General features: G+C 42.1%; 4 protein-coding genes, 2 long non-coding RNA genes and 3 pseudogenes across 12 annotated transcripts; 3 read left to right on the forward strand and 6 right to left on the reverse strand.

The window, feature by feature from the left end:
• Window positions 1–15,739: 15,739 nt before the first annotated feature.
• On the reverse strand, window positions 15,740–22,597 carry LOC122341146 (annotated as a pseudogene).
• A 10,501-nt stretch (window positions 22,598–33,098) lies between these two features.
• LOC122341135 lies at window positions 33,099–37,040 on the reverse strand. Its single transcript, XR_006250429.1, has 3 exons — window positions 36,934–37,040; window positions 33,352–33,511; window positions 33,099–33,245 (listed from the first exon to the last, which is right to left on the reverse strand). It is a non-coding gene; the product is annotated as an uncharacterized LOC122341135 (long non-coding RNA).
• Window positions 37,041–48,482: 11,442 nt separating this feature from the next.
• LOC122341147 lies at window positions 48,483–66,548 on the reverse strand (annotated as a pseudogene).
• Window positions 66,549–81,191: 14,643 nt separating this feature from the next.
• LOC122341148 lies at window positions 81,192–86,040 on the reverse strand (annotated as a pseudogene).
• A 28,294-nt stretch (window positions 86,041–114,334) lies between these two features.
• zgc:113516 (uncharacterized protein LOC541449 homolog) lies at window positions 114,335–160,857 on the forward strand. 2 transcript variants are annotated; one of them, XM_043234511.1, is made up of 8 exons: window positions 114,336–114,607; window positions 144,574–144,836; window positions 145,506–145,640; window positions 148,033–148,175; window positions 148,349–148,432; window positions 148,547–148,707; window positions 156,440–156,513; window positions 160,515–160,857. In XM_043234511.1, exons 1-8 carry the CDS (start codon window positions 114,461–114,463, stop codon window positions 160,582–160,584), a joined length of 1,077 nt encoding a protein of 358 aa, XP_043090446.1. In that variant the 5' UTR covers window positions 114,336–114,460; the 3' UTR covers window positions 160,585–160,857. The 2 variants fall into 2 exon arrangements, with proteins under 2 accessions (XP_043090447.1, XP_043090446.1); XM_043234512.1 differs by lacking the exon at window positions 148,349–148,432 and having other exon boundaries at window positions 114,335–114,607.
• Window positions 160,858–164,453: 3,596 nt separating this feature from the next.
• Window positions 164,454–215,780, forward strand: pamr1b (peptidase domain containing associated with muscle regeneration 1b). 3 transcript variants are annotated; one of them, XM_043234506.1, is made up of 14 exons: window positions 164,454–164,667; window positions 168,776–168,952; window positions 170,112–170,237; window positions 173,202–173,316; window positions 183,690–183,907; window positions 198,720–198,827; window positions 199,367–199,537; window positions 199,683–199,871; window positions 206,394–207,212; window positions 207,830–208,015; window positions 210,195–210,261; window positions 210,398–210,630; window positions 213,893–214,236; window positions 214,793–215,780. In XM_043234506.1, exons 1-14 carry the CDS (start codon window positions 164,547–164,549, stop codon window positions 215,345–215,347), a joined length of 3,429 nt encoding a protein of 1,142 aa, XP_043090441.1. In that variant the 5' UTR covers window positions 164,454–164,546; the 3' UTR covers window positions 215,348–215,780. The 3 variants fall into 3 exon arrangements, with proteins under 3 accessions (XP_043090441.1, XP_043090442.1, XP_043090443.1); XM_043234507.1 differs by having other exon boundaries at window positions 164,530–164,667; window positions 168,776–168,885; XM_043234508.1 differs by lacking the exon at window positions 170,112–170,237 and having other exon boundaries at window positions 164,530–164,667; window positions 168,776–168,885.
• Window positions 215,781–241,340: 25,560 nt separating this feature from the next.
• slc1a2b (solute carrier family 1 member 2b) lies at window positions 241,341–272,871 on the forward strand. Of its 4 annotated transcripts, none has more exons than XM_043234514.1 (11): window positions 241,341–241,709; window positions 256,001–256,140; window positions 256,607–256,759; window positions 258,401–258,651; window positions 259,195–259,339; window positions 259,426–259,552; window positions 259,643–259,876; window positions 260,802–260,996; window positions 267,106–267,240; window positions 267,371–267,605; window positions 269,621–272,871. In XM_043234514.1, exons 2-11 carry the CDS (start codon window positions 256,011–256,013, stop codon window positions 269,693–269,695), a joined length of 1,680 nt encoding a protein of 559 aa, XP_043090449.1. In that variant the 5' UTR covers window positions 241,341–241,709; window positions 256,001–256,010; the 3' UTR covers window positions 269,696–272,871. The 4 variants fall into 4 exon arrangements, with proteins under 4 accessions (XP_043090449.1, XP_043090448.1, XP_043090451.1 ...); XM_043234513.1 differs by having other exon boundaries at window positions 241,342–241,698; XM_043234515.1 differs by having other exon boundaries at window positions 241,347–241,698; window positions 267,371–267,559.
• LOC122341162 lies at window positions 250,231–255,581 on the reverse strand. The gene is made up of 4 exons (XR_006250433.1): window positions 255,474–255,581; window positions 254,655–254,768; window positions 254,427–254,550; window positions 250,231–251,832 (listed from the first exon to the last, which is right to left on the reverse strand). It is a non-coding gene; the product is annotated as an uncharacterized LOC122341162 (long non-coding RNA).
• A 4,154-nt stretch (window positions 272,872–277,025) lies between the features above and the next one.
• On the reverse strand, window positions 277,026–281,847 carry cd44b (CD44 molecule (Indian blood group) b). Its single transcript, XM_043234471.1, has 8 exons — window positions 281,699–281,847; window positions 279,542–279,710; window positions 279,312–279,448; window positions 279,156–279,230; window positions 278,680–278,937; window positions 278,532–278,561; window positions 278,167–278,245; window positions 277,026–277,659 (listed from the first exon to the last, which is right to left on the reverse strand). The coding sequence occupies exons 1-8, from the start codon at window positions 281,763–281,765 to the stop codon at window positions 277,518–277,520; spliced, it is 957 nt and encodes a 318-aa protein (XP_043090406.1). The 5' UTR covers window positions 281,766–281,847; the 3' UTR covers window positions 277,026–277,517.
• Window positions 281,848–288,358: the final 6,511 nt, after the last annotated feature.

The following is a 288,358-nucleotide window of genomic DNA, read 5'->3' on the forward strand; positions in this document are numbered from 1 at the left end:
AGCAGCTTGATGTCGTGTGACTCAGTGGAGATCAGCAGGTTCTCGGTTTGACGTCCCGGTGCAGGACTCCGCGGCTCTCGCAGTGTTTCAGCGCCGTGATCAGCTGCAGCAGGACTTTCTTGGCCAGAGTCTCCTCCAGACATCCGTTCTCCTCGCAGAAACTCTGGAGATCTTGGCAAGGAACGGGCGCTCCAGGATCATGGTGTAGCGTCTGCGATGGTCGAACCACTCCAGCAGCTGCAGGACGTTTGGGCAGGCAGGAGCCGAATTGACCAGGGTCATCAACGCCACCTCCAGCGGCAGCAGACCCTGACCTTCCTGCAGAGACCAAAGATCCGTTACATCCAGAGCTGAATGCAGATTCACAACAGATTCACCTTCAACTCACCACTTTCAGCTTCTCAGGCGTCCTGCTTTTGCAAACGTACTTGATGGCAACCTGTGAACAGATCAACCGCAGGAAATCACGCCTTCACTGATATCGCCAACTCTAAAAGCTGTTTGAAGGAGGCAGGGAAGGAAGCGTCTTACTGGCAGTCTGTCGGACCTGCGTATCCCAGCATGCACCGAGCGAATCCACCTCGGCCCAGCAATGGGCCCTTGGCATACGCTTCTGAAACGCACAAGAACATGTATAAACAGAACATTTTCTATTAATAACTGAGTCATGACATCTTTGATAATCCTGACCTCTGCGGGAGCGTTTGGCTGGTCTTGTGTTGGAGGTGGACGGCCCTTCATCCTCCCGGCCGCCGCTCTGCCGCTTCCTCTTCCTGTGAGGCTGATCTGTGGACACAGAAACAGCCAGGTCAGAAGGCAGAGGCGCGATGTATCCTGGTAGCTCTTGGCTCAGGGGCTGCTCTGGGTCACGATCACCAGAGCCTCGTCTCCCATCCTCCTGAGCAGCCGTCTGAGAGATAGCAGCGCTCCTGGATCTGGAGCGGCCCGAGGCTGAAATATTACACACTTACAATACTTCATACTGTTTTATTAACAGTCAATAATCAAAACCTTATTTAGCACAGTTTATCTGTCACGTGGAACAAGACACGCATCACTTAACTTCAATATAACAGGTTGCACAAGCTGTCAAACAATGCACATACCAATAATAAATATCCTAAAATAATCCATTAAAAACATACCTCGTCTTTCGTCCGAGTGAGCCATTGACGACTTCCTCCAAACTCCAAATAGGGAGAAAAAAAGAAAATGTATAAAATAAAATGAAATACAATAACAATACAAGACACAACTGCAGTAATAAGTTTAGTTATAGAACAAATAACAGTTTAAAACTCTTCTCCAAGAAAATCCGCTGATCTCCGTCTGAAATAAAAGTCTTCTTCTCGGGAATCCTCCGATGAGCTTCAGAAAGCAACAAGATCTGATCAGAAAATACTCAAATGTCTCCTCGTCTCACAACCAACAGATAGCGATGGGTTCGAGTGTTTATATATTCAGGCGGAACTCATAACACACGTCGCTATAGCAACTAAGACGCGAATCACGCCGTAACTTACGTCAGTTCCGCATCGCTCGTACATCTCAGCACGAGTTGAATATTTATGCAATTATTCATTTCTTTTTAAATTAAATTTTTATAATAGATTTCATTTTAATTATTTAACTGTTTTAAAAACAGCTTTAAATGACAATTCAAGGAGTTTCATTTGCAAGATTTCATACAACAGTTCAATAAACGACGCTGATATTAAATGACTTACATTGTATGACTGCAACACTTTTTCATGATTTCGCTCTGCTTCGTCAAAGAAAATAGTTTTAAATGAGTTTGGTTTATGCATGAATGTGCGTTTTTAAACGAACGAGTCAATGATTCAGTTAGACACTCATTAAGAACAGACTCCTGAATGAATCAGTCTTTTGAACGAATCATTTGAACTATGATTCGCTGTTTTAGTTTCAATTGTAAAATACTATTTGAGTTATTTTAATACTTATTTTAATATATATATAGGCCATCGTAAAATATGCTACTGTATGAACTACACTGCAAAAAAACTGCTGTTCTTGTTTAGATTTGTTTCATTGTTGTCCAGCCAAAATATTCAAAAAATCTTCAATTAGAGGGATTTTCAAGACTGACAGACTTTTCAAGAAAAATCTCTCACTTAATTTTGACTCACTTTTTCTTAAAAGGAAGCAATAATTATAGTATATATTTTTATTTTTCTATTTTTATTTTTGCTGTGTTGCACATTTTATATTTTGTATATTGTACATAATTCTCTTTATATCTGTCTTGTCTTGTTATCGTGTTGCACTGTAGAGTTTTTGTCACTAAAACAAATTCCTCGTATGTGCAAACATACCTGGCAATAAAGTGATTCTGATTCTGATTCTGATCATTTTGATTTCTAGATATTTTTTTCCGGAAACGTATGTAAGAAAAGCATATTTTGCAGTTCGGCAACAAAAACAAAATTGGTCATAAAATTGAAAAACAGAAGGGAAGGACTAAAAGGAAGTCCAGCTATTCTTGTCTGGTGACCATCTGTTAAAAATGAGCATAAATTATATTATTATTTGGTAAGCTATTGTCACTTTTAATATGGGGTGTAAGCTGTTTTGTCTGTCATTACAAATGTCCCTATAGTGAAGTTTGCTGATATGATCAAACCAGTGTGCTTTAAAAAATAAATAAAATAAACTGAGCTGCATTAAAACACAATGGAGCTCAGCAAGAGTTTTCTGCTTGTAATTATGGAAATTGCTTGATTTATTGACTTGTCTCTAAGGATCCTCGCTCTTACAATACTAAACACAATGAAAATGAATTGACTTTGAAAGACACAGACCTTGTTTATGTCTGTGTTGTGGTTTGTGATGGTGACCCCGAGACCTTTTATGCGCTGCCATCTAGTGGTCGTTTTATGTTGTTGACATTTTTATGGTTGATATTCATTTTAGTAGAGTTGCATAATGTATTGTTGGAAATTAGCACAAATGAATATAGAGCCAATTCATTTATTTATTTATTTAAAAGTTTTGCCATAAAACAACATATATTGACATTTGTATTTCATATTAAAATCAGTCTACAGTAAAATGTACTACAGATTCACTCAGAAACTGCATTTGTTGTAACGACTTGTGGATGTAGCTTCAAATAATTCTATTAAGATACATTGGGTATTAACATAGCCTGTTTTCGTTGTCCTATAGGCTTTCTAAATTTCTAAATCATTAACATTCCATTTTAAAATGAACAATATCATAAATTCATTTACATGAACCTATAACACGCATATATTCTTTATTCTCACATTTACTGAACTTCTAGAACATAGAAGGATACTCTATTTTATTTAATTTTTCCTGGTGCTTCTTACATGGCTGAATAAATTCAAACTCGCACCAAGCCTAAACAAATTCCATTCCTATCTGGTTTCGACTCCTCTACCATGCACTGCTGGAAAAACAACTCCCCCGGTAGATCACGGCAGTGAAGACGCTCTCGCACTCCTCACCCCCACCTTTCCGCCTGCCTGGCAGACAGGTCTGGATCAACGCTGCATTGACGGCTGCCAGAGAAGGATGACTGCTCGCCAGTGGAGGATCCCAATGACCCAGAGACTTTACATTTGTTTTACATGTTGTCAAAGTGTCTAAACTATCTTCTTCTATTGCGAAAAACAGACAGGGTCAAAACCAGGAACTCAGAAACAATAATCCACGAACGATCTAACAAAGAAACAGGCGAAACAATGCAACCTGCAGGTGAGTGGCTTGCTACAGTTTTTATAGTCCTGGAACAGGAAGTAGCAGCAGAGGAGCGATCGCAGATCACCCAGGGTAAGAGCCCCTCTTCTGGCTTGGTGACATAGCCCCCTCCTAGGAGCGACTCCTGGCACTCCATAAAACAAACAAAAACACTGTGAGCTTGGGAGGGGTTCCGGGAGGGGTCAGCAAACGGAGTCCAAGGAGGAAGAGATGGAGGGAGGAGCCAGGGAGAAAACAGGAGGAGTCCGGAGCGGGAGGCGATCCAGAGCCCAGCCATGATGGTCAGTGGTGGAGCCGACGGAGGAGGAGCCATGGAGAGGTAACTGTCATCGACTCCATGGGGCCGACCGATGGCAGCGGAGCTGGTGGTCGAGGAGACTGAGGCGGAGGCGGAGAGCCGAAGAGCCAGGGTGACACAGAGGCGCTGGAGGTCCTAGGCGACACCGCAGGCTTCGGCAACTGATGCGAGACGGGGGGCGAAGGACGCGGTGAAGCCAGAGGACTGAGGTGGAGCCGGGGAGGGAGAAGCCTGACAGAGCCGGAGGGATGGAGGGACGAGGCGGCTGGAGGAGTGGAATCCTGAGGCGACGGATGGTCGACGACCGACCAAGGCGTAGCTGGAGAGACGATGGAGCCTGGTGGAGCTGGTGGACTGACGGAGCACGGTGGAGAGGAGGAGCTAGAAGCCCAGGGGAGCCGATGGGTCTACAAGCCGAGGTGGAGTCTGGGACTCGGAGGCGGAACGATGAAGCGAGGATCCTTCACCCACGGCGGCGATGGAGACTGGCAGACCCGTGGTGAGCTCCAGGTGGAGGGCAGAGGATGAGTGCAGGGGCTGCTGGGATCCATCGGCGACGTGTAGCAAGGGTGTGGAGGGTGGGATAACTTGAGGTTTTGCCCGAGGCGCGTGGCACTGGAGGCTTTGCACGGCAGGTGGCCATCTTGGGAAGCGGCTCTGGGCAGGCGGCGCCATCTTGGGAAGCGGCTCTGGGCAGGCGGCGGCCATCTTGGGAAGTGGCTCTGGGCAGGCGGCGGCCATCTTGGGCAGCAGCTCGGGCAAGGCGGCCATCTTGGGCAGCGGCTCGGGAAGGCGGCCATCTTGGGCAGCGGCTCTGGGAAGAAGGCGGCCATCTTGGGCAGCGGCTCTGGGAAGAAGGCGGCCATCTTGGGCAGCGGCTCTGGGAAGGCAGCCATTACTGGAGTTGATGCTGTATCCTTTTCCTCCTCAACACCCAACGTGAAAGCTGACCCCACAGTCACTAAACCGAACTCAATAAACTGTGTGTGACGGTCTTGCCTGGGCGGCCTCTGCAATGCTTTGTGAACTCTGCACAATGGAGACAGTGTGTATAAATAGGGTTTCGCACATTCGTTGAGAATAAACCATTCCACAGCAATGCTTCGTTAACTCTGCTCTGTTTATTCGAAAACAGCTCTTTCAATTCTGTTTCTTGAATTCTTTTTAACTTTGTGATCGTATAGTGTTTGTTTTAGATGTTAACAATTTTTTTATACGTGACACATTTTCAATTACTTATAAAGCACATGAGTAGAGATCCTAAATATAATACAGAGCATTACAATTAAACCGTATTATAAGTGAAACATCCCCACCTAGCGGAGAATTTGAGCAACACATTTTGAATCAAATAATTTAACAACTTTTAACAACATATTCAACAACATACCTGCACAATGGAGACAGTGTGTGTAAATAGGGTTTCGCACATTCGTTGAGAATAAACCATTCTACATAAAACACAACACACAAACAGATTACAATCGGCCTCGTAATATAATGTCATTATAACTCGACATTAAGCAACGCACTCGACGCCAAACATAACTTAACAGAGTCTCAACATGTTCATTGAGAGATAACGTCACTATAAAGCAAATATTTGTGTGATTTGAACACTTATTAATGGTAATTCTCAGACCGCGACACACGTGCAACTTACCCACAGCAATGCTTCGTTAACTCTGCTGTGGGCGGTCCCTACTCCACACGCTAAATTACATCCTGCACCGGGTAGATGGCGCTGTCCCCATTTATGCAGTAATTTTACATTTGCACTCCGTTACATGCACCCCCCTAAAATTATGCTAAACTGGGGAAGCGCCTATACAGTTAGAGAGCTTAACACCACAAGAACCAGAGAAAGGTAACAAAAGCAAGACAAGAAAATAGTTGTGAGAATGTCCTTGAAACACTTCAGTGTGAATGTCAATTACAAAATTCCTCCATAGGAAGTGTGCAAGTATGGACTGGTACCAAAATCCATGCAAAACACAGACTGAAGAGATGCCCTAAACACCTCTCTTTATATACACTATTCAAGGATTGAGAAGTCAACTTCTTAAGAAAGATCTCAGCTCAAAAATTACAATTCAACTTGTAACCATGAAAATTACCCATGAAAAAGGTTTTTCACCACATCAAAAAGAGAAATTACTGAAGGTGATGAATCATGCACAAACTGATTATTCATCTCATAGATCAATCTTTGTGGAGGTTTAATGGTCCTACCAGCCCTAGTTCTAATTGCGTCTGTGGGAATGAGTTCTGGTTGAGTACAAATTACAGGGTCAACTGTATCCAGAACAGGGTTATTGTCTACTTGTGAAGGTGGAAAAACTGGCATAGTCGAAGAGTGCTGTGAGGAACTCTGGCCTAACTCTTCATCAGGGACTAGTTTGTCATTCAACACATGTTGAAGGTCACTTCCTGTTCAGTGGATACTGAGCTGTTACAGGTATCAGAGTCTGCTTTCGAATTGGAATTCTGAACATCCAAAGAACACTGAACTCCGGACAAGGCACTTGAGTTACTGTCATTTTCGGGCAGTTGGGCTGATCAGACTGCATAACCCAGTGAGCCGTTCTTGTATCATTGTCAGGATGATCAGGCAAGTCTGAGGTCAAATCAGTTGAATGAGATGGTAAATCAACTTCATCGTTGTACAGAAAGTTAACAGGTAGTAAAAGGTTCCTGTGCACAATCTTTTCTCTGTCCGTTTCTGTGTCTTTTATCCGATAGACATTTATTGGTGATCTCACAGACATCACTTCGTAGAGGTTTGACTCCCACTTATCTGCGATTTTTCTTTTTCCACGCTCTCCACGATTCGCCAAAAGGACTCTGTCACCGACAGTCAAAGGTGATCCTTTTACTTTCCGATTGTAGATTCTTGCATGACGAGCTTGCTCAGTAGAACTGTGCTTCTGTGCAATTTTTGCAGCTTCGCCGAGGTCACATTTAAGCTTGGATACGAAATCTGAATACTTCACAACAGTATCATCTCTGAGAACATGCTGGAACATCACATCGATGGGAAGACGTGGGACTCTCCCGAACATTAAATAGAAAGGCGCAAAGCCTGTGGTCTCGTGAACGGTGCAGTTATAACAGAAAGTCAGCATCTGCAAAGACTGTGGCCACTTGGCTTTGGACTGAAGAGGTAAGGATCTTATCATGTTCCCTAAGGTTCTGTTGAAGCGTTCCGTGATTCCGTTCCCCATTGGGTGGTAGGGGGTGGTGTGTGATTTCTTAACACCTGCCATATCCAGCAACTCCTTCATCAATTTGCTCTCAAAGCTCGGGCCTTGATCCGAATGCACACGCATCGGGAATCCGTAAACACAGAAGAGACCGTTCCATAATCGATGAGCAACCTGCTTTGCGGACTGGTTCTTACAGGGAAAAGCGTAGGCCATTTTGGTGAAATGGTCTGTTGCTACAAGAACATCCACGCTCCTGTTATCACCCTGCTCCGCTGTCCAGAAATCGATGCAGATGAGTTCCATCGGCTCAGAGGTGTGAATGTTCTCAAGAGGTGCACGATCTCTTGGTTCAGGGGTCTTGCCTACGAGACACCGCATACAGTTTTTCACATAATTTGCTATGTCGCGTTGCATGCCTGTCCAGAAAAACCTTTGTCTGGCCAACGAGAGTGTCCTGGAGCGACCTTGATGACCAGCCGCATCATGCAGACCATGAAGCACTTGTTGTTTCAGAGTATCTGGAACGATGAATTGATACAGCTTTTTGTTCATATGATTGTCTCTTTTAACTCTGAAAAGCATGCCATCTCTGATGTTAAGTTTATTCCAATGCCTAAGAAGCCTTATGACAGGACGAGGCTCATTAGCACGTTCATGTTTGTCAGGGCGTCTGTGTCGTTGAACATAAAAGAGAGCTCTGCTCACAGTGTCATCCTGTTCTTGTGCAGCTGACAGAGTGCTTGCAGTGAGTGCCGTAGTCTGGTCCATATTGAAGAAGTGTGGAATGGATTCCACGCCCATCATCTGTCCTACACCGCCAGAACAATGTGCGTCCAATACTGCAGCTACATCCTGCGAACTCAAAGCACCTGGGGACGTTAGACATTGGCCACTAACTCCAGCTGTATCAGAGGGATCATCAGCAGAACTTAATGCTTGACAGTTTGTGGTAAGACGGAAAGAATCTTGGACGACTTGATCTACAACTCCATTAACCTGATTGAGCAAAGAGTGGTAAGGTTCTGTGACAAGTCGATGACTTACACTTGACTGGACGAAAGGCTCCTGCTCAGGCGCGTCAGCGACAATGTTCTTAGAGCCAGGTACGTATTTAAGGTCAAAGCTGAAAGAGGCTAATTTAGCAACCCAGCGTTGCTCACATGCATCAAGGCGTGGCTTGGTGAGTATGTAAGTGAGGGGATTATTGTCCGTCCAAGCTGTAAAATGACGGCCCTTCAACCAATAATGGAACTTGTCGCATATCGCCCACTTGAGCGCAAGGAATTCCAGCCTGTGAGCCGGGTAATTCATCTGGGAACGAGACAACGTCTTGCTAGCAAATGCCACGGGCCTAGCTATAGTGCCACCCTCAGGAATCTGAGAAACAACAGCTCCCAAGCCGTCAAACGAGGCATCTATAGATAATATGAATTCACGGTTAAAGTCAGGGTGTGCTAGCGTTACGCTTGTGAGAAGATCCTCTTTCAAGGTGTCAAATGAATCCTGGCATTTGTCAGTCCAGTCTGTAGGTGCAAGCTTGGTGCACATAGCTTTTGAGCTAAGCTTCCTTCTCCTTCCTCTAGAGCCTCTCGTGTCAGTCTTTGAGATGAGATCGAATAAAGGCTTGGCTTTGGCAGAACATCGCTCTATAAAATGTTGGTAGTATAATACCATGCCTAAGAAAGATCTAATCTTCTTGTGGCACGGAGTAGCTCCATCAGAATCCATCAAGTCAACTGCTTTAACATCTGTGATGGCCTTTATTTTCCCAGGGTCTGTTTTGACGCCATCTTCACAAATGACATGGCCAAGAAACTTAACAGATTTTCTCAAGAAATGGCACTTTTAGGAGATAGCTTGAGATTGTGGGCTTTGAGTCTTGAAAACACCATCTCCAGCCTTTCAAGAGCAACCTGCTCGTTGGGGGGCAAAGACCATGAGATCATCGAGATAACAAAGTAAGCTTGTGAAGTTCTTATCACCAAAGATTGACATCATCATGCGCATGAATGTAGCTGGACTGTTGCAAAGGCCTTGGGGCATCCTGTTATATTCATGCAGCCCAAATGGTGAAGAGAAAGCAGTATATTTCCTATCGTCCTCATGCAAAGGAACATTATAGAAGCCTGAGGTAAGGTCCATAGCCGAGAAGTAAGCGTTTCCTCCAAGAGCAGCTAAAGCGTCTGACTGGTGTGGCAGAGGATGGGCATCTTTACAGTCCTGGCGTTCAGCCATCGAAAGTCAGTACAAATCCTCAAATCACCGTTCTTTTTCCACACCAGGACGAGGGGAGGCGTACTCACTGTTTGATTTTCTGATTATTCCTTTCTCTTCCATTTCATCCAGCGCTACTCTCAGCTTTTCATAATGTCCAGGCGGTACACGACGGTAGGGAGGCGAAAGGGTCTGTCGCCGATTAGGCGGATCCGATGTACAAAATCTTTGGCTTCGCCACAGTCCATTTTGTTCCTCGAAAATATGGACTCATATTTCTTCACAAGATGGAGTAATTTCATCTTCCATGTTGAAGGCACTTCACAAGCTGTTAGATCCAAGTCGTTCAATCCCAAATCATTCAAGGTCTGTACCATCTCATCTTCAGATTCCTGGGAGCCATCATCATGTTGAAAGTGTTGAACTTGAGACTTAATATAGTCACTCTCTGGGAGATCTTCAACAGCGATGCAAGGAGAAACATCCGCAATCTTTGCATTTCTTCTCAATGTCAACACACTGTTTGTGGGATTTATAACTTTCACAGGTATCCAGCCGTCACCCCATAAAGGTGTAATGACTCGACCCACCATGATCTGCTTAGGGGCCACATTTGGATTGGGTAGGCTCCACCAATACTGTACTACCCACAGACATCACAGAGTTGACGGGAAGCTTGCCCCATACAAGGTGTTCAGTTTGGGGTTGAAGCGTGACACAGTGCTTGAGTTTAACAGTACCAACTTTCTCAGGTGCGTGATCACCTCTCCATCGCTGTGTATTGGACAGCAAGGAAATGAACTCTAAACACTCCTTTTGTCCATCACCGCTTGGTAGTGAAATCAATTTCCAGTAGTCATCCGTATTTTTCAGAATAGTCAGCAGGCTCTTGATGGCGTTGCTGCCCAAGATCATCTCATCAGTCTGGCCTGGAACAATCAGCACAGGTACTATCATTTTACATCCGTAGACACAGATGGACAAATCATACATTGCCGTTGGCGTGACACGATGACCACCACATCCAATAATCACAACATCATCGGCAAAACTCTTTGACAATGTAGAAGCACTTGCTAGCAGCTTAGCTTCAGCTGCCTCACTGAGAGTGCACGCCATTGAGCCACTGTCGAGTAATGCAGTGAAAGACGGACCATTTTCCACAGATACAGCAGTGTAGAATAACGAATCGGCTCTAGGAACTCGTTGTATCCCTTGAAATACAGCTGTTTTCTCAGGTGAGACACTGGATTTGTTCTTCTCAAAAATAGACTCATAATCTTGTGTGGCAAACATTGGAGGATTATCAGTTTGGTCTGCACTAACCTCCTTTACGCACAGACCTGTCAGTTTTCCTGATGAGGCTGAGGTGACCGTCTCCACCTAGGGCAGGACCGTCTGGAATGACCTGGTGACTGACACTGAAAGCATAGCCGATGCTCACGACAATGAGTTAAGGCAGAGTGGGAAGCGTCGTCGCAGATAGAACATGGCAAGGCATCAAAACCTTCAATCCTAGGAAGTCTGCTGTAAGGCTGCTGTTTAGGACGGGACTGAGTTCTGTTAGTATTGGTTAGCAGGACCTTTTCAAGCATGTCGATGACCTTTTCAAGAGCAGATAAATCTGGACTTTTCTGTTGTTCGCACATTGAAGGAGCAGGCGCTGGAACTGAATTAACATCAATCTTGTTAACTGAAACTCTTTCACTGTGGCTGCGATGCACTGTACTGGTGGCTTTGAACGATAAGTCAGATTGATAGTCATTAAGGACGGCCTGAACTTCATGGGCTGACCACTTGTCAATCGGCTTGGATCTGAAGGTCAAGGCTAAGTCTTTACTTGGGCAGTGTCTGATAAACATGTGAACTATTTCCACATGGGGCTTGTCAAGTGTTTTACCTTGCTCTCGCAGGCATTCAGAGGCAACATCCGCTGCTTTGTTGAGTCTCAACCAGTAGTCGTATGGGTTTTCATCCTCTTCAGGTAAGGTAGTATAAAAGTCGGCAAGAGGAACTGGAGAGTAATGATTAGAGCTGAAATGTTTGCGAAGCAGGCTGTAAACGGAATTTGGGCAGACAGCAATTGCAGAATCACAATTTCTGATCCAGAACTTGACTACATCTTTTGCTTTACCACGAAGGTGTACTAGGATTTCTTCCACATGTTCATCAGCACTCATACTGCTCTTTTTAACAAATGTCTTCATGAGATCCTCCCATTCCTCAATTACAATCGTGTCAGAGCTATCCCCTCTGAAGGAAGGCGGCTCCTTGACTTTCCTGTGCTGAATCACTTGGTTTTGAGACACATTTAACATGCTTGAAGGTTGAGTAGTCCTATCATCAGTGTGCTGTTTACTTGGTGTGTCAGTGTCTAAGCTATAAGGACTGAGATGAGACATAATGTTGTCTGCTAATTGTTGGCCAATCTGATGAACAATTGAAGTCATCTGCCCTAACATGTCATGCACGCTATCACTGTTAGGTGTTGAAGCGCAGGCTGCTCTGTGATTGACATCTGACTGTGTGTCATCATACTCTCTGCCAGGCCTACAACTATCGTTAGCACTGGGACTGTTCATTGAAAAGGGAATTGGAAACCCTAAAACCCCTCTACCTCTGCCTACTGGACCAGGAGTACATTGGTCAGGTAAAAACCGTTTACTATTACTCATCATAGGCAGCAAAGTTTTCAAAAAAAAAAAAAAAAAGTACATACACATGCAAAAATTAATTCAATATAGATGAGCAGAGCAAGAAGCCGAAAAGGATAAAGCGAGTGAGTCCCTTGATTTCAAAGGCTGTGGACTGATGATGAACTGTTCCAACGATGATGAATGCTTAAAGTCCGTAAGAGTCAACACGGTGATCACGCTCAGCTTGCTTGAAGACACGACCCACGGCAACACAGCGGCATCACAACTTCACGGCACCAATGTGACGGTCTTGCCTGGGCGGCCTCTGCAATGCTTTGTGAACTCTGCACAATGGAGACAGTGTGTATAAATAGGGTTTCGCACATTCGTTGAGAATAAACCATTCCACAGCAATGCTTCGTTAACTCTGCTCTGTTTATTCGAAAACAGCTCTTTCAATTCTGTTTCTTGAATTCTTTTTAACTTTGTGATCGTATAGTGTTTGTTTTAGATGTTAACAATTTTTTTTATACGTGACACATTTTCAATTACTTATAAAGCACATGAGTAGAGATCCTAAATATAATACAGAGCAATACAATTAAACCGTATTATAAGTGAAACATCCCCACCTAGCGGAGAATTTGAGCAACACATTTTGAATCAAATAATTTAACAACTTTTAACAACATATTCAACAACATACCTGCACAATGGAGACAGTGTGTGTAAATAGGGTTTCGCACATTCGTTGAGAATAAACCATTCTACATAAAACACAACACACAAACAGATTACAATCGGCCTCGTAATATAATGTCATTATAACTCGACATTAAACAACGCACTCGACGCCAAACATAACTTAACAGAGTCTCAACATGTTCATTGAGAGATAACGTCACTATAAAGCAAATATTTGTGTGATTTGAACACTTATTAATGGTAATTCTCAGACCGCGACACACGTGCAACTTACCCACAGCAATGCTTCGTTAACTCTGCTGTGGGCGGTCCCTACTCCACACGCTAAATTACATCCTGCACCGGGTAGATGGCGCTGTCCCCATTTATGCAGTAATTTTACATTTGCACTCCGTTACATGTGCAAGCGACTCACGTGGACCCTCACGAACAAGTTTTGTCTTGAGTGGCTGATTTACTCCCCTCATGATACAACTCAATCAATAAGCAGTCAGGTATGTCAGAGAGGTAAGCCATGTCCAGAAACTCTTGAGTATAATCCTCAATTGATCGAGTGCCTTGCTTGAGGGCCAATAAACGTCTAGCGAGGGTCCTACCTGGACATGGATCAGGTGAAAAGCCGCTGGATCCTGGTGTGAGGTTGCATTCTGTCATGAATGAGGGGCCTGAGGCGTGCGGATCCATATGCAGGCTTTTATTAAACGAAGGCATGGTCATAGCAGGCAGGCGTCAAACAGGGCAAACAGATGTATAGGAGGCGAGGCAATAACAAAATCCAGAAACAGGCGATGGTCAGGTCAGGCAGCAAACAATCAGAAAACCGAAAAACAGACAGGGTCAAAACCAGGGAAATCAGAAACAATAATCCACGAACGATCTAACAAAGAAACAGGCGAAACAATGCAACCTGCAGGCGAGTGGCTTGCTACAGTTTTTATAGTCCTGGAACAGGAAGTAGCAGCAGAGGGAGTGATCGCAGATCACCCAGGGGTAAGAGCTCCCTCTGCTGGCTTGGTGACAGGTCCCCTAGGAGCACAGTCTGGGTTTGTTTTTTGTTTTTTCTCGCCTCACCCTTCCTCATGTAAATGCTGTACTTCCTTATTTCTGTCATCCCATCATGTCTAACCCCATCTTGTATCTGGATGTGGATGGGATGATGGCTCAAAGCATTTCACTACATGTCATTACTCGTATGTCTGTGTATGTGACCAATGGAATTTGAATTTGATTTGATTTGATTTGATTTGACTAAAGGTAAGTCCTGTAGAATACAGGAAAGGTTTGTTGAATGAAGCTAAGTGATTTAGAAAACAGGTAAGTCCTGTGGAATAGATGTAAGGCTTGTTGAATTAAGGTAAGTAATTTAGAAAACAGGTAAGTCCTCTAGAATACAGGTAACGTATGTTGACTAAAGGTAAGAGTACAGGTACAGCTTGTTAACTAAAGGTAAGTCCTGTAGAATGCAGATTAGGTCTGTTGATTAAAGGTAAGTCCAGTAGAATACATGTAAGATTTGTTGAATGAAGGTAAGTGATTTAGAAAACAGGTAAGTCCTGTAGAATACAGGTATGCTTTCTTGACTAAAGGTAAGTGTTTTAGAGTACAAGTAAGGTCTGTTGAGTTAAGATATGTCCTCTAGAATACAGGTAAAGTTTGTTGACTAAAAGTAAGTCTCATAGAATACAGGTAAGGTTTGTTGAATAAAAGTAGGTGTTTGGCAAAAAAATCATATTTAATGTGTCCAAAAGCAGTCTAAAGAGATAAAGACAGATAAAAGACTGAAGTAAATGCATGTAAACACAAATGTAAATGTATCTTTATACACTATATTGACAAAAGTTTTGGGTCACCCACTTCCAATAAACAGGTTGAACTACTTTATTATTAATTTTATCATTAAATTTAGTATGTATTTATTATTATAATATCCATGAGTACAAATCGTAATGTTAAAGCATACAATGATGTTCTAGGGAATTGTGGATACAGATTTATGGACAGGACTCTAACATGACAATGCCTCTGTGTATAAGGCAAGTTTAAATAACAAATGATTGATTGAGTCACTGTGGAAGATCTTGACTGTTCTTCATAAAGCCTGATCCCAGCTGAACACTTCTGAGTGTGCGAGTTTAAATAACGCAGCTGTAACGTAGTAACAAACACAACACGACTGGTGTCTGATTCAGAAGCAAATCCACAAGAGCACAAGAACAATGTCAGAGCTGTAGCCCAAGACTGATGATACACAGGGCAATTGAGAATAGGTAACAGATCTTTATCTGGATCGTTTAGATCAGTCTGCGGGCTCCATGTATCATCAGTCTGCGAGCCTCATTGCTTCAGGACAGGTCCAGCTCCAGTCTACAGCCATGATCCCGGTCCATATCAGTGTCATTTTCCAGCAATAAAACCAACAACTGAAAATAAACAAATGTAAAAATATTTTGGAGTAAAGAGTGATTTTTTTTCACAATACACTTCAGTCTTCAGTGTTGTTTGCATATTTTAAGGTTTCCTCAGATTGATTGATTTCCTTGATTTGAGAAATTTACACAATAACAATGTCAGTTTCACACTTGAGTTTATTCTGATTTGAACTTTCATGGTATTCACAAGTTGGTCCAAGTATCTGTAAACAAAAACGTTTGTAAAAATTACATTTATATTATTTTACTTTTTTAACTCTAATCTAAAATTGAAACAATGAGGTCAATGTAATTGCAGTCTCATAGTTATGTTGGGCATATCCTACATTCACTCTTTGGTCTGCTATGGTTTAAAATCCAAATCGCATTCTCTCGTGTTCATAAAAGTGTGTAACACCCTTCCATACAGTGATCATAAAGTATGGGTAAAACTCACAAAACCTTCTCAGGGATTTGACGTAGAAGGTAATTTCATAAATGTTCCCAAAGCAGTCAGTAGTAGTGTTAAAACAGTCAGGTGCTGTAGACGGTGACTTTGTGACTGATCTCCTGAAGCAGTTCTTTCACAGCCTTATCCACATCCACCAGTTCATTGGCCTTGTCCTCCAGCAGCTTCTGATCTACATCATAGTTCTTCTCAGGATCTGAAAAACACAGACATATTGTTCTTTTAAGCGAGAACATTTAAAAAGTTAATGTTTTGTGATGGTTCTCTTCTAATGCTTTAATTAGAGATGCGTTATTGACATACTTTTTAGCAGCTGGAGTTTGTCGCTGGCCTGTAGCAGCCATGTTTTGGCTTCCTGTTGGAGTTTCTCTGCTCTTTCTTGGCCTCTGCCACTCCTTCTGCTTTCTGTGTGATCACCTGCTCGACACTACTGTACTTGTCCTTCAGCTCTGAATCCAGATCCTGCATAAACAGTCATGTATAGTATAGGTTACAAACCCACAACACTTCTTAGCAGAGATGACGTATCATATCCAGGTGATTCATGCACCTTTTGAGCTGCTCAGCAAGTGCAAGATGGCGCCGTTGAGGTCGGCTGCCGTCACGACCGCTCCGCAAAACTTTCTGTTTTTTTGTTAAGTATGTTTGTATTTTAAATAGTCTACGCTGTTTTCTTTATATAAGATGGCTATTACTACATATGACCGAGCCACTCTTATATCTATTGGTGTACAATGCACCCACCTTTCGCCGTTTTTAAACCCGGACCCATGTTGGCCGAGCGAGATCCTGTCGAAGACAAAAGGACGCGACCCGCACCGGCATCCACGAGGAAACGAGCCGCATCAGGAACAGGTTGAGGCACGCTCACGCCGCGCTCCCTACCTAGTGTCCTGTTAGCCAACGTCCAGTCTCTGGAAAACAAGCTCGATGACCTCAGGCAAGGATCAAGTTCCAGAGAGACATGGTGCGGGACTGCAACCTCCTCTGCTTCACCAAGACATGGCTGAACCCAGTGGTACGCCATACAACCGGCCGAGTTTTTCTCTGTTTACCGCATGGACAGAACAATGGAGTCGGGGAAGACAAGAGGAGGTGGAGTGTGTCTGATGGTGAACAATCGCTGGTGCGAGTTGTTTACCAACCCTCTCTCACGCTCCTGCACACCAAACCTGGAACTTCTGACCATCAATTGTCGCCCTTTCTATCTTCCACAAGAATTCAGCTCGGTCATAGTCAGTGCCGTTTATATTCCACCTCAAGCACGATCACCTAACATCACACCAGTCACAGCACCGGGACGCCGCACTCATTGTGATGGGGGATTTTAACAGTGCAAACCTCAAGCGCGCACCGCCAAACTTTCACCAGCAACTCACCTGCCCCACCAGGGGCGAAAGGACACTGGATCACTGCTACACACCCTTCATAGAGAGCTACAAGGCAAAATCATGCCCACCGTTTGGTAAATCGGACCATGACGCCATCTTCCTCGTGCCTGTTTACAAACAGAGGCTGAAACAGGAAGCCCCGGTACAGAGGGAGGTGTCACGCTGGTCTGACCATTCGGTGGCCGCTCTGCAGGACGCTTTGGATGACGCAGACTGGGCCATGTTCAGGTGTAGCTCCGAGGACGTCAACGTGTTCACAGAAGCAGTGATGGGATTCATCGGGAAACTAGCGGATGACACGGTAGAGAAAACAGTCATCAGGACGTTTCCCAACCAGAAGCCGTGGGTAAACCGTGGGTAAACTATCCACGACTCTCTGAGATCCCGCTCCGCAGCCTATAACACGGGGATAGTGTTACGAGCCTCCCCGTTTGTCTAGGGGGCACGCAAGGCTGTAACAAATAAAGTCTACAAAAACAAAAAAAAAACGTCGGACGGTCACATCAATCCCCTGATCCAGAAAAGCACAAACGCAGTCTTGAATAAATATCTTTCATTTATTTAAGAACAGATGAATAACAGAGGAAGCAAATCTTCAGGAGAGGGCAAGGCCAACATAATAAACAAACTACAAACTACAAACTACAAAATATAAATAACCTACTCAAACGAAAATAAATAAATAACAGAGTCTTACCTTAGATATTTAATCTCTCCCTGAAACAGTCTACAGTCCCCTCGTGTTTCAAACAGTCCATCATTGTTCCTGTGCCGAAGAAACCTCTTGCCTCTTGCCTGAATGATTACCGCGCAGTTCTGACGACGGTAGAGATGAAGTGCTTTGAGAGACTCGTCAGAGACTTCATCACCGCATCACTACCGGACACACTCGACCCACTACAATTCGCCCACCGCCAGAACCGGTCTCACGGAGGATGCCATCACACACCTCCTCCACACAACCACGAGCCACCTGGATTTTAGAAAAGGGAACTATGTGAAATTGCTGTTCGTGGACTATAGTTCAGCGTTCAACACCATAGTTCCTCCACACTCACCTCGAAGTTGGAGGTCCTGGGACTCAGCCCATCCCTGCGTCACTGGATCACCAACTTCCTGACCGACAGACCACAAGCCGTGACGGATGGGAAAACACACCTCATCCTCCCTCACTCTCAGCACTGGAGCCCCTCAGGGTTGTGTTCTGAGCCCCTGTTGTACTCGCTGTACACACATGACTGTGTGGCCACTACAAACTCCATCACCATCATTAAATTTGCTGACGACACTGTCGTGGTGGGCCTGATATCCAACAACGATGAGATGGTCTACCTTCAGGAGAACAATCTGCTCCTGAACGTCAGAAAAACAAAGGAGTTAATAGTGGACTTCAGCACGAAGCAGGTGCGCTCTTACCATCCCATCATGATCAAAGGGGACCCGGTGGAGAGAGTGGACAGTTTTCGGTACCTGGGTGTTCACATCACGCAGGACCTGTCTTGGTCCTGTCACATCAACACCCTGGTGAAGAAGGTCCGGCAGCGTCTATACCATCTGAGGCGCTTTAAGGGACTTCAGACTCCCATCTCAGGTGCTCAGGAACTTTTACACCTGCACCATTGAGAGTGTCCTGACGGGAAACATCACCTCCTGGTTCGGGAACAGCACCATGCAGGACAGGCGAGCCCTTCAGAGGGTGGTGCGGTCAGCTGAGCGCACCACCCGCACTGACCTCCCTGTGCTGCAGCACATCTACAACAAGCGGTGCTGTACCAGGGCCAGGAAGATCGTGGAAGACCTCGGCCATCCCAACAATGGACTTCTTTCTGTTGCGTTAAGGAAAGCACTTTCGTTCCCTGAAGGCAAACACAGAGAGAATGAGGAGGAGCTTCTTCCCGCAGGCCATTCGAGTCTGAACCAGAGAACACCCAGCGCCTAATCACCGGGATTCCCATGTTCACCCTCTTTCCCCAGATACCCACTTACAACTGGACAATCAATCAATCAATCATTTTTATTTATATAGCGCTTTTAACAACACAGGTTGCATCAAAGCACTGTACAGTATAATGACAGGGATATATAGTGACGAGAGTGACCAATTTCTTATTAAATGCAGAGACGGTCTCTGTAGTCAATTCAACGATAGTCACTAGAAGTTAAGTGTCCCCAACCAAGCAAGCCAGAGGCGACAGCGGCAAGGAAACAAAACCCCATGCATATAGAATGGAGAAAAAAAAACCTTGGGAGAAACCAGACTCAGTTGGGGTCAGTTCTCCTCTGACCGGACGCCCAGCACTTAACCTCCAGTTCAATTTTAAACGCAGCTGTGTCAGGTAGTGTAAATGAGTTAGTGTGTGCGTGTGTGTGTGTGTGCATCAGGATCTGGTGATCTGTCGACGGGCGCATCTAGGTTTTCTGGTCTCTGATGAACATAATCTCTGGGTGCTGATCCACCATCTAGTCTGGATACAAACTGTGAAAACAGATTGAGAAAGAAACAGGACTAATATTAGCGTAGATGCCATTCTTTTACGATGTCACAAGTACATCGTATTTTAGGAGTAGTGTTCCCGGTTCCAGCAAATCTAAGTAATGCAGCCTAAAAATCCTTTAACGGATTTGAATAATAAAAGGTGTGTTGGTGTGTTATGTGTAGGCTAAGTTAAAAGATGTGTCTTTAATCTAGATTTAAACTGGCAGAGTGTGTCTGCTTCCCGAACAGAGTTAGGGAGATTGTTCCAGAGTTTAGGTGCTAGATAGGAAAATGATCTGCCGCCCGCAGTTGATTTTGATATTCTAGGTATTATCAAATGGCCAGAGTTTTGAGAACGCAGCGGACGTGCAGGACTATAATGTGATAAGAGCTCGCTCAAGTATTGAGGAGCTAAACCATTCAGGGCTTTATAGGTAATTAATAGGATTTTAAAATCTATTCGATGTTTGATAGTGTTGACAGAACTGGGCTAATGTGATCATACTTCCTAGTTCTAGTAAGGACTCTGGCTGCTGCGTTTTGGACTAGCTTAAGTTTGTTTATTAAGCGTGCAGAACAACCACCCAATAAAGCATTGCAATAATCTAACCTTGAGGTCATAAACGCATGAATTAATATTTCTGCATTAGAGGTTGAAAGCATAGGTCGTAATTTAGATATATTTTTAAGATGGAAAAACGCAGTTTTACAGATGCTAGAAACATGATTTTCAAAGGAAAGATTGCGGTCAAACAGCACACCTAGGTTCCTAACTGATGATGAAGAATTAACAGAGCAGCCATCAAGTGATAGGCTGTGTTCTAGATTATATATGTGGGGTTTTAGGTCCAATTATTAGCACCTCTGTTTTTTCAGAATTTAACATTAAGAAGTTACTCATCATCCAGCTTTTATATCGACTATGCATTCTGTTAGATTCTCAATTTGGTGTGTATCACCAGGCTGCGCTGAAATATAGAGCTGAGTATCATCAGCATAGCAGTGAAAGCTAACACCATGACTCCTGATAATATCTCCCAGAGGTAACATGTAAAGGTTGAAAAGTAACGGTCCTAGCACTGAGCCTTGAGGAACTCCATATTTCACTTTTGATCGATATGATACCTCCACATTCAGTGCTACAAACTGATAGCGGTCAGACAGATATGATGTAAACCATGCTAAGGCGCTTCCTCTAATGCCAACATAGTTTTCTAGTCTATCCAAGAGAATGTTGTGATCGATAGTATCGAATGCTGCGCTAAGATCTAATAGCACTAATAACGAGATAAAACCACGATCAGATGATAGAAGCAGGTCATTAGTAACTCTCTAATGAGAGCAGTCTCAGTACTATGGTACGGTCTAAAACCTGATTGGAAATCCTCACAGACACCATTTTTTCTAAAAAGGAATACAGTTGTGAGGATACTACCTTTCTAGTATCTTTGACAGAAAAGGGAGATTAGAGATTGGTCTGTAATTTACTAAGTCTTTGGGACAATTACACTGGACAATACTCCACTAGTCACTTTACATTGGACATTTACACAGCCACTTTATATTTTATACTTTATTTTATTTTTTACCTTTTATACTTTGTACACTTCTTCGTATATATATATTTTTTATATTTTATATTTTTCGTTTTCTATTCCGGACGCTGGAAGGTTGTAAAAACATTTCACTGCATGTCGTACCATGTATGTATGTGTATGTGACAAATCAAATTTGAATTTGAATTTTTGAAGTGCCTTGATGCTGTCCGCCTCTTTCTCTGTGCTGTTCGCGCTGGTGGAGGTGTTGAGTGCCTTTTCTTTCAGCAAAGCTACATCGCTTTCCAACTTCAGCAGCCTTCGAGCGGTGTTACTCAGTTTTAGCTCCAAGTCCAACGCATTTTAAACAAAAGAGTCACAAATTGCTTCAAAGATCAAGTCCAAATTACTAATGACTAAAGAATGGCTAAAACGGTCCCCTTTGGAACCAATGGCTAGAAATGTAGACTTACGGAGACCAGCAGGTCTTATGCTCCCTTGATGTCAGCGCTGGCCTGTTTCAGAGCCTCGGTCACTGAACTCTGGGCGCGCTCAGCCTGCTGCAAGGCCTCCTTCACCATCTCAGAGGTGTCTTTCACATCCGTCGCCTCCTTTCTGTGAAAACCAGACAATATACAAACATTTACATTCATTTCCAGTTATTATTGTCATTTGACTGCACAGACACTACATTTTACTTTACTATTCTCCTGTTTGATACTCTTAAGTGCTTTGACACAATCTGTATTGTTAAAAGCGCTATATAAATACAGTTAACAATGAACCGGTCAGTAGGTGGCAATGCTACCACATTCCACAGATATGGTACATTTTAGTGAAGTGCTTCTCAACCAGAATCCCACTCAAAATTGCTCATTCCAAAAATAGTTTTTCCTTCACGTCAGATTTTTCTACTAAATGTTTTTGCTTTCGACAATTATTTGTACGACAAAGAAGTCTTGTACTACGCCTTAATTAAAAATGCTATAAAGACATGATTTCTATTTTCCTCTGATACTTTTTGTTCCAGTCAATTTTCACATTTTAATGATTTAGAAAACATTATTTCATGCCTATTTTTGTTTATAAATACCTGAAGGCAAATACATATCTATAAATAGATGTACTCCCGACAGCCGCAGATTCTCTCTCTCTCTCTTTCTGTCCTTCTTTTATTCCTTTCTTTACTCTTTCTTTCTTCAGGGAAACTGACAGAATTAAACTGACCGTACATAAAGAGCGAGAGATATGTTGCCATATAATATTCTCCATAAACTCTTGCACAATGACTTCCTCACAACACTCACACATGCATCAAAAACAGAATTGTGATAAACTCCAAAACAATTGCCTGATATTAACACAAAAATATCAGAATTCAGAGGAATTTAGTCATTTCTTCAGCTCTGGAATGGGATTCGTGCTGTAAAGGCTTTTAACAAGTGGGTTTAATGAGGGTTTAACAAGTCAGGGATAAGGTTACCTTTCTGATCTTCTTTGTGAGGCCAGCATCGTCACATTTATTAATTCGAAGTGTTTTAAAAGAAACCTTAACACTTACACAGCTTACTGCTAAATGAGCAAATAATGTCAGATCATTTCAAACCTGCTGTTTTTTTCTATTTGTATTTCACACACACTCAAAAATGAAGGTACAAAAGCTGTCACTGGGCGGTACGTTTTTAAAAAATACACTTTTGTACCTATTAGGTTGTCACACGTGTGGACTCTTTTGTTGTTGTTTTGTCTTCTCCCATGTGTTCAGTGTCACCTACTTTCTATTAATTGTCTAACTGTGTCTTGTTAATTTAGTCAATTCCTGTGTGTATTTAAGTTCCAGTTTGCTTCTGTTTAATCGTCAGTTCTCGTCTTTAATGCGTGTGGTCCTTTTTGTCCTGCCTGCTTGCAGCTATATTGCTATTTTGTTCGTTTTTAGAGGATTAAAACTGTTTTAGTTTATTTTTCTCATTGAGTGCTCCTTCTCGCAAACCACACCGTGACATAGGCTCAAATATGTACCTTTACGAACTAATATGTACCTTTTAAGCTACCAAATGGACCCTTTAGGTACAAACATGTCCCTTTTAAAAATCTACCGCCCCAGTGACAGCTTTTGTACCTTTATTTCCAAGAGTGTATTTGCACTAAAAGGTATAATATACAGTATTATCATAATTCACTGTGTTCCTGTCATAATCCTTAGAAATAGCAGAATGTATCGCTTAAAGTGCAACATAACAAACAAATACACACATTAACCCTCTGTCCACTAAAAGACACTGCAATCATCTGCAAACGTACAGGCTTTATTCAAATATATTTACACTAAATGTATAATTGAAATTACATTTCATTATATGACCAAATTAATTTACAAAACCACAAGCTGGTTTTAGACAGCACAGACTCCTTTTGCAAACCAACTAAAAATCTATTACATCTAAACATGAATAAATATGAATTATATGTACAATTTAGTGTCTAGTGCCTCGGTCTGTTCCTCTTATTTACACAATGTCCCATTTCTCCCTTTTTCTCTCTCTACTCTCATTCTGAAAAACACGCTTTAGCTAAAAACCCCAATCTCTATCTGATCTCAGGCTCTGGTTTCTGCTGGTGCTGTGTGTTCAGCTCCTCCAGGATCCACACAGAGCCCCTCACCGGACTGAAGGTGACCAGGAAGCAGTTCTCCGCACTTCCTGTGTCACTCCTGCTCTCCCTATACAAACAGTCGAAAAGCATTGATCTAGACTGATCCCAACGACACAATCCAGCCGTGACTCTGCTGTGATTCAGAAAGTGTGTGTCACTGGCCTTACACCTGTTCAGTTTAACCAGGGTGGCTCTCAATGTCCTCTAAACTGGGCGGTCTGATGCCGATGCACTGAGACACCAGCGAATCAGCTGACGGCACTCTGTTACACACAACACAGTCTTCAGCAACACAAAAGCACACGCTTCACCTGGATCTGGGCGTGACGTCTGTCTCTTGCCTGTAGACAGCTCTCTAGGGAAGGTCAGCCTGCTTTTGAGGTGACCCTGCGTGCTCCTCTGAAGGGGAAACAGCCGCACAGGATGCTGTAGAGCGTCACCCGACCGACCAAACCGTGGCCGGTCCTGCGTGATATAGCGGTGCTGCCGAAACCACTCAGGAGGGGCGTATTCAAGAGTGCCTGAGAGACACAACAAGACCACAAACGTCCGATCAAAATCTTCCCTTTGCTGTTCACAAACGCATCACTGCAGTGAGATCAAAGCAACCTGCAAAGTGTCGGTAGGCCGAGTCTTGCAGCAGATCTCCACAGCCGAAGTCCAGCAGCTTGATGTCGTGTGACTCAGTGGAGATCAGCAGGTTCTCCGGTTTGACGTCCCGGTGCAGGACTCCGCGGCTCTCGCAGTGTTTCAGCGCCGTGATCAGCTGCAGCAGGACTTTCTTGGCCAGAGTCTCCTCCAGACATCCGTTCTCCTCGCAGAAACTCTGGAGATCTTGGCAAGGAACGGGACGCTCAGGATCATGGTGTAGCGTCTGCGATGGTCGAACCACTCCAGCAGCTGCAGGACGTTTGGGCAGGCAGGAGCCGAATTGACCAGGGTCATCAACGCCACCTCCAGCGGCAGCAGACCTGACCTTCCTGCAGAGACCAAAGATCCGTTACATCCAGAGCTGAATGCAGATTCACAACAGATTCACCTTCAACTCACCACTTTCAGCTTCTCAGGCGTCCTGCTTTTGCAAACGTACTTGATGGCAACCTGTGAACAGATCAACCGCAGGAAATCACGCCTTCACTGATATCGCCAACTCTAAAAGCTGTTTGAAGGAGGCAGGGAAGGAAACGTCTTACTGGCAGTCTGTCGGACCTGCGTATCCCAGCATGCACCGAGCCGAATCCACCTCGGCCCAGCAATGGGCCCTTGGCATACGCTTCTGAAACGCACAAGAACATGTATAAACAGAACATTTTCTATTAATAACTGAGTCATGACATCTTTGATAATCCTGACCTCTGCGGGAGCGTTTGGCTGGTCTTGTGTTGGAGGTGGGCGGCCCTTCATCCTCCCGGCCGCCGCTCTGCCGCTTCCTCTTCCTGTGAGGCTGATCTGTGGACACAGAAACAGCCAGGTCAGAAGGCAGAGGCGCGATGTATCCTGGTAGCTCTTGGCTCAGGGGCTGCTCTGGGTCACGATCACCAGAGCCTCGTCTCCCATCCTCCTGAGCAGCCGTCTGAGAGATAGCAGCGCTCCTGGATCTGGAGCGGCCCGAGGCTGAAATATTACACACTTACAATACTTCATACTGTTTTATTAACAGTCAATAATCAAAACCTTATTTAGCACAGTTTATCTGTCACGTGGAACAAGACACGCATCACTTAACTTCAATATAACAGGTTGCACAAGCTGTCAAACAATGCACATACCAATAATAAATATCCTAAAATAATCCATTAAAAACATACCTCGTCTTTCGTCCGAGTGAGCCATTGACGACTTCCTCCAAACTCCAAATAGGAGAAAAAAAGAAAATGTATAAAATAAAATGAAATACAATAACAATACAAGACACAACTGCAGTAATAAGTTTAGTTATAGAACAAATAACAGTTTAAAACTCTTCTCCAAGAAAATCCGCTGATCTCCGTCTGAAATAAAAGTCTTCTTCTCGAATCCTCCGATGAGCTTCAGAAAGCAACAAGATCTGATCAGAAAATACTCAAATGTCTCCTCGTCTCACAACCAACAGATAGCGATGGGTTCGAGTGTTTATATATTCAGGCGGAACTCATAACACACGTCGCTATAGCAACTAAGACGCGAATCACGCCGCGCGCTTACGTCAGTTCCGCATCGCTCGTACATCTCAGCACGAGTTGAATATTTATGCAATTATTCATTTCTTTTTAAATTAAATTTTTATAATAGATTTCATTTTAATTATTTAACTGTTTTAAAAACAGCTTTAAATGACAATTCAAGGAGTTTCATTTGCAAGATTTCATACAACAGTTCAATAAACGACGCTGATATTAAATGACTTACATTGTATGACTGCAACACTTTTTCATGATTTCGCTCTGCTTCGTCAAAGAAAATAGTTTTAAATGAGTTTGGTTTATGCATGAATGTGCGTTTTTAAACGAACGAGTCAATGATTCAGTTAGACACTCATTAAGAACAGACTCCTGAATGAATCAGTCTTTTGAACGAATCATTTGAACTATGATTCGCTGTTTTAGTTTCAATTGTAAAATACTATTTGAGTTATTTTAATACTTATTTTAATATATATATAGGCCATCGTAAAATATGCTACTGTATGAACTACACTGCAAAAAAACTGCTGTTCTTGTTTAGATTTGTTTCATTGTTGTCCAGCCAAAATATTCAAAAAATCTTCAATTAGAGGGATTTTCAAGACTGACAGACTTTTCAAGAAAAATCTCTCACTTAATTTTGACTCACTTTTTCTTAAAAGGAAGCAATAATTATAGTATATATTTTTATTTTTCTATTTTTATTTTTGCTGTGTTGCACATTTTATATTTTGTATATTGTACATAATTCTCTTTATATCTGTCTTGTCTTGTTATCGTGTTGCACTGTAGAGTTTTTGTCACTAAAACAAATTCCTCGTATGTGCAAACATACCTGGCAATAAAGTGATTCTGATTCTGATTCTGATCATTTTGATTTCTAGATATTTTTTTCCGGAAACGTATGTAAGAAAAAAGCATATTTTGCAGTTCGGCAACAAAAACAAAATTGGTCATAAAATTGAAAAACAGAAGGGGAAGGACTAAAAAGGAAGTCCAGCTATTCTTGTCTGGTGACCATCTGTTAAAAATGAGCATAAATTATATTATTATTTGGTAAGCTATTGTCACTTTTAATATGGGGTGTAAGCTGTTTTGTCTGTCATTACAAATGTCCCTATAGTGAAGTTTGCTGATATGATCAAACCAGTGTGCTTTAAAAATAAATAAAATAAACTGAGCTGCATTAAAACACAATGGAGCTCAGCAAGAGTTTTCTGCTTGTAATTATGGAAATTGCTTGATTTATTGACTTGTCTCTAAGGATCCTCGCTCTTACAATACTAAACACAATGAAAATGAATTGACTTTGAAAGACACAGACCTTGTTTATGTCTGTGTTGTGGTTTGTGATGGTGACCCCGAGACCTTTTGTACGCTGCCATCTAGTGGTCGTTTTATGTTGTTGACATTTTTGCGGTTGATATTCATTTTAGTAGAGTTGCATAATGTATTGTTGAAATTAGCACAAATGAATATAGAGCCAATTCATTTATTTATTTATTTAAAAGTTTTGCCATAAAACAACATATATTGACATTTGTATTTCATATTAAAATCAGTCTACAGTAAAATGTACTACAGATTCACTCAGAAACTGCATTTGTTGTAACGACTTGTGGATGTAGCTTCAAATAATTCTATTAAGATACATTGGGTATTAACATAGCCTGTTTTCGTTGTCCTATAGGCTTTCTAAATTTCTAAATCATTAACATTCCATTTTAAAATGAACAATATCATAAATTCATTTACATGAACCTATAACACGCATATATTCTTTATTCTCACATTTACTGAACTTCTAGAACATAGAAGGATACTCTATTTTATTTAATTTTTCCTGGTGCTTCTTACATGGCTGAATAAATTCAAATGTAATATAGGTTAAGATTAAAATACATCTGCAGTATAAAGGAAACACAAATTAGGGCTTAGCGTCTTTCCATTAACATCAAACAGTAAACGCATAAGTGTTTAGGGGTCATTATTTAAGAAAAATAATTCGAAAAAGGTATTGCAGCAGAAAAGCAAACTTCAAAAACCTGTTCTAAAATTATGTTATTACTATAGGTAAATGTTGTAAGGTACGGGTAAGGTTTGTTGAATAAAGGTTTGTGTTGTAGAATACAGTTAGGTCCTGCAGAATACAGGTAAGGTTTGTTGAATAAAGGTTAGTGTTGTACAGTACAGGTAAGTCCTATAGAGTACAGATAAGTTCTGTAGCATACAAGTAAGGTTTGTTGACTAAAGATAAGTGTTTTAGAGTACAGGTACAATTTGTTGACTGAAGGTAAATGTTGTAGAATACAGGTAAGGTTTGTTGACTGAAGGTCAGTGTTTTAGAGTACGAGTAAGGTTATCTTCTTGAAGAGGGGGAACCCCACTGTCCTGCCGGGACGATGGCAGCCGGGTATTCGATGGACGCGTGGGAGAAGTGGCGTCTCGTGTGCTTGGCACCTCTTTCCGTGGAGGATATTGAAGATATCTTTCATTTCGGAACTTTGATTACGGGGCTATTGCTGATCGGATTGGGCATAGCCCTGGTATATCGACAAATTGAGAGAACGAGGGCAGCTGTCCACAGCCCCACAAGGCTGCCTGGAATAACTGAAGTAGTGGGCAGATCTGTCGGGACTCAGACTGTGGTTGTAAACCGCACTTTGGATAACATCATGGGAAGCTCGAGGCTTTGCATCGAAAAATGGATCAATTTGGGGACCACAATGGACAATAGAGTTGTTCGGGTAAACTGCTTACGACTACTCGCACCAAGCCTAAACAAATTCCATTCCTATCTGGTTTCGACTCCCTCTACCATGCACTGCTGGAAAAACAACTCCCCCGGTAGATCACGGCAGTGAAGACGCTCTCGCACTCCTCACTCCCACCTTTCCGCCTGCCTGGCAGACAGGTCTGGATCAACGCTGCATTGACGGCTGCCAGAGAAGGATGACTGCTCGCCAGTGGAGGATCCCAATGACCCAGAGACTTTACATTGTTTTACATGTTGTCAAAGTGTCTAAACTATCTTCTTCTATTGCTGAGGTGTTTTTTTTCCCGTTATCACACTGTGGTCCTGTCATGAGTGAGGGGTCTGAGGCGTGCGGATCCATATGCAGGCTTTTATTAAACGAAGGCATGGTCATAGCAGGCAGGCGTCAAACAGGGCAAACAGATGTATAGGAGGCGAGGCAATAACAAAATCCAGAAACAGGCGATGGTCAGGTCAGGCAGCAAACAATCAGAAAACCGAAAAACAGACAGGGTCAAAACCAGGGAACTCAGAAACAATAATCCACGAACGATCTAACAAAGAAACAGGCGAAACAATGCAACCTGCAGGTGAGTGGCTTGCTACAGTTTTTATAGTCCTGGAACAGGAAGTAGCAGCAGAGGGAGTGATCGCAGATCACCCAGGGGTAAGAGCCCCCTCTTCTGGCTTGGTGACATAGCCCCCCTCCTAGGAGCGACTCCTGGCACTCCATAAAACAAACAAAAAACACTGTGAGCTTGGGAGGGGGTTCCAGGAGGGGGTCAGCAAACGGAGTCCAAGGAGGAAGAGATGGAGGGAGGAGCCAGGGAGAAAACAGGAGGAGTCCGGAGCGGGAGGCGATCCAGAGCCCAGCCATGATGGTCAGTGGTGGAGCCGACGGAGGGAGGAGCCATGGAGAGGTAACTGTCATCGACTCCATGGGGCCGACCGATGGCAGCGGAGCTGGTGGTCGAGGAGACTGAGGCGGAGGCGGAGAGCCGAAGAGCCAGGGTGACACAGAGGCGCTGGAGGTCCTAGGCGACACCGCAGGCTTCGGCAACTGATGCGGAGACGGGGGACGAGAAGGACGCGGTGAAGCCAGAGGACTGAGGTGGAGCCGGGGGGAGGGAGGAGCCTGACAGAGCCGGAGGGATGGAGGGACGAGGCGAAGCTGGAGGAGTGGAATCCTGAGGCGACGGATGGTCGACGACCGACCAAGCGTAGCTGGAGAGACGATGGAGCCTGGTGGAGCTGGTGGACTGACGGAGCACGGTGGAGAGGAGGGAGCTAGAAGCCCAGGGGGAGCCGATGGGTCTACAAGCCGAGGTGGAGTCTGGGACTCGGAGGCGGAACGATGAAGCGAGGGATCCTTCACCCACGGCGGCGATGGAGACTGGCAGACCCGTGGTGAGCTCCAGGTGGAGGGCAGAGGATGAGTGCAGGGGCTGCTGGGATCCATCGACGACGTGTAGCAAGGGTGGGAGGGTGGGATAACTTGAGGTTTTGCACGCGGCGCGGGCACTGGAGGCTTTGCGGCAGGTGGCCATCTTGGGAAGCGGCTCTGGGCAGGCGGCGGCCATCTTGGGAGCGCGCTCTGGGCAGGCGGCGGCCATCTTGGGAAGTGGCTCTGGGCAGGCGGCGGCCATCTTGGGCAGCAGCTCGGGGAAGCGGCCATCTTGGGCAGCGGCTCTGGGAAGAAGCGGCCATCTTGGGCAGCGGCTCTGGGAAGAAGCGGCCATCTTGGGCAGCGGCTCTGGGAAGAAGGCGGTCATCTTGGTCAGCGCGCTCTGGGAAGAAGGCGGCCATCTTGGGCAGCGGCTCTGGGAAGGCAGCCATTACTGGAGTTGATGCTGTATCCTTTTCCTCCTCAACACCCAACGTGAAAGCTGACCCCACAGTCACTAAACCGAACTCAATAAACTGTGCAAGCGACTCACGTGGACCCTCACGAACAAGTTTTGTCTTGAGTGGCTGATTTACTCCCTCATGATACAACTCAATCAATAAGCAGTCAGGTATGTCAGAGAGGTAAGCCATGTCCAGAAACTCTTGAGTATAATCCTCAATTGATCGAGTGCCTTGCTTGAGGGCCAATAAACGTCTAGCGAGGGTCCTACCTGGACATGGATCAGGTGAAAAGCCGCTGGATCCTGGTGTGAGGTTGCATTCTGTCATGAATGAGGGCCTGAGGCGTGCGGATCCATATGCAGGCTTTTATTAAACGAAGGCATGGTCATAGCAGGCAGAGGCGTCAAACAGGGCAAACAGATGTATAGGAGGCGAGGCAATAACAAAATCCAGAAACAGGCGATGGTCAGGTCAGGCAGCAAACAATCAGAAAACCGAAAAACAGACAGGGTCAAAACCAGGGAAATCAGAAACAATAATCCACGAACGATCTAACAAAGAAACAGGCGAAACAATGCAACCTGCAGGCGGTGGCTTGCTACAGTTTTATAGTCCTGGAACAGGAAGTAGCAGCAGAGGGTGTGATCGCAGATCACCCAGGGTGTAAGAGCTCCTCTGCTGGCTTGGTGACAGGTCCCCTAGGAGCACAGTCTGGGTTTGTTTGTTTTTTTTCTCGCCTCACCCTTCCTCATGTAAATGCTGTACTTCCTTATTTCTGTCATCCCATCATGTCTAACCCCATCTTGTATCTGGATGTGGATGGGATGATGGCTAAAGCATTTCACTACATGTCATTACTACGTATGTCTGTGTATGTGACCAATGGAATTTGAATTTGATTTGATTTGATTTGATTTGACTAAAGGTAAGTCCTGTAGAATACAGGAAAGGTTTGTTGAATGAAGCTAAGTGATTTAGAAAACAGGTAAGTCCTGTGGAATAGATGTAAGGCTTGTTGAATTAAGGTAAGTAATTTAGAAAACAGGTAAGTCCTCTAGAATACAGGTAACGTATGTTGACTAAAGGTAAGAGTACAGGTACAGCTTGTTAACTAAAGGTAAGTCCTGTAGAATGCAGATTAGGTCTGTTGATTAAAGGTAAGTCCAGTAGAATACATGTAAGATTTGTTGAATGAAGGTAAGTGATTTAGAAAACAGGTAAGTCCTGTAGAATACAGGTATGCTTTCTAGACTAAAGGTAAGTGTTTTAGAGTACAAGTAAGGTCTGTTGAGTTAAGATATGTCCTCTAGAATACAGGTAAAGTTTGTTGACTAAAAGTAAGTCTCATAGAATACAGGTAAGGTTTGTTGAATAAAAGTAGGTGTTTGGCAAAAAAATCATATTTAATGTGTCCAAAAGCAGTCTAAAGAGATAAAGACAGATAAAAGACTGAAGTAAATGCATGTAAACACAAATGTAAATGTATCTTTATACACTATATTGACAAAAGTTTTGGGTCACCCACTTCCAATAAACAGGTTGAACTACTTTATTATTAATTTTATCATTAAATTTAGTATGTATTTATTATTATAATATCCATGAGTACAAATCGTAATGTTAAAGCATACAATGATGTTCTAGGGAATTGTGGATACAGATTTATGGACAGGACTCTAACATGACAATGCCTCTGTGTATAAGGCAAGTTTAAATAACAAATGATTGATTGAGTCACTGTGGAAGATCTTGACTGTTCTTCATAAAGCCTGATCCCAGCTGAACACTTCTGAGTGTGCGAGTTTAAATAACGCAGCTGTAACGTAGTAACAAACACAACACGACTGGTGTCTGATTCAGAAGCAAATCCACAAGAGCACAAGAACAATGTCAGAGCTGTAGCCCAAGACTGATGATACACAGGGCAATTGAGAATAGGTAACAGATCTTTATCTGGATCGTTTAGATCAGTCTGCGGGCTCCATGTATCATCAGTCTGCGAGCCTCATTGCTTCAGGACAGGTCCAGCTCCAGTCTACAGCCATGATCCCGGTCCATATCAGTGTCATTTTCCAGCAATAAAACCAACAACTGAAAATAAACAAATGTAAAAATATTTTGGAGTAAAGAGTGATTTTCTTTCACAATACACTTCAGTCTTCAGTGTTGTTTGCATATTTTAAGGTTTCCTCAGATTGATTGATTTCCTTGATTTGAGAAATTTACACAATAACAATGTCAGTTTCACACTTGAGTTTATTCTGATTTGAACTTTCATGGTATTCACAAGTTGGTCCAAGTATCTGTAAACAAAAACGTTTGTAAAAATTACATTTATATTATTTTACTTTTTAACTCTAATCTAAAATTGAAACAATGAGGTCAATGTAATTGCAGTCTCATAGTTATGTTGGGCATATCCTACATTCACTCTTTGGTCTGCTATGGTTTAAAATCCAAATCGCATTCTCTCGTGTTCATAAAAGTGTGTAACACCCTTCCATACAGTGATCATAAAGTATGGGTAAAACTCACAAAACCTTCTCAGGGATTTGGCGTAGAAGGTAATTTCATAAATGTTCCCAAAGCAGTCAGTAGTAGTGTTAAAACAGTCAGGTGCTGTAGACGGTGACTTTGTGACTGATCTCCTGAAGCAGTTCTTTCACAGCCTTATCCACATCCACCAGTTCATTGGCCTTGTCCTCCAGCAGCTTCTGATCTACATCATAGTTCTTCTCAGGATCTGAAAAACACAGACATATTGTTCTTTTAAGCGAGAACATTTAAAAGTTAATGTTTTGTGATGGTTCTCTTCTAATGCTTTAATTAGAGATGCGTTATTGACATACTTTTTAGCAGCTGGAGTTTGTCGCTGGCCTGTAGCAGCCATGTTTTGGCTTCCTGTTGGAGTTTCTCTGCTCTTTTCTTGGCCTCTGCCACTCCTTCTGCTTTCTGTGTGATCACCTGCTCGACACTACTGTACTTGTCCTTCAGCTCTGAATCCAGATCCTGCATAAACAGTCATGTATAGTATAGGTTACAAACCCACAACACTTCTTAGCAGAGATGACGTATCATATCCAGGTGATTCATGCACCTTTTGAGCTGCTCAGCAAGTGCAAGATGGCGCCGTTGAGGTCGGCTGCCGTCCACGACCGCTCCGCAAAACTTTCTGTTTTTTTGTTAAGTATGTTTGTATTTTAAATAGTCTACGCTGTTTTCTTTATATAAGATGGCTATTACTACATATGACCGAGCCACTCTTATATCTATTGGTGTACAATGCACCCACCTTTCGCCGTTTTTAAACCCGGACCCATGTTGGCGGCGAGATCCTGTCGAAGACAAAGGGCGCGACCGCACCGGCATCCACGAGAAGCGAGCCGGCATCAGGAACAGGTTGAGGGCACGCTCACGCCGCTCCCCTACCTAGTGTCCTGTTAGCCAACGTCCAGTCTCTGGAAAACAAGCTCGATGACCTCAGGGCAGGATCAAGTTCCAGAGAGACATGGTGCGGGACTGCAACCTCCTCTGCTTCACCAAGACATGGCTGAACCCAGTGGTACGCCATACAACCGGCCGAGTTTTTCTCTGTTTACCGCATGGACAGAACAATGGAGTCGGGGAAGACAAGAGGAGGTGGAGTGTGTCTGATGGTGAACAATCGCTGGTGCGAGTTGTTTACCAACCCTCTCTCACGCTCCTGCACACCAAACCTGGAACTTCTGACCATCAATTGTCGCCCTTTCTATCTTCCACAAGAATTCAGCTCGGTCATAGTCAGTGCCGTTTATATTCCACCTCAAGCACGATCACCTAACATCACACCAGTCACAGCACCGGGGCCGCACTCATTGTGATGGGGATTTTAACAGTGCAAACCTCAAGCGCGCCGCCAAACTTTCACCAGCAACTCACCTGCCCCACCAGGGCGAAAGGACACTGGATCACTGCTACACACCCTTCATAGAGAGCTACAAGGCAAAATCATGCCCACCGTTTGGTAAATCGGACCATGGCGCCATCTTCCTCGTGCCTGTTTACAAACAGAGGCTGAAACAGGAAGCCCGGTACAGAGGGAGGTGTCACGCTGGTCTGACCATTCGGTGGCCGCTCTGCAGGACGCTTTGGATGACGCAGACTGGGCCATGTTCAGGTGTAGCTCCGAGGACGTCAACGTGTTCACAGAAGCAGTGATGGGATTCATCGGGAAACTAGCGGATGACACGGTAGAAAAACAGTCATCAGGGCGTTTCCCAACCAGAAGCCGTGGGTAAACCGTGGGTAAACTATCCACGACTCTCTGAGATCCCGCTCCGCAGCCTATAACACGGGGATAGTGTTACGAGCCTCCCGTTTGTCTAGAGGGCACGCAAGGCTGTAACAAATAAAGTCTAAAGTCTACAAAAACAAAAAAAAAAAAAACGTCGGACGGTCACATCAATCCCCTGATCCAGAAAAGCACAAACGCAGTCTTGAATAAATATCTTTCATTTATTTAAGAACAGATGAATAACAGAGGAAGCAAATCTTCAGGAGAGGCAAGGCCAACATAATAAACAAACTACAAACTACAAACTAAAAATATAAATAACCTACTCAAACGAAAATAAATAAATAACAGAGTCTTACCTTAGATATTTAATCTCTCCCTGAAACAGTCTACAGTCCCCTCGTGTTTCAAACAGTCCATCATTGTTCCTGTGCCGAAGAAACCTCTTGCCTCTTGCCTGAATGATTACCGCAGTTCTGGCGACGGTAGAGATGAAGTGCTTTGAGAGACTCGTCAGAGACTTCATCACCGCATCACTACCGGACACACTCGACCCACTACAATTCGCCCACCGCCAGAACCGGTCTACGGAGGATGCCATCACACACCTCCTCCACACAACCACGAGCCACCTGGATTTTAGAAAAGGGAACTATGTGAAATTGCTGTTCGTGGACTATAGTTCAGCGTTCAACACCATAGTTCCCTCCACACTCACCTCGAAGTTGGAGGTCCTGGGACTCAGCCCATCCCTGCGTCACTGGATCACCAACTTCCTGACCGACAGACCACAAGCCGTCTGGATGGGAAAACACACCTCATCCTCCCTCACTCTCAGCACTGGAGCCCCTCAGGGTTGTGTTCTGAGCCCCCTGTTGTACTCGCTGTACACACATGACTGTGTGGCCACTACAAACTCCATCACCATCATTAAATTTGCTGACGACACTGTCGTGGTGGGCCTGATATCCAACAACGATGAGATGGTCTACCTTCAGGAGAACAATCTGCTCCTGAGCGTCAGAAAAACAAAGGAGTTAATAGTGGACTTCAGCACGAAGCAGGTGCGCTCTTACCATCCCATCATGATCAAAGGGGACCCCGGTGGAGAGAGTGGACAGTTTTCGGTACCTGGGTGTTCACATCACGCAGGACCTGTCTTGGTCCTGTCACATCAACACCCTGGTGAAGAAGGCCCGGCAGCGTCTATACCATCTGAGGCGCTTAAGGGACTTCAGACTCCCATCTCAGGTGCTCAGGAACTTTTACACCTGCACCATTGAGAGTGTCCTGACGGGAAACATCACCTCCTGGTTCGGGAACAGCACCATGCAGGACAGGCGAGCCCTTCAGAGGGTGGTGCGGTCAGCTGAGCGCACCACCCGCACTGACCTCCCTGTGCTGCAGCACATCTACAACAAGCGGTGCTGTACCAGGGCCAGGAAGATCGTGGAAGACCTCGGCCATCCCAACAATGGACTCTTCTTTCTGTTGCGTTAAGGAAAGCGCTTTCCGTTCCCTGAAGGCAAACACAGAGAGAATGAGGAGGAGCTTCTTCCATGAGGCCATTCGAGTCTGAACCAGAGAACACCCAGCGCCTAATCACCGGGATTCCCATGTTCACCCCTCTTTCCCCAGATACCCACTTACAACTGGACAATTACACTGGACAATACTCCACTAGTCACTTTACATTGGACATTCACACAGCCACTTTATATTTTATACTTTATTTTATTTTTACCTTTTATACTTTGTACACTTCTTCGTATATATATATTTTTTTATATTTTATATTTTTCGTTTTCTATTCCGGCTGGAAGGTTGTAAAAACATTTCACTGCATGTCGTACCATGTATGTATGTGTGTGACAAATCAAATTTGAATTTGAATTTTTGAAGTGCCTTGATGCTGTCCGCCTCTTTCTCTGTGCTGTTCGCGCTGGTGGAGGTGTTGAGTGCCTTTTCTTTCAGCAAAGCTACATCGCTTTCCAACTTCAGCAGCCTTGAGCGGTGTTACTCAGTTTTAGCTCCAAGTCCAACGCATTTTAAACAAAAGAGTCACAAATTGCTTCAAAGATCAAGTCCAAATTACTAATGACTAAAGAATGGCTAAAACGGTCCCCTTTGGAACCAATGGCTAGAAATGTAGACTTACGGAGACCAGCAGGTCTTGCGTTCCCTTGATGTCAGCGCTGGCCTGTTTCAGAGCCTCGGTCACTGAACTCTGGGCGCGCTCAGCCTGCTGCAAGGCCTCCTTCACCATCTCAGAGGTGTCTTTCACATCCGTCGCCTCCTTTCTGTGAAAACCAGACAATATACAAACATTTACATTCATTTCCAGTTATTATTGTCATTTGACTGCACAGACACTACATTTTACTTTACTATTCTCCTGTTTGATACTCTTAAGTGCTTTGACACAATCTGTATTGTTAAAAGCGCTATATAAATCTGATTAACAATGAACCGGTCAGTAGGTGGCAATGCTACCACATTCCACAGATATGGTACATTTTAGTGAAGTGCTTCTCAACCAGAATCCCACTCAAAATTGCTCATTCCAAAAATAGTTTTTCCTTCACGTCAGATTTTTCTACTAAATGTTTTGCTTTACGACAATTATTTGTGACGACAAAGAAGTCTTGTACTACGCCTTAATTAAAAATGCTATAAAGACATGATTTCTATTTTCCTCTGATACTTTTTGTTCCAGTCAATTTTCACATTTTAATGATTTAGAAAACATTATTTCATGCCTATTTTTGTTTATAAATACCTGAAGGCAAATACATATCTATAAATAGATGTACTCCCGACAGCCGCAGATTCTCTCTCTCTCTCTTTCTGTCCTTCTTTTATTCCTTTCTTTACTCTTTCTTTCTTCAGAAACTGACAGAATTAAACTGACCGTACATAAAGAGCGAGAGATATGTTTGCCATATAATATTCTCCATAAACTCTTGCACAATGACTTCCTCACAACACTCACACATGCATCAAAAACAGAATTGTGATAAACTCCAAAACAATTGCCTGATATTAACACAAAAATATCAGAATTCAGAGGAATTTAGTCATTTCTTCAGCTCTGGAATGGGATTCGTGCTGTAAAGGCTTTTAACAAGTGGGTTTAATGAGGTTTAACAAGTCAGGGATAAGGTTACCTTTCTGATCTTCTTTGTGAGGCCAGCATCGTCACATTTATTAATTCGAAGTGTTTTAAAAGAAACCTTAACACTTACACAGCTTACTGCTAAATGAGCAAATAATGTCAGATCATTTCAAACCTGCTGTTTTTCTATTTGTATTTCACACACACTCAAAAATGAAGGTACAAAAGCTGTCACTGGGCGATGCGTTTTTAAAAATACACTTTTGTACCTATTAGGTTGTCACACGTGTGGACTCTTTTGTTGTTGTTTTGTCTTCTCCCATGTGTTCAGTGTCACCTACTTTCTATTAATTGTCTAACTGTGTCTTGTTAATTTAGTCAATTCCTGTGTGTATTTAAGTTCCAGTTTGCTTCTGTTTAATCGTCAGTTCTCGTCTTTAATGCGTGTGGTCCTTTTTGTCCTGCCTGCTTGCAGCTATATTGCTATTTTGTTCGTTTTTAGAGGATTAAAACTGTTTTAGTTTATTTTTCTCATTGAGTGCTCCTTCTATTAAACCACACACGTGACATAGGCTCAAATATGTACCTTTACGAACTAATATGTACCTTTTAAGCTACCAAAATGGACCCTTTAGGTACAAACATGTCCCTTTTAAAAATCTACCGCCCCAGTGACAGCTTTTGTACCTTTATTTCCAAGAGTGTATTTGCACTAAAAGGTATAATATACAGTATTATCATAATTCACTGTGTTCCTGTCATAATCCTTAGAAATAGCAGAATGTATCGCTTAAAGTGCAACATAACAAACAAATACACACATTAACCCTCTGTCCACTAAAAGACACTGCAATCATCTGCAAACGTACAGGCTTTATTCAAATATATTTACACTAAATGTATAATTGAAATTACATTTCATTATATGACCAAATTAATTTACAAAACCACAAGCTGGTTTTAGACAGCACAGACTCCTTTTGCAAACCAACTAAAAATCTATTACATCTAAACATGAATAAATATGAATTATATGTACAATTTAGTGTCTAGTGCCTCGGTCTGTTCCTCTTATTTACACAATGTCCCATTTCTCCTTTTTTCTCTCTACTCTCATTCTGAAAAACACGCTTTAGCTAAAAACCCCAATCTCTATCTGATCTCAGGCTCTGGTTTCTGCTGGTGCTGTGTGTTCAGCTCCTCCAGGATCCACACAGAGCCCCTCACCGGACTGAAGGTGACCAGGAAGCAGTTCTCCGCACTTCCTGTGTCACTCCTGCTCTCCTATACAAACAGTCGAAAAGCATTGATCTAGACTGATCCCAACGACACAATCCAGCCGTGACTCTGCTGTGATTCAGAAAGTGTGTGTCACTGGCCTTACACCTGTTCAGTTTAACCAGGGTGGCTCTCAATGTCCTCTAAACTGGGCCGGTCTGATGCCGATGCACTGAGACACCAGCGAATCAGCTGGCGGCACTCTGTTACACACAACACAGTCTTCAGCAACACACAAAGCACACGCTTCACCTGGATCTGGGCGTGGCGTCTGTCTCTTGCCTGTAGACAGCTCTCTAGGGAAGGTCAGCCTGCTTTTGGAGGTGACCCTGCGTGCTCCTCTGAAGGGGAAACAGCCGCACAGGATGCTGTAGAGCGTCACCCGACCGACCAAACCGTAGCGGTCCTGCGTGATAGCGGTGCTGCCGAAACCACTCAGGAGGGGCGTATTCAAGAGTGCCTGAGAGACACAACAAGACCACAAACGTCCGATCAAAATCTTCCCTTTGCTGTTCACAAACGCATCACTGCAGTGAGATCAAAGCAACCTGCAAAGTGTCGGTAGGCCGAGTCTTGCAGCAGATCTCCACAGCCGAAGTCCAGCAGCTTGATGTCGTGTGACTCAGTGGAGATCAGCAGGTTCTCCGGTTTGACGTCCCGGTGCAGGACTCCGCGGCTCTCGCAGTGTTTCAGCGCCGTGATCAGCTGCAGCAGGACTTTCTTGGCCAGAGTCTCCTCCAGACATCCGTTCTCCTCGCAGAAACTCTGGAGATCTTGGCAAGGAACGGGGCGCTCCAGGATCATGGTGTAGCGTCTGCGATGGTCGAACCACTCCAGCAGCTGCAGGACGTTTGGGCAGGCAGGAGCCGAATTGACCAGGGTCATCAACGCCACCTCCAGCGGCAGCAGACCCTGACCTTCCTGCAGAGACCAAAGATCCGTTACATCCAGAGCTGAATGCAGATTCACAACAGATTCACCTTCAACTCACCACTTTCAGCTTCTCAGGCGTCCTGCTTTTGCAAACGTGCTTGATGGCAACCTGTGAACAGATCAACCGCAGGAAATCACGCCTTCACTGATATCGCCAACTCTAAAAGCTGTTTGAAGGAGGCAGGGAAGGAAACGTCTTACTGGCAGTCTGTCGGACCTGCGTATCCCAGCATGCACCGAGCCGATCCACCTCGGCCCAGCAATGGGCCCTTGGCATACGCTTCTGAAACGCACAAGAACATGTATAAACAGAACATTTTCTATTAATAACTGAGTCATGACATCTTTGATAATCCTGACCTCTGCGGGAGCGTTTGGCTGGTCTTGTGTTGGAGGTGGACGGCCCTTCATCCTCCCGGCCGCCGCTCTGCCGCTTCCTCTTCCTGTGAGGCTGATCTGTGGACACAGAAACAGCCAGGTCAGAAGGCAGAGGCGCGATGTATCCTGGTAGCTCTTGGCTCAGGGGCTGCTCTGGGTCACGATCACCAGAGCCTCGTCTCCCATCCTCCTGAGCAGCCGTCTGAGAGATAGCAGCGCTCCTGGATCTGGAGCGGCCGAGGCTGAAATATTACACACTTACAATACTTCATACTGTTTTATTAACAGTCAATAATCAAAACCTTATTTAGCACAGTTTATCTGTCACGTGGAACAAGACACGCATCACTTAACTTCAATATAACAGGTTGCACAAGCTGTCAAACAATGCACATACCAATAATAAATATCCTAAAATAATCCATTAAAAAACATACCTCGTCTTTCGTCCGAGTGAGCCATTGACGACTTCCTCCAAACTCCAAATAGGGAGAAAAAAAGAAAATGTATAAAATAAAATGAAATACAATAACAATACAAGACACAACTGCAGTAATAAGTTTAGTTATAGAACAAATAACAGTTTAAAACTCTTCTCCAAGAAAATCCGCTGATCTCCGTCTGAAATAAAAGTCTTCTTCTCGGAATCCTCCGATGAGCTTCAGAAAGCAACAAGATCTGATCAGAAAATACTCAAATGTCTCCTCGTCTCACAACCAACAGATAGCGATGGGTTCGAGTGTTTATATATTCAGGCGGAACTCATAACACACGTCGCTATAGCAACTAAGACGCGAATCACGCCGGCGCTTACGTCAGTTCCGCATCGCTCGTACATCTCAGCACGAGTTGAATATTTATGCAATTATTCATTTCTTTTTAAATTAAATTTTTATAATAGATTTCATTTTAATTATTTAACTGTTTAAAAACAGCTTTAAATGACAATTCAAGGAGTTTCATTTGCAAGATTTCATACAACAGTTCAATAAACGACGCTGATATTAAATGACTTACATTGTATGACTGCAACACTTTTTCATGATTTCGCTCTGCTTCGTCAAAGAAAATAGTTTTAAATGAGTTTGGTTTATGCATGAATGTGCGTTTTTAAACGAACGAGTCAATGATTCAGTTAGACACTCATTAAGAACAGACTCCTGAATGAATCAGTCTTTTGAACGAATCATTTGAACTATGATTCGCTGTTTTAGTTTCAATTGTAAAATACTATTTGAGTTATTTTAATACTTATTTTAATATATATATAGGCCATCGTAAAATATGCTACTGTATGAACTACACTGCAAAAAAACTGCTGTTCTTGTTTAGATTTGTTTCATTGTTGTCCAGCCAAAATATTCAAAAAAATCTTCAATTAGAGGGATTTTCAAGACTGACAGACTTTTCAAGAAAAATCTCTCACTTAATTTTGACTCACTTTTTCTTAAAAGGAAGCAATAATTATAGTATATATTTTTATTTTTCTATTTTTATTTTTGCTGTGTTGCACATTTTATATTTTGTATATTGTACATAATTCTCTTTATATCTGTCTTGTCTTGTTATCGTGTTGCACTGTAGAGTTTTTGTCACTAAAACAAATTCCTCGTATGTGCAAACATACCTGGCAATAAAGTGATTCTGATTCTGATTCTGATCATTTTGATTTCTAGATATTTTTTTCCGGAAACGTATGTAAGAAAAGCATATTTTGCAGTTCGGCAACAAAAACAAAATTGGTCATAAAATTGAAAAACAGAAGGGAAGGACTAAAAGGAAGTCCAGCTATTCTTGTCTGGTGACCATCTGTTAAAAATGAGCATAAATTATATTATTATTTGGTAAGCTATTGTCACTTTTAATATGGGGTGTAAGCTGTTTTGTCTGTCATTACAAATGTCCCTATAGTGAAGTTTGCTGATATGATCAAACCAGTGTGCTTTAAAAAATAAATAAAATAAACTGAGCTGCATTAAAACACAATGGAGCTCAGCAAGAGTTTTCTGCTTGTAATTATGGAAATTGCTTGATTTATTGACTTGTCTCTAAGGATCCTCGCTCTTACAATACTAAACACAATGAAAATGAATTGACTTTGAAAGACACAGACCTTGTTTATGTCTGTGTTGTGGTTTGTGATGGTGACCCCGAGACCTTTTGTACGCTGCCATCTAGTGGTCGTTTTATGTTGTTGACATTTTTGCGGTTGATATTCATTTTAGTAGAGTTGCATAATGTATTGTTGGAAATTAGCACAAATGAATATAGAGCCAATTCATTTATTTATTTATTTAAAAGTTTTTGCCATAAAACAACATATATTGACATTTGTATTTCATATTAAAATCAGTCTACAGTAAAATGTACTACAGATTCACTCAGAAACTGCATTTGTTGTAACGACTTGTGGATGTAGCTTCAAATAATTCTATTAAGATACATTGGGTATTAACATAGCCTGTTTTCGTTGTCCTATAGGCTTTCTAAATTTCTAAATCATTAACATTCCATTTTAAAATGAACAATATCATAAATTCATTTACATGAACCTATAACACGCATATATTCTTTATTCTCACATTTACTGAACTTCTAGAACATAGAAGGATACTCTATTTTATTTAATTTTTCCCTGGTGCTTCTTACATGGCTGAATAAATTCAAATGTAATATAGGTTAAGATTAAAATACATCTGCAGTATAAAGGAAACACAAATTAGGGCTTAGCGTCTTTCCATTAACATCAAACAGTAAACGCGCAAGTGTTTAGGGGTCATTATTTAAGAAAAATAATTCGAAAAAGGTATTGCAGCAGAAAAGCAAACTTCAAAAACCTGTTCTAAAATTATGTTATTACTATAGGTAAATGTTGTAAGGTACGGGTAAGGTTTGTTGAATAAAGGTTTGTGTTGTAGAATACAGTTAGGTCCTGCAGAATACAGGTAAGGTTTGTTGAATAAAGGTTAGTGTTGTACAGTACAGGTAAGTCCTATAGAGTACAGATAAGTTCTGTAGCATACAAGTAAGGTTTGTTGACTAAAGATAAGTGTTTTAGAGTACAGGTACAATTTGTTGACTGAAGGTAAATGTTGTAGAATACAGGTAAGGTTTGTTGACTGAAGGTCAGTGTTTTAGAGTACGAGTAAGGTTATCTTCTTGAAGAGGGGGAACCCCACTGTCCTGCCGGGACGATGGCAGCCGGGTATTCGATGGGCGCGTGGGAGAAGTGGCGTCTCGTGTGCTTGGCACCTCTTTCCGTGGAGGATATTGAAGATATCTTTCATTTCGGAACTTTGATTACGGGGCTATTGCTGATCGGATTGGGCATAGCCCTGGTATATCGACAAATTGAGAGAACGAGGGCAGCTGTCCACAGCCCCACAAGGCTGCCTGGAATAACTGAAGTAGTGGGCAGATCTGTCGGGACTCAGACTGTGGTTGTAAACCGCACTTTGGATAACATCATGGGAAGCTCGAGGCTTTGCATCGAAAAATGGATCAATTTGGGGACCACAATGGACAATAGAGTTGTTCGGGTAAACTGCTTACGACTACTCGCACTTTTAAGCCTAAACAAATTCCATTCCTATCTGGTTTCGACTCCTCTACCATGCACTGCTGGAAAAACAACTCCCCGGTAGATCACGGCAGTGAAGACGCTCTCGCCTCTCCTCACTCCCACCTTTCCGCCTGCCTGGCAGACAGGTCTGGATCAACGCTGCATTGACGGCTGCCAGAGAAGGATGACTGCTCGCCAGTGGAGGATCCCAATGACCCAGAGACTTTACATTGTTTTACATGTTGTCAAAGTGTCTAAACTATCTTCTTCTATTGCTGAGGTGTTTTTTTTCCCCGTTATCACACTGTGGTCCTGTCATGAGTGAGGGTCTGAGGCGTGCGGATCCATATGCAGGCTTTTATTAAACGAAGGCATGGTCATAGCAGGCAGGCGTCAAACAGGGCAAACAGATGTATAGGAGGCGAGGCAATAACAAAATCCAGAAACAGGCGATGGTCAGGTCAGGCAGCAAACAATCAGAAAACCGAAAAACAGACAGGGTCAAAACCAGGGAACTCAGAAACAATAATCCACGAACGATCTAACAAAGAAACAGGCGAAACAATGCAACCTGCAGGTGAGTGGCTTGCTACAGTTTTTATAGTCCTGGAACAGGAAGTAGCAGCAGAGGAGTGATCGCAGATCACCCAGGGTAAGAGCCCTCTTCTGGCTTGGTGACATAGCCCCCCTCCTAGGAGCGACTCCTGGCACTCCATAAAACAAACAAAAAACACTGTGAGCTTGGGAGGGGGTTCCAGGAGGGGGTCAGCAAACGGAGTCCAAGGAGGAAGAGATGGAGGGAGGAGCCAGGGAGAAAACAGGAGGAGTCCGGAGCGGGAGGCGATCCAGAGCCCAGCCATGATGGTCAGTGGTGGAGCCGACGGAGGGAGGAGCCATGGAGAGGTAACTGTCATCGACTCCATGGGGCCGACCGATGGCAGCGGAGCTGGTGGTCGAGGAGACTGAGGCGGAGGCGGAGAGCCGAAGAGCCAGGGTGACACAGAGGCGCTGGAGGTCCTAGGCGACACCGCAGGCTTCGGCAACTGATGCGGAGACGGGGGACGAGAAGGACGCGGTGAAGCCAGAGGACTGAGGTGGAGCCGGGGGGAGGGAGGAGCCTGACAGAGCCGGAGGGATGGAGGGACGAGGCGAAGCTGGAGGAGTGGAATCCTGAGGCGACGGATGGTCGACGACCGACCAAGGCGTAGCTGGAGAGACGATGGAGCCTGGTGGAGCTGGTGGACTGACGGAGCACGGTGGAGAGGAGGGAGCTAGAAGCCCAGGGGGAGCCGATGGGTCTACAAGCCGAGGTGGAGTCTGGGACTCGGAGGCGGAACGATGAAGCGAGGGATCCTTCACCCACGGCGGCGATGGAGACTGGCAGACCCGTGGTGAGCTCCAGGTGGAGGGCAGAGGATGAGTGCAGGGGCTGCTGGGATCCATCGACGACGTGTAGCAAGGGTGGGAGGGTGGGATAACTTGAGGTTTTGCACGAGGCGCGGGCACTGGAGGCTTTGCACGGCAGGTGGCCATCTTGGGAAGCGGCTCTGGGCAGGCGGCGGCCATCTTGGGAAGCGGCTCTGGGCAGGCGGCGGCCATCTTGGGAAGTGGCTCTGGGCAGGCGGCGGCCATCTTGGGCAGCAGCTCGGGGAAGGCGGCCATCTTGGGCAGCGGCTCTGGGAAGAAGGCGGCCATCTTGGGCAGCGGCTCTGGGAAGAAGGCGGCCATCTTGGGCAGCGGCTCTGGGAAGAAGGCGGTCATCTTGGTCAGCGGCTCTGGGAAGAAGGCGGCCATCTTGGGCAGCGGCTCTGGGAAGGCAGCCATTACTGGAGTTGATGCTGTATCCTTTTCCTCCTCAACACCCAACGTGAAAGCTGACCCCACAGTCACTAAACCGAACTCAATAAACTGTGCAAGCGACTCACGTGGACCCTCACGAACAAGTTTTGTCTTGAGTGGCTGATTTACTCCCTCATGATACAACTCAATCAATAAGCAGTCAGGTATGTCAGAGAGGTAAGCCATGTCCAGAAACTCTTGAGTATAATCCTCAATTGATCGAGTGCCTTGCTTGAGGGCCAATAAGCGTCTAGCGAGGGTCCTACCTGGACATGGATCAGGTGAAAAGCCGCTGGATCCTGGTGTGAGGTTGCATTCTGTCATGAATGAGGGGCCTGAGGCGTGCGGATCCATATGCAGGCTTTTATTAAACGAAGGCATGGTCATAGCAGGCAGGCGTCAAACAGGGCAAACAGATGTATAGGAGGCGAGGCAATAACAAAATCCAGAAACAGGCGATGGTCAGGTCAGGCAGCAAACAATCAGAAAACCGAAAAACAGACAGGGTCAAAACCAGGGAAATCAGAAACAATAATCCACGAACGATCTAACAAAGAAACAGGCGAAACAATGCAACCTGCAGGCGAGTGGCTTGCTACAGTTTTTATAGTCCTGGAACAGGAAGTAGCAGCAGAGGGAGTGATCGCAGATCACCCAGGGGTAAGAGCTCCCTCTGCTGGCTTGGTGACAGGTCCCCTAGGAGCACAGTCTGGGTTTGTTTTTTGTTTTTTCTCGCCTCACCCTTCCTCATGTAAATGCTGTACTTCCTTATTTCTGTCATCCCATCATGTCTAACCCCATCTTGTATCTGGATGTGGATGGGATGATGGCTCAAAGCATTTCACTACATGTCGTTACTCGTATGTCTGTGTATGTGACCAATGGAATTTGAATTTGATTTGATTTGATTTGATTTGACTAAAGGTAAGTCCTGTAGAATACAGGAAAGGTTTGTTGAATGAAGCTAAGTGATTTAGAAAACAGGTAAGTCCTGTGGAATAGATGTAAGGCTTGTTGAATTAAGGTAAGTAATTTAGAAAACAGGTAAGTCCTCTAGAATACAGGTAACGTATGTTGACTAAAGGTAAGAGTACAGGTACAGCTTGTTAACTAAAGGTAAGTCCTGTAGAATGCAGATTAGGTCTGTTGATTAAAGGTAAGTCCAGTAGAATACATGTAAGATTTGTTGAATGAAGGTAAGTGATTTAGAAAACAGGTAAGTCCTGTAGAATACAGGTATGCTTTCTAGACTAAAGGTAAGTGTTTTAGAGTACAAGTAAGGTCTGTTGAGTTAAGATATGTCCTCTAGAATACAGGTAAAGTTTGTTGACTAAAAGTAAGTCTCGCAGAATACAGGTAAGGTTTGTTGAATAAAAGTAGGTGTTTGGCAAAAAAATCATATTTAATGTGTCCAAAAGCAGTCTAAAGAGATAAAGACAGATAAAAGACTGAAGTAAATGCATGTAAACACAAATGTAAATGTATCTTTATACACTATATTGACAAAAGTTTTGGGTCACCCACTTCCAATAAACAGGTTGAACTACTTTATTATTAATTTTATCATTAAATTTAGTATGTATTTATTATTATAATATCCATGAGTACAAATCGTAATGTTAAAGCATACAATGATGTTCTAGGGAATTGTGGATACAGATTTATGGACAGGACTCTAACATGACAATGCCTCTGTGTATAAGGCAAGTTTAAATAACAAATGATTGATTGAGTCACTGTGGAAGATCTTGACTGTTCTTCATAAAGCCTGATCCCAGCTGAACACTTCTGAGTGTGCGAGTTTAAATAACGCAGCTGTAACGTAGTAACAAACACAACACGACTGGTGTCTGATTCAGAAGCAAATCCACAAGAGCACAAGAACAATGTCAGAGCTGTAGCCCAAGACTGATGATACACAGGGCAATTGAGAATAGGTAACAGATCTTTATCTGGATCGTTTAGATCAGTCTGCGGGCTCCATGTATCATCAGTCTGCGAGCCTCATTGCTTCAGGACAGGTCCAGCTCCAGTCTACAGCCATGATCCCGGTCCATATCAGTGTCATTTTCCAGCAATAAAACCAACAACTGAAAATAAACAAATGTAAAAATATTTTGGAGTAAAGAGTGATTTTCTTTCACAATACACTTCAGTCTTCAGTGTTGTTTGCATATTTTAAGGTTTCCTCAGATTGATTGATTTCCTTGATTTGAGAAATTTACACAATAACAATGTCAGTTTCACACTTGAGTTTATTCTGATTTGAACTTTCATGGTATTCACAAGTTGGTCCAAGTATCTGTAAACAAAAACGTTTGTAAAAATTACATTTATATTATTTTACTTTTTAACTCTAATCTAAAATTGAAACAATGAGGTCAATGTAATTGCAGTCTCATAGTTATGTTGGGCATATCCTACATTCACTCTTTGGTCTGCTATGGTTTAAAATCCAAATCGCATTCTCTCGTGTTCATAAAAGTGTGTAACACCCTTCCATACAGTGATCATAAAGTATGGGTAAAACTCACAAAACCTTCTCAGGGATTTGACGTAGAAGGTAATTTCATAAATGTTCCCAAAGCAGTCAGTAGTAGTGTTAAAACAGTCAGGTGCTGTAGACGGTGACTTTGTGACTGATCTCCTGAAGCAGTTCTTTCACAGCCTTATCCACATCCACCAGTTCATTGGCCTTGTCCTCCAGCAGCTTCTGATCTACATCATAGTTCTTCTCAGGATCTGAAAAACACAGACATATTGTTCTTTTAAGCGAGAACATTTAAAAAGTTAATGTTTTGTGATGGTTCTCTTCTAATGCTTTAATTAGAGATGCGTTATTGACATACTTTTTAGCAGCTGGAGTTTGTCGCTGGCCTGTAGCAGCCATGTTTTGGCTTCCTGTTGGAGTTTCTCTGCTCTTTTCTTGGCCTCTGCCACTCCTTCTGCTTTCTGTGTGATCACCTGCTCGACACTACTGTACTTGTCCTTCAGCTCTGAATCCAGATCCTGCATAAACAGTCATGTATAGTATAGGTTACAAACCCACAACACTTCTTAGCAGAGATGACGTATCATATCCAGGTGATTCATGCACCTTTTTGAGCTGCTCAGCAAGTGCAAGATGGCGCCGTTGAGGTCGGCTGCCGTCACGACCGCTCCGGCAAAACTTTCTGTTTTTTTTGTTAAGTATGTTTGTATTTTAAATAGTCTACGCTGTTTTCTTTATATAAGATGGCTATTACTACATATGACCGAGCCACTCTTATATCTATTGGTGTACAATGCACCCACCTTTCGCCGTTTTTAAACCCGGACCCATGTTGGCCGAGCGAGATCCTGTCGAAGACAAAAGGACGCGACCCGCACCGGCATCCACGAGGGAAACGAGCCGGCATCAGGAACAGGTTGAGGGCACGCTCACGCCGCGCTCCCCTACCTAGTGTCCTGTTAGCCAACGTCCAGTCTCTGGAAAACAAGCTCGATGACCTCAGGGCAAGGATCAAGTTCCAGAGAGACATGGTGCGGGACTGCAACCTCCTCTGCTTCACCAAGACATGGCTGAACCCAGTGGTACGCCATACAACCGGCCGAGTTTTTCTCTGTTTACCGCATGGACAGAACAATGGAGTCGGGGAAGACAAGAGGAGGTGGAGTGTGTCTGATGGTGAACAATCGCTGGTGCGAGTTGTTTACCAACCCTCTCTCACGCTCCTGCACACCAAACCTGGAACTTCTGACCATCAATTGTCGCCCTTTCTATCTTCCACAAGAATTCAGCTCGGTCATAGTCAGTGCCGTTTATATTCCACCTCAAGCACGATCACCTAACATCACACCAGTCACAGCACCGGGACGCCGCACTCATTGTGATGGGGGATTTTAACAGTGCAAACCTCAAGCGCGCACCGCCAAACTTTCACTGCCAACTCACCTGCCCACCAGGGGCGAAAGGACACTGGATCACTGCTACACACCCTTCATAGAGAGCTACAAGGCAAAATCATGCCCACCGTTTGGTAAATCGGACCATGACGCCATCTTCCTCGTGCCTGTTTACAAACAGAGGCTGAAACAGGAAGCCCCGGTACAGAGGGAGGTGTCACGCTGGTCTGACCATTCGGTGGCCGCTCTGCAGGACGCTTTGGATGACGCAGACTGGGCCATGTTCAGGTGTAGCTCCGAGGACGTCAACGTGTTCACAGAAGCAGTGATGGGATTCATCGGAAACTAGCGGATGACACGGTAGAGAAAACAGTCATCAGGACGTTTCCCAACCAGAAGCCGTGGGTAAACCGTGGGTAAACTATCCACGACTCTCTGAGATCCCGCTCCGCAGCCTATAACACGGGGATAGTGTTACGAGCCTCCCGTTTGTCTAGGGGCACGCAAGGCTGTAACAAATAAAGTCTACAAAACAAAAAAAAAAAGCTCGGACGGTCACATCAATCCCTGATCCAGAAAAGCACAAACGCAGTCTCGAATAAATATCTTTCATTTATTTAAGAACAGATGAATAACAGAGGAAGCAAATCTTCAGGAGAGGGCAAGGCCAACATAATAAACAAACTACAAACTACAAACTACAAAATATAAATAACCTACTCAAACGAAAATAAATAAATAACAGAGTCTTACCTTAGATATTTAATCTCTCCTGAAACAGTCTACAGTCCTCGTGTTTCAAACAGTCCATCATTGTTCCTGTGCCGAAGAAACCTCTTGCCTCTTGCCTGAATGATTACCGCGCGCAGTTCTGACGACGGTAGAGATGAAGTGCTTTGAGAGACTCGTCAGAGACTTCATCACCGCATCACTACCGGACACACTCGACCCACTACACCCGCCCCACCGCCAGAACCGGTCCCACGGAGGATGCCATCACACACCTCCTCCACACAACCACGAGCCACCTGGATTTTAGAAAAGGGAACTATGTGAAATTGCTGTTCGTGGACTATAGTTCAGCGTTCAACACCATAGTTCCCTCCACACTCACCTCGAAGTTGGAGGTCCTGGGACTCAGCCCATCCCTGCGTCACTGGATCACCAACTTCCTGACCGACAGACCACAAGCCGTGACGGATGGGAAAACACACCTCATCCTCCTCACTCTCAGCACTGGAGCCCCTCAGGGTTGTGTTCTGAGCCCCCTGTTGTACTCGCTGTACACACATGACTGTGTGGCCACTACAAACTCCATCACCATCATTAAATTTGCTGACGACACTGTCGTGGTGGGCCTGATATCCAACAACGATGAGATGGTCTACCTTCAGGAGAACAATCTGCTCCTGAACGTCAGAAAAACAAAGGAGTTAATAGTGGACTTCAGCACGAAGCAGGTGCGCTCTTACCATCCCATCATGATCAAAGGGGACCCCGGTGGAGAGAGTGGACAGTTTTCGGTACCTGGGTGTTCACATCACGCAGGACCTGTCTTGGTCCTGTCACATCAACACCCTGGTGAAGAAGGCCCGGCAGCGTCTATACCATCTGAGGCGCTTAAGGGACTTCAGACTCCCATCTCAGGTGCTCAGGAACTTTTACACCTGCACCATTGAGAGTGTCCTGACGGAAACATCACCTCCTGGTTCGGGAACAGCACCATGCAGGACAGGCGAGCCCTTCAGAGGGTGGTGCGGTCAGCTGAGCGCACCACCCGCACTGACCTCCCTGTGCTGCAGCACATCTACAACAAGCGGTGCTGTACCAGGGCCAGGAAGATCGTGGAAGACCTCGGCCATCCCAACAATGGACTCTTCTTTCTGTTGCGTTAAGGAAAGCACTTTCGTTCCCTGAAGGCAAACACAGAGAGAATGAGGAGGAGCTTCTTCCCGCAGAGCCATTCGAGTCTGAACCAGAGAACACCCAGCGCCTAATCACCGGGATTCCCATGTTCACCCCTCTTTCCCCAGATACCCACTTACAACTGGACAATCAATCAATCAATCATTTTTATTTATATAGCGCTTTTAACAACACAGGTTGCATCAAAGCACTGTACAGTATAATGACAGGGATATATAGTGACGAGAGTGACCAATTTCTTATTAAATGCAGAGACGGTCTCTGTAGTCAATTCAACGATAGTCACTAGAAGTTAAGTGTCCCCAACCAAGCAAGCCAGAGGCGACAGCGGCAAGGAAACAAAACCCCATGCATATAGAATGGAGAAAAAAAACCTTGGGAGAAACCAGACTCAGTTGGGGTCAGTTCTCCTCTGACCGGACGCCCAGCACTTAACCTCCAGTTCAATTTTAAACGCAGCTGTGTCAGGTAGTGTAAATGACTTAGTGTGTGCGTGTGTGTGTGTGCATCAGGATCTGGTGATCTGTCGACGGGCGCATCTAGGTTTTCTGGTCTCTGATGAACATAATCTCTGGGTGCTGATCCACCATCTAGTCTGGATACAAACTGTGAAAACAGATTGAGAAAGAAACAGGACTAATATTAGCGTAGATGCCATTCTTTTTACGATGTCACAAGTACATCGTATTTTAGAGTAGTGTTCCCGGTTCCAGCAAATCTAAGTAATGCAGCCTAAAAATCCTTTAACGGATTTGAATAATAAAAGGTGTGTTGGTGTGTTATGTGTAGGCTAAGTTAAAAGATGTGTCTTTAATCTAGATTTAAACTGGCAGAGTGTGTCTGCTTCCCGAACAGAGTTAGGGAGATTGTTCCAGAGTTTAGGTGCTAGATAGGAAAATGATCTGCCGCCCGCAGTTGATTTTGATATTCTAGGTATTATCAAATGGCCAGAGTTTTGAGAACGCAGCGGACGTGCAGGACTATAATGTGATAAGAGCTCGCTCAAGTATTGAGGAGCTAAACCATTCAGGGCTTTATAGGTAATTAATAGGATTTTAAAATCTATTCGATGTTTGATAGGAGCCAGTGCAGTGTTGACAGAACTGGGCTAATGTGATCATACTTCCTAGTTCTAGTAAGGACTCTGGCTGCTGCGTTTTGGACTAGCTTAAGTTTGTTTATTAAGCGTGCAGAACAACCACCCAATAAAGCATTGCAATAATCTAACCTTGAGGTCATAAACGCATGAATTAATATTTCTGCATTAGAGGTTGAAAGCATAGGTCGTAATTTAGATATATTTTTAAGATGGAAAAACGCAGTTTTACAGATGCTAGAAACATGATTTTCAAAGGAAAGATTGCGGTCAAACAGCACACCTAGGTTCCTAACTGATGATGAAGAATTAACAGAGCAGCCATCAAGTGATAGGCTGTGTTCTAGATTATTATATGTGGGGTTTTTAGGTCCAATTATTAGCACCTCTGTTTTTTCAGAATTTAACATTAAGAAGTTACTCATCATCCAGCTTTTTATATCGACTATGCATTCTGTTAGATTCTCAATTTGGTGTGTATCACCAGGCTGCGCTGAAATATAGAGCTGAGTATCATCAGCATAGCAGTGAAAGCTAACACCATGACTCCTGATAATATCTCCCAGAGGTAACATGTAAAGGTTGAAAAGTAACGGTCCTAGCACTGAGCCTTGAGGAACTCCATATTTCACTTTTGATCGATATGATACCTCCACATTCAGTGCTACAAACTGATAGCGGTCAGATAGATATGATTTAAACCATGCTAAGGCGCTTCCTCTAATGCCAACATAGTTTTCTAGTCTATCCAAGAGAATGTTGTGATCGATAGTATCGAATGCTGCGCTAAGATCTAATAGCACTAATAACGAGATAAAACCACGATCAGATGATAGAAGCAGGTCATTAGTAACTCTAATGAGAGCAGTCTCAGTACTATGGTACGGTCTAAAACCTGATTGGAAATCCTCACAGACACCATTTTTTTCTAAAAAGGAATACAGTTGTGAGGATACTACCTTTCTAGTATCTTTGACAGAAAAGGAGATTAGAGATTGGTCTGTAATTTACTAAGTCTTTGGGACAATTACACTGGACAATACTCCACTAGTCACTTTACATTGGACATTCACACAGCCACTTTATATTTTATACTTTATTTTATTTTTTACCTTTTATACTTTGTACACTTCTTCGTATATATATATTTTTATATTTTATATTTTTCGTTTTCTATTCCGACGCTGGAAGGTTGTAAAAAACATTTCACTGCATGTCGTACCATGTATGTATGTGTATGTGACAAATCAAATTTGAATTTGAATTTTTGAAGTGCCTTGATGCTGTCCGCCTCTTTCTCTGTGCTGTTCGCTGGTGGAGGTGTTGAGTGCCTTTTCTTTCAGCAAAGCTACATCGCTTTCCAACTTCAGCAGCCTTCGAGCGGTGTTACTCAGTTTTAGCTCCAAGTCCAACGCATTTTAAACAAAAGAGTCACAAATTGCTTCAAAGATCAAGTCCAAATTACTAATGACTAAAGAATGGCTAAAACGGTCCCCTTTGGAACCAATGGCTAGAAATGTAGACTTACGGAGACCAGCAGGTCTTGCGTTCCCTTGATGTCAGCGCTGGCCTGTTTCAGAGCCTCGGTCACTGAACTCTGGGCGCGCGCTCAGCCTGCTGCAAGGCCTCCTTCACCATCTCAGAGGTGTCTTTCACATCCGTCGCCTCCTTTCTGTGAAAACCAGACAATATACAAACATTTACATTCATTTCCAGTTATTATTGTCATTTGACTGCACAGACACTACATTTTACTTTACTATTCTCCTGTTTGATACTCTTAAGTGCTTTGACACAATCTGTATTGTTAAAAGCGCTATATAAATACAGTTAACAATGAACCGGTCAGTAGGTGGCAATGCTACCACATTCCACAGATATGGTACATTTTAGTGAAGTGCTTCTCAACCAGAATCCCACTCAAAATTGCTCATTCCAAAAATAGTTTTTCCTTCACGTCAGATTTTTCTACTAAATGTTTTTGCTTTCGACAATTATTTGTACGACAAAGAAGTCTTGTACTACGCCTTAATTAAAAATGCTATAAAGACATGATTTCTATTTTCCTCTGATACTTTTTGTTCCAGTCAATTTTCACATTTTAATGATTTAGAAAACATTATTTCATGCCTATTTTTGTTTATAAATACCTGAAGGCAAATACATATCTATAAATAGATGTACTCCCGACAGCCGCAGATTCTCTCTCTCTCTCTCTCTCTTTCTGTCCTTCTTTTATTCCTTTCTTTACTCTTTCTTTCTTCAGAAACTGACAGAATTAAACTGACCGTACATAAAGAGCGAGAGATATGTTGCCATATAATATTCTCCATAAACTCTTGCACAATGACTTCCTCACAACACTCACACATGCATCAAAAACAGAATTGTGATAAACTCCAAAACAATTGCCTGATATTAACACAAAAATATCAGAATTCAGAGGAATTTAGTCATTTCTTCAGCTCTGGAATGGGATTCGTGCTGTAAAGGCTTTTAACAAGTGGGTTTAATGAGGGTTTAACAAGTCAGGGATAAGGTTACCTTTCTGATCTTCTTTGTGAGGCCAGCATCGTCACATTTATTAATTCAAGTGTTTTAAAAGAAACCTTAACACTTACACAGCTTACTGCTAAATGAGCAAATAATGTCAGATCATTTCAAACCTGCTGTTTTTTATATTTGTATTTCACACACACTCAAAAATGAAGGTACAAAAGCTGTCACTGGGCGATGCGTTTTTAAAAAATACACTTTTGTACCTATTAGGTTGTCACACGTGTGGACTCTTTTGTTGTTGTTTTGTCTTCTCCCATGTGTTCAGTGTCACCTACTTTCTATTAATTGTCTAACTGTGTCTTGTTAATTTAGTCAATTCCTGTGTGTATTTAAGTTCCAGTTTGCTTCTGTTTAATCGTCAGTTCTCGTCTTTAATGCGTGTGGTCCTTTTTGTCCTGCCTGCTTGCAGCTATATTGCTATTTTGTTCGTTTTTAGAGGATTAAAACTGTTTTAGTTTATTTTTCTCATTGAGTGCTCCTTCTCGCAAAACCACACCGTGACATAGGCTCAAATATGTACCTTTACGAACTAATATGTACCTTTTAAGCTACCAAAATGGACCCTTTAGGTACAAACATGTCCCTTTTAAAAATCTACCGCCCCAGTGACAGCTTTTGTACCTTTATTTCCAAGAGTGTTTTGCACTAAAAGGTATAATATACAGTATTATCATAATTCACTGTGTTCCTGTCATAATCCTTAGAAATAGCAGAATGTATCGCTTAAAGTGCAACATAACAAACAAATACACACATTAACCCTCTGTCCACTAAAAGACACTGCAATCATCTGCAAACGTACAGGCTTTATTCAAATATATTTACACTAAATGTATAATTGAAATTACATTTCATTATATGACCAAATTAATTTACAAAACCACAAGCTGGTTTTAGACAGCACAGACTCCTTTTGCAAACCAACTAAAAATCTATTACATCTAAACATGAATAAATATGAATTATATGTACAATTTAGTGTCTAGTGCCTCGGTCTGTTCCTCTTATTTACACAATGTCCCATTTCTCCTTTTTCTCTCTACTCTCATTCTGAAAAACACGCTTTAGCTAAAAAACCCCAATCTCTATCTGATCTCAGGCTCTGGTTTCTGCTGGTGCTGTGTGTTCAGCTCCTCCAGGATCCACACAGAGCCCCTCACCGGACTGAAGGTGACCAGGAAGCAGTTCTCCGCACTTCCTGTGTCACTCCTGCTCTCCCTATACAAACAGTCGAAAAGCATTGATCTAGACTGATCCCAACGACACAATCCAGCCGTGACTCTGCTGTGATTCAGAAAGTGTGTGTCACTGGCCTTACACCTGTTCAGTTTAACCAGGGGTGGCTCTCAATGTCCTCTAAACTGGGCCGGTCTGATGCCGATGCACTGAGACACCAGCGAATCAGCTGACGGCACTCTGTTACACACAACACAGTCTTCAGCAACACAAAAGCACACGCTTCACCTGGATCTGGACGTGACGTCTGTCTCTTGCCTGTAGACAGCTCTCTAGGGAAGGTCAGCCTGCTTTTGGAGGTGACCCTGCGTGCTCCTCTGAAGGGGAAACAGCCGCACAGGATGCTGTAGAGCGTCACCCGACCGACCAAACCGTGGCCGGTCCTGCGTGATAGCGGTGCTGCCGAAACCACTCAGGAGGGGCGTATTCAAGAGTGCCTGAGAGACACAACAAGACCACAAACGTCCGATCAAAATCTTCCCTTTGCTGTTCACAAACGCATCACTGCAGTGAGATCAAAGCAACCTGCAAAGTGTCGGTAGGCCGAGTCTTGCAGCAGATCTCCACAGCCAAGTCCAGCAGCTTGATGTCGTGTGTGACTCAGTGGAGATCAGCAGGTTCTCCGGTTTGGCGTCCCGGTGCAGGACTCCGCGGCTCTCGCAGTGTTTCAGCGCCGTGATCAGCTGCAGCAGGACTTTCTTGGCCAGAGTCTCCTCCAGACATCCGTTCTCCTCGCAGAAACTCTGGAGATCTTGGCAAGGAACGGGACGCTCCAGGATCATGGTGTGGCGTCTGCGATGGTCGAACCACTCCAGCAGCTGCAGGACGTTTGGGCAGGCAGGAGCCGAATTGACCAGGGTCATCAACGCCACCTCCAGCGGCAGCAGAGACCCTGACCTTCCTGCAGAGACCAAAGATCCGTTACATCCAGAGCTGAATGCAGATTCACAACAGATTCACCTTCAACTCACCACTTTCAGCTTCTCAGGCGTCCTGCTTTTGCAAACGTACTTGATGGCAACCTGTGAACAGATCAACCGCAGGAAATCACGCCTTCACTGATATCGCCAACTCTAAAAGCTGTTTGAAGGAGGCAGGGAAGGAAACGTCTTACTGGCAGTCTGTCGGACCTGCGTATCCCAGCATGCACCGAGCCGAATCCACCTCGGCCCAGCAATGGGCCCTTGGCATACGCTTCTGAAACGCACAAGAACATGTATAAACAGAACATTTTCTATTAATAACTGAGTCATGACATCTTTGATAATCCTGACCTCTGCGGGAGCGTTTGGCTGGTCTTGTGTTGGAGGTGGGCGGCCCTTCATCCTCCCGGCCGCCGCTCTGCCGCTTCCTCTTCCTGTGAGGCTGATCTGTGGACACAGAAACAGCCAGGTCAGAAGGCAGAGGCGCGATGTATCCTGGTAGCTCTTGGCTCAGGGGCTGCTCTGGGTCACGATCACCAGAGCCTCGTCTCCCATCCTCCTGAGCAGCCGTCTGAGAGATAGCAGCGCTCCTGGATCTGGAGCGGCCCGAGGCTGAAATATTACACACTTACAATACTTCATACTGTTTTATTAACAGTCAATAATCAAAACCTTATTTAGCACAGTTTATCTGTCACGTGGAACAAGACACGCATCACTTAACTTCAATATAACAGGTTGCACAAGCTGTCAAACAATGCACATACCAATAATAAATATCCTAAAATAATCCATTAAAAAACATACCTCGTCTTTCGTCCGAGTGAGCCATTGACGACTTCCTCCAAACTCCAAATAGGGAGAAAAAAAGAAAATGTATAAAATAAAATGAAATACAATAACAATACAAGACACAACTGCAGTAATAAGTTTAGTTATAGAACAAATAACAGTTTAAAACTCTTCTCCAAGAAAATCCGCTGATCTCCGTCTGAAATAAAAGTCTTCTTCTCGAATCCTCCGATGAGCTTCAGAAAGCAACAAGATCTGATCAGAAAATACTCAAATGTCTCCTCGTCTCACAACCAACAGATAGCGATGGGTTCGAGTGTTTATATATTCAGGCGGAACTCATAACACACGTCGCTATAGCAACTAAGACGCGAATCACGCCGGCGCTTACGTCAGTTCCGCATCGCTCGTACATCTCAGCACGAGTTGAATATTTATGCAATTATTCATTTCTTTTTAAATTAAATTTTTATAATAGATTTCATTTTAATTATTTAACTGTTTTAAAAACAGCTTTAAATGACAATTCAAGGAGTTTCATTTGCAAGATTTCATACAACAGTTCAATAAACGACGCTGATATTAAATGACTTACATTGTATGACTGCAACACTTTTTCATGATTTCGCTCTGCTTCGTCAAAGAAAATAGTTTTAAATGAGTTTGGTTTATGCATGAATGTGCGTTTTTAAACGAACGAGTCAATGATTCAGTTAGACACTCATTAAGAACAGACTCTGAATGAATCAGTCTTTTGAACGAATCATTTGAACTATGATTCGCTGTTTTAGTTTCAATTGTAAAATACTATTTGAGTTATTTTAATACTTATTTTAATATATATATAGGCCATCGTAAAATATGCTACTGTATGAACTACACTGCAAAAAAACTGCTGTTCTTGTTTAGATTTGTTTCATTGTTGTCCAGCCAAAATATTCAAAAAATCTTCAATTAGAGGGATTTTCAAGACTGACAGACTTTTCAAGAAAAATCTCTCACTTAATTTTGACTCACTTTTTCTTAAAAGGAAGCAATAATTATAGTATATATTTTTATTTTTCTATTTTTATTTTTGCTGTGTTGCACATTTTATATTTTGTATATTGTACATAATTCTCTTTATATCTGTCTTGTCTTGTTATCGTGTTGCACTGTAGAGTTTTTGTCACTAAAACAAATTCCTCGTATGTGCAAACATACCTGGCAATAAAGTGATTCTGATTCTGATTCTGATCATTTTGATTTCTAGATATTTTTTTCCGGAAACGTATGTAAGAAAAGCATATTTTGCAGTTCGGCAACAAAAACAAAATTGGTCATAAAATTGAAAAACAGAAGGGGAAGGACTAAAAGGAAGTCCAGCTATTCTTGTCTGGTGACCATCTGTTAAAAATGAGCATAAATTATATTATTATTTGGTAAGCTATTGTCACTTTTAATATGGGGTGTAAGCTGTTTTGTCTGTCATTACAAATGTCCCTATAGTGAAGTTTGCTGATATGATCAAACCAGTGTGCTTTAAAAATAAATAAAATAAACTGAGCTGCATTAAAACACAATGGAGCTCAGCAAGAGTTTTCTGCTTGTAATTATGGAAATTGCTTGATTTATTGACTTGTCTCTAAGGATCCTCGCTCTTACAATACTAAACACAATGAAAATGAATTGACTTTTGAAAGACACAGACCTTGTTTATGTCTGTGTTGTGGTTTGTGATGGTGACCCCGAGACCTTTTGTACGCTGCCATCTAGTGGTCGTTTTATGTTGTTGACATTTTTATGGTTGATATTCATTTTAGTAGAGTTGCATAATGTATTGTTGGAAATTAGCACAAATGAATATAGAGCCAATTCATTTATTTATTTATTTAAAAGTTTTTGCCATAAAACAACATATATTGACATTTGTATTTCATATTAAAATCAGTCTACAGTAAAATGTACTACAGATTCACTCAGAAACTGCATTTGTTGTAACGACTTGTGGATGTAGCTTCAAATAATTCTATTAAGATACATTGGGTATTAACATAGCCTGTTTTCGTTGTCCTATAGGCTTTCTAAATTTCTAAATCATTAACATTCCATTTTAAAATGAACAATATCATAAATTCATTTACATGAACCTATAACACGCATATATTCTTTATTCTCACATTTACTGAACTTCTAGAACATAGAAGGATACTCTATTTTATTTAATTTTTCCTGGTGCTTCTTACATGGCTGAATAAATTCAAATGTAATATAGGTTAAGATTAAAATACATCTGCAGTATAAAGGAAACACAAATTAGGGCTTAGCGTCTTTCCATTAACATCAAACAGTAAACGCAAAGTGTTTAGGGGTCATTATTTAAGAAAAATAATTCGAAAAAGGTATTGCAGCAGAAAAGCAAACTTCAAAAACCTGTTCTAAAATTATGTTATTACTATAGGTAAATGTTGTAAGGTACGGGTAAGGTTTGTTGAATAAAGGTTTGTGTTGTAGAATACAGTTAGGTCCTGCAGAATACAGGTAAGGTTTGTTGAATAAAGGTTAGTGTTGTACAGTACAGGTAAGTCCTATAGAGTACAGATAAGTTCTGTAGCATACAAGTAAGGTTTGTTGACTAAAGATAAGTGTTTTAGAGTACAGGTACAATTTGTTGACTGAAGGTAAATGTTGTAGAATACAGGTAAGGTTTGTTGACTGAAGGTCAGTGTTTTAGAGTACGAGTAAGGTTATCTTCTTGAAGAGGGGAACCCCACTGTCCTGCCGGGACGATGGCAGCCGGGTATTCGATGGACGCGTGGGAGAAGTGGCGTCTCGTGTGCTTGGCACCTCTTTCCGTGGAGGATATTGAAGATATCTTTCATTTCGAACTTTGATTACGGGCTATTGCTGATCGGATTGGGCATAGCCCTGGTATATCGACAAATTGAGAGAACGAGGGCAGCTGTCCACAGCCCCACAAGGCTGCCTGGAATAACTGAAGTAGTGGGCAGATCTGTCGGGACTCAGACTGTGGTTGTAAACCGCACTTTGGATAACATCATGGGGAAGCTCGAGGCTTTGCATCGAAAAATGGATCAATTTGGGGACCACAATGGACAATAGAGTTGTTCGGGTAAACTGCTTACGACTACTACTTTCCAAGCCTAAACAAATTCCATTCCTATCTGGTTTCGACTCCTCTACCATGCACTGCTGGAAAAACAACTCCCCCGGTAGATCACGGCAGTGAAGACGCTCTCGCACTCCTCACTCCCACCTTTCCGCCTGCCTGGCAGACAGGTCTGGATCAACGCTGCATTGACGGGCTGCCAGAGAAGGATGACTGCTCGCCAGTGGAGGATCCCAATGACCCAGAGACTTTACATTGTTTTACATGTTGTCAAAGTGTCTAAACTATCTTCTTCTATTGCTGAGGTGTTTTTTCCCCGTTATCACACTGTGGTCCTGTCATGAGTGAGGGGTCTGAGGCGTGCGGATCCATATGCAGGCTTTTATTAAACGAAGGCATGGTCATAGCAGGCAGGCGTCAAACAGGGCAAACAGATGTATAGGAGGCGAGGCAATAACAAAATCCAGAAACAGGCGATGGTCAGGTCAGGCAGCAAACAATCAGAAAACCGAAAAACAGACAGGGTCAAAACCAGGGAACTCAGAAACAATAATCCACGAACGATCTAACAAAGAAACAGGCGAAACAATGCAACCTGCAGGTGAGTGGCTTGCTACAGTTTTTATAGTCCTGGAACAGGAAGTAGCAGCAGAGGGAGTGATCGCAGATCACCCAGGGGTAAGAGCCCCCTCTTCTGGCTTGGTGACATAGCCCCCCTCCTAGGAGCGACTCCTGGCACTCCATAAAACAAACAAAAAACACTGTGAGCTTGGGAGGGGGTTCCAGGAGGGGGTCAGCAAACGGAGTCCAAGGAGGAAGAGATGGAGGGAGGAGCCAGGGAGAAAACAGGAGGAGTCCGGAGCGGGAGGCGATCCAGAGCCCAGCCATGATGGTCAGTGGTGGAGCCGACGGAGGGAGGAGCCATGGAGAGGTAACTGTCATCGACTCCATGGGGCCGACCGATGGCAGCGGAGCTGGTGGTCGAGGAGACTGAGGCGGAGGCGGAGAGCCGAAGAGCCAGGGTGACACAGAGGCGCTGGAGGTCCTAGGCGACACCGCAGGCTTCGGCAACTGATGCGGAGACGGGGGACGAGAAGGACGCGGTGAAGCCAGAGGACTGAGGTGGAGCCGGGGGGAGGGAGGAGCCTGACAGAGCCGGAGGGATGGAGGGACGAGGCGAAGCTGGAGGAGTGGAATCCTGAGGCGACGGATGGTCGACGACCGACCAAGGCGTAGCTGGAGAGACGATGGAGCCTGGTGGAGCTGGTGGACTGACGGAGCACGGTGGAGAGGAGGGAGCTAGAAGCCCAGGGGGAGCCGATGGGTCTACAAGCCGAGGTGGAGTCTGGGACTCGGAGGCGGAGCGATGAAGCGAGGATCCTTCACCCACGGCGCGATGGAGACTGGCAGACCCGTGGTGAGCTCCAGGTGGAGGGCAGAGGATGAGTGCAGGGGCTGCTGGGATCCATCGACGACGTGTAGCAAGGGTGGGAGGGTGGGATAACTTGAGGTTTTGCACGAGGCGCGGGCACTGGAGGCTTTGCACGGCAGGTGGCCATCTTGGGAAGCGGCTCTGGGCAGGCGGCGGCCATCTTGGGAAGCGGCTCTGGGCAGGCGGCGGCCATCTTGGGAAGTGGCTCTGGGCAGGCGGCGGCCATCTTGGGCAGCAGCTCGGGAAGCGGCCATCTTGGGCAGCGGCTCTGGGAAGAAGGCGGCCATCTTGGGCAGCGGCTCTGGGAAGAAGGCGGCCATCTTGGGCAGCGGCTCTGGGAAGCATATGTCATCTTGGCTGGCTGTTTGGAAGAAGGCGGCCATCTTGGGCAGCTGCTCTGGGAAGGCAAAGATTACTGAGTTGATGCTGTATCCTTTTTCCCTCAACACCCAACGTGGAAAGCTGACCCCACAGTCACTAAACCGAACTCAATAAACTGTGCAAGGACTCACGTGGACCTCACGAACAAGTTTTTTGTCTGAGGGCTGATTTACTCCTCATGATACAACTCCAATCAATAAGCAGTCAGGTATGTTGTGAGAGGTAAGCTACAAACCAGAAACTTCTGAGTATAATCTCACTGATCGAGTGCCTTGCTTGAGGGGCCAATAATGAATGAGGGTCCTACTGGACATGGATCAGGTGAAAAGCCGCTGGATCCTGGGTGAGGTTGCATTCTGTCATGAATGAGGGGCCTGAGGCGTGGATCCACATGCAGGCTTTATTAAAACGAAGGTGTATTACAGCAGGCAGGCGTCAAACAGGGCAAACAGGATGTATAGGAGAAGTAGGCAACAACAAAATCCACAGAAACAGGCGATGGTCAGGTCAGGCAGCAAACAATCAGAAAACCGAAAACAGACAGGGTCAAAACCAGGGAAATCAGAAACAATAATCCACGAACGATCTAACAAAGAAACAGGCGTAACAATGCAACCTGCAGGCGAAAGTGGCTTGCCAGTTTTTATAGTCCTGGAACAGGAAGTAGCAGCAGAGTGGAGTGATCGCAGATCACCCAGGGGTAAGAGCTCTCTGCTGGCTTGGTGACAGTCCCCAGGAGCACAGTCTGGCTTGTTTTTTGTTTTTTTCTCGCCTCTACCCTTCCTCATGTAAATGCTGTACTTCCTATTTCTGTCATCCCATCATGTCTAACCCCCATCTGTATCTGGATGTGGATGGGATGATGGCTCAAAGCATTTACTACATGTCGATTTACGTATGTCTGTGTATGTGACCAATGGAATTTGAATTTGATTTGATTTGATTTCGATTGACTAAAGATAAGTCCTGTAGAATACAGAAAGGTTTGTTGAATGAAGCTAAGTGATTTAGAAAACAGGTAAGTCCTGTGAATAGATGTAAGGTTTGCTGAATTAAGGTAAGTAATTTAGAAACAGGTAAGTCCTCTAGAATACAGGTAACGTATGTTTACCAAAGGTAAGAGTACAGGTACAGCTTGTTAACTAAAGGTAAGTCCTGTAGAATGCAGATTAGGTCTGTTGATTGCAAGTCCAGTGAGGAATACATAAGATTTGTTGAATGAAGGTAAGTGATTTAGAAAACAGGTAAGTCCCGTAGAATACAGGTGATGCTTTCTAGACTAAAGGTGCTGTTTGAAAGTACAAGTAAGGTCTGTTGAGTTAAGATATGTCCTCTAGAATACAGGTAAAGTTTGTTGACTAAAAGTAAGTCTCGTAGAATACAGGTATGTTTGTTAATAAAAGTAGGTTACAAAAATCATATTAATGTCCAAAGCAGTCTAAAGAGATAAAGATGAGATAAAAGACTGAAGTAATGCATGTAAACACAAATGTAAATGTATTCATGCTGTCTATATTGACAAGTTTTGGGTCACCCACTTCCAATAAACAGGTTGAACTACTTTATTATTAATTTTATCATTAAATTTAGTATGTATTTATTATTATAATATCCATGAGTACAAATCGTAATGTTGTACACAATGATGTTCTTAGGAATTGTGGATACAGATTTATGGGGACAGGACTTAACATGACAATGCCTCTGTATAAGGCAAGTTTAAATAACAAAATGATTGATTGAGTCACTGTGGAAGATCTTGACTGTTCTTCATAAAAGCCTGATCTCAGCTGAACACTTCTGAGTAAAAGTAGTTTAAATAACGCAGCTGTAACGTAGGGGCACAAACACAATGCACATCAATGTCTGATTCAGAAGCAACCAATAAGAGCACAAAAACAATGTCAGAGTTGCAGCCCAAGACTGATGATACACAGGCAATTGGAGAATAGGTAATAGATCTTTATCTGGATCGTTTAGATCAGTCTGCGGGTCTATGTATCATCAGTTCATGAAGCCTTCATTGCTTCAGGACAGGTCCAGCTCCAGTCTACAGCCATGATCCTGGTCCATATCAGTGTCATTTTCCAGCAATAAACCAACAACTGAAAAATAAACAAACAAAAATATTTTGAGTAAAGAGGATTTTTTCACAATACACTCTGCCTCTTGTGTGTTGTTTGCATATTTAAAAGTTTCTTCAGATTGATTGATTTCTCTTGATTTGAGAAATTTACACAATAACAATGTCAGTTTATTAATTGAGTTTATTCTGATTTGAACTTTCATGGTATTCACAATATCCAAGTATCTGTGCAACAAAACGTTTGTAAAAATGCTACATTTATATTATTTTACTTCTTTTTAACTCTTAACTTAAAAATTGAAACAATGAGGTCACGTAATTGCAGTCTCATAGTTATGTTAAGTATATCCTACATTCACTCTTTGGTCTGCTATGGTCAGTAACCAAATCGCATTCTCTCGTGTTCATGTGCTAAAAATAATCTTCCATACAGTGATCATAAAGTATGGGTAAAACTCCACAAAACCTTTCTCAGGATTTGACGAGAAGGTACTTCTACAATGTTCCCAAAGCAGTTTGGTAGTAGTGTTAAAACAGTCAGGTGCTGGGTAGACGGACTTTGTGACTGATCTCCTGAAGCAGTCTTTTTTCACAGCCTTATCCACATCCACCAGTTCATTGGCCTTGTCTCCAGCAGTTTCTGATCTACATCATAGTTCTTCTCAGGATCTGGAAAAACACAGACATTGTTCTTTTTAAGCGAGAACATTTAAAAAAAGCGAATACTTTTGTGATGGTTCTCTTCTAATGCTTTAATTAGAGATGCGTTATTGATTACTACTTTTTGTAGCAGCTGTTTGTCAAGGCCTGTAGCAGCCATGTTTTGGCCTGTTGAGCTGCTCTTTCTTGGCCTCTGCCACCCTGCTTTCTGTAGTGATCACCTGCTCGACACTACTGTACTTGTCCTTCAGCTCTGAATCCAGATCCTGCATAAACAGTCAGTGTATATAGTATAGGTTACAAACCCACAACACTTTAGCAGAGATGATTTATCATATCCAGGTGATTCATGCACCTTTGAGCTGCTCAGCAAGTGCAAGATGGCGCCGTTGGAGTCGGCTGCCGCCACGATCGCTCCGCAAAACTTTCTGTTTTTTTTTTTGTTAAGTATGTTTGTATTTAAATGATATCACGCTGTTTTCTTTATATAAGATGGCTGTTTACTACATATGACCGAGCCACTTTATATCTATTGCGTACAATGCACCCACCTTTCGGGCCGCTTTTTAAACTCCGGACCCATGTTGGCCGAAAGCGAGATCCTGTCGAAGACAAAAGGACGCGACCGCACGGCATCCACGAGGAAACGAAATGGTATCAGAACAGGCTGAGGGCACGCCACGCCGCGCTTCCTCACTCAGTGTCCTGTTAGCCAACGTCCAGTCTCTGGAAAATGTCGCATGACCTCAGGCAAGGATCGTTCCAGAGACATGGTGCGGACTGTAACCTCCTCTTACTTCACTCAAGACATGGCTGAACCCAGTGGTACGCCATGGGCCAACCGCCGAGTTTTTCTGTTTAATGCATGGACAGAACAATGGAGTCGGGAAGACAAGAGGAGGTGGAGTGGTGGTCTGATGGTGAACAATCGCTGTGCGTAGTTGCTTCATCAACCTCACGCCCTGCACACCAAACCTGGAACTGACCATCAACTGTCGCCCTTTTCTATCTTCCACAAGCACCAGCTCGTCATAGTCAGTGCCGTTTATATTCCACCTCAAGCAGCACGATCACTCAACATCACACCAGTCGCAGCACCGGACGCCGCACTCATTGTGATGGGGGATTTTAACAGTGCAAACCTCTGCCGCACCGCCAAACTTTCACCAGCAACTCACCTGCCCCACCAGGGGCGAAAGGACACTGGATCACTGCTACACACCCTTCATAGAGAGCTACAAGGCAAAATCATGCCCACCGCTTTGCAAATCGGACCATGACGCCATCTTCCTCGTGCCTGTTTACAAACAGAGGCTGAAACAGGAAGCCCCGCACAGAGGGAGGTGTCACGCTGGTCTGACCATTCGTGGCCGCTCTGCAGGACGCTTTGGATGACGCAGACTGGGCCATGTTCAGGTGTAGCCCGAGGACGCCAACGTGTTCACAGAAGCAGTGATGGGATTCATCGGGAAACTAGCGGATGACACGGTAGAGAAAACAGTCATCAGGACGTTTCCCAACCAGAAGCCGTGGGTAAACCGTGGGTAAACTATCCACGACTCTCTGAGATCCCGCTCCGCAGCCTATAACACGGGGATAGTGTTACGAGCCTCCCGCTTGTCTAGGGGCACGCAAGGCTGTAACAAATAAAGTCTACAAAACAAAAAAAAACGTCGGACGGTCACATCAATCCCCTGATCCAGAAAAGCACAAACGCAGTCTCGAATAAATATCTTTCATTTATTTAAGAACAGATGAATAACAGAGGAAGCAAATCTTCAGGAGAGGGCAAGGCCAACATAATAAACAAACTACATTGAAAAAAATATAAATAACCTACTCAAACGAAAATAAATAAATAACAGAGTCTTACCTTAGATATTTAATCTCTCCCTGAAACAGTCTACAGTCCCCTCGTGTTTCAAACAGTCCATCATTGTTCCTGTGCCGAAGAAACCTCTTGCCTCTTGCCTGAATGATTACCGCGCAGTTCTGACGACGGTAGAGATGAAGTGCTTTGAGAGACTCGGCCAGAGACTTCATCACCGCATCACTACCGGACACACTCGACCCACTACACCCGCCCACCGCCAGAACCGGCCCACGGAGGATGCCATCACACACCTCCTCCACACAACCACGAGCCACCTGGATTTTAGAAAAGGGAACTATGTGAAATTGCTGTTCGTGGACTATAGTTCAGCGCTCAACACCATAGTTCCTCCACACTCACCTCGAAGTTGGAGGTCCTGGGACTCAGCCCATCCCCGCGCCACTGGATCACCAACTTCCTGACCGACAGAGACCACAAGCCGCACGGGATGGGAAAACACACCTCATCCTCCCTCACTCTCAGCACTGGAGCCCTCAGGGTTGTGTTCTGAGCCCCTGTTGTACTCGCTGTACACACATGACTGTGTGGCCACTACAAACTCCATCACCATCATTAAATTTGCTGACGACACTGTCGTGGTGGGCCTGATATCCAACAACGATGAGATGGTCTACCTTCAGGAGAACAATCTGCTCCTGAACGTCAGAAAAACAAAGGAGTTAATAGTGGACTTCAGCACGAAGCAGGTGCGCTCTACCATCCCATCATGATCAAAGGGGACCCCGTGGAGAGTGGACAGTTTTCGGTACCTGGGTGTTCACATCACGCAGGACCTGTCTTGGTCCTGTCACATCAACACCCTGGTGAAGAAGGCCCGCAGCGCCTATACCATCTGAGGCGCTTTAAGGGACTTCAGACTCCCATCTCAGGTGCTCAGGAACTTTTACACCTGCACCATTGAGAGTGTCCTGACGGGAAACATCACCTCCTGGTTCGGGAACAGCACCATGCAGGACAGGCGAGCCCTTCAGAGGGTGGTGCGGTCAGCTGAGCGCACCACCCGCACTGACCTCCCTGTGCTGCAGCACATCTACAACAAGCGGTGCTGTACCAGGCCAGGAAGATCGTGGAAGACCTCGGCCATCCCAACAATGGACTCTTCTTTCTGTTGCGTTAAGGAAAGCGCTTTCCTTCCCTGAAGGCAAACACAGAGAGAATGAGGAGGAGCTTCTTCCCGCAGGCCATTCGGAGTCTGAACCAGAGAACACCCAGCGCCTAATCACCGGGATTCCCATGTTCACCCCTCTTCCCCAGATACCCACTTACAACTGGACAATTACACTGGACAATACTCCACTAGTCACTTTACATTGGACATTCACACAGCCACTTTATATTTTATACTTTATTTTATTTTTTACCTTTTATACTTTGTACACTTCTTCGTATATATATATTTTTTATATTTTATATTTTTCGTTTTCTATTCCGACGCTGGAAGGTTGTAAAAACATTTCACTGCATGTCGTATCATGTATGTATGTGTATGTGACAAATCAAATTTGAATTTGAATTTTTGAAGTGCCTTGATGCTGTCCGCCTCTTTCTCTGTGCTGTTCGCGCTGGTGGAGGTGTTGAGTGCCTTTTCTTTCAGCAAAGCTACATCGCTTTCCAACTTCAGCAGCCTTCGAGCGGTGTTACTCAGTTTTAGCTCCAAGTCCAACGCATTTTAAACAAAAGAGTCACAAATTGCTTCAAAGATCAAGTCCAAATTACTAATGACTAAAGAATGGCTAAAACGGTCCCCTTTGGAACCAATGGCTAGAAATGTAGACTTACGGAGACCAGCAGGTCTTATGCTCCCTTGATGTCAGCGCTGGCCTGTTTCAGAGCCTCGGTCACTGAACTCTGGGCGCGCCAGCCTGCTGCAAGGCCTCCTTCACCATCTCAGAGGTGTCTTTCACATCCGTCGCCTCCTTTCTGTGAAAACCAGACAATATACAAACATTTACATTCATTTCCAGTTATTATTGTCATTTGACTGCACAGACACTACATTTTACTTTACTATTCTCCTGTTTGATACTCTTAAGTGCTTTGACACAATCTGTATTGTTAAAAGCGCTATATAAATACAGTTAACAATGAACTGGTCAGTAGGTGGCAATGCTACCACATTCCACAGATATGGTACATTTTAGTGAAGTGCTTCTCAACCAGAATCCCACTCAAAATTGCTCATTCCAAAAATAGTTTTTCCTTCACGTCAGATTTTTCTACTAAATGTTTTTGCTTTCGACAATTATTTGTAATGACAAAGAAGTCTTGTACTACGCCTTAATTAAAAATGCTATAAAGACATGATTTCTATTTTCCTCTGATACTTTTTGTTCCAGTCAATTTTCACATTTTAATGATTTAGAAAACATTATTTCATGCCTATTTTTGTTTATAAATACCTGAAGGCAAATACATATCTATAAATAGATGTACTCCCCTGACAGCCGCAGATTCTCTCTCTCTCTCTCTTTTCTGTCCTTCTTTTATTCCTTTCTTTACTCTTTCTTTCTTCAGGGAAACTGACAGAATTAAACTGACCGTACATAAAGAGCGAGAGATATGTTGCCATATAATATTCTCCATAAACTCTTGCACAATGACTTCCTCACAACACTCACACATGCATCAAAAACAGAATTGTGATAAACTCCAAAACAATTGCCTGATATTAACACAAAAATATCAGAATTCAGAGGAATTTAGTCATTTCTTCAGCTCTGGAATGGGATTCGTGCTGTAAAGGCTTTTAACAAGTGGGTTTAATGAGGGTTTAACAAGTCAGGATAAGGTTACCTTTCTGATCTTCTTTGTGAGGCCAGCATCGCCACATTTATTAATTCAAGTGTTTTAAAAGAAACCTTAACACTTACACAGCTTACTGCTAAATGAGCAAATAATGTCAGATCATTTCAAACCTGCTGTTTTTTTCTATTTGTATTTCACACACACTCAAAAATGAAGGTACAAAAGCTGTCACTGGGCGGTACGCTTTTAAAAATACACTTTTGTACCTATTAGGTTGTCACACGTGTGGACTCTTTTGTTGTTGTTTTGTCTTCTCCCATGTGTTCAGTGTCACCTACTTTCTATTAATTGTCTAACTGTGTCTTGTTAATTTAGTCAATTCCTGTGTGTATTTAAGTTCCAGTTTGCTTCTGTTTAATCGCTGTTCTCGCTCTTTAATGCGTGTGGTCCTTTTTGTCCTGCCTGCTTGCAGCTATATTGCTTTTTTGTTCGTTTTTAGAGGATTAAAACTGTTTTAGTTTATTTTTCTCATTGAGTGCTCCTTCTCGCAAACCACACCGTGACATAGGCTCAAATATGTACCTTTACGAACTAATATGTACCTTTTAAGCTACCAAATGGACCCTTTAGGTACAAACATGTCCCTTTAAAAATCTACCGCCCCAGTGACAGCTTTTGTACCTTTATTTCCAAGAGTGTATTTGCACTAAAAGGTATAATATACAGTATTATCATAATTCACTGTGTTCCTGTCATAATCCTTAGAAATAGCAGAATGTATCGCTTAAAGTGCAACATAACAAACAAATACACACATTAACCCTCTGTCCACTAAAAGACACTGCAATCATCTGCAAACGTACAGGCTTTATTCAAATATATTTACACTAAATGTATAATTGAAATTACATTTCATTATATGACCAAATTAATTTACAAAACCACAAGCTGGTTTTAGACAGCACAGACTCCTTTTTGCAAACCAACTAAAAATCTATTACATCTAAACATGAATAAATATGAATTATATGTACAATTTAGTGTCTAGTGCCTCGGTCTGTTCCTCTTATTTACACAATGTCCCATTTCTCCCTTTTTCTCTCTACTCTCATTCTGAAAAACACGCTTTAGCTAAAAAACCCCAATCTCTATCTGATCTCAGGCTCTGGTTTCTGCTGGTGCTGTGTGTTCAGCTCCTCCAGGATCCACACAGAGCCCTCACCGACTGAAGGTGACCAGGAAGCAGTTCTCCGCACTTCCTGTGTCACTCCTGCTCTCCCTATACAAACAGTCGAAAAGCATTGATCTAGACTGATCCCAACGACACAATCCAGCCGTGACTCTGCTGTGATTCAGAAAGTGTGTGTCACTGGCCTTACACCTGTTCAGTTTAACCAGGGGTGGCTCTCAATGTCCTCTAAACTGGGCCGGTCTGATGCCGATGCACTGAGACACCAGCGAATCAGCTGACGGCACTCTGTTACACACAACACAGTCTTCAGCAACACAAAAGCACACGCTTCACCTGGATCTGGACGTGACGCCTGTCTCTTGCCTGTAGACAGCTCTCTAGGGAAGGTCAGCCTGCTTTTGGAGGTGACCCTGCGTGCTCCTCTGAAGGGGAAACAGCCGCACAGGATGCTGTAGAGCGCCACCCCGACCGACCAAACCAGTAGCCGGTCCTGGGCGTGATAGCGGTGCTGCCGAAACCACTCAGGAGGGGCGTATTCAAGAGTGCCTGAGAGACACAACAAGACCACAAACGTCCGATCAAAATCTTCCCTTTGCTGTTCACAAACGCATCACTGCAGTGAGATCAAAGCAACCTGCAAAGTGTCGGTAGGCCGAGTCTTGCAGCAGATCTCCACAGCCAAGTCCAGCAGCTTGATGTCGTGGTGACTCAGTGGAGATCAGCAGGTTCTCCGGTTTGACGCCCCGGTGCAGGACTCATGCTCTCGCAGTGTTTCAGCGCCGTGATCAGCTGCAGCAGGACTTTCTTGGCCAGAGTCTCTCCAGACATCCGCTCTCCTCGCAGAAACTCTGGAGATCTTGGCAAGGAACGGGACGCCCAGGATCATGGTGTAGCGCTCTGCGATGGTCGAACCACTCCAGCAGCTGCAGGACGCTTGGGCAGGCAGGAGCCGAATTGACCAGGGTCATCAACGCCACCTCCAGCGGCAGCAGACCCTGACCTTCCTGCAGAGACCAAAGATCCGCTACATCCAGAGCTGAATGCAGATTCACAACAGATTCACCTTCAACTCACCACTTTCAGCTTCTCAGGCGCCCTGCTTTTGCAAACGTATTTGATGGCAACCTGTGAACAGATCAACCGCAGGAAATCACGCTTCACTGATATCGCCAACTCTAAAAGCTGTTTGAAGGAGGCAGGGAAGGAAACGCCTTACTGGCAGTCTGTCGGACCTGCGTATCCCAGCATGCACCGAGCCGAATCCACCTCGCCCAGCAATGGGCCCTGGCATACGCTTCTGAAACGCACAAGAACATGTATAAACAGAACATTTTCTATTAATAACTGAGTCATGACATCTTTGATAATCCTGACCTCGCGGAGCGCTTGGCTGGTCTTGTGTTGGAGGTGGACGGCCCTTCATCCTCCCGCCGCCGCTCTGCCGCTTCCTTTCCTGTGAGGCTGATCTGTGGACACAGAAACAGCCAGGTCAGAAGGCAGAGGCGCGATGTATCCTGGTAGCTCTTGGCTCAGGGGCTGCTCTGGGTCACGATCACCAGAGCCTCGCCTCCCATCCTCCTGAGCAGCCGCCTGAGAGATAGCAGCGCTCCTGGATCTGGAGCGCCCGAGGCTGAAATATTACACACTTACAATACTTCATACTGTTTTATTAACAGTCAATAATCAAAACCTTATTTAGCACAGTTTATCTGTCACGTGGAACAAGACACGCATCACTTAACTTCAATATAACAGGTTGCACAAGCTGTCAAACAATGCACATACCAATAATAAATATCCTAAAATAATCCATTAAAAACATACCTCGCCTTTTCGTCCGAGTGAGCCATTGACGACTTCCTCCAAACTCCAAATAGGGAGAAAAAGAAAATGTATAAAATAAAATGAAATACAATAACAATACAAGACACAACTGCAGTAATAAGTTTAGTTATAGAACAAATAACAGTTTAAAACTCTTCTCCAAGAAAATCCGCTGATCTCCGCCTGAAATAAAAGTCTTCTTCTCGAATCCTCCGATGAGCTTCAGAAAGCAACAAGATCTGATCAGAAAATACTCAAATGTCTCCTCGTCTCACAACCAACAGATAGCGATGGGTTCGAGTGTTTATATATTCAGGCGGAACTCATAACACACGCCGCTATAGCAACTAAGACGCGAATCACGCCGGCGCTTACGCTGTTCCGCATCGCCGTATATCTCAGCACGAGTTGAATATTTATGCAATTATTCATTTCTTTTTAAATTAAATTTTTATAATAGATTTCATTTTAATTATTTAACTGTTTTAAAAACAGCTTTAAATGACAATTCAAGGAGTTTCATTTGCAAGATTTCATACAACAGTTCAATAAACGACGCTGATATTAAATGACTTACATTGTATGACTGCAACACTTTTTCATGATTTCGCTTCTGCTTCACAAAGAAAATAGTTTTAAATGAGTTTGGTTTATGCATGAATGTGCGTTTTTAAACGAACGAGTCAATGATTCAGTTAGACACTCATTAAGAACAGACTCCTGAATGAATCAGTCTTTTGAACGAATCATTTGAACTATGATTCGCTGTTTTAGTTTCAATTGTAAAATACTATTTGAGTTATTTTAATACTTATTTTAATATATATATAGGCCATCGTAAAATATGCTACTGTATGAACTACACTGCAAAAAAACTGCTGTTCTTGTTTAGATTTGTTTCATTGTTGTCCAGCCAAAATATTCAAAAAAATCTTCAATTAGAGGGATTTTCAAGACTGACAGACTTTTCAAGAAAAATCTCTCACTTAATTTTGACTCACTTTTTCTTAAAAGGAAGCAATAATTATAGTATATATTTTTATTTTTCTATTTTTATTTTTGCTGTGTTGTACATTTTATATTTTGTATATTGTACATAATTCTCTTTATATCTGTCTTGTCTTGTTATCGTGTTGCACTGTAGAGTTTTTGTCACTAAAACAAATTCCTCGTATGTGCAAACATACCTGGCAATAAAGTGATTCTGATTCTGATTCTGATCATTTTGATTTCTAGATATTTTTTCCGAAACGTATGTAAGAAAAGCATATTTTGCAGTTCGGCAACAAAAACAAAATTGGTCATAAAATTGAAAAACAGAAGGGGAGGACTAAAAAGGAAGTCCAGCTATTCTTGTCTGGTGACCATCTGTTAAAAATGAGCATAAATTATATTATTATTTGGTAAGCTATTGTCACTTTTAATATGGGGTGTAAGCTGTTTTGTCTGTCATCATTACAAATGTCCCTATAGTGAAGTTTGCTGATATGATCAAACCAGTGTGCTTTAAAAATAATAAAATAAACTGAGCTGCATTAAAACACAATGGAGCTCAGCAAGAGTTTTCTGCTTGTAATTATGGAAATTGCTTGATTTATTGACTTGTCTCTAAGGATCCTCGCTCTACAATACTAAACACAATGAAAATGAATTGATTTTGAAAGACACAGACCTTGTTTATGTCTGTGTTGTGGTTTGTGATGGTGACCCCGAGACCTTTTTTGTACGCTGCCATCTAGTGGTCGTTTTATGTTGTTGACATTTTTATGGTTGATATTCATTTTAGTAGAGTTGCATAATGTATTGTTGGAAATTAGCACAAATGAATATAGAGCCAATTCATTTATTTATTTATTTAAAAGTTTTTGCCATAAAACAACATATATTGACATTTGTATTTCATATTAAAATCAGTCTACAGTAAAATGTACTACAGATTCACTCAGAAACTGCATTTGTTGGTAACGACTTGTGGATGTAGCTTCAAATAATTCTATTAAGATACATTGGGTATTAACATAGCCTGTTTTCGTTGTCCTATAGGCTTTCTAAATTTCTAAATCATTAACATTCCATTTTAAAATGAACAATATCATAAATTCATTTACATGAACCTATAACACGCATATATTCTTTATTCTCACATTTACTGAACTTCTAGAACATAGAAGGATACTCTATTTTATTTAATTTTTCCTGGTGCTTCTTACATGGCTGAATAAATTCAAATGTAATATAGGTTAAGATTAAAATACATCTGCAGTATAAAGGAAACACAAATTAGGGCTTAGCGCCTTTCCATTAACATCAAACAGTAAACGCTAAGTGTTTAGGGGTCATTATTTAAGAAAAATAATTCAAAAAGGTATTGCAGCAGAAAAGCAAACTTCAAAACCTGTTCTAAAATTATGTTATTACTATAGGTAAATGTTGTAAGGTACGGGTAAGGTTTGTTGAATAAAGGTTTGTGTTGTAGAATACAGTTAGGTCCTGCAGAATACAGGTAAGGTTTGTTGAATAAAGGTTAGTGTTGTACAGTACAGGTAAGTCCTATAGAGTACAGATAAGTTCTGTAGCATACAAGTAAGGTTTGTTGACTAAAGATAAGTGTTTTAGAGTACAGGTACAATTTGTTGACTGAAGGTAAATGTTGTAGAATACAGGTAAGGTTTGTTGACTGAAGGTCAGTGTTTTAGAGTACGAGTAAGGTTATCTTCTTGAAGAGGGGGAACCCCACTGTCCTGCCGGGACGATGGCAGCCGGGTATTCGATGGACGCGTGGGAGAAGTGGCGCCTCGTGTGCTTGGCACCTCTTTCCGTGGAGGATATTGAAGATATCTTTCATTTCGAACTTTGATTACGGGCTATTGTTGATCGGATTGGGCATAGCCCTGGTATATCGACAAATTGAGAGAACGAGGGCAGCTGTCCACAGCCCCACAAGGCTGCCTGGAATAAATGAAGTAGTGGGCAGATCTGTCGGGACTCAGACTGTGGTTGTAAACCGCACTTTGATAACATCATGGGGAAGCTCGAGGCTTTGCATCGAAAAAATGGATCAATTTGGGGACCACAATGGACAATAGAGTTGTTCGGTAAACTGCTTACGACTACTCGCACTAAGCCTAAACAAATTCCATTCCTATCTGGTTTCGACTCCTCTACCATGCACTGCTGGAAAACAACTCCCGGTAGATCACGGCAGTGAAGACGCCTCGCACTCCTCACTCCCACCTTCCGCCTGCCTGGCAGACAGGTCTGGATCAACGCTGCATTGACGGGCTGCCAGAGAAGGATGACTGCTCGCCAGTGGAGGATCCCAATGACCCAGAGACTTTACATTGTTTTACATGTTGTCAAAGTGTCTAAACTATCTTCTTCTATTGCTGAGGTGTTTTTTTTTCCCCGTTATCACACTGTGGTCCTGTCATGAGTGAGGGGTCTGAGGCGTGCGGATCCATATGCAGGCTTTTATTAAACGAAGGCATGGTCATAGCAGGCAGGCGTCAAACAGGGCAAACAGATGTATAGGAGGCGAGGCAATAACAAAATCCAGAAACAGGCGATGGTCAGGTCAGGCAGCAAACAATCAGAAAACCGAAAAACAGACAGGGTCAAAACCAGGGAACTCAGAAACAATAATCCACGAACGATCTAACAAAGAAACAGGCGAAACAATGCAACCTGCAGGTGAGTGGCTTGCTACAGTTTTTATAGTCCTGGAACAGGAAGTAGCAGCAGAGGGAGTGATCGCAGATCACCCAGGGGTAAGAGCCCCCTCTTCTGGCTTGGTGACATAGCCCCCCTCCTAGGAGCGACTCCTGGCACTCCATAAAACAAACAAAAAACACTGTGAGCTTGGGAGGGGGTTCCAGGAGGGGGTCAGCAAACGGAGTCCAAGGAGGAAGAGATGGAGGGAGGAGCCAGGGAGAAAACAGGAGGAGTCCGGAGCGGGAGGCGATCCAGAGCCCAGCCATGATGGTCAGTGGTGGAGCCGACGGAGGGAGGAGCCATGGAGAGGTAACTGTCATCGACTCCATGGGGCCGACCGATGGCAGCGGAGCTGGTGGTCGAGGAGACTGAGGCGGAGGCGGAGAGCCAAGAGCCAGGGTGACACAGAGGCGCTGGAGGTCCTAGGCGACACCGCAGGCTTCGCAACTGATGCGAGACGGGGACGAAGGACGCGCGTGAAGCCAGAGGACTGAGGTGGAGCCGGGGAGGGAGGAGCCTGACAGAGCCGGAGGGATGGAGGGACGAGGCGGCTGGAGGAGTGGAATCCTGAGGCGACGGATGGTCGACGACCACCAAGGCGAGCTGGAGAGACGATGGAGCCTGGTGGAGCTGGTGGACTGACGGAGCACGGTGGAGAGGAGGGAGCTAGAAGCCCAGGGGAGCCGATGGGTCTACAAGCCGAGGTGGAGTCTGGGACTCGGAGGCGGAACGATGAAGCGAGGATCCTTCACCCACGGGCGGCGGCGATGGAGACTGGCAGACCTGCAGGTGAGCTCCAGGTGGAGGGCAGAGGATGAGTGCAGGGGCTGCTGGGATCCATCGACGACGTGCAAGGGTGGGAGGGTGGGATAACTTGAGGTTTTGCACGAGGCGCGGGCACTGGAGGCTTTGGCCATACGGCAGGTGGCCATCTTGGGAAGCGGCTCTGGGCAGGCGGCGGCCATCTTGGGAAGCGGCTCTGGGCAGGCGGCGGCCATCTTGGGAAGTGGCTCTGGGCAGGCGGCGCCATCTTGGGCAGCAGCTCTGGGCAGGCGGCCATCTTGGGCAGCAGCTCGGGAAGGCGGCCATCTTGGGCAGCGGCTCTGGGAAGAAGGCGCCATCTTGGGCAGCGGCTCTGGGAAGAAGGCGGCCATCTTGGGCAGCGGCTCTGGGAAGAAGGCGTCATCTTGGTCAGCGGCTCTGGGAAGAAGGCGCCATCTTGGGCAGCGGCTCTGGGAAGGCAGCCATTACTGGAGTTGATGCTGTATCCTTTTCCTCCTCAACACCCAACGTGAAAGCTGACCCCACAGTCACTAAACCGAACTCAATAAACTGTGCAAGCGACTCACGTGGACCCTCACGAACAAGTTTTGTCTTGAGTGGCTGATTTACTCCCCTCATGATACAACTCAATCAATAAGCAGTCAGGTATGTCAGAGAGGTAAGCCATGTCCAGAAACTCTTGAGTATAATCCTCAATTGATCGAGTGCCTTGCTTGAGGGCCAATAAACGCCTAGCGAGGGTCCTACCTGGACATGGATCAGGTGAAAAGCCGCTGGATCCTGGTGTGAGGTTGCATTCTGTCATGAATGAGGGGCCTGAGGCGTATGGATCCATATGCAGGCTTTTATTAAACGAAGGCATGGTCATAGCAGGCAGGCGCCAAACAGGGCAAACAGATGTATAGGAGGCGAGGCAATAACAAAATCCAGAAACAGGCGATGGTCAGGTCAGGCAGCAAACAATCAGAAAACCGAAAAACAGACAGGGTCAAAACCAGGGAAATCAGAAACAATAATCCACGAACGATCTAACAAAGAAACAGGCGAAACAATGCAACCTGCAGGCGAGTGGCTTGCTACAGTTTTTATAGTCCTGGAACAGGAAGTAGCAGCAGAGGGAGTGATCGCAGATCACCCAGGGGTAAGAGCTCCCTCTGCTGGCTTGGTGACAGGTCCCCTAGGAGCACAGTCTGGGTTTGTTTTTTGTTTTTTCTCGCCTCACCCTTCCTCATGTAAATGCTGTACTTCCTTATTTCTGTCATCCCATCATGTCTAACCCCATCTTGTATCTGGATGTGGATGGGATGATGGCCCAAAGCATTTCACTACATGTCGTACTACGATGTCTGTGTATGTGACCAATGGAATTTGAATTTGATTTGATTTGATTTGATTTGACTAAAGGTAAGTCCTGTAGAATACAGGAAAGGTTTGTTGAATGAAGCTAAGTGATTTAGAAAACAGGTAAGTCCTGTGGAATAGATGTAAGGCTTGTTGAATTAAGGTAAGTAATTTAGAAAACAGGTAAGTCCTCTAGAATACAGGTAACGTATGTTGACTAAAGGTAAGAGTACAGGTACAGCTTGTTAACTAAAGGTAAGTCCTGTAGAATGCAGATTAGGTCTGTTGATTAAAGGTAAGTCCAGTAGAATACATGTAAGATTTGTTGAATGAAGGTAAGTGATTTAGAAAACAGGTAAGTCCTGTAGAATACAGGTATGCTTTCTAGACTAAAGGTAAGTGTTTTAGAGTACAAGTAAGGTCTGTTGAGTTAAGATATGTCCTCTAGAATACAGGTAAAGTTTGTTGACTAAAAGTAAGTCTCGCAGAATACAGGTAAGGTTTGTTGAATAAAAGTAGGTGTTTGGCAAAAATCATATTTAATGTGTCCAAAAGCAGTCTAAAGAGATAAAGACAGATAAAAGACTGAAGTAAATGCATGTAAACACAAATGTAAATGTATCTTTATACACTATATTGACAAAAGTTTTGGGTCACCCACTTCCAATAAACAGGTTGAACTACTTTATTATTAATTTTATCATTAAATTTAGTATGTATTTATTATTATAATATCCATGAGTACAAATCGTAATGTTAAAGCATACAATGATGTTCTAGGAATTGTGGATACAGATTTATGGACAGGACTCTAACATGACAATGCCTCTGTGTATAAGGCAAGTTTAAATAACAAATGATTGATTGAGTCACTGTGGAAGATCTTGACTGTTCTTCATAAAGCCTGATCCCAGCTGAACACTTCTGAGTGTGCGAGTTTAAATAACGCAGCTGTAACGTAGTAACAAACACAACACGACTGGTGTCTGATTCAGAAGCAAATCCACAAGAGCACAAGAACAATGTCAGAGCTGTAGCCCAAGACTGATGATACACAGGGCAATTGAGAATAGGTAACAGATCTTTATCTGATCTCGCTTAGATCAGTCTGCGGGCTCCATGTATCATCAGTCTGCGAGCCTCATTGCTTCAGGACAGGTCCAGCTCCAGTCTACAGCCATGATCCCGGTCCATATCAGTGTCATTTTCCAGCAATAAAACCAACAACTGAAAATAAACAAATGTAAAAATATTTTGGAGTAAAGAGTGATTTTTTTCACAATACACTTCAGTCTTCAGTGTTGTTTGCATATTTTAAGGTTTCTCAGATTGATTGATTTCCTTGATTTGAGAAATTTACACAATAACAATGTCAGTTTCACACTTGAGTTTATTCTGATTTGAACTTTCATGGTATTCACAAGTTGGTCCAAGTATCTGTAAACAAAAACGTTTGTAAAAATTACATTTATATTATTTTACTTTTTAACTCTAATCTAAAATTGAAACAATGAGGTCAATGTAATTGCAGTCTCATAGTTATGTTGGGCATATCCTACATTCACTCTTTGGTCTGCTATGGTTTAAAATCCAAATCGCATTCTCTCGTGTTCATAAAAGTGTGTAACACCCTTCCATACAGTGATCATAAAGTATGGGTAAAACTCACAAAACCTTCTCAGGATTTGACGTAGAAGGTAATTTCATAAATGTTCCCAAAGCAGTCAGTAGTAGTGTTAAAACAGTCAGGTGCTGTAGACGGTGACTTTGTGACTGATCTCCTGAAGCAGTTCTTTCACAGCCTTATCCACATCCACCAGTTCATTGGCCTTGTCCTCCAGCAGCTTCTGATCTACATCATAGTTCTTCTCAGGATCTGAAAAACACAGACATATTGTTCTTTTTAAGCGAGAACATTTAAAAAGTTAATGTTTTGTGATGGTTCTCTCTAATGCTTTAATTAGAGATGCGTTATTGACATACTTTTTAGCAGCTGGAGTTTGTCGCTGGCCTGTAGCAGCCATGTTTTGGCTTCCTGTTGGAGTTTCTCTGCTCTTTCTTGGCCTCTGCCACTCCTTCTGCTTTCTGTGTGATCACCTGCTCGACACTACTGTACTTGTCCTTCAGCTCTGAATCCAGATCCTGCATAAACAGTCATGTATAGTATAGGTTACAAACCCACAACACTTCTTAGCAGAGATGACGTATCATATCCAGGTGATTCATGCACCTTTTGAGCTGCTCAGCAAGTGCAAGATGGCGCCGTTGAGGTCGGCTGTCACACGACCGCCCCGCAAAACTTTCTGTTTTTTTTGTTAAGTATGTTTGTATTTTAAATAGTCTACGCTGTTTTCTTTATATAAGATGGCTATTACTACATATGACCGAGCCACTTTATATCTATTGGTGTACAATGCACCCACCTTTCGCCGCTTTTTAAACCCGACCCATGTTGGCCGAGCGAGATCCTGTCGAAGACAAAAGGACGCGACCCGCACCGCATCCACGAGGAAACGAGCCGCATCAGGAACAGGTTGAGGGCACGCCACGCCGCGCGCCCCCTACCTAGTGTCCTGTTAGCCAACGCCCAGTCTCTGGAAAACAAGCTCGATGACCTCAGGGCAAGGATCAAGTTCCAGAGAGACATGGTGCGGGACTGCAACCTCCTCTGCTTCACCAAGACATGGCTGAACCCAGTGGTACGCCATACAACCGGCCGAGTTTTTCTCTGTTTACCGCATGGACAGAACAATGGAGTCGGGAAGACAAGAGGAGGTGGAGGTGTCTGATGGTGAACAATCGCTGGTGCGAGTTGTTTACCAACCCTCTCTCACGCTCCTGCACACCAAACCTGGAACTTCTGACCATCAATTGTCGCCTTTCTATCTTCCACAAGAATTCAGCTCGGTCATAGTCAGTGCCGCTTATATTCCACCTCAAGCACGATCACCTAACATCACACCAGTCACAGCACCGGGACGCCGCACTCATTGTGATGGGGGATTTTAACAGTGCAAACCTCAAGCGCGCACCGCCAAACTTTCACCAGCAACTCACCTGCCCCACCAGGGGCGAAAGGACACTGGATCACTGCTACACACCCTTCATAGAGAGCTACAAGGCAAAATCATGCCCACCGTTTGGTAAATCGGACCATGACGCCATCTTCCTCGTGCCTGTTTACAAACAGAGGCTGAAACAGGAAGCCCCGGTACAGAGGGAGGTGTCACGCTGGTCTGAGCATTCGTGGCCGCTCTGCAGGACGCTTTGGATGACGCAGACTGGGCCATGTTCAGGTGTAGCTCCGAGGACGTCAACGTGTTCACAGAAGCAGTGATGGGATTCATCGGGAAACTAGCGGATGACACGGTAGAGAAAACAGTCATCAGGACGTTTCCCAACCAGAAGCCGTGGGTAAACCGTGGGTAAACTATCCACGACTCTCTGAGATCCCGCCCCGCAGCCTATAACACGGGATAGTGTTACGAGCCTCCCGCTTGTCTAGGGGCACGCAAGGCTGTAACAAATAAAGTCTACAAAAACAAAAAAACGCCGGACGGTCACATCAATCCCTGATCCAGAAAAGCACAAACGCAGTCTCGAATAAATATCTTTCATTTATTTAAGAACAGATGAATAACAGAGGAAGCAAATCTTCAGGAGAGGGCAAGGCCAACATAATAAACAAACTACTACAAACTAAAAATATAAATAACCTACTCAAACGAAAATAAATAAATAACAGAGTCTTACCTTAGATATTTAATCTCTCCCTGAAACAGTCTACAGTCCCCTCGTGTTTCAAACAGTCCATCATTGTTCCTGTGCCGAAGAAACCTCTTGCCTCTTGCCTGAATGATTACCGCAGAGTTCTGACGACGGTAGAGATGAAGTGCTTTGAGAGACTCACAGAGACTTCATCACCGCATCACTACCGGACACACTCGACCCACTACACCCGCCCACCGCCAGAACCGGCCCACGGAGGATGCCATCACACACCTCCTCCACACAACCACGAGCCACCTGGATTTTAGAAAAGGGAACTATGTGAAATTGCTGTTCGTGGACTATAGTTCAGCTGCTCAACACCATAGTTCCTCCACACTCACCTCGGTTGGAGGTCCTGGGACTCAGCCCATCCCCGCGCCACTGGATCACCAACTTCCTGACCGACAGACCACAAGCCGCACGGATGGGAAAACACACCCTCATCCTCCCTCACTCTCAGCACTGGAGCCCTCAGGGTTGTGTTCTGAGCCCCCTGTTGTACTCGCTGTACACACATGACTGTGTGGCCACTACAAACTCCATCACCATCATTAAATTTGCTGACGACACTGTCGTGGTGGGCCTGATATCCAACAACGATGAGATGGTCTACCTTCAGGAGAACAATCTGCTCCTGAACGTCAGAAAACAAAGGAGTTAATAGTGGACTTCAGCACGAAGCAGGTGCGCCTACCATCCCATCATGATCAAAGGGGACCCCGTGGAGAGAGTGGACAGTTTTCGGTACCTGGGTGTTCACATCACGCAGGACCTGTCTTGGTCCTGTCACATCAACACCCTGGTGAAGAAGGCCCGCAGCGCCTATACCATCTGAGGCGCTTTAAGGGACTTCAGACTCCCATCTCAGGTGCTCAGGAACTTTTACACCTGCACCATTGAGAGTGTCCTGACGGGAAACATCACCTCCTGGTTCGGGAACAGCACCATGCAGGACAGGCGAGCCCTTCAGAGGGTGGTGCGGTCAGCTGAGCGCACCACCCGCACTGACCTCCCTGTGCTGCAGCACATCTACAACAAGCGGTGCTGTACCAGGGCCAGGAAGATCGTGGAAGACCTCGGCCATCCCAACAATGGACTCTTCTTTCTGTTGCGTTAAGGAAAGCGCTTTCTCCCTGAAGGCAAACACAGAGAGAATGAGGAGGAGCTTCTTCCCGCAGGCCATTCGAGTCTGAACCAGAGAACACCCAGCGCCTAATCACCGGGATTCCCATGTTCACCCTCTTTCCCCAGATACCCACTTACAACTGGACAATTACACTGACAATACTCCACTAGTCACTTTACATTGACATTCACACAGCCACTTTATATTTTATACTTTATTTTATTTTTTACCTTTTATACTTTGTACACTTCTTCGTATATATATATTTTTTTATATTTTATATTTTTCGCTTTTCTATTCCGACGCTGGAAGGTTGTAAAAACATTTCACTGCATGTCGTACCATGTATGTATGTGTATGTGACAAATCAAATTTGAATTTGAATTTTTGAAGTGCCTTGATGCTGTCCGCTTCTTTCTCTGTGCTGTTCGCGCTGGTGGAGGTGTTGAGTGCCTTTTCTTTCAGCAAAGCTACATCGCTTTCCAACTTCAGCAGCCTTCGAGCGGTGTTACTCAGTTTTAGCTCCAAGTCCAACGATTTTAAACAAAAGAGTCACAAATTGCTTCAAAGATCAAGTCCAAATTACTAATGACTAAAGAATGGCTAAAACGGTCCCCTTTGGAACCAATGGCTAGAAATGTAGACTTACGGAGACCAGCAGGTCTTATGCTCCCTTGATGTCAGCGCTGGCCTGTTTCAGAGCCTCGGTCACTGAACTCTGGGCGCGCCAGCCTGCTGCAAGGCCTCCTTCACCATCTCAGAGGTGTCTTTCACATCCGTCGCCTCCTTTCTGTGAAAACCAGACAATATACAAACATTTACATTCATTTCCAGTTATTATTGTCATTTGACTGCACAGACACTACATTTTACTTTACTATTCTCCTGTTTGATACTCTTAAGTGCTTTGACACAATCTGTATTGTTAAAAGCGCTATATAAATACAGTTAACAATGAACTGGTCAGTAGGTGGCAATGCTACCACATTCCACAGATATGGTACATTTTAGTGAAGTGCTTCTCAACCAGAATCCCACTCAAAATTGCTCATTCCAAAAATAGTTTTTCCTTCACGTCAGATTTTTCTACTAAATGTTTTTGCTTTCGACAATTATTTGTACGACAAAGAAGTCTTGTACTACGCCTTAATTAAAAATGCTATAAAGACATGATTTCTATTTTCCTCTGATACTTTTTGTTCCAGTCAATTTTCACATTTTAATGATTTAGAAAACATTATTTCATGCCTATTTTTGTTTATAAATACCTGAAGGCAAATACATATCTATAAATAGATGTACTCCCGACAGCCGCAGATTCTCTCTCTCTCTCTCTTTCTGTCCTTCTTTATTCCTTTCTTTACTCTTTCTTTTCTTCAGGGAAACTGACAGAATTAAACTGACCGCACATAAAGAGCGAGAGATATGTTGCCATGTAATATTCTCCATAAACTCTTGCACAATGACTTCCTCACAACACTCACACATGCATCAAAAACAGAATTGTGATAAACTCCAAAACAATTGCCTGATATTAACACAAAAATATCAGAATTCAGAGGAATTTAGTCATTTCTTCAGCTCTGGAATGGGATTCGTGCTGTAAAGGCTTTTAACAAGTGGGTTTAATGAGGGTTTAACAAGTCAGGATAAGGTTACCTTTCTGATCTTCTTTGTGAGGCCAGCATCGCACATTTATTAATTCAAGTGTTTTAAAAGAAACCTTAACACTTACACAGCTTACTGCTAAATGAGCAAATAATGTCAGATCATTTCAAACCTGCTGTTTTTTTCTATTTGTATTTCACACACACTCAAAAATGAAGGTACAAAAGCTGTCACTGGGCGGTACGCTTTTAAAAATACACTTTTGTACCTATTAGGTTGTCACACGTGTGGACTCTTTTGTTGTTGTTTTGTCTTCTCCCATGTGTTCAGTGTCACCTACTTTCTATTAATTGTCTAACTGTGTCTTGTTAATTTAGTCAATTCCTGTGTGTATTTAAGTTCCAGTTTGCTTCTGTTTAATCGTCAGTTCTCGCTTCTTTAATGCGTGTGGTCCTTTTTGTCCTGCCTGCTTGCAGCTATATTGCTATTTTGTTCGTTTTTAGAGGATTAAAACTGTTTTAGTTTATTTTTCTCATTGAGTGCTCCTTCTCGCAAACCACACCGTGACATAGGCTCAAATATGTACCTTTACGAACTAATATGTACCTTTTAAGCTACCAAATGGACCCTTTAGGTACAAACATGTCCCTTTTAAAAATCTACCGCCCCAGTGACAGCTTTTGTACCTTTATTTCCAAGAGTGTATTTGCACTAAAAGGTATAATATACAGTATTATCATAATTCACTGTGTTCCTGTCATAATCCTTAGAAATAGCAGAATGTATCGCTTAAAGTGCAACATAACAAACAAATACACACATTAACCCTCTGTCCACTAAAAGACACTGCAATCATCTGCAAACGTACAGGCTTTATTCAAATATATTTACACTAAATGTATAATTGAAATTACATTTCATTATATGACCAAATTAATTTACAAAACCACAAGCTGGTTTTAGACAGCACAGACTCCTTTTGCAAACCAACTAAAAATCTATTACATCTAAACATGAATAAATATGAATTATATGTACAATTTAGTGTCTAGTGCCTCGGTCTGTTCCTCTTATTTACACAATGTCCCATTTCTCCCTTTTTCTCTCTACTCTCATTCTGAAAAACACGCTTTAGCTAAAAAACCCCAATCTCTATCTGATCTCAGGCTCTGGTTTCTGCTGGTGCTGTGTGTTCAGCTCCTCCAGGATCCACACAGAGCCCTCACCGGACTGAAGGTGACCAGGAAGCAGTTCTCCGCACTTCCTGTGTCACTCCTGCTCTCCCTATACAAACAGTCGAAAAGCATTGATCTAGACTGATCCCAACGACACAATCCAGCCGTGACTCTGCTGTGATTCAGAAAGTGTGTGTCACTGGCCTTACACCTGTTCAGTTTAACCAGGGGTGGCTCTCAATGTCCTCTAAACTGGGCCGGTCTGATGCCGATGCACTGAGACACCAGCGAATCAGCTGACGGCACTCTGTTACACACAACACAGTCTTCAGCAACACAAAAGCACACGCTTCACCTGGATCTGGACGTGACGCCTGTCTCTTGCCTGTAGACAGCTCTCTAGGGAAGGTCAGCCTGCTTTTGGAGGTGACCCTGCGTGCTCCTCTGAAGGGGAAACAGCCGCACAGGATGCTGTAGAGCGCCACCCCGACCGACCAAACCGTAGCCGGTCCTGGGCGTGATAGCGGTGCTGCCGAAACCACTCAGGAGGGGCGATTCAAGAGTGCCTGAGAGACACAACAAGACCACAAACGTCCGATCAAAATCTTCCCTTTGCTGTTCACAAACGCATCACTGCAGTGAGATCAAAGCAACCTGCAAAGTGTCGGTAGGCCGAGTCTTGCAGCAGATCTCCACAGCCAAGTCCAGCAGCTTGATGTCGTGACTCAGTGGAGATCAGCAGGTTCTCCGGTTTGACGCCCCGGTGCAGGACTCTCATGCTCTCGCAGTGTTTCAGCGCCGTGATCAGCTGCAGCAGGACTTTCTTGGCCAGAGTCTCTCCAGACATCCGCTCTCCTCGCAGAAACTCTGGAGATCTTGGCAAGGAACGGGACGCCCAGGATCATGGTGTAGCGCTCTGCGATGGTCGAACCACTCCAGCAGCTGCAGGACGCTTGGGCAGGCAGGAGCCGAATTGACCAGGGTCATCAACGCCACCTCCAGCGGCAGCAGACCCTGACCTTCCTGCAGAGACCAAAGATCCGTTACATCCAGAGCTGAATGCAGATTCACAACAGATTCACCTTCAACTCACCACTTTCAGCTTCTCAGGCGTCCTGCTTTTGCAAACGTACTTGATGGCAACCTGTGAACAGATCAACCGCAGGAAATCACGCCTTCACTGATATCGCCAACTCTAAAAGCTGTTTGAAGGAGGCAGGGAAGGAAACGCCTTACTGGCAGTCTGTCGGACCTGCGATCCCAGCATGCACCGAGCCGATCCACCTCGCCCAGCAATGGGCCCTTGGCATACGCTTCTGAAACGCACAAGAACATGTATAAACAGAACATTTTCTATTAATAACTGAGTCATGACATCTTTGATAATCCTGACCTTCTGCGGAGCGCGCTTGGCTGGTCTTGTGTTGGAGGTGGACGGCCCTTCATCCTCCCGGCCGCCGCTCTGCCGCTTCTTCTTCCTGTGAGGCTGATCTGTGGACACAGAAACAGCCAGGTCAGAAGGCAGAGGCGCGATGTATCCTGGTAGCTCTTGGCTCAGGGGCTGCTCTGGGTCACGATCACCAGAGCCTCGCCTCCCATCCTCCTGAGCAGCCGCCTGAGAGATAGCAGCGCTCCTGGATCTGGAGCGGCCCGAGGCTGAAATATTACACACTTACAATACTTCATACTGTTTTATTAACAGTCAATAATCAAAACCTTATTTAGCACAGTTTATCTGTCACGTGGAACAAGACACGCATCACTTAACTTCAATATAACAGGTTGCACAAGCTGTCAAACAATGCACATACCAATAATAAATATCCTAAAATAATCCATTAAAAACATACCTCGCCTTTCGTCCGAGTGAGCCATTGACGACTTCCTCCAAACTCCAAATAGGGAAAAAAAAGAAAATGTATAAAATAAAATGAAATACAATAACAATACAAGACACAACTGCAGTAATAAGTTTAGTTATAGAACAAATAACAGTTTAAAACTCTTCTCCAAGAAAATCCGCTGATCTCCGCCTGAAATAAAAGTCTTCTTCTCGAATCCTCCGATGAGCTTCAGAAAGCAACAAGATCTGATCAGAAAATACTCAAATGTCTCCTCGTCTCACAACCAACAGATAGCGATGGGTTCGAGTGTTTATATATTCAGGCGGAACTCATAACACACGCCGCTATAGCAACTAAGACGCGAATCACGCCGGCGCTTACGCTAGTTCCGCATCGCCGTACATCTCAGCACGAGTTGAATATTTATGCAATTATTCATTTCTTTTTAAATTAAATTTTTATAATAGATTTCATTTTAATTATTTAACTGTTTTAAAAACAGCTTTAAATGACAATTCAAGGAGTTTCATTTGCAAAGATTTCATACAACAGTTCAATAAACGACGCTGATATTAAATGACTTACATTGTATGACTGCAACACTTTTTCATGATTTCGCTCTGCTTCACAAAAGAAAATAGTTTTAAATGAGTTTGGTTTATGCATGAATGTGCGTTTTTAAACGAACGAGTCAATGATTCAGTTAGACACTCATTAAGAACAGACTCCTGAATGAATCAGTCTTTTGAACGAATCATTTGAACTATGATTCGCTGTTTTAGTTTCAATTGTAAAATACTATTTGAGTTATTTTAATACTTATTTTAATATATATATAGGCCATCGTAAAATATGCTACTGTATGAACTACACTGCAAAAACTGCTGTTCTTGTTTAGATTTGTTTCATTGTTGTCCAGCCAAAATATTCAAAAAAATCTTCAATTAGAGGGATTTTCAAGACTGACAGACTTTTCAAGAAAAATCTCTCACTTAATTTTGACTCACTTTTTCTTAAAAGGAAGCAATAATTATAGTATATATTTTTATTTTTCTATTTTTATTTTTGCTGTGTTGCACATTTTATATTTTGTATATTGTACATAATTCTCTTTATATCTGTCTTGTCTTGTTATCGTGTTGCACTGTAGAGTTTTTGTCACTAAAACAAATTCTCGTATGTGCAAACATACCTGGCAATAAAGTGATTCTGATTCTGATTCTGATCATTTTGATTTCTAGATATTTTTTCCGAAAACGTATGTAAGAAAAGCATATTTTGCAGTTCGCAACAAAAACAAAATTGGTCATAAAATTGAAAAACAGAAGGGGAAGGACTAAAAAGAAGTCCAGCTATTCTTGTCTGGTGACCATCTGTTAAAAATGAGCATAAATTATATTATTATTTGGTAAGCTATTGTCACTTTTAATATGGGGTGTAAGCTGTTTTGTCTGTCATTACAAATGTCCCTATAGTGAAGTTTGCTGATATGATCAAACCAGTGTGCTTTAAAAATAAATAAAATAAACTGAGCTGCATTAAAACACAATGGAGCTCAGCAAGAGTTTTCTGCTTGTAATTATGGAAATTGCTTGATTTATTGACTTGTCTCTAAGGATCCTCGCCTTACAATACTAAACACAATGAAAATGAATTGATTTTGAAAGACACAGACCTTGTTTATGTCTGTGTTGTGGTTTGTGATGGTGACCCCGAGACCTTTTGTACGCTGCCATCTAGTGGTCGTTTTATGTTGTTGACATTTTTATGGTTGATATTCATTTTAGTAGAGTTGCATAATGTATTGTTGGAAATTAGCACAAATGAATATAGAGCCAATTCATTTATTTATTTATTTAAAAGTTTTTGCCATAAAACAACATATATTGACATTTGTATTTCATATTAAAATCAGTCTACAGTAAAATGTACTACAGATTCACTCAGAAACTGCATTTGTTGTAACGACTTGTGGATGTAGCTTCAAAATAATTCTATTAAGATACATTGGGTATTAACATAGCCTGTTTTCGTTGTCCTATAGGCTTTCTAAATTTCTAAATCATTAACATTCCATTTTAAAATGAACAATATCATAAATTCATTTACATGAACCTATAACACGCATATATTCTTTATTCTCACATTTACTGAACTTCTAGAACATAGAAGGATACTCTATTTTATTTAATTTTTCCTGGTGCTTCTTACATGGCTGAATAAATTCAAATGTAATATAGGTTAAGATTAAAATACATCTGCAGTATAAAGGAAACACAAATTAGGGCTTAGCGTCTTTCCATTAACATCAAACAGTAAACGCGCAATAAGTGTTTAGGGGTCATTATTTAAGAAAAATAATTCAAAAAGGTATTGCAGCAGAAAAGCAAACTTCAAAAACCTGTTCTAAAATTATGTTATTACTATAGGTAAATGTTGTAAGGTACGGGTAAGGTTTGTTGAATAAAGGTTTGTGTTGTAGAATACAGTTAGGTCCTGCAGAATACAGGTAAGGTTTGTTGAATAAAGGTTAGTGTTGTACAGTACAGGTAAGTCCTATAGAGTACAGATAAGTTCTGTAGCATACAAGTAAGGTTTGTTGACTAAAGATAAGTGTTTTAGAGTACAGGTACAATTTGTTGACTGAAGGTAAATGTTGTAGAATACAGGTAAGGTTTGTTGACTGAAGGTCAGTGTTTTAGAGTACGAGTAAGGTTATCTTCTTGAAGAGGGGGAACCCCACTGTCCTGCCGGGACGATGGCAGCCGGGTATTCGATGGACGCGTGGGAGAAGTGGCGCCTCGTGTGCTTGGCACCTCTTTCCGTGGAGGATATTGAAGATATCTTTCATTTCGAACTTTGATTACGGGCTATTGTTGATCGGATTGGGCATAGCCCTGGTATATCGACAAATTGAGAGAACGAGGGCAGCTGTCCACAGCCCCACAAGGCTGCCTGGAATAACTGAAGTAGTGGGCAGATCTGTCGGGACTCAGACTGTGGTTGTAAACCGCACTTTGATAACATCATGGGGAAGCTCGAGGCTTTGCATCGAAAATGGATCAATTTGGGGACCACAATGGACAATAGAGTTGTTCGGGTAAACTGCTTACGACTACTCGCACTAAGCCTAAACAAATTCCATTCCTATCTGGTTTCGACTCCTCTACCATGCACTGCTGGAAAAACAACTCCCCGGTAGATCACGGCAGTGAAGACGCCTCGCACTCCTCACTCCCACCTTTCCGCCTGCCTGGCAGACAGGTCTGGATCAACGCTGCATTGACGGCTGCCAGAGAAGGATGACTGCTCGCCAGTGGAGGATCCCAATGACCCAGAGACTTTACATTGTTTTACATGTTGTCAAAGTGTCTAAACTATCTTCTTCTATTGCTGAGGTGTTTTTTTTCCCGTTATCACACTGTGGTCCTGTCATGAGTGAGGGGTCTGAGGCGTATGGATCCATATGCAGGCTTTTATTAAACGAAGGCATGGTCATAGCAGGCAGGCGCCAAACAGGGCAAACAGATGTATAGGAGGCGAGGCAATAACAAAATCCAGAAACAGGCGATGGTCAGGTCAGGCAGCAAACAATCAGAAAACCGAAAACAGACAGGGTCAAAACCAGGGAACTCAGAAACAATAATCCACGAACGATCTAACAAAGAAACAGGCGAAACAATGCAACCTGCAGGTGAGTGGCTTGCTTGCTACAGTTTTTATAGTCCTGGAACAGGAAGTAGCAGCAGAGGGAGTGATCGCAGAGATCACCCAGGGGTAAGAGCCCCTCTTCTGGCTTGGTGACATAGCCCCCTCCTAGGAGCGACTCCTGGCACTCCATAAAACAAACAAAAAACACTGTGAGCTTGGGAGGGGGTTCCAGGAGGGGGTCAGCAAACGGAGTCCAAGGAGGAAGAGATGGAGGGAGGAGCCAGGGAGAAAACAGGAGGAGTCCGGAGCGGGAGGCGATCCAGAGCCCAGCCATGATGGTCAGTGGTGGAGCCGACGGAGGGAGGAGCCATGGAGAGGTAACTGTCATCGACTCCATGGGGCCGACCATGGCGGCAGCGGAGCTGGTGGTCGAGGAGACTGAGGCGGAGGCGGAGAGCCGAAGAGCCAGGGTGACACAGAGGCGCTGGAGGTCCTAGGCGACACCGCAGGCTTCGGCAACTGATGCGAGACGGGGACGAAAGGACGCGTGAAGCCAGAGGACTGAGGTGGAGCCGGGGAGGGAGGAGCCTGACAGAGCCGGAGGGATGGAGGGACGAGGCGGCTGGAGGAGTGGAATCCTGAGGCGACGGATGGTCGACGACCGACCAAGGCGTAGCTGGAGAGACGATGGAGCCTGGTGGAGCTGGTGGACTGACGGAGCACGGTGGAGAGGAGGGAGCTAGAAGCCCAGGGGGAGCCGATGGGTCTACAAGCCGAGGTGGAGTCTGGGACTCGGAGGCGGAACGATGAAGCGAGGGATCCTTCACCCACGGCGGCGATGGAGACTGGCAGACCCGCAGTGAGCTCCAGGTGGAGGGCAGAGGATGAGTGCAGGGGCTGCTGGGATCCATCGACGACGTAGCAAGGGTGGGAGGGTGGGATAACTTGAGGTTTTGCACGAGGCGCGGGCACTGGAGGCTTTGCACGGCAGGTGGCCATCTTGGGAAGCGGCTCTGGGCAGGCGGCGGCCATCTTGGGAAGCGGCTCTGGGCAGGCGGCGGCCATCTTGGGAAGTGGCTCTGGGCAGGCGGCGGCCATCTTGGGCAGCAGCTCGGGGAAGGCGGCCATCTTGGGCAGCGGCTCTGGGAAGAAGGCGGCCATCTTGGGCAGCGGCTCTGGGAAGAAGGCGCCATCTTGGGCAGCGGCTCTGGGAAGAAGGCGGTCATCTTGGTCAGCGGCTCTGGGAAGAAGGCGGCCATCTTGGGCAGCGGCTCTGGGAAGGCAGCCATTACTGGAGTTGATGCTGTATCCTTTTCCTCCTCAACACCCAACGTGAAAGCTGACCCCACAGTCACTAAACCGAACTCAATAAACTGTGCAAGCGACTCACGTGGACCCTCACGAACAAGTTTTGTCTTGAGTGGCTGATTTACTCCCTCATGATACAACTCAATCAATAAGCAGTCAGGTATGTCAGAGAGGTAAGCCATGTCCAGAAACTCTTGAGTATAATCCTCAATTGATCGAGTGCCTTGCTTGAGGGCCAATAAACGCCTAGCGAGGGTCCTACCTGGACATGGATCAGGTGAAAAGCCGCTGGATCCTGGTGTGAGGTTGCATTCTGTCATGAATGAGGGGCCTGAGGCGTATGGATCCATATGCAGGCTTTTATTAAACGAAGGCATGGTCATAGCAGGCAGGCGCCAAACAGGGCAAACAGATGTATAGGAGGCGAGGCAATAACAAAATCCAGAAACAGGCGATGGTCAGGTCAGGCAGCAAACAATCAGAAAACCGAAAAAACAGACAGGGTCAAAACCAGGGAAATCAGAAACAATAATCCACGAACGATCTAACAAAGAAACAGGCGAAACAATGCAACCTGCAGGCGAGTGGCTTGCTTACAGTTTTTATAGTCCTGGAACAGGAAGTAGCAGCAGAGGGAGTGATCGCAGATCACCCAGGGTAAGAGCTCCTCTGCTGGCTTGGTGACAGGTCCCCTAGGAGCACAGTCTGGGTTTGTTTTTTGTTTTTTCTCGCCTCACCCTTCCTCATGTAAATGCTGTACTTCCTTATTTCTGTCATCCCATCATGTCTAACCCCATCTTGTATCTGGATGTGGATGGGATGATGGCTCAAAGCATTTCACTACATGTCGTACTACGTATGTCTCTGTATGTGACCAATGGAATTTGAATTTGATTTGATTTGATTTGATTTGACTAAAGGTAAGTCCTGTAGAATACAGGAAAGGTTTGTTGAATGAAGCTAAGTGATTTAGAAAACAGGTAAGTCCTGTGGAATAGATGTAAGGCTTGTTGAATTAAGGTAAGTAATTTAGAAAACAGGTAAGTCCTCTAGAATACAGGTAACGTATGTTGACTAAAGGTAAGAGTACAGGTACAGCTTGTTAACTAAAGGTAAGTCCTGTAGAATGCAGATTAGGTCTGTTGATTAAAGGTAAGTCCAGTAGAATACATGTAAGATTTGTTGAATGAAGGTAAGTGATTTAGAAAACAGGTAAGTCCTGTAGAATACAGGTATGCTTTCTAGACTAAAGGTAAGTGTTTTAGAGTACAAGTAAGGTCTGTTGAGTTAAGATATGTCCTCTAGAATACAGGTAAAGTTTGTTGACTAAAAGTAAGTCTCGCAGAATACAGGTAAGGTTTGTTGAATAAAAGTAGGTGTTTGGCAAAAATCATATTTAATGTGTCCAAAAGCAGTCTAAAGAGATAAAGACAGATAAAAGACTGAAGTAAATGCATGTAAACACAAATGTAAATGTATCTTTATACACTATATTGACAAAAGTTTTGGGTCACCCACTTCCAATAAACAGGTTGAACTACTTTATTATTAATTTTATCATTAAATTTAGTATGTATTTATTATTATAATATCCATGGAGTACAAATCGTAATGTTAAAGCATACAATGATGTTCTAGGAATTGTGGATACAGATTTATGGACAGGACTCTAACATGACAATGCCTCTGTGTATAAGGCAAGTTTAAATAACAAATGATTGATTGAGTCACTGTGGAAGATCTTGACTGTTCTTCATAAAGCCTGATCCCAGCTGAACACTTCTGAGTGTGCGAGTTTAAATAACGCAGCTGTAACGTAGTAACAAACACAACACGACTGGTGTCTGATTCAGAAGCAAATCCACAAGAGCACAAGAACAATGTCAGAGCTGTAGCCCAAGACTGATGATACACAGGGCAATTGAGAATAGGTAACAGATCTTTATCTGGATCGTTTAGATCAGTCTGCGGGCTCCATGTATCATCAGTCTGCGAGCCTCATTGCTTCAGGACAGGTCCAGCTCCAGTCTACAGCCATGATCCCGGTCCATATCAGTGTCATTTTCCAGCAATAAAACCAACAACTGAAAATAAACAAATGTAAAAATATTTTGGAGTAAAGAGTGATTTTCTTTTCACAATACACTTCAGTCTTCAGTGTTGTTTGCATATTTTAAGGTTTCTCAGATTGATTGATTTCCTTGATTTGAGAAATTTACACAATAACAATGTCAGTTTCACACTTGAGTTTATTCTGATTTGAACTTTCATGGTATTCACAAGTTGGTCCAAGTATCTGTAAACAAAAACGTTTGTAAAAATTACATTTATATTATTTTACTTTTTAACTCTAATCTAAAATTGAAACAATGAGGTCAATGTAATTGCAGTCTCATAGTTATGTTGGGCATATCCTACATTCACTCTTTGGTCTGCTATGGTTTAAAATCCAAATCGCATTCTCTCGTGTTCATAAAAGTGTGTAACACCCTTCCATACAGTGATCATAAAGTATGGGTAAAACTCACAAAACCTTCTCAGGGATTTGACGTAGAAGGTAATTTCATAAATGTTCCCAAAGCAGTCAGTAGTAGTGTTAAAACAGTCAGGTGCTGTAGACGGTGACTTTGTGACTGATCTCCTGAAGCAGTTCTTTCACAGCCTTATCCACATCCACCAGTTCATTGGCCTTGTCCTCCAGCAGCTTCTGATCTACATCATAGTTCTTCTCAGGATCTGAAAAACACAGACATATTGTTCTTTAAGCGAGAAACATTTAAAAAGTTAATGTTTTGTGATGGTTCTCTTCTAATGCTTTAATTAGAGATGCGTTATTGACATACTTTTTAGCAGCTGGAGTTTGTCGCTGGCCTGTAGCAGCCATGTTTTGGCTTCCTGTTGGAGTTTCTCTGCTCTTTTCTTGGCCTCTGCCACTCCTTCTGCTTTCTGTGTGATCACCTGCTCGACACTACTGTACTTGTCCTTCAGCTCTGAATCCAGATCCTGCATAAACAGTCATGTATAGTATAGGTTACAAACCCACAACACTTCTTAGCAGAGATGACGTATCATATCCAGGTGATTCATGCACCTTTTGAGCTGCTCAGCAAGTGCAAGATGGCGCCGTTGAGGTCGGCTGCCGTCACGACCGCTCCGGCAAAACTTTCTGTTTTTTTTGTTAAGTATGTTTGTATTTTAAATAGTCTACGCTGTTTTCTTTATATAAGATGGCTATTACTACATATGACCGAGCCACTTTATATCTATTGGTGTACAATGCACCCACCTTTCGCCGCTTTTTAAACCCGACCCATGTTGGCCGAGCGAGATCCTGTCGAAGACAAAAGGACGCGACCCGCACCGCATCCACGAGGAAACGAGCCGCATCAGGAACAGGTTGAGGGCACGCCACGCCGCGCCCCTACCTAGTGTCCTGTTAGCCAACGCCCAGTCTCTGGAAAACAAGCTCGATGACCTCAGGGCAAGGATCAAGTTCCAGAGAGACATGGTGCGGGACTGCAACCTCCTCTGCTTCACCAAGACATGGCTGAACCCAGTGGTACGCCATACAACCGGCCGAGTTTTTCTCTGTTTACCGCATGGACAGAACAATGGAGTCGGGAAGACAAGAGGAGGTGGAGGTGTCTGATGGTGAACAATCGCTGGTGCGAGTTGTTTACCAACCCTCTCTCACGCTCCTGCACACCAAACCTGGAACTTCTGACCATCAATTGTCGCCCTTTCTATCTTCCACAAGAATTCAGCTCGGTCATAGTCAGTGCCGCTTATATTCCACCTCAAGCACGATCACCTAACATCACACCAGTCACAGCACCGGACGCCGCACTCATTGTGATGGGGATTTTAACAGTGCAAACCTCAAGCGCGCACCGCCAAACTTTCACCAGCAACTCACCTGCCCCACCAGGGGCGAAAGGACACTGGATCACTGCTACACACCCTTCATAGAGAGCTACAAGGCAAAATCATGCCCACCGCTTGGTAAATCGGACCATGACGCCATCTTCCTCGTGCCTGTTTACAAACAGAGGCTGAAACAGGAAGCCCGGTACAGAGGAGGTGTCACGCTGGTCTGACCATTCGTGGCCGCTCTGCAGGACGCTTTGGATGACGCAGACTGGGCCATGTTCAGGTGTAGCTCCGAGGACGCCAACGTGTTCACAGAAGCAGTGATGGGATTCATCGGAAACTAGCGGATGACACGGTAGAGAAAACAGTCATCAGGACGCTTCCCAACCAGAAGCCGTGGGTAAACCGTGGGTAAACTATCCACGACTCTCTGAGATCCCGCCCGCAGCCTATAACACGGGATAGTGTTACGAGCCTCCCGCTTGTCTAGGGGCACGCAAGGCTGTAACAAATAAAGTCTACAAAACAAAAAAACGCCGGACGGTCACATCAATCCCTGATCCAGAAAAGCACAAACGCAGTCTTGAATAAATATCTTTCATTTATTTAAGAACAGATGAATAACAGAGGAAGCAAATCTTCAGGAGAGGGCAAGGCCAACATAATAAACAAACTACATTGAAAAAATATAAATAACCTACTCAAACGAAAATAAATAAATAACAGAGTCTTACCTTAGATATTTAATCTCTCCCTGAAACAGTCTACAGTCCCCTCGTGTTTCAAACAGTCCATCATTGTTCCTGTGCCGAGAAACCTCTTGCCTCTTGCCTGAATGATTACCGCGCAGTTCTGACGACGGTAGAGATGATGAAGTGCTTTGAGAGACTCGTCAGAGACTTCATCACCGCATCACTACCGGACACACTCGACCCACTACACCGCCCCACCGCCAGAACCGGCCCACGGAGGATGCCATCACACACCTCCTCCACACAACCACGAGCCACCTGGATTTTAGAAAAGGGAACTATGTGAAATTGCTGTTCGTGGACTATAGTTCAGCGCTCAACACCATAGTTCCCTCCACACTCACCTCGGTTGGAGGTCCTGGGACTCAGCCCATCCCCGCGTCACTGGATCACCAACTTCCTGACCGACAGACCACAAGCCGTGACGGATGGGAAAACACACCTCATCCTCCCTCACTCTCAGCACTGGAGCCCTCAGGGGTTGTGTTCTGAGCCCCCTGTTGTACTCGCTGTACACACATGACTGTGTGGCCACTACAAACTCCATCACCATCATTAAATTTGCTGACGACACTGTCGTGGTGGGCCTGATATCCAACAACGATGAGATGGTCTACCTTCAGGAGAACAATCTGCTCCTGAACGTCAGAAAAACAAAGGAGTTAATAGTGGACTTCAGCACGAAGCAGGTGCGCTCTTACCATCCCATCATGATCAAAGGGGACCCCGTGGAGAGTGGACAGTTTTCGGTACCTGGGTGTTCACATCACGCAGGACCTGTCTTGGTCCTGTCACATCAACACCCTGGTGAAGAAGGCCCGGCAGCGTCTATACCATCTGAGGCGCTTAAGGGACTTCAGACTCCCATCTCAGGTGCTCAGGAACTTTTACACCTGCACCATTGAGAGTGTCCTGACGGGAAACATCACCTCCTGGTTCGGGAACAGCACCATGCAGGACAGGCGAGCCCTTCAGAGGGTGGTGCGGTCAGCTGAGCGCACCACCCGCACTGACCTCCCTGTGCTGCAGCACATCTACAACAAGCGGTGCTGTACCAGGGCCAGGAAGATCGTGGAAGACCTCGGCCATCCCAACAATGGACTCTTCTTTCTGTTGCGTTAAGGAAAGCGCTTTCGTTCCCTGAAGGCAAACACAGAGAGAATGAGGAGGAGCTTCTTCCCGCAGGCCATTCGGAGTCTGAACCAGAGAACACCCAGCGCCTAATCACCGGGATTCCCATGTTCACCCCTCTTTCCCCAGATACCCACTTACAACTGGACAATTACACTGGACAATACTCCACTAGTCACTTTACATTGGACATTCACACAGCCACTTTATATTTTATACTTTATTTTATTTTTACCTTTTATACTTTGTACACTTCTTCGTATATATATATTTTTTATATTTTATATTTTTCGTTTTCTATTCCGACGCTGGAAGGTTGTAAAAAACATTTCACTGCATGTCGTACCATGTATGTATGTGTATGTGACAAATCAAATTTGAATTTGAATTTTTGAAGTGCCTTGATGCTGTCCGCCTTTTTCTCTGTGCTGTTCACGCTGGTGGAGGTGTTGAGTGCCTTTTCTTTCAGCAAAGCTACATCGCTTTCCAACTTCAGCAGCCTTCGAGCGGTGTTACTCAGTTTTAGCTCCAAGTCCAACGCATTTTAAACAAAAGAGTCACAAATTGCTTCAAAGATCAAGTCCAAATTACTAATGACTAAAGAATGGCTAAAACGGTCCCCTTTGGAACCAATGGCTAGAAATGTAGACTTACGGAGACCAGCAGGTCTTGCGCTCCCTTGATGTCAGCGCTGGCCTGTTTCAGAGCCTCGGTCACTGAACTCTGGGCGCGCTCAGCCTGCTGCAAGGCCTCCTTCACCATCTCAGAGGTGTCTTTCACATCCGTCGCCTCCTTTCTGTGAAAACCAGACAATATACAAACATTTACATTCATTTCCAGTTATTATTGTCATTTGACTGCACAGACACTACATTTTACTTTACTATTCTCCTGTTTGATACTCTTAAGTGCTTTGACACAATCTGTATTGTTAAAAGCGCTATATAAATACAGTTAACAATGAACTGGTCAGTAGGTGGCAATGCTACCACATTCCACAGATATGGTACATTTTAGTGAAGTGCTTCTCAACCAGAATCCCACTCAAAATTGCTCATTCCAAAAATAGTTTTTCCTTCACGTCAGATTTTTCTACTAAATGTTTTTGCTTTCGACAATTATTTGTACGACAAAGAAGTCTTGTACTACGCCTTAATTAAAAATGCTATAAAGACATGATTTCTATTTTCCTCTGATACTTTTTGTTCCAGTCAATTTTCACATTTTAATGATTTAGAAAACATTATTTCATGCCTATTTTTGTTTATAAATACCTGAAGGCAAATACATATCTATAAATAGATGTACTCCCGACAGCCGCAGATTCTCTCTCTCTCTCTTTCTGTCCTTCTTTTATTCCTTTCTTTACTCTTTCTTTCTTCAGGGAAACTGACAGAATTAAACTGACCGTACATAAAGAGCGAGAGATATGTTGCCATATAATATTCTCCATAAACTCTTGCACAATGACTTCCTCACAACACTCACACATGCATCAAAAACAGAATTGTGATAAACTCCAAAACAATTGCCTGATATTAACACAAAAATATCAGAATTCAGAGGAATTTAGTCATTTCTTCAGCTCTGGAATGGGATTCGTGCTGTAAAGGCTTTTAACAAGTGGGTTTAATGAGGGTTTAACAAGTCAGGGATAAGGTTACCTTTCTGATCTTCTTTGTGAGGCCAGCATCGTCACATTTATTAATTCAAGTGTTTTAAAAGAAACCTTAACACTTACACAGCTTACTGCTAAATGAGCAAATAATGTCAGATCATTTCAAACCTGCTGTTTTTTTCTATTTGTATTTCACACACACTCAAAAATGAAGGTACAAAAGCTGTCACTGGGCGGTGCGTTTTTAAAAATACACTTTTGTACCTATTAGGTTGTCACACGTGTGGACTCTTTTGTTGTTGTTTTGTCTTCTCCCATGTGTTCAGTGTCACCTACTTTCTATTAATTGTCTAACTGTGTCTTGTTAATTTAGTCAATTCCTGTGTGTATTTAAGTTCCAGTTTGCTTCTGTTTAATCGTCAGTTCTCGCTCTTTAATGCGTGTGGTCCTTTTTGTCCTGCCTGCTTGCAGCTATATTGCTATTTTGTTCGTTTTTAGAGGATTAAAACTGTTTTAGTTTATTTTTCTCATTGAGTGCTCCTTCTCGCAAACCACACCGTGACATAGGCTCAAATATGTACCTTTACGAACTAATATGTACCTTTTAAGCTACCAAAATGGACCCTTTAGGTACAAACATGTCCCTTTAAAAAAATCTACCGCCCAGTGACAGCTTTTGTACCTTTATTTCCAAGAGTGTATTTGCACTAAAAGGTATAATATACAGTATTATCATAATTCACTGTGTTCCTGTCATAATCCTTAGAAATAGCAGAATGTATCGCTTAAAGTGCAACATAACAAACAAATACACACATTAACCCTCTGTCCACTAAAAGACACTGCAATCATCTGCAAACGTACAGGCTTTATTCAAATATATTTACACTAAATGTATAATTGAAATTACATTTCATTATATGACCAAATTAATTTACAAAACCACAAGCTGGTTTTAGACAGCACAGACTCCTTTTGCAAACCAACTAAAAATCTATTACATCTAAACATGAATAAATATGAATTATATGTACAATTTAGTGTCTAGTGCCTCGGTCTGTTCCTCTTATTTACACAATGTCCCATTTCTCCCTTTTTCTCTCTACTCTCATTCTGAAAAACACGCTTTAGCTAAAAAACCCCAATCTCTATCTGATCTCAGGCTCTGGTTTCTGCTGGTGCTGTGTGTTCAGCTCCTCCAGGATCCACACAGAGCCCCTCACCGGACTGAAGGTGACCAGGAAGCAGTTCTCCGCACTTCCTGTGTCACTCCTGCTCTCCCTATACAAACAGTCGAAAAGCATTGATCTAGACTGATCCCAACGACACAATCCAGCCGTGACTCTGCTGTGATTCAGAAAGTGTGTGTCACTGGCCTTACACCTGTTCAGTTTAACCAGGGGTGGCTCTCAATGTCCTCTAAACTGGGCCGGTCTGATGCCGATGCACTGAGACACCAGCGAATCAGCTGACGGCACTCTGTTACACACAACACAGTCTTCAGCAACACAAAAGCACACGCTTCACCTGGATCTGGACGTGACGCCTGTCTCTTGCCTGTAGACAGCTCTCTAGGGAAGGTCAGCCTGCTTTTGGAGGTGACCCTGCGTGCTCCTCTGAAGGGGAAACAGCCGCACAGGATGCTGTAGAGCGTCACCCCGACCGACCAAACCGTGGCCGGTCCTGCGTGATAGCGGTGCTGCCGAAACCACTCAGGAGGGGCGATTCAAGAGTGCCTGAGAGACACAACAAGACCACAAACGTCCGATCAAAATCTTCCCTTTGCTGTTCACAAACGCATCACTGCAGTGAGATCAAAGCAACCTGCAAAGTGTCGGTAGGCCGAGTCTTGCAGCAGATCTCCACAGCCGAAGTCCAGCAGCTTGATGTCGTGTGACTCAGTGGAGATCAGCAGGTTCTCCGGTTTGACGTCCCGGTGCAGGACTCCGCGGCTCGCAGTGTTTCAGCGCCGTGATCAGCTGCAGCAGGACTTTCTTGGCCAGAGTCTCTCCAGACATCCGTTCTCCTCGCAGAAACTCTGGAGATCTTGGCAAGGAACGGGGCGCTCCAGGATCATGGTGTAGCGTCTGCGATGGTCGAACCACTCCAGCAGCTGCAGGACGTTTGGGCAGGCAGGAGCCGAATTGACCAGGGTCATCAACGCCACCTCCAGCGGCAGCAGACCCTGACCTTCCTGCAGAGACCAAAGATCCGTTACATCCAGAGCTGAATGCAGATTCACAACAGATTCACCTTCAACTCACCACTTTCAGCTTCTCAGGCGTCCTGCTTTTGCAAACGTACTTGATGGCAACCTGTGAACAGATCAACCGCAGGGAAATCACGCCTTCACTGATATCGCCAACTCTAAAAGCTGTTTGAAGGAGGCAGGGAAGGAAACGTCTTACTGGCAGTCTGTCGGACCTGCGTATCCCAGCATGCACCGAGCCGATCCACCTCGGCCCAGCAATGGGCCCTTGGCATACGCTTCTGAAACGCACAAGAACATGTATAAACAGAACATTTTCTATTAATAACTGAGTCATGACATCTTTGATAATCCTGACCTCTGCGGGAGCGCTTGGCTGGTCTTGTGTTGGAGGTGGACGGCCCTTCATCCTCCCGGCCGCCGCTCTGCCGCTTCCTCTTCCTGTGAGGCTGATCTGTGGACACAGAAACAGCCAGGTCAGAAGGCAGAGGCGCGATGTATCCTGGTAGCTCTTGGCTCAGGGGCTGCTCTGGGTCACGATCACCAGAGCCTCGTCTCCCATCCTCCTGAGCAGCCGTCTGAGAGATAGCAGCGCTCCTGGATCTGGAGCGGCCCGAGGCTGAAATATTACACACTTACAATACTTCATACTGTTTTATTAACAGTCAATAATCAAAACCTTATTTAGCACAGTTTATCTGTCACGTGGAACAAGACACGCATCACTTAACTTCAATATAACAGGTTGCACAAGCTGTCAAACAATGCACATACCAATAATAAATATCCTAAAATAATCCATTAAAAAACATACCTCGTCTTTCGTCCGAGTGAGCCATTGACGACTTCCTCCAAACTCCAAATAGGGAGAAAAAAAAAGAAAATGTATAAAATAAAATGAAATACAATAACAATACAAGACACAACTGCAGTAATAAGTTTAGTTATAGAACAAATAACAGTTTAAAACTCTTCTCCAAGAAAATCCGCTGATCTCCGTCTGAAATAAAAGTCTTCTTCTCGGAATCCTCCGATGAGCTTCAGAAAGCAACAAGATCTGATCAGAAAATACTCAAATGTCTCCTCGTCTCACAACCAACAGATAGCGATGGGTTCGAGTGTTTATATATTCAGGCGGAACTCATAACACACGTCGCTATAGCAACTAAGACGCGAATCACGCCGCGCTTACGTCAGTTCCGCATCGCTCGTACATCTCAGCACGAGTTGAATATTTATGCAATTATTCATTTCTTTTTAAATTAAATTTTTATAATAGATTTCATTTTAATTATTTAACTGTTTTAAAAACAGCTTTAAATGACAATTCAAGGAGTTTCATTTGCAAGATTTCATACAACAGTTCAATAAACGACGCTGATATTAAATGACTTACATTGTATGACTGCAACACTTTTTCATGATTTCGCTCTGCTTCGTCAAAGAAAATAGTTTTAAATGAGTTTGGTTTATGCATGAATGTGCGTTTTTAAACGAACGAGTCAATGATTCAGTTAGACACTCATTAAGAACAGACTCCTGAATGAATCAGTCTTTTGAACGAATCATTTGAACTATGATTCGCTGTTTTAGTTTCAATTGTAAAATACTATTTCAGATTTGAGTTATTTTAATACTTCTATATATAAATAAATATATATATATATATATATAAAAAAACTTGTTTAGATTTGTTGTCATTTTTCCAGCCAAAATATTCAAAAAAATCTTAAATTAGAGGGATTTTCAAGACTGACAGACTTTTCAAGAAAAATCTCTCACTTAATTTTGACTCACTTTTTCTTAAAAGGAAGCAATAATTATAGTATATATTTTTATTTTTCTATTTTTATTTTTGCTGTGTTGCACATTTTATATTTTGTATATTGTACATAATTCTCTTTATATCTGTCTTGTCTTGTTATCGTGTTGCACTGTAGAGTTTTTGTCACTAAAACAAATTCCTCGTATGTGCAAACATACCTGGCAATAAAGTGATTCTGATTCTGATTCTGATCATTTTGATTTCTAGATATTTTTTTCCGGAAACGTATGTAAGAAAAGCATATTTTGCAGTTCGGCAACAAAAACAAAATTGGTCATAAAATTGAAAAACAGAAGGGGAAGGACTAAAAAGGAAGTCCAGCTATTCTTGTCTGGTGACCATCTGTTAAAAATGAGCATAAATTATATTATTATTTGGTAAGCTATTGTCACTTTTAATATGGGGTGTAAGCTGTTTTGTCTGTCATTACAAATGTCCCTATAGTGAAGTTTGCTGATATGATCAAACCAGTGTGCTTTAAAAAATAAATAAAATAAACTGAGCTGCATTAAAACACAATGGAGCTCAGCAAGAGTTTTCTGCTTGTAATTATGGAAATTGCTTGATTTATTGACTTGTCTCTAAGGATCCTCGCTCTTACAATACTAAACACAATGAAAATGAATTGACTTTTGAAAGACACAGAGACCTTGTTTATGTCTGTGTTGTGGTTTGTGATGGTGACCCCCGAGACCTTTTGTACGCTGCCATCTAGTGGTCGTTTTATGTTGTTGACATTTTTGCGGTTGATATTCATTTTAGTAGAGTTGCATAATGTATTGTTGGAAATTAGCACAAATGAATATAGAGCCAATTCATTTATTTATTTATTTAAAAGTTTTTGCCATAAAACAACATATATTGACATTTGTATTTCATATTAAAATCAGTCTACAGTAAAATGTACTACAGATTCACTCAGAAACTGCATTTGTTGTAACGACTTGTGGATGTAGCTTCGAAATAATTCTATTAAGATACATTGGGTATTAACATAGCCTGTTTTCGTTGTCCTATAGGCTTTCTAAATTTCTAAATCATTAACATTCCATTTTAAAATGAACAATATCATAAATTCATTTACATGAACCTATAACACGCATATATTCTTTATTCTCACATTTACTGAACTTCTAGAACATAGAAGGATACTCTATTTTATTTAATTTTTCCCTGGTGCTTCTTACATGGCTGAATAAATTCAAATGTAATATAAGTTGAGATTAAAATACATCTGCAGTATAAAGGAAACACAAATTAGGGCTTAGCGTCTTTCCATTAACATCAAACAGTAAACGCGCAAGTGTTTAGGGGTCATTATTTAAGACAAATAATTCGAAAAAGGTATTGCAGCATAAAAGCAAACTTCAAAAACCTGTTCTAAAATTATGTTTTTACTATAGGTAAATGTTGTACGGTACGGGTATGTCCTATAGAGTACAGATAAGTTTTGTAGCATACAGGTAAGGTTTGTTGACTAAAGGTAAGTGTAAGGGTCCCCCTTTTCCTGCAGAACGGAGTCCAGAGGCCCTGGTCGAAGGTCAATGCGTGTTCGCTCTGCGTCTCGTTAAAAATCACTAATATTTATTCATCTTTTGGTTTTCCAATTATAGTACTGACCTTATACATAATTTTATCTGACTCCAATCTTTCGTGATTTTATACATATTTATTTAAATGTAACTGCTGATCCCTCTAGTTGTGATTAAATTTGGATCATTAATTAACTATAATATTTCCTAGTTTCGACTTATCGTTCGTTAGGAGTCTGGGTCGCTTAGAGACCTTGTTTGGCCAGAACAGACTCACGACACATCTGGGCTAGTCCAGGTCTTAGTCAGAGGCTACCCTGTAGATCACTTACCTTAATGCAGCCATCTCCTCAATAGACTCAAAAAGAGTAATTTTTTATGCGTTCCCTAAGTAATAGCATGCTAAGTCAGTTTGGTCACCAGAAGTCAAGATCTCAAAAAGTCAAGACCTCAGAAGTCACTAACATACTAGAAAAGTTATTTCAGACAACATTATAAGTTAACCAAGATTAACATTTATTTTGCCAGTTTCCAAATTGGTATAATTGATAAACATTTGCACAACTGATAAGCAGTACAAAAATAACACAAAACAAAATAAAACAAACTTAAAAGATCAGTATACCTGGGGGGTATTTCAGAAAGCAGGTTATGTGACATACCTGGGTATGTTTAAGGGTAAGTTCTTCGATAACCTCAACTTTCGGTTCCAAAAACGGAGGTAACTTTCTGGGTATGTAACCATACCAACTAACTCTCTGAAGATAACCTGCTCGGGAGCAGGTTATGTTTCAGAGTAACTTCGTTTCAGAAGGTTGGTGAGCATGGCGTGCCCTTTTGAGGAGGATCCTGTGGACGTAGAAGCACAAATTATACGAGGTTTTTTTCGTTGGGAGAGGGTTATAAGACCACGTATTGACGTTTTTGCATACCCTAATGAATATTTGAAAGAGCGTTATTGTTTTTCAAAAGGTTCCTTAGTTTATTTAACACGTCTTTTAAAACCGCATATCGCAAATTTGACAAACCGCTGTTCTGCGCTTAGCACAGAAAACATTCTGTGCATAGCACTTCGGTTTTTTGCGTCTGGCCATTTTTTGTACAGTGTGGGCGATTCGGAGCATGCGTTTGAAGCATTTTGGAGTGACTCCGGTGATCCACCACAGGTTAAACATACGTGAGAGTTCCTCGCACTCGGGTCCCGTTTGAGAATGTCCTGCTTCCCGATCCCGTTGGGCCTGGGTGCGGATGCGTTCAAGGCCCGTTTAAAACATCCAGACACTTCCTCTGCCGTAATTGTTCCAGCCAAGTGCCCGTTGCTTGCCAGGCCAAAGGACACGAAGGATTAGGCCGCTATGTCCTCCCAAAGCCCACGGTACATGCCCTATACCGCTTCCAGTTCTAGCGGGCAATTGGAAGAGCACATGCCGTCGAGAAGCTCGGCAGCAGGCTGTATCTGGTCCCTGTTGTATTTGAGCTGACAGACGTGGTAGGTGTGCTGCCTCGCCCAACCAGTGGTCTGCCGGCGTGGTCTGACCGCCTCCCCGTGACAGCCGGACCTCGGTCCTGGCGGTTGCCCTCTTAAGGGCTGGGAAGCACCCTCCCCAAGGGCTCTTAAGACTCCTACCTGCGAGAATGCAGAACTCCCCTCAGGTGGCACGGGATGGCTGCTGCCTTCCTTGGATGTGGTAGCTGTTTCTCAGGCTCCCTCTCTGGAATCAAACCCTGATTCCCAGTCATCCATGGTCACCATGGTAGGCGCCTGATGTACCATCGAAAGTTGATAGGGCAGAAACTCGAATAATCCGTTGCCCCTGCGGAAGGGCGAGCGATTGGGCCAAGGTTATCTAGAGTCACCAAAGGGGTCTGAGAGGACGGATCCCCCCGGGAGGCCCGGATGGGTTTTGACAGGAGGGGACTTCAAACCCTAGGTCCCAAAGGCCTGCTGGGTACCCGCTGGGGGGCAAAGCTTTTTGTCTCTCCTATCGTAGTTGTGCAAGGGGCCCCGGCATGGCAGGTCCGAGGACCTTACTAAACCATCCAATCGGTAGTAGCAACAGACGGTGTGTACAAAGGGCAGGGACTTAATCAATGTGAGCTTATGACCCGTGCTTACTGGGAATTCCTCTTTAATGGGAAATAGTTTCAATCCCCAGTCCCGATCACAAACAGGGGTTAATTTCATTTTCTGGTAAACCCGAAGATCAACAGGAAATTCAGATGCTCAGAGATACGGGAGCCGATTACTAATTTTTGGTCAAAAATGCGTTACCCTTGTCAGACCAGTCATTTTGTGGGTCGAGTATTCTAGTCCAAGGGATTGAAATGGGGTTCATAAAGGCACCCTTACACCCAAATAAATTTGCAGTGTGAGTTAGTTACCAGTTTTGTGTCAGTCAGGACTGAATCTTACTTCTGGCAAATGACAAGCAGAGTCAAGAAGTTTGAAATTAGACAGTAATTCTATAAATTTACCTGTGTCTCGTTCTCAGATTATCGCTGCGCAGAAAGAAGATGGGTCTTTGGTGAAATGTTTCCATTCTGCTGTCTCTCAAAAGGCTAGCAAGGGAAAAGTTGCTTATTTTGTGGAGAACGGCTTGTTAATGCACAAATGGTACTCCAATACTGAAACTGACGCTGACTGGAATGTAATGTATCAGATTGTGATTCCTTCTGCTTATTGTCAGCATGTCTTGTGTCTAGCGCACGATCATGTATTGTCAGGACATCTTGGTGTCACAAAAACTTTAACTTCTTAGTTACCGGTCATTGGTTCCTGTCACCTGTCAATCTTTATCAGTGCTGACGTCACACATTCTGCAGTCTCCAACCACCTCAGATAAAAGAGCTTGCCAGACCACCCACAAGCCCCCCATTTTGTTGCCGCTACTTGCTGTGTTATCATTGTGTATTGCGTTTGTTTTGATGTTTGTTACTTGCCACCGTTTGTATTGTATTTTTCGTTCCCTTTCCTTTCATACTGTAAGTCATCATGCGTTATGTGTTATGAAGCCGGGGAGAAGTGGACAGGTAAGAACGTCACGTGACATACACTACAACACGTAGGAATCTTCCTTGTACAGTACATTAGGTTAGGGGTACGGGTCACCCCATGTACTCTTGTTGGCTAAGCGAGTGTAGTTAGTTAGGGCGTCTCAGACGCTGAAGACATTTTCTTTTCATATAGTTTTATTGGTAGATAGTTTAGGGGAAATTAAGTAGCTGGAGACTGTTTTTGAATTATTTTCTTTGCTTTAGGACTGCCCTCGTCTATATATCTTTTCTTTTTTGTTCTGTCACATCTACATTTTATGTATTTAAAAATCACCAACAAAATTGTTTACACACTGTATGCGCGTTTTTTAATGTCTGTCTTTTTAAATGTCATACCCCAGTACCCTTGACCTACGTGGGGTCATAACATTTTTGAGAGCTCATCCGGCTCCGTCTGGCAGTTGCTGGCAGAAATGTACTCCTCCCCCTTGAAACATATAAACTTCAAACTAGCATGTTTTAGGTGGGATCCTGAATTTCCTTAGTTGTCTCAGGTGGTATAGACATTGCCTGTTTTTTGTCACCTGTATCTGTGTGTGCTGAGCCCAGGTTAAGTCCTCAGACTACTCCTAGGTACTTGACTCTACTTTTTCTCTCTTTGTCTCTGATCAGTAGTGGAGTGTAGTTTCACTGTCCTCTCCTAAAGTCAACTACCATTTCCTTGCTTTTGCTGACATTCGGAGAGAGGCGGTTTGACTCACAACTTGTTGTCACCTTCTCCACCTCATCAAGATAAGCTGCCTCGTTGTTGTTGGATATGAGGTCCAGTAAAACTGTATCATCCGCAAACTTGATGATGGAGGTGGAATTGTGAGAGAAGACACAGTCATGTGTATAAAGATAGTACAGTAGAGGGCTTAGGACACCTTAGGAGCACCTGTACTCAGAGTGATGATGTTGGACATTGTCTGCCCAACCTTCACAACCTGGGGTCTGTGCAAGAGAAAGTTCAGAACCCAGTCAGAGAGGAAGGAATTCAGACCAAGGTTCCTGAGTTTGGATGCCAGTCTTTAAGGGTCAATGGTGTTGAAGGCTGAGCTATAGTCTATAAACAACAGCCTGATGTAGTTTCCAGGTTTACTGACATGGGTGAGAGTGGAGTACAGAATGTGAGTGTCCTCTGTGGATCTGTTGGGACAGAATGCAAACTGTAGCGGGTCTATGTTGTCCAGGATGGAAGAGCAGATGTTGTTTTTAATGAGCCTCTCGAAGACATCTAAAAGACATCTAAAAGTGCTGATCGTCCTTAATCCATTCCACATGCGTCGGGAGTCGTTCAGTTGGAAGTGAGTCTCCACTCGACTCTCACCACGCGTCAGGGAGAATGTAGCAGGCTGCTTTATAATCACTCATGTCTCCCGACATGAGCCCAGCTGTACGCGTTTTCACCGCTGTTCGGATGGTACTATCACACATGGCTTCTGGTTGGAGAAAGTCTTTATTGTGATGGTGTGTGTAACTTCATCAACTAGTGTACTGATAAGGATAACGGCTTCCGCAAACTTGCTGACGTCAGCAGAGCTAGAGCGGCCTTATATTTTGGTAAATATAACAGTCTCCAAACGAATGAAGAACTTTTCCCCCGACGACAGATCTTGACGTAAGCCCACACTCGCACCATGTGCGACACCTTTTTTCCTCATTACGTGACTCACACCACAATGTAACATTAAGCTCAACAGTCATTGGGTTGCGTTAGCATACCTACATTAAACACACTTTTCTATTGGACACAACCCGAACACAACTATTTTGGTTATTTGCTATTTTTCCTAAATAAATTTTTTAAATACATTAATACTTGGTATTATTTCTTGGGGTCCCTACATCAGTATGGATGACATTTGCATTACAGTGCAGAATGTGTTTTGAGAATGAGAATGTGTTTAAACTTTTGCTGAAAAGTCTAAGTGAGATCTTGTCACCAAGCCAGCAGAGGGAGCTCTTACCACTGGATGATCACTCCCTCTGCTGCTACTTCCTGTTGTGGGACTATAAATACTATAGCAGGCCCCTCACCTGCAGGTTGTATTGTTGGATTGTCTGATTGTTGTTTCTAGTTTTCCTTGTGTTTCCAGAGTCATAGATTCTATGGTTTTGACCCTGCCTGTCTTTTGATACTTTGATTGTTTGCTGCCTGACCCGACCTCTGCCTGTTTTTGGATTCTGTTGTTGCCTTGCCTCTTACACTCCTGTTTGCTGTGATTTGACGCCTGCCTGCTTTGACCATGCCTTTGTTTAATAAAAGCCAGCGAATGGATCCGCACGCCTCAGACCCCTCAATCATGACAGAATACAACCTCACACCAGGATCCAGTGGCTTTTCACCCGATCCATGGCAAGGTAGGCGCCTCCCAATATCTCTACTAACCCTCAAGCAGGGCACCCGAACACTTGAGGACTATACCCAAGAATATCTGGACCTGACTTACCTCTCTGACTTACCGGACTGTTTGCTGATCGAGTTCTTTCATGAGGGAATAAATCAGCCTCTCAAAACGCAACTTGTTCGAGAGGGTCCACGTGGGTCACTTGCACAGTTGCCACGGGTCTGCCAGTCTCCATCGCCGTTGTGGGTGAAGGATCCCTCACTTTACCATCCCGCCTCCGAGTCCCAGACTCCACCTCGGCTTATAGACCCGTAGGCTTCCCCTAGGCTCCTAGCTCTCTTCTCTGCACCGTGTTCCGTCAGTCCACCAGCTCCACAAGGCTCTATCGTCCCTCCAGCTCCACCTTGGTCGGTCTTGACCCTGTCTGTCTTTTGATACTTTGATTGTTTGCTGCCTGACCCGACCTCTGCCTGTTTTTGGATTCAGTTGTTGCCTTGCCTCTTACACTCCTGTTTGCTGTGATTTGACCCCTGCCTGCTTTGACCATGCCTTTGTTTAATAAAAGCCAGCGAATGGATCCACACCCCTCAGACCCCTCAATCATGACAGATCTGCATTAATTGTGTTTTACTATGTGAAATGGTTTAAGGTATTGACAACAGAGTGCACAATTAGCTAATTGAGGACAGGCAACTGGAAACAGCCAGTGGGTTTTAGTGTTTTAGCAATTCAGAAAAACTATAAAAATACATTTAGAACACAATTTGCTAACATCTCTGAAACATATCTATTGTAGCGTATCATAGTTTAATGTGACACTGTAACTACACATAACAAGAGGGTAAACAAGGGTATATGTTTGCATAATAGTTAAGAAAAATATTGAAGAACATTTTTTTCAAACCACATACACACCAACAGCTATCAAAAACATAAATGATACAATAAATATACATGTGTTGTGTATTATGATATTTATATGTTAACATGGAAGCAGCTGGAAACAGGTAATCTAGTTTTTAACAGTATTGCACTTTGACCAAATCATCCACATGCTCTAGTAATCTCCATAATCTTACATAAAGAAACATTAGCGCATATTATAGCATATTCTTAAGCAACAGTAAAATTTTAGATTTATTCTACAACTATTACTATCAGTAGTGTAAGAGATATGGTGTAATAATACCCAGTACCTAGTGTAAAAATATACTGCATCATATATTTTGTTATTACAATAAGCCTGTTGTAATTCATTATATTGTTACATAATGCATACCACATAACATCATGCATACCACATAATCTTAGTATATTTCATAACTAAGGTGTAACTACAGGTGTAACAGTATAAATACTTTTCATTTTCCTTGTCATTGCTTCCTTATCCTCCTCAACTTTTCACATAGTTTCCATTTACCTACACGTATGTACAGCTGTACATTTTCAGTAAGTGTGTCATGCATACCATGTAATTTCAGAATAGGTGTCCTTTAGTTATAAAATATAAATGCTCTATAATTTCACAGGTTATTACCCCCTTATTACCCAAGCATTACGTATTGTACGCATTACGTAAGTAGGTACTATGGAGGTACTCTGCTGATACAAAATATGTACTCTGTAAATTCTGTGTAATGCATTGTGGGTTGTAAGATAAAAAGTTACCTGAGAATGTATTTAGAATTTTGCTGAAAAGTCAGAGATCTGCAAATTGTGTTTTACCATGTGAAATGGTTTAAGGTATTGAAAACAGACTGCACAATTAGCTAATTGAGGTCAGGCAACTGAGAACTTTGTTCAACCAATGGGTTTTAGTATTTAGCAATTCAGAAAAACTAATTATTAGATAGACAGATAAATAGACAGATAGATAGATACATGTTATTTGATTGCAGTATGCTTACTTAAATCAAATATTAAGGCTTTTCTCTTTGGATTTGCTTTTTCATTTGAAACTAGGGTTAATATGTAAACTCTTCACTAACTAGCCAATGAAGATGCCCAAAAGAACGTTGCACTTTGATAAACCCTTAGATTTGCTGAGTCACTGATTACATAGAGTGGTCCTGCAAGCCTGGACCAAGAGTCCACCTGACATTGTTACAGAGTTTAGATCATTACACTGACAAGCCCTAAACCAAAGCTTCCTTAACTGCCATTATACTTATTTGAATTATCAGTGGATATAATTAAAAAGAATGGAAATGAAAAGGTATCCAAATGATGGGTGTTGTGAGAGATTACATTTAGATGTCTCTGTTGATGAACGCACCCCTCAGCATGGGATATTAGAACTTCTTAAGAAACTGAGGCCAGAGTGGAATCCAGAAGATATTCAGATCAAGGCAAGTTTACCATTAAACTTAAATACATTTTATCTTTTGAAATCAGGTTTTTGGGTATATTCTATTATATATAATTTCTGTTGAAGATGAAAATAAAAGATGGGCTATTGATGCTTTTATCCAAACCGACTTGACATTGCTTTCAACATAAACATATGATCAGTTTATACATTGCCTGGGAATCATGCTGTTGCTTCTGTCATGTTCCATTTAATCCACTGAATTAGTGTGTCACTGCATTGTTATAAAACACTCTACATAACTTTTATAAGAATGGTTTCAATTAGCATCAAAAACACTCTTTGTAAAGTTCGCTTTACAAAGCAGGAATCGATTTTTGAATTCTTTATTGTCAGGTGCACAGAGAAATGTATTTAATGCGTAATATAAATGATAAATGTCCACAGTAATTCTTGCACAATTAAAGAAAAATACATATAGTCATGCATTCTGGTTACAGGGTCTAAACCGATCACAGTCCAAAATGTCCACTTGTATTTACTGGTTAAACATAAATAAGACACTGGTTGAAACTGAACTTATTTTTCTAAACAAACAGATTACAAATCACTTGCAGCTATTCACATACTATACAATTCAAATTCACACACTATGGAAATCTGTCTCAATTTTTAGACTAGTCACATCTTGATTTTGCCTAATTACCTGTTTCCTGATCACCTGCATGTCTTGAATGTCTCTTGAATTTGTCCTTTACTCCTTGCGCTGGACTTTTGTGGATTTAATGTTTATTTCATTTATGTAACAACTCCCAATAATAGCAAAGTCACATAAGCAAACAAACGATTCAGTCATTTTCATGTGCACAAACTGTGTATTATACAATCACTAAAGTGTATTACTTCATTATTCCACCACATAAGCAGAGGCCGCAGTTCATAACTGATAACCCTCCAAATAGTTTGTGCAGATCCCTCTTAGTTAGATAATTGCTTTTCAATTAAAAAATAAATATGCGCATAATGTAGTTATTAAAATAAATTTTCTCTTATTTGTTGTAAATAAATAAAACCAAATTTGCTTATGACTTTCCGAATGTCATTTGCGTGATAAATCTGTATTTTGAATAATAACGTATTATTACTGCTTGCCTGTTGCATGACATGAATATATATTTAGAAGGTTGTTTTTTTAGAACATACAACAACTGAGAAGGAACTGAACATAAAAAAAATTATAGAATAAAAAGAAAAAAAAATTCCAGGTCCAGACGCAAACAGTCTCATGAAGGTGATCCACAAGATGCTCTGGTAGCAGCTCAGTGTTTTACATCTATGTCAGAAAAAGGTCAGTTTACATCCAAATGTTGCAGAATATAAACTGCATAACATTAGTGTCTGTGTTTCTGCTTTTGTGCATTTAACTTGAATAATATCCAACAGCTGTACAGCACAGTTTTTATAATAATTTGTAAATACATTGATTGTGACTTTGTACATTTACTGCAGAAATGCTTAAATGCATTTAAAAGTTTGATTGACCAAATCAACTGGCCCCAAGCTCAAAAGTTAAGCTATGCCTATGATGCATCGTGGGAAGCGGCACAGGGCAGGCGGTGACCCACATGGACCCTCCCGAACAAGTCGTGATTTGAGTGGCTGATTTATTCCCTCATGAAATAACTTGATCAGCAAACAGTCCGGTAAGTCTGAGAGGTAAGCCAGGTCCAGATATTCTTGGGTGTAGTCCTCAAGTGTTCAGGTGCCCTGCTTGAGGGTTAGTAGAGATATTGCGAGGCGCCTACCTGGCCATGGATTGGGTGAAAAGCCGCTGGATTCTGGTGTGAGGTTGTATTCTGTCATGATTGAGGGGTCTGAGGCGTGCGGACCCCTTACACTCCTCGCCACCAATGTAGTCACGCCAGCTCTGCCTCCCACACCGATCATCGCGAATGTGAGTAAAAGCCCTGCTTCACCTCGACTTTCCTTACCAGAAAAATTTGATGGTAATCCTGCCAAGTGTAAGGGGTTTCTGCTTCAATGCTCTATTTTCATTACACAACAACCCCTGTTATATCCCACGGAGGACAGTAAGGTGGCCCTGATATGTTCCTTACTGACTGGAAGAGCTTTGGATTGGGCTACTGCTATGTGGGAGCGCAGACAAATGGCTTTCCCCTCATACACTTCATCATTTTACACCTCATCATTTCCTGCGACAGTTTCGTGAGGTGTTCGAACATACAGCAGGAGGAAAGGAGCCTGGCTAACAACTGCTCTCTTTAAAACAAGGTAATCGCACAGCAGCGGATTACACGCTAACATTCCGCACTCTCGCTGCACAGACTGGATGGAACCCAGAACCTCTCAAACTCCTCTACCGCAAGGGACTCAGTGCTCATCTACAAGCCGAGCTGGCATGCTGAGATGAGGGAAGGAATCTGGAACAGTTCATGGAACTGGCTATCCGAATCGACAACCTGATGAGGTTAACGACCTCATTCGACCTCTTTCAAACGACCGATCTCGAGCAGGAGCCCATGCACCTTGGCCATACATGGTTGACTCCGGAGGAGCGTGAAAAGAGCCACCTGTCCCCATCGACCAGCACGTTTCAGAAAGGCTGCGGTGAGTGTCTCTCAGTCATCTGAATCCCCATCTTGACTCTGGAGCTGCGGGAAATTTTGTGGACCGCACTTTTGCTAAAACCCATAATCTTCCTTTCCTTCCATGCAACTCTGGGGTGACAGTGGCAGCATTAGTTGGAAGACCCTTGGGATCAGGAAACATCAAATTCGTCATCCAAGATATCACTCTCCAAACCAGCGCATTACATCAGGAGAAAATGTGTTTATTCGTCATCGACTCTCCACAACGACCTGTTGTTCTCGGACTTCCCTGCATTGTACTTCGATTGTACTCACATTTTGTAGTTAAAATGGTTTTATTCATAATGAAACAGCATTGTGCTTCATGCAGATATGAATTAATCAAAACAGAATTTTTTCATCATGTATCAAGCTGTCACGGCTGCGCTTTCGTGGGACGAAGCACACAAGGCTTAGAATGAACTTAAATGGGTTTAATCTCAAAATGGCAAAATAAAGATACTGTCACGCAAATCAAGAGAAGGATTCAATTGCGGAGAATGATAGTTTATTAGAAGATAAACAAAAGAGAGAGTCACTGATAGCGGTGGAGCTCGTGCAGCGCGAGGATGGAAAGCGGGTGCAGGAACGCAGTGGCCGTCAATCCAAGCGAATCCTCTGAAGCAGGAATAATCCGGAATACCGATAAACGGAGAAACGTCAGAACAGGAACTCAGGACAACGGTGAGGATCTGACAATGAGAGCGGTGTTAGCTGGTCTTAAATAGCCCTAATAATGAGCCACAGCTGGGGCTGATCAGATCGCGATCACGAACTTAGACACACCCACCTCAGCACATAACAGACAGACACACAAGATGAGACAATGAATCCATGAACCGTGACAGTACCCCCTCTCCTAAGAGGGCCCCCTGGCGCTCCCAGCCAACCTTACCCGTTGATTGTAATCATCGATAAGAGAGTGATCCAGAATGTCCCTGGCAGGAACCCAACTTCTCTCCTCTGGACCGTAACCTTCCCAGTCCACCAAGTACTGGAATCCACGTCCCCTCCGCCTTGAGTCCAGAATGCGATTGACCGAATATGTTGGTTCCCTGTCTACGAGACGCGGCGGTGGAGGAACCGGGGCAGCGGATTAAGAGGTGAATGAAAAACAGGTTTTAATTTAGAAACATGAAACACGGGATGAATTCTCCTGTACGCTGGAGGAAGTTTGAGGCGGACTGTCACCGGACTAAGAACTTTGGTGACAGGAAACGGGCCAATGAATTTGGGAGCAAGTTTATTACAGACGGGGCGGAGAGGAATATTCTTAGTTGAAAGCCACACTTTTTGACCAACGACGTATACGGAAGGCTTTGACCGGTGGCGATCGGCCTGAGCCTTAGTGCGCCGTCCCACCCTGAGGAGGGTCTCTCGGGCCCTTCTCCAAGTGCGACGGCACCTCTGGACGAATGCGTGGGCAGAGGGAACCGCGACTTCGGATTCCAGACTAGGAAAGATAGGTGGCTGGTACCCTAGACTACATTCAAATGGTGAGAGGCCCGTGGATGACACTGGTAACGAGTTATGTGCGTACTCAACCCACGAGAGTTGTTGACACCAGGAAGCGGGATTCTGCGCCACCAAACATCGCAACACCCTTTCCAGATCTTGGTTGGCCCGCTCAGTCTGGCCGTTGCTCTGAGGATGGAAACCAGAAGACAGACTAACGCTTGCCCCCAGCAAACGACAAAACTCTTTCCAAAATTTGGATACAAACTGGGGTCCCCTGTCGGAAACCACGTCCATCGGGAGGCCATGAATGCGAAAGACATGATCAACGACAGTAACCGCTGTCTCCTTAGCAGATGGTAATTTAGGTAAGGGGATGAAATGAGCCGCCTTCGAGAACCGGTCCACTACGGTCAAAACAACCGTATTGCCCAGGGAGGCGGGAGGGCCGTGGACGAAATCTAGCGCGATGTGGGACCAGGGTCTCGAAGGGACAGACAGCGGTTGAAGTAATCCCTCTGGGGGTCGATTGGAAGTCTTACCACGAGCGCAGACTGAACAGGCCAAAACAAAATCCCGAATGTCCCGAGCCATGGTGGGCCACCAGAATCGTTGGTTAACTAGAAACCTAGTGCGTCCAATTCCTGGATGGCAAGCCACATTGGAACAATGACCCCACCGGATAACGCCGGACCTTAACCCCTCAGGCACGAATAACCGGTTCGTGGGCACCGGACGGAGGCGTTACCCCTTCTAAGGCTGTGCGAACCTTCGATTCGATCTCCCACGTGAGTGTAGAAACAATGAGTTTCTCAGGTAGTATGCACTCAGGAGACGACGGACGTTCGGAAGAATCAAAGATACGGGACAGCGCATCGGGTTTGATGTTTTTGGACCCCGGGCGGTATGACAGCGAGAAATCAAAACGATCGAAAAACAGTGCCCACCGAGCCTGCCTGGAGTTGAGGCGTTTAGCTGATCTGATGTACTCTAAGTTCTTATGATCGGTCCAGACGATGAAAGGTACCCCCGACCCTTCTAACCAATGACGCCATTCCTCCAAAGCAAGCTTAACCGCCAACAACTCTCTGTTACCAATGTCATAATTGCGTTCAGCAGGGGATAATCGATGGGAGAAAAACGCGCAGGGGTGCATCTTATCATCCGAGGAAGCCCGCTGGGACAGCACCGCACCTACCCCCACCTCTGAGGCATCGACCTCCACCACAAACTGACGTGTGGGATCAGGGGCTGTAAGGATGGGAGCCGAAACAAAGCGGCGCTTTAATTTGGCAAATGCAACCTCAGCTGCATTGGACCACCTGAACGCCGTCTTGGTGGAGGTCAAGGCCGTCAGAGGAGCGGCTAGTTGGCCGAAATTACGAATAAAACGTCGGTAGAAATTGGCAAACCCCAGAAACCTCTGCAGGGCCTTACGGGAATCAGGGGTTGGCCAATTCACCACAGCCTTGATCTTGTCGGGGTCCATGCGAATTTCCTCGGCCGAGACGATGTACCCCAAAAAGGGAACTGACTGTGCATGGAACGCGCACTTCTCCGCCTTGACAAAAAGCCCATTCTCCAACAGCCTCTGGAGCACTCGCCTGACGTGCTGCACATGTTCCTGGAGAGATGAAGAAAAAATCAATATGTCATCCAGGTAGACATATATGAACTGATCTACCATGTCTCTCAGCACATCATTGACGAGTGCTTGGAAAACTGCGGGCAATTAGACAGCCCAAACGGCATGACCAGATACTCAAAATGCCCCTGGGGGTATTAAAGGCAGTTTTCCACTCATCCCCTCCCTTATGCGGACCAAATGGTAGGCGTTACGCAAATCTAACTTGGTGAAGATGGATGCTCCTGCAACCTCTCGAATGCTGAAGACATCAACGGCAAAGGATAGGTGTTCTTTACCGTGATGTTATTCAAGCCTCGGTAATCAATACAAGGTCGCAGAGAGCCATCCTTCTTCGCGACAAAAAAAAATCCTGCCCCCGCTGGAGAAGAAGAAGGGCGAATGATCCCGGCTGCTAGAGAATCAGAAATATATTTCTCCATGGCCTCCCTTTCAGGAACTGAAAGCGAGTATAACCTGCCTTTAGGCGGAGACATACCTGGAACTAAATCTATCGCACAGTCATAGGGACGATGTGGAGGAAGAGAAGCAGCCCTGGACTTACTGAACACTTCCTTCAGGTCGAGGTACTCCTTGGGCACGTTTGACAGATTCACCGCCTCATCCTGAAACGAAACACGAGACACAGGAGAACAAGCAGACACAAGACAAGAGGCATAACAGTTCTCGCTCCACGCCGTGATTGAATTCTGGTCCCAATTGACCCTAGGGTTATGCCGAACCAGCCAGGGATGGCCAAGCACCACAGGGATGAGAGGTGAATCAGTCAATAAAAATTTAATTGTCTCTGTATGATTTCCAGACGTGACAAGTGTAACGGATATAGTGGAGTGAGTGATGTCAGGAAGGGCTTGTCCATTGAGGGCACTGACAGAGACCTTGTGACGTAGGGAGACAGTGGGAATGTGGAGTTGAAGGGCAAGAGTTCGGTCCAAAAGGTTACCTTCAGCCCCCGAGTCCAGCATGGCCGAACAGTCATGTCTTCCATCTGCCCACTGCAGTCTCACCGGGAGGAGGGTGGTGGTTGAGGATTTGTTTAGAGATACTCCACCCGACAGTAACCTCAATTCTACCGCCGGGCTTGTGCTTTTACCGGGCAATCCACCAAAAAATGGCCTGATGCCCCACAGTACATGCAAAGTCCTTTGGCTCTCCGACGATCTCTCTCCTCCCGGGAAAGCCGAGCTCTACCAACCTGCATGGGTTCGGTGTCAGGTGAGTGACTGATCGTGAATCCCGAGTCAACAGGAGAACATTCCGTAACTGGTGGTGATCGCTGACGACATGCTCGCTGGTCACGTTGCTGTAATCGCGAATCCACACGGAGGGCAAGATCAATCAGTCCATCCAAGCTGTTGGGTAACTCCAGGGTAAAAATCTCTCTCTGGATCCGGTCAGCCAACCCATGCAGGAACATGTCCCACTGCGCCTCCTCGTTCCATTTGCACTCAGCCGACAGGGTTCGGAACTCGATGGAAAAGTCCGAAACAGATCTTTCACCCTGACGGAGATCGGCCAGTCTGCGTGCCGCCTCACGCCCAACTACTGCACGATCGAAAACTCTTCTCATCTCCTCAGACAGTGCTTGGAACGAGGAACAACAGGGATGGCGATTCTCCCACACCGCCGTTCCCCATAAGGCTGCCTTCCCGGACAACAGGGTGAGTACCAGTGCTACTCTGGACTCTTCAGTAGCAAAAGTCTGTGGCTGAAGTGAGAAAAACATTGAGCACTTAACTAAAAACGATCTGCATAAATTAGGCTCACCATTATATACTTCCGGTGTCGGCAGCCGCGGCTCGCGCTGAGTCACGCTGATAGGAGAAGCGGGGGAAGCGGGCGGTGGGGTGTGGCGCAGTGGCGTCCGCAGTTGTTGGAGTTGACTGGTGAGTTCGGACATCTGCACCACTAGCGCTTGCACGGCTCGTCCAGTCGCGAGCATTTGCTCGTCTTGATGATCCATTCGTGCATTGTTGTTTTCAAGCAGTTCTTGAATATTACGAGCTTCCGCTGAATCCATATATGGTCAGATCCTTCTGTCACGCAAATCAAGAGAAGGATTCAATTGCGGAGAATGATAGTTTATTAGAAGATAAACAAAAGAGAGAGTCACTGATAGCGGTGGAGCTCGTGCAGCGCGAGGATGGAAAGCGGGTGCAGGAACGCAGTGGCCGTCAATCCAAGCGAATCCTCTGAAGCAGGAACAATCCGGAATACCGATAAACGGAGAAACGTCAGAACAGGAACTCAGGACAACGGTGAGGATCTGACAATGAGAGCGGTGTTAGCTGGTCTTAAATAGCCCTAATAATGAGCCACAGCTGGGGCTGATCAGATCGCGATCACGAACTTAGACACACCCACCTCAGCACATAACAGACAGACACACAAGATGAGACAATGAATCCATGAACCGTGACAGATACAAAAGGCAGGCAGATACAAAAGGCAGGCAGGACAAACACAGGTATGGACATCGGGTATGGACCTTAACGATCGGACAAACGGAACTGAAAACACCGGGCTTAAATACACAGGGTAATTGACGAGACACAGCTGCAGACAATACAATAAACACAGAGGGAAGGCAGGGCACAGGGAGCACATGGCATGAGACGAAAAACATAAACAAAGAGTCCAGAGACGTGACATTACCCCCCCCTCCCGGAAGGTGCGTCCTCGCACCTAAAGAGTAACATCAAAAAAATAAATAAATAAATAAATAAATAAATAATTTCAAGGTGACGTCGAGGCACTGGAGGTCCTAGGCGACGCCGCAGGCTTCGGCGACTGACACGGAGACGGGGGACGGGAAGGACGCGGTGGAGCCAGAGCGACTGAGGACTGAGGAGAAGCCGGAGGGAAGGAGGAGCCTGACAGAGCCAGTGGGATGGAGGGACGAGGTGAAGCCAGAGGAGAGGAATCCCGAGGCGATGGATGGTCGACGACAGACCAAGGCGGAGCCGGAGGGACGATGGAGCCTGGTGGAGCTGGTGGACTGACGGACCACGGTGTAGAGGAGGGAGCTAGGAGCCCAGGGGGAGCCGACGGGTCTACGAGCCGAGGAGGAGTCCGGGACTCGAAGGCGGGACGGTGAGGCGAGGGATTCTCCAACCTCGACAGCGATGGAGACCAGCAGATCCGTGGCGAGCTCCAGATGGTAAGCTGAGGATGAGCGCAGGGGCTGCTGGGATCCATTGATGTGGTATGACCGGGGTGGGAGGGTGGGAAAACTGGAAGTGCACGTGGCGCGGGCACTGGAGGAGCGCGTGTGGCGCGGGCACTGGAGGAGCGCATGTGGCGCGGGCACTGGAGGAGCGCCGCGGGCGCGGGCACTGGAGGGAGCGCACGTGGCGCGGGCACTGGAGGGAGCGCACGTGGCGCGGGCACTGGAACGGGACGGCTGGGCGGAACCAGCGGGCTAACGGGACGGCTGGGCGGAACCAGCGGGCTAACGGGACGGCTGGGCGGAACCAGCGGGCTAGCGGGACGGCTGGGCGGAACCAGCGGGCTTACGGGACGGCTGAACGGGAACAGGAACTCAGGATACAGGGGAGGTGCCCAGTCTAAATCCAAGTCCACATCGTCCAGCTCCCTTTGCAGATCCAGCAGCCCCAGGTGGATGATCAGCTCATCCTCAGCCGATGTGCAGTGGGCGGAGCTCCACTCCGTGCTCTCATTCCCGTCGGCTGTCTTCCACGCGGCGAGTTCTGTAGCCGGCTCACGCACCTGGTCTGTCGAAGTCAGCTCGGATCCGGTGGCGCTCCACGGCTCTGTCGCTCTCCTCAGCGATGGTTCCGTGGTCGTCCCCGAATCAGCGACTGCGTCATCGGTGGGCTCAGACTTGTGCTCCGCAACGCGGGGAGATGATGGGCTGGGTTCTGGATTTGGAGTGGGGCTGGTGTCGTTATCCTCCAGCACAACCGTCATTGGTGATTTGCAGGACACCAGCACCCACTCGATGTACGCGGCGATGCTCTCTCGAGGGCCGTTCCTGGACAGCTTCTCTTGCGGGGAGTAGTCGAGTCCTCGGTAATAAAGTGAGCAGAGGAAGCTGTCCGGGTAGTGCGAGTCGTTCGCGAGGGCGAGGAAGTCCATTGTATAACCCTCGAGAGAGCGATCCTCCTGCTCCAGCAGGAGGATGAGGAAATTGGGGTCGTCGTAAGGGGAATTCATAGCAAACAAAAAACAAAAAAGAGGGAAAATACGCCGCTATTTACTTTTGAGGTCCGATCGTTCTGTCACGGCTGCGCTTTCGCGGGACGAAGCACACAAGGCTTAGAATTAACTTAAATGGGTTTAATCTCAAAATGGCAAAATAAAGATACAAAAGGCAAGCAGATACAAAAGGCAGGCAGGACAAACACAGGTATGGACATCGGGTATGGACCTTAACGATCGGACAAACAGAACTGAAAACACCGGGCTTAAATACACAGGGTAATTGACGAGACACAGCTGCAGACAATACAATAAACACAGAGGGAAGGCAGGGCACAGGGAGCACATGGCATGAGACGAAAAACATAAACAAAGAGTCCAGAGACGTGACACAAGCAATAACATTTACTTAAACTGAGCTGATTATTTTGGCAGAATGTTGAGCAACAAAACAAATAAGCTATTCCAAAAGTTTCTGTGATGCCACAAAATTATTATCAATCGAACAATCACTTTTATTTATATAGCGCTTTTAACAACACAGATTGTATCAAAGCACTGAACAGTATAAAATAGGAGAATACAGTGATAGGAATGTATATAACCGCTAGAAATTAAGTGTCCCCTATGTAAGGTTCCCCCCTTTCCTGAAGACCAGCATCCAGAGGCCCTGGTCGAAGGTTTAATGCACGTTCAGTCTTTTCTTTGCACTTTTAAAAATCACTTATATTTATTAATCTTTTGCTTTTCCAATTTTAATTCTGACCCTTCATGTAATCATGTGATTCGCCCAGCACTTAACTTCCAGTTCAATTTTAAACGCAGCTCTGTCAGATATTGTAAATGAGTATTAGCTTAGATGCCATTCTTTTTACGATGTCATGAATACATTGTGTTTTACGAGGAGTGTTCCCGGTTCCAGCTGATCTAATTAATGCAGCCTAGAAACACTTTGACGGATTTGAATAATAAAAGTGTATTATGTGTAGGCTAGGATAAAAAGATGTGTTGTTAATTTAAACTGACAGAGTGTGTCTGCAGAGTTAAGGAGATTGTTCCAGAGTTTTGCTGCTAGATAGGAAAAGGTTCTGCCACCCACATTTGATATTCTAGATATTATCAAATGGCCAGTTTTATCAAAATGGGATATTCTAGATATTATCAAATGGCCAGTTTTATCAAAATGGGAGTTTTGAGAACGCAGCGGATGTGCAGGACTATAATGTGATAAGAGCTTGCTCAAGTAAGGACTCTAGCTGCTGTGTTTTGGACTAGCTGAAGTTTGTTCCCTTTCAAAAGTATTTGGTAACGCAGTCAGCACCGTCGCCACTAGGTTTCTCGGGAGGCGAAACGCCATGAGGAGGCGTTTGTGAGGTTTCTTCCCCGCTGTGCTCAAGAGTCGGGACTCTTCTAGGTCCGGTCCCGTCACTTTGAGGCATGAAGCCCAAAAGGATAGTGTGAAGAGATGAGCTCCCCCTTGTAGGGATTGGGGAACGGCTTGCCGTGCTTCACACTCCGCCTTCACACTCCGCCACCACTGGTGTCTTGGGGAGCAGCGGTTCCAAGCAAAATGTTAAGTGTTCGGTCCGCTCCTGCCACGGTTCAAGACGCCGAACATCTAACACTCCCCCCATCTAGCCGAGTGTCAAAACCCGTGTCACTTTCAGAAAAATTGGGGTGGATGCTACTGCCAAATATATCTCCTTGGGTACTAAAGATGGTTTTTCTGATGGCTGTGACTTCTCTGAAGAGAGTTGGTGATTTGCAGGCTCTGTCGGTTTCGTCATCCTGCCTAGACTTTGCCCCTGGGCTGGTCAAAGCTATTTTGCATCCTCACCCTAATTATCTTCCTAAGGTGCCATTCTCGACCGTAAATCCGGTCGTTCTTGAAGCCTTCTGTCCTCCGCCATTTACTACACCTGAGCAGGAGAAACTTCCTGTCTATCTAAGCACCTCTTTATATGCCATGGGGGCCGTAACCAGGGGGCAGCTGCCACTAGACAAATTATGTCACATTGGGTGAGGGATGCTATTGCCCTAGCCTACAAGGCACGTGGCCAACCTTCGCCTCTAGGAATCAGGGCCCATTCAACCAGGGGGGTTGCATCTTCAATGGCTTTAGCAAGAGGTGCACCCTTGCAGCAAGTGTGTGATGCGGCAGGATGGTCTTCTCCGAACACATTTGTTCGATTTTATAGTCTGGATGTCTATGCTACATGTCCTTGAGTCAACATCCTGAGGTCATGTCTGAGACCTCTTTGATGTTTGTGCAAACACACTACACATCACTTGGGGTCCAGACACTTCCAGCACGGCGGCGTTGGTATTCTCGTTCCCATTAGCACTATTGTGTGCACCATCGAGTGTAGTTTTTGAAAGGGAATGTCTCGGGTTACTTGACTGTAACCCTGTTCCCTGAAAAAGCGGAAACAAGATGCTGCGCCTCAATGCCGCACTGGATGCGTGACCGGACGTCCTTTCAGACAAAAGGTTAACCTGAGGATGTTTCCGTTTCATGCTTATTTATAGCCTCCAGGTGCGTGTAATGAAGTGACGTCACCTCGCCGAGGTTATAAAAGCCAAACTTTGGCGTGTTTGACACACATGCTTCAACAACCGGTCGAACAAAAGACGTTCTCATTAGCACTATTGAGTGCAGCATCTCGTTCCCACTTTTTCAGGGAACAGGGTTACAGTCAAGTAACCCAAGACGTTTATCAAGCGCGCAGAACAACCACCCAATAAATCATAACAATAATCTAACCCTGAGGTCATGAATGCATGAATTAACATTCCTGCATTAGACGTTGAAAGCATAGGTCGAAATTTTGATATATTTTTAAGATGGAAAAACGCAGTTTTACAGATGCTGGAAACATGGTTTTCGAAGGAAAGCTTGCTGTCAAACAGCACACCTAGGTTCCTAATTGATGACAGTGCAGCCATCAAGTGTTCTAGATTATTATTGTTTTAGGTCCAATAATTAGCACCTCTGTTCTTTCTGAATTTAGCATTAAGAAGTTACTCATCATTCAGTTTTTTATATCGACTATGCTTTCTGTTAGATTCTCAATTTGGTTTGAATCACCGGGCTGCGATGAAATATACAGCTGAGCATCATCAGCATAGCAGTGAAAGCAAACTCCATTTCTTCTGATAATATCTCCCAGAGGTAACATGTATAGAAAAGTACTGGCCCTAGCACTGAGCCTTGTGGTACTCCATATTGCACTTGTGAGCGATATGATACCTCCTTGTTTACTGCTACAAACTGATAGCGTTCAGATAGATATGATTTGAACCATTCGCTTCCACTAATGCCAACATACCAACATTTCTAGTCTCTTCAAGAGAATGTTTTGATCGATAGTATTGAACGCTGTGCTAAGATTTAATAGCACTAATAACGAAATACAATCAAGATCAGATGATAGAAGCAGGTCATTAGTAACTCTAATGAGAGCAGTCTCAGTACTATGTACTGAGATGTACTAGATCTTTGCAGATACCTTTTTTCTCTAAGAATGAATATAGTTGTGAGGATACTACCTTTTCTAGTATCTTTGATAGAAAAGAGAGATTAGAGATTGCTCTGTAATTTACTTGGACTTTGGGGTCAAGATGTAGTTTCTTGATATGAGGCTTAGCTACAGCCAGTTTGAAGGTTTTGGGGACATATCCTAATAAAAATGATGAATTATCCACACAGAAATCTGATAAGTCGCAGTTTTCTTGCCATTCCCAGCATTGACATAATATTTGCTCTTATTATATATCTAATTTATATTAAGGTCTGTTTGTATTTTTTTGTAATGATAGAAAATAAGTTTCTACATCAGTTGATATGATGACCAACAGGTGGACTGATCCGTGCTATCGTGCCACTATCTGCCCCTATCAGGATTTTATTGCTCTCTTATCTCGTCTTCCATTTCCTAGGCCAATCTCCTGTGTTTTCCCAGGGCTTTAACTCCCCGCTCTGAAACTGGCTTCCTCACAACTTAATTCCCACCCTGCACTCCGATCCCCTTCATAGCCATGCTCCATAGTATCCTATGCAGTGTATTTTAGTATGGACAGTTTTCTGTTTTGCCTTTTTGTTTTGGAGTATTTTCTGCCTGATGCCCTGGCTGTTTTTGAGAGATCTTTATTTTGGAGGTTTGTTATAAATAAACAATTTTTTGCTGAAGCCTGCAGCTGTGCCCGTGTTGTGTCCCTGACAGAACAATCTAGCCAATGTGGACACAGCAGGCCCAGATCCTTTCAGAGCTGCAGAAACCCAGCAGGGAGTTCCATTGGAGCAGCACAAAACCAGATTGACCCATACTACAAGGAAGTTAGATTTTCCGGCTAATCAGGTAGCCAAGATTATCAAGATGGTCCCCCTCATCATCATGAGCCTGAGCCTCGTTGCAACAACCCACTACCCTATGATGGAGACCCTAACTCTTGCCAAGCCTTCCTGTTCCAGTGGTGTTTGTCCTACAGCCACACACATATGCAGCTAAGTTATCCAAAGTGACGCTTTTAACTGGCAAGGCTCCTGACTGGGTAATGTCTGTTTGTGATATGCAAGCTCCCTGTTGTGCATATTTTGTGGACTTTCACCAGGAAATTGCTCTGCCAGAGGGCAGCTGACAAGTTGGCATGGCTTAGTCAGGCAGGCTGCTCTGTGATGGAGTCTTCAATTCGATTCTTTGTGTGAAATGGAAAGAAGGGGTCTGCCAATCTATGTTCCATGTGGGGCTATTAAAAATGGTAAGCGCTATCCCTTTGTTGCATTCCTCCTTTCTTTTCAGTACAATGACTCTTCTAATTCCAGTTTGGCCCTGATTGATTCAGGGGTCGAGGGTAACTTCATGGATAGCTCCTTAGCTAATAAGGGTTGCTTGTTTTCCCTTTCTGGTCCTGAAAGAGAGGCCATGGACAAGTATATTAACAAATCCCTCAAAGCCGGCCTCATCTATCCCTCCTCATCTCCAACGGGCACCGGGTTCTTCTTCTTCAAGAAGGAAGATGGCTTCATGCATCCCTGCATAGATTATCAAGGTTTGAACCACATCACTATAAAGAACAGGTACCCCTTACCGCTTATGTTGTCTGCCTTTTCTTCATCAAGCTTAATGTTGACATGGACTCTGATAGGGGCCCCCAGTCTGTCTCACAGTTTTGGAAGGAGTTCTATTGGCAGATCAGGGCCTCAACGAGAATGTCATCAGGATTCCATTCCCCAGACCAATGGGCAGTCAGAGAGGGCAAACCAGGATTTGGATTCAGTGTTCTACAGTTTATCAACCTTCTTTGTTTTCTACACAGGAACCCAAAGTTGTGGTTTCGTCTACCTTGGTTTTTGTCAGCGAATGTATGAGAGCTAGGGAGCGGCCTTGGCCTGGGCTAATAGACAGACCTAAGCTGCGGCACATCATCACAAGACTCCTGCTCCCCGTTATGTGTGGGGTCAAAAGGTATGGCTCTCCACCAGGGACCTGCATCTCAGAGCTCAAGCTTCTTCCTACTCTTTACTGGGTGCACATTGTTTTTCATGTTTCCAGGGTTAAATGAGCACATGGTATGAGTATTATTGTTTGATTCCTTTGCTCACTTGAATTCCATCTCTAGTCATCTCTCGCTCTATTTATTGCCATCTTGTGTGCTGTCCTGTGCTAGATTGTTGTTCAACATTTCAACAACTTCATTTTGTTGCTCTTGTTTTCTTCTTAGATTTTCCATCTCATCTTCCCATTACCTAGGCCGATCTTCTGTGATTTCCCCAGGCTTTCACACCTCGATCCGAAACTGGCTTCCTCACCAATTCATCCTCACCCTGCACTCCGATCCCTTTCACAGCCGTGCTTTAGAGTTTCCTTGGCTGGGTGTTTTTGGACGGACAGTTTTCTGTTTTGCCTTTTTGTTTTGGACTATTTTCTGCCTGATGCCCCAGGTGGATTTGTTTTGAGAGATCTTTATTTGCAGCTGTTTCTGTGTTGTGTGCCTGACATTCGACACCTAAAGTAAACTCAGAGATCATTGACATCAGTCTTTATGAAGCAAACCTCCAATGCTGTTTTCTCATAAAATAATAACTAAGTGTAAATAAAGTTATTTTAGTATTTATGTTGCTAAAAATGTGAACTGAGAATAAATAATCATTTACAGCAATAAACAATTTTGTGGCTATTGAACTTCATGAAAATAATAGCAATTTAAAAAATACCATAATGTTTTAAATATAAGTATTTAGTAGCTACCATATCTGTGCAATTCTCTTGCTGTAAATGCAAACTCTCCCAGGTTTTCTGCAACCATGATGCTCATACATTCCAGATGTTTATAAATTTATAAATGCTCTATTGCTTAATCATTGATGGCTCATTACATTTGAAAGTGACCATCTTTATGGGTGCAATACCTGTCAGTGTAGAGTTTACCAATGTCTATCAAGGTTAGGGGACGGGTTAGCCATACTAATGTATAAATGTACTAATTATTAATTATTAATGTATTAATGTACTAATGGCTATATATTGATATATTATATATGAAACTAAATTTAATAAGCATTTGTTGCTGAAGTATTGTATTATCATATATACATTTTAGTTTATGTTACTATTTGGGACTTTATAACAAAGATGTTATGTAAAAAAAACAACAATAAACTATATCAACATAACAATGGACGTAAAATTATTTCATTTAATGAGTTCATGTGCAGTTTTATAGAATATATTATGGTCACATCTATCAATAAATCATTACAAATGGATCCGCTCCTCTTGCTTTCTTATAGTGACAGACTTTTACTCTAGTCTTTATCAGTTTAGTAGGTTTTTTGGATATACAACTTATGAAACATATCAAGCTTATTATTCATATTTATATGCACTCCATATACCACTTTAATGAGCTGTCATTAGTCATGTCCTGACATCAAACACAGCAAACAGGAATATCCAAGGCACAGCAACAACAAAATCCAAAAACAAGCAGTGGTCAGGTCAGGCAGGAAACAATCAAAAAACCACAGACAGGCAGGATTAAAACCAGAGAATATCAAACGAGAAACAATGAGAGAACAAACAAGGCTAGGCTAACTATAATGCTACATGCCAGGGAAAGGCCTGCTTCAGCATATATAGTCTCCAAAACAGAAAGTAGCAGCAGAGGAAGCAATCACAGTTTACCCCAAAGTAAGGGCTCCCTCTGCTGGTTTGGCATAACAGTGCGAACATCTGGATCTGGTGATCTGTCCACGGCCTCATCTAGGTGTTTTCATCTATGATGAACATAATCTTTGGATGCTGATCCACCAATGAATCTGGATACAAACTGAGAAACAGAATAAGAAAGAAATTAGCGTAGATAGATTTTTTATAATGTCACGAGTACATTGTGTTTTATGAGGAATGTTCCCGGTTCCAGCTGATCTAATTAATGCAGCCTAGCAGTTTGATTTGAATAATAAAACTATAACGGATTTGAATAATAAAAGCGTGTTAGTATGTTATGTGTAGGCTAGGTTAAAAAGATGTGTCTTTAATCTAAATTTAAACTGACAAGAGTGTGTGTGCTACCTGAACAGAGTTAGGGAGATTGTTCCAGAGTTTGGGTGATAAATAGGAAAAGGATTGTGGACGTGCAGGACTATAATGTGATAGGAGCTCATTCAAACCAATCAGGGCTTTATAAGTAATTAACAAGATTTTACAATCTATCCTATCATAAGCAGTTAGTCATACTCACGAGACAGTTCACCGGAAGACTGCTTTATGGTATGTTTTGCTCAGGTCGAGAAATCAGTTTTTTGGAAGGTGAGCGTCTTGGTTATAATGATATATAGTTTTAGTGTATATATAGGTTAAATAGATTACAAATAAAATTCTAATATTAAAAAGGAATAAAAACAAAGCCACATAATCAAGCTCTATGGATCAGATCAAAAGGCGAGGCTCTCTGGCATCAGAGAAATGTGTCACCGCAATGCAATGTTAACTTCTGCCTCAATTCTAAGTGCAACTATCCTTTATAGACTTCAGGTGCATTCCAAAGTCGCCACTTTTTGGAAAGTCCTGTGACGGGGTGCAGCGTATGGTCCAGTCAAAGGTCAACCCTCCAAAATCATAAAGCACAAATACGCAGACAGAACGGACAACTAAATGGGCACTAAATGAACCACTCGAGTTGGGAAAGGTAAAGACAGCCATTTGGTCTGCCTGTACCCTGTTGAATGCACATCCCTGACAGGAGAAAATGTATAAATTAAACCTGGTGTAGGGAATTTCACTTTTTCATGACTTCAAAGGGCAATGATAAATGCCACATTGCCCCAGGAAACCAGAAACTCATGGTCCTAACAAAGGAATCCATAGTTTCTGTCCAGGACCTAAAATGTACAATTCTGTATTAAATTGTTGTTTTTCTTATCCTATTCTACCTCACTTAACCTCAGGGGCAAACACAGCAATTGTTTCCTGCTTATATTTGCATTCTTGTTGAAACCATGTGTGAAGGTACTCAAAACCCTGCCATGTTTCATATGTAAATGCTCCTCTTGTTATTTCTCAAACGATGGTTTATAGTACTGTAATGTGTTGTATTCCACCGTTATCCTTTTCTTGTCTAAAACTATTTTCAACTCTTGAAGCATGCTCATGCAGGCCGTCATATAAATGCAAATGAGACAAAGTTGAAACAAAGAAATATGTTTTATGCCCAAAATCAGCTCCTCATTAGATCGCTGAAATCTGGGAGGTGGAACCCCCCCCAGGAGATAAAACATCTGTGCACCCAGGAATCATCGCTCATTAGGACCTCCCCTTGACCGGCTTGTTGGGGACTTTCCCGTGACCCGCTGGTCACACTCTTTCTCTCTCCTTCCAAGACCTGTCTCCACCGTTCGAGACAGTTTTGTTCTGCAGTTTATGTCGGGCTAAGTTTGTCTAGTTTTGTCTAGTAGTCTGCTGAGAGGTTGGTTGTCTGCTGAGAGGTTGGTTTGTTTGTAGCTGCGTGTAACTTCGCTTTTCAATTTATCACCTCTTCTCTAACTATCAAATATAATTTGACTGTGTACATATCGTTGATACTATCAAATTAATCTAACTAATTAGACTGCTGTTAGTTCGTTCGCTTTAATCTAAAACTCGGCGGTGAGTTAGTACTCGTTAGCCGATTCACTTTCGCTCCCACCCGCGTTTTCGCGCCTATTGTGGACTTTTTTCCGCTCCTGCTCATTTGTTCCTCGCGCTGCTTAAACTCCATTTTCACAAGCTCATCAAAACAAGAGTGGTAAGTGAATCCTTACGGTGAGTAAATGGCTTCTCCCTGCATCGTCACTTGCACCGTCTGTCACATGTATAGTTTATCCTTCTCTGTTAGCGATCAGGGATTCACGTGTGATAAATGCAGGGAAATTGCTAGGCTGACAGAGAAGGTTTTAGAATTAGAGACACGTATCCAAACTTTAATTGAGGACAGTAAGAATGCGAGGGCTGTAGATACTGCTTTGGATGCGACTAGTACAGTGAATCGTGTACATTGTTCGGTTCCAGCTTCAGAGCCCCTGCAGCAGGGCAATTGGGTGACCGTGGAGGCGGGCTAGTCGCGGTCAAAACACCGCTCTTCCGTTCCGATCAGAACATCAAACAGGTTCTCCCCACTCAGTGACGCACCCACTGAGACCTGATCAACGTGCCCTAGTAATTGGTGATTCTATTGTACGGAACGTGAAAATAGAGACACCAGCCACCGTAGTCCAATGCTTACCGGGAGCCAGAGCGTCTGACATCTTGTCAAATTTAAAAGTGCTGGCTTATGCTAAATGTAAATTTCATAAGATTGTTATTCACGTCGGCGCTAATGATGTTCGACTTCGCCAGTCGGTGATCACTAAAAATAATATTAAAGAGGTGTGTGAATTTGCAAGCACGATGTCGGACAATGTAATATGCTCTGGTCCCCTCCCTGCTTACCGGGGTGATGAGATTTACAGCAGATTGCTGGGTCTCAATGGCTGGATGTCTAAGTGGTGCCCATGAGAACAACATAGGCTTTATAGACAATTGGATGAGTTTCTGGGGCAGACCTGACCTGTTGAAAAGAGATGGTCTTCATCCCTCCTGGGGTGGTGCCGCTCTTCTATCTAGAAATATGGCATATAGTCTTATAGCTCCAACATGACCAACTAGTGCCCAGGTCAGGAAGCAGACAGACCGGCTAAACCGACCGTCTGCTAGCTACTTCACGTCACAGAAGGCAGTTAATTCTCAGCACATAGAGACTCTTTCACCTAGATATCACACTATAGAGACTGTGTCTGTTCCCCGAATTAGAATTTGCAGAGAACGTCCATTGTCAAAATCATACTCTAGATCTAATACTGTCACATGGAATAGATGTTAAAATGGTTGAAGTACTGCAGCAAAGTGATGACATTTCAGATCACTATCTAGTCTTGTGTGAACTCTGTATAGTTAAACCTGTAAACTCTGCACCTTATTACAAGTATGGTAGAACCATCACTTCCACCACAAAAGAAAGCTTTCTAAATAACCTTCCTGACTTATCTCAATTCCTTAGCTCATCCAAAACACTCTCTTTTTTCTAGCACTTTAGATACAGTTGCTCCTTTGCACTTAAAAAAGATAAAAGAAAACAATCTGACTCCATGGTATAATGACAACACACGCACCCTAAAGAGAGCAGCCCGGAAAATGTATTTCGTATTGCCTGGCGGGAGAGTATGCTGTCATACAGAAAAGCATAGTACTGAGACTGCTCTCATTAGAGTTACTAATGACCTGCTTTTATCATCTGATCGTGGTTTTATCTCATTATTAGTGCTATTAGATCTTAGCGCAGCATTTGATACTATCGATCACAACATTCTCTTGGATAGACTAGAAAACTATGTTGGCATTAGAGGAAGCGCCTTAGCATGGTTTAAATCATATCTATCTGACCGCTATCAGTTTGTGGCATTAAATGAGGAGGTATCATATCGATCAAAAGTGAAATATGGAGTTCCTCAAGGCTCAGTGCTAGGACCGTTACTTTTCAACCTGTACATGTTACCTCTGCGAGATATTATCAGGAGTCATGGTGTTAGCTTTCACTGCTATGCTGATGATACTCAGCTCTATATTTCAGCGCAGCCTGGTGATACACACCAAATTGAGAATCTAACAGAATGCATAGTCGATATAAAAAGCTGGATGATGAGTAACTTCTTAATGTTAAATTCTGAAAAAACAGAGGTGCTAATAATTGGACCTAAAACCCCACATATAATAATCTAGAACACAGCCTATCACTTGATGGCTGCTCTGTTAATTCTTCATCATCAGTTAGGAACCTAGGTGTGCTGTTTGACCGCAATCTTTCTTTTGAAAATCATGTTTCTAGCATCTGTAAAACTGCGTTTTTCCATCTTAAAAATATATCTAAATTACGACCTATGCTTTCAACCTCTAATGCAGAAATATTAATTCATGCGTTTATGACCTCAAGGTTAGATTATTGCAATGCTTTATTGGGTGGTTGTTCTGCACGCTTAATAAACAAACTTCAGCTAGTCCAAAACGCAGCAGCCAGAGTCCTTACTAGAACTAGGAAGTATGATCATATTAGCCCGGTTCCCTTTCAGTCGGTCACTCCGAGTCACGTCGGATGACCGACGAATTGGGATCTCGCTTCAAGAGACCAATCTACTTCGAGTGTATCTAAACAAGCCAATTGAAGATTGGCATGCGCTAATCGCATCCAGCTGCCGCTGATCACAGCGCGTGTATAAATAAGCAGCGGGTGCAGCGCATATTCAGCTTTTCGCCGGGCCGAAGCGTGACTGTTCCGCTCCAAAGACGATCTACGAGTGTTGGAGTACGGCGTTTCAGCAGAGGTCGTTTTCCTGCGTCGAGTGGATTGCCGCAATCAGGCTGCACTACCCCCCTGTTTGTGTGCAAAACGGCTATCCCCTGTTGCCTCAGCACTAAAAGAGAATTCGCGGGTGCGTCTTTTTAAAGACGACGTTACGTCTGGCAAACTCGACGCGTCTTGGAAGATAGCGTGGGTCTTGCTTCAGACTACGTACACCCGTGTGTTTCTGGATGCGGTTGTTACCTGGTGTTAGGTGATGGTCACAATCGTTGCCTCGTGTGCCTGGGCTTAGCACGCTGAGGTGGCGGTTGTGGATGAATCATTTCTCGCGGGAGATGGTCATCTCGGAGTGATGGGCGGCTCTGTCGCCTTGAAAAAGGAGGCGGAGCTTGTGTTTGCTCGACTTGGTTCTCATTCTGGCTGCAGACAGGTGGGCTCCATTTCGTTGTGACACAAAGCTTAAACTCTGCAACCAGTGGAGCTGCAAAGGGGCAGTCTGGACCCTCACGTGGGGTATCAGCTGTACCCTCTTGGGCTCCCCCTGATGATCAGAAGTCAATCGCTGCATCGGAAAGTGAGCCAGACATTTCTGGAAGTGAAGATCCGGTTGCTCTGCGTCTACCAGGCATTGAATGTACTGGATACAGATCTAGAAATGGTGGCCGAAATTGCCCAGGCCGCCGAGGTGATCGGGATCAAGTGGAAACCTCCACTGCTTCCCGGGCCCTCGAGGCTGGACGATTGGTATTTAAGGGTGGCTCGCGCTGGTTCTCAGGGCCCCACCCTGGTACCTTTCTTCCCGAAGTGCATGAGGAGCTTACTGGGATGTGGAAAGCACCTTTCACTGCCAGAAACTGCCCCAGTGGCTCCTCCTCCTTCACCACCCTTGACAGCGGCACAGCCAGGAAGTTACGGTGATCGCCCCCAGTGGAGCGGTCAGTTGGGATGCAGCTGTGTCCCAATGCCGCTTCCGCTTAGTGCGGTGATCCTGTGCTCCCCCGGGCCTGCAGGTACTGCCGGGCTCTGAACGGCAGTGCCTTGTGCGGCCTGTGGACAAGCTGCGTCTGCAGTACACGCTTTGGCGTTGTTGCAGGTTCATCAGGCCAAGGCACTTAAGGATCTGCACAGGGGTGGTCATGACCCAGAAGTTCTGAAAGAACTCTGTATCGTGACGGACCTCGCGCCACGAGCGACGAAGGTCACAACGCGGTCTCTGGGTTGTGCGATGGCCACTACGGTGGTCCAGAAACGCCATCTGTGGCTGTGTCTGGTCGACATGCGCGAGGTAGACAAGACACGTTCCTTGAATGCCCCATGTCCCAGACCGGCCGCTTCGGCGCGACGCAGTGGAGAACTTTGCCCAGCAGTTCTCCGCTGCCCAGAAGCAGACTGAGGTAAGAAACATCCTGCCTCGGCATGCAGTTGCTGCCTTCACCCAGCCGCCGACGGCCCACCTCAGCCAGCTCGTCGCCGAGGGTGCCCCCTGCTGCCGCCACCGCTCCCGTGCAGCCAACGCAGCAGCCCCCATCTAGGCAGCACCGTGGAGCTGGCAGCAGGGCAGCCACCCAGCCTGTCCAGGCTCCTGCCAAACCTGGAGGAAAGCGCAGGTGCAAGAGGCCCTCAGATCCGGGGATGGAGGGAGCTGCTCTGCCGGGCAGAGAATGTTGCCGCTACCTAAAACCTCGACAAGGGTGGTTTCCTCTGTCTCTGGGTCCCCAGGGAGAGCGAGGAGTTGAGCGGGCCAGTTCCGCGCCACTCGCGCTCTCCTTGGGCTAATATGCAGCAGTGGGAAGACTGGGAGGACGAACCAACGGCCTACCCGCCTCACTTCTGCGGGGATGCAGGTAAGAGTTGCACACACTCAGACCCCGCTTCGGACCGGCCACGAGACGCCCGAGCCGGGTCCCTGCACTCCCCCTCGCTGCCCCATCGCCTGCACGTCGGTGGTTCCGCTCGAGCCGCTATTTCGGTCTCTGGATGCATGGTTGAATCTTCCCAGGCTATCCCGGTGGTTCCTGCGAACCCTTTGACTTCGGCTATATGATTCAGTTCATCCGGCGTCCCCCCAAGTTCAGTGGGATCCGCTATACGTCAGTGAACAATGCGCGTGCCCCTGTCTTGTGGGCGGAGATTGCTGTCCTTCTAGTGAAGGCACGATAAAGCCGCTTCCTCCAGCCGATATGAGGTCGGGGCTTACAGCCCATACTTCATAGTGCCCAAGAAAGGCGGTGGGTTATGACCAATCTTGGATCTGTGAGTCCTGAATCGAGCACTCCCGTTCAGGATGTTGACACAGAAACGCCTATTCAGTGCGTCCGTCCCCAGGATTGGTTGCAGCGATCGACCTGAAGGACACATACTTTCATGTGTCGATTCTTCCGTGCCACAGGCCATTCCTGAGGTTCGCGTTCGAAGGTCGAGCATATCAGTACAAGTCCTACCCTTCGGCTCTCCCTGTCGCCACGCGCCTCTTCATGCAAGTCGCGAAGCAGCCCTTGCTCCACTGAGAGAGTAAGGCGTTTGCATTCTCAACCAACTGGATGACTGGCTCAGTCCCGGGCTCAGTTGTGCGAACACAGGGATCTGGTGCTACAGCACCTCAGCCAGTTGGGGTTTCAGGTCAACCAGGAGAAGAACAAACTCTGTCCAACGCAGAGGATCTCTTTTCTTGGGATGGAGCTGGATTCGATCGATCAGATGGCACACCTCACAGAGGAGCGTGCCAATTCAGTGTTGAACTGCTTCAATATGTTCAAGAGCAGGATGGCGGTCCCACTGAAATATTTTCAGAGGCTCCTGGGGCATATGGCAGCCGCAGCCACAGTGATGCCACTGGGACTAATTCATATGAGACCGCTTCAACATTGGCTACACGATCGAGTCCCGAGGTGGGCGTGGCAAAGTGGCACTCACCGGGTTCAAATAACACCGGCCTGCCACCAAACTTTCACCCCGTGGTCAGACCTCTCGTTCCTTCGGGCCGAAGTGCCCCTGGAGAAGGTCTCCAGGTATGCTGTGGTTTCACGGATGCCTCCACCACCGGCTGAGGGGCCACGTACAACGGGCATGCAGTGTCAGGGGTTTGGACGGGCCCTCAACTGCAATGGCACATCAACTGCCTAAAGTTGCTGGCAGTACATCTCGCCCTAGGCAGTCTCGAACTGCCTACAGACCGTTGCGTACATCAACCAACAAGGTGGTCTACGCTCCCGTCGTATGTCACAACTAGCCCACCACCTCCTCCTCCTATGGAGTCGGAAGTTCTGAGGTCGCTTCACGCCATTCACATTCCAGGAGTGTGCAACCAGGCAGCCGATGAGCTGTCGCGAGCTGCACTACCCGGAGAATGGAGACTCCATCCCCGGGTGGTTCAGCTGATTGGGAACGTTTCCGAGCCACTCAGGTAGACCTGTTTGCCTCTCCAGAGACTTCCCATTGCCCACTGGCACACAGCTGGCTGCGGGGCCTTTGCAAGTATGTATTTCCCCAGTGAGCCTTCTTGCACAGACACTGTGCAAGGTCAGGGAGGAAAAGGAGCAGGTCTTGCTAGTAGCACCCTACTGGTGAAGACTTGGTTCCCAGAACTTGTGCTCCTTGCGACAGCCCCTCCTTGGCCGATCCCTCTGAGGAAGGATCTTCTGACTCAGAGACGGGGCACCCTTTGGCACCCGCGTCCAGACCTCTGGAAACTCCATGTCTGGTCCCTGGATGGGATGCAGAGGCTCTAGGTGACCTACCTCAAGGGGGTAGTCGACACCATTTCTTCTTCGGCTAGAGTGCCGTCCACGAGACAGGCCTATGCCTTGAAGTAGAGCCTGTTCGTCGAGTGGTGTTCTTCTCAGGTGAAGACCCCAGAATTGCCCTATCAGTCGTGCTTATCTTCTTGCAGCAAGGGTTGGAGCGAAGGCTGTCTCCCTCCACCCTTAAAGTCTACGTGGCTGCAATCGCTGCAAATCATGACCCCATAGATGGGAGGTCTGTGGGTAAGCATGGCCGGATTATCAGGTTCCTGAGGGAAGCCAGGAGGTTGAATCCTCCACGGCTCCCAACAGTACCCTCTTGGGACCTGTCTGTAGTGCTGACAGCACTGCAGTAGGCTCCGTTGAACCCTTGCCAGCAGTTGTGCTAAAGTTCTTTTATCAAGATGATGAAGACATTGCTCCTGCTCGCATTGGCCTCCATCAAGAGGGTAGGGGACCTGCAGGCTTTTTCGGTCGACAATTCGTGCCTACAGTTTGGGCTCGCGGATTCCCAGGTACCACTGAGGCCACGGCCCGGCTATGTGCCCAAGGTTCCCACTACCCCCTTCAGAGACCAGGTGGTGAACCTTCAAGCGCTGCCCCTGGAGGAGGCAGACCCAGCCCTGACGTTGCTTGTCCCGTCCGAGCACTAAGATGCTACGTTGACCGGACACAAAGCTTCAGGACCTCAGTCCAGCTCTCGTTTGTCACAGAGACCGGCAGAAGGGGAGTGCCGCCTCCAAGCAGAAGATGGCTCACTGGATAGTGGACGCCATTACCCTAGCCTACCAAGCACAGGGTATGCCCTGCCCCCCCCCCTCAGGTTGCGGGCACACTCAGCAAGTGTTGCATCGTCCTGGGCGGTGGCTCGTGGCACCTCGCTGACAGATTGTAGAGCTGCGGGCTGGGCGACCCCCAACATGATTGCTAAATTCTATAGCCTACGTGTGGAACTGGTATCCTCCTGTGTTCTCACCTCAAACGGGTAGAAGCACTGAGAGGCCCGGTTTCGGGTCGGCTTGTTAACCGCTCCAGAGCGTCCATACAGTAGACCCTGTCGAGCTCCTCCATTCCCCTCGGCAGCCAGATGTTGCGGAGCATCCGGCGCCAGGCCCTCTCGATGAATCCGTGAGAACCGGTGAGGGCTGGGAGCCATGTAAAGTACCCCAAGAGGACTTTATGTGTGTATTTCCACGGCATAGCCTTAGAGCCCCGTGTTTCCCCGGCAGACCTTCTGCCCGTCTAAGAGGGTTCAATCACCTCCAATTTTCCATATGCAAACTGAAATACTGTCCATATGCGTATTCGTTCCGAGACCTCCTACGGGAAGGCTGGACTTCCGCACGTCCCTGTTCACTAGAACGTGGGACGTTTCCCAGTGTTCCAGTCTTAAGAATGGGTAGTGTTACAAAAGTAGCTGGCTTCTTTGGTTGAGCCCCGGCCTACGCCGATAGACTGAGGGGGCTTGTGGGCTCCCACAGAACACTGGAAGAGGCAGCGTCCATGGCGTTTTGGTAGGGATCCCAATTCGTCGGTCATCCGACGTGACTCGGAGTGACCGACTGAAAGGGAACGTCTCGGTTACGTATGTAACCCTCGTTCCCTGAAGAAGGGAACGGAGACGTCACGTCCCGTCGCCACGGTGCTGCACCTCTGCTGAAGGGGCCGGGTCACTAGCTCGGCTCCTCAGCGAAAACCTGAATATGCGCTGCACCCGCTGCTTATTTATACACGCGCTCTGATCAGCGGCAGCTGGATGCGATTAGCGCATGCCAATCTTCAATTGGCTTGTTTAGATACACTCGAAGTAGATTGGTCTCTCGAAGCGAGATCCCAATTCGTCGGTCATCCGACGTGACGTCTCCGTTCCCTTCTTCAGGGAACGAGGGTTACATACGTAACCGAGACGTTCTGTCAACACTGCACTGGCTCCCTATCAAACATCGAATAGATTTTAAAATCTTATTAATTACCTATAAAGCCCTGAATGGTTTAGCTCCTCAATACTTGAGCGAGCTCTTATCACATTATAGTCCTGCACGTCCGCTGCGTTCTCAAAACTCTGGCCATTTGATAATACCTAGAATATCAAAATCAACTGCGGGCCGCAGATCATTTTCCTATCTAGCACCTAAACTCTGGAACAATCTCCCTAACTCTGTTCGGGAAGCAGACACACTCTGCCAGTTTAAATCTAGATTAAAGGCACATCTTTTTAACTTAGCTTACACATAACACACCAACACGCCTTTTATTATTCAAATCCGTTAAAGGATTTTTAGGCTGCATTACTTAGATTTGCTGGAACCGGGAACACTACTCCTACAATACGATGTACTTGTGACATCGTAAAAAGAATGGCATCAATGCTAATATTAGTAAAGGACTAAATGTAAATGTAGTCCTGTCTCTTTCTCAATCTGTTTTCAGTTTGTATCCAGACTAGATGGTGGATCAGCACCCAGAGATTATGTTCATCAGAGACCAGAACACCTAGATGCGCCCTGTGGACCAATCACCAGATCCTGATGCACACACACACACACACACACACACACACACACACAGGCACACACTAAGTCATTTACACTACCTGACACAGCTGCGTTTAAAATTGAACTGGAAGTTAAGTGCTGGGCGTCCGGTCAGAGGAGAACTGACCCCAACTGAGTCTGGTTTCTCCCAAGGTTTTTTTTTTCTCCATTCTGTATGCATGGGGTTTTGTTTCCTTGCCGCTGTCGCCTCTGGCTTGCTTGGTTGGGGACACTTAACTTCTAGTGACTATCGTTGAATTGACTACAGAGACCGTCTCTGCATTTAATAAGAAATTGGTCACTCTCGTCATTATACATCCCTGTCATTATACTGTAAAGTGCTTTGATGCAACCTGTGTTGTTAAAAGCGCTATATAAATAAAAATGATTGATTGATAGTTTAGTCCACCTCTCTGGGACCCCGAAAACTATCAAACACCCGATTGCTGCGAACCAATAAGGACATGAAACTCTCTCTCAGAGTAAACGGATCAGATTTCATTCAAACTCCGAAACTAATGCAAGTATCCGATTCACTTCTTTAGCTGCGCTCTAGCTTAGCCCCTTTTCATAAGGTGATTAGTGTCCTAATGGTTGATGCAGATGGAACAGCTGATTTAACACTCTTACTTTCTTTTCTCATTCCTTCTTGCTTTTATATTTCATGTATTGTTCCCCTTTTGTGTAATCAATAAACCCGCATATATATTCACGTTTGAATTTGTTGCTGTGTTCATTGCTTATGCTTTAACGTCAACTTAAACTGCTTGATTATGTTACAAAAATGGTGTAGTACTGTGGCCTAGCCAACCACGGGAGAAATACGGTTTTTCTAAGGCTAAGGAAATTTATTCTCTTAGAGTTGATATTAATCCGGCTGAGCACTCAACAGACACGCTGGCTCAACTGCAGTTCTGCCATGTGTGGCTTTATAGCCTAGGCCGGACAAGCTGCAGGTGTGACTGATCACCTTCTGATGAGTGCAGCCAGGTGTACGGCCATCAAGAAGCTCACTAAAAAGACAGCCATTTTGCCATTCTGATCTTCTGCAAAGATCTTGTAGAATGTCTCCTTCTCTGCATCTGGAACTCAGCACTCAGTGGTTAATATCATTTCTCAATAAACTACTTTTAAATACAATGCTATCTGTGGTCCTTTTTTCTACTATTCAAAAAAGTGAATACATTACAATGCATGCTGTATTTCTTATAAATCATTATCTAATAAAAGAATACAATACTGTTTGTAGTCTCTTCTTCTTGATAAACCAGTATTAAACACAACACCACAGTATGTGTTCACAATACAAAGGTACAAAAACAAGGCAAACTTACAAAAATGGGAAACCCATCTTGTTTCCCTTAACAATATACAAATAAAAATACATAATACCGCAAGAAAAACAATGTATAACATAATTTATGTATATTGCATAACGTAAATGCATACTTGCATTTCACTGATCTTCTATTGTCCGCATTTGTAAGTCGCTTTGGATAAAAGCATCTGCTTAATGTCTAAATGTAAATTGTATATACGTACATTAATGAAAGTCTGTTGAGGTTTTATGTATTACATTTTTGTTATGGACAATTCATTGTTTACATTTTACTGTTATTGTCACAGAAATTTTTGTATATACTAGGGGCCCCAGTGTTTTTTTGTTTTTTTGTGGGCAAGCACACTAAATCTATAGAAATGAGCAAACTGCAATGGCCCTCGCCATGAGATGTCCCACATGGGCCTGAGTGTGTTTTGTGTGGGAAAGCCCACTCTGGAAAAACCATCATTGGAGCCCAAAGGGGCAAAACCACTGTGGGCCCACATGAGCTAATCCATACACGTTGGAGAACATTTGAGTAATTCAAGCTCCTTAACTGTTTATTTGATCTCTGCTATGTTTGGTCGTTTAATTGCAGCTATAATTATTATTATGATTTCAATTATCCTAGGCTTTCACTGAGGGCATCACTAACCAATTAATGGGCTGCTATGTGGGCTCTCTGATGCAAGACCCTGTTTTACTGGTGAGGGTTTATGGACAGATGACTGAGCTTTTTATGGACAGAGATAAGGAAATGGAGATGTTCAGAGTGCTACACAAACATGGCTGTGGCCCAGAACTGTACTGCAGTTTTAACAATGGTATCTGCTATGAATTTGTCAAAGGAGTTGTACTGGATGACACACTGCTCAGACAGCCGTCTGTTTACAGGTCTGAAGCTTTACTGCACACACACACACACACACACACACACACAAACACAAATGAAAGGCACAAAGTGCTTCTTGTGGAGTATTATTAACCCACTGAGACTTTGGATCTTTGAGACTTTGGATTTCTAGAAGTAGCCTATATTTCTTAATCAAATTCACATATTTATGATTGTGTGCCAATAAATGCTCTCATGCCAAAACATAGTTGATTGAATTTAGATTTGGCCACATAAAATATGTTAGCTTAATGAAAGCCAATGTTATTTGGACTCACTTTATATTAGGTGGCCTTAAGTGCTATGTATTTACATTTAAATTATTTATTTTGTACAAAGCACAGTGCATATCCAGTGGAGCTGTTATAAGTTTCTGGGCCTCTTGGACAGCATGTCCACTTGAGCCCCCTCGCAAAGCAGCCGCACAAATCACATTCCAGTTGTTCCCCCTTGGTAGAAATTGCAACTGCTTTTCCCTCGGCAGAAATCGCATTTTCCCCTTGTGGGCTCTCTTTCGTCACATTAGAATTGTCCTAACCTTCCCCCTCCTTACGGCGCCCCTGCCTATATTTGACGTCAGGCCACCTAATATAAAATGTGACTTTTTGAAATTTCTTTGTATTTCATTTTCTCAGTATGTGTAATTAAAATTGCCTTTTCAATGAATGCAGATTGATTGCAACAGAAATGGGGAAAATCCATTCCATAAAGTCTGGAGAAACTGGGAACAGTTCACCCGTTTTGTGGTCAAGATTGTCTCGGTTCCTTAATCTGGTCCAGAGTTCTGATGCTCCTAAACAGCAGAAGTAAGTAATATGAAAGTATTATAAAACACTATAACCACAAACTCTACAATGTTTAATTCTATACAATATTGCATTTAACAAACTGAAGGTTGATTCCAAATTGAAAGAACAATTTCAAAAACTGTTTATAGGATTGGATTTGGAAAATTAATGAGTCCATTTTTGTTCTTAATTTTGATGTTAAAAAGTTAATTCAGCAGGATTGAAACATTGTTATTGTTTCATAATATTACCTTTTTAAAAAGTAGCCAAATGACATAATTATTTCAGAGCAGTCTTACATTAATATTTATAGTTAACAGCTTCATGAAACTTGCAGAGGTGTTCTGTAATATTCCTCTTTGCAGATGATTGTGTAGTCTCTAAGGTATTCAAAAACACATCTGTTTTGATAGTTTATTGCTCACTCCAACAATTCAATATTTCAAAGACCCACACCAACTGCATCAAGTGTGAACTGGTATTGTGAGCCAATTAATAAATATAATTTATACACATTTATAAAAATTACTTATTTCTAAGGCTGGGCAATTTGACTTTGGAATCAAAGTTACAAGGACACTTCTCCTGTGATTCTCTCCCTCGTCGTTCCTTGTCTCCCTGTGCTCCAAGGATGTGTACCCTGGTTTACCTGTGAATGTATCAACACCTGACTTAACACCTGAAAGTACTCCTTCCACTGTTGAAACATTCTCTGTTTACAAACTTACCTGATATCTCGACGGATACAGATGTCTCCACTGTTCACTACTTACCGAATTCACCTTTGTAAATATTGTGCACTTCATTGAATACCACAAACCTGATACCCTCTCCTTCTCATCTGTGTGTGGATGTGACCTGATTCCAGCCCCTAAAAGGAAAGGAAAACATGGATATAAATGCCACTGCTACCGGAGCTGCATCTGATCCCTTCACTGAGCTAGTGAATGTTCTACGATAAACTTTACCCACGCTAACTCCGCTAGCCGAAGCTACCACGTCCCACCGCATGGCTCACCCATCTGAAGCTCTGCTCCTTAATCTCGTGATCCTAATAGCTGCACGCTTCCTCCTACAATGTTGTATCGAAGTCCCACAATTTCCAGAATGAAATTTCCAAGATCGTCTTTATTATATCCCTTCTCACTGGACGCGCTTTGCAATGGGCAGTGGGTCTATGGAATGCTAATAGACCAGTATTATCTTCACTCTCTAACTTCATAGACAATTTTAAGGAAGTATTCAGAGTCGCCCTCACCCCCCCTTTCAGTACATGACAAACTGATAAATATCAACGAGTATACCCTTTATTTCCGCACTCTAGCCATGACCAGCGGTTGGAATCAGGTAGCTCTCCTGGCCGCCTATCGTAAAGGTCTCAAGCCACAGCTTTGCAAACAAAAGCTCATTTATGATGATACTGTCGAGACCTTTATAAAGAAAACCATCAGCGTGTCCCTGCATCTATTTGCCTATTTGATCCTACCGTATCTACCTCCCAAGGAATTAACGCTGACGAACCGATGCTCACCGACTCCTACCGCCTAGATCACACTGAAAGACAACGCCGAATATGGCATTCCCAGGATCAAGCACCACCCACACAATCTCCTACTTAACGCACCTGTGAACCCTCACGTAAGTTGTGAACCCTCACGATCACCTGCATGCGCAATCACCACACCCTATATCTACTTACCTCTGCCATTCCATTCTCGGCTGGAATCGAAGTTACATGGACACTTCTCCTGTCATTCTCTCCCTCGTTGTTGTCTCCCTGTGCTCCAAGGATGTGTACCCCAGTTTACCTGTGAATGTATCAACACCTGATTTACTGGAAGTACTCCTTCTGTGCTATCAGAACAATGATCCAGGCCTAAATGGAGTAGACTGTCAAGTCAAGACTTGAAACGGTGCATGAACAGCGCAGTCCGGTATGCTGTTGTTGAGCCATGTTTCCGTGAACACAAAATCACAACAGTCCTTTGTGTTGAGCGTAGTAGTCTGATATAGTCCAGTTTATTGTCCAAAGAGTGAACATTTGCCAATACAATGGTGGAGATAGTGCGGAGGTATCCAGGCTAGGTTAGCTAACCCACATAAGACAGCTTCCAGAGGTACCCCTCTTTTGCTTTCTCTCACACCGCTTGTGGCACCTCCACTGTGGGCGAAGTGCAGTAGTGGGGGTCAGTGATGAAGTAGTATTTACAGTAGTTACATAGCAAACCTTTAATGCATCTTTAAAACATCAAATGTATGACTTATTAAACTGCATAGAGTCATTGCTGATTCATAAAATTCTTTGGACAGCTATCAAGTGATTCAGGCTATCGGCTCATTATGATATGAAGAATAATATGCAATTCAGCACTGCAAAAATATTACTAATTTGCACACTTGTTTTCTTTAGATCTGATGTGGAGGCACCTTGCCTAAAAATCATCATCAAAGAGATGGAGGAACTGAAATGTCATCTTACCCACATCAACTCCCCAGTAGTACTATGTCACAATGACCTCTTGACTAAAAATGTCATCTATAACCAAGAAAAAGGTGACTAACATTTAACAGTTTGAGGTTGTTTTAATTATGCCTTTCTTTATGTAAAAATTATGGTTTTGGAAAAGAAGTCTATGAAAGAGGTGCCGTTTTTTTTGCATTTTATTTCATTGTGTCTTGTACTTTTTCCATAGACTCCTAATAACATTGTTTTCCCCTGATTGTAGGCGCAGTAAAATTCATTGACTATGAATATGCAGATTTTAATTACCAAGCATACGATATTGGAAACCATTTCAATGAATTTGCAGGTGCTAAAAATAAAAAATCTAAATGAATAAATAATGCTAAGTAACATTAAAATATTAGGTTTTTACTACTGTCTATTTAACACACTAAGAGATCCTTTGTCTTTGAATTTTGAGGTATCAATAATGTTGACTCCAGCCTGTACCCTAGCTGTGAACTTCAGTTTGATTGGCTTACTGCTTATCTGGAGAGTTTCAAGTGTTTCAGTGGCGTGGATTCAACTGTGACCAAGAAAGAAGTCCTGGAACTTTATGTACAAGTCTGCAAGTTCTCCTTGGTGAGTATTTTGTGGAGGCTAATGGAGGGTGCTAGATTGACAATTGTAAATGTCAAACAGCGACAGAAAATGTTGGGTAATGGATAATCTATATGAAAACAATACTTGGGGTGGAACAGAGATGGAGAAACTGTTATTTAAGGTATGTGAGTGGTTGAATGCAAGTGAGCGTGTGATGAGTGCAATCAGGTGTGTGTGTTTGGATGATGGGAATTGAAGTCAGAAGTTAAATGCAACAGTGGTGTGGTCCAAGACTCAATGTGGTGAGGGAGTGACCTGGTGAGGGATCTGGTGGTGAGTGAACAGTATTTTAATGTGTACAAATGTTTAAGCAGTACAACTGGGGAATACTTTTGCTTCAGGATAAAATAAATAAAAATAAACAAAAAACAACTAAATCTTCTAAATTCCCTACTTCACAAAAGTGAAATTAAAATACAATTACTTAACTATATTCCATCTCCAAAAACAATCAATAAAAGATTAAATAAATATGAGGTTGGGTTACTAAGAGCTAAAACAGTAAGTGATGGTGAAGACGTTATAGAGAGCAAGAGTCAGCTGACCTGGTATCAATTAGATAGCAGGAACAAATTGGGATTCTTCCTGAACAGAAGACATACACAAACACACACACAAACACTTCCCAAATTTTATGATTACTAAATTTATAAAGTTAATTTATGTAAATGCACTTTTCAGTGAAATAGTCATATGTAAAAATATATTTAAAAAATTGTAGACTGTGTCAAAGTATATCAAGAAAATATAAATTCTTATTCTTATTCTATAATTACTTGTCAAGTGAAATTTGAAAATTTCTTATTGACTTTGAGCTGGTGGTGAAATGAAATTCCCTGCTGACCGGGAGTCGAGAAGGCCTGATACTGAAACAGAGATATCAGAGTGAGATATCAGATAATAAGCATTGCACAAATAGCGAGTGGCTCCATCTTAACTATCGCTCTTTGAATGACAATCACCATAGGCTATGGAGGGTGAAGGGGGCATGCCAGGATCATATGCCCATTAGCACCACAGTACAAACATAGACCTCGGGTCAGCCTTTTCTTACTTTCAGCCAGTAAAAGCAGCTGACTATTCACCATGGGTTCATGTATAGTTTCTGGAGATGTCATGGAATCTGTTCAGCGAAGGAGTGATGTTGCAGTGGTAGGAGACAGATTGGCTAAACAGGAATGCATACAATTAGCACAGCGAATGGACAGCTGGATATACTGCTCCAATCCATAGGAATCATAATAAACTGCAAGTTGTAATCACAGTTCCCTTTCAGTCGGTCACTCCGAGTCACGTCGGATGACCGACGAATTGGGATCTCGCTTCGAGAGACCAATCTACTTCGAGTGTATCTAAACGAGCCAATTGAAGATTGGCATGCGCTAATCGCATCCAGCTGCCGCTGATCACAGCGCGGGTATAAATAAGCAGTGGGTGCAGCACATATTCAGGTTTTCGCTGAGGAGCCGAGCGTGACTGTTCTGCTCCAAAGACGATCTACGAGTGTTGGAGTACGGCGTTTCAGCGGAGGTCGTTTTCCTGCGTCGAGTGGATTGCCACAATCAGGCTGCACTACCCCCCTGTTTGTGTGCAAAACGGCTATCCCCTGTTGCCTCAACACTAAAAGAGCATTCGCGGGTGCGTCTTTTTAAAGACGACGTCACGTCTGGCAAACTCGACGCGTCTTGGAAGACAGCGTGGGTCTTGCTTCAGACGACGTACACCCGTGTGTTTCTGGATGCGGTTGTTACCTGGTGTTAGGTGATGGTCACAATCGTTGCCTCGTGTGGCGGTTGTGGATGAATCATTTCCTCGCGGGGAGATGGTCATCTCGGAGTGATGGGTGGGCTCTGTCGCATTGAAAAAAGGAGGCGGAGCTTGTGTTTGCTCGACTTGGTTCTCATCCTGGCTGCAGACCGGTGGGCTCCATTTCGTTGTGACACAAAGCTTAAACTCTGCAACCAGTGGAGCTGCAAAAGGGGCAGTCTGGACCCTCACGTGGGGTATCAGCTGTACCCTCTTGGGCTCCCCCTGATGATCATAAGTCAATCGCTGCATCGGAAAGTGAGCCAGACATTTCTGGAAGTGAAGATCCGGTTGCTCTGCGTCTACCAGGCATTGAATGTACTGGATACAGATCTAGAAATGGTGGCCGAAATTGCCCAGGCCGCCGAGGTGATCGGGATCAAGTGGAAACCTCCACTGCTTCCCGGGCCCTCGAGGCTGGATGACTGGTATTTAAAGGTGGCTTGCGCTGGTTCTCAGGGCCCCACCCCGGTACCTTTCTTCCCGGAAGTGCATGAGGACCTTACTGGGATGTGGAAGGCACCTTTCACTGCCAGAAACTGCCCCAGTGACTCCTCTCCTTCACCACCCTTGACAGCGGCGCAGCCAGGGGGTATACAGTGATCGCCCCCCCAGTGGAGCGGTCAGTTGGGATGCAGCTGTGTCCCAATGCCGTTTCCGCTTAGTGCGGTGATCCTGTGCTCCCCTCCCGGGCCTGCAGGTACTCGTCGGCTCTGAACGGCAGTGCCTTGTGCGGCCTGTGGACAAGCTGCGTCTGCAGTACACGCTTTGGCGTTGTTGCAGGTTCATCAGGCTAAGGCACTGAAGGATCTGCACAGGGGTGGTCATGACCCGGAAGTTCTGAAAGAACTCTGTATCATGATGGACCTCGCGCCACGAGCGACGAAGATCACAACGCGGTCTCTGGATTGTGCGATGGCCACTACGGTGGTCCAGAAACGCCATCTGTGGCTGTGTCTGGTTGACATGCGCGAGGTAGACAAGACACGTTCCTTGAATGCCCCCATGTCCCAGACCGGCCGCTTCGGCGACGCAGTGGAGAACTTTGCCCAGCAGTTCTCCGCTGCCCAGAAGCAGACTGAGGTAAGAAACATCCTGCCTCGGCGTGCAGCTGCTGCCTCCACTCAGCCGCCGATGGCCCGCCTCAGCCAGCTCGTCGCCGAGGGTGCCCCCTGCTGCCGCCCCCGCTCCCGTGCAGCCAACGCAGCAGCCCCCATCTAGGCAACACCGTGGAGCTGGCAGCAGGGCAGCCACCCAGCCTGTCCAGGCTCCTGCCAAACCTGGAGGAAGTGCAGGTGCAAGAGGCCCTCAGATCCGGGGATGGAGGGAGCTGCTCTGCCGGGCAGAGAATCCTGCCGCTACCTAAAACCTTGACAAGGGCAGTTTCCTCTGTCTCTGGGTCCCCAGGGAGAGCGAGGAGTTGAGCGGGCCAGTTCCGCACCACACTCGCGCACTTCTTGGGCTAATGCAGCAGTGGGAAGACTGGGAGGACGAACCAACGGCCTACCCGCCTCACTTCTGCGGGGATGCAGGTAAGAGTTGCACACACTCAGACCCCGCTTCGGACCGGCCACGAGACGCCTGAGCCGGGTCCCTGCACTCCCCCTCGCTGCCCCATCGCCTGCACGTCGGTGGTTCCGCTCGAGCCGCTAGTTTGGTCTCTGGATGCCTGGTTGAATCTTCCCAGGCTATCCCGGTGGCTTCTGCGAACCCTTCGACTCGGCTATATGATTCAGTTCGCCCGGCGTCTCCCCAAGTTCAGTGGGATCCGCTATATATTCTAGCTCAGTCCCGGGCTCAGTTGTGCGAACCAAGAGCAGGACGGCGGTCCCACTGAAATATTTTCAGAGGCTCCTGGGGCATATGGCAGCCGCGGCCGCAGTGACACCGCTGGGACTACTCCATATGAGACCGCTTCAACATTGGCTACACGATCGAGTCCCGAGGTGGGCGTGGCAAAGTGGCACTCACCGGGTTCAAATAACACCGGCCTGCCGCCAAACCTTCACCCCGTGGTCAGACCTCTCGTTCCTTCGGGCCGGAGTGCCCCTGGAGCAGGTCTCCAGGTATTCTGTGTTTCACAGATGCCTCCACCACCGGCTGGGGGGCCACGTACAATGGGCATGCAGTGTCAAGGGTTTGGACGGGCCCTCAACTGCAATGGCACATCAACTGCCTAAAGTTGCTGGCAGTACATCTCGCCCTAGGCAGTCTCAAGAACTGCCTTCGAGGCCAGCATGTACTAGTCCGCACAGACAACATACTGACCGTTGCGTACATCAACCAACAAGGTGGTCTACGCTCCCGTCGTATGTCACAACTAGCCCACCACCTCCTCCTCCTATGGAGTCGGAAGTTCTGAGGTCGCTTCACGCCATTCACATTCCAGGAGTGTGCAACCAGGCAGCCGATGAGCTGTCGCGAGCTGCACTACCCGGAGAATGGAGACTCCATCCCCGGGCGGTTCAGCTGATTTGGGAACTCTTCCGAGCCACTCAGGTAGACCTGTTTGCCTCTCCAGAGACTTCCCATTGCCCACTGGCACACAGCTGGCTGCGGGGCCTTTGCAAGTATGTATTTCCCCAGTGAGCCTTCTTGCACAGACACTGTGCAAGGTCAGGGAGGCAAGGAGCAGGTCTTGCTAGTAGCACCCTACTGGTGAAGACTTGGTTCCCAGAACTTGTGCTCCTCGCGACAGCCCCTCCTTGGCCGATCCCTCCGAGGAAGGATCTTCTGACTCAGAGACGGGGCACCCCTTGGCACCCGCGTCCAGACCTCTGGAAACTCCATGTCTGGTCCCTGGATGGGATGCAGAGGCTCTAGGTGACCTACCTCAAGGGGTAGTTGACACTCATTTCTTCGGCTAGAGCACCGTCCACGAGACAGGCCTATGCCTTGAAGTAGAGCCTGTTCGTCGAGTGGTGTTCTTCTCAGGGTGAAGACCCCCGGAATTGCCCTATCAGTCGTACTTATCTTCTTGCAGCAAGGGTTGGAGCGAAGGCTGTCTCCCTCCACCCTTAAAGTCTACGTGGCAGCAATCACTGCAAATCATGACCCCATAGATAGGAGGTCTGTGGCTAAGCATGGCCTGATTATCAGGTTCCTGAGGGAAGCCAGGAGGTTGAATCCTCCACGGCTCCCAACAGTACTCTCTTGGGACCTGTCTGTAGTGCTGACAGCACTGCAGTAGGCTCCGTTTGAACCTTTGCCAGCAGTTGGGCTAAAGTTCTTTTTATCTATGAAGACATTGCTCCTGCTCGCATTGGCCTCCATCAAGAGAGTAGGGGACCTGCAGGCTTTTTCGGTCGACGATTCGTGCCTACAGTTGGGCTCGCGGATTCCCAGGTAACACTGATGCCACGGCCCGGCTACGTGTCCAAGGTTCCCACTACCCCTTTAGGAGACCAGGTGGTGAACCTTCAAGTGCTGCCCCTGGAGGAGGCAGACCCAGCCCTGACGTTGCTTGTCCCGTCCGAGCACTAAGATGCTACGTTGATCGGACACAAAGCTTCAGGACCTCAGTCCAGCTCTCGTTTGTCACAGAGGCCGGCAGAAGGGGAGTGCCGTCTCCAAGCAGAGGATGGCTCACTGAATAGTGGACGCCATTACCCTAGCCTACCCCCCCAAGGCCCCCAGGTTGCGGGCACACTCAGCAAGTGTTGTATCGTCCTGGGCAGTGGCTCGTGGCACCTCGCTGACAGATTGTAGAGCTGCGGGCTGGGCGACCCCCAACACGATCGCTAGATTCTATAGCCTACGTGTGGAACCGGTATTCTCCTGTGTTCTCACCTCAAACGGGTAGAAGCACTGAGAGGCCCGGTTTCGGGTCGGCTTGTTAACCGCTCCAGAGCGTCCATACAGTAGACCCTGTCGAGCTCCTCCATTCCCCTCGGCAGCCAGATGTTGCGGAGCATCTGGCGCCAGGCCCTCTCGATGAATCCGTGAGAACCGGTGAGGGCTGGGAGCCATGTAAAGTACCCCAAGAGGACTTTATGTGTGTATTTCCACGGCATAGCCTTAGAGCCCGTGTTTCCCGGCAGACCTTCTGCCCATCTAAGAGGGTTCAATCACCTCCAATTTTCCATATGCAAACTGAAATACTGTCCATATGCGTATTCGTTCCGAGACCTCCTACGGGAAGGCTGGACTTCCGCACGACCCTGTTCACTAGAACGTGGGACATTTCCCAGTGTTCCAGTCTTACGAATGGGTAGTGTTTATAAAAGTAGCTGGCTTCTTGTGGTCGAGCCCCGGCCTACGCCGATAGACTGAGGGGGCTTGTGGGCTCCCACAGGACACTGGAAGAGGCAGCGTCCATGGCGTTTTGGTAGGGATCCCAATTCGTCGGTCATCCGACGTGACTCGGAGTGACCGACTGAAAGGGAACGTCTCGGTTACGTATGTAACCCTCGTTCCCTGAAGAAGGGAACGGAGACGTCACGTCCCGTCGCCACGGTGCTGCACCTCTGCTGAAGGGGCCGGGTCACTAGCTCGGCTCCTCAGCGAAAACCTGAATATGCGCTGCACCCGCTGCTTATTTATACCCGCGCTGTGATCAGCGGCAGCTGGATGCGATTAGCGCATGCCAATCTTCAATTGGCTCGTTTAGATACACTCGAAGTAGATTGGTCTCTCGAAGCGAGATCCCAATTCGTCGTCATCCGACGTGACGTCTCCGTTCCCTTCTTCAGGGAACGAGGGTTACATGCGTAACCGAGACGTTTGGGTTCCAAACCTTGCTGTTACGTTATTGACAATGATTTCTCATTCAAGCTGCGGGCTGCTTTGAGAAAGTGATTTTGAATGAATAACAGTTTATTGCACAGTTTTGAGTATGGAGCTCAAACAGGTATGTATCACAGTCTTTGGAGAAATTCCTCAGAAAACACACACCTCAGTATGATGGGAGACTGGTGAGAACTAGAGAGCACCAAACAGATCAGTATAACAATATGCTGAACTGAGAAAGTCCACTTTAAATGTAAAAAAAAAAGTGGTGATTGAGATGTGTGTTTTTTTACTGCCTGTGATTGGATGTGTGACAGGTGTATGTACTCAGTAATCATGGGACAGTGATTGTTGTGACTGAGTGATGGTTGAGCCTGGCTGTTCTGTGACACAGAGCCACTGTTCCACCATGGTGAAAAGAGATTAAGGTGGATCAGGCATTTGGTCAGGATGCCTCCTTCTGGTATAGGTGTTCTGGCATAGACCCAGGATTCTCTCTCTTGGTTTGCCTTGGAACCCCTTGGCATCCCCCTGAAAGAGCAAGAGGAAAAAGTTGGTGAGAGAATAATAATAATAATAATAATATTTTTTTACATTTATATAGAGTTGAACATTGTGGGGGGTCTCCTCAACCGGCTTCTGGATAATGAGATGGCAGAGATAGCATCCAGCAGTGAGGATGCATTGCCCAGCACACAGAGTGATGGAGCCAATCAGCAGATATGAGGATTGTTAGGAGGCCATGATTTTTTTTATAGTATAGTGTCCCTGTCTCTATACTGGGGCTTTAGGACCCTCACAGGCCACAGGGTAAGACCCTGCTGGTCTCTCTAACGCCTCTTCCAGCAGCAACCTGCAGTTGCAACCAGCAGCAAGTTTTGTCAGAATGTCTCCCATGAAGGTACTGAAAAGGCTCATCCCTGCTTCCCTTCAGTGGGTAAGCATTCTTCGGCTGCAGGTTTATATGGCTATTGGCATGTATGGGATGCCTTTTAAATTAGTTACTACCAGGACTTGATCCCAGATAACCAAAGGGGAAAGAGTGGATACTTGAAAGCTTTAGTAGTGTGCTTTATAAAGGATTGTAATGCTGTGTCCGGTAAATGTTTGTGGGCTAGATAATAAGGTGTTGCCATGTTTGTAAAGTTTGTAAAATATAATTTTTCTTTACCTCTAGGTGGCTCATTTTTTCTGGTGTCTATGGGCTCTCCTGCAGGCAAAACATTCCACCATTGACTTTGACTTCCAGAGGTTAGTTACCTTACTTTTTAAATAAAAAACAATTCCAAGTGATCTTTTTGCTCATAGGTACCCTGGTCTCTGCTCTATCCTCTGTGTACCATAATCAATATGAAACAAATGCCAGGCACAGTGTTTCATGTATAAGGTCATTATCTGGAATGTGGTCACATCTTCACACAGGCTATTAATATGGCTATTAATACAGGACTAAAAAATCATTAAATTTTCATTTTTCATTAAATGCAGATACAGTCTCTGTAATCAAATCAAAGATAATTGCTAAAAATTCAGTGTCGCCAACTAAGTAAGCCAGAGCCGACAGCAGCAAGGAAACAAATCCTTATCCAAGACAGAATAGAGAAACCAGGCGCAGTTGGGCAGTTGGCGGAGAGTTTTACTTCGGCTGGACGCCCGGCACTTAATTTCCAGTTCAATTTTAAGCACAACTATGTCAGATTGTGCAAAGGACTTTTTTGTTTTTGTGTGTGTGTGTGTGTGTGTGTGTGCGCGACTGGTTTCAGTGATCCGTCCACAGGGCTCATTTAGGTGTTCTGGTCTCTGATCATGGTCATCTCTTGGTGCTGATCCACCATCAGATCTGGATAGGGACTGAAAAACAGAATAAGAAAGAAATTAGAATCAGATTTAGAATCAACTTTATTGCCAGGTATGTTTACACATACAAGGAATTTGTTTTAGTGACAGAAGCTCCACAGTGCAACAGGATGACAAGACAAGACACAGATAATGAAAAGAATAATATGTTGTACCAATTATTCTCTCAGCAGTCCTGACTACCCTCTGTAGTCTTCTGAGGTCAGAATTGGTAGCTGAGCTGCACCAGACAGTTATAGAAGTGCAGAGGATGGATTCAATGATAGAAGAGTAGAACTGTTTTAGCATTTCCGGTGGCAGGTTGAACTTCCTCAGCTGACAAAGGAAGTACAATCTCTGCTGGGCCTTTTTCACAATGGAGTCAACGTGAGTGTCCCACTTCAGGTCCTGGGAGATGATGGTTCCCAGGAACCTAAATGACTCCACTGTTACAGTGCTGTCCATAATGGTGAGTGGGGGGAATGCAGGGGGGGTTCCCCCTGAAGTCCACTATCATCTCCACTGTTGTTAGTGTGTTGAGCTCCAAGTTGTTTAGACTGCACCAGTCAGCTAGTTCTTTAACCTTCTGTCTGTAAGCAGACTCATCACCATCTTGAATGAGGCCAATGACTGTGGTATTGTTGAGGGGGACTGCAGGAGGTGAGAACGGTGTCTTTTCAAACCTGCAGAAAAACTTGTTCAGGTTGTCTGCCAGTTGTTGATTCTCCACAGTGCTGGGGAATGGTGTCTTGTAGTTGGTGATGTCTTTCAGACCTTTCCACACAGAAGCTATGTCACTAGAGGAGAACTGAGTGTGAAGCTTTTCAGATCTCCTGATCTCCTTTTCCAGTTTGTAGTTGGTCCGTTTATAGACTCTTACCCCATTCCTGTGAGCATTTTCTTTGGCTTGACGGAGCTGAAGTTTAGCAGTGAACCATGGTTTGCCGTTATTATAAGTTAAATAAGTCCTGGTAGGAATGCACATGTCCTCACAGAAACTGATATATGATGTTACAGCTCATCCAGATCTGTGGCAGCAGCTTTAAAACAGTCCAATCAGTGAGAGAGAAGCAGGTTTGTAAAGCACTCTGCTTCATTAGTCCTTTTGTAAACAGTCCTAAGTACAGGTTTAGTTGATTTCAGCTTCTGCCTGTAGGTCGGTATGAGATGAACCAAACAGTGATAAGAAAGTCAGCTTATTGGATAGAGTGATATGCATCCTTTATTACTGTGTAACAGTGATCCAGTATATTACTGTCTCTGGTTGGACAAGTAACATGCTGTCTGAATTTTGGCTGTTTGAGTGAGAGATTAGCTTTATTAAATGATCAAAACAGAATCTGGGTGTTGTTGCTCAGTCTCTGTGATCAGATAAGAAAGTTTTTGTAAAGCTAAAATTAACTATAACATTCAGCAAAATGTCTGAATAATTAAAAACCAGTAAAAGATTTTGTGGAGTGATCTGACAAATGTTCAGCAGTTCATCCCTGTAAAATGTGTTTGAAAAACAAAAATATTTAAAAATGAACAAAAACAATACAAGCACTTGAGAGCAAAGCACTGTGGCTGTCATTCGCGGTGCCATCATGACTTCTGTCATGACTAATATTAGCATATATGCAATTCTTTTTACAATGTAACAAGAGTGTTCCTGGTTCCATCGGAACTAAATTATGCAGCCTAACAATCCTTTAACACATTTGAATAATAGAAGTGTATTAGTGTGTTATGTGTAAGCTAGGTTAAATAGATGTGTTTTAAATCTAGTTTTAAACTGGCAGAGTGTGTCTGCCTCCCGAACAGTGTTTGGAGATTGTTCCAGAGTTTGGGTGCTAAATAGTAAAAGGATATACCACCCGCAGTTGATTTTTATATTCTAGGTATAACCAATGGCCAGAGGTTTGAGAATACAGCAATCCACACAGCGGCAGAAATGTGTCAAAAACAGCAGCTGAAGAACTTTCCGATGAAAAAAAAGTCACTCGTTTAGAAGTCAGCTTTGTTTAAGAACAGCAAAAATGCTGTCTGTGTATTCTTCAGACTAAAGCTCTTTTCAAACACTCCCTCAGCAAACATGCCCTTCTTGTATCACAGCTTGGTTTCAACACAATTCTCCCTCTCGTGATAAAGTCCACAGCAGCAGCACGAGCTCGGTCAGCTCACCTTGATACTCGCAAACTGCTGTCCATTTACGAACAAATTAATTGTGAAAATTGGGCTTTATTTCTTTTACTCTCTATTTACCTATCGCTGGTGCGAACTTCGAGCCGTCTTCTTTGCACTCTTCTTTCTTACTGCTGTACTGCTCATCACTAACATGACTTCTACCTTTTCTTCCAGATATTCACAAAATGCAATATAATTACAGTCTCTGTGAGATCATCTAAATCAGTGCATACAGATTTAAAGAGCGTCGGTGTGGATTTATGCGTAAGAACATTCTACAATCTGAGCGTGTGCATGCTTTATAAATCAGGCTCCTGTACACCAAAGCCCTCTAGTGTCTTTAACTTTCTCATGCAGTCTTATACAAACTAATAAATGATGAACAAACAGTGTTGCTAGTTTAACGTTGCTGCTTCTACAGGTCACCACAGTCCAGCACATCCCAGGGACATTAGACACAGGGGAAAGTCCATGAGAAGTGGCTGGCTGTGGTGTGTTTGGTTAAAGGGGCTCCTGAACAACTGGAGTTTTTGACTCCACCATGGGATCAGTGTCCATGTTGTTTTGTGAAAACAGGGTTTGGACCTCTTTTGATAAAAAAAAATGGTCAGGTTACCTTATTTCTGTGCAGGGCTGTTTCCATTAAATTCTATAACTGCTTTGCATAATCTGGTCTGGCTGGAAGAGCTGGTGTTTCTGAGGGTTTCCAGGCTCACTTCACAACATAAGCAAAGCAGAGGTGTGCAGAGTGACTGTTCCGGTCCCACTGATTGCCATTTGTTAAGAAATCTATCTATGTGCTGGGCCAATGGCCTGTTAAATCTTATACCATGGACATCGCTTTGTGGGTGCAATGGTGTTATGCATGTTTTCTGCATGCCAGGCCTGTCTTAGATTGAAAATTCCTGAACTGATATGACCTCTGCCATCCTGAACCTGCTGAACATCCCTTGTCTGTATAATAAAATTTGAGTTTTGTTTATTTTCTCTGTCTTTTTATGTTTTTATGCTGTACTTTATTTCTGTGGGTTTTGTTGGCTCATGCTTTAAGTGTATTTCGTTTCCCATGTTGCTACAAATGTGTTAAGCGTAACTAAAGTCAAACATATTTCAAGATAATAGACATATTTCAAGATTTCTCTCTAGTAAAGTTGTTAGTAGCTTTATTTGTACTTTTTGCTGACTGTTGCTGTTAAAAGGGATTCTAGCACTGATATATACATTGTTTTTTCTCTTTTGATCTTTCTAAGGTATGCCATGGCTCGATTCAACTACTACTTTGAAAAGAAGCAAGAGTTCTTCGGAATGAAGCTTCCTTGATTCTTCTACAAGCCTAGTTCAAGAGGTTCTGAAAGAGCCCATCTGTCCTAAGATCACACGCATTATTTCTATATTTAGTTTTATCATCATACTGTAGGATTGAAAGTTACAGGTCCTGTTACAACCCCTTCTTTACAAAAAGGCACATTTGGAATTCTAGGTATAGTGATCAAGACCTATAGGCTGAGATGTTTATAATTGATTAAATACATATACATGTATGTGTAGACATAAAAATATAAATATGAAATAAAGTTCTAATCCAAGTAGAAATGTGGTTTCTTAGTCCTGTTCCTGGAATTAACCTAACAGTAACTGAAACCTGAGTGTTTAATCTCATCATTATACATTACTGACACTCTATTCTCCAATTTGATACTGTTAAGTGCTTTGAAACGATCTGTAACGTTAATAGTGCTATGAGACCCGGCTATGAAATTTTTGGAGTTCTCTGAGACCTCACATGTGACAGTTTCAGGGCTTTACAGAAATACCAAATGTTTGGAAGTTTCACCATGACCACACCTTCCCCCAGGTCTTTAAAGATGGCTAAAATTAATTTTGAGAAAAGATGTACATCCTTATGGAAATATGATTGTTTCGTTTCATTTATAAAGCACTATTAAAACAACAGAGTGTTAAAGAAAGTGCTGTACAATAATAAAAATGACTTCACAAATAAAACAACAATAACAAACACCAGGTAAAACATCAAGGACAGTACAAGCAGAACACTGTTCCATCTTTTTTGAGTAAATATTGTAAACTGTGTTTAATGGAAAAACAAGTTTAGGTGAATGTTTACAGACTAAAATATAAAACAAAACAGTATATGAAATATATATATATATATATATATATATATATATATATATATATATATATATATATATATATATATATATATATATATATATATATATATAACATGAGAATCAGCCTTAAAGTTTCACATAAAAAGTGGTGATTATAAAACATTGCTTTTTTTATTCTTTCTGCTTTCTGTCTATTCATGCCATTTTAATTTTCAGAAAAACTGACTTCTAGTGTACACTACAGAGGACATAAAATAAAATATTCTAGTCTCAAAAATTTTATTTCATTATTGACTTGCTCCTTTATTTAGAAAATGGGAATTCTTCACTATAGTGTGTTGCAGCTTTTCCCATGTTGTAGATACTACAGGAACAAGGGTAAAAACCACTGAAATAGAGGGTTATCTCCAAAGGGTTAACTCTGCAAATGTTTTATTATTATTATTAGTAGTAGTAGTAGTATAATTATTATAAACTGACCACCTACACACAAGATGTACAAGGGTACACTTATCAGACAGGATTTAAACTTTGACAGGCCAAATCATACAAGTACATACAAGTACAAGCAGATGTAATAGGACTGTCTTTGTTACCGGACTGCTCTGTAACGGCAGGAAGGATTAAACATTGAAGAATAATATTGTGTTTGCGGAACCGATGAGTGCAATTCAACTTTACTCCACAAAGTGGCACTGTTTAAAATATAATCACAACGCCATTTGCGACTATAATTAGTGCATAAATAAAACAAATAATCCTCAGCAAAAGTTTACTGGTTTGAATGGCTTTAATTGTATTAGAATGGGGTCTTAATTACAACAGTAAACGTCAGCATGTTATCTTTGCCATAGACGTTTTCCCTGTCCTGCTTTTTGAGAAATAAAGTCCTGGAAAAAGATTCCAAGATGGCGGCGCGTTAGTAGCGGCGCAGCGGCCACTCTGGAACCAAAATGGTATTTTTTGTACGTTTCAGCCAAAATTTCGCAGGGCATGGACACCAATGCGCGGACATTTTAATGTTTTAAACAAAATATTTGTGTTTCTTGAAATCTGCTGCTTCATTTAATGTTTTGCAGATAGAGCCTTATAATTCCAAGCATTGTGTTCATGCAAAATATTGAAAGCAGTACAAGTTTACTTGATTTGATTAGATGCGTAATGGGTGCTTATTTTTTGTTTGGATTCAATCTATAAGTTTTGTTTAGATCGAAAAATAAATTCAATTAACGAACTTTCTCCACCAAAAAAAAATATAGAATTTGTGCCAGGTTATATAAAATTGTTTTCAAAGACAGATAATATTGTTTCATTTTAAGTTATAAAATGTAGATGCGAAGCATTAACCTAACCTTCTTTCTTTCTTTATTTCCCTTCCACTGGACACTGAACTTGAACACTGCCTGAGGCTGGTTTAACAAGCACTTCCTCTGTCTGGTGGCCTCTTTAAGACAAATCGGTTCATCGGTTCACAAATTACAGCCCTCCCCTACCTTTAGTTTGTTCCACCATCCATGCAAAATATACACAAAATTGACAGTTTTTTTACACACACACAGGGCTTATTGGCTACACCACAGATGAAGTCATTCAGCCAAAACTGGAATATGATAAAAAAAAAAAAAAAAAAAAAAACGAAAATATGACTTCAATGACCCATACGTTTCTATGGAGAACCACAACAAACTCTATTGGGTGAACCATCTGTTTATTTCATATGTGAATGCGTGTATTCTGCAGGAAGCATGCAGAAAATCTCCTGTTCTCTGGACTTTTCCTTGTTTGCAGAGCGTCTGTGTTTTCCATTATCTCACAGACGTTTCCTAAACACTTTGCTTTAAGAGCACGCCATAACACTTCAGGCTTTTAATCCAGCATTTCTCAAAAGCAAAGTATCTAAGTTTGTTTAATAGTAGGCAAAACGTGATGAAAATATGCTAGTATATAACGTCTCTAATGTGCTGTTAGTGCTAAACTAAGGAAATTTATCCGAGATGTTTGCTACTATATTGATCTGTCATATCCATCATGAATGAATCTGTGACCGCATTAACCTAAACGAATGTGGCAATAATTCGCCATTTGTATGCACACAAATAAATTTCCTTGAAGGTTTCGTTAATGTAACAAGACACTGAATTGTTAGTAAAGCAATGCATATCATTGGAGGAACTGATGAATATGTTTTCTTTTTTAATTTGATTTATTGTTTTAACAGGTTCTTGAATCAAATTGTCCAAAAGAACTGGTTTGGCAAAATGAATCACAATTTTTAACATTTAGCATGTTTGTCCTAACCAGCTATAACAGTGACACACAATGTGAAACAGTGAATGTTATTATATACAACAAAGGTTAACAGACATCTACCATATTTTGTTGTCCTTGAGATTGTGTGTGTGTGAGAGAGAAAGAAAGAGAGAGTAATAGTGGAAACTATGTGTGCACATGCACTTCAGCAGTCCTTTCAAAATAAAAGTTGCTTTTATAAATTGAAAAGTAAGGCTATAACTTTTGCCTGTTAGTAATTTATGTGTTTTTTGAACATGCTTTACTGAGTTAAAACAACATACAGTTCTCTACGGTCATGTAAGACACTGAGCTATTACATAGAAAGTACTTTGTATAAGTTTTTACTTATAAGCGGGCAAATATAAGTTGCAAACTCATACAGACTTTATGCTACCGGTCAGAGGTCAGGCTTTCTAAATCTGTGACCATTTAATCATAGAAAAGAAAGATGTTTTTGATCAGTTATTTCAGTTCTTTTTAACACGACCCTTTTATTTTGAAACAGTGAGGGTGTTCTAACAGCAGAGCTGTTTATTGCAGAGGCTCTTGCACGCTGGAGTCTGAAATCTGAAACCAAGGGAGGGAAGAGAAATAGACGGAGGAAGAGAGATTTTCTCTTTTGAGTACAGTAAATTTAAAGAGAGAGGGAGAGGGTGCTGAATGTGTAAAGAATGCAAGAGCTTTGGGACGGAGGGGAGTATGCAGGGAGGGAGAGGGAGAGAGAGAGAGAGAGAGAGACAAAGAGAGAGAGAGAGGGAGAGAGGGAAAATGTGAGTCAGGAGGGAGGGAAGTAAAGAGGAGAGGTGATGTCAAAGTAGTTGAGCTCAGAGAGTAAACAGATCTTAAGACTGCAGCATGTGTTTATCTGCTCAGCTGAAGAGGCTCAGTCGGCGGCCAGGCCATATTCTCTTCTCAAAGTTCACTACCCTACTCATCATCTTCCTCTTGTCGGCTCAGGGCACAGCCTGGCCGTATGGTAGGTCTGATTTATGTGCTTTTGTTGTCTGTGAGTCAGCATCAACTGAGCTGTCCCTTTACACACTTTCTCTCTGTCTTTTCTTTTTTCTTTTTACTTTTTTAATGCTTGAGGTATAGGAACTGTTTTGTTGCTTTATATTATAGTAAACAATTGCAATGTTTTAGTGAGGTTCTTCTTCTTCAAAACAACAACAACAACAACAACAAAAACACTCCCAACTTTGTTAACGGAATGTGAAATGTGAAAAGGGGGTTCATTCTTAGAAGTGAATCAGGGGGAATTTATTTTTTTGTTTCGTACGTGGAATCAAGTCTATACATCTAATCAAACTGAAAACACAGAGTAAATAACACAAGGTGAACTACAACTGTAAACTTCATAAATTCCCATTCAAGGAATCTTCTTGTTTTAATCTTACAGACCCCTAGATTAGATACATGCTGAGACTGTTTACAACATAGATTAAGAGTAAGATCATTGACTCTTTATTCCCTTGCTCACCACCCTTTGGCAAAGACTAGATTGGGGGTTGGGCTCTTGGGGGTGACTCTTCTTCTCCACATTTAAGTCAATTAAAGGCTATGCCTTACTTCACGTACAGGCATTCAAAAGTATGTTTACAGAGTTGCACAAAACATCCCTCAAGCAGAGGCTAGTTAGAGAGTAAATGCATTCATATTGGGCTGTGGTTTCCTTTATTTGTGGGTTAAAGCATGTAGAGCTTGTTCAGAGTGAGGGTACTGAAAAAAAGAAACCAAGTGTCATATTCCATGGCCGCTAAATCTTTCTGACCTGTGGAATATCCAACCACTGTAATAAACTATAATAATTTTTATTTACATGCCAGCTAACATTGATAGCAAACAATGCTTCAATAATGCTGTATTAAAAAAAAGATCTGCTAAAAGGATTTGTTTATTCACTAAACTGTGCAATTAAAGGCATAATTATTTAGGAAGGTGCTTACCAAAACTATTTCTAGGAATATGGTGTAATGATTTTTTTCCAAACAAGTTACAAAATAGCATAAATATGAGGTCATTGGCCTCATTGAATTTTTGAATGTACTCAACCATGGCTAAACTAATCCTGCATGGACTATTTATGCATTTTTAGTCTGCCTGTGCATGTTATAGTTTGTCATATAAAACCACTGAAATGTTGTTGTTCTGAGCTTTTTCAAGCTTTTTTTTTGAGGGTAGTTGTAGAGTGATGATTCCATTCAGCTGGAGGAATACATAAATCATTATAGTTGGAAATGATTGGAATATTCTCAATGCCAAAGAACCTCAGGAAGCTACCTTTAAAGACTATTCCCTGTTTATTTTATTATGTTCAGATCTCCAATTGAAATACATGAACCAGCCCCAACAAAAAACTCAGTAATAACTATGTTGAACAATGTTGAACTATGTAGTCATCCTGACTAGTTAGTTTGTGCATGTGCAGGAATGTCAAAAATTTCAAGGAAAGTCAAAGGATCTACGTATCACTTAAATATTTCTCAGATCTGCAGTATGCCATGTATAAGATACCACAACCAAGTTATTTGCTGAAGCTAAGAAGGGTTGAGTCTGGTTAGTACCTAAATGGGAGACCTCCTGAGACAATTGGTTGCTGCTTGAAGATGTGTTAGTGAGACCAGCAGGTCCTTTAATGTTGATTTTTTTTTTCTATAAAGTCAGCATTGCCCGTATGATCACCATATTAATGAACACCATATTAAAATTAACTTCATTTATAATGGACCATATCATATCCTGACGTTGTTTAAGATCTGCACAGCACCTTACAACATCTTATGCATTATGCTTCATTATAACACCTTATAATGTATTATAAACACAGGGTTCTTAAAAAGTGTGATTTTTTTTTTTTTATTCCAGTTGATTTCAGTGTGTAAGGAAAGTATTCAGACTCCCTTAAATTTTTCACTCTTTGTTATATTGCAGCCACTTGCTAAAATCCTTTTTATGTATTTTATGTATTTGTATTTTTTTCCTCATTAATGTACACACAGCACCCCATATTGACATAAAAACGCAGGATTAACATTTTTGTAGATTTATTAAAAAAGAAAAACTGAAATATCACATGGTCTTAAGTATTCATACCCTTTGCTGTGATACTCATATTTAACTCAGGTGCTGTCTATTTCTTCTGATCATCTTTGAGATGGTTCTATACCTTCATTTGAGTTCAGCTGTGTTTGATTATACTGACTTAATTATGAAAGCCACCTGTCTATAGAAAGTTGTAGAAAGTCAACCATCACTGCAGCCCTCCACCAGTCGGGGGCCTCTCCTCAGTGCAAGACACATGAAAACCTGCATGGAGTTTGCTAAAAAAACACCTGAAGGACTGATAGATGGTGAGAAATAAGATTCTCTGGTCTAATTAAACCAAGAAAGAACTTTATTAATTCTAAGCACTGCTCATCACCTGTCCAATACAGTCCCAACAGTGAAGCATGGTGGTGGCAGCATCACGCTGTGGGAGTGTTTTTCAGCTGCAGGGACAGGACGACTGGTTGTAATCAAGGGAAAGATGAATGCTGCCAAGTACAGGGATGTTCTGGACGAAAACCTTCTCCAGAGTGCTCAGGACCTTAGACTGGGCCGAAGGTTCACCTTCCAACAAGACAATGACCCTAAGCACACAGCTAAAATAACGAAGGAATGGCTTCACAACAACTCTGTGACTGTTCTTGAATGGCCCAGCCAATTGAGCATCTCTGGAGAAACATGAAAATGGCCATGTCCACCAACGTTTACCATTCAAACTGAAAGAAATGGAGACGATCTGCAAAGAGGAATGGCAGAGGATCCCCAAATACAGGTGTGAAAAACTTGTTGCATCTTTCCGAAAAAGACTGGCTGTATTAGATCAAAACGGTGCTTCTACTAAATACTGAGCAAAGGCTCTGAATACTTAGGACCATGTGATATTTCAGTTTTTCTTTTTTTAATAAATCTGCAAAAATTCTGTGTTTTTCTCTCAATACGGGTTGCTGGGTACATTAATGAGGAAAAAAACTTAAATGATTTCGCAAACTGCCGCAGTATAACAAAGAGTGAAAAATTTAAGGGAGTCTGAAAACTTTCCGTACCCACTGTATATATAGTTTTTTACTCAAAGAAAACAAAAATAGCATTACATTCTCTTCTGAGTTACTTCTTGTGCCATTTTAGAAAGTATTAGAACATGCACTCATTTCATTTTCCCCCACAAATATAAACAGGTTTGATTATGTCATATACGTTTTTAAGTACTCTCTACTTATGATGAGAACAAGGTCATTTGTTGGTAATATCATTTCTACGTTGATGTTAAATTCTGGTCTTTTTTGAAAGTAGCTAATTATTCAGCTATTAGTAGCAAAGTAGCTAATTATTCAGTCTAAAGTGCGTTCTTCAGCCGCTTTAACTGAAAACATCTTGCACTGGCAAGTGTCTAGAGCCCAACTAAATCAAACACTCACCAACATAATGGTAATAAAAAAAATGAAAAATGTTCTCCATTGATTGTACTCAAAGTTTACTACTGTTATACTTAATGTATACTTTTCTATACTAAAGTATAAACTTGAAATATACTACTTTTTGGTAAGGGAAAGTCTGTTTGCGCCATCTTTCCTTAGTTAGTTGGTTGTCATGGTTATTCATTTGATTTATACATTTTATGTATTTCATTTAGGTTCTGTTTTAGTCTACATGTCCTGTGTCATCTATCTTTGATGTGTTGCATATTGCTTTGTTCATGATGGATTACCATGAAACATACTGCATTTTAATGCTATTGTTTTTATTGTAGACCGATTGTAAATTAATTCTTATAAACATGCCACTACAAACAATAACTGCACTCAGACACCGGAGGAGTTATTTTTGAATAATCAACTCAAGGCGGAGGGTTTCTGAAGCATGCAGCAAACTGCTACAACAAGCATGAGTCATGTATCTGAATATTAAGCAGTGAGCTCATTGGCTACTGATACAGGAGAGAGCCAATCAGCTGTGCCATGTGGTAGTGATGTCTCGATCTTAAAACATATTATATATATGAGTATAAGAATGTGCTTATGTTATTGTGTTTTATTTATTAGATTACAGGTTCCTGTACAACTACTGTCCAGGGCCCGAGTGGAGTGTGATGTGTAGGGGATGCTGTGAATATGATGTCATCCACTGTAAATGTCCTCTTCAAGGAACTTCGGTAGGTTATGCAGTGCCATGCTGTCGTAATGCTGTAAATGAATGCGATGCCTGCATCATCCATCCTGGTGAGCAGATAACACACAAACACATTTACAACTCTTATTAATTTTTCTCTTCTTGTGATAAACATTTCATGGTTTTTCCATTTGATCCTCAATCCGTATTTTGCCCAGTGCTGGGTAAAATATGGGCAAACCCTGGAATTGATCTGTTTTCAACCAGAACTTGGGTTAAATCCCAGTGGCTGGGTTTGTCCATATTTTACTCAATGCTGTTTTGTATTTAACCCAGCGTTTTATTATAAGCCAGTGTCAACAGCTTAAAAGCAATCGAACATCTGAAAGAAAACTGAATGTCATATATGTTACATATGGTAAAGATTCCATTAACCAAATTGTGGATTTTGACATTTGGACCCTAAGAAAGATTTTGTCATACGCATGACTATATAATGTCTGCAACAGGAACAGATCATTTTAAGCCAATAAACTCCAGGAAAGTTTTCAGTCCAGTGATCCAGTAAGTGAGGGCATTCAAATAATCAGGATAAAAAGAAAAAGAGGCTCTTTACATCAGTGACCTGTTGCATGGAGCTAGCTGACCAAACTCAGTCAGTGCAGGGTCAGAGTTGATCATTCCCGCCTGGTTTAGATCAGGTTCAGTTGACTCACGAAGCTTGATATAGACATTCTCGATCATTTTGAAGTTTGATCCAGAGTTCGTGATTAACTCAGTGGAGCGTGTGCAGCTGAAAATCTGACACAAAGAGCAGCAAAAAGCCCATCACACAGAATAGAGAAAGAATTAGATCAATTACTTAAGATTGTCGTTCTTAAACATATCATGCATTTTAAATGCATTTATAAGGCATGCGATAGGCACTGCTGAAGCAGAAATAAAATACCTGACAATGAAAATAAATCAACCCAATTTAATAATTCATTTAGCTCCATGGTTCCTCTAGTGGAAGCTATAGGGAATACCGTTCGTATGACCAGTGTCTGAAGCATGTGTGAAATCACACCAAATCCTTTGGACCGCACAGCCCATGATGTCATAAGCAGCACAGTTGGAAGTATAGGAGGGCGCGATGCAATGTGTAATGCACATTTTCCGTGGGGATGGCTGGTTTAAATACCCTAAATGGCTGAAAACAAGGAAAACATCACTAGATCTTTAACGGCTTATTTTAATTCTAGATCTTTCCCTTTTTTTTCCCGTCAGGCTGCAGCATATTCGAAAACTGCAAGCGGTGTAACAATGGCACATGGGGCCCAAGGGATGATTTCTTTGTAAGAGGGCAGTACTGTGCAGAGTGTCGCCCAGGCTGGTCTGGTGGGGACTGTTTAAGTAGGTTTCTTACACCGCAGTCTTTATACATTATGATGCTGTTTTGTTGCCGTTGTTCTTTTCTATTAAAAGTCAGCCAGCTTACCAGGATAAGCATCATTATTCTGATATTCTAAGTAAAACTACACAGTTAATCCTGTATCGCTTTCATACAATTATTCCTGTATTGGTCATTTGCGGATTTGATCAAATGATCTGGAGCTTAAAGCTTATAGTATTATAGACTGCAAAAATTTGGATGAGTAGTTTATTCAAATGTACTATTAGTATAATTCTTTTAAACTATAAATAGGTAAGCATACTTTTAGTCTACCTTTTATGTACTTCTCAGAAATGCGTTTTATGACGGAAAAGTATATTTCAGCTATATTTGTGCTTTACGAATCCGTGTTTTCATTATTACATGGGAGGGGGCGCTAGTACACATCTTTTGGACTGAAATTCCAAAAACACATACACTGTAAAAAATGATTCACTATATTTATGTAGTAAAATTGTTTCTAAATATTACAAATATTATTAATTAGTTTAACATATAATTACTTACTATTATTCAAATTAAAAATACCAACAAAAATGGCCAGTAGTTGCCGATCAAGAAACGTAAACTTTGACGCAAACTTTTCACAAATTCACATACAGGCAAAAGCTTGTTTTTTTCAGGCTTTATTTCTGTGTTATTGAAAGCATCTGATGTTAACCAACAATCGCTGATAGCGAAAATCTTATTTGCTTATTACCACTGCATTGGTCAGTGTTTGGTTTAGGTGGGCTTTTGACTTTGCAGTAGTTAGACAAGACAAGAGAAAAGATGATGATTGCGATTTGACTTAAACCACTAAACTCATGAAGAGTTTGAGTTATCATAGCAGCCCTGTATTTTGTGAGTGTGTGTGTGTTCTGGTCTCTGATGAACATAATCTCTGGGTGCTGATCCACCATCTAATCTGGATACGAACTGAGAAACAGATTAAGAAAGAAACAGACAAATTTTAGCATAGATGCCATTCTTTTTACGATGTCACGAATGCATTGTGTTTTAGTGGTCCCAGTTCTGGCTGATCTAATAAATGCAGCCTAACCATCCTTTAACAGATTTGAATAATAAAAGCATATTAGTGTGTTACGTTTAGGCTAGGTTAAAAAGATGTGTCTTTAACCTAGATTTAAACTGACCAAGTTTGGTGTTTCCCGAACAGAGTTAGGGAGATTGTTCCAGAGTTTAGGTGCTAGATAGGAAAAGGATCTGCCGCTCGCAGTCGATTTTGATATTCTAGGTATTTTCAAATGGCCAGAGTTTTCAGAATGCAATGGACATGCAGGACTATAATGTGATAAGAGCTCACTCAAGTATTGAGGAGCTAAACCATTCAGCGCTTTGTAGGTAATTAATACGATTTAAAAGCTATCCAATGTTTGATAGGAAGCCAGTGCAGTGTTGACAGAACCGGGCTAATATGATCATACTTCCTAGTTCTAGTAAGGACTTTCATTTTGGACTAGCTAAAGTTTGTTTATCCAGTGTGCAGAACAACCACCCAATAAAGCATTACATATCTAACCTCAAGGTCATTAACATATGAATTAACATTTCTGCATTAGACGTTAAAAGCATATGTCATAATTTGGATACACTTTTAAGATGAAAAAACGCAGTTTTACAGATGCTAGAAATATGGATCGATGGAAAGATTGCTGTAAAAAACAGCACACCCAGGTTCCTAACTGATGTAGAAGAATTAACAAAGCAGCCATCAAGTGTTAGACAGTGTTCTAGATTATTACATGTGGGATTTTTAGATTAGCACCTTTATATCGACTATGCATTCTGTTAGTTTAACAATTTGGTGTGTATCACCGGGTTGCGATGAAATATACAGCTGAGTGTCATCAGCATAACAGTGAAAGCTAACACAATGTGTCCAGATAATATATCCCAGAGGTAACATGTATATTGTGAAAAGTAACGGCCCTAGTACTGAGCCTTGTAGTACTCCATATTTTACTTGTAAACGATATGATACCTCCTCATTTACTGCTAAAAACTAATAGTGGTTAGATAAATATGATTTGAACCATACTAAGGCGCTTCTGCGAGAATCTGGAACGGCTATCCGGGCCATGAGTGCAGAATGGGATCCATGGGTAATGGAAACAGCTCTCCTGGCTGTGATTGTGGAGGGGGATCCGCGGGAAAGGAGAGTGGCTCTCCAGTCCATGATTGCGGAGAACGATCCACAGGAAACAGTAACGGCAAAGGCTCTCCCGGCCAAGACTGCGGAACGGGATCAGTAGTAATGGGAACGTATCTCCTGTCCATGACTGTAGAGTGGAATCTGCAGGAAATGGGAACAGCTAGCTGGTTTTCGACTCAGGCCCAGATGCTTCCCACTAGTAGATGGCTTCTCACCAACTCAGTCCTGTGGTGTCTGGGAGGTTTATGGGGCGATGGCAACTGGCCCAGAGCCAAAAAGATGGATGAGCATCATCCAACACAGTCTCCGCAGCCAGCTGTCAGAATTTGCCGGCAAAGGAGTAGAAGGAGAGGTCCCCCAGGACAAGAGCAAGGAGATGACCAGTTGAATTCCAGTTTCTGTTCTAGGTCTTCAATCAAGGAGAACTCAAAACAGGTGGACATATACGGGTGGAAACTAATGCACTAATAATCACATAACAAGGAATGGAAAAGGAAAAACAGGATCATGGTGAATGAAAACAACAAACAAAAGTCCATGACCGTAACACCCTGCAGTTACCAAATGAAGCTTTTCACTACTAATTTCACATTAGTTCACTAAATATTACTTACTGCTCTTCTTCCTGCTTGCATGTCTGACAGTGAATAAATATCAGATATTGTTAAATGCATACAGTTGTTGCTCTTGTACAGAGCACAATACAGAAAGGTATTTGCTTTTAACGCATTTGACACAGCAACTTTATTGACTTTGTCTACTTTTTTAGCATGTGGTGGAGTAATTCATAAGAGACAAGGTCACCTGGTTCTGGAGAGTTACCCAACCAATGCCCGCTGTGAGTGGACACTAAAAGTTGATCAGCCTTTCACCATTGATCTAAGGTGAGAACTGATATTACACACTGAGACATTTCAAATACTTTTACATTTACAAGTTATTCCAGTAACGGATGGTAGAAAAGAAAGTTCTAAAAAGGAATGGTATGATCATTTATTTTTTCCTTATGTGTAACAATAAATGACATAGGAAAAAGACACCGGAAACTTAAATAAATATCTGAAAAGCATGCACATTTCTGGTGGAAAAAGAAAAGCAACTTAAAATGAGACACATCACCATTCAAATCTGCAACAATAGTCAAAATTCCACAGCTTTATACAGGCACAAGCAGTTTAGCAGGCAGCCTCTTTAAATTATTCTTGACTGCACTGTATTACCTGCTTTGCTATACACACACACACACACACACACACACACACACACATATATATATATATATATATATATATAGTCCAAATAAAGTTTCCTATTCTAATATACAAAATATATAAAAGCATAAATGTTGTTTGGATGCACTGTAATATGTTTATTAGTAGTAAAAGTGTTACATTTTCATGAATGCTGACAATATTAGTTATCATATTGTGTGTTAGGGCCACGGGCTCTGTGCAGATGATTGTTGGCAGCCTAGTTGACAAGACCTGTGGAGAGGATAGATCTTTTTAGCTCTAGTTGTCATGGTCTCTATTGACATTCAGGTGCTGATCCAACATCTGGTCTAGATACAGTCAGGGACCTCAGAATAAGAATGAGACAGACAGACTAGTGTAAATGCTATTCCACTTATAATAGTAAGTAGTGTTTCAATTTTCTTGTTATGCACTAGATCACAGAATGGCAGGACCTGTGGTATTTTTTCTCTTCCTATTTCTCTTCTCTTCCTTTTACTCCTACCCTCTGTAAAGATAAAACTGTCTGATCCCATGTTTGATTCTTAAAAATGCAATCAAATAGATTTTTTTTGAATAGACAGTTATTATCTAAAGTAGCATTTTATTCTAACTTTGCAAGCAGAGACCATGCCACAACTGAATATGTAAATAATAGTTTATTGTTCCGAATATTAGGGATGAGTAGGAAGAGGATAGAAGGTGTAGGAGCTATTATAAAGTCGGGTAGATCAGGAGTCTAGAATTGATGGCGAGGAGGCTCAGTGGGTATTGTCTCGCTAGTGTATTTAGGCCAGACAATTAGGACCCCCCTGATGCAACCTGAAAAAGAATTAGAATATCTGATTTTATTAAAGGGGAAGGGAGAGAATCCAGCAAGTTCTTTAGAATGGGAGTTGAAAATCTTAGAGCTGGCTGTGCAATCAAATGTAAGGTGTACAGCATATGAATACTGGGGACCTTTCTGCAGAATTCCATAGTACCACCAGGGACTGGATGGATGGCGAGATTTTAAGACATTGGTGGAATCAGCTTGGCCATCCGTGGCTAGATGAATGAGTTTGAGGGTGCTTAAGAATAGATGAAAGGCGAGGAGCTATAACAAGTAAGCAGTTGAAAACTGTAGTTTTAGTAAGAAGGATGGTTGAGATTGAAGGGAGGTGATATGTGAGCATGCTTAGCTGGGTGCAAGGGGTGTAGAGCCCTGAGAAAATTTGAGTGTAGAGCCGCTGAGACAAGAGGAGGTGATGAGCTCCTGAAGCTGGCTGAATAGGTGGCATATCTGTGGCTATGTATAGGCTGTAGATGGTATGATGGAAAGAGGGATGGAGGATACCAGGTGAATGTAAACTTAAAGTTTGGACAGGCCCGCATGCCTCAAGGTGCTGGATAAGGCATATGAAATGTACTGTCTGAGATTATTGAATTTGAGGACTGTATCACTGATTTGGTTGGAGTAGAGGAGAATGTTTGAATGAAAGGATTTTTGTGGGCATTTGAACAAGCTTACTGTTAGATAGGAGATTGTAAGAATATTGATGGAGAGATGGAGAGAGGAGAGAGTTGTAAACAGAACTGGAGGATGAAGGGTTCCTAAAGGAACTGATGGAGGGATGAACGAATGAATGGAGGGAGGGATGGCAGATAGACCAGTTATAAACAGAACTGGAGGATAAGGGAGTCCTGTTTTGTAAGATGAGTCTGGGTGAGAATGCCCATGGCTTAGAAGTGTGTGTGATGGAACACAAACATTTGGAAAAGTGGCTGATCGGAATGATAAGAGGTATTCCTCTAAGAGGTGGCATTGAAATTGAGCAAATCGTTGTCTGGCCTGGGTGAATACATTTGGGTCTCTGGATGCATTGTGAATTTCAAGAGAAAAAAACAAACAGAGCAGTATGAGGTGGCCTAATATAAGAAGGAATCAGAATTGGTAGGGGTGTGGTGTGGCCTAGCTCCCGAACTTAAGCTAACCAATTACTTTCCATTACTTTTTCAGTCGTTCTGTAATGAAGTCTTTAATTTGATCTAGATATGTAGATTTCATGTCTAGATATCCTTTGTTTATTTCCAATTCATTTCTTATGGACTAAGAATACAAAGTTCTGGACAATCAGGAAAATCTGACACATTTAAGATGTCTGGCAGTAGTTCTTTACTGGCCTGTTGCAAGGAGAAAAAAATGCATGTCTGTGTTTCAGAGCCAGGAAAACATTACCTCTTCACACTGGAGAAAAACAAGACCTGAAAACCTGAAATTGGATTAATAAAACATAGGAACTATTATTATTCTATTTTTTATGTTCACATTCTACCAATTAAAAGTCTAAGATAAAAAATCCTAATAACCTTTCACTGTAAATAAATAACGGTTTCAGTAATTTAGTGGGTAAAGGATTTAATAGGCATAGGTTTAGATTAGGTTTAGCATAGGTTTATTTAGCGGTTCTTGTTTTATAGTTGTAAAGCACTGCAGTTTTTCTTTGGGTGCGATGGATGAAGATGAAGCCGAGCTGAACCTAACCACTCAGCAGCGATACAGAAGCCGTAACAACAGGATCTCCGTTCCGTCCTTCAGGAAACAAGGGTTACATTACCAAGACTTTCCCTTTCAGTCAGTCATTCTTAACTCCATGTCAGATGATGACAGATGAACTTACAGTTTAAAAAATACTGAATTGACACCATTGGGTGAGGACATTGGGTTGTTGAAAATTAGTCTTGGGTTGAAAACGTGGTGCTGGGATGGGAATGCAGATGGGAAATAGAGCACATCACATTGGACATTGGACAACAGCACTTCAAAAAGCCACCATTTTCTCTAATATAAAAGTAACATAAGTCATGATGATTGCCACGAGTGCCGATCAGTTAGACCTTGTTTATGTAATACTCTATTCGCAAACAACTAACTATATTGTATGACTATATTCTATGACTTTAAAATCATACTATATTTGAAGATATAGGCTACTGATATTAACATGCTCACAGATATTTTTTAAATGTGTTATAAGTAGCTGAAATAAGCACAAATATCAGGGTATGTCAAAACATTTCAAGGACCCCAAAATCACCTCAGACCCCAGAGGGTTACTACATTACAGTATTAACATATTTTCATTGAGTTTTTTTAGTGATAATTGTTAAAAGTAATGTTTTTGAATGTAATAATTCAGACTTGTTAAGCTTGCATCTTAATGCCTGCGCCTGGAGTTATGGACACAGAAGCTTCTTCAGAAGAGAGGGAAAGATGGTTAAGGCAAGTAAATAATTCCATCATGTTGTTATAATTCCATCATGTTGTTATTATTTATTTATTTTTACCAAGAGTAAAATAATGTTTGTTTTTGTAGATATTGAAAGCCAGAGACATAGGAGAACTTCAGTTATTTTGAGATTGATGTGAGTTGTTTTTTTAGTTTTTTTCAGAAATGTTTTTGTTGTCTCCTGCCTGTTTACTTCATATTTTAAAGAAAAAAACAGTATCATTACATCTTCATATTTTATGTAAACCGTTGATGTAAATTTTTTTTTTCATTGCTGAACTCTAACTTTGGATTTAAAGACACAGAAGCATGCTTGTGTAAGGAAGAGCTGATTTTCCCAGTTTGTGGGAAGAGAAGGAAAGACAGTTCTGTCACCAAGCCAGCAGAGGGAGCCCTGACCTCTGGGCTCTGCATTCACTCCCTCTGCGACAACTTCCTGTCTGAGGACTATAAATTCAGTAGCAGGCCCCTCACCTGCAGGTTGCATTGTTTCACCTGTTCTATTGTTGTTTCCTGAGTTTTCCTTAGTCTTAGTTCTCTTGGTTTTGACCCTGCCTGTCTTTCGATATTCTGATTGTTTGCTGCCTGACCTGACCTTCGCCTGTTTCTGGATTTTATGTTTGCCTCATCTCTGATACTCCTGTTTGCCCTGTTTTGACGCCTGCCTGTTTTGACCATGCCTTACTTTAATAAAAGCCTGCACATGGATCCGCACGCCTCAGACCCCTCATTCGTGACAGAATGCAACCTCACACCAGCATGTGGTGCTCCAGCGGCTTTTCATCTGATCCATGGCCAGGTAGGACCCTCGCTAGATGTTTATTGGCCCTCAAGCAAGGCACCCGATCAATTGAGGATTATACTCAAAAATTTTTGGACATGGCTTACCTCTCTGACATACCTGACTGTTTATTGATTGTGTTGTTTCACGAGGGAATAAATCAGCCACTCAAGACGAAACTTGTTCGAGAGGGTCCACGTGAGTCACTTGCACAGTTTATTGAGTTCGGTTTAGTGACTGTGGGGTCAGCTTTCACGTTGGGTGTTGAGGAGGAAAAGGACACAGCATCAAATCCAGTAATGGCCGCCTTCCACGAGCCGCAGCCCAAGATGGCCGCCTTCCCCGAGCCGCTGCCCAAGATGGCCGCCTTCCCCGAGCCGCTGCCCGCCTTCCCCGAGCCGCTGCCCAAGATGGCCGCCTTCCCCGAGCCGCTGCACAAGATGGCCGCCTTCTCTGAGCCGCTGCCCAAGATGGCCGCCGCCTTCCCAGAGCCACTTCACAAGATGGCCGCCGCCTTCCCAGAGCCGCATCAAAAGATGGCCGCCGCCTTCCCAGAGCCGCTTCACAAGATGGCCGCCGCCTGCCCAGAGCCGCTTCACAAGATGGCCGCTGTCTGCCCAGAGCCGCTTCACAAGATGGCCGCCGCCTGCCCAGAGCCGCATCAAAAGATGGCCGCCGCCTTCCCAGAGCCGCTTCACAAGATGGCCGCCGCCTGCCCAGAGGCGCTTCACAAGATGGCCGCCTGCCGTGCAAAGCCTCCAGTGCCCGTGCCTCGTGCAAAGCCTCCAGTGCCCGTGCCTCGTGCAAAGCCTCCAGTGCCCGCGCCTCGTGCAAAGCCTCCAGTGCCCGCGCCTCGTGCAAAGCCTCCAGTGCCCGCGCCTCGTGCAAAGCCTCCAGTGCCCGCGCCTGCGTGCAAAGCCTCCAGTGCCCGCGCCTCGTGCAAAGCCTCCAGTGCCCGCGCCTCGTGCAAAGCCTCCAGTGCCCGCGCCTCGTGCAAAGCCTCAAGTTAACCCACCCTCCCACCCTTGCTACACGTCATCAATGGATCCCAGCAGCCCCTGCACTCATCCTCTGCCCTCCACCTGGAGCTCGCCACGGGTCTGCCCGTCTCCATCGCCGCCGTGGGTGAAGGATTCCTCGCTTCATCGCCCCGCCTCCGAGTCCCAGACTCCACTTCGACTTGTAGACCTGTCAGCTTCCCTTAGGCTCCTAGCTCCCTCCTCTCCACCGTGCTCCGTCAATCCACCAGCTCCACCAGGCTCCATCGTCTCTCCGGCTACGCCTTGGTCGGTCGTCGACCATCCGTCGCCTCAGGATTCCACTCCTCCAGCTTCGCCTCGTCCTTCCATCCCTCCGGCTCTGTCAGGCTCCTCCCTTCCCCCGGCTCCACCTCAGTCCTCTGTTGCTCTGGCTCCGCCGTGTCCTTCTCGTCCCCCGTCTCCGCATCAGTCGCCGGAGCCTGCGGTATCACCTAGGACCTCCAGCGCCTCTGTGTCACCCTGGCTCTTCGGCTCTCCGCCTCCGCCTCAGTCTCCTCGACCACCGCCGTCAGGCGGCTCCATGGGGTTGATGACAGTTACCTCTCCATGGCTCCTCCCTCCGTCGGCTCCACCACTGACCATCATGGCTGGGCTCTGGATCGCCTCCCGCTCTGGACTCCTCCTGTCTTCTCCCTGGCTCCTCCCTCCATCTCTTCCTCCCTGGACTCCGTGTGCTGACTCCCTCCCGGAACCCCCTCCCAAGCTCCCAGTTATGTTTTGTTTGTTTTGTGGAGCGCCAGGAGTCGCTCCTAGGAGGGGGGCCAGCAGAGGGAGCCCTGACCTCTGGGTGATCTGCATTCACTCCCTCTGCAACAACTTCCTGTCTGAGGACTATAAATTCCGTAGCAGGCCCCTCACCTGCAGGTTGCATTGTTTCGCCTGTTCTATTGTTGTTTGCCGAGTTTTCCTTAGTCTTAGTTCTCTTGGTTTTGACTTGAGGTCAAAAAAGTTGGTTTTTAACTTGAGGTAGCTTGAAAAGGATTAGGTGACACAAGGCAGGAACTCACAGCAAAGACTCAAAAACTGAGTACAAAGGAGAAAAATCACAACTTAAATACCCAATGGAAAACCAGGCACAGGTTACCTAGATATCACTAACAAGGACACATGAGGAAGAACTAAGGCAGAGGGGTACACAGGGGCCTCTAGAGGCATGGAGACCAACTGCAGGGAGTGGGATACAGACACAACCTTTAAGTAAGTTACGTTTTATTATTAAAATAATCAGTAAGAATAATCCAGATAACAAACGGGGTCGATAGATTGGTAATGAGTCCAGGGAGGGATGAGACATGAGCAAAAATCAATGAGCGAGGCGAAGGTTGGTACACAGGAAAACTATACACAACGAACATAAGACTAAGCTAGGAAACAACAAGAAAAATGTTGTACGACTAGGTCAAAGATTTAACAAACCGGGCTTTAAGTACATGAGATAACACGATAACAAGGGAAAGGAGTTAATCAACTGCCAAGAAAACTAACAAGGGCAAAGGAACAGGAAACACAGAAACAATGGGGAACACATGGGGCTGCGTGGAGGCCAAAGGGAAGGGTCCGGTACTGCCAGTGGCCACTAGAAGTAGAGAAAGTCATTTTAGGCTTGGCGGATTCAGAGAGAGGTAGCTGCCAGTATCCTTTCATGAGTTCTAGGGTAGAAATGTACTGGGCTCTTTCCAAACAATCCAAAAGTTCATCCACCTGAGGCATGAGGTAGCCATTGAGTTCAGACACCTCATGGTCTGCCTAGGGGGAGGGGAGAACACGTCAGAGAACTGACTGATTAGGTGTTGGAGCTCCCCCTTCTGGGCAGCTGATAGATGGGGGTTGACGTCGAAAACCACAGGCTTGGAAGACGCAAGAGCAGCTAGCTGGTCCTTGTTCCCTACACATCTCTACAGCAGGTTAATATGGTAAACCTGGGCTGTTCGGCGCCGAGCAGGCTAATGCAGGTGGTACGTAACTGGCTCTAAATTTTTTCTAGTACCATATATGGACCCTGCCAGGTGGCCAGGAACTTGCAAGTGGCGGTAAGAACGAGGACCACTACTCTGTCTCCAAGGTGGAATTCCTATGGTTGTTCTACCTGGTTTTAATGGTGCTATTGGGCGTGTTGCGCCTCACAAGGGTGTTCCCGGACTAACGGCATGACCTGGTCGATCCTCTCCCTCATCTCCTTTACATGCTCGATGACGCTGCAATGGGCTGCCAGCTGCTGTTGCCAAGCCTCCTTGGTGACATTCAGGAGGCCGCGGGGCTGCTGACCAAAGAGGAGTTTGAAGGGGTTGAAGCCAGTTTAGGCCCTGGGAACTTCCCTGATCCAGAACAGGACGTATGGCAGAATCAAGTCCTAATCTCTTTAGTCTTCGGCGACCACCCGTATTAACATTTGTTTAAGGGTCTGGTTGAAACGCTACACAAGCCCGTCGGTTTGTGGGTAGGTACCCTGGATCTCGGCTGGGATGCCAACTCTGCTAAACAGCAGGAACAGTTCCCTCACAATGGCCTTTGCAGTAAACTGCCTCTAGATAGCTGGTGGCATAGTCCACTATCACCACCATGTGTTCATGTCCCCGGGCAGAAGCCAGCAGTTGTCCTAGGTCCATCCCGATGCGCTCAATTGGCACCTCGATGATTGGCAGCGGAATGAGCAGACTGGGGGGAGGAGTTTGGGTTGAGGTCTTCTGAAACGTTGGGCAGACTTGGCAAAAACTCATGCAGAGGGAACCGCAGACCTGCCTATTAGTCGATGAGCCAGTGCTGGGCCAGACGAGAGAGGTTATATTCCCAAGGGTTATATTCCTAGTTGTAAAACAACTGCGAGGCCGAGATGGATGACAGTCTGAGGCAAGCGAGAATCTCCCTCCAGAGTTCCAGGTATGCTGCATCGCAGGGAAGAGCGAAATAGACATGCTAGGCTTCGCTGGTAATGAGGGGGCACCAACACTCTCGCCCAGTCATCCGGGTGCCACCCTTCAGCCCTTGCTGTCGTTTATGATATTAAAAGGTATGAGTTGATGTCATCGTTTGCCTTCATCTTAGGCAGCAGTTTAGTGGCTTGAACACAGGGATCAGTCAGTGGAGCGTGCTTAGCCGCGGCTGTCCGGAGGGCTGCAAGCTCCTGCTCCGTCTCACCCTGTCGAATGGTCAGATGTTCCACAATTTGCTGCTGGCAGATGCTGACCTCGGCAAGCCACTGTAACACTTCTTCCATTCTGTTGGAAAAACAGGACTCCTGGGGCGTTTGTAGTCTGTCCTTGATGAGTTGCAGCTGAGCCCAGGTGCTCCTCATGAGATGCTTTAACATCTTTTGTTGGTTTACAATGATAACACATATAAGTATCTAAATAGGAATGCGGTCCATTTAAAATTGAAGGTATGCATGTAATACACACATTCAGTTGTCATCCACTTGTTGACATTCACAACGCGCACTGTATGAGAACTGAAGGAGTGGAGCAAAAAGGTTTGTTAGTGAATAGTTTTCGTCACCGTCTTCATTATTACCACTGTTCTGAAAGGAATACATTTATTTAAACAATATTACACGCTGTCACCAAGCCAGCAGAGGGAGCTCTTACTTCTGGGTGATCTGCGATCACTCCCTCTGCTGCTACTTCCTGTTAGAACACTATAAATGCTGTAGCAGGCCCCTCACCTGCAGGTTGCATTGTTCTCTGGATCCGCACGCCTCAGATCCCTCATTCGTGACACACGCCTTCAAAGTAGTGGTACCATTATGGCATTCTAGAACACTGTGGTAGACAGGGACATTTAACAACCATATAATGTGGTTGAAATATTAAATTATTATTATTATTTTTTTTTTTTATTAATTTATTAATATTAAATACTATTAACGTTTCCTTACTGAAGTGATGTACCTCTATCTGAATATGGCTAGATTTTAATTCAATGTTTTCTTTTTTCAATTTTTTCACTTTTTAGGCCACTGATGAAAAACTGGCAGGTCTGGTTGAAGTGGAAAATTACCTTTACTCCAAACTGATTCAACAGTGGTTTTAAAGGAGGGTGCCCTGGATAATGTAAAATAATGATGTCTTTGCTGTGATGAAGGGGCTTCTTCATGACTTCATCAGTTATGCTAAAGAAATGATGAAAATTGGCAGTGATGCATGATAAATATTCATGGACTGTGAACCAAACTGGAAGTGTATCACAACAAAATGTTAAATGCTTGTTCCGTATTGATTACACTGCATTGCACATGGTTACATTCTTTTACACATATGCTTCTGGTAAATGTTATTATATCATTGTTAATGTGTGCTTTATTTTTGTGTACTGTTATGCCAGAATTGTTTGTAAAGGATTTTTAACTAATTTTACAACTATTGTATAATACATCTCAATTCAAGCAGTCTCTGTTTCCTCTTTCAAAAAATGCAGTTTACGTAATGTTTTTTTTTTTTTTTTTCACGCAATTCTAAAAATTTCCAGTTTAGTTTTAAAAATGATAAGGGCAACAGCTTCTAATTTCTAAGATAGTGCCCATGTGGCAAAAATGCTTTGCTTACTTATTTTTTGTCTCGTTTACAGCTTACATTTAAAATTACAAAAATCAAGAAGAATTCTCTGGACAAGTAAAAGTTATTCTCTTGTTTTAAGACAAAATTAGTCAAAATTATGTGACTTTTTTTCTTAGAACAAGCTAAAATGATCTGTCAATGGGGTAAGCAAATTAACTGATATTCTTTGACAAAAATAGAGTCTTAGCACAATGTAAAAATGGTTTATAGCAAAAAATAAATATATGTAAAAAAAAAAAAAAAAAACTAATGTCATCATTACAGGTCATCATGAGAGCTTAGTTGTAGACCTCTCTAATCCTTATTACTTTACTAAGACTGTCCATCATCACTGCATATTTTGACACATTAATCATACACTGAGCTTGTAATTTTTTTGTTTCAGGTTCATGATGCTCAGTTTGGAGTTTGACCACAGCTGCCAGTATGACTATGTTGAAGTGAGGGATGGAGAGAGCTTGAACTCACGCGTGATTGGACGTTATTGTGGAAATGAGCGACCTCCTCCAATCAAAAGTACTGGCAATTCACTGCACATTCTTTTCATCTCAGATGGTTACAAAAATTTTGATGGGTTTTTTGCCATCTTTCAGGAGAGCTCAGGTAAGACAGTATTATGATTTTGCTCTTTATGAATGTTGTTCATTTTTTAGTTCATCTCATGTCTCGTTCATTTGTTGTCGCATGTCTGCAAATGTATAATTTTGTGTTTGTCTGCTATAAGTTATTAATTTATAAACAGAATAGCTGAATACATTTTTTTTTACATTAAAATATACATTATTTTATATTTACATTGACATACTCTCTATCCATTAGGCCACAATTGCCCCTTTGAGTAAACATGTTTGATGTGTGTAAAAATATATATTATTTATAATTTATAAAGTGTGCCTAGAAGGACTGCTCTTGTTGAAGGAAAAGGGTGGTCACACCAAATATTGATTTGATTTAGATTTCTTTTTTGTTTATTAACTGCATTTTGTTCATTTAAATGTTTAACAAAAGCTTTCTTTGTTTCCACATTTCCATCTGCCTAAAACGTTTGCACAGTACTATGTATACACACACACACACACACACACACACACACACACACACACACACACACACACATGTATATATGTGTGTATATGTGTTATTAACTAGCTGCTTATTAAATATTACCAGCATTATTAACTGGCTATTTATTTGTACTTATAAAGATTACTATTTTAGATCACTTAATCTTAACACTTAATGTGACTATTAATTATTATATTGTTAATCATAATCATTTAATAGTGAAATTACTATGATTAATACCTTATTGTTGTAAGTTTTGCCTTTCTTAAAATTCTTTTGAAGAAACTTTACACCTTTACAAGGTGTAAGTCCATGCTTTAACCACTAGATGGAGGAAAGTCTACATTTTAAACCAATACGATTCTTCAAATTTTACCATTTACCAATAAATCATTCAGAACAATAAAGTTTTGAAACAATCGTGTTTTTTCTGTTTGTAATCAAAATGTTGTAATGAAACCAGCCATTGAAGGGTTATCAGGTTATCATAGACAAACTCTATCTTGTTGACAAATACTTGTTGACAGCTTATTAGACTTGTTGTCTAATGCATTGGTTTTCACACAGAACTTTCCTGATCCTTGATCTATTTAGCATCCAAGTGTCATTCAAATGCATAGGTGCTATAGAGTACACTTGACTTGGGACACCTACCAGATGTTCAAGAACTGAAAGACAAAAGATAACTTTCTCAGGGCTTGGGCTTCCTGCTCTTAGAATGTAAATCACAATACACATTCAGCATATACTGTTATATTGGAATCTGTGTTTAACCTTTTATAAATTTGTAATACAACAATCCCCCATTTGAGAGTTTTAATCACAAATTTAATCCTCCTAAAATCCATTCTATAGCCTATGTTTAATAACATAATCTCCATCTTGCAGAAATGCAATTTGAAAAAGTTACAGGCACATACATCTTATTCTGTGTCTTTGCCTAGATTTACTTAGATTTTCTTTTCGGAACCATAACTCTTGACAAATACGACATGGATGGTAATATGTCGTACAAAACTGCATGATAACACAATCATGTAGCATAAGAGTGGAAGTCCTGAAGCCCATGGCGTCTGAATAACTGTGATGTCTGTTTCCTGTAGTCCATTTCCCCTGTAGACTCATTCGGATGACTCTTTGTCCTCATGAAGCTTGTTCATGGATATCTGAGGTGAAACTTTAAATCAGGGTGCTCCATATGAGATGACCTGGCATATACACAGACCTGAAACACAAGAAAACAGAGAAACAGCAGACCAGCAGTATTCATGCATAGGCATTTTTAGACTTCTGGTGATTGTATAGTGGTTTAAATTTTGGTGATCGTATAGTGGTTTTGTTGACCTAGTCTTAAGTTTTTTGACACCTATGGACCAGTGAAGTAAGGATAAACTAGTGGATGGGGAAAGGCCTATGAGGAAAATCTTCACCGCAGGGATTGGCCCCTGAGGCCTGTTGCGTTCGGTTCTTCCCTGGGCTCCTCACTGGTCTATGTGTCCTAGTCTGTCCCTGTAAGTGATTTGTAAACCTTTATTGTAAAAACATCTTCATCGTCCAATGAAACATCAGTCATAGCAAACATCATAACATAGAGGATGGGTGTGATTGGAGTGTGCTGTAGCATAACTTTGAAGGCTGTGAGTGTACTTAACTAGCATTCTTTCAATGGAAGGAGACACTTTAAATTAAGTACTCACAGCCCTAACAGTTAACACCTGAGCAAACTGCTCTAACAGTTAGGTCAATCAATCAATCAATCAATCAATCAATCAATCAATCATTTTTATTTATATAGCACTTTTAACAACACAGGTTGCATCAAAGCACTGTACAGTATAATGTAGAAGAGTACAATGACAGGGATATATAATGACGAGAGAGACCAATTTCTTATTAAATGCAGAGACGATCTTTGTAATCTCAGTTGGGGTCAGTTCTCCTCTGACCGGACGCCCAGCACTTAACTTCCAGTTCAATTTTAAATGCAGCTGTGTCAGATAGTGTAAATTACTTAGTGTGTGTGTGTGTATGTGTGTGTGCAACAAGATCTGGTGATCTGTCGACGGGGCGCATCTAGGTTTTCTGGTCTCTGATGCACATAATCTCTGTGTGCTGATCCACCATCTAGTCTGGATACAAACTGTGAAAACAGATTGAGAAAGAGACAGGACTAATATTAGCGTAGATGCCATTCTTTTTACGATGTCACAAGTACATCGTATTTTAGGAGTAGTGTTCCCGGTTCCAGCAAATCTAAGTAATGCAGCCTAAAAATCCTTTAACGGATTTGAATAATAAAAAGCGTGTTGGTGTGTTATGTGTAGGCTAAGTTAAAAAGATGTGTCTTTAATCTAGATTTAAACTGGCAGAGTGTGTCTGCTTCCCGAACAGAGTTGATTTTGATATTCTAGGTATTATCAAATGGCCAGAGTTTTGAGAACGCAGAGGACGTGCAGGACTATAATGTGATAAGAGCTTGCTCAAGTATTGAGGAGCTAAACCATTCAGGGCTTTATAGGTAATTAATAAGATTTTAAAATCTATCCGATGTTTGATAGGGAGCCAGTGCAGTGTTGACAGAACCGGGCTAATGTGATCATACTTCCTAGTTCTAGCAAGGACTCTGGCTGCTGTGTTTTGGACTAGCTGAAGTTTGTTTATTAAGCGTGCAGAACAACCACCCAATAAAGCCTTGCAATAATCTAACCTTGAGGTCATAAACGCATGAATTAATATTTCTGCTTTAGAGGTTGAAAGCATAGGTCGTAATTTAGATATATTTTTAAGATGGAAAACGCAGTTTTACAGATGCTAGAAACATGATTTTCAAAGGAAAGATTGCGGTCAAACAGCACACCTAGGTTCCTAACTGATGATGAGGAATTAACAGAGCAGCCATCAAGTGTTAGACTGTGTTCTAGATTATTATATGTGGGGTTTTTAGGTCCAATTAGGTCCAACAGCACCTCTGTTTTTTCAGAATTTAGCATTAGGAAGTTACTCATCATCCAGCTTTTTATATCGACTATGCATTCTGTTAGATTCTCAATTTGGTGTGTATCACCAGGCTGCGCTGAAATATAGAGCTGAGTATCATCAGCATAGCAGTGAAAGCTCACACCATGACTCCTGATAATATCTCCCAGAAGTAACATGTACAGGTTGAAAAGTAAAGGTCCTAGCACTGAGCCATATTTCACTTGTGATTGATATGATACCTCCTCATTTAATGCTACAAACTGATAGCGGTCAGATAGATATGATTTAAACCATGCTAAGGTGCTTCCTCTGATGCCAACAAAGTTTTCTAGTCTATCCAAGAGAATGTTGTGATCGATTGTATCGAATGCTGCACTAAGATCTAATAGCACTAATAACGAGATAAAACCACGATCCGATGATAGAAGCAGGTCATTAGTAACTCTAATGAGAGCAGTATCAGTACTATGGTACGGTCTAAAACCTGATTGGAAATCCTCACAGACACCATTTTTTTCTAAAAAGGAATACAGTTGTGAGGATACTACCTTTTCTAGTATCTTTGACAGAAAAGGGAGATTAGAGATTGGTCTGTAATTTACTAAGTCTTTGGGATCAAGATGTGGTTTCTTAATAAGAGGCTTAACTACAGCCAGTTTGAAGGTTTTGGGAACATATCCTAATGACAATGATGAATTAATAATGTTCAAAATAGGATCTATGACTTCTGGAAGCAAATCTTTTAATAGTTTAGATGGAATAGGGTCTAACATACATGTTGCTGGTTTAGATGATTTAACAAGTTTGTACAAGTCTTCTTCTCCTATAATAGAGAAAGAGTGTAATGTTTCCTCAGGGGATCTAAAGCTTACTATCTGATGTGAAACTGTAGTTGACGGCTGCATAGTTACAATTTTATCTCTGATGGTATCAATCTTAGAAGTAAAGAAATTCATGAACTCATTGCAGCTATACTCTTGGGGAATATTAGCAACTGTTGACGTTTTATTTTTTGTTAATTTAGTTACTGTACTGAATAAATACCGGGGGTTGTGTTCGTTTTATTCTAAAAGGGATGAAAAATAATCAGATCATGCAATTTGTAATGCTTTTCTGTATGACAGGATACTCTCCCGCCAGGCAATACGGAATACTTCTAAGTTAGTTTTTCTCCACCTGCGCTCCATTTTCCGGGCTGCTCTCTTTAGGGTGCGTGTGTTGTCATTATACCATGGAGTCAGATTGTTTTCTTTTATCTTTTTTAAGTGCAAAGGAGCAACTGTATCTAAAGTGCTAGAAAAAAGAGAGTGCATAGTTTCTGTTATATCATCAAGTTTTTGCGTCGTATTGGATGTGCTAAGGAATTGAGATAAGTCAGGAAGATTACTTAGAAAGCTTTCTTTTGTGGTGGAAGTGATGGTTCTACCATACTTGTAATAAGGTGCAGAGTTTACAGTTTTATCTATACAGAGTTCACACAAGACTAGATAGTGATCTGAAATGTCATCACTTTGCCGCAGTACTTCAACCATTTTAACATCCATTCCATGTGACAGTATTAGATCTAGAGTATGATTTCGACAATGAGTAGGTCCAGAGACGTGTTGTCTAACCCCAACGGAGTTCAAAATGTCTAAGAAAGCTGATCCTTTTTCATTATCAACATGGATATTAAAATCGCCAACAATTAAGACTTTATCTACGGCCAGTACTAACTCAGTTAGAAAATCAGCAAATTCTTTAATGAAATCTGTGCTGTGCCCTGGTGGCCTGTATACAGTATCCAGTACAAACATAACAGAAGATTTATCACTAGCACATGATTCTGTAGATAATGTTATATGCAGCACCAAAACTTCAAATGAGTTATACTTAAAGCCTGCCCTCTGAGAAGTACTAAGAATATTGCTATAAATCGTAGCAACACCTCCCCCTTTACTTGCTTTTGATTTGGTTTGGACGTTCTCTGCATATTCTAATTCAGGGAACAGACACAGTCTCTATAGTGTGATATCTAGGTGAAAGAGTCTCTATGTGCTGAGAATTAACTGCCTTCTGTGACGTGAGGCAGCTAGCAGACGGTCGGTTTAGCCGGTCTGTCTGCTTCCTGACCTGGGCACTAGTTGGTCATGTTGGAGCTATAAGACTATATGCCATATTTCTAGACAGAAGAGCGGCACCACCCCAGGAGGGATGAAGACCATCTCTTTTCAACAGGTCAGGTCTGCCCCAGGAACTCATCCAATGGTCTATAAAGCCTATGTTGTTCTGCGGGCACCACTTAGACATCCAGCCATTGAGACCCAGCAGTCTGCTGTAAATCTCATCACCCCGGTAAGCAGGGAGGGGACCAGAGCATATTACATTGTCCGACATCGTGCTTGCAAATTCAAGTTAGGTAAAGTGGGGAGGGGCTGCGTCAGAGTAGCTAGCAGACTGAGTGGGAGCTGGGTAAAGCTGTTAATTTCTCCTAAAGTCTTTTTGCTTTTCCTGCACTCTTTCATCCAGTGTCCAGATTTCCCACAGTAATGGCAATTGCCCTCCCTCTTAGGACATTTACCTTTCTGCCTGTTCTCAGTGTTGACCTTAAAGGATGCTGCTGCAATCCTTACTCTGGCTTTAACATCAGAGTCTCTTTCCCATGTAGGTGAGGGTAAGCTCTGGGAGATTCTCTCTATATCTTTAGGTCCAAGCATTTTTGCAATTGTTTGGACCTGAACAACAGAAGAGTTGGGAGGAACACTTTTAATTCATTCAATTCACTGAGATCTCCTAGCACCACATACCTTCACTGAATCTAAAGACACCTCAGTTATCGATGTGATGGCTACCTCAGTTTCAAGGACAGCTTGCGAGTCAGGATAAATGCTATCAGGCTGACTAACCTCAGTTTTTTGTCTTGTCTGGATGAATCTTATATTTCTGAGTTAGCTTTTGTCTAACTTTCTTAGTAATTATAAGATTCATTTGCATGCCTAAAAGTGATTTGAATTTGCTATCTGACAACAAAGGAGTTGCGAGACCACCTTTTTCAGGGAATCAGTCTAGCAATCTTTTTGAACATTGTTAGCTTTTGTTTTTGTTACAAGTAAAACACTTAACGTCTCTGATCAACAGATGGTACACTTGTTAACACAGATCAACTATGGTTAACCTTCTCTAACAAAGTAGAGGACAACACAAATATTAGCACATAATGCCAATCTTCTCTGTAGGTTCAGAGGATAACAAAGACTTCCCTGCCTAAAACAGAGGATAACACAAACTATTAGCAATTAATGCCAGACTTTCCTGTTGGTTCAGAGGATAACAAATTCTTCTCTGCCTAAAAGAGAGTATAACACAAACAATTAGCAAGTAATGCCAATCTTCCCTGCCTAAAACAGAGGATAACCAATATTAGCACGTAATGCTAACCTTCCCTGTCTGAAACAGAAGATAACCAATTCTTCCCTAAAATTAATTTTTAGAGGATAACCTAGTTAACCAAACCCTACAGCTGTCTGTTAACTCTTCTCTGACAGCGCAGAGGTTTACATGTAATGGTTCTTTGGATAGAGTTTCACTCTCCAACCCTTGGTTGTACTGAAAGATTCAGTCTGGATTCAGGTGAGCAGCTCGATTCGGGTCATGGCACCAAAACTGTTGGAAACTTTTTTTTAGCTTCTTTTTAAGAAGAGACCAGGAGATTCTTGGTAAAGCAGGAGTTTGTTTTTATTTCGTTGCTGTAGTCATCTGCAAGAAGTCTTCAAGAAATTTTTAGGAAAATCGTCAAGCAATCTCCAAGAAAATCTTCAAGAAATCTCCAAGAAAAAAATCTAACTAAAACCTGCTAGGTTGAAGTTTATATGTTTCAAGGGGGAGCAGTACATAGAGGTGGAGACCATTAAAACTAAAAGTATGCAAATGCAGAACAGGAACTTAGCCCAGATCAGGAACTTTCCTGATCCTTGATCTTTTAAGTATCCAAGTGTCGTTCAAATGCATAGGTGCTAGAGAGCCTGAAACAAAAGGCACAGTTGTACCTTAGAATTAGCATTCGCACTGTCTCAGGGCTTGGGCTTCCTGCTCTTAGAATGTAAATCACAATACACATTCAGCCTATACTGTTATATTGGAATCTGTGTTTAATCATTATAAATTTGTAAGTTTTATGATTATTTTAAAAGCTTGTTTTAAAACATCACCTCACTCTTCCTTGCACTGTTCCTTTCCAAACAATGGGGCATGGTAAAACACTGATATTTTCAGTGGACACAATGTGTTTATTCAGAGATACGTAAACTACAAACAGGCATCACTGTTTCCAAATTAGAATTTTTGCATGCAATCATTATGGGAGTGGATTTGGATGCTCAACACCTTTACAAAAAAAGAGTGATAATCAAAACAGCAGAAACAATAGTTTCCACAAAAAACATTCTGGTTCCCTTCAAACAGTGGTGTAATGTGGGCCGTACGTCATATGCTTATTTACTGCCCAAAGCTGATCGCAAATTTAAGACTTCAAACTAAGAATCAATATTTGCATATAACCTCAGTATGGCCACTTTCCAGATAGCACACATATGACTGCAAGATGTCCGTTAAAGATCTCTTGAAAGCATCTGCTGTCTACAAACATCTTACAGATGTCAGTTTTACTTGCATTTGTCTATTTGACATCTAAAAAGAGATGTCCTACAGACATATTGCAGATGAGCAAACAACCTAAATAGTATGTCTTGCAGATGTATATGCAGACATCAAAATAGACGTGCTATCCTAGATAGCAAGATGTACTCTGACTAGTTCTAATTAGACTGCTGGAGACTTACCCCTCTGCTCCATCTGCCGCACATGGGCCAATCAGGCCAGATGCGGCGGCTTTTAGCCGGTCGTCCTGACACTGAAGTGCACAGTGCACAGAGTGTGGCATGATTTCATTTTTATTTACAGTTCAGTAATCCTTTATTTAAAATTGATAGGCAGTAAAATGTTTACTTTTATTTTAATTATACAAATCGCTTATGATGAATGCAGTTTTAAAGAAAAGAACGTATTTGATTAGGTTGACATGAGGATAATTTATTAAAGTATGCCATTGCAATTACATTTACAAAAAAATAAACAAACAAAAAAAATTATACAGAAAATACATGAGAAAATACAAAGAGTTTATTTGCAAAAAGGTCAAAATGTGTACCACCCACGGTACCCTCTTGGGACCTGCCTTTAGTGCTGGAAGCACTGCAGCAGGCTCCATTTGAGCCTTTGCCAGCAGTTGAGCTGAAGTTCTTATCAATGAATACTCTACTCCTGCTCGCATTGGCCTCCATCAAGAGGGTAGGGGACCTGCAGGCTTTTTCGGTCGACGAAATGTGCTTAGAGTTTGGGCCTGCCAATTCCCAGGTAACACTGGTATTTCCCAAAACCCCATTCAGAGACCAGGTGGTGAACCTTCAAGTGCTGCCCCTTGAGAAGGCAGACCCAGCCCTAGCTATGCTTTGTCCTGTCTGAGCACTAAGATGCTACGTTGACAAGACACAAAGCTTCAGGAGCTCAGACCAGCTCTTTGCCTGTCATGGAAGCCAGCAAAAGGGGAATGCCATCTCCAAGCAGAGAATGGCCCACTGGATAATGGACACCATTACCCTGGCCTACCAAGCACAGGGTGTGCCCTGCCCCCTCAGGTTACGAGCACACTCAACTAGAAGTGTTGCATTGTCCTGGGCGCTGGCTTGTGGCGCCTTGCTGGCATAGATCTGTAGAGCGATTCTTAACACATTTGCTATATTCTATAGTCTAAGTGTGGAACCGGTATCCTCCGGTGTTCTCACCTCAAATGGGTAGAAGCACTGAGAGGCCAGGTTTCAGGTGTGTGTATTTTCATGGCATAGCCTCCATGGCAGAGCCCCATGTTTCCCCAGCAGACCTTTTGCCCACCTAAGAGGTTCAATCACCTCCAATTTTCCACATGCAAAATGGAAATGGAAATATTGTCCATATGCGTATTCGTTCGAAGACCTCCTATGGGAAGGCTGGGCTTCCGCATGTCCCTGTTTACTAAAATGTGGGACATTTCCCAGTGTTCCAGTCTGACAAAATGGGTAGTAGTGACAAGAGTAGCTGGCTTCTTGTGGTCGAGCCCCGGCCTACGCCAATAGACTGAGGGGGCTTGTGGGCTCCCACAGGACACTGGAAGAGTCAGCATCCATTGCGTTTTGGTAGGGATCCCAATTTGTTGGTCATCCGACATGACCGACTGAAAGGGATGTATGTTTCGGTTACGTATGTAATCCTCGTTCCCTGAAGAAGGGAATGGAGACGTCACATCCCGTCGCCACAGAGCTGTACCTCCACTGAAGGGGCCAGGTCACTAGTTCAGCTCCTCAGCGAAAACTTGAATATGTGCTGCAGCTGATTTTTCAAGGACTGAGGGTTACATACGTAACAGAGACAAAAATTATTAAGATCATTAAGATCAGCACCAGTCTTTTTAAGAACTGGAGTAATGGAAGCCATTTTTAAAGATGAAGGAACAGTAGCAGTTGATAATGAAGAACACACAATAGCAGTAATGATAGAGGAAAGCAAATGAATAAAATACTTAATTAAAACCGTAGGTAAAGGATCAAGTGAACAAGTGGAACTTGTAATCTGCTTAGCAATATACTCAAATGAAGGCAGCTCAAATATAGAAAAAGTGTTTGCGGATCAGCAAATGTTATTATGTATTTTGATTACTCTGTTTTAATTTCTAATGATTAAGTAATTCATAATGTATATTATAAGTATAATATTTTAGAAAATTAGACACACATTGAGTGGGAGAAAGTGAAACAGTATCATGAGATTTCAACGGTTTGTTAATAGTACTGAATAAAGTCCTTGTATAAGATTGACTATTAGCAATAATATTTGCATAGAAAGATGATTTTGCTTGTTCCAATGCAGCCTTGTAGGAAACAAGATGCTCAAGGTACATCTGTTTATGTACTTCAAGGCAGTTCTTTTGGAGAAGAGTTAACAAAAGATTTGCGGGTTCTCAAAAAAGCAACAGAATCAAGTATTTGAAACAAAAGTGTACCAGATTATTATAAAAGTGTTTCAGATGTAGAAGTAGAAAATAGCACTGGTTTACAGAATAATCAATCATTCCATCCAAAACATTAAAGTCAATATTTTTGATATTTCGAAACGTTGAGGTTTAACTCTTACCAAGGCAAGAGAAATATTAAATAAACAGAAAATTAAATCGAGGTGAAATTATTTAGAGGTTTAACACCAGAAAATTGTGTTGGAAAATTCACATACTGCACAAAATCAAATTAAAATTATTATATTGAGTGCTAACATTATTATTAAAATTAAAATTAAAATCTCCCAAAAACATGATATTTGGAGATAAGGTACACAGATGATTTAAAATAGAAGAAATGTCACTAAAAAATATTCATAGCAGATGCCTTTGGTGGCCTATAAATCAGGACAAGAAAAGTGGGAATCAAGCCTTTAAGTTGTGCAACCAACATTTCAAAAGATGATGGATCTGATATAGAAATCGGATAGACTTTGTATCTGTCACGATAAATACCACCCCCTTTACCAGAACAACGAGGTTTACATATGTATTCATATCCTGATGGAACTGATTCATTCAAATGAAAAAGATCATTAGGCTTTTGCCAAGTCTCAGTCACACACATAAAATCAACACTTTGGTCCTTGATAAATTCATGAATGAATGAAGTCTTATTGTTAAGTGATAAAACGTTAAAAAGTGCAAAACGAAGTAACTCATACATAACTAATAGAGAATGGGTGTGATTACAGTGTGCTGTAGCATAACTTTGAAGGCTGTGAGTGTACTTAACTAGCATTCTCTCAATGGAAGGAGACACTTTCCTGTAATTTTATTTGTGAAAAATCTTTCATCTTTGTTGTACATTACTTGGTAAGGGAAGCGCTCACAGCCCTAACATTTAATCAATCAATCACTTTTATTTGTGTAGCGCTTTTAACGATACAGATTGTGTCAAGGCACTGAACAGTATAAAATAGAAGAATACAATGATAGGGATGTATAATGACAAGAGTGAACAATTTATTATTAACTGCAGAAGACTCTGTAAATCTCTGTAATCAAATCAACGATAATCCCTAGAAAATAAGTGTCCCCAAATAAGAAAGCCAGAGGCGACAGTGGCAAGGAATCCAAAACCACTGTGAGAAAAAAAATCATTGGGAGAAACCAGGCTTAGTTGGGGCCAGTTCTTCTCTGACTGGACACCCAGAACTTCCAGTTCAGTTTTTAAACGGAGCTATGTCAGATTGTGTGAAGGACTTGTGCATCTGGATCCAGTGATCTGTCCACGGGGCTTATCCTGGTCCTGGTCTTTGATGAACATAATCTCTGGGTGCTGATCCACCATATAATCTGGATACTAACTGAGAAACAGAATAAGAAAGAAACAGACTAATGTTATCTTAGATGCCAATCGTTTTTCCAGCGTTATGTGTAGACTAGGTTAAAAAGATCTGTCTTTAATCTAGATTTAAACTGACAGAGTGTGTCTGCTTCCCAAACAGTGTTAGGGAGATTGTTCCAGAGTTTGGGTGCTAAATAGGAAAAGGATCTGCTGCCTGCAGTCAAAGTAATTATGTAATTAAAAATGCTTAAGTAAAATCTATCCGATGTTTGATAGGAGCCAATGCAGTGTTGACAGAACCGGGCTAATATGGTCATACTTCCTAGTTTTAGTAAGGACTCTAGCTGCTGCGTTTTGGACTAGCTGAAGTTTGTTTATCAAGCGTGCAGAACAACCGCCCAATAAAGCATTACAATAATCTAACCTAGAGGTCATAAAAGCATTAATTAATATTTCTGCATTAGATGTTGAAAGCATAGGTCATAATTTGTATACCGTAAATTCTGGACTATAAAGCGCACCTGCATATAAGCCGCATCCGCTCTATTTTTAAAAAAATAAAAATAAAAAAATAAACAAGCCGCACCTGCATATAAGCCGCATCCGCTCTATTTAAAAAAGTTTTGCTCTTCCCGCTGCCTCCTCCAGCGTCTCACCATAGACTCATTGACGCTAAGCTTCCGAGCAGCAGCGCGGTCTCCTTCTTGTATAGCGAGATCGATGGCCTTCAACTTAAAACTTGCATCATACGAACTTCTTCGTGTGGGTTCCATGATGAAGGGGTGAGGATTTGAAAAGATAGAGTTTGACAGGATTGGTCATTTGTCGTCCTTCTATCCGCTTCTACCGACTTATATCTGCTAAAGAGGAACTAGCGTATTCTTCTTGAACTAGCGTATTCTTCTTTGCATTTATTTTGTCTTAGTTTTGATTCTAATTCCGGTTAGAGCGCCCCTAGCGGTGGGAAAAAATCTGCAGAATAGCCGCACCTTTGTATGAGCCGCATGGTTCAAAACCTATGAAAAAGTAGCGGCTTATAGTCCAGAATTTACGGTATATTTTTAAGATGGAAAAATACAGTTTTACAGATGCTAGAAACATGGTTGTGGGGTCCAATAATTTTAGGTCCAATAATTAGCACCTCCATTTTTTCAGAATTTAGCATCAAAAAGTTAACATAATATATCATGGGGCTTGCAATAGTTCATAACAGGAATGCTAACACCATGTCTCCTGATATTATATCCCAGAGGTAACATGTATAGGTTGAAAAGTGCTTACAGTGCTTTGATGCAACCTGTGTTGTTAAAAGCGCTATATAAATAAAAATGATTGATTGATTGATTGAAAAGTAACAGCCCTAGTACTGAGCCTTGAGGAACTCCATATTTCACTTGTGAACAATATGATACCTCCTCATTTACTGCTACAAACTGATAGCGGTCAGATAGATATGATTTGAACCATGCTAAGGCGCTTCCTCTAATGCCAACATAGTTTTCTAGTCTCTTCAAGAGAATGTTGTGATCGATAGTATCGAATGCTGCGCTAAGATCTAATAGCACTAATAACGAGATAAAACCACGATCAGATGATAGAAGCAGGTCATTAATAACTCTAATTAGAGAAGTCTCAGTACTATGGTGCGGTCTAAATCCTGATCCTCGCAGATACTATTTTCTCTAAGAATGAATTGTGTGCGGATAGGACCTTATCTAGTATCTTTGACAGAAAAGGGAGATTAGAGATTGGTCTGTAATTTACTAAGTCTTTGGGATCAAGATGTGGTTTCTTAATAAGAGGCTTAACTACAGCCAGTTTGAAGGTTTTGGGAACATATCCTAATGACAATGATGAATTAATAATGGTCAAAATAGGATCTATGACTTCTGGAAGCAAATCTTTTAATATTTTAAATGGAATAGGGTCTAACATACATGTTGCTGGTTTAGATGGTTTAACAAGTTTGTACAATTCTTCCTGTCCTATAACAGAGAATGAGTGTAATGAGTGCAATAGAGAATGACGCTTTATTTTTAGTTAATTTAGTCACTGTATTGAATAAATACCAGGGGTTGTGTTTGTTTTCTTCTAAAACAGATGCAAAATAATCAGATCAGACAGTTTTAATGCTTTTCTGTACGATAGGGTATTTTACCGCCAGGACATACAAAATACTTCTGATTTTGTTTTTAACAAGTAGAAAATATTTTACTAATTCACACTTACATATAGTTTTTCACAATAAGAGGTAAGTTATTTTGGTGTGCTGTCCAGGAAAGGACTCAAAGCTCTGCAGGACTTCCATCCAGCCTGATGCCCAAGTATATTTGCATGCTACCCAATACTCAAACTTAGCAACTATCTTAATAACTATTAATATGAATAAAGTAAATTAAAAAAATATTTGTTCTTAGTTGATATTAGTGTTACCAAGAATATTTGTTACCAACAGCAATTAGCTGTATAATATCTGACATGAATTTGAAGGTCTTTGGAAGAGGTTTTGATGAGTGCAAGCTTTTATTAATAGACACAGTCAAAACACAGGGTTGAACAACAGCAAATGAGTATGGCTTAATATTAATCTGTGTGAATTTCTTGTTTTGCATGATAAACCAGTTTTCTCTATCAGCCACATGTTGAAACAGAAGCTGAATCTGTGGGCACTACAGTCACCTCAAATAAAGAAATAGGAAAAAAATATATATTGTTATAGTTATATTATAAATTGCATATTGATTATTTTGCACTCACTAAATTAAGAAATTACTGTCACTGCAGTCAAATATCAGAGCTGGAGTCTTTTAAGACAGTATCCTCTTGAAAGCCCTAATGCCTGTACCATATGCAATTTATATTGCATATTGTTATATTGCTGTTGGTGTTTATTCATGTATATGTAATAGATTAATTGTTGAAACCAAATGAGTGACATGTAAATGTATGTATTTGTGTAGAATGCACATCCTCTCCATGTCTGCACGATGGCACCTGCATTGTAGACTCCTCTCACTCCTTCCACTGTGCCTGCCTGGCTGGATATACTGGAAAGAGATGTGAACATGGTGAGAACAGTCTTTTAAAGAGATAAATTACATCCAAAATGCATTGAAGTCTATACTCAAACTGCTGCTTATTTGTTCTTCCTGTTGTTTCTTTAAAGGCAACTAAGAAAACTATTGTGCTCTGTTTGATCTTACATCATACTGCAACACTGTGGCGCTAAATAAATAACACCATGTGTTCCATTACACATGTTACACCACAGCATGTAACAGTTGTATGCATGGGTTATTTTGTTCTTGTGATTTTATCAGTTGTGCCATTTCCCCCCTAACTAAAACACTGCTCAGATCTGTTGTGGCTTTGATTGTTTTTTTTATTCACAAAATAGTGCATAAACAGTACATTTTGTGTCTAAAATGTAAGTCACTTAATATCAATTACTTGTTTATTGAACTACTTTGTATAAAACCATTCAAACATTGAGATTGAGTTTATATTGAGGTACACATCACTCTTGGCTGAGTGGTGTTGTTCCTGTTTATTTTGATTTCTGTTTGAAGTCAACCTAATGCAGAGCCCTGTGTATATGATGTCCCAGTGCTTGAGTGCAGAAGGCCTTTGCTTCCAGTCCACGGGACCACAGAGCATCTGGATGTAAGGGTTGGAGGACATGCTGTGTTCCAGTGTGACCCAGGATACACATTAAAGGGTTTCAGGATGGCCACATGTTTATTAGATGGTTCATGGAGCACACCAAGTCCAAAGTGTGGTAAGCAACTAAAAACTCATTATAAGATACAGATCTACAAACAAGGGAAAAAAGCAAGTCATAAAATTTATTATTTCCTAGTTAAAGTTTCTTTTTAAAATTGACTCACTGTAGTTGTTTAAGCATGACTGAATCTTTTCATCAGTGCCTGAACAATACTGCAGCATTCCTCCAAAGCCAGAGCATGGTGATCACTTCCTTGTTTACGGACCAAATGATGTACTTATTGCTATGCAGTATTTCTGCTATAAGCAATACAAACTGAACGGAACCCCTCAGAGAACCTGTCTGGGTAATAACACTTGGAGTGGGACAGCACCAACCTGTGTCAAAGGTACTGAACTGCATAAAATGCAATAACTTTAGTAAGTCTTGGTCCATAGTAGGGATGCATGATATTGGATTTTTGCAGATATCCAAAACGGTTGATACCAACATATTTATTTTTTCACACATATACATATAATAAATAGACTAAAGATTAAGCATATTTGGCATGCTGTCCAGGGAGATCGGTCTGAGCTCAGCAATTTTATCACTAATGCTATACCAGCCATGTAAATTATCTGTGCATGCTCCTCTTGAAATTTGTGTATAAAACATCAATTGGAAACAACTGTAACACAACACAGGGAATGAACCAAAGACGGGATGGAGAGTAACACTGATGAGACTGTTTTAATGGTGATGAATGGTGAAGAAAGCTTTTCTGACTGTCCTTGGACAGCAATTATGAGTTTAGTCCAAATAGAAGAGCCGGGTAAAGTACAGAACAGTACAGATACGTGGAGATCATATGAAGAGGTCAGGAGCTAGCGTAGAGGGGGGTGAACGTTATATCCGACGAGGGTAAACGGAGGGAGTGAGGCTTAGATAGGAAACAGGTGGTGGTGATTAGAACTCTGGAGATGATGATCTGGCTGGTGGCGCTTCAGTGGGAGGTGGATGTGGTGAATGTGCCTTGTTGCTCCTCTTATTTTTAGCCTTTAGCCACAACTTTCTTTCTCTTTATATTTTTTGTAGATCACTCTAAAATTTCACAAGTTGAGAGTCAAGTTCAAGAGTTTAAGTGTAGAATGTCAAATTATTCTTGGGTTTCTCCTTGGAGGGTTGGATCCTTGTGTAGAGGTGGCACCACTATCAGTCACAAGCGTCTCTGTCACTTGTTTTTTTCTGTCCACATGTCAGACTCTGTGCTCATTATTGGCTGTTCCAATCAGGGTTTCTAAAATCTCCTCCTCTGGTTGTAGCCAGTGGAGTCATGTTGCAAGCAGTTATATGTGTGAGGCATGGCATCCACATGTTCATGCCATTGGGGCTTCAGGTGAGGCTCTAGGGTTTCATTAGGGTTTGTCCCATTCCCCTGGGGGTGTGGTGTGGGTTTTAGTGATGCCAGTACACTTACATATTCAAAATGCACTTTCAAAATTGCATACTTGATCACCATGTGACCTTGCAGGGAAGCCATAACGGCAGAAAAAAATTCTTTTACAAGACCCTGGCTACTGTGCTTACCTTTTGGTCCCTGGTGAAGTAGGCCTGTGTGTCGCAGGAAAAGTAATATGTAACTATAAGCACATTATCCATACCACCCTCGGACTTCTCTATCATTAAGAAGTCCACCCAGACCAGCTCCATGGATCCATTAGTATGGATACTGACAAGGGGAGCCCTGACACTGGAGGTAAGGAGGTACAAGGAAAGAGCCAATATAGACTATCTTTTAGAGTACCTCCTATAGTAACCCACGAAACTCACAAACCGCAGCACTTTGATTTGATTAGTAGGCCTCTCACAATCCTTGACCTTGTTGATCTTCTCTGGGTCTGTCCTGATGCCCTCCGTAGACACCAAGTAACCCAAGTACTGCTCTTCCTTCCTTATAAGCCATGCTCCTGAAGCCTATCAAAAGCCATCTGGAGCCTCTCTAAATGTTCTTTAAAGGATATGGAGAAAATTGTAACGTCGTCAAGGTAAAAAAGGAGATGGGTGGAATTTAAGTCGTTTAAACAGGAGGTTATCATCCTTTGAAATATGGAGGGTGCATTTTGCAGCCCAAAAGGCATTCCATTGGTCTCAAACAGCCCCATTGGAGTGCAAAATGCTGTCTTGGGCTTGTCTTGTTCAGGTTTACCGGCCAGTATCCAGATTTAAGGTCAAGGTTTGAGAAGTACTTTGCCTGTCCTAAAGTCTTTAGAGCCTTGTTTATCCTTGGCAGAGTGAATGCATCTTGGGCACTGCAGGAGTTGAGCTTCCTGTAGTCCAGTGGTTCCCAACCTTTTCTTGTTTGAGGCACCCTTGGAAAGCCTTTCAAAAGTTCCCGGCACCCTTATAAGGAAATAGATATTTAAAATCTCTGTAGCTTTTTTATTATTATTTATTTATTTGTTTCATTTCGAGAGTTTGCATGCAACAACACCTTATACCTAGTCCTAGATGATATGAGAATACTGTTTACACCAGTGGTTCCCAACCTTTTCTTGTTTGTGGCACCCTTGGAATTTTTTCCCCGAAATTTTGGCGGCAACCTCAAAAGATCTCACGGCACCCCTTAGTGCCGCACACCGGTTGGGAACCACTGCTGTAGTCGATACACAATCGGACTGACCCATCTTTCTTAGTCATAATCACAACAGGGGATGCATACAGACTTTAACTGGGGTGAAGGACTCCTGCTGTCTCCATATCCATCAAAAAACACTTTACTTGCCTGGGAGGGGGGTATTTTGCGAATTGGCATTTGGAATGGCCTCAGTTTGACCAGAAGAATCATGTTGTATTGTTGTGGTGTGACTATAGGATTTAGGGAGAACATCCACATTCTTGTCCAGGAGATCTTTAAGTAGAACATGTTGGTCCTTGCTTTTCACTGCTGCTTTACTAAGGTCAACCCTGCCACTAATCACTACTTTATCTAGACATGCCCCCCATGTACCCAGCTTCACCATGCTTTTTATCAGGGAACTCTACCACCTCATCCACCACGACTGCACCAAACAACTTCAGTGCTAATCCTCTTTACGGGTGAGGTCCTTGCTGTGTACCCATGGATGTTTCAACTGCCATGAGCACTAAACATTTAATTTTTATGCATGCACCCATCAGCAGGGGTCTTAGGCTGCTGGGATTCAGCTAGGTTTGAGTCTGGAAGCACTGCTTGGCACACTCTGGCTGTGTGGCCTGGCTCTCCACACCGGTAACACACAAAGCTTAGACTCTGGCTTGCTTTTCCCTATGCTGACAAGACAGCTAATGAGGAAGCAAGGAACGGAGAGGCCATTCTCTTTTCTAGTTGAGACAGCTTAGCCATTTGTTCTTCCTGAATGAGGACAATTCTTACTCTGATATTTCAGATATGTGCTTTGGCCTATCCATTTTGGTTTTTCCACGACCTCCTGATGTTACATGCACCAGAGCATACTTTTTCTTTGCTCTACTCTGCATCTGGATCCTCTTAGTTTCTCTGCCAAAGTTTTAGAGCTCTGCCTGCAGCTCTCTGAAGTTCGAGAACCTGGGTACCATTAGAGTATTTCTTGTGTACCCCTCCTCATCTGTAAAGCCTTTCCCGTACTTTTAGGTTAGTCTACTATTTTGATCCACAAAGGGCTTAAGTCCTCTTGGCTTCTTCTCCATTATCTGCAACTTTGCCTCCAGTGCTATAACATAAGAACAGGCATCTACCTGACCATCGGGTCTTGCATCTGGGCTGTTGTCGAAGCAGGGTGGCAGTATTGGCCTTAAGGACAAAGGTGGGTCATTTGTGGCATGCTCAGTTGGCAGCAGGAGACTGCATGTGTCGAAAAGGAGCATTGCATGTTTTGAGTTGAGCTTGTGATGGTTTGTGACATTGTAGACTGTGTATTTATTTTGTGCAATCAGGTTAAGGTTGTGGTGATAGGGTTGTGGTGGGTTGTGGTGGGTTGTGGTGATAGCATCGTTTGTTGCCAATTGTGATGAAATGCTTCGAGAGGCTTGTCATGAGGCACATCAAGTCACACCTACCACCTTCACTTGACCCATTACAGTTTGTGTATCGTCCAAACCGCTCTACGGACGATGCTATCACCACAACTCTCCATCTCACCCTCTCACATCTGGACTCAAAGGGAAACTATGTCCGAATGCTGTTCATTGACTTCAGCTCAGCATTCAACATCATCATCCCTCAGCAACTTATAGAGAAGCTAAGCCTGCTGGGCCCAAACACTTCTCTCGGCAACTGGATCCTGGACTTTCTGTCAGGCAGACCTCAGTCAGTCCGGATTGGGAACATCTCCAGCACCTCCACACTGAATACTGGAGCTCCTCAGGGCTGTGTGCTCAGTCCACTGCTGTTCACTTTACTGACTCACGACTGTGCAGCGATGCACAGCTCCAATCATATAATCAAGTTCGCTGATGACACGACCGTGGTGGGTCTCATCAGCAAGAACGACGAGTCAGCATACAGAGATGAGGTGCAGCAGCCAACAATTTATCTCTGAATGTCGACAAGACAAAGGAAATGATTGTTGACTTCAAGCGAGCAAAGAGCGACCATTCTCTGCTGTCCATTGATGGGTCCAAGGTGGAGACCGTCAAGAGCACCAAATTCCTTGGTGTTCATCTGGCGGATAACTTCACCTGGTCACTCAACGCTATATACTGCACAGCTATATGTAGTTGAAATGACAATAAAAAGCCACTTGACTTGACTTGACTTGACTAAGTGGCAGTGTAAGATATATAGTTCAGTTATATGTGCACATAAAAATATATGAGTTTGTCCAAAAAGACTTATAAACTAAAATAGCTTGTCAATTTATAGCTAAATGTCTGTAGTATGTCTCGTGGAATATTAAATGAATGCACTATAATCTCAGAAAAAATTAATCTCAATACACAAAACAACAATTCTTTTTTTTTGGCAGTATTGGCTTTCTTATCAATTGTAACGATACAGTGGCGGAAGCCGGAGTAGATTCCATATGAGTTTTAATGGAGACAGCAAACAAATCCAAACGTAATCCAAACTCAACGTCAAATAATCAGGCAAAGGTTCAAACACAATAATCAGTCCAATCCAGTCGTCAAGGCAAGGGGTAATCCAAAAAATACGATAGTCAGGAAAAAACAGGCAATAGGTCAAAACACGATAGAAACAGACAGATAAAGAAACGCTTGGTATGCAGTGATGAGCTGGCAATACTTCGCACCAGGCTGTTGTTTGGGCCTGGTTAAAATGGCATGCCAAAAGGGAAGTGGGCGTGGAGAAAGCAGAGGAAGAGCTGACAGTCAGAACTCTGGGGAAGGCTCCTCTGCTGCTGGTGTGGCGAATTACATCAATAAACCATCAAATATGTTTTGCATAACAACAAATGACTCAAATTGAAACACAGCAAGTTCAGAATCCAAGCAGGCTGTAAAGAATATAGAAGTGATGGTAGTGTATCCCCAAAAATCACCAGTTTGGTTAAGAATTTCAGTTCTATACAGAGTTCAGCTTTTAAACCACTGCCTGTAAAACTGTCTTTGGCCTAGTGATGCCACAATCCAGGTCATGGCACCAAAGATGTAGCCCTCTCTCTGTGTGCTTGATGGCCTTTACCACTGCCACTTCAGGATCGTGACTCGACCATTTATTCCATAGCAGGCATCTATCAGTGTTGATAACATGAACTCACTTAAGTTTTATTCTAATAACGGAAATTTCAGTGCACATTCAATATAATAACTCATCATAGATAGCTTTCCACCAGCCAACTTGTATGAATCACTTTCCAAAAAAAAAAATGTATTCTCCATATTACTCTGCATTTAGGTTTTTAGTAGTTTAGTACACAAAATATTTCAGTAGACAGAACTTTAGAGCAATAACAACAAAAATACATTAAATTCAAATGTCAACTACTATTAACACGTGTTAACTATTAGTGTTGATAACGTGAACTGAAGAAAAGCACTACACGTTTATCAACACTATAGGCTCAAGAGGCTCAGACAGACCTAGAAATACTGTAATATGCCTTAACCCAACAGTGTCATAGAAACATCTTGTTGACAGTTCAAAACGCTTTGAAAATAAGTATATAAATTTCCCCTCAGAAAGTAGTGGTTCCTGGAGGCCCCACAAAACTGCATGTTTTCCATATTTCCTTAAATATACCTGATTCATCTCATTAGTAAAGATTCCAAGACCTGAAAAAAATCAGCATATATAACGTTTTAATTTTAAAGTGACATGTTTGTGATTCTTTTTAAGCCTTAAATCAAAACATACTTATTATTGTATGAATTACTGCTTTATTTAATTAGAAACACAGTCTATATGCTATCTGTGTAGGTTATTTTACTTTGCATTTTATTAAAAGTAGTCCAACAGCACCCCATACAGAATAAAAGTCCTCACAGAACGGGCGCAAGGATGGCTAGAAACTGCTGCTGCACGCACTATTACTGTTTACTTTATCACACACTGAACGCATCACATGTACATGTTTTCACAGATTAAATGTCGTGATCTAAAACAGTGAATCTAATCATCATTCAGACAAAACTTTGCTTCAAGAATGAGCCACACTGCTGACGTGATCAAATCATTAGCACACCCTGAGCACATGCGAGTCTATTACCTGCAACATAGTATAGCATAATTTATCATATCGGCCCAACGCATATCATCAGATTCTTATAATATCGTGCATCCCTTGTTCTGAGCATTGGACACTTCAATCATCTCATTGTATTTTACATTCAATTATTGTTGGCATATATATGGTATGGCAGTCTGTTGATTTTTCCTTTTTCCAGTTGTACAGTTTTTGTGTGTTACAGAAATGCTTTAATTAAAACCTTTACATTTTTTTCCTTTTTACAGAGCTAGACATAATTCCTGCAGCAGATAATGAACAAAGCAAAGGCAAGCACAAACCTACCGGACAAGACCAAGCAGGTCATGCAAAGAACAAAACTTCAAAAACAGTCAAAGATATAAAACCACAAAAACCTACCCCTGGAAAAGAAGATGTGGGACAAGATGGAAAGTTTGGCGAAGACATGGGCATAGATTTTGGGAGCAATATTGTAAAAGAAAAACCTAAAGCTGAAAACAAAGATGCTGATACCAGCATCAACACGATCAGAAAGAAAGAAACCGAAGAGGATAAGGACACTGTTAAACCCTTTGACAAAGAGGCACATTTAGATATCGGAAAGAAAGTTGGAAGTTCAACAAAAGATTTGGGCATGGAATATATAGATATTGTCTTGATAGACAACAGGATGGCCAATAATCAGACACCAAAGGCTGACGAAACCAAAGATGATGGAATAGACAAAGGACAGAAAAGAACTGATGGACCTCAATATACAATATTAAGCTTGACTGAAGATGAGAAAAACAACATTCTTCATGAAATAGATACCATACACAAAGGGAATAACACTCAATTTTTCAATAGGAATGATATTGAAAATTTGGGGACAGTACTTATAGAAACTGAACAACTCCCGACACCTAATACTGGAAATAATAGCACAACAATCGTACCGATAGAGACCGAAACAACTGAAAAAATGACAATGACGGCTAAACCTACGGAAAAGGTCAAAGTGGATGAAGTGAACGTAAAGATGTCAGAACAGGATTTACAGCAAGAGACAAAAAAAGAATCTCAACAAAATACAGACATAGAAGGTGAATATGGGCAGATTGTTGGTAATAATTGGTCATCTTTACAATGTTCTGTAAAGACCACAAAATTATGCAATTAGGGCCCGTATTCTTAAAGATTCTAAGCATCCTCTGAGTGCTCCTATTTTAGCGTCAGATATTCCAGCTAGGGGTTTTAGCTTGACCAATCTGAGAGCAACTCTGAGGAAGGAAAATACAAAAACTTTTGTGAGGAAGACCCCATCGCTAGCCATTTTCTCCACTGCTAAAGAAAATCTTAAGTGTCTTAAAAGTCCTCGTTCATACTCCTAACAAACTTAACAACCATATTGTAAGGGTTAAGATGCTTCCTCGACTGCTTTTTTTCTTTACTTCTTTAATTTTAACAGAAAACACCCACATTTCTATGAATTTTCTTAGAATTTTGTCACTATGAGCAACTTTCTCATAAAAACAGGTCTAGTTTTGTTAATGGTCCTGATTAGTTTATTTTTCAGCTGACTTGAGTGGAATTACTCACAGGTTCTCTGCCATATTTATACATTTATATATAGACAAATATACATGTGCATATTCAAACGTGGTTGTTAACAAGAGTTGAATTTTGTTCTGTGATACATTGTTTTCTCTCTCTCTCTCAGAGGGTGAAGGGAGGCCATGTCTTCGACTGTCACCGTTGTATAATGGTTACTATAAGTTGGTTCCTGATCTCCTTCCAGAAACAGTGGAGTACTTCTGCAATCAGTCTTATGCTCTGAGTGGGAGCGCACGGAGGACGTGTCATCCTAACGGCACCTGGTCCGGCACACAGCCCATCTGCATGAGAGGTCTCAGATTTCAGCACTGAATTTGCTGAAGAGATACAAAACAGTCATCCATCAACTGATTTATAATGGCAGTTTTCAACTTGTCAGTTTCATCCTTTGCACAGAAATGCAGAATTCTTTTAGGACCTCATTGTAACAACTCATCCAGAGGAAGGGACAGTATTACTTAATTTAGCTTTATTTGGATGGAATTGATTTTACATGGATAGGTGAGGCAAAGGAATTATTAGCAGAGCTTCTCAGTTGTTGTTGTAGTCCTGTTCTAATGTGCATCTCAGTAATCATTACGGACACTGACAAAATCTTGAAAAATCCTACCTCATATAATGCTGTCATGTTTAAGAAACCAGTCTGCTGGAAGTAGCCATAACAAGATGGGTGCACTATTGCTTATTGTGTTTATCGCTTTATAACGAATCAAAATAAAAGTAATTCAAGCTATTATCAAACGGCCAGAGTTTTGAGAATGCAGCGGACATGCAGAACTATAATGTGATAAGAGCTCGCTCAAGTATTGAGGAGCTAAACCATTCAGGGCTTTATAAGTAATTAATTAACAAGATTTTAAAAACTATTCTATGTTTTATAGGGAGCCAGTGCACAGTCATACTTCCTGGGTCTAGTAGACTCTAGCTTTTGCATTTTGTAGATTGTTTAACAAGCATGCAGAACCTTTTTACTCTATTCAAGAGAATGTTGTGATCGATAGCGTCAACAGCTGCGCAAAGATGCAATAGCACTAATAAAGAGATACTCTAATACCATAGATTATATTTGTTTTCTTCTAAAAGACACAAAAAATTATCAGATCTAGTAGTATTTAATGCTTTTCTGTATGATAGGGTAGTTTGCCGCTAGGCCATACAAAATACCTTTAATTTTGTTTTTCTCCAGCTGATACATGATATTCAGTAACTGAGTTTTATCATTTGTTTCTATCTATTATAAACTGTTTTATTTAGTTGACAGCAATTAAATTGGTGCTCTTAATTTTGAAAGTTTTCTGTATTTTCTAGTTCAGGGAAGGGCATAATCTGATACCTGAGTGGCACCACCCCAGAAGGGGTAAAGACCTCATTTCAAAAGATCAGGTCTGCCCCAAAAACATGTACAATTGTCAATGTTATTCTGCGGGCACGTGTAGACATCCAACCATTGAGAGACAACAGTCTGCTGTGTATCTTGTCACCCCGGTGCATGTGACAATGCAAGGAGAAGCCATTTTCACACTTTACAATAAACAATAAACAGTCAAATTAGTCCAATCAGTTTGACAGATAATATCCGAAATATGGAGGGAATTAAGTTATATTTGCTCACTTTAAAGAACAGAGAATGATAAACAGAAAACCGAAGTTACACAAAGATACTACACAAACCTTCTGAAGTGTAAACAGCAAACACCTGCTTAGTCTCACAGATACACCTAGGGTTCTAAAATAGTCTCCTGTTCTTAAAACATCAAGAGTGATTTGTTGATATCAATGTTAGCATTTCAGCTCATTGAAGATTGAGGTGACGCAATCATTTGGTGTTTAAAATGAGGATAAATATCTCATTTGCTGCATTAGATGGAAGGAACAAAATGCTCAATGTAGACACTAGGGGTTGCATTTCAGAGCCAATGAGAAGTGGCTAGAAGAAATTGCAATGTCAGCCTCTCCCCATACCTATGCTCGACTCATTCAGGTTTCCTGGTTGTTTAAACTCGGGAAACAGAGGTAGGCGCTACAGAGCTGCTGCAGAACCTGATTTTACCAAGTGAGACATTTTCCTGGATCAACATTTTTGTTGACCCTGGAACAGCATTATAAAAAAATCTGATTTAAAGAGCCAGTTTATAATCTTTGTGATGTTTAAGCTTACAATCAGTATTTGGTGCTTAATCATCTATCATGTCCTCTGATTTTAGGGATTACTTTTGAATTTTTGAATTAAAATGTTGTTCTAGAGTCAACAAAATGTGTTGACCTAGGAGCACATCTAACTCAGCATTACAAGACGTGCAATGGCTGCTGGTAAAAAAAGAAACCCAAAACATTTACACATTCATATTTAAACCAACCATATAAATGTGACAATCTGTTTTAATAAATACTGTACTGACAAAATTTTAAACATAGATCAGTTCAGAAGTAAATTCAGAACTAAGATGTTTTGTTTGTATTCTTATTTATAGCCTGTCGAGAGCCCAAAGTATCTGTGCTGGTCAAACAGAGAGTTCTGCCTCACCGTATCCCATCCAGGTATAAAATTTGAACCTTTTAATTAATTACTTTAAGCATAAGTAATTTTCAAGTAAATCTTCGAACTGTAAACTGTGTTTCATTAAGTCTGTATTTTTGTCCGTGTTCTCTCTTTCTTTTATGTGTTTGTTTTCAGGAAAACACCTGTGCAAAAGTTTTATTCTTCCTCTGGATTGACAAATTTTTTAAGGGAAGTGCAGCCCACCCAGGCGCCTTTCAGCATGCCCCCGCTCCCACAGGGGTTTCACCATGTCTACACACATATTGAGTATGAGTGTATGTCACCTTATTATCAGCACTTTGGAAGTGCACGCCGAACCTGTCTGAAGATAGGAAAGTGGAGTGGACGCCATGTTTCTTGTTCACCTGGTGAGGACACACATGACAGAGAAGTTCAGGGGTGAAGAACAGTCCTGGCGAGCTGCAACCCTGCAGAGCTTTTCTTCAACCCTAATCAAACACACCTGAACAAGCTAATCAAGGTCTGAATAATTACTTGGAAGCTACAGACAGGTGAGTTTTAATTAGGGTTGGAGCTGAATTCTGCAGGGCTATGGCTCTCCAGGACTGGAGTCCACCACCCCTAAACAATACAAACAACAATGTAGGAGGTCTTTGTTAAAGATTGAAAATCATAGATGTAAGAAAATTAATAGGTGTGCAAGTGTGATGTGTCTTACATTTTTCATCTTTATTTATATAGTGCCTTTAACAAAACAGATTGTGTCAAAGAACTTTACCATATCAAATAGGAAAATAGTGTATCAAAAATATAAAATGATAAGCTTAAACACATGAAATTTTCAGTTAAAGATAATTCATTATTGAATTCAATAGTGTCATGGTCCAGCTTGATTAAGTGTCCCCAACTAAGCAAGCAGAGTTGACAGTGGCAAGGAACCAAAACTTAATTTGTGATAAAAGTAGTTCAAATAAAATTGCTGCAAAGTTTTGAAGATTGTGAAGATTTGTGAAGGACTCTTCTCATGGTCTTGTCCTGATGGTCATTGAGGTGATGAAGTCTTCAGTGGGGAACTGTCTCTGGGGCTCGTCTAGGTGTCCTGGGACCTCATTTATAACATTTTGCTCAGAAACCATGCTAAATTTGATTACATTTCCAAAAACCTGCAATGCAATGAAAAGACAATAAAAATTATGATAATTGGTGACACTGACGATCTAGGCTCTATAGGTGCTGATCCCTCTCGATATGGACTAAATCCGGGGGGCCTCGGAATACGAAAGAAACAGACTAATATTAGCGTAGATAACATTCTTCTTATGATGTAACAAGTTCAGCATATGTTATGGGGAGTGTTCCCCAATCCAGCTAATCTAATTAATGCAATTGTCACATCTTTGGAGTCTGTTGTGTTGCTGTTTTGATTGTCCCACGTGCTCTGTATGCCCTACTTTTCATTTCAGTTCAGTTGTCAGATCGCCGTCTTTAATATGTATGTTTTTGTTCTGTCTGCCTGCCTTCTTGCTTCTTATTTTGTTCATTTGTAGAGGATTAAAACTATTTAAAGTTGATTTTCTCGTTGAGTACTCCTCTCAAACCTCACCATGACAGAACAAGCTGTAAAAAGTTTAATAGCAGCGTGTTTTCCCCTTTTGTTTTTTATTTTGCCATTCGTTGACCCTAATTTTCTTTTCCTCCTGCTGGAGCAGGGGGATCGCTCTCTCAAGGGCTACACAGAGAAGTTCATCGTCATTGCGAACAACTCGCAGTACCCGGACAGCTTGCTGTGCTTGATCCACTTCAGCGGACTTACACACAAGCGAAGCTGATAGAGCAAAAGAGCCGAGGATCGCTGCGAGACCCGAGCCGATGACGTCAGACCAGGTGTGTGAGCTGGCAGCTGAGCTCGGTGGAGAATGCCTGGTACATCGAGAATGCGGAGTGGATCTCCGCCCACTGCACCATGGCTGAGGATGAGCTTATAATACATCTGGGGCTGCTGGATCTACAAGAAAAGCTGGTTGACATGGATCTGGAGTTAGAGCTGGCATCACCCCTGTGTCCTGAGTTCCTGGTTCCGTTCAACCGTCCTGAATGCCCGCTGATCCCGTCCTGTTCCTTAAGCACTCCCTCCAGTGCCTGCGCCTCGAGTGCACCCTCCAGTGCTCACGCTTCGAGTGTTTCCTCCAGTGCCCGCGCCTCGACCATTCCCTCCAGTGCCCCGCAGCCAACGCCTCCTCCAGTGAACGCACACAAAGTCTGTCCACCCTTCCACCCTATCCAGCCGCAATCAATGCTTCTCAGCAGTCCCTGCGCTTACCCTCAGCTCATCTTCTGGTGCTTACCACAGGTCTGACTGTCACCATCGCCGTCGTGGGTGGAGCATCCCTCTCTTCATCTTCAAACCTCAGAGTCCTGGACTCCATCTCAGCCCGTATGACCCTTGGCTCCTAGCTCCACTCCTCTCCACCGTGGCCCATGAGTCCAATGTGGTCCATCGTCCCTCCGGCTCCACCTTGGTCTGTCATCGACCATCCGTAGCCTCGGGATTCCACTCCACCACCTCGTCCCTCCATCCCTTTGGCAACACCTCAGTCCTCTTTCGCTCCGGCTCCACCACGTCCTTCTCATTCTCTGTTTCCACATAGGTCGGCGGTGCCTTCGGCGTCACCTAGGCCCTCCAGCTCCGTGATCACCCTGGTTCTTTGGCTCTCCGTCTCTGTCTCCTCCACCACTGGATCCCACAGATCTCCTCCTGCTCCGGATTTCTCCTGAGTCTTCCCTGGCTCCTCCCTCCATCCGATCCTCCCTGGACTCTACTTTGCTAACCTTCTCCTAAGTTCCATTATCACCGTTCCTTTTTTTTGTTTTGATGTTACTTTAGGTTCGAGGACGCACCTTCCAGGAAGGGGGGGTAGTATAATGTCATGGTTTTGAACTCTGTTGTGTTGTTGTTTTGATTGTCCCACGTGCTATGTATGCCATACATTTCATTTCATTTCAGTTGTCCGATCTTCGTCTTTAATACATGTGGTTTTGTTCTGTCTGCCTGCCTGTCTGACTGCTTGCAACTACATTGTTCTTTTGTTCGTTTTAGAGGATTAAAACTGTTTAAAGTTTATTTTCTCGTTGAGTGCTCCTTCTCTCAAACCACTCCATGGCAGCATTCAATCTTTCAACGGATTTTAATAATAGAAGCGTATTGGTGTGTTATGTGTAAACCAGGTTAAATAAATTGGTCTTTAATCTAGATTTAAATAGGAAAGGCATCTGTCGCCCGCAGTCGACATGCAGGACTAGCTGCTTTGTTAATCAAGCAGAACAATGTTGAGAGCATAGGTCGCAATTTAGATATTTAGATAAATGGCAACAAAGATTTATGTGAATATGACAATTATTTGTGATCTGTCAGTATTTTAGGGTGAGCCCTGTAGGCCCGAGTGCTCTTGTCAAGTTACAGTTTCAGAAGGAGAATTGCATTACATCTGTACACATTTATCAGAGCATCAGCAGAAGAAAATGCTTCAGGAATTATTAAAATCTATAGATAAAATCTACAATCCAAGCCCTCAAAGTCCACTTTTATTATTGTACTTGATAATTTGTAAAATATTAATTGCTTTTGCTTCTTCTCTTAATTTTTGTTCTCTCTCTCCCTCTCTATATCAGTGTGTGGGAAGCTGACAAACTTTGACCCTCAGAACCCTTCTGAGACTAACTGGCCCTGGCTGGCTGCCATCTACCGTTTGCCTACTGCAAGTAAACTAGGGAAGTTAAGTGTGGCCAAGACAATGAAAGCAAACACTGAACCAATGGAAGAAGAGAGTGACATGGATGGTTGGCAGCTTGTCTGCAGCGGAGCCCTGGTGAACCAGCGAAGTGTGGTTGTAGCCGCTCACTGTGTCACAGAGCTGGGGAAATTATATCCACTTGACACGGCCAAAATAAGGGTAGTTCTTGGCAAACAGTATCGCAATGATCTGAGAGTGACCAAGGGACTGCAGCGATTACGGGTCAGTTTTAATGAATACTCATACTCAGTTTGGACACATTCTTTATTATTAATATTTTGCACATTTAAAACTAATTATTCAAAATACATTTCAATTCTGTTTTAAAAATGACCTACAATGACCAAACAAATGTGGGTGAGCACACACAAAAGTCTGCTTATCATACTCAACATTCTGGTTGTTTTTTTGTGAAGGCACATTTTAAAAAAAAATCACTTAAATGTTCTAGTCCTGGCTTAATCTAAGCCCTCTCTGTGAAACAAGGCCTACATTTATTTGAGAAGCAAAAAACATTAAGACTGAGCAGTTGGACACAATACCACCTGCTCGTCAAATATTTTTACTTTTGCTATTTTAATGAAAGCATTCTTGCCTTGGTGCACACCTTGTTGAATAATGAGAATGATCTTCAGTGTTTCCTTATCAGTGGATTTTAATTTTGTTATAAAGTGCTCAATTTTATGTAGGTATTGGCAAATCTTAATGAGATTTGCCATGTCATATGTGCCCTGAATATAACTGCTGTTCATTCCACGTTTCACCTCTGATTGGTCAGGTATCCTCCATCACTCTACATCCAAACTATGATCCCCTGGTGCTGGATTCAGATGTGGCTGTATTGAAACTCTTGGACAAGGCTCGTGTTGGAGAACATGTGCTTCCTATTTGTCTACCAGACGCTCACAATATAGTAGAAGACTCCAGACATGGGATGGTGACAGGCTGGTCCCTCTTACCTGACCAGAAGGCTGGAGACGCTGAGAAAGCACGTGTTGGCCGTGTGATTCTGGGGGATATTGTTCAGTGTGAGCAGCAATATGCAAACTACGGTGTTCCTATCAGTGTATCTGAAAACATGTTGTGTGGGCGACAGGGTTCTGGTGCAGAGCAGTCAAACATCTGCCCTGCTGACACTGGGGGGATTCTTATTTTGCCTCCAGTTTCCTCAGGTTCCAGTTTGACACCTCCACATGGGCAGGGCTCACAGGAGTGGACACTTTTAGGGTTGGTCAGTTTTGGATATGATTCTCTAAACTGCAACCCAGAGCTTTACACCGTATACACTCATGTTGCTAATTTTGTCAGCTTTATAGAGGAAAATATGACATAGGCTGTCTCTGTATCTCTGTCTCCTTTGTATTCATTAATTTTTTTCTATCCATTATAATATGGCATTAATGTACAGGCTTAAATACACTGGACTATGCACAGATATATATATATATATATATATATATATATATATATAAGACATGGGACTTAATTTAAACCTTATTGTAACCATTATAAGGAAAATAGTCCTAAGACAACATAGTCCTAAAAAAATATTTCAATGTTTTAGGAAAAAGTCCTAAAACACAAACACTGAGCAGCTTCTGACATTTAAGTTGCCCTCAGTCTCTCAGGTTTGCTTTGACTAGAAATCTTATCAATGTACATAAACTGTAATGTATTTACCATTGTAAGCACTATTGAAAGATGTATAAAAGATGTACATATTTTCAAAAATCTTTGTACTAAATAAACGTCAATGTAAATGTAAACCACATTTTTATTACTTCAATGACAGTCTAACATTGTAAGACATACATTGAAATGAATTGCAAGATGAAAGTCACCTGAGAGGATGTGAATGGTCTGGTCTGTGAATATCTGCAATGTTTACAGAAGATTTATTGCATGAATGGTTCTTAAAGAAGACTGCCAAACAAAACTTCTCACTTTCATATGATACTCACTTCAACACCCAACAACGTATTTTCTGGAGGTCAGTAATGAAAGGCTTGAGCATGAGAATCTCTAAATTCCTCAGTGGACTATTTAATCAAACAATTATTGAATGCACAGATAAAGTGAAAAAGCAAGTATTCTCGCTGATTTATCTTAATTCTTTAGTGCATCCGATACTGCAGAAAAACTTGATGATGTAACAGAAACTATATATTCTCTATTTTCTAGCACTTTAGATACAGTTGCTCCTTCACTCTAAACCCAATTAAGTTGAATTTACTTACATTTTTAGGGCAACCAGTTAAGTATTATTTATCAGTAATCATTACTTAAATATATAACAGTCATTTAACAACTGTTTTAAGTAGAATTTATTCATGACTTAGTATAGCTACACACTGACTCCCAGAGTGCATTGCGGCAAAATAAATTATGCAATTGCTTTGTTTTACAGAAAACATTTTAGGAAAATCTTGTGATGTTAAGTTGTATTGGAAATTCAACATTGAAGATAGGTTTTTGAAATGAGTGAATTCAACTAGTGAAAGATAACAGACACAGAGGAATTTTTCTTCTTCTGTTGTTATGGTGCACTTAATTTCCAGCGATTATCGTCATTTTGATTACAGAGACCGCCTCTGCATTTAATAACAAATTATTCAATCTCGTCATTATAACATCCCTATCATTGTATTCTTCTATTTTATACTGTTCAGTGCATTGATACAATCTGTATTGTCAAAAGTGCTATATAAATAAAGTGATTGATTGATTGATTGATTGATTGATTGGTTATGTTGTGCATTAGAAACATATTAATGCACTATTGCCTCTCACTGCTTTATTACTGTAATAAAAATTTGTGTCACTCAAAGCAGTAAGTAAATTGTTTTATTTGTCTTGAAAATTGCAGTTACTTAATAAAACCTAGTAAGTATAACAAATTAGTACAGCTCACTTACTATAACTAAGGTAAACAATTGGATTTTTGTTGTCTCTTTTAGAAGAAAACATAATCCCCCATATTTATTCAATACAGTGACTAAATTAACAAAAAATAAAGTGTCAACAGGTGCTACCATTCCCCAAGAGTACAGCATGACTGACTATGAACTACTTTACTTCCAAGATCGATACTATGGGAGAGAAAATTGTAACTATGCAGCCGTCAACTTCAGTATCCAATCAGGATTTAGACCATACCATAGGACTGAGACTGCTCTCATTAGAGTTTCCAATGACCTGCTTCTATCATCTGATCATGGTTTTATCTCGTTATTAGTGCTATTAGATCTTAGCGCAGCGTTCAATACTATCGATCACAACATTCTCTTGAAGAGACTAGAAAACTATGTTGGTATTATTACCAACTATTGGTGGATAGCAGTAAATGAGGAGGTATCGTATCGTTCACAAGTGAAATATAGAGTACCTCAAGGCTTAGTACTTTTCACACTTCACATAATACCTCTGGGAGATATTATCAGGAAATGGTGTTAGCTTTCACTGCTGATGATATTCACCTCTATATTTCTTTGTGGCCCGGTGATATATGCCAAATTAAGAAACTAACAGAATGCACAGTAACTTTTTAATACTAGAAGTGCTAATTATTGGATCTAAAAGCCCCACGTAATAATTTAGAACACAGTCTAACACTTGATGGCTGCTCTGTTAATTCTTCATCATCGGTTAGGAACCTAGGTGTGCTGCAGTCATGTGTTTCATCATTGAAGATACTGGATAAAAATCTTGTCTCATCTCATCTTCCTGATTGAGCAGACATAGAATTCAATGCATACAACTTTTTAAGCTAAAGGAACAATTGTTTTGGCATCAAATTCTAACCTTAAACATGAAGGGCAGCAGTTATGGTTATTATGGCCATTCACATGTGATGACATGAGATCCTTGTACCATCCTGTTACAGACACCGACCTTTGTATAGTGTGTGACGAGTGACCTGAACAGCCATCAGCGTCGCCTTGGAAACCGACGAGGAGCACCTGGCCACGTCTGTCACAGGCTGATCGGTCCCAGCTGCTCCCCATTACCGACGTGGCATAAAAAGGTCACACGGTACGCCAAAAGTTGAGCATTGCCTCCATGAACGCTGAGACTAACGGTTCTTCTCTTGTCCCCTGTAGAAGGCAGCGTATGACCCGTCAGCCTACATTACAGCCTTCTTATGGCACAAATCCACTGCATCAGGAGGAAGTAAAGGAAGAGAGAGCACCTCAGCACCCCATAGCACTCGGACACTCACCGCCTATTGTATTTCTGACTTTTCAGTTCAATAAATCCAACCTGTCGTGTGTTTCTTCACCCTGTCACACTAGTGGAGAATGTGGGCAAGAGTGTGAAGAAACACCAGCCAGTGAGCACCTCGACAGGGCGAAACGGAGAAGGAGCTCGCCAGGTCAGCTAGTCAGGTGGTGGAACGGGTCGTTGTGAAATTGTTGCTTGTGGTCCCGAAGTCGAAGGCTATCCTGGAACTGGCCCACTCCCACCTGATGGCAGGACACCTCGGGGCAGCCAACACCACTCAGTGCATTTGTGACCGCTTCCACTGGCCCGGTTCAAATCATATCTATCTGACTGCTATCAGTTTGTAGCAGTAAATGAGGAGGTATCATATTCTTTTACTTTTTTTTGCATTCTACTTTTGAACCTATACATGTTACCTCTGGGAGATGTTATCAGGAGACATGGTGTTAGCTTTCATTATTGCTTTATTATTGCATTATTGCGTTATGCTGATGATACTCAGCTGTATATTTCATTGCAGCCTGGTGATACACACCAAAATTGAGAGACTAACAGAATGCATAGCTGATATAAAATACTGGATGATGAGTAATCTCTTAATGCTAAATTCTGAAAAAAAAAGAGGTACTAATTATTTGACCTAAAAACCCCACATATAATAATCTAGAACACAGCCTATAACTTGATGGCTGCTCTGTTAATTTCCTCACCATCAGTTAGGAACCTAGGTGTGCTGTTTGATAGCAATCTTTCCTTCAAAAACCAGGTTTCTAGTCCGCTGCGTTCTCAAAACTCTGGCCATTTGATAATACCGAATATCAAAATCAACTCTGGGCTACAGATCATTTTCCTATTTAGCACCCAAGCTCTGGAACAATCTCCCTATTTTTTTTTTTCGGGAAGCAGACACACTCTGTCAGTTTAAATCTAAAATAAAGACACATCTTTTTAACCTAACCTACACATAAGACACTAATACGCTTTTATTATTCAAATCCATTAAAGGATTGCTAAGCTGCATTAATTAGATCAGCTGGAACTGGAAACACTTCTCATAAAACACAATGTATTTGTGACATCATAAAAAGAATGCCATCTACGCTAATATTGGTCTTGTTTCTTTCTTATTCTGTTTCTCAGTTTGTATCCAGACTAGATGGTGGATCAGCACCCAGAGATTATGTTCATCAGAGACCAGAACACCTAGATGCGTCCGTCGACAGATCACCAGATCCTGATGCACACACACACACATGCTCTCACTCACTCACACTCACTCAGAAGTCATTTACACAATCTGACACAGCAGAGTTTAAAATTGAACTGGAAGTTAAGTGCTGGGCGTCCGGTCAGAGGAGAACTGACCCCAACTGAGTCTGGTTTCTCCCAAGGTTTTTTTTTTTCTCCATTCTGTATGGATGGGGTTTTAGGTCCTTGCCGCTGTCACCTCTGTCTTGCTTTGTTGGGGACACTTAATTTCTAAAGATTATCGTTGAATTGATTACAGAGACCGTCTCTGCATTTAATAACAAATTGTTCGTCATTAATAATAATCTCGTCATTATACATCCCTATCATTGTATTCTTTTACTTTATACTGTTCAGTGCTTTGATACAGTCTGTGTTGTTAAAAGTAATATATAAATAAAAATGATTGATTGATACTGGCAAATGAAGATGGAACAGTTGAAAAAAATCAGCATGTTGTAGATCTTCTGGATTATATGAATTTTTATGTCTACCATTCGGCCATTCATTAACATCTAGTGAAAGTGTTCACTTGTCTTCAAAAAAGTTGTTTTCAAGAAATGCAATGTTTTTAGGAGTGTACCTAAAGGAAAATAAGAACAAAAATTTCTAATAGTGGTCCCTGCTGTTTTTAGGCCAGCCGACCCCAGCCTGGTGGTGGGAATGGCCAGGTTCCCACCACACCCTTTCGCATTCAGGTGGTGAACCTGCAAGCATGTTCCATGGAGGAGGAAGATCCAGCCTTGGCATTGCTGTGTCCAATAAGAGCTTTGTGCATATACTTGGACTGTACTGTACTTGCAGCTTCAGGAGCTTGAAAAGCAACACTTAATAACATCAGATATCAAAGCAAGGTTGCTTTTCAGTGTCACATGCTTGTTTCATACAGAAGTTTTGTCAACACTGTCAGACACTGACTAAAATGTAGCAAAATCAGGTAATATTAGGGGCAGCTGTCACTCCAAAGGACCCCCTTGCCACAGTTAACCTCTGCAGAGTTCATCACTGTCAGACAGGCTTTGCTAGGTTTTATAGTTTTAGAATATTCTAAATCCTAATGTTAATATTTCCGAGTCACAACATTCTGTAACGTTATGTGTATTAAAAACCAAAAAAAGGAAACTCGACTGCAAAATAAAGCTGCTTTAATTAACACAGAAAGAAAACACAATGTAAATACTGGAGTCAACACAATAATATGCATTAAGGACAGACAATGCATGTCAAAACAGATCAGGCTTTGGGAAACACTAAAAACAGGTAGGGAGCACAGGTGGAGACTAACTAATCAAACTAAACTAGAACAGGAAGATGACCAAATAAAGGAAAATCAGGAAGACAGACAAAATGAAACAGAAAAACAACAAATTCTGTGACAGATGTGTCAGCAACATCTTCACATTTTTGAGGAAATTACTTGAAATATTTAGATAATTTTATTCTCCTAAAGCAGGTTCCATTAGCATCAACAGAAAAAACCAAATGGGTACTATATGAATTCTATTTTGTTTTGTGAAAAAAAGGCAAATTTGTCAAGATTTTGAGTTCCAGTGATATATAAAAATACTTTAATGTAGTTAAAAAAATTCCACTACAAATTATTTTGTCAAACTGTGTGTGTGTGTGTGTGTGTGTGTGCATTTGTAGCTTAGTCATGTTAGTAGAAGTATAGTTCAATAAACTTTCTGTTTCATTATTAAGAGTCGTTGTTTTGTGTGTTGTGTATTGTAAAGTCAAACTCTGCACGGACATGTGCTACCCATTTCAGAATTAAGAATTAAATCAGATAAACAAATAAGTAAATACCAAATTGTTGTTATTTTGCTGATCACGAAATAAACAGAATTGGTAAGAGACCTTTAATTGTGCTAAACACTTGACGGCTTAAACAATAAAGTGTGTTCTATGAATTTCATGAAACCAACTCAAATTATTAAGATTCAATTTCCCAAATATTAATTAAAGAGCTAATTCAAATCATAATTCAAATTAATAATTAAATTTAAGGCTTACAATACATTACATTTTTCTAGATATGTGTGGGTATTTAATGGAAAAAGTATAATATGCTAGTAGTGTAATGCTAATTTATTTCTAATGAACTGAAATACAATTGAAATGCATTTGAAGTACATTAAAACAATGTTTCAGATTTTAAATATATATTCGAGGAATACAATTAAATTGCACTAAATATACTGGGACGAGCATCCTGATACACAATCAGCATTTCTCTGGTTACCAGTTATTAGCACCTGGCCGCACCATCACAGCCACTAGGCATGGGTATTGGCTCCCCTCTTGTGAAGCCCGACATGCCTACTTCTTTCTCCCGCTTTATTCAGCTGACAGAAACACCGACGTAAAGAATGAAATCCTGGCTCGCCTGTTATCCCCCGTCTGTGCAGCCTGATAGTTCCAAGAATGGAACTCACCCATCCCACACAGAATTGGCTGTGAGGGGCTCCATCGGCCAGCCAGGTAGCGGAACGTTTGTTGGTGGACCGTTTTCTCTGGCCCTCCCTAAATCTCATCAACAGACGTTCAGCATGCGGAACACAACCACCACCTTTGGACAGCCAACACTACCCAACGAATACATGACCACGTCCACTTGCTGGGCCTGGAGGCTGAAGTGAAGCAATTATGCCAAGCCTGCCTGACCTCTGATACCACTGACCATCATCGAGGTGCCCTTCGAGCGCATCAGGATGGACCTTGTAGGGCCGCTGCCTAAGTCTGCCCGAGGACATGAACACATCCTGGTGATTGTCGTGATGCCATCCAGAAGCAGTTCCCCTCCGAAAAGCCACCGCAAAAGCCATTACCAAGGAACTGTTTCTGTTGCTCCCAGTGGAGATCCTGGCCGATCAGGGTACTCCCTTCATGTTCCAGCTAATGGCTGACCTCTGCTGGCTGCTGATGGTGAAGCAGTTAAGGACCACGGTCTACCATCCCCAGACAACTTTCTGGTTGAACGCTTCAAGCATTCAGCATTCAGTCTTGTACATCAGCAGGAAGCTGACCCCGGCCAAGAGAACCTATGTTGCGGTGGATAAGCAAGCCCTAGCTGTCAGAGGACAGCCTTGGAGCTACAGTACTACCTCTACCTGAAGGTAGTACTACCTACTAACTGAAGCTGTTCTGGCATGTCCTATAAAAACAGAATCTTTGTTGTTTGTATGTGCAACACATTTACAGATAGTTAGCTTTTCAGGCAGCAAAATAGCTTCTAAGAAAGGTGTCAGTAAAGGAGCATTTAATATTGGGCGCCCATCTGATTTTAAAAGCATCCACTGTTTCCATGTGTTACTACGAATGCGTAGCATGAATCTGTATAATGGCGACACATTTATTTGTTGGGAATATCCATACTTCTGTTAGGGCCATAAATTCTGCTGCTTGGGCTAAATAATTTGATTTAATTTTGAATTCAGTTGTTACATCAAATCTAACTTTGTTTTGGAAAGTATGGTATCTCAAACATCTAGCTGTTGATAAATGCGAAAGAAACATTTGTTTCTTCATGAGAGGTTTTGGCACATGTTGTATAGCTTTAACTCTTTTATGAGACAGTGACTTACTGTTGGGTGTGATGACAGGACCCAAAATGGTAACCTGCTGGTTTACAAACTGTATTTTAGATATGTTGACCTTGTGGCCCTTCTGAGCCAAATGCTTTAGGAGAGTCACAGTGTCATTTTACACATGTGTACTCATCACAGCAAAGCAGTTCCAGCTGCCAGTGTCAAAGGTTCAAGACTTCTTTGCAGTGCTTTATTAAATTATAGGGGATCACGTATACCCCCTGAAACAAATGCGTAGATTTGTAGCACTTTCCATTAAAATCAAATTCAAACCAAATCTGACTGTGTCTATTTACTTCTCAAAAAATGCGTTAGCTAAATCCACAACTGGATTAAATTTAGCATCTTGGGGTTTTTGTGGCAAACCTGTATATAGATTTGGCACCGAGGGAGCCCTTTCTCTGACAGCTGCATTTGCTGCTTGTAAACCTTAGACAAAATGCCACTCTGTTGGTTGGCTCTTATCTCTGATTTTCTTTACAGTATTACGACCGTCTAGGGGTCAGTCACAACAGAAAGAGAAAGGAGGAGTCTCAATAAAAGAAAGAGTAAGAATTAGCAAGCTTCGAGGGAAGACAAGGCCAACATAAAAAAACAACAACTATATACTATATACTATATAAAACCTCTACCTCACCTAAATCATAATTAAAGAAAACAAAATACAATCACCACTTCCCTAACTCTCTGTTTCAAAAACACAAAAATAGGTGTTTTCAAAATAAAATGGCGTTTATCCTCCTACATCCCTTATCACAGTTTTTTACAATATATTTTGTAAAAAGTTTTGTACTCATATTCAGTTAACGGTGCATAACCATAATCCATAATCATAGTCAAATATCAGGCGTGAAACAAATAGGAGCAAATCAATCAGTTGAAATGAGTAAACTACAGCACTAGCACGACACTCAACAGAAAACGGTGATGAATTGAATAATAATTGTGGGAAAACACAAAAGATCGGCACTAAGACAAAAGGCAAATGGCGAGAAGTACAATGATACGAGGGCCTTGATCAGTGTTTAGGGCAGTCCTTTTTATCCAGGTCAGATCTCATCAAATTATCACGGGGAACAGCCTTTCTGAAACCAAATAAATACATATGCACAAAGAAAACACCAGAGGGCAGCATCGAAAACAGCAAATGATAAAATGACATAACAACAGGAAAGATAGGTGTTTGCATGGGTGAGTCATTACACAACACAATTATTTCCTCTTTCAAAAATGACTCAAACACTGGTTGTATTCCCGAAATTGCTCCTTGTTTCGAAGGATACTGTTTTCGACATTGTCTGTAATCATATTTTGGAGTGATCCAAACTGGCTCATATCCCTTAATTAAACCGACATTTGCACTCAGACCTAAATACATTTAAACTCTTATTGTGTTTTTCATTTGTTTCAACTCGGTTTGTAGCATTAATGCAAAAACAACAACCTCAGACTATGCTTTGTCTTTGGGTTTTGAAAGGGATAAGTGAGGAACACATTGAGAGTAAGAAAAAAGGCTTTGTTCCTCTACTAAGCTGACTGAAATTGCCCACACACTGGCTGTCCTGTAAATCTTTTCATAGATCAAAGTATCATTTTCTTCTGTTTCAAACCAGTCTTTCTCATACTGGCTATCTATTTCTGCTATGATATGTGACAGCAATGCAAATTGCCAGGCAACATTATTTCTTTTTGCCCATTCATAATTTTTCATTTGCCATGCGTATACCCATTGAGGATATATTTGCTCCTCCTCTGCAATTCTAACACAAGCTATAGGTCTCTGACTGTTCTGGCTATGTCCCTTTCCTTCTTTGTTGCTTGCAGTTCTGCATGCATAGTGGGTGCTAAAACAGCATTTAAGCATCTGTTTTGCTATTCAATGTTAGTTTTTACTTCTGTAAGGGTCCCCCTTTTCCTACAGAACGAAATCCAGAGGCCCTGGTCGAAGGTCAATGCGTGTTTGGTCTTTTCTTTGCATCTCGTTAAAAATCACTAATATTTATTAATCTTTTGTTTCCAATTTTAGTACCGAATAATTTTATCTGACTCTAATCTTTCGTGATTTTAGTTATATTTATTTAAATGTAACTGCTGATCCCTCTAGTTGTGATTAAATTTGGATCATTAATTAACTATAATAATTCCTAGCTTCGACTTATCGTTTGTTAGGAGTCTGGGTCGCTTAGAGACCTTGTTTGGCCAGAACAGACTCACGACACATCTGGGCTAGTCCAGGTCTTAGTCAGAGGCTACCCCGTAGATCGCTTACCTTAATGCAGCCATCTCCTCGATAGACTCAAAAAGAGTAATTTTTTATGCGTTCCCTAAGTAATAGCATGCTAAGCCAGTTTGGTGGCCAGAAGTCAAGATCTCAAGATGGCTCCATCCATCGATCGTTGATCTGACTCACCCTAGCACGCCAACAATGCGGAAAACCTCAGAAGTCACTAACCTACTAGAAAAGTTATTTCAGACAATATTATAAGTTAACCAAGATTAACATTTATTTTGCCAGGTAAGAACAGTTTCCAAATTGGTATAATTGATAAACATTGATTACTCTCTTTTTGAAGTCCTTTTGTTGCTTTGGATATCCCTTCTCAGATCATAATGCATATACAGGTTTTGATTCACCTCCTTACACTTCTTGTGTAAGCTCAGGCCTCAGTCCATTCAAGAACCAGTCCCACAGATGACACTCCCAAGTGTCTGGTTGATTTCCTAACTCATCAGGCTCTGCTAAGCTTCTGTGTTTGTTGAATGTCTCATGAAGACAATGATAATAGGCAATGTTATATTACAAATTTATAAAAGGTTAAACACAGATTCCAGTATAACAGTATAAGCTGAATGTGTATTGTGATTTACACGCTAAGAGCAGGAAGCCCAAGCCCTGAGAAAGTTATCTTTTGTCTTTCAGTTCTTGAACATCTGGTAGGTGTCCTAAGTCAAGTGTGCTCTATAGCACCTATGCATTTGAAAGACACTTGGATGCTAAATAGATCAAGGATCGGGAAAGTTCCTGATCTGGGCTAAGTTCCTGTTCTGTATTTGCACACTTTTGTTTTAATGGTCTCCACCTCTATGTACTCCTCCCCCTTGAAACATATAAACTTCAACCTAGCAGGTTTTAGTTAGATTTTTTTCATAGAGATTTCTTGACGATTTTCTTAAAGATTTCTTGAAGACTTCTTGCAGATGACTACAGCAACAAAATAAAAACAAACTCCTGCTTTACCAAGAATCTCCTGGTCTCTTCTTAAAAAGAAGCTAAAAAAAGGTTCCAAAAAGCAACAACTGCCAATCTTTGCTTTGTTTCAAAGTTTGAGCGGTCCTTTAACAGATGTGTGGTACGTTGCATTGGACACGTGTGTCCAGTCGTTGTGCTGTGTTCGCTGTTTTCTCCCTGCAGGGTCAGAACCCCACTCACTTTTTACTAGTTCACAGGGCTGAGTTCTACTGCTTCACAGCTTGTGTGGGGTTGGGCTAAATGTGCAAAATGTGGTTAGCTTGTTGGAAAATTTGCCACCTGGTTTATCGGGATCTGACAAGTAAGCTATCACCACTTTCATATCAACCATATGGTCACTTGCCTGGTCTTTCTTTTCTTTGTCGAGGGTGCTCTTTGCGCTCTTACTGCTTCCAAAACTTTGAGGGGGGTTTCAGGAATTATTTCGGGGTCTTCTTCCTCTTCATCATCATTTGGTGCTTGTGGAGCAGTGTTTCATACTTCTCAAATTCACTCTGGGACTTAGCCATATTACAGCTTTTTTCTCCATGGGTTTCTTTGGGACCACAATAATCTCAATGTCTTCAGAGCAGATAAGTTTTTTTACCTGAAGTGAACAGGCAGAGCGCACCTATAAACCACACATAGGTCCTTCTTAAAAATATTTTGTGTGCTCCTCTTTGTCACTGCTCATGGCCCCAGTATTAGCTCTCTTTTTGTAATGTATTTTCTGAACCTCTTGATAAGGCCATGTGCATCTCAATTACCTTCAGAAATTCCAGAAAATGCTGCCTTGCGTAAAAAGCCCCAGTAAAAATTTTCAGGCATGTCTTAAGTGTGCAGCATCTCACCCTGTGACTGTGTCTTGATCATAGTACCACAGGGTCAGTGTAATGGAGGAGTCTGAGCTGAGCGGATCCCTATGCTGGGCTATTATTAAAAGACACGATCAGTTAACAGGCAGGGTCAGACAACAGCAAACAGGTAAGCGAGGGTCAATCGAAGTGGGGTACAACAGTTTCCAAGATGGGAGGCAAAAAGTAAATCCAGTAACCAGGCAGAGTCAGAACGGGGGGAAAGCAGGACTAGACAGGATCTAGGGGGAAAAAACAGGCTTCCTAGAGTGGTTAAACAATACTCTGCAGTCTGGTCAGAAACTGGCATGCAAAGCTAATCTGCGACCCTGCACCAGATAAGCAGAAGAAAATTACTTTACTATTCAGTATTTTTATTGCCTTATTTCAGCTATTTTTTCCCCCAAAACGTGCAAACCATGCATAATATATTTTATTCTAAAAAATGCAAACATGTACATCTGTTTTGGTTTAATATTATTATTGCATAGTTTGTGCTGAATGCAAAAAAAATACAGGTTGGTTAATAGTGTGTAAGTTCCCTGTCTGTCAATCACTACAAGTTATGGCATGATGCCAGACTGGGGACTTGCTTGGAGCACTGAGTAGCTTTAATTAAGAGACAACTCCAATGACAAGTGGCAAGTGGTTAACTAATCCTGAGCCCTTCCCCATCAGGAGGGTATAAATAGGCGACATGTGTAACCAGTCATTAGATTTTGCTTCGGAGCCGACATTCTTCATGACTACTAGCGCTGAAGTGCTACTAGGAAGAGGAGAAGCTGAAAACAGAAGCTGTTCTGGGTGGTTTCGACGACATGATCAGCGATATTCCTGTATTCCAGCAATTCCCCTGGGTGACTCACCTAAACGAGCAATTTCTGTGTGCAGTCATTTTGCATTTTGGTCACAGAGAAACAAGACTAATAAGCGGCCCTCTAGAGATAGGTAATCACTGGAAACTCACAATCAGGTTTTATGTTAAGTATACTTTTAATTAAATTCTCCCCCTAAGTATATAAAATGTTTTCTTTCCTCAAACTAATAAAACAAAATAAAATAAAAATAAACAACCACAATGTTGTCACGTCTCTGGACTCTTTATTGTTTTTGTCTCGTGTCATGTGCTCTGTGTGTCCTGCCTTTTAGTTCTAGTTAATTGTATTATTGTCTTCAGCCGTGTCTTGTTAATTTTGTGATTTACCCTGTGTTTTGAGTTCACGTGGGTCCGATCATTGAGGTTACCTATGTGGTTTATGTTCTGCCTGCCTGCTTGCTTGTATATATTGTGACGAGGCAGAGGAAGCACAAGAGAAACAGGTTAGTTGAAACCCCCGGAGGGTGTATTTATTATACAATAAGTAGTACATGAGCGGTGAGTTCGGTGAGTTCGGTGAGCGCAGCGGTGAGTCCGGTGAGTGCAGCGGTGAGTTGTCTTCAGAGCTTCCAGTGCTCAGAGTAGTGAGTCCACGGTGAGGTTATAGGGGAATTAGCTCAGGTAGGCCCGTCACGGTGTGGCTTCTGGGAGGCAAAGAGAAAGACAACAGGTTAGCATTCGGATCGGAGTCTCGTCACTCACTGAAGCCGCCGCCTGGCCGGGCTTATCTGGCCCGCGGCTGACGAGCTCCAGGTGCGGTGAATCCGTCGCTGAGTGGCTGGTGCAGGTGTTCTAGGTTTGTTCCCAGGGCAACGCTGATGGATCCTCGGGACGCTCGTCACAATATTTATTTTCCCCGTTAAAGAGATTAAACCTGTTTGAATTTATTATTCTTCTCGAGTGCTCCTTCCTGCGTCAAACCACCAAACGTGACAGTACGATCGGACCACATAAAAGTATTTTTTATACTTTTGTTTATTTTTTGTCATGGATTCCCCCTATGATGCCCCGAACTTTCTCATCCTCCTGCTGGATGCCTCTCTTGAGGGCTATACAAAGGACTTCTTTGCCCTCGCGAACGACTCGTGCTACCCGAGAGAGCGTCGCTGCGTACATCGAGTGGGTGCCCACTCCCGATCCAGAGCCCAGCCCATCATCTCCCTGCACCACAGAGCCCAAGCCTGAGCCCACCGATGGCGCAGTTGCGGAGTCTGGCACGACCACGGAACCATCGCTGAAGAGAGCGACAGAGCCGTGGAGCGCCACCGGACCCGAGCCAACTGCGGCAGACCAGGTGCGTGAGCCAGCAACAGAGCTTGCCACAGTGGAGACAGTCGTCCGCAACGAGAGCGTGGAGTGGAGCTCCTTCCACTGCACAACGCCTGAGGATGAGCTGATTATCCACCTGGGGCTGCTGGATGTTGACCTGGATTTAAACTGGGCACCTCTCCTGCACCCGGAGTTCCTGTTCCTGTCCAGCCGTCCTGTTAGCCCGCTAATTCTGTCCAGCCGTCCTGTTAGCCCGCACTCCCTCCAGTGCCCGCGCCTCGAGAGCTCCGTCCAGTGCCCGCGCCTCGAGCGCTCTATCCAGTGCCCACACCTTGTGCCACATGCCGTCGATGGTTCCCAGCAGCCCGTGGGTGAAGGATCCCTCGCCTCACCGTCCCGCCTCCGAGTCCCATCGGCCCTCCAACTCCGCCTTGGTCAGTCGTCGACCATCCATCACCTCAGGATTCCTCTCTTCCGGCTTTGCCTCGTCCCTCAATTTAACAATAATATTTGCATAAATTGCCTAATATGTTACATTCTCTACCATAAAGGCTCACGTGTATCAGATACCATGTGAATCAATTTAACAAATATGCAAAATACACATATACATAAATTTCAATAAAGATGTAACACTTAATTGTAAAAATAAGTGCATGACCACAGTTTAACAACATTTAAACTGAATAACTCACCATATCCAGTATTCCCTCGCAAAACTCAAAATTTCACTAGATTAGATTAGATTAGATTAGATTCAACTTTATTGTCATTTCACATGTACAAGTACAAAGTAACGAAATGCAGTTTAGGTCTAACCAGGAGTGCAATAAGCAGCAAGTGCAGGATAAAGGTACAATATAAATTACACAAATAAAGTGCACATATAGGTAATATGTACAGAAGATAAATATGTGATAAACAATTTACAGGTGTTTATGTACAAACAGGATACACGGGATATGTGTATACAAATTTACAAGAGTATGTGCAAAGGATATGTACATACATTTACAATATGTTTATGTACAGTGGAGTGCAATAAATGATAAACAGTGCATTGTATATTTTTTATTTTTATTTTATTTTAATGGGGTGGGGATGGGGGTGGGTGGGGCAGAAGTCAGTGGGGGTAGAATTCAGTAGTGAGATAGCTCGGGTAAAAAAGCTGTTCCTCAGTCTACTTGTTCTAGTCCGGGGGAATCTGAATCGCCTGCTGGATGGCAGGAGGGAAAACAGTTTGAGGGCAGGGTGAGAGGAGTCCTTAAGAATACTGCGTGCTCGACGCAAACAGTGTCTCTTCTGGATCTCCTCAATGGATGGAAGTGGGGTTCCTGTGATGCGCTGGGCAATTTTCACCACCCGCTGCAGTGCCTTACGCTCAGCAACAGAGCAGCTCCCATACCAGACTGTGACATAGTTCGTTAGGATGCTCTCTATTGTACAGCGGTAGAAGTTCACCAGGATGGCTAAGGACAGCTGGTTCTTCTTAAGTTTCCTCAGGAAGAAAAGACGCGGTGAGCCTTCTTGACCAGGCTGGAGGTGTTGGTGGTCCAGGACAGATCTTCCGAGATGTGGGTTCCCAGGAACTTGATGCATGGAAATGGCTATTGTTCCAAAGCAGCTTCACAAAAGCAAATTATTACATAACAAAAGCAAATCATTCCACAGACAAAAGCAAATCACTACACAGCAGGTTGCGTTACAAAACAGCAGGATGAATTACAATGCAGAAAGTTCAAGATAGAATTAGTCCAGAAAGAAAGTTGAGTTTTCCTCGACATCATCGCAGGAAGGTCATCTCCTCACTGGGTCCACTGGAGAGGCTCGGTAACTAGATGCCTCGGGATGTACATCCCGAGGTGGAGACAAAAGGATAATTAGCGAATACCCCAGCGAGCTGCTCTGCACATGCCCGTAGTATGCGTCCAGGGATACCGTCTGGTCCAGCAGCCTTGCGCGCGTTGATCCGGCTCAGTGCAGTGTACATGGCTTCTGATTTGGGTATGTGGTGATCTGTTTCTGGGTAGTGACACTGTCTATGGTGGTGTTAATCCAGAACAGAGGAAGTGTAGTGGTCTATATCCGTATAAGAGCCACAGGTAGCCTGGGAAGCAAACATACTCCAGTCTGTGTGTTGAAACCTGTCCTGGAGTGTGGAGTCAGCCCCCGCTGGCCAGACTTTGATGGTCCTCACTGATGGCTTCACACGGTTTATTTGGCGGTTAGGAACAAAAAAAGGTGATCCGATTGTCCTAGATGGGGGGGGGGGTCACAGCATAGGCTTCAGCCATGTTTGTGTATACATGGTCCAAAGTTTTGTTTCCTCTGGTGTGACAGAAAACGTTTTGATGAAATTTAGGGAGTACTGTCTTCAAGTTGGAGTGATTAAAATCCCCCGCAACAATAAATGCAGCCTCCAGGTGAGCAGACTGTTGTTTACTGAAGTTCTTTCATAGCAAGCTTGGCATCAGCATTGGGAGGAATATAAGCAGCAGTTATGATGGTGGAAGTGAACTCCTGTGGCAGATAAAAAGGTCTACTCTTAACCATGAAAAACTCTAGGTTAGCTGAGCAGTGTCTCCCAACGATAACAGAGTTTGTGCACCAAGCATTGTTAATATAAATGCACAATCCCCCGCCTCTGGTCTTACCGGAGTCATTCGCCGTTCTGTCTGCCCGGAATGTGTGGTGTCCAGCTATGCTGATAGCATGGTCTGGTATACTGCTGTTTAGCCATGTTTCAGTGAAGATCATGACATTGCAGTTTTGAGGTTTTTTATTGTATATGATGCGGAGTCGAATCTCGTCAATTTTGTTCGCCAGTGATTGTACATTGGCAAGGAAAATGCTGGGTAAAGAGAGCCGATGTGGTGTTAGCTTTAGCTTAGCTCTTAGCCCTCCGTGCTTCCCCCGCCTTTGTGTACGATCGCGCCGCCGTCTTCGAGCACTTCCACCCAGCCGGGAAGAGTGCTCAGCCTCGGTTGTTCTGACGATCTCCGGGACGAGTTGAAGGTTGCCGTTAAAACTGTCTGAAATAGATGAACCAATATCCAAAAGCTCATGTTGGGTGTACGAAGTAAAGGCACTGCTGTTCTGCACGAACAGACCCGAAATGAGCAGGTAAAATACTGCATAATTGCAGAAACTGGAGAGACACTGAGCCTCGCGATGTGTGTGCGCCGCTATCTATATATCTAATTTAAATTAACAATTATATACACATCAAGTTTCAATAATAAATCACAAAACTATTTATAAATATATACAAAAATAATTGTAAACAGGGTAAAACCTGGCTGGAACACTTTCAGAGACCCAAAAGGAGGACACTCACCCTTTTCCACAGAACACAGTTCTACCAAGTTCTTAATCTTTTCCATAGTACAAGTGATTACTGTGAAATTGAGACCAATTTACCAATCGCACTGAGACCTTTCAAATGAGACCATAGGTGCAATTGAGGTTCACAAGACACATGACATATAACGCTTTATTCTTAATGAACCTTAAGCCAACTCTTTTGGGCAGAAGGAGGGTAGTCAGGAAGAGATGACAGAAAATGGGTGTTGTTTACTCTCTTTTTGAAGTCTTTTTGTTCTTTTGGATAATCCCTTCTCAGATTAGTTTTATTGTATAGCAAGGTTTTTGATTTTGCTCCTTACATTACAATGTCACAAATACATTTTATGAGAAGTGTTCCCAGTTCCAGCTGATCTAATTAATGCAGCCTAGCAATCCTTTAACAGATTTGAATAATAAAAGTATATTAGTGTGTTATGTTTAGGCTAGGTTAAAAACATGTGTCTTTAATCTAGATTTAAACTGACAGAGTGTGTCTGCTTCCCGAACAGAGTTAGGGAGATTGTTCCAGAGCTTGGGTGCTAGATAGGAAAAGGATCTGCTACCCGTAGTCGATTTTGATATTCTAGGTATTATCAAATGGCCAGAGTTTTGAGAACGCAGCAGACATGCAGGACTATAATGTGATAAGAGCTTGCTCAAATAAGGAGGAGCTAAGTCATTCAGGGCTTTATAGGTAATTAATACGATTTTAAAATCTATCCGATGTTTGATAGGGAGACAGAACCGAAATAATATGGTCATACTTACTAGTTCTAGTAAGGACTCTAGCTGCTGTGTTTTTGGACTAGCTGAAGTTTGTTTATCAAGTATACAGAACAACCACCCAATAAAGCATTACAATAATCTAACCCTGAGGTCATAAACACATAAATTAACATTTCTGCTTTAGACGTTGAAAGCATAGGCCGTAATTTGGATATATTTTTAAGATGGAAAAACACAGTTTTACAGATGCTGGAAACATGGTTTTCGAAGGAAAGATTTCTGTCAAGCAGCACACCTAGGTTCCTAACTGATGATGAAGAATTAACAGAGCTGCCATCAAGTGTTAGATTGTCTTCTATATTATTACATGTGGGTTTTTAGGTCAAATAATTATTTTCAGAATTTTCTTAGAATTTAGAAATTACTCATCATCCAGTGTTTTATATCGACTATGCATTCTGTTAGTTTCTCAATTTTGGTGTGATTTAACAGGCTGCGATGAAATATACAGCGGAGTATCATTAGCATAACAGTGAAAGCTAACACCATGTCTCCTGATAACATCTCCCAGAAGTAACATGTATATGAAAAAATAACGGCCCTAGCACTGAGCGATATGATACCTCTTCATTTACTGCTACAAACTGATAGCAGTCAGATAGATAGACTAATGTCAACATAGTTTCCTAGTCTCTTCAAGAGAATGTTGTGATCAATAGTATTGAATTCTGCGGTAAGATGTATTAGCACTAATGACGAGAAACAACCACGATCAGATGATAGAAGCAGGTCATTAGTAACGCTAATGAGAGAAGTCTCAGTACTATGGTACGGTCTAAAACCTGATTGGAGATCCTTGCAGATACCATTTTCTCTAAGAATGAATATAGTTGTGAGGATACTACCTTTTCTAGTATCTTTGACAGAAAAGGGAGATTAGAGATTGGTCTGTAATTTACTAAGTCTTTGGGATCAAGATGTGGTTTATTAATAAGAGGCTTAACTACAGCCAGTTTGAAGGTTTTGGGAACATATCCTAATGACAATGATGAATAAATAAAGGTCAAAATAGGATTTATGACTTCTGGAAGCAAATCTTTTAATAGTTTAGATGGAATAGGGTCTAACATACATGTTGCTGGTTTAGATGAATTAACAAGTTTGTACAAGTCTTCTTCTCCTATAATAGAAAATAAGTGTAATTTTTCCTCAGGGGATCTATAGTTCACTAACTGATGTGAAACTGTAGCTGACAGCTGCATAGTTACAATTTTATCTTTGATAGTATCGATCTTAGAAGTAAAGTAATTCATGAAATCATTACTGCTGTACTCTTGGGGAATGTTAGCACCTGTTGACGTTTTATTTTTCATAAATTGAATCACTGCATTGAATAAATAACATTTTTGTTTTCTTCTAAAAGGGAAGAAAAATATTCAGATCTAGTGGATTTTAATGCTTTTTTGTACGATAGGATATTTTCCTGCCAAACTATACAAAATATTTCTACTTTGGTACTGGTACTTTTTCTCCACCTACTCTCCATTTTCTGGGCTGCTCTTTTTTAGGGTACATTACACCATAGAGTCAGATTGTTTTCGTTCATCTTTCTTAAGCATAAAGTAGCAACTGTATCTAAAGTGCTAGAAAAAAGAGTGCATAGTTTCTGTTATATCAAGTTTTTGCGTCATATTGGATGTGCTAAGGAATTGAGATAAGTAAGGGAGGTTACTCTTTTGTAGTGGAAGTGATGGTTCTACCATACTTGTAATAAGGTGAAGAGTTTACAGGTTTAGCTATACAGAGTTCACACAAGACTAGATAGTGATCTGAAATATGTTGCAGAATTTTAACTATATTAACATCCATTCCATGTGACAATGAGTATGAGATTTCGAGTAGGTCCTGACATGTATTGTCTAACCTCAATAGAGTTCAGAATGTCTAAGAATGCCAATTCTAATACATGTTCTTCCTTATTGACATGGATATTAAAATCGTCAACAATTAAGACTTTATCTGCAAACAGTACTAACTCAGTTAGAAAATCAGCAAATTCTTTAATGAAATCTGTGCTGTGCCCTGGTGGCCTGTATACAGAAGCCAGTAAGAACATGACAGGGGATTTATCACTAGCATGTGTTTCTCTAGATAATGTTATATGCGGCACCAAAACTTCAAATGAGTTATACTTAAAGCCTGCCCTCTGAGAAGTACTAAGAATATTATTATAAAAAATCTCATCTGTAAATCTCATCACCCGGTAAGCAGGAAGGACCAGAGCATATTACATTGTCTGACATCGTACTTGCAAAATCACACACCTCTTTGATATTATTTTTAGTGATCATTAGCGCCGACATGAATAACAATCTTATGGAATTTACGTTTAGCATTAGTCAGCACTTTTAAATTTGACAAGATGTCAGACGCTCTGGCTCCCAGAAACATAGGACTATGGTGGCTGGTGTGTCTATTTTCACTAGAACAATACGAGCCAATAGAAGCGCCAATTACTAGTGTACTTTCATCAGGTTTCTGAGTGCGTGTGTCACTGAGTGGGGAGAACCTCTTTGATGTTGTGATCGGAATGGAAGAGCTGTGCTTTGACCCGCGACTAGTGCGCCTCACAGTCACCCAGTTGCCCTGCTGTGTGGGCCCTAAAGCTGGAGCCGAACAATATAGATGATTCACTGTACTAGTCGCTTCCAAAGCAGTATCTACAGCCCTCAAATTCCTTCTGTCCTCAATTAAAGTTTGGATGCGTGTCTCTAATTCTAAAACCTTCTCTGTCAGCCTAGCTATTTCCCTGCATTTATCACACGTGAATCCCTGATCGCTAACAGAGAGAGATAAACTATATATGTGGCAAGTGGTGCAAGAGAGGATGCTTGTTTGACGAGCTTATAAAAACAGAGCGAACGAGCATGAGGGAGAAATAAAACGGAGTGGAAAAGAAGACAATAATAGGCGTGTAAATGCGGGTGCTAATGAGCGAGGGGTGAGGGGCGCTACATGTAAACGGGCAGGCAGCCTCTGAGCTTTCGACTGGAGGGTTGGGCCCCGTCCATCAAGATGGTCGGGTACCTTCAAGCATTTTCGGTGAGCACAGAGTGCCTTGTGTTTGGGCCATGAAGTTCTAAGACTCTGCCTTGATACGTGCCTAAGGTCCCCCCAACCACACCCTTTTGCAATCAGATGGTGAACCTGCAAGTACTGCCCACCAAGGAGGCAGATCCAACCTTGGTGTTGCTGTCTTCCGTCAGAGCTGTACGCATATATCATGCCCCCTAGGGGTGAGAGGTGGAGCGTTGCCTCCTTCTTTACATTGGTGAAGGAATTATTGTTAAAAGCGCTTTATAAATAAATAAGAGATAGATTGATTAACTTATACTGAATAAATACTTGGGATTTGTGTTTTTCTAAAAGAGATTAAGAGAAATCTGATCTAGCAGTTTTTAAGGCTTTTCTGTAGGAGAAAGTACTTTCCCCACATGCAATATAAAATATCTCTAGTTTTGTTTTTCTTTACCTGCGCTCCATTTTTCAGTCTCTATAGTGCATAAAGTACAAAATAAAAACTAAAGCAGAAATATTGAATAAGAAACTTGAGCAGCAAATAATAAATAGGCAGCTAAACTTCGACAACTGACAAAGACAAGAGAGTACAATAAGTCGCGAAAACCATACATAGAACATTTAACATAGAACATGATTATATAGCATAAATAAATAAATATGTCTACATAATGTAAAAAATCTGGGTTGGTTCTATTAGTATTGTTAAAATAGTTTTACTGACCCCATGAAACAACTGACAATCACACTGTGGAACATTCAGGGTGTAACATAACGGTTCTGACTACTGAGTTGGGGATTCAAGTGCAGGCTTTTATTACAAATTGTGGTAAAAAAAATCAGGCAGGGTCAGAACAATAGCAAACAGGTATGTAAACCAGAGGAAGCCAGAGAGCAGTCCAATAAACCAGCAAGGTTCAGTCCACAGCAAACGTAATCCAAAGGGGCGAGATAGAGCAGTAATCCAGAGGAGCGAGCAATCATTTAAATGGGGTACAAACAGAGTCTATGATGGCAGGCAAAGAGTAAATCCAGAAACCACGCAGAGATCAGAACACGCCATAATGTGAGAGTGATTGAATGCAGATGAAAGTCCATGGACTGAATTCATGACACAGGTCATTAACTCATCCAATCTGGCATATGAAACCAATATACAAATTTGATTATTGGGCAACAATATCGAATCTTAAAACCAATAAGAAAACTCATGAGCAAAATCAAGAGAACAAAAAATGTCAGCTTACAAATCAAAAACACTGACAGAGAGTTCAGATTTAAGTCTTCATTATTATGAAGAGCTTAAAATATATAAAAATACACTCAGAAAGAAGAAAGAACAGTACATCCAAAATCAACTGAAAACAACTGGAATTTGTCCATTTAAACAGCTTCTGGTACAACTGGAATATTCTAAATAAAAAAAAAAAAAAAGAAGAAATAACTATACAAAATGGACGCACTTGGAAAAATCACTTTAAAATACTTCAAACATGAGTAGAGAACCAGCACAGATCTTTGGAATATTAAAGCATACATAATTGGCGAATACCAAAATCCACTTGATTAAAACATCACAGAAAAATGTCTGATGAAAAAAGGCTCTGCCGACAAAAAAGGCAAGTGGTCATGACAACATCCTAAATGAAATGGTTAAAAATACAAATCATAATAAAACTATTCAACTTGGTTCTGACTGTTGGTCATTTTCCTGACATGTGGAACAAAGTGTAATTCATAAAGCCCTTATTCAAAAGTGGAAACAAATCAGAGCCAAACAGTCACAGAAGCATCTGTGTGAGCAGTAATCTGGGAAACTGTTCTGTAATATCACCAACACAAGACTTCTTTAAAAAGCACACCCTGATCCACGAATACATTAACCTAAACGAACAAATATATATGCTTATATTCTAAAAACAATGTATTCAAATAATCAATGTTCAATTAAAATAGGAAATAAATGAACAGAATTCTTCAGTTAAGGGTGGGGTTTGAGGCAGGGCCGTCCACTATCACTGACCCTCTTCAATATTTACATGAATGAATCAGCTAAACTTCTGGAACCAGTTCTTGCTGTTTGCAGATGATTTGGTTCTGCTGTCTCCAACAGAAGAGAGTCTACAGCAGAACCTGGACATCCTGAAAACCTTCTGTCAGACCTGGGCCCTAATGATCTATCCAACAATTACAACAAATACAACAATCTATCCAAATTAAAATCAGTCATAAACAAAACAAAATTTGAAAAATGGGACAAAAAGAGCTAAAGCCCTGCATGCTGAGTTCTGTCCAGAGGAACAATTCATCCAGGGCATACAATAACCTACTAATACAAATGAGAAATGAGAAATGAACCATCACATTTTGGAAACGCCTACAATTGAGCAACCTCAAATTCTTACCATTTTAAAGCCCTTAAAAACCATGAAGTGAACTTTGAGAAAAGCTGTCGATAACAAACAACAAAAAAATTTTACCAGAATTATATTTGGCCATAAATAGAAATACACTGCAGACAGTATAAAGACAGTAAATTAAGGTCAAAATGAGATGAAATGTGCAATTTAGATCTACATGAGCCAGTTTATGTGCTTTCATTATCTGGATCAGATACTGGCCTTCACAGGTTGATTCTTGTTTTAAAAAGCCAACAAACATTTTACATTTAGTCAAGTATCTGACGCTTTGAGACTATGAGACCGCTGAGGACAATGGAAGCAATCAAATGGTAATTGTGCTATAAAGTGCTACAAGAAAAGTTGTTGTTTTTTTAAAATAATAGAATATAATTAGCATAAAGACGGAAGAGATGTGTTTGAAGATGGCTAAGGACTCAGACCGAGAGGGTTATTCTACCAGGAGTGAACAGTTCATTTAAAAGTCTGTGATTTTGTGCCTTTTTTTGTGAAGAACGCAAGCTTTTGGAGGCACATAGGTCTGAAGTAATGAATTTAGGTAAAGGGGTGCAGAGCCTGAGGTGGCTTTGTAGGCAAACCTCGGTTTTATGCAAGCATATATATATATATATATATATATATATATATATATATATAGTTGGAAAAGCATCTTCTGCTACTTGAACACATCTTCAGTGATGATGAATATATTAACTTCAGTTCTTGCCCTTCCTCCACATTTTTATTGGACTATAATGCATCTTTAACAAATGAATTACTTCTGCTATTGGCACTTGGAGGTTATTGAGGTTAGAGGAATGACCTCTTCTTACTACACTGCAGTCAATAAGCAATATATTACAAAAGGTCATTGCGCACTCTCTCTCTCCTTCTTTCTCATGCATGACAACAAAACCAACAAGATAAAATACTGTGTGTGAGTATATATATATATATATATATATATATATATATATATATATATATATATATATATATATATATATATATAGATATATATAGAGAGAGAGAGAGAGAGAGAGAGATGGATAGATGTAGATAGATAGTTTTATAACTTGGGAATGAATATCCTCTGAGCTAAAGATTTAAGTTTAAGAACACTTTTTTTGTTCACACTATAAATATACAACAGTTAACGCAAAACAAATGCCGTGTACAGAAAAGAAGAAGAAGACGAAGAAGACCTTCTAAATTAGTCATGCAGTTGATTTAGTGGGATGTTGGATGTCATCTTATCTGAGATATTAAGCATCTATCTTAAGATAGGCTACCATTGTGTGTGATCATGAAAACAAGTAATCAATCTCAATTTCTCGATCTGGTGTGTATCACCAGACAGCCAAGAAATACAGAGCTGAGTATCATCAGAATAGAAGTGAAAGCTAACACCATGTCTCCTGATAATGTCTCCCAGAGGTAACATGTATAGTGTGAAAAGTAACAGCCCTAGCACTGAACCTTGTGGTACTCCATATTTTACTTGTGAGCGATATGATACCTCCTCATTTACTGCTACAAAGTATCAAACTACTATCGAAGGCTGCGCTAAGATCTAATAGCACAAATGACGAGATAAAACCATGATCAGATGATAGAAACAGGTCATTAGTAACTCTAATGAGAGCAGTCTCAGTACTATGGTACGGTCTAAAACCTGATTGGAGATCCTCACAGATACCATTTTTCTCTAAGAATGAATACAGTTGTGAGGATACTACCTTTTCTAGTAACTTTGACAGAAAAGGGAGATTGGTCTGTAATTTACTAAGTCTTTGGGATCAAGATGTGGTTTCTTAATAAGAGGCTTAACTACAGACAGGTTTTGGGAACATATCCTAATGACAATGATGAATTAATAATGTTCAAATAGGATCTATGACTTCTGGAAGCAAATCTTTTAATAGTTTAGATGGAATGGGATCTAACATGGATTTAACAAATGTTATGCAAATGTACGATCAAAATGTAACTAATCTGGATATAAATGCATTTGATTTTTATTTAATTATCCATCCATCCAAACTAAATATACTTTGTACGTTGTATTAATTTAATTAGTTTGTAGTCTATATTGCATTATTATTTGAAATCTATTGTGTGTGTATGTGTTTTGATGACATTGCCTAATTTTAATAATATCTAGTCACAAATTCCGGAAAACTAAACGTTTACCTCAGAATATTAGTAGACTGTGTGCTCAATATCTTCTGACACTTTTGATGGGTCTACAACATATTGACGATTCTGTACACAATCGTATACGATTGCTGTAAAAAAGTAGATTTGTAGAACAAAGGCACGAGTCTCTTCTTCTAACACAACCCTCGGTGCATCGAGAGAGGATCGTACTTTTTTCTTTCATACAGATCTATTTAAATAAGCCACTAATTGCCGTGAGACCGCTTTGTTTCTCCTCATCCTTTCATCGCTTGACACATTCACTTCTTGCCCGCTTTTCCTTCCTCGCTTTCCATTCTTCCACATCAGACCTAGACATTCCTAAACGCAACCCTCGCCGCTGGTTTCTACGTAAAGTCCGTTAACCGCGGTACATGTCAATTATAAAGAATTGGCGAACGTCGGTTTATTTGATGAACGCGAGTAGAATCGGTCCGAGGTGGAGGTAGGAGGACCGGCTGAAGCGAGGCGGGGCAGGAGGAGTGTAAACATCGCCTGTGTTCTCACTGAGGTAGTCTTCCCTCGGCGTGACTGTAGATGTGCTCGGAGCACCGGATTATCCAAACACAACGATCTCACCAAAGTGCATGACAGAACCAGAGCAGAGCGAGAAGAAAACAGTCACCCGTTCCTGAGTCCTCCAGGCCGACAGGTGAGATCCGTGTAGGTTACTTACTATGTGTTGCTTTTGGCATTTCTTTCTTTCTGCACCACTGTATGAGCAGGCACACAATCATAAAAAGTGAATATTATTATTATTGAGCGATGAGTGCCTTAAGCTCAGGTGGGTTCACCTGTTATCAAATGCACGGTTTAAACAAGAGATATATCTGCGTTACTCTTTTCTTGTAATGCTAAAATGAAAATTCATTCAGCCAATAGATGTGTGTTTATTCGTTTATTTTTAGGACTACGACTGCTTGACTAATGTGTGATTTTTAAGAGATGTGTGAGAGAGCCTTCATGCAGATAATCCATTACGTTCATTCTGTTGGACTTCAAAAGGCTCCTGAGTGCCAAAAGTACAAGTCCCCCATTCATTGTGTTGAGGGACCTGTGCGCGCGCGCATGCATAGATGCATAATGTGCTCACAGATGAAAGCATTTTTATTCAAATCTTTAAACAGGTTAAAATACCGAATGACGTTTATCGAAGTTCTTTTTGCTGGCTTTTGCATACTTTTATTTGGAAAGAATGATGGTGGATTACGAAGTGCTCTGTGTCAGATGGAGACCCTTCTGCGATATCCTCCCCCACTCGTGTCATATCAGAGCCGGGGAGTCAAAGGTTAGCCGTGAAGGCAGGTGTGATGGGGGTGAAATTAAGGCTGGGGGTTGGCGTCCTCAGTCAAAATCAATGTAAAGTACATCCCCAGGGAAATAGAGCGTGCTGCAAATTCCTCAGCTATAATAAATAAATAAATAATGCAGGTTTTTAATGGTGGAATTATATTGTACTCGGGTACAGAAGGTGAAGATGCGGTAATTGGGCTAGACTTGTGTGTTCGGACGCTATGAGCATCGTAACGCGTTCTGAACACATTTCCATTTCTCAAGACTACTAAGGAGGAAGAAATAAGTCTAATTGCAGGGAAAAGCAGGATGCCGAAAAACAGTGGATAGATGGTGCGAGAGAGACAGCTTAAGGGGTGTTAGAAGTGAAAAGATGAAGGAAAGAAAGGCTGAGAGACAAACAAATGTGTGTGTTTTTAGGCTTGAGTAATCCTCCTGGGAACATGCCTGCGCTGCCAAAGTGCCATCCAACTTCTTTCTCTCTGCGCTCTTCATCACTGCCCTCTTCCTCCCTGTCTCTGTCTCTCCATAGCCTAGGTAGACTTCAAATAAATTTGGTCAAGGCAACGGGTCTAGCTCTTTTAGCTGTCTTCTGAAGCGATCATTTCCGCGTGGCACAGATGTTCGTCCGTGTGTTGTTCCACAGGGTTCGACGTTTATTTTATTGAAAACATGCCGAATCGAATGCTGCCCTAATTGAGGTCTTTGATCAAATTCAGCGATTTGGTGATTATGTAATAGGTAATAATTCTATCGTACAGTCTACACGCATTTGCAAACTCATATGTGTTCGCTGGGTGGTCAGGCAAACGCTCCATCCAGTCCGTTACTATGGCATATAGGTGGGATAAATGCAGTTTTTGTGAAAATAACAACCGGCTCTTTTCTTCTCTTCGTCATTCGTGATAATGGTGATTGTCGCGAGTGAGGACTCTAGAGGTGCTCGGTGTTGGTTCCTTCAACTCGATGTGAATCAGTGTGTGCATTGTGCGGTCGGATCCATAAATCACGCACTAGAGGAAAGAGGGCTCTCCTCATCACTTGTTGGCAGTCCTGTCCAGTCCCATCCCAACCCCAGAAGCACGAACCCTCTCCAGCCTCTAATAGGCCTTTAAGGTAGCTTTGTGAGCATCTTTGTGTGTGCTGTCGGAGATCGGGGGGCATTAATTTCTCTCTTGAGCATGTAAATAAGCGAATGTGTGGGAGCGCAGAGCCGTTACTCACTTGGTCCGAGAGAGCTTTATCACCCTGGCCTTCTCTTCACGGACACGCATGAGAATCTCAGCAGCGCACACAATGCCAGCTCTCATAATGGCACCCTATGCCCATCTCCGTCGGCTTCCGGAGGGCCTCCATCTCTGTCTGTGTCTCCCCCTTCCCATGGCCGCTGGGGGAACACAGGGGCGCGTTGTGTTTACCTCCGGCCGTGGCCAACCCAACACAAAACAATCCCGTTCAGTGCCTGTTTGTCAGCCCCGAGGCTTTTGAAAGCCAACGAAAAAGAGAGATGGGAAAACAATTAAAAGCCCCTCCTGAACGCCGCACTAACATTTTCCCAGCTCAGGGAGCCTGTGAACAGGGACGGAGCCTCTAAACTGCTCCATTATTTCTCAATACTTGGCATGATGCTGGAGCTGCTTGTGTTTGAATGGACGACTCCACACAGAGGTCTTTTGTGGGGAAACTTGGCTCGGCACGCATGCACTGCTTAATTAAGATTTTTCTCCCTTTCTCTATCTATCTATCTATCTATCTATCTATCTATCTATCTATCTATCTATCTATCTATCTATCTATCTATCTATCTATTTATCTGGTCAACTGGTGGACATGTTCCATCATTATAAAATAATAGCATAATGGCAAAATAGCCTTAGATCATATTCACAATGTATGTTTCTAGGGCTTACACATTATAAATAAATTGTAAATTGAATTAAAGAACCCCTAACACTATGATTATGATGATCTTTTTATATGATTATCTTATTATAACGTGTTAAAAATGTTTCCCATATATCCCAAAATAGTTAATTAATTTAGGGCCTACATCAACAACTTGCACCAGTTCAAACCCTTCGGTGGTAAAAAAAAACGAATACGCGCAGTGAAACATTAGCGCTGAAAGTTATGTTTATTGCATGTGAACTACAGAATTGCAGAGCATTTAAAGTCTGCGTGAACTGGAAGTTTGCAACCGATATAATTCTGTATTGTGACGTGCTACCGACAAGAAACGGAATATCGAATGAGGAAACTAGAGGGTGTGGCTTGTTTTTTCTTCCACAAACCGATTGTGTTTCATTCAGAAATGAACACTGACAGTTGGAGGGGTGTGGTTAATGATGTCACGCTCATGCAAAAGCCACCGAACTGATGTCATCAGAGAAGACCCGTCATTTTAAAGAGGAGGAGCATTTTCAGATTTGGATTTTGAATTGACTTGATTGGTTGAATTATTCACCACAAAAATATCAATATGAGCTAACAAAATAAATATGCAACATAATTTACCAAGGTTTGTCAATTAGTCAATATACTAGTCTTTGGGCCATTATTTGAGGGCCTGATTAACGTCTGCCTCTTCGGTCCTGATGGACAATGCTAAATGAACGGCTCGAACCTGAGGCTCACAGTGACTGCTGATGATTGACAAATGATTAGACTCCTCCCAAACCTACATATAAAACTTTCTTTTAAATGCCCGTGCTTTTAGTCAATCATTTTCATCAAAATTAGCATCCAAAGCCTATAAAGATTTACTTTAATTGAGTTCTGAAAACTGTGTCAGCATATGTGTGCAAAAGAGTACGTTTAGCTGTCTCAGTTTGATTGACGACTAAATGCACGTCTTTTGATGGGCTTTTGTGAGATCCAAACCGATCGATTCAGTTATTATGATCTTGTAGATATAATCTTTTAGGTGCAAATAAACATGCTGTGTAAATATAAATGTGCATATTCTTTTGATTTCTGTTTAATCTATTTAAAAAGCTTGGTATGATACACAGTTTAGCTAGCAAGACGTAAAACTAAAAATTAGATGGAGCAAAAATTGGCTTATGGTTGATGTAGTCTTTATGAACTACAGACTGTATAGACTATAGACTACAGCAACCTGCACTTCGAGTGTGTGCCGCAAAATGTCAAAATTGCATTATAAATCAACGATGTTCGATCACGTCTCCTGCGCATCCTGCCTTCCTAAATGCAGTTTAGCGTTTGTAGCTCAAGCCAGCAGACGTGCATGGCGTTGAGTATAGTATACACGAGCGACAGGGCTCTGATGCACTGCTGGCTTGTGCTCTTCACCGGTGAAATACGATAATAATAAATCTAGCAAAGCTAGCTTAAAATCTTACCAACTCTTCAAATAAAAAAGTATATATCAGAAATAAGAATTACAATTAATGAGTATGTCATTTAAGTGACAGGTGCTTTGAACACTTGGTTTTCATTTTAATAGCAGTTTCTATGTGGAATGATCGTTAATTGTTAATAATCGGTTTATGTCCTCCTTTATTTGTGTGGTGAAATGCTATGCAATAAGAGATCCAACTGTACATTATGCATTAAATGTTTTTCCTGTCTGAACTTGTTCAAGCATCTAGACTCAAAGCCATTTGGTTAGCAACAGTTTACTCATTAATAATGTAATAAGCCGAATAATATAGTGGGTTTTATTTTGTGATAACAACATTATCGCTTACATAATGTTAACAAAGAATTAACTAATTAAGAAATGAGTTGTAATCTGTATAGTTTGTAAAGTGTGTTCTGACAACTGTAATGTATTATTCCAACGTTTGGAGCTAGGCTATTCAATGGCCACTTTGAACTCCTCAAATACAACTATTCTTATCATCTACGCCGAAGATGTTCCCTTTTCAGTGAGAAACTTTAAATAGAGACCCTTACGGATATCAGAGGAGACAATGCAAACGTTCCGTTAAGTAAACATGGCAAAACATATCTTGTATCGTTATGCTAAGCCTCCAAAAAATACTTTTAACGTTGCTAACTCTTTTAATCCACTTCACATTCAATGAAATGATGGATTTGGAAAAGCTGGGCAAATTTAACTTCACAAACTTTTGAAATCCAGCATTTGGTTGTTCACGTCAAGCGTTCGTTGTCGCAGTCTTTATGAACACAGCTTTGTTTCCTGGCAGACAATTAAAGAGGCTTCCAGAAATAGTGTAGAAGTGAGCCAATCAATAAACGTGCTTCCAGTTTAGCGTGCTGTGTGCATCAGACAGCTAGCACATGTAACGTGGGCGGTCCGTGACGTCTTGATTTAACACAAATGAAAGACACACACTGACAACCCAATAATTAGTGGACAGTATAAAAGAATGATTAAACCAATACACTGCAACCTCAGAATTGAAATTCTATGTTTGTTTAGTTTTTTTTTGGAGAGACAGTCACGAATTGAATATTGAACATTAAATGTTTTGCTGGTTTTAGTGCTTTTTGATGAAGAGATTTACTTTTATGAAGAACAAATCATTTGAGTTTTAGTTTTGATAATAGGGCCAAATGGGTAGAGATTAGCTTTGTGCCTCTGGTCCCCAAAATATAGGACTGTGGTACAAATGCAAAACCGGGAAGTTTTTGAGATTCCAGTATTTCCAAAATGGCTGCCAAGCGAACAGACTCTGCTTGAAAGAAAAATGTTTTTAATTAGGCTGTGGAGGGCAAAGGCTTTGAGAAATGAACCAAAGTTTGGTGAAGAACCATCTACCTTCTGTCCTTATAACTACTTTCCCAATCTCTTTTTCTGAATGCTGGTGCTTGTGATGCTATGTATCGTCTGAGGGCAAGCGTGTGTTTCCAACAGAAGTGAAGGTTTGTCAATATTCACGGTTTCTGCCATCTTTTCCCCGCTCATGCGCTTTGTCTTCCCTGCGTGGAAGCATGGGGGATGGTGCTTGATTTAATGAGCTCCTCTGAGGTTCAGGCTGAGATGATCAAATGCTGCTCTTCACTACAGTCAGATAACAGATGCTAGCTGAGCTCAGCGCTAGCTCACATAATGACGGCTTCACGAAGAATCGTGGACTTCATCCAGTTATGATGTTTATGTGATATGCAATTGTTATTATGCAGTTTTCATTTAATACTATGATTGATGAAGTGATAAAAGCGTAATGGGAAAGAAGCGGGTCAGCTTGGCCCAGTTATCCCAAAGGCAGGTGTTGGGAAAGGCTCTGTATGGTGTGGGATGATACATATCTTATAGTAATCCAGTCTGTGAAGTCTCTATGCACCAGGGGTTTCGTCGTCTAATGTTTTTTTAGTGGAAGCTTATTAAATATAAAGCTGATTTAGAAAAAAATTATCAAAGATCTAATCGATTTTTTGTTTTCATGTATCTATTTATTCATTGCGATGCAAGGTGATGCAAGTCCAGTCATCTTCTAGACCCACAATTTAGCCAGAGGAAAAGAAATGTGAGCTAAAGTCTTATTTCACAAATAACTGAACGTAGTTTTCATTGGTGTCATCGGATGCAAAGTTCACTTTTACATGTTTGAAGATAAATGTGTGTCCCACATCGATGTCCTCTTTATTAAACGCTGGAGCGGACGTAGACAAGAAGCAGTTGAGGTGTTTTGTTGTTGGAAGAATTAATGAAAATAGCAGTTGTTCTGAGCTGCTGAAGACACGGTGGATTTCGTTTGTTTCTGAAAGGAATGCTCGATCTACCTAAATGTGTCCATGTTCACGCAAATCATTTGTGATAATGCTTCATCTACCAAACCATTGGGTGTAAGGTTTTTTAATGAATTTAGCAAAGCGCCTTTCCTAATAATGCGCTAGTTTGTGAATGCAGTCTCAGAGAATGGCCATGCAAGAGAGGAGTGGGGTCATTAGCATTTAAAGGGACATGCACTGAAACAGCTCACCGTGAACAGAGCTGTTTTTGACATTGTTGACAGGGTGACGTTTTTCACACTACAGTTAAGAAATTTTAACCAGTATTAGCAGATAAATAATTTGAAAATAGGCATCTGATGACCCTAAAAATATTGATGTGAAGTAGTTGGCACTATTTTATACGTTTGTCTGGTTATTGGTTATATTGGTGTAATAAGACTGGACAAAATTACCCAGACAGGATTGGTAACCGATGCTACGAAAGTGTTTGAATGCGTGTTACTGTCACATATTTGAAACATTCATTTACTGCGCAGATGTTTCTAAATACACACAAATGTGGGAACCGTCTTTGGTAGCACAAGTCGTCTCATCGACATTACTAGAATATTCCCACAGAAATGCTTTGTGGAATGTGCCAAAACACGCAAACAATTGCGCATGAGTAGAAAATTAAGACATAAATAAAGCATACAGTCAAAGAAAATGAATTAGAAAGAGAAACACAAAGCATGTGAATAAGAGAATGGACTGGAATGGCCCTTGGCCCCTGAGGTGCCTCTCTGTGCGCTCACTGTGGATGAATGGGAGCCTGGTGACCCTTCAACCAGAATGATCTGTGAACACATCATTACAGCTCACATCGGAAACCTGTGCACAACCCAGAATTCCCTAATCACTGGCTCATTACAGCCAGAATGAGCTTCCCTGCACAATGAGAGTGCGCCCATGCACACTGATCGAGCGCACATATGGGTCGCTCATGTGTTTATATTTTACCTCACAGCGCACACAAAACCTGCAATATGATGCAGATGGCTGCTTCTGAATAGCGGTACAGAAATGACAATAAATTGGTATTGTATGCGAAAATCGGTATACATTGGTAGGTTCCTGTGCTTCTCAATTTTGCTCCACTGAGCCTGGTTTCTCCATCTTTTGCTTTCTCTGGCATGCTTAGTTGGGGACCCTTCATATCTGGCAGTATTGTTGGCTTGATTGCACAGATTAGAGAACTGTACAGGGCTGAAAGGTGACATCCCTGGATCAATGATAACCTAAACCAAACGACCTCTGTTCCTCATTTTTCACTGGCTACCAGTAATCCCTTGATAAATAAATGGGAGTGCGTCCTCCTCGAGAAAAAAAAATGACTAGGGTATATGCTATTTTCTGTGGTCTGGTGACTTTTAATGAATGAAATAGTTACTTACATTACCTGTGCCCACTATAGTCACAACATTATAATACATTGCTAGAAATTCCCGATTCCAGTAGCGCAGATACTGTTTTGATGGAAGCAACCGGAATTCAAGTCCACGGTTTGCAAAAATGGTTCTTCTCATGTTACAGCAGAAAGACATTAAAATAAAAATGAACGAAATAACTGAAAAGTTAAATGAAGCATCAGGTAGAGTTAGGTCTGCAGCGTGTAGCCACTTCTTTATCATCTGCTTTGAGTACATCAACAGTATTTTGCTCCACCTCACGAGTAGCCAATCAAATGTGCATTTATTCAAAAATGTGAATAAATAGATTTGAGGAAGCAGCTAAATTGAGTTTGATTTATTAGCATTGTCAGACTGACTCGTCCACATGAAATGGTTCGGAAGCCCATGAGCCACTTCTAATTTAAGGCATTAATAATCACCAATGACTCCTCTGGCACCTCAGTTCATTACTTAAGAATCTTACCACCACTAGAATCTTAGTTACAGTGCGATATTAAAAAAAACACCACCCTCTAACTCTATCTATTCATTTCATTTATTGTTTATCATACTTAGTGAAGGAACAACAATGAAAGACGTGTTTTGCTGCCTTATATCTTTACTCTTTCAAAAAACCTTGCGCCAAAGAAGGTAGAGTTTAAAGTTTTCACCGCGGAACGATAGTAGCTCAAAGGAGTTTAGGAGCCAAAACCAACTCCCCGAAAACTGCTGAAACAAACTCAAGAACGAACTTTGTTTCGGCCATACTTTGTTCGAAACAATACATTTCATGACAATACAGTTTGGGCTTGGGCGCAATCTCTTTTGGATAAAAGTGGTGACCTGACTTGAGACAGATTCATGAACTGAACTGAGTGTGTCAGATGAAACAGTACTATACTAACTGACTTTGCTTGAAGTAATAATTCAAACTGAAATGACTTGAAGTGTTATCCGTTCTGCTGTATCAGTATGTACAACCTTGCTGATGATGAGTGGACTAAGGCAAAAAGTAAGCAATAATACGATTTATTCTGCAGTAACCAGCTGGATTTACATTATACTATATATTACACATCCAATTGCAACATAAGTAAACTAAATTGAGATTAGACCATACAAGAATGTTATATGTTCATCAAGAATGTTATGTCACAATCAGGATTTATGCTCAGTGATTTATGCTTTAACACATAATTGGTATTGAATTGCATTGCGAGTGTGATTCATTACTTAAAATGTAAATGCTTTATTGTCCTTGCTATTAGATTTGACCTGATGGGGATGTACGTGTGTGTGCTTGTGTGTGTCCTCCAGCAAGGATTTGACCTCTGTCTAGACATTCACTTTTGCCCCGAGTCTTGACCCCGTACAGTGTGTGTGTGTGTGTGTGTGTGTGTGTTTGTCAGCCGCAGTCGTGACTTTACCCTTAACACCGGCCGGTTAGGAAACTATGATAATGATGTTTGTGCTATTTTCTCCTGACTTAGACACAATATATTATGAAAAGAATATCTGGAATATCTGGATCATCAAATTTGGCTGCAATATTCATATTATTACAGATTTCTAAGTGACATTTCCAGAAAATAAGGTCATGTTTTGTGGTTAATTGTACAATCTAATAAAAATGGGGAAAAAAAGATTGTCTAAGTGGTCAGCTATGGTCAGTTTTTTTAGGTTTATGCTCTCAGCCTTCTCAGAGACCTTGATAATCTAATCTAAATGTTTCTTAAATGATCTTAAACGTGCCAGTAACTTTCTTCATGAGGTAACGTGTGAAAAAGAGATAGTAAGATCATGGAACAGACCCTACAAGAACAACATGTAAATGTAACCGTCTGAGCATGATATACTAGATCATTAGTGATGTTTTGCAATGACAGGTGTACATTTCAGCTATGTTTCATTCCAGGTTTATTCATTTATTATGCTATAAGCTGTTGAGAAGAGCTCTCTCTGTGTGTGTGTGTGTGTGTGTGTGTGTGTGTGTATTTGGTTCAAGAAGGGCCAGAAGGTTGTAATAGCTGTCAGAGAGAGAGAGAGACAGGAAGAAAGAGAGTCAGAGAGAGAATCTTCTCACTCTGGAAGGTAGCATAAAATTGGGATAATCGCCATCAATTGTGCCTCACAGTGGGCTGCCATTCCTGAAAGAATGATTCATCCCAATAGAGAGCGGATTGAGTGAGAGGAGAAAGGCGCTTGGCCCCCCTGCGGGTCCATCCGCTGCTCTCCCACGGTGGGCATATGCATGACATCAGCGGCCTGAATGGGGCTGGCATCCTCTCCATGCCAGATTAAAGCCAAGTCTTTGCCCGGGGGAGTGAGAAGGGGCACTGCCACTTTTCTGGGATAGGACAAAAGCCCTCAGATGGGTAGCCGGGAAACTTCACATGGTCCTGGCCAAGAGAGAGAGAGAGAGAGAGAGAGAGAGAAAGAGTGAATACCTTTCACTGGCCTCCTTTGGCATGGCATTGAGTCTCACACACGCACATACACACACACACACACACACACAAACACACACACACTCTACATTCCACCTGTGTCGGCTTCCAAATGATGCCTTGTGAGGAATTTAAACTCCAGGGAGTCTGTCATCTTTCCAGAATAAGTGAAATAGTGATAGAAGTGAAAGTGTGAAGAAATCTGATCATCTGATGTCTGTCATTCCTTCAGGACTGGAGAGCCTTTGACTTAATGCACATATTAAAGGGATTCTCAACCCTCAAATTCACATTTTGTCGAACCCACAAAAGTCGCGTTCGTAGTCGGGGAACACAATTAAAGACATTTTAGATGAAAACTGTCGAGGTGCAGAAGAGTATTAAAGACGTCGTCAGAATAGTCCATCTTCCGACAGTGGTTCAACGCTATGAAGCGACAAAAGTAATGAAAATCATTTACTTTTGAAGACCATCCACTGGTTTCGATCGACGTGTGTAGGTGATTAATGGACAAATGTTCATTTTGGGGTGGAGGAACCCTTTTAGTTAAGCAGAACAAAAGAAAACTGATCTAACCCAAATACCCCATGATGCTTTATTGAAATTTTCTCTATTATCTGTGAAGTGCTTTGAGTGGAAGTCTTCAGAAAACTGTTAATTGTAAGGCCTTTTAGTTTGGTTAAGCTCTTCCTTTGAAATTTGGATTACACCATATCTTGATTGTCTAAAGCAGACTTTCTACTAACTATAAGTAACTTTATATTACTCTAATAATACATCACTCTAAGTAAATTTCAGTTGGCAAGACTCACTTCTGACCATGAAAACCAGCACGCAGTCTCTACTGTGATCCAGCGTTACACCTGTAAATGAATGTAAATGTATTTCTGTGACGTGGTTTGTTTGTAGTTTTATGCATGTGAGGGCGGCCCTAAAGGTGCGTTCGCTAGAGTTTAGCTCAAGTTCACAGTGACTAGACATGGCAGATCTGAGCCGGCCGCCAGCGGGTGGATGGGATGGTCACCACTGCGCTTTGTTGCAATGATCGCCTGTTGTCTCACACTCTGTAGGTTCGGGTTTCTTACGTAAGCATCCACATTAACACTGTGCATGCGGCAGTAATTACTGTCTGTTTCTGAAAACTTGGGCTGAGGAATCAGGTAATCACAGAAGTTACATAATTCCAGTGGCCAATTAAAACTTTAAAAGTCTTTTCACACTGGTGCACTTGTCGAGTGTTAGTGTAATAAAGTATTAGATTGAGGACCAACTCTCACAAACACACACAACACGGAATATATCTCCTGAATGATGTGAACTTTGAGAAGCTTTATGGTCGTTATTCATAATTACACATATTATATTTTCAATGTTTGATTTGCATAATAATTTTGACATGTAACATGCACACATAACACACAGACATCATTCTTCTGTTATTACAAGGATTGATTTTACTTTTACTGGATTCATTTAAATTGACTTCCTTATTGCACTCGTTTACTAGATATTCTGTTTCTGAATATATGAAGTTCACACTTCCATATAATTAACTGAATAAAGTTATGTGTATCTGGCGTGCTGGTCCGAGCTCTGTGCTTGCGGGGGTAGAACGGGTCGTATTATATCATCTGTGAATTTTAATGAGCTGCCATGGTTCTGTACATTGCAGCAGAGTCAGGGAGTGAGATGTATCTTACCCACGATGCATAAATTCTTCTATTTCTCTCAAAAGACATGCAACTAGGCGGTTAGATTGAACGAAGCAGCTCAGATTCCTGGCGTTGATGCAGTGAGAATGTATTGGTAGTGATTGATAGTGCATTGGTAGAATTGAGTATGCAATGTGGTTATGTGTAAAACAAGAGCGAAATGACTTAATCACTGCTTTAAAAAAAAAATTACTTCACTTTTGCGCCACTTTTGACATGTTTGTGTGCAGCAAAGCGCTCATGTAGGATACAAGAGTTTGAGACACTAAATCAAGCTCACACAGTCAGTGTAACCGTGTCTTTAATGTGTGTAAATGCAGACCGGACGGAGGAGCAGTGGAAGTCTGTGAGGTCCTGCTTCTTGTGTTTGTGTCCACATGGGATGGCACCAGGATATGACAAGCTGCTCGATGAACTGTGATGTTCTGGGTAATGATCTGACATGATTACATTTTTTTTTTTTTAAAAACTCACCAGTGGTATTAAATCTCAGTCCACTGGCTCTCAGTCAAAACCCTGATTGGCCAACACAAAAAGCAGACCAGTCAGTTGCCACAGATTGTCACATGCTTGTGCTTTTAGATGAAATATGAGTGGATCTAGATGTATTTTGTCCCTCAAACATAACTATTGAAACCCATCAGTAAGTTCTTTGGTGTTGCTTTCTACCATCTCTATAATTCAGTATTGGAAATAAAATGATCGCTCTATGTTTCTCTGCCTGTTTTATTTTGAACATTGTTGAGAAGCAAGAAGTTTATTCCTCAGGCCAGAAGGATGTGGACTGGTTTAAAGTGGATGAGTTGTTAAAGATATCAAAAAGGTCATACACACCTGTCGTGGAAGTGTTGTCAGCAAGGACACCTGCCTCCAGAAAGATGGAGGTTCAGAGAGGGTTTTGACTGAGACGAGGAGGTGACTGGTCCACTGACGGCTTTGCAGGAGTTAACAAAGATGTCTGAAAGCAGGCAGAGACATTGACAGTGTAGGCTGTGCATCATGTCTTGTTACCGTGCTCAAAGGAAGAGGAAAAAAAGATTGATGAAAGTGATTTAAACTCACCTGGGCTATTATGTATGAAAGAAAATGAAAGATACAGCTGGGAAGAATAACGCGTTGAGAAATTCTTGTCCCGTCTAACACATGAATGCCACTTTTGTTAAATGCTCAAGCACTCTGTGTGAAAAAAGAGAAAAGAAAAAGAGTGCATCATAGTCAGGACGGTCCTCTCGTGCCTAACGCTGCTCTTCTGATTGCAGGCATGTAGAATTAGTCTCAAAAAATGTATTTATAATTTTTATTTAGAATACATTTAATACAGGCTTTATATAAATAGAGAGAGAGAGTGCTTGTAATAGAAAAGTGGTGTAAAAACTGGTGAAAAGTGGTGTCGATGTGATATCTGGATGTCAAATTTTCACCTAAACATCAAAAATAACAAAACTTTCTGATCTCCATCTGTGTTCCTTGATGCTGATAAGGAGATCTTCCCACAGGGAATCCAGGATTGTCTCATTAAGACAAACACATGTGCCTATGCTGCCAGCTCCTTTAAATACGCATCCAATTAAAAATGTGTAATTACATAAGATCGCACATGATCAGCCAACATGAACAGCCGAGAGTCGTGTCTGGAAGAAGAAGCAGTCTAGATGTTCAGTAATGAGTTTGTTTGCTTGTTTATTTATTTCAAAGTGTATTTGCTGAGATCATTTGAAACGCTGCTGATGTCTGACAAAAACTTTGGATAATCACAGACAAAACTGGCTTGATTTTTGATTTGAGAACCCTACCTTTTCGCTACTAACAAACTAAATAAAAAAAGTGGAGCTGCCATAGTTAGGTTTGATTAGTAATTATCTTTTGAAGTTTTCTTCTTACCTGAATCTTGTTATTAAAAATGTCCTCGTCTTGCTTTTTCTGATAACTCTAAATCAACATTGATAAGAAGCTTGGTCGTAGTCTCCTTATGAGCAAACACGTGTTGCCATTGTTTCAGCTTGTTCTTTCTTCAGTTTTTCTACGACTCGACGTGGAATAAACCCCCTTTTGTGTGCCGTCTATGGCTTTCAGAGAGTCTCTTTGTATGCGCTTTATCATCTGTGATGATTTGTGAGGACTGAAGCCTGGATGTCCTCGCAGTCAGTGGTACCTTTGTCGTCGTGTGATTTAAACTGTAAAGCATGGTTACATCTTTCTGTTCAAGTGAACCCTGGGGTATCCGTTCAGAAAACCCCTTTTTCATCATGACCATGCAGTTATTATTCAAGACAACAACCTGAAATATGTCACTATTAGTTTTATTTTCAGAAGTATATAGGGGGTACATTTTGTGACGATGGATATGAAGGATGCAGATGACTGCACGTTCATGCCATGAAGGGACTTATCTACTCTTCTCTCTGCAGTTCTGGAAACATGCCGAAGCACGTGGAGGTAAGGATGCATGAAAGCCACCTGGAGCCCATCGAGGCGAGGCCAAGCTCCAAATGGGGAACGATATGTCAGAAGATGCGCAAGAACCTGCTGCTCACGCTGACAGTGATGGGTGAGTGCTCTTCAAAGATCCACAACAGCACACTTAGCATGATCTGAAGCTGAAAAGCAGAGCTTTCTAGACGGTAAAGGCTTTACTATAACTTCAAATGAAGCGTGATGAAATGAATATTTCTGAAGCACCATTGGATACAGAAGTTATTTTTATACAGCATTGTTGAAGTAATTGAATATGTGAATATATTCCTCTGGAGTCTCAGGAAGGTGTCTCTGCGAAGAGATCCTGAGTGGGCGAGTGTGATGTATGCGTGATATAAAAAACAAGCCTCTTTTTAGGATTATCAAGACAGACGTGTTTGTGAGTGATGTAGAGATTGTTAGGTGTCTTCGCTTCACACTATATCTGAAACCCATGACCCAGAGGACCAGAACTGGGTGGTATGATTTATTTGTTCGGATTCGCATATGGCCTCATATTTCTACACTCAACAGAAGGAATGCTCTCTTCCTCGTCACAGGTGTGATTTTGGGAGCTGTTTCTGGTATGCTGTTGCGCGTGGCTTCTCCGATCGATGACAACATTGTCATGGTAATTGCCTTCCCTGGAGATATTCTAATGAGGATGCTGAAAATGCTCATCCTTCCCTTAATCATCTCCAGCTTAATCACAGGTAACACAAACTTCATCTTTTAATAAGTTGTCAACAATACGTTTGAAAATGTTAAATGCGTTGGTGAAACCACAAAGGCTAATTCTGCTGAAAAGTTATGCCAAACTGAGACGGAGGGGAGGTCATCTTTAAATCTTACGCCTTTTTAGAACACGCTCATTCATTGATTCTGCTTTATAGCTCCTTGCTGTATGTAAGACGTTCTGATTATGGTTATCAAAAACTGTTCTTTAATTTCTGTGCTTTCGTTTAATTTAATGCTTCGAAAATTTAGGGAGGAGGGGTGATGGAAAAGGGTTAGGATATTATACAACATATGTCATTACAGATGTCTGATGTATTAGACAGAAAACATCCTGTTTGTGTTAGTTGAGTGATATAAGTGATGCCAATAGAGTAGACTTCCATAATAACTGCTCTAACAATTAAAAAAATGTATCTGCTTTTATCAACCAACTGACGGACACACTAAGTATGAACTAAAACTTCTGCATCACTAACCTACAAATTTGTTGACTGTTAATAGTTAGTAATGTTGTTAAGTTTAGTTATCAGATTTAAGGTATCTAAAATACGATCATGCAGAATAAGACATTCATATGTGCTTTATAACCAACTACTAATAAAGATCACATCTGCTACTAATAAGCAAATAATTAATAGTGAGAATTGTTTTTTTTCCATGGTCACCTTTCTTGTGGACATAAACAGGATGTAGTTGACATCTGTATAACAAATGAATAAAAGCACAAAATCTCAGATTTGGGATTTTTGTTTGTAAAAACACACACAAGCCCTGATTTGCAAATGGTCTACTGTTTCTAGTCTATAGAGGATTCTGTCTCCATGTGTTTTTCTGAGGGTTTTGAGGGTTTAATTATAAAAGCATTCTTTGGATGTCTGGAATTAAGATCAACCTTTACCAGAATGACGGGAATAAAAAAGTTTGGACAACTCATGATCATCAACCTGTCCTTCAGCTAATTCACCCATAGAGATTGTTGTCCAAATTCCTGAAATATGGCCCATCAGAACGTATAACTGCGTTCCTGTTGGTAACAGGACGTTTTCATTTTGATGTTTCTTGTTCTTTTATCTGTGCTAAAGTTCTGGTCCCTTGTAGCTCAGTTGGTAACGCATTGCATTGTATACAATGATGTATAATTATGTGACTTTGGGTTCGATCCCAGAGAACTGCATTATAAATGACGATGTTGCGCTATATCTATCCGACTGAGTGATAAAACGGAATATTTTAAAATACATAATGGCACTGGAAAAAATTGGTCCCACTTTATAGTAGGTTGCCCTAACTACTATGTACTTAATAATTTATTACAATTTACTTACTGTGTACATACATGTTTTTACATTGCACTTTTAAAATAATACCCATATGTAATTATATCTGTAATACATTTTTGTACACCTTAACCCACCCTTAAATCTACCCATACCACCAAACCTGTCCCTAACCTTAGCAAAAGCGCTTTTCAGTACAATATGAACCCAATAATTACTTATTTTTTTGGTGTAGTATATAATAGTTAAGGCCAGTTAATATAAAGGGTGACCAGTGTTTGAGTTGTGAATATGACAGAATGATTACGTAAACTGATATGGCACATCTCCATAACTAAGGTCTCTCTGGTCTGGACGCAAAGTCGAGTGGTCGTCTGGGTTCCAGAGCCATGATTTATTACATGACCACTACTATCATTGCTGCTGTGCTGGGGGTCATCCTGGTCCTCCTCATCCACCCCGGAAATCCAAAACTCAAGGAGAATCTGGGAGAAGGAGCCGAGAATGATGAGGTTTCCAGTCTTGATGCCTTTTTTGATCTTATCAGAAACCTCTTCCCAGAGAACTTGGTTCAGGCTTGCTTCCAGCAGGTAAGAGTTCCCCAGAGAATGTTCAGGCTCACAAGATTTTCAACATAAATGTGTTACAGTATGATAGATGTCATTAAAGAAATAGTTCACCCAAAACAGGGATTTGCTGAAAATGTACTCAACCTCAGGCCTTTTAAGATGCATTTATTTCTTCATCAGAACACCATATTAAAAAAGAAAAGCACGGCTAAATGTGACATTATAATGGGTTTATGTGGATGTTACTTTAAATTCACTCAAATCAAAAGTTAAAAGTTGTCATATTTTGAATGTAAAGGTAATCGATCCATTTATGCTTACAATTATACAGTAATGGATATAGTATGTAATTGCTAATGTTATGAAAAATTCAAAATATTATTGTCATGTTGTTTCCACATTCTCTTGGTGATTCAGTGTGAAATTATATTTATGATACAGTTTAGGTTAGGGTGTCATTAATAATTCTGAGCAGTTTATGAGTTATTCTTAATTGATCAACAACCCCGGTGCTTTAGTTGTTTAGTTGAATGTAATTATTGATTGAGGTGATGTAATGCACAGATCCAAACCGTCGTGAAGAAGGTAGAAGTTCAGCCTGATTTCGAAGACACCAACAGCACTGACTATCTGTCCAATGCCACCAAACCACCCCCGATTTTCAAAGACAAGAAATCTCTGCAGTTCAAGAGTGGAATGAACGTGTTGGGTAGGGCACCGTACTCGCAGATATTGGTAGATTATACCTTTTCGTTGAAATATTGATTGATATCTTTGTGTTTCGTTATGTTCCAGGTCTAATTGGCTTCTTCATTGCCTTTGGTATTTGCATGGGCAAGATGGGAGAGAAAGCTAGGCTCATGATTGACTTCTTCAACATACTCAATGAGATTGTGATGAAGCTGGTTATCATGATCATGTGGTCAGTTATGCTGTTTATGTCCTCTAGCTGATTAAGAAATCAGAAGTACTGGTATGTTTTATGGACTCACATTATGAACCGACTCTGTAGGTACTCACCCTTTGGCATCGCCTGCTTGATCTGTGGGAAGATCATCTCTATCAAAGATCTGGAGGTGGTGGCCAGGCAGCTGGGGATGTACATGATCACGGTTATTATTGGTCTGATCATCCATGGTGCCATATTCCTACCATGCATATACTTTGCGATTGTTCGGAAAAATCCCTTCTCGTTCTTCATGGGCATCTTCCAGGCCTGGATCACGGCTCTGGGCACAGCCTCTAGGTATGAAATCACTCTACATGATCTTTTCATGAATGATATATTAATTCCATGGAGCCATACATTTGTTATTAAAATGTAATATTAAGATTTTTATTTGTTTCTCAGAATAAGCAATTTACAGAAATTGTTAACGTTAAAGATTGCAATACTGTTTAAAATTTGCGATTTAGTGCTGGCCAATTGGATAGTTTACATATGGTCTCAATATAAGCAATGAAGTAATTGCTTTGTACTGTATTTAGGATTTTTTAAATAGCGTTAAACTACTTAACACAACTCCAGCCCAAGTCAAATGTAGTTATACATCTTAGAAAAAGCTTGGTTTGGCGTTATTGACCTGTCACCATATTTAATTTAGACCATTGGTCTTAAACTCCGTTTCACATCTCCAAATCACACCCGCTTGGAAATTTCTAGTGATCCTGAAGAGCTTGATGAGCTGGATCAGGTGTTTTTTTGATTAGAGTAGAGTAGAGCAATTGTATTGCCAAATATCATCATCATTAAGTAATAAGCTGTTTCTGTCCCTCTTTACTGCTCTGTATAAATAGATGTGCAGGACTGTAGACTCACAAATAAACACCCAGTGTTGTGATTGGCTAAAACCTCTGTATGTTTGACAGCTTACAGACAGCTTTGACAGCTCAGTCCAACTCTTTAACCATTAAGCCACAATCTCCTGCTGTTGCTGTTTTATGGTTTGGTTTCTGTGTAGACCTTACAATCTGTGGGCGGGGCTACACAGGCAGTGATGTAGAATTGTGGGCGGGGTTTAACTAGTAGCGGTGTGGAAGCAGGCATTGATCTTGTGTAGATGCAGTTTATAAATGACTTAATATAAATAAGTATTTTTGGCTCCAAAAAAATTATAACCCCAAGCCTAATGTTTTATCTGATTATTGTTTTCCTTTTCTTCTTCTTCTAGCGCTGGCACTCTGCCCGTAACATTCCGGTGTCTTGAGGAAAACCTTGGCATTGACAAGAGAGTTACACGTTTTGTGCTTCCTGTTGGAGCAACAATTAACATGGACGGAACAGCCCTTTATGAGGCTGTGGCTGCCATTTTTATTGCCCAGATGAACGGAATTGCTTTAGATCCTGGTCAAATTGTCACTGTCAGGTAAGACATTTAAAAAAAAATAATATATAATATGAACAAACCTAATCAATTAGCGTACTCTGCACCAACTAGGTGGAGCTGAGCATAAATCATATATTAAGTATATTTTCCTAGGTTTTTGTAGTTAATATAATATATAATCAATTCTAGCTCTCTATCAAAACAATACTGTCACATTAGATAGGTGTGTAACATTAATAAATAGGTGCTTGGATCGGTTGAAAATGTATTATCAGAAGTTTTTTAGGATAACTAAAGTTTCCTTTTAGAGGATCTGGTGCTATGGCCTTTCCCTCTAGGTGTGATGATGTGTGAAGTTGTCAGTTCTTTGGCTGATGGCGCTGAGATGTAGGGTCACTGATGCCTTTAAAGGACATGCTCATGCCATCACAACTTTTTATCTTTTCGTGCATTATTTGCTTGATATTTTAGCCACACTTGTCAAATGTATTTCTTATACTGGGGGGAACACAATAGTTTTTCATGAGAGTTTATGAGATGATGCTTGGTAACTGTGTATAATGCTTTGATTGACTCGTTGAGCTGTTCCCAGATAGCAAGTGACTGTTAAAACAATGTTAAGTCAATGCTGAATGAATGAATGAATGATGAATTTATGTAATGTTTTATTGTGTATAGCTGTACACTCCTCAGTCAGCACCTGTGTGGATGAGGATTATTAGGAGGCCATGACTGGCAAGTGCCAGTGGAGGAGATTTGACCAGGACACCAGGGTTCAAATCCACTGATTCGTTCAAAATGGCTGATTCGATTAGAAAAAACACAAATGTGTGTGTTTGTATGTGTGTGTGTGTGTTTGTTTGTATGTATAATTGGAGCAATTTGATCTAGCGGGTGGAGATGGGTAGGTTTAGGGAAATGTAAAGCGGGAGGAGCTGGATCTAGAGTTGGTGCACCACTGTAATACCAGTGTATTTTCATGCTAACTTCTCAGGAACTGTCCGCCACACAGTGATGCAGCTGTAGAAGGTGCACATGATGAGGCCTGGGGCTCTTCTCAGTTTGCATAGGAAATAGAGATGTTGTTGGCCAGTGCTGTGGTGTTGTTAGTCCAGGAGATGGCCTCTGTGATGTGAACACCCAGGAACTTAGTGCTGCTCACTTTCCCCACAGCCGTACCATTGATGGTCAGAGTAAATGACCATCTTTAGAAGTATCTTTAGTATTTATTCCTTTTAATCTAGTAAACACTTCAATATCAGCATGTTTTCTAGAATTGTCTTTGTAAATAGAAGCACAATTACAGGGGTGTCCAATCTTTTCAGCTGAGCTCCAGCTCTAAATATACATACATGAAGCAGCTAATTATCTTTATTAATCTTTAATATCACTGAAAACTACCAGGCAGATGTGCTGAACATGTGTACTCTAAACTTATGGCCATTACTCACAGGAAAGAAGTATGGGATGTGAACCTTAGTCTTTAAAAATTAAGATGCAGATTCGATTTATGTAGTCTTAATCTCTTTAAACATCAGAACAATAGCCTTGTACACTATCACAAACACAAGATGTTTTTTTTATGATCGTGTTATGTGGGAACTAAGTAAAATAAATGGAGGCCAGTTGCATTAAATTAAAATGAATGATTGCCTGGCAAAACAGTACTCTGGGAGCAGGACATCAAACCCCAGGTCAGGTTATTATATACTGCATATATAATAATAATAAGCATGGAGTGCTATTTAGAACTTGCAAATAAAGATAAACCAGCTCATAATATTTGACTTTCTATATGTGCTATATATAGTTAGAGACTCACAGAAACATCTTCTGCTTTCTGCTTTTTTAAGTACATCAGAAACTGAAAGAAAATAATGCTAATGATAGCAAACGTTTAGCGAAGCTCACAGGCACTCCGTGCAGTAAAATTCCAATCATTAAAAGGTTCGCTTTTCATTCATGAAGACAACATGTGAAAATGTGCTAAAAGTGTGCCTCTGCAAAAAAAATTTAAGATGAAAACAGAATTATCGTTAGACCCAAGAGATGGCGGTAAAGTCTCACTCAATGGCTCCAGCTCCTACTTCAACGTTTTTTTTTCACGTCCTTTGATTTAGTATAAAATAAATATTATAAAAATGTAGTATGTTTTATTGCACTGAAGTATAGCAAGTGCAGTAACAGCCTATAATGCTGAATTATTTAAATACCTATATAGTCAAATACAAATTAAATAAGTTGGTAGGCTATAACAAATGAATAATGAATTCAATATTTTTAAATGTTCATATTTAATTTAATAACTAGGCTATGTTTTAAGTTTTATCACACACAGACCTGTATTTTTGTTAGTCTGAATCTAGTCTGAATCACTGAACGGACAGCTATATTTTGACATGGGCTCGTCAGATGATTCATTCCGTTGCCACTGTCAATCATAGCAATGACTCATGGCATGATTTAACGGATTCCTTTGTATAAATTTAACATTTGAGTTTGTCATTCGTGAAATGATATACATAGACATTTGGTCGTCTGTTCTTCTTTTATCAAAAACCAGGAAGTTATCATACCTGCCACCGTTTTTAGGAGCGTGTGTCAAACAATAGTGTTTAATTGTAAAAATTGCCAATTCACACTGCACAGACAGACACCAACAAACAAGTTGGCTGTCAGCTTTAGAGTTTTAGGATTTTAGAATGTGGCATCGTCCAGTGGCGTCAAAACGGTGAACTGGCGAGCTCCACCAACAGAAGCTAGGGCTGCAAATTTCACTGCGGTTTCCATAATGAAGGGAAACAAGCAAACTTTCAAAAAATGGAAACCAAAACGTGAAGGAGAGGCATTGCTTGCTGCTTGTTTGTCTGGTGGTCTGTCGCTGTTCAGCTGGGAACAAGGAGTTGTGTAAATTAGATACAAACATTGTTTGAAACTGTACCAGAAGTTGTGTGAAAGATTAATTAAACAAGACTTCTTTCATCAGATTTTTTAATATCAATCTCAACCGTGATTTTTAACATCGTATCCTTGTCACCTTGTTTTCTGGGTCATGCGCTTCACAGAGGCTCTTTTTTCCAGAGGAAAGAACTCTAGCTATGCAATTATTAAGGCACTGCATTAGCTTGATTTATGGCGCTCCGATGCTGAGCTCAAAGCTATGAAGTGTCAGTCTCTCACTCTTTCCAGACCGTAGCTCCATGACTCATTGTGCTTTGGCCTGTGTTAAGGCAGATAATCATTCTTTTTTGGAGAATTAGCCAAACTGGGTGGAAATGTCTCCTTCCCACAAAGAATCTTTCAATTTACAGTCTGTATTTTCTTGTGCTGAAACTGATTGTGGCTAATCCTGCACTTGCACCTGAGGGTCTTCAACGCCCAAGATGTACAACTGAGAGATTTTGTAGGTCTGTGTCATGCACTGTTGGGTATGATGGCAGCAGTTATACAGATAAGTCTACACGATGTTAGTTTAACAGACATCCGTCTCTATTGGTATACACACTGCAGAATGCTCATTCGTTTAACTTTTATTGTGCAAACTTCCCCAGTTTTTGACCTACAGACGCAGAAAAAGTCACAGCTCAAGATATGATCTTTAACCAATTGCCATCTGGGACAACCATGCATTTGTGAAAACAGACAATATGTTTGTAGCAAAAAGGGCAATACCTTACACAGGCGAGATGCAATTTATATTTGTCTTTAAAAAAAAGTGAATTTTTTTTTCTGGCACTCACAGAAAAGAAAGGATTTCCTCTGTCCCACGTCTCTGTGACAATGCACTTGTTTACTTTTACCAGAAAATTGACATTTCTGCAAAACCTTGGCCTAGTCTTGTATGCTTCTAGACTTTCTTCCTCCCATGTCTTACCCAATGCTCCTCTGAACACTACTTTGTTTTATAGTTTCTAGATGCCATTACAGGCCGACATGATGCTGAGATGAAAGCCTAGTTCGAGGGCAGTACACATCCTGGGTCAGTTGATCCTGGTAGCGGTGTTCACAAGTGTGCAGTGCTTCTATTTTTGGTTGATCCCTATATTGTTCTCTCTTGGAGAAGCCTCTTTGGGATATTCGGATCAGAGCAGATCTGCTTTTTCGTGTATCACCCCTGTCTGGAGATGCGAAAACCCTGGGGTGGGCCTCTACACTACGCACTTTAATTAAATGTGGTCTATTGTCTGAGATTTTGGAGAACATTTTAATTGCAAGAGCCTTCTCTTCTAGACGGTTGTGTGTATATAAGTGGAGACTACTTTATTCTTGGTGCAAAAAACACAATGTGGGAAATCCCACTTCTCTTGAAAGTTAAGGTACAATCTGGTACCTTCTCCTGGAGAAGTGGAGTGGACTTGTGGCCTTTTAATGGACCGTGACAATGGTTTGATTATCTCTTAGTTAAGAATGTCTCTTGGGATAGTTTCAGCAATCCAGTGTCTTAATTGCAGGAGTTGCCCTGTCTTGGGATAACCCAGGCATCACAGTGTGGTGAGGGAATAAACAAAGATGAGAAATCACAATAAACAGTCTTTTACCAATCCACAGAGAGAGTTTCCAACAAGGGTGGTAGCATGCACACATACATAGATGTAGTTAACATTGACGAGACCAGACAAAGAACCACAGAACTGAATGAAACTCATAAAGGGGAGATGATGATGAAAACAAAGACACACACCTGAACATAATGACAAATCAAACGTGAGATGGAAACTACAGAGCACATGGGGAATGGAAAACACAACAAAACAGTCTTGAGATGTGACACCAAGGGACTGTACCATGACTGAACAAAGTTATTTTTGAGCTGACAAAACCAAAACACTCCACTCCGGGTTTGTTAGTGCCACAAAGCTGATCATCAGCTTTAACTGGTAACTCAGGCTTGATCCTGATTTAATGGAGCTTGTGCGCATGAAGGTGTGACATCAATAATGAGCGACCAATCACGTGCATTGAAACTGTGATTCACTTCCAACAATTAACCAAACGATTAAACAATATAAAGAATGTAAACACATTTTTAAAAAAGCAAGATGAAATAACCCATCAATGAAATAGGAAAAAGTAAAGAAAACATGTTTACCATATAAGTGCAAGTAAAAGCTGTAAAGTTAGATGATAGCGTTGATAATATTTAAAATCTAAATTTAATAAAATTACAATTATTTATTCTAAAAGCTATTTATATTGCATATTATTTATATGTTTAAATTAATTTATAATAAAAGCTTAATATTTATCAAATTATTATTAAACAAAAAAATTTCACTTTAAAAGGTTTTACTATATAGAGTGCTTTAATTTGGAGTAAGAGAAGCTGGAGGAGTGGCTTTGGTAACACTTTAGAATAGGTAACAATATACTACTAACTATAGTATAACTTTCCCTCAATAAATTCTTAATTTGCTGCTTACTAATAGTTAGTGCGGTATTGTTCATTTTAGGTATTGGGAAGGATTAGAGATGTAGAACAAGGCAGTGATATGTGTTTAAAATGTTACCGTGGCTTTATTGCATCAGAAATGTGTCACTTAGCTTGAAGCTGATTGGTCAAATTTCATTCTGAGATCTCTAACCCAGAAGATAACCTACCATGAAGCCGATTAGCTGTGGAGTGTAAGTTACTATGGCGCTGAACACTGCAGAAAGACTATTTCATTGTACCTAAAACCAGTCATTGGCAAACTGAACTGAAACTTATCTGTTTAACCAGCTAAACCACTTCATGGTACAGGCCCCAGGCTTATTCTTTGTAATAAAATAGCTCTGGGCTGTGGAGAGGAGCTCTTAGGTTGAATTCGTTAAATGTGATTTACTACCACAGTGTCTCGTCCCCTAATTTAGGTAATGGTTAATTTGTGATCATTTCACTTCGATACTAGATATCGTGTTGACAGTGCCCTAACGATCTGTGCTTTTTACTCTTTGCTCATATATAACCTACATTAATATTCAAGTAATCATTTGTTGGTCTGATGTAGCACATATATTGTATTTTTAAAAAAGACGAGATTTTAATTTGTAGTGGAAAATGAGGCGTAGGTGTTTTTTTCACTTAAGCTGCTCTGGACAAGATTTTCTTCTAAAATGCTTTATGTGTAAATGTGAATGAATCTAAAGTGCTCGCTTTCCAATTATCCAGTCTTACGGCAACACTCGCCAGTGTGGGGGCAGCGAGTATCCCCAGTGCTGGACTGGTCACCATGTTACTCATTCTGACAGCTGTTGGACTTCCTACTCAAGATATCAGTCTGCTGGTGGCTGTTGACTGGCTTCTGTGAGTATTCTGATTGTAGACTTTTAAATGTTCAGTGATAGCGTTCTCTGCATACTGCCATATTTAAGATGATCTTATGGATCGTATGTGACTGCTGAACAGAGCCCTCCATCTTTGTTTTTCTCCTTAGGGATCGTTTCCGTACCTCGGTTAATGTGGTTGGAGACTCATATGGGGCCGGCATTGTCTATCATCTGTCCAAGGCGGAGCTGGATGCTCTGGATGCCCAACATGGGAAGTCTGATGACATAGAGATGATGACCAAGACCCAGTCCTACTATGATGACCTCAAAAACCATCATGAAAACAACTCCAACCAGTGCGTCTATGCTGCTCAAAATTCAGTCTTATTAGATGATTGCAAGGTACAAGTCACGCTTATGGACGTAGAGACATCTTCATAACACATCCCCGCATGCTCTACATGTCTCTTTTCTGACATCTTTTGCATGTTTGCGCATATGTATATGCACAAACATGTATGCGTGTGTGTACATATATGCTGTAAGTATGTAGTCATATTTCTTTGCTTCTTTTCTCTGAGCATATTTTGTATGTTTTTAACATAAGTGCATAAAAATCTACTGCATATCAAATAATTGATTATTATTTGCAGTTAGCAGCTCTTTTCCTACATTAGTTATTTAAATATTATGTGCAGTTTGATGTAATGAACCACAGGCAGTTATGCAGGGTATGCATTCAGTGCAGTATATTATTAATCTGCACAGCTTTTTCAAGCACATTAATACACAATACAGTACTCATAATATTGTGTCCTTCATAGATAGACTAGGAATAATGCGAGCAACACAAACTCTCCAGGGTTTATTCACAGCATCAACTCTAGCGTGACCAAGGTAACGTGCATCATAATCTTAAAAAGAAACCATAACCGCGTATAGCTTTGACAATAACCCTTCAGCCTGATGGTGCAAAACAGGCTTTATTCAGCTAATATTTATATATTCATGATAAGGAGGCTTTAATGAGTGATTGATATAATAAACAGAATTGTGTGCATCTTGCGGAAGAGCATTGTAGCTGGATCTACTTCCCTCTATCACTCAGGTACTGGGCTCCTCCGCAGCGGTAACTACCAAAACCAGTCTAAATAGTCCTGAGACTAAACACACTTTTAGGGGAAATCCTTCAGACTAGACACATCTTCATCTTCATTTTTTTTTTTTTTTGCTGCATAATAGACTGAATGTCAGCTCCCGTCGTCTGTTGTAGTTTAACGAAAACTAACCCAGTTTTATTAAAAATGCAGTCCATTGTAGAAGCCTTGCAAAGTAACCACTCACAAACGCTTGTACTAATGTTGTACCTTGTTATATATATTTATTTTTTACTGGAAAAAAGATTATGTTCTGTTGAATGTCATAGAGCACTTTGTCACTGAATATTCAACATCAAATGGGTTTAGTGTCAAGTGTGTGTCTTGGAGCACAGAATTCTAAATGACAGAAACAAAAGTAAAAATTAAACAGCTATATATATATATATATAATGAAATGAAGTTAATAGTAATCTATAAAATATGTCAAAAGACTATAATAAACAGACACATCATAAATGATACCTATAACCATAACAACTCTGAGAGAATCTGGCTGAAGTCACATGTCTTTTCCAGGTACAAACTTTTCTTCAGATTACAAAAGCAACACACAACACAGTGTTAAAGGGAGGGTTTATGCAAAATCGCAAAAGTACCACTACAATCAAGGCATAGAAACATAGTTAAAATGATCCATCAGTGGTTCAACCATCATTTTAAGAAGCTATGAGAATAATTTTGTGTGCAAAGAAAATAACTTTTATGGTTAAACCGTCCAACATGGACCACCTTAACTATGTCCTACATTTCTGTACCTTGGTCACAGTTCCTCTGCTGTTCATTGGGGATCAGAAAGCTCAGTTTCATCAAAAAATATCGCAATTTGCGTTTTGTCTTAAGACACGAGGGTGACTAACTGTCCCTTTAACACGGTGTGCTGTACACCACTATCAAAAAAATGGTCTGACTTTTACACTTTACATTCGGGTGAACTTTTTGGTGGCATTTGATTGCTTGGTAACATTATATTTTTAGGTTTACACCTATTAGCTGCTCATAAGCATGCATGTTACTAGACTATTAGCCATTTATTAGTGCTAATTGCACATCTACATCCCTAAACCTAGCCAAACCTAGCCCACCGCAAGCTGCAAATAGGAAAAGGTCGTAGTTAAAAGTTAACAAGTGTTACCTATTCTAAAGTGTTACCGCTAAAAGTCTCAGAATTCTTTGCTCCAATGCTCTGGAGAGATCTTACATTTAAGTTGTTGAAGGTTCACATGGATATGCACTCAAATCTGTGGATAACTCTTTCAGGTAACCTTGGCAGCCACGAACGGCTCAACCGCGGAGTACACGCTCGTTGAGGAAGAACCTTGGAAAAACGATTAATGCAAGCACACAGACCCCCGGCACCCAAAAGAGAGGGAGAGAGAGAGAGGAAACAACAACCTGTATTCATGCACATAGAACAAATGGGTTTTGTAGTTTATTTGTATGGTTTCTATTCTTTCTAACATGTTTAACAATGTTATATTGTCTCATGTAACACAAGAATGTGAGGCCAAAAGCTCACACATGCAGCTGACATAATGTTATTGAGGCAGTTACATAAATTATTTGCGATGCTAATACACACACACACACACACACACACACATATACATATATATATATATATATATATATATATATATATATATATATATATATATATATATATATATATATGCATGTATGAACTTTCAAACGTACATATTTTGAAAAGGAGTGGAAAAATCGTTCAAATAACAAAGCTTCTTCCCACTGCTCTTTCTTTGGCCTCACTCTGAACTACCTTGCACCACACCGTAGCACCTCTCGGTCCCAACAAATCTTACAGCCGCTTCTCGGAAAGGCTAATATGGTGTTGCTAGGATACAAATGTAGTGACGGAAGATGGAAGGAAAAGCACAAGTCGCGTTTATTTGGAGAGCCTCCTCCCCTGGAGCTCACAGGAGTGGGGGTTTTCTGTCAAGGAAATGGATGGTAGGGTGTTTCTCGTATGTATGTTGGTGAATCGGTGGCACAATAGCACAAAAACCATTCATTTACCACTTCAGGTCTTACAAGAGCCCATCAAGATGTACTGAAATATGCAACGCATGCCTTAAGTTTAGTTCACGATAAAGCACAAATCGTTTATTTATGTCGTACAACCAAAACATACGGTGAACACACAGCTAAAGTCTTCAGTGTTACAAATCATCAACCTTCGAGATTCGAAAAACATGCCTATTTTCGTATGAATTGGTGTGCGCGTGCGCTAAACCTGGACTGGCATTATTAACGACTCAATTTTGATTATTAATATGTCCAGTATGCTGAGAACGCACAACCCGTCTAAAGTAGATTAATGCCTTTGCCCGCATTCAGTATATATATTCAATTTGTATTCTACAGTTGCTCTAATGTTATTCCTTCCACTGGTGAAACATAGAGATATACTCAGGCATATAAAAATATACTCTTTTTTTTTTCCAGGAAAAATTTTGTCAGGGAACACAAAAAACATTGCTAATGCTAAGGCCCGGTTAGCCTGCTGGAGAGAACTGTTTACCTGTTTTTATAATCCAAGTATATTTAATTACCTAATGACTTCATCTTTCACTTCTGATGACTTAGACACCGCCGAGGCTATTGTAACTATTTTTAAGCCTCGAAAAATCACATCTAAGCGAACTACGAAGCCAAGTAGTATTACAACGGATGAGTTAAATGGTCATAAAGAGGAGGAAAACTGAGCTGAGCCAAAACGCTACCTCTGGATGTACAATCCTCTTATACATCTCTGACAGCATCTGTCCCTCATATTGTAAACGACTGTTCCTTAGCCCCGTAATGCTGCAAAACACTCATAGGCCCATCGCTTTCCATCACTTCCTGTCAGACCGACCAATCAACACACGCATTCCCACGTACCTCACTATGCCAATCAGAGATTCAGTTAAAAAAACGAGTGATAAATCCAGGCGAACACACTTCTTCCCCGTGCGTGATCTTTGATCACAAGATCCTAAAAGTGTTTTGAATTTTTTTTTGGAGGATTCTACTACCCCCGCGTCTGACAAAGCTAAACAAAGATACAAATAGAAGTCTGCCCCTAGAATGTGTCATTCATTTAAGACATCTGTGATGTTTCGTGTACTAAACAGCTCTTTAATGTTCCAGTCTTCTAACCGTTGCCCGAGAGAATAAACGCCATATAAAAGTTCAATTTGCCACATTATATATAGTGTGTGGAATCATAATGTGAATTTTTCGATGTTGTGAGTGTTGCCCGTCAAAAGGCAGACGTTTGAGACTGCTGAGATTGTGTTAGATGCATGGACATTTAGTGTTTTTGCACCAGTTCCTTGAAAAGCATGAATTTTAAAGTGCCTCCTCGCACTTTGTGTATATATTGAAGGCAGGGGCGTCGCTAGTGGGGGAAGAGCGGGGCTTCTGCGGGGCCCCTCAGGTCCCTCACCCCCTCCCCCCAATCCACCCCCACCCCCACTGAGGGGACCACAGTCCACGAGTCCCCGGCGAGGGATATTTTGACCCAATGAAACGTGCTGGAAACCTAGCGAAGCCACTGATCGTAGGTTAGTTGAGATAGTGTTTAACTGATGTGACAGTTTTAATGAAGTGTTTTTGTAATCCTATAGAAAATATACCCTCTCTGCGCTGCATAAGATAAGATTCTATAGTGAAATAGAAAGGTAGTACTTTGCTGAGAGAGCTAGTCTGAATTAAACTCGAGCAATTTCATATCAATTATTCTATCTGATCTATGTTTGGAATGTTTTTTTTCCCTGCATAAAATTTATCTGTCCCTACATTTCTACGTAATCTAACATCAGACTCAAAAAAGAAGAAGAAGATATTTGTATATTATACATGGCATCTCAAAATATCGAAGTTATATTTTTGAAGATGTTATACAATAAACATGTTGTCTTAATGTGATAGTCTTATATATGCTTGTGTTATATGTACATCGAAAATATGTAACATCTTAAAGTTGTGATGAGATATGCTGAATTTGAATATACTTGATGATATAAAGCACACTTTATTAAGTCTGTGTGTGTTGAGCCACATCCACAGTATCTGCAGTTTCATGCTGTCTGTCTTGCACTTGACTTTACAATGTTTCTTTTCAGTGTTTCTGATGTATTTTATACATGCACACAGACGAACGCAAAAATTTACAGGCAATTGTGATTTTTTTTTTTTTTTTTTTCTAGAATAACCCAGGTTTATTATTCTGACATAACTGAGTGCATCTGAAACCATCATTAGTAGATGGTTTGCATTTCTTACAATGGTTATATGTAAACCCATCTGTTCTATTCTCTCACCCTTTTTGTGATGTGATTTTTTTATGTAAAGGGAGAGGAAACTCTAGTCAAAAGGAAAGTGGTAAAATAAATGATTCCTGTGTCATAGCTGTGAAATAAAAGTGAATTCATGCATATCGATATGTGTTGTACCATTGGTGTACATACAGTTATTATAACTAATAAATGTTGATTCATAACTAATTAAAGTCTTTTTATTGGCGTTATAGGGGGTTTGATGTATGCAGATGAGGATCTAGTGGGGATGGGGGCTTGGAACTGACACAGCTGCGTTTAAAATTGAACTGGAGGAGAACTGGCCCCAACGGAGTCTGGTTTCTCCCAAGGTTTTTTTCTCTCCATTCTGTATGGATGGGGTTTTGGTTCCTTGCCGCTGTCACCTCTGACTTGCTTTGTTGGGGACACTTAACTTCTAGCGATTACCGTCAAACTGATTACAGAGACCGTCTCTGCATTTAATAAATTGTTCAATCTCGCCATTATAACATCCCTGTCATTGTATTCTTCTACTTGATACTGTTCAGTGCTGTAGTTGTAGATCTGTAGTTTTAAAAACACCGTGATATGAGAGTGACTGTAGTTCAAAGAAGCGTTGGAATTAAGCCCAAATCTTAAAAGTAATCTTAACGTTTTAATTCCTAGCAAAGAGTGAGGTCCAAGATAGAATGGGGGAATGCACTAAAGCATTCAGTGAGCTGGGTTTTCTTAATCCATGAAGAAAGACATTCTAAGATTTTATTATAAAGCCAACGTTTTAAAACTCTAATGTTGGTGGCCCAATAATAGAACCCAAAATTTGGTAATGCCATTCCTCCCAGTGACTTGGGTCTCTGTAGATATGTTTTGTGTGACCTGGGAACCTATTCATTCCATATAAAATCCAGTTTCATGGAGTCTAAATCTCGAAAAGAATTCTGTGGGCAAAACATAGGAATGCATTGAAACAAATATAAAAAACATATAAAAAAAATATTGGGAAAACAACCATTAATTTGAGCTGCTAAAGAGAGAATCAAAAGAGACCACCGTTTAAAATCCTCCTTAGTTCTGACATGAGTCCAATTCGCTTAATAAATTTACATATTGATGTATGAAATGGATCCAAGTTGGGCTATTTAAAGAAAAAGTCTTTGAATTAATATGAAAATATTTGGCTTTGGTTAAGTTTAATTTGATAAATCACCTGCATACAAAGAGACTTTTACCTCTATCTGATTCCTAATTTTAGCAGTAATGTTACAGTTAGGTCGAAGGGCAATAGAAAGGGGTTCAATGGCTACTGCAAACAAAAGAGGGCTTAATGGATTTCCTTGTCTGGTGAAAAAGATAAAGCAAAAATAAGGTGACTTGTCTTACTGCAGCCAGTGGGGAAAAATAAAGTAACTTAATCCATGAAATAAATTGCTTTCCTAAACCAAATTCATCCAGAGTATAAAATAGGTAATTCCACTCCACCCTATCGAATGTTTTTTCAGCATCCATCGAAATCAAAGCTTCCTCTGTATTAACCTTTTTCAAAATTTCAGAATATCATCTCCACGTGTAAACCGAGGCGTTCTTTGTATAAGTCAGGGAATGGGGATGTGGCATATAGTATATTAAGATGAGATATTTGCTTTGCTAACATAGATAACCTTTCAGTTCTCCGTTTCCTCTCGTATATGAAATTCTTTCACCCCTAATGTAAGCCTTTAAACTTTCCCACAGAACAGTAACAGAGACCTCTGGTGTTTTATTTACACTAATAAAAAAATATTGTTTGAGAGATAAAATTGATGATGCCATCATTTGAAAGTAACCTTTTATTAAATTGCCATGGAGTGTGTGCCTTAATAAAACTATATAAAAAGATTTCAAACAAACAAGAGCATGATCAGCAAGAGAAATAGCTTCATAAATACAATCCATCAGATTTGGAAGTCTATTGTCCAGCAGAAAATAATCAGTATGATGAACATGGGAAAGAAGGAATAATGCCGACTAGAAAAATCACCAAGCATCCGAGACAAAAAAATTCTTTCATAAGTAATTGGATAGCTTTAGAGGATTTAAACAGAGGAGAAGCTTTAGAGTAGGAGAGATCCATCTTTGGATTAAGGTTGCCTCCAAGAAAAAAGTAGTAAAAGAAAACTCTCAGAGTTGAAAAGAACTGTTTGAAAAAAGAATCGTCATCCCAGTTTACACGTTAGCTAAAACAATGCTGATGTCGTAAATTTGCCCAATAACAATGACAAATCTAACTGAAGAATCAGACATCACCTTTGAATGTACAAAAGAAATACAAACCCAATTCCAGAAAAGCTGGGACACTGTACAAATTGTGAATAAAACACAGTGCAATGATGTGGAAGTTTCAAATTTCAATATTTTAGTTGGAAAACAACATAGATGACATATCAAATGTTTAAACTGGGCATCAACACATCATAAAAAGGTTGGGAAAAGGCCATGTTTACCACTGTGTGGAATCCCCTCTTCTTTTTATAACAGTCTGCAAACGTCTGGGGACTTAGGAGACAAGTTGCTCAAGTTTAGGAATAGGGATGTTGTCTCATTCTTGTCTAATCTCATTCTAGTTGGCGTACTCTTTATGATGCGCCAAATGTTTTCTATGGGTGAAAGATCTGGACAGCATGCTGGCCATTTCGGTACCCAGATCCTTCTTCTACGCAGTCATGATGTTGTAATTGATGCAGTATGTGGTCTGGCATTGTCATGTTGGAAAATGCAAGGTCTTCCCTGAAAGAGACAACGTCTGGATGGGAGTGTTTGTTGTTCTAGATCTTGGATATACCTTTCAGTATTGATGGTGCCTTTTCCAGACGTGTACGCCGCCAATGTCACACGTACTCATGCAACCCCATACCATCAGAGATGCAGGCTTCTGAACCGAGCGCTGATAACAACTCGGGTTGTCCTTGTCTTCTTTAGTCCAGATGACATGGCGTCCCAGTTTTCCGGAAAAAAAAAAAAGATCTTCAAATTATGAATCATTTGACCACAGAACAGTTTTCCCACATTCCGTTTTAAATGAGTCATGGCTCAGAGTAAACGCCTACGCTTCTGGATCATGTTTAGATATGGCTTCTTCTTTTGACCTATAGAGTTTTAGCTGGTAATGGCGAATGGCACGGTGGATTGTGTTCACCGACAATGTTTTCTGGAATCGAGTATTCCTGAGCCCATGTTGTGATTTCCATTACAGCAGCATTCCTTTATATGATGCAGTGCCATCCAATGGCCCGAAGATCATGGGCATCCAGTATGGTTTTCCGGCCTTGACCCTTTCGCACAGACATCGTTCCAGATTCTCTGAATCTTTGGATGATATTATGCACTGTAGATGATGATAACTTCAAACTTTTTGCAATTTTTCTCTGAGACACGCCTTTCTGATATTGTTCCACTATTATTTGCCACAGCACTGGGGGAATTGGCGATCCTCTGCCCATCTTGACTTCTGAGCGACACTGCCACTCTGAGAGGCTCTTTTTATACCCAATCATGTTGCCAACTGTCTTAATAAATTGCAAATTGGTTCTCCAGCTGTTCCTTATATGAATATTTAACTTTTCCAGCCTCTTATTGCTACCTGTCCCAACTTTTTTGGAATGTGTAGCCCTCATGAAATCCAAAATAAGTCAACATTTGATATGTTATCTACATTCTATTGTGAATAAAATCTAAGTTTATGAAATTTGTAAATTATTGCATTCCTTTTTATTCACAACACAAAACTCAGCAGCTAGGGTCCTTACTAGAACTAGGAAGTATGATCATATTAACCCGGATCTGTCAACACTGCACTGGCTCCCTATCAAACATCGGATAGATTTTAAAATTGTGTTAATTACTTATAAAGCCCTGAATGGTTTAGATCCGCACTATTTGAGAAAGCTCTTATCACATTATAGTCCTCCACATCCACTGCGTTCCAATTTGATAATACGTAGAATATCATACTATTATCGTACTACTGTAGAAAATCAACTGCGGGCAGTAGATCCTTTTCCTATTTAGCACCCAAACTCTGGAACATTCTCCCTAACACTGAACGGGAAGCAGACACACTCTGTCAGTTTAAATCTAGATTAAAGACACATCTTTTTAACCTAACCTACACATAAAACACTAATATTCAAATCCATTAAAGAATTGTTAGGCTGCATTAATTAAATCAGCTGGAACTGGGAACACTCCTCATAAAACACAATGTACTCGTCACATTGTAAAAAGAATGGAATCTCCACGAATATTAGTCTGTTTCTTTCTTATTCTGTTTCTCAGTTTGTATCCAGATCAGATACTGGATTGTAACATGGACGCTGAGGCAGCAATGGGATCCATATGAAGTAGTTTATTAAGTACACATCTCACAGACAGAGAAGAGTCAACAAGCAGTGGGTCAAAACCAAAGTAGCAGTCCGATCGTTCAACATACAGAGGGCAAATCCAAACAGGCAACGTAAGTACACAGGCAAAGGGTCCAAACCAGAATCTTAATCCAAACAGGCAAACATAGCAATAGGGGTAATAAAGAAAATCAATAATCAGAAAAACAGCCAGGGTCATAAACAGAATAGCAGGCAGAACAACTAGAGAAAACACTCGGTAAGACAAGGTTAACTGGCAATACTTTGCATTTAAACACATTTATTTTCTAGCAATTATTGTTGATTTAATTGCAGATATTATTTTAACTAAACTGAGCTAAACTCAATAATAAAAAAGCATTCAAATGAAAATGTGTGTTTAATCTTGTCATTATACATTACAGACACTCTATTCTCCATTTTAATACTGTCAAGTGCTTTGAAAAGACACTGCTTTTACACTATGGGACTGATGTTGTTGTTCCCAGTATTCACGAGTTTGACCATCTCCTGCTCCTTAGTGAATGAAGCTTCTGCGCTGTTTTCTTTACAACTGCTCTCTTTTGTAATTATCAGAGTCTTTTTTTTGCCACACCATCTGAGAAAAAATTAAGTTAACAGTTATAATAGGCATGAATGTGTACATTTTGTCAATTACTGGCAGCTTATTTAAAATTCCAATAGTTTTGAAGTTAGAAATTTGTTATTTCATTTAAAGTTTCCTTGCTTACTATATGGTTAGGTTTATGATTTTGGTTTGGTTATTATATGAGTAAAATAGACGTAAGATAACGAAGACACCTTAAAATAAAGAGAGTCTTTATTCTTTTGGAGCAGATACAGGCCCTAAGTCTGTTCAATGCATTGACAGGAAGTACAAGCAAGACGATGCTAGGTATGTCACACTAACCTGGCAGCTTTGAAGGAAACCACCAACCTACAAGGCAGCTGCAATACCATGCTTTCTAAAACTACAGCTAGAGTTTTATCAAATGATGCTCTATGATAGCTGTGTCAATCTAATGTCCTTTTACACACACTCAAGATCACACATAACACAAGTAGACTACATTTTCAGACTACATTACATGTACTTACAACATACCTTTTTCTGTTTGCTATAATAACACAGAAAAGCAGAATGAGAAGAACTGCCAAAATGGTGAGTAAAATGATCAGCCATTCTGTAAGGGCATTAGAACAAATCACGTTATTTCCAACCAAGTAATCAAGAAAAAACAAGTTGTGCAAATGACAAAAGAATCACAAGAGCAGAGGATTAGGTGCGTGTTCTTAAACAAAATATATATTTTTAAGCTTTTCTAATCTTCATTTTCTCTAGTTGTGAGAACATCTGCTGGATATATATATATATATATATATATATATATATATATATATATATATATATATATATATATATATATATCAGATTTTTACTGTAGGATTTCTATTAAACACTGGCCATACCTAAAGAGCTGTCCCTTGAGATGCCGTCTCCTGGAGTAACAAAGACAGAAGCACAGAGACAGAACATTACAAAGAAGAGGTCACAAGTCAGTAATATTTGCATACAAAAAGATGTTTTATTTTGTATAATTAAAATCCCCAAGATGACCTGCTTGATTGGTCGTAGCTCCATTGCTGGACGCTGTCTCACTCGCTCCCAGCTCTGTGGTGTTGAGACGTGGATGTGGAGTTGTGAACTCCTCTGTCTGCGTGTCATGGCTTGTTTCGTTGGAGTGGTTCTGTGAAGGACTGATCTGCATCCAGTCAACGGTACTAAAGGTCTCAGACACAAATGTTGAGTTTTCCGACTCTTCCCCTTCAAAGTTTATTTGGTGTGTTGGGACTTCTGTCAAATGACTTGGTGTACCTGCACAGCAAACACTGATTTTATGAAAGAACAGTTTTCATTACATTTATTAGACAGACAGCATTACTGGCAAAAATTGAAGAAATAAATGGGTCGGTGCAGAGATGGAAAGTGTTTGATCTAGTGATAAAAAGCAAACCTTGAATACACTTTTTAATCAGTCAAAATTGCTTTCCAAATGCATACATTCAAAATGTCATTCATAGTATCTGTCGTACCTGTCGTTTCGGAGACATCTGCTTTGTTTAAACTGTCAGGGTCAATCCTAGCTGCGCAGTTCATCTCTGACGTATCTGATTGCAATGCAATGTTTCATTAAAAAGAGGATTCATTGTGTGTTGATTAGAATATGCAGCACATGATACAAATCCAACCTTTAGCATCAAAACAGAATGCATCGTATTTTGTATTTTCTGGAGTTTTCGGGATGACGCCGGTTTGGTTGCCAGCACAGTTTATATTTGGTCTGTGACGGAGTATGACCACCTCTAAGTTGTTTATCCATCCATACCTGCAGGCAAAATGCAATGTTTATAATCAGGTGGAGCTCATGGTAATAATGTTTAATTGTTGTTGTTCGTTATGTTCAGCTGAATTTAAGAACCTGCACGTCTGTAGTCCTTTAACATGGGCATTTGTCACCTGCTCCAGACTGGCTAATGAAGAGTTTAAATCCTCGCACAGTCTCTCAGCCGCATCAAACCTCAGGCTGTAGCGTGTACTTCCTTCCACATGAAACACTCCGGCATAGCTGCAGCTCCTTGAGCGCACTACTACAGGAGAAACCAGGGATAATGATAGCAGTCGATCAATCAATCATTCGCTTTCATTTCATTTCTTTTCCTGCTGGACATATTCCATTCATTTAGCAGTTCAGTATCAATCATCAATCAGCTCAATCATATTCTTAGAGCATTTGTACATTAAGCATTTTCTCTCCCATCAAAGACCACTCTTGCGAAGCCTACCATTCCTCAGTATTGTTAAAAGAGAGGCTTCGGCACCATACCTCTCTAACTTCTGGATACTGATTACAGTTGTATACTTTGTCTGCTGTCGTTTTTTTCACTGCCATTCTGTTCAATAAACTGCAGATGGATCCAAACACTTCTGACTTGTTTCAAGTAAAGTAAAAGTGGATTTGGGTTTAAACACTGATGTCACGTGCGCTATTTTAACAAAGCGTTATGTTTCTTTGTCTTGACCATGGAGGTTCAGAAAGCTCCTGGATTTCATCAAACATTATTTTATTTGTGGTCCGAATATGAGTAACAACAATCGACAGAATTTTAGAATGTCTTTGTATAATGTGTTGATTGAAATGAATAATCTTATTTCCATTCAAATTTTTGACCTCTCTTTGTGCCACACCTTACATGCTCCACCGTCCACTGGTTACAGCCCCAGAAGTATAAAAGTGTGTGTGCAAAACTATCTGAAGGAGACGGGCAGACGAACAGGCAGACAAACCCAATGCATGGCACGGCATGTGGCACGGCAGACACTGCTTTTCCTTCCCCTTTTTAGGGATCTGTGGTTGTAGTCATAACTTAGAGGTTCCCACTGGTAGCGGAACTTCAGCGCACCATCTAAGACACTATACAGCGAACCGGTGTCTACTCAACATGCTACCATAGTGGGCATAGAATAACCTGACCAAGACATGTCAACCCCTCAGGTGTGAACATGTGTCATAGACATAGAACTACTTCCTAAGCAGGTATTTTACAAAAGTAAAGGAAAGATACTCAAGTTTTTACATATTTATAGCAAGGGAAGTCCTGACCTTTACGACCTTCCTTCCTTCATTTCCGGGCAGACATAAGTCATTGAAGTCTCCAAAAGCAGAGCTCTAAAAGAATAAGCTCAACTATATCGGCTCCTGGATAACATGCATAGCTTATCAAAGATGAGCATACACCCCTACTAAAGAGCCAACAACAGTGGTGTAGTCGGGGCCATACGCACATATACTCCGTATGCTTACTTTTTTCCCAAGGTTTTTTTTCCCAATCGCAACTTCTGAGGATCAATAATAGCGTATACCCTCGGTATACTCACTGAAATTTTTAGTTTTACTGTATATATTTTTGTTTCAACAGGGTACGTTTCGAAACTGTTTAAACTCTTGCTGGTTTTCTTTTGAAAAAGTAGCATCTCTCTCCAGCCAACAAAAGTTTCCCAGCATTCCCTCTCAAACATCTCTCTCTGACACCTTTCATATTTCAACTCAAAAAACCTGAAAAACCCACACAATGCTCAAGAGGTTAAATAAAGTAAAACCGAGGTGAGTAAGCGAGTGGTGACTGCGGGACTGAGCAAGTTTCATTTTGGTTTCTGTTTAGGTATTTGTTGGTTTTGCGTTCATCAATAGTTAAAGAACCTCAAAGGTGAGATTTAAGATGTGAAGAAGATACACCGCAGCAGCAAGATTTATCAGATTTATGCCAAAGTTTCCAAGAACTACATGTGACTAAGTTCAGAACAAAATGTAACCACAGTAACTTCTCATGAAAACAGACTTTTTTTGGATGGTGGAGGGGGCACAGGTATGCTACAAGATGAATATTTTAATTTAAGCCATTCCCCATTTTTCTTTCACTTGCTTTTAAACAGCTTAAACTCTGACTCTTTCCTGGTTTGTTTTGAAATGCTGAAATGTAAAAGCAAAAATCTCTCTCATTCCTCTGTAATAAACGAGTGAGCACTCAGACACACACACCCCATTCATACTCTCTAAAAGTCAAATCAGATGCATTACCTGTGATGGTTCCTGATCTGGTGGTGGCCAGCAATGCAGAGGCGACAGCCAACAGAGCAATCCACATCCCGATGACTGGTGAGGAATCTGTGTGTGAGTCTTGAGTGAGATTTGAGTGTCAGAACTAAAAAAGATGAAAGGAAAGGGAAGTGCATGTGTGACCACACCCTTCACTCTCTCTCAGGTCTCTGTGTGTCGACACTGAGATGTGTTTCTTTGGTAAGAGACCCTAATTGACTGACACAATACCTGATAAAAAGCTGAATATCAACGTGTCAACTACTATGAGCTCAAAAAGAACCCCTGCATCCAGTGAATCGCACAAAATATCCAGGAATAAAGCCTATTTAAGCATAATTTTCCTACAAATTCTCAAAACTGCTTTACAGAGCTTCTTAAATGATAATGGTCAAAAAACTATAAAGCAGGTTTTTGGGTAGCATATCCACCACACCAGAATTCATTAGACACAGTGACATTAAATAAGTAAGCCGAATGACTTTTCAGATCAAGATTTACAACAGAATAGCTTTTTTGTAAAGCAACACCTGCTGACGTTATTAGCTGCATTTCAAGTTTCTCATTAAAAACAGAAACCGGGCAAACGTTTGATTTATTTATATCACTGCTGTTGTTATGAACAAGACACTGATCATCGAGGCTTCTCTCCTCTCACTTCCTGTATAGAACTGTTGCTATCAATACTGCTATGATTCCATCCGTTGCCATGATGATAGACACAAACATCTAAACACCTGATTCAGTAAAGATAAGATTTTCACCATAACACTTTATAATGCCTCATTTAATGTCTGTCACAAAAAGCTATCATTCAAATTGACAATTAGACATAAAGCGCAATGCTTATACAAGTCTAACAAAAAAAAAATGTGGAAAAGAGTGTATGAAATCATACGAAGTCAAGTCGAGAGTTTCTGCTTGCTCCAGCTTATGTCAGTTTTTTCATATATAGGTACATCTTATTCTTAACAGTTCATAAAGTCTTGATTTTGATGTGTGAAAGATGGCAGCAGTTGAGCTGTGAAGGGTCTCCTAAGAGCTGAAGTGCTGAAGATCCAGTTATAGAGGGCCTTGTAGAGTCTGATATTTGCTGGAATTTTACTGAAAAGAGTATTTTTATTATTATTATTATTATTATCAAACATCTTAAAAATGAATTCCAAAGAACTGTGTTTTTACAAAATCACACTAAACTTGAAAAAAAAAAAAAAACAGGAAGTGGTTATAGCGGTTGCCGTGTTGCAATCTGCACCACAGCAACGCACAAACACGAGAAAGTACTAATCCAACAATTCTGAGTCACTATAGCGACGTAGCACTAGCTTTTAAAATCTTATTGTAGGATTGTTTAAATTATTTTATCTGACTTGCTGTCACCTTCCTGTGTGTGTATGTTCACTCCACACTCCCTTAAACTTCTTAGTGGGCAATGTGACTCTCATTAGTTGTCATGACAGATATGATGCCATGTTATGCGGGTTAAGCTTGTGTATATCCAGCGTCTCTCGTAGTTTGACTGTTAGTGCTGGTTCCTCGTGTTTCCTAACAAGCTCATTAAGCTCAGCTTATGTCTACTTCCCTGCCAGCTCTTTTCACCCGTGTTACACTACTAACCAAAATAAATGAACACACACACACACACACACACAACATAAACAGGGCTGGTAATTTTTCAGCCTAAATAACTGCATGATTTGGCCATTAATTAAATAATAACAAATAATGTAATAATATTTGCTAAAAAAAAACAACAACCTACAAGATCCCAGTAAACAATTAAAAGATTAATTATTGTCATAGACTGGGGCGTTGAATAAAAAAACACCAGTCTTAGATTATCGTATATGATTAATTCAACAGATGTTCTTGTCTTTTGTTTGAAATGTGTTTCTGGCCTCTGCATCACATCTTTCTTTTCAAAGACACCCCAAAATGAAAATCCCCTCATCATTTACTCAGCCTTAATACCATGGCAGATAGATGACTTTCTTTCTTTGCAAAGGGCCACTTTGTGTGGAATGTGGTACAGAAGTCATTTAAGCAATCTATAAGGACAATATATTTATTTATTTTTTTACATACTGTGGCGGGAGGAGCTAACGACAGACAGTGGGTGTGGCGTCAGGCCTCGGAGAGGTTTTTTTTATTAACAAAAAATAAAGGAGAGTACCTGTCCAATCCCACGCCCCTCCTCTCAGACATGCCCACTTACGTCGGGAGCCTGGTGAAGGGGGCGAATAAAGGACAGGGTGAAGGTGACAACCAAGACAATCAAGGGGAGGGGCAGCCGACTCGTCAGAATACTTAATAAACAGTTAGTTCCATTCCTAGATTCTGATTGGTCAGCAGCTGTGTTTTATTCATGATACAACCCTAGCAACCACCGTTAGCAACATAATCAATAATACAGCATAAAACTCTTCCATTGTATCATGTGTTTCGGCAAAATTAAATGTCTGTTATTTATTTAATGATGCAGGAGTGACCTCTTCTGGCCTTATGTTGCATATTTCATTTTTAATTTTAAAGCCCTTCCCCATTTAATAAATGCTTCTGTAACAGAGTTGTAGTGTAGTTAAATTCCTCCTGCCAACTCCGTCCTAGCTATTCCAGCCACTCTGTCCTGGGAGCGCCACCAGCATCCAGTCCAAGCTATGATCGATTCCAGCGCCGCAGGTAATTTCCTGGATCAATCCTTAGCTAAGAAATTTAGGATTCCTACCCAGCTTCTTCATCACCCCTAGGCTGTTACAGCTTTGGATAGCAGACCTCTGGAACCAGGCAAGATAACGGAAACTACTCAGTTCCTACACCTTACCATCCTTCAACATCAGCAGGAGGAGACCTTCTATCTTATTGATTCCCTCGAGTATGCTATTATCTTGGCTCATCCTTGGCTGTGCACTCATAATCCATGGATTGACTGGCCCACCGGTACCATTCTGAGCTGGGGTTACACTTGGTAATGTACCTGCCCACTTCAGATTCCCTTAGTCCCAAGTCCCGAGTCTCAAGAATTTATTGATCTGTCTCGAGTCCACAGAGTCTACCATCATCTCAAAGCAGTGTTCAGCAAGTCCCAGACTACCTCCTTACCACATCACCGCACTTACGATTGTGCCATTGATCTACCCCCTGGTTCCTGTCCTCATAGGGGTCGGATCTTTTCCTTTTCTTCCCCCGAGCGCTTAACTATGGATAACTACATTCTGGAGTTTTGGCAGCCAGCATCATCCGTACCTCCACTTCCCTGGCTAATTACCGATTACCAGGGCCTCAACAAGATCACGGTTCGGAATCAATACCCCCTTCCCCTAATGGCCACTGCTTTTGAGTTTCTTCAAGGGGCTTCTATTTTTACTAAACTGGACCTCCGCAATGCTTGCCATCTAGTGCAGATCCGGCAAGGGGACGAATAGAAGGCCTTCAACACCCCCACGGGCCACTATGAATATCTGGTAATGCCGTTCGGCTGCACCAATGCACCCGCAGTTTTCCAAGTACTTGATGATGTTCTTCGGGATCTACTTAATCAATTTGTCTTTGGAGGAGCATGAGGGGCATGTTGGCAGGATACTTCACAGGCTCCTTGACAATCATCTCTACGTAAAACCAGAAAAGTGTGAATTTCATGTTACCCAGACTCAGTTTCTTGGGTTCATTGTCACCCCTGGCCACCTGGAGATGGATCCTAAGAAGTTTGAGGCAGTCCGCAACTGGCCCATACCCACTAATGTCAGAGAGGTTCAACAGTTCATTGGATTTGCTAACTTCTTGTTACGAACTTTAAAAGGGTCTAGAGGTGAGGACGCAACATTTAAAATTAATGCTGGGGCGGAGTTGTAAAAATGACCAGGCACAATGACAGAGTCCGTTTTAGCGGTTTATTATACTCTACTGATAAAGAGTGTGAAATATTTACAAAGTGTGTGAAGGGGAAAAAAGAACTAAGAGAGGCGCCAAAGTAAAGAAATAAATATAACAAAACCCCAAACTAAGTAGCCCAATATCCCTGTAAACTAACCAAAGAAAAATGTGAAAAACATTTACATTTACATTTACATTTAGTCATTTAGCAGACGCCTTTGTCCAAAGCGACGTACAAATGAGGTAGGCATATAGAAGCAAATTAATTTCAGCAAAAGGGCAGTAGTGCATAAGTGCTCTTGAGTGGGGTCTTGTCTTACCTAACGCAGACACAAGGCTTTTTTTTTTTTTTTTTTTTTTTTTAAACAAGAAAAGGATAGGAAGGAGCAGGAGAAGAAGAAGAGAGTGCTATCAATGTTGGGTCAAGTGCAAACAAAAAAGATGAGTTTTGAGTTGGTTTTTGAAGATTGCTAGTGACTCTGCTGCCCTAGTGGCAACGGGCAGATCGTTCCATCAGCGAGGAACAGACCAGGTGAAGGTGTGCAAGATTGATTTTGCCCCTTTTTGTGAAGGCACTGCAAGACGCCTTTCGTTTGCAGAGCGTAGGCACCTAGAGGGAACATATGATTCAATTAGTGAGTGTAAGTACGAGGGAGCGGAGCCTGTGATTGTCCTGTAGGCCAGCATCAGGGATTTGAATTTGATGCGGGCATCTATAGGAAGCCAGTGTAAACTAATGAAGAGGGGTGTGACGTGGGCCCTCCTTGGTTCGTTGAAGACCACCCTTGCCGCTGCATTCTGGACCATCTGGAGAGGTCTAGTTGTAGAGGCTGGGAGGCCAGCAAGGAGGGCATTGCAGTAATCCAGTCTACTCAGGACTAGTGCCTGGACAAGGATCTGTGTAGCGTGTTCTGATAAGTACGGTCTGATTTTCCTGATGTTGTACAGCACAAACCTACAAGATCGAGCAGTTTTTGAAATGTGCTCAGTGAAAGTTAGCTGGTAGCTGGTCGCCAATGATCTCAGCTGAAAAGATAGTTTGTGCTGTATGTTGGGATTGGCGGAAAAACGCGAGGAGCTCTGTTTTGTGAGGTTTAACAAGGTTCCTAGCTGACCTAGACGAGGATACAGTAGCCGAGCCTAGCTGAAAAGATAGTTTGTGCTGTATGTTGGGATTGGCGGAAAAAACGAGGAGCTCTGTTTTTGTGAGGTTTAACTGCAGGTGATGATGAAAACAAACCGAAATCTTCAGCGTGTGCGGCGCCGTAACTAACCTACTCTCACTAGGACGAAAAACAAAAGTACAAAAGGCGCTCACTCCTTACCTGGTGTGTCTAACATGAAATAGCTACGTGCAAAATGTATGTCGTACGACCTAACCCTGTTCTCTTTTCCCCAAGAGAAAGGACAGTTAATTCTAGGCAACAATGTCAACCAAGATGCTGGATCTAAATGAGTTAGACCCATTAACACGCACACCGGAAAACTGAAACAAATCAACTATGTCACGAAACACCTGCATACACACTGAACAATGAGCACTGAGCTATGAGCTCTGAACTACCGAACGTATCAAGCGGCGCGCTTTTTAAACTGCCGGAAGACGTCGGGTTGGCTGCACCGGCGACTCTAGAACGATGATGGACAGGTCATGAGCTAAAGACAAAACGTGATGACGATAACACGAAGGTACAACAATTTGATACACGACACTCCATTCAAAGTGTTCCTTAATTTCAGGGCACCATTTACGCATCAGTAAATTATTTTCTATAAAATAAGCAGACTTTCTCTGCTGTGCTTCCTCCAAGGAGACAACAGCAGAGAAACACTTGCTCAAAGTCGGGTCTAATGCTTGTGCGGAAACAATTTTCTCACGCGTCATGGGCAGTTTCACATTCCTCGAATTATCAGATTTTTCAACAGCCTTATCTTCGAACGGTGAGAAAACGTCACTGGCAAACATGGGTCCAATAAAAGTAGAAGACAGATCAGGGAATTCTTTCTTTCGTGCTTGAGCTCTCATAATAGCACAGACAGGAAAAATTTTGGGGTACGTTTCAGATAGTTCATCAGGCTGATCACATATTACAGGCTTATCAAAAACTTCTAGCAGGGGAAACACTTTTCCACCAGCCAGGTCGTTACCGAGAATAAAGTCTACCCTCTTCACCGGCAAATACTCACAAACACCTACCTTCACGAACCCTGTACATAACTCAGACTCAAGATGCACCTGATGTAACGGGACTGTGACAAGACCCATCTCTATGCCCTGCACTATCACATAACTGCCACAGGCAGTCCTCGTAGAAAACGGCAGTACACCTGTGACCACAAAAGACTGGTTCGCGCCGGTGTCTCTGAGAAGCTTTATTTTTACCTGTTCGGTAGATTTACCCGTAACAGAAATTAACCCTTCCATCACGAATGGTTCATAAGTCGAATCTAGCCTGCTGTCATGCTCAGCTGTATCAATCTTGACTGTTCTCACGAAACCCACGCCTTTAGCCACAGAGCCCTGTTGCTTTTGCTTCAACACTTGACATTCAGCGATCAAATGGCCGGACTTACGGCAATAATAACACTCTCGCTCTTCTTTTGACTTTAAAACATTTGGTTTCGGTCGTGACTGATGGATTGGAAGAACAGACGTATTTTTATCAGATCGGGCGGTGGTGAATACATTTTTGTGCGTCAGTGCAAATTCATCTGCTAAAATAGAAGCTTGCGACAGAGAGGTAACTTTCTGTTCGTTTAAATAAACAACGA

The sequence above is a fragment of the Puntigrus tetrazona genome, unplaced genomic scaffold (assembly GCF_018831695.1).
Source record: "Puntigrus tetrazona isolate hp1 unplaced genomic scaffold, ASM1883169v1 S000001140, whole genome shotgun sequence".
Classification (NCBI taxonomy): domain Eukaryota; kingdom Metazoa; phylum Chordata; class Actinopteri; order Cypriniformes; family Cyprinidae; genus Puntigrus; species Puntigrus tetrazona.

Coding starts and splice junctions, on each gene's coding strand:
- zgc:113516 (XM_043234511.1), top strand. CDS start 114,461: ATGGAAATGAAAAGGTATCCAAATGATGGGTGTTGTGAGAGATTACAT. Junction 144,837..145,505: donor AGACAGCCGTCTGTTTACAG/GTCTGAAGCTTT, acceptor CAATGAATGCAG/ATTGATTGCAACAGAAATGG. Junction 148,708..156,439: donor AAGTCTGCAAGTTCTCCTTG/GTGAGTATTTTG, acceptor CTTTACCTCTAG/GTGGCTCATTTTTTCTGGTG.
- pamr1b (XM_043234506.1), top strand. CDS start 164,547: ATGTGTTTATCTGCTCAGCTGAAGAGGCTCAGTCGGCGGCCAGGCCAT. Junction 168,953..170,111: donor TGCCTGCATCATCCATCCTG/GTGAGCAGATAA, acceptor TTTTCCCGTCAG/GCTGCAGCATATTCGAAAAC. Junction 173,317..183,689: donor CCTTTCACCATTGATCTAAG/GTGAGAACTGAT, acceptor TTTTTGTTTCAG/GTTCATGATGCTCAGTTTGG.
- slc1a2b (XM_043234514.1), top strand. CDS start 256,011: ATGCCGAAGCACGTGGAGGTAAGGATGCATGAAAGCCACCTGGAGCCC. Junction 256,760..258,400: donor CATCTCCAGCTTAATCACAG/GTAACACAAACT, acceptor TCCATAACTAAG/GTCTCTCTGGTCTGGACGCA. Junction 260,997..267,105: donor GGTCAAATTGTCACTGTCAG/GTAAGACATTTA, acceptor CCAATTATCCAG/TCTTACGGCAACACTCGCCA.
- cd44b (XM_043234471.1), bottom strand. CDS start 281,765: ATGTGGATTGCTCTGTTGGCTGTCGCCTCTGCATTGCTGGCCACCACC. Junction 279,449..279,541: donor AAAGGACTACAGACGTGCAG/GTTCTTAAATTC, acceptor TTTTGCCTGCAG/GTATGGATGGATAAACAACT. Junction 278,562..278,679: donor AGCTACGACCAATCAAGCAG/GTCATCTTGGGG, acceptor TTGTTACTCCAG/GAGACGGCATCTCAAGGGAC.